The sequence below is a fragment of the Psittacula echo genome, assembly GCF_963264785.1.
Source record: "Psittacula echo genome assembly, chromosome: 1".
Classification (NCBI taxonomy): Eukaryota; Metazoa; Chordata; class Aves; order Psittaciformes; family Psittacidae; genus Psittacula; species Psittacula echo.
The window spans coordinates 6,345,182-6,633,539 of record NC_137735.1 but is presented as its reverse complement, the minus strand read 5'-3'; the positions used below and the strand labels follow the sequence as shown (position 1 = coordinate 6,633,539).

Sequence of the window (288,358 nt, the reverse complement as noted above, 5' to 3'; positions counted from 1 at the left end):
GTTGTCAAATTCAAGAGCCAGGGGACTTCTGATATTATTAGTTTAAAGCAGACCCTGGTTAATAAATCTGTCTTCAACACTCCTTGCTGGAGTGGAAAAGGGTAGAGGGGAAAGAAAGGAGCCTGTTCCCACCTAACATAACCATGGCCAGCACTGGGCAGAGCCTTGGGACCAATTGAGCGTGCCAACAAGGTCTGCTGAGCTCCATCTCGTGTTGCAGAGAGATCTCTCCATTCCCTTTCCATTTCATCTGCCTGGAAGGTATGGCATGATTGCCCTTACCTGCCCTTGGCTGGTTTGTACATATTCCCTCTTGCCCCTCCATGGCTGATCATCCCCAGTTGCAAAGACTTCCGAGCAGAGATCTGCCATTGAGGCTCCTCTTCCTAAATCCATCCTGCTTCCCAAAACCCACCAATGCTTTTTATCAGCATCGAGCACCTTGAGCTAAAGGGTAGGATCTCACTGAATGAACGCAGGAGGTGTTAACTGCAGTTCAGGTCCTATTTGTTCAGCACTTTAAAGAGCACCAGAGGCACAAGAGAGGGGACCAGGCTCCCTGTGACTCCGATGGCTTTGGCTTAGGGCGTAAGGCTGCTATTGCTGGGTAATTTGTTCCTGCCGTGGGAAAGGTTTTGCTTGCTAGGACTGCTGTTCCAGACGGGAACAGGGGGGATTTGTCTCTCTACTGTCTTTTAATATTAATGAGAGTGGTCATTTCTTCCCTCCTTTTTCTTCTTTTACATTTTCTTTCCATGTGGGATAAATTAAAGCACTGACTTTTTCTATTACAGGTTATTAATACATATTATTTATTGTTGGAAAATAATTTCAGGGGTCTCCAAACAGAAACAGAAACATTTGTGATACACAAGGCTGTTTGTTGTTCTCCTATCTAAACCTCATTTATTCAAAATCCCAAATCCCAATTAAAGCCTTCAATTAGGGCAATAGTTCGTATGTTCTCCTGCTTCACACAGCACTAAGTCTTACAGTGAGCAGAGGTGCCTCCTTATTGATAATAATTGCAATAATGAGCCCTGTTTTCAGGTTTGGTGTGTGCCAGATGTGAAGAGTTCATTATTGCTTATGCAGGAGAGGAACCGATTTGGGCTGGGACCAGTGCAGTGACGTTTATCAGGGGACTTTGTTATTGCTGGGATGTGCTGGGATGCAGCCAGCCGAAGGCTCCATCCTGTCCTCCAGCAGACCTGAGTGGCCAAAACCTCCTCCATGTATCCAGATGTGCTGACCCCAACTCCAGGAGTCCAGCGTCCAGCAGAGACCTGCATTTCTTGCATGGAGGTTGACCTAGGCCCTTTCAATGCTCTTATTGAGGGAAATCCTGATGGTCCTGGGGCAATCCTGTGCTTCCCAGGGTCTGCATTGTGCAGGAAGGGATGGCAAGGTGGATTTTGGGCCTCTGTGCCCCTTGGCTTGGCATGGATGATCAGCTGTGACGGTTGATCTCCCTAATGATAGTAATCAAATAAATAAAACCATAAAATAGGCATCAGTTAGTAATGTTTTATACCTTAATGTTACTGTATCTAATAATGGAAAAGAAGAGGCAGTACAGAAACAAAACAGATTCAGGAAAACGTTTTTCAGGCCAAGCTTTAAGGAGTTTGACCTTTTTGAGGTTGTCAGAAGGATGGCTGATCTATCCAGGGAGCTGATGACCGTGTCCAGAGGACCTTCAGAGGCTGTGCTGCACCCTGAAGGGTTCTTAAATCCACTGGCAAAAAGCGAGAAACAGTGGTTGGACTCCACAAATGGGATCTCGTTTCCAAGTTTCTAATTCTAACTTACTTAAAGGAGGATTTAGGAGCCCACATGATGAAGGCAGTTTGGACAACGGAGATGTGATCTCATGAAAGAGCAGGCCCTGAGGATTTTACCCTGTTTTGAACTACGCTAACGACTGTTTGTGGGATATTCACAGAGCTTATTTTAATGTTAAAAGGGACTTAGGTGAGGTTTTTCCCTGCCTGGAGCTTCTGTGCTTTGGAGTTGTGTGTTTTCCAATGGATGTGGCCGTAATACTCTGTAGCCAAACGTTGTTATCCCAGTACATCTGCCTCGGCCATGACTCTCAGCGGGATCGCAGGCACAAGGAACAGGTCGCAGTCCTGCAGGCTGAGAAGCCATACATGCAGGACAGTGAATGGGATAACTAAAATACAGACATAAACCCCATCTCCCGCACAAATCCCCTTTGCTTTCTGAGATCAGCTTCTGAAGCTGCAAATAGACCCCAAAAATCTGCAGGTCTTGCCATCATTTCTAATTGTGGCAGGAGCTGCAGCCCTCACCTGATTACCTTGTATTTCCATCCTAACTTCCTCACCCCTCTCTCTGCTAGTCCTTCTGCTCTCTATGGGCTTTGGCCACTGTTGTGGCACCTACGGGGGTTGCTCTGCAAGCCCAACTCTTAAAGGTATTCATACCCATGGCCAATGGTCCCCAAGGATACCCCAGTGTGAGTCAATGGCGATCATTGGTGCAAGGAGCCGCCAAGACACCATGTGTTCACTGTTCTGATGGTACATCTTTCTCTTTCCAGGAGTAATAACAAGGAGGGGAGGATTCAGAAGAGCTTCCAGCCAGAGTTACATCTGTTCTTGGCAAAGGTTGCACGATCCAGATGAAGACTGCAAGCAGCTTTTTTGCTGAAACCCCTTTTCGAGATGACAGTTGGCCAAGGAACTTTCTTAATCTCTGGAACAGAAAGGAAAAAAGGAAAAGAAGGAAACAAAAACCAAACAAGGACAGGGATGCTTCTTATTGTTGTTAAGCCAGCCACCTTTTAGTACGTGCAATTTATTTAGCACTTTTCCCTTTGCTTAACTGGGAAATGTTACCCTTTCAGCTCATGTGTACAGTAATTTGTTGTTGTTGTTGTTGCTGTTGTGCCAAAGATTTGATGGAGCTTCTACACTGTGTCTTATTTTTGCCTTAACGTTAAATCTTTGAGCCAAAGAAAAGTCAGAGGTGCCATTGAGGTGGTGGCAAGCAGGCCAGTGACACATCTGGGTTTAGGAATCCTCCTGTCAGTCACCTCTGATGTCTCCTGCCCACAGCCCTGGAGCCAGCATTTGGTGCAGGCAAGAGCTGGGACAACACCAAGTCGTGCTTTGGCGTTTCAGGTTCACTTCTTTCTTTGGGCTAGTTCTGCCTGTTGGGCAATGTCCTGATGTTCCTGCCTGTGCAACACATCCACAGGGTAGAAATAACTGACACAAAGTGAGAGCTGAAACGGGAGGTATGAATTTCACTCTTTTTTAATAAATAAATAACAATAAATAAGCAGCAGTTAAGTGCCATGTCAAGCAAAAAGAAAGGAAATCAAAAGGAAGTTCATCAGGCAGGATGGAATGCAGCAAAACAATTCAGCGGGCGTTTCAGGGTTGTGAAGTTGTTCTTCTATGGGGTTTTTCAAGTGGCCAGAAACCCGTGTAATGCAAAAGCATTTGAATCCTATACTGTACCTTTCACTTCAAATTGAAGTAAAAAGAAAAGATTGAGAAACATTTGCTTGGAGTAAGCAGACTTTATAGGTAATGCAGTTCGTATGCAAGACATCTGCTAATGATGGGGGGACAGAGCTCTGTGTTCACATAGATACAGGTTACCAAACCAAGGGGATGTGTTTTGTTTCCCACTCAAGGGGAAAGGTTATTTGTGAGGCCAGGTTCCCATCCTGGTGACATCAGCATAAATCAGGTTCCCGGGTGTCTGACTTACTCCAGTGTGGATCTGGCCGGGCATCGCCAGGAGCTGGGGAGGGCGAGGGGCTGGGGTGGGCAGGGGAAGGGAAGAGTCTCTGTTCTACTGACACGAATACAAAACTTGAACTCCTCAGTGCCTGCCCGTTTATTTCCCAAACACACACGCAAAACATGGGCTCACCAGAGCAGGGGCTGGGGTGCCAGGCTGCATGGTGATGGTCTGCTCACTGCCAAGTCCTCTGGTCCCAGCGAGGACGGGCGAGCTCCCAGTGAGGATGCTCCAGATGTCTTCTATGTGATCGCTGGGATGCACGGGGGATGCCTGTGTCCAAGCCCCCTCCCAGGAGCTCCTTATACTGCTCATCCCTCCACCCTCACCGCTGGTCATTATTAGCAGCCCAATAAAGTGCGTTTTTAGATTGTCATTTGTATTTCTTTATTAAAGCACAATTCTGAAGCCTGTCTTTTGTTACATACATTAAAGCCAACCTTTTAGCTTCTAACAGGTAGAGGTATTCCTGCTCCGGCAGGGGGATTGGACTAGATGATCTTTTGAGGTCCCTTCCAATCTCTAACATACTGTGATACTGTGTGATACTGTGAGGGACTGAGCTCGCAGACTACAGGAAACACTCCAGAACTGTTTGCATCCATGGCAAGGGGTTGCGTTTAAAGTCCATTTGCTTTCAAGAACCAACAAGCAGTTGGCCCTTGTGAATGTGGCCCAGCCACAGAATGCAGTGAGGGAAAGGCAACTGGAAGGCAGCAGAGCACAAAAACAGCATCACAAGATGAGCTGAAGGGGGAACTGCAGGTTTTGTATGGGGCTGTGCTGCAGCTCTCCCATCTGGGTTTTGAGCAAGAGCAATGGGGGCAGCTTGGGGCTGTTGCTAAGGAAGCCCTGTGGGCATTTCTTTCTTTGAGCAGAGTCAAACATTCACTGGGCATTTTTAATGTGAGAAATACCACCGTATTTTAGTCCTGCAGTGGCTCTGCTTGTGAGAGTTAATAATTACCAGGCAGGCAAGGTCTGCAGGGAGAGTCACAGAGTCAGCGATACAATACTGCTGATATTCTTTATTTACTCTTTTTTCCTTCCAATGCCAATTATAGATAAGGCATTTGCTGTAAATATGTAAGTCCCAAGCTGGGCGACATCACTGGGTTGCGGCTGCGGCTTTAGATCATGCAATATTCTTTGTCCCCCTGGTTAGGGAAACATTAACCCTTGGGATCAAGTTGCTTAATTACAAATTCCCCAAATTCACTTTGCTTAAACATTCCCTGCTATTCCCACCCCACGCTGCCCTCTAGTAAATGCAGGCAGAAAGTCCCTAAAAGTTAAATGAAATAAGTTGGTTTGCTTGGTTTAAGTGAACAAGGCCCTGGAAGAGGCTGTGTGGATGCTTTTGCATCCCTAACGAGGCAAGAGGAGCAGCAATGGCCATCCATAACATCACTGTGCTCCCCAACTTAGTTCAACTGGCCAACTCTTGACAACAAGGAGGATAAATCTGTACTGAACACATGAGATCGAACACCACCATGGAGGTGACACTGCTTTCCTGGCCCCGCGTGCACCCGGCGCCAGCCGAGGCACAGAGCTGACCTTGCTCACTCCTCCCCAGCAAACACGCCGAGCGATCACTCTCCCCTGCAGATAACAGGGAAATGATGTTTGTTATCCTGCTGGAAAAGCAAAACAGCCCTCGTGCTGTCACCTCCCCAGGGTCAGCAGACACAAAGCCTTTGCTCCCAGTTGGTGCCAGCCCCCAGCTCCACATCTTGGATGGGAGGGCACAGGAACCCCTGTAACATAGCCCCCACATAGGACCATGCACAGGACCTAGTGTGGGACAGAATGAAGATGTTCATTATGCAAAGGGGATGCTGAGAGGGCAGTGGGATTTGTGTTTCTCCCAGATGCTGAATGCCACGTTAAACTAGAATGGCACGTATAACCACAAATCACACACCAAACCGGTAACGTCACCTGGATGTAAAGCACTGCACCCCATTGCTCATACCACATCAACTGCTCTGCTCACAGCTGTGGGGGGTGAAGGGCATTAGCATTTCCCCTTATTTCTGATCTAACAATTGCTGAAGGAATTTAGGAGCCAGTGAGGTACCAAAGGTGAGGACCAAGGTGAGGATCATCTTATGAACATGACACCACAGACTTGTTCCAAGTATTGGAGAAGTCACCATCTACTTGCTTGTTAAATAAATGTCCTCGCAGCTGCCAAGTCTTTCATGCATGAGGAGTCCTGCCCTGCACAGACACCTCTAAATCCAAACATCTTCAAGACATGTTTTACATCAGCTTAAGTTGCCAGGGGTTGAAAGGCTGTCTATGTAGTCTCAAAAATACTATGTGCAGTAACCTGCCTCTTAAAGCCATCTTCTTTCTTTCAAGGGTTTTCTGTTGCTCAGCAGAGCAGCAGGAAAGAAGTAGGAGCTTTTCTACCCTTTCTACACTTGAACACTGAGCTCCAAGTAGCTTTCTCTATTGGAAGTAGCCCTCTGTAGACCAACACAACCACATTTACACAACTCCTGCCGTGCTCAGCTGTATGCCTCCATCTCTCTCTGCCCCACATAAACAGAATCACAGAATGGTCTGGTTTGGAAAGGACCTTAAAGCTCACCCAGCTCCAACCCCTGCCATAGGCAGGGACACCTTCCACTAGAGCAGCTTGCTCCAGGCCCCATCCAACCTGGCCTTGAACACTGCCAGGGATGTGGCAAGTATTCCCTCTCGGACTGACCCATCAGTATTTCCATGCCAGATAAAATCACTTTGGCAGGCTGGTGTTGGTCCCCATTGTTCCTGTTAATCATCCCTGCTCTAATTGGGATTTTTCCATAATGAAATAGGATGGCACAGGCAAAGCAGAGGCTTCTGCCGAAACCAAGTTGGCCAAGTGCAAAACTGTGTCCTGTTGATAACTCCCAGCAATGTGCCCCTGAGGATGTGCCCCAGCATATGAGGTTTCCTCCTCATATAGTCACTTTGAGGTAACCAAAATTCCCATTAACCTGGGTGAGGATGTCTTATCCTCAACCTGCTGCTGTGGAAAAAGGGACTTAATGCTGCAAATCCAGGTTAGTGCTGGTGGGCTGCTGCAGCAGGTTAACCTGTTGGCAAAGCTGAACTGATTCAGCTTTGAGCCTGAACCATGCAGCAGATACAAACAAGCAGATGTTGAAACAGAAGTCATCACTGAACTTTCTGATACAGTACTATAGGAAAAATAAGTCCTCCTTGCATCTACCCTCCTCCTACTTGCCTTTCATACCAAAGTCTGAGATAATGCATCCTAGAGTGCCAGGAGGCAGTGCCTGAATCAACCCATTAACCAACGTGCATCAACCCAGATTACTCATAAACCCATATGCATCAACCCGAATCACTCATAAAGCTGCATGCCAAGGTCAGGACTGGCCTTGCACCCCTTCTGTATCCTTATGCACATATCTTTATCTTTTTTGTGCATATCCTTATGCACACCCGGTGCTGCCTGCCTGATACCAGCCCTAACACCTTTTCCTTACAATCTGCCTACATTTGGCAGGAATCAGCAGTCACCTTTCAGGGAAGGTTTAAAGTGCCTCAGAGCACTCGTATTACAAATCTTAGGCTGAGCCCAGCTCTTCCAAACTGGAAGGTGGGACACATCACTTGCACTGCTGGTGACCTGCTGGCCCAGCTCCGCTTGCTGCTTCCATTATAGGATTTACTCCTTCCGTCTCCAGCCCTGGGGCCTGGAGAGCCATCTGCCCCCTATAACTAACTAGGATACCATCATCTAAGCAAGACAAAGTGGATCTCTCTTCCTGGATGTCTGCTTTGATAAATACAATTGTCATACATATATACATTGTACACGCAAAATCATATGGAGAGGGCTTCCACCTTGGTTTTTGGATGTGATATTTCACCAACTCAGCCATAATTTGGTGGGGGTTTCCTGCCCCTGCCTGCTACATGTCACAGTGGCACCAGTCACACTGCAGCTGCAAGATGTGTATTGTAATTATCAGTAATTGTATTCACTTACTCCATATAAAAATATCAGCACAGTAACATGAATGATTTGTGTAATGATATATTTGCTGCTATTAGGACCTAATACGTTATGCCTGTAATTACATACTATGTCCCATATAATAGGCCTGGAATTGCTGTGTAAATTTTGGGTAATTACAGAAAACTATGCTACAAACAGGTCCCCCTAGACTAAGTTGAGCATTCACTACCAGGAAATAACCATTATTAAAGGCTCTGCAATAGACAAACCAATAGATTGGAGCCAAAAGCCATCTCAACATACAGCTGTAATGATGGAGACAAAGAAAGCATGTGGGTGTATTAGGGGGAGAAATAACCAGGGGAGCAAGAGTAGTACAAGTCCAGGTAGTGTTATCCATGAGGGATATTTCTTCTAACTCTGATTGCAGCCATACTCTGGAATAAATCCGAGGAACCTCCAGTGGGTGCAATGTAAACTCCAAGTAGCACAAACCCATTCAGATGCAACTGTTTCAAAGCATTTAGAAGCCATGATCATCATTAAAAGAGAAAGTTATAATGTTTGCATCTAAATTAAAAGTCTGCCAGAGGTCATTGCAGCTTGCTGCATAGTCAGGCTTTTCTAAGTCAGCTGGAAACACTGACATTGATTAAGATTTATCCCCTCCTTCACAGATCCAAGAGCTTTTCCAGGTTTCAAAGCACTTTTCTTTGGGTGAAGCTGCTTCTTCCCCTCCTCACTTCAGTACCTGCACATATTCCATCTAAAATCAATAGCAACGCAGCATGTTGCCCCGTGGGCTTCTTGCAGTTGTGAATGTTCCTCCCAAGGATGGGATGTGATAGGAAGAAATGAGCCATTTCTATGGCTGAGTGAACAGTTATGGGCTTTGAGGGCTTTCTTATGGTCATGAACCTCGGAACAACTTCTGATTGTTTTAATTTCACTGCAGCCTTCCAGCTTCATCATCTACGCTGCCAGCTTCTATTAAGGTTCCATTAAAAGGCAATGAAACACAGGGCTTTTTACAACACCCTTGACAGAACAATTTCCCTTTCTGGATACCGTAAAAAAATTCAGCCAAAAATGCATCTTTTTGGTTAAAAAAAAAAAAAAAAAAGGGAAAAAAAGGGAGACAATTTCAAGTAGATCAAAATATTTCATAAAATGTTGTCAGATTGTCTCAGCCAGAGAAAACAATCCAGAAAGGCTGATTTTCAAAGCAAAACAGTGATTTTTCCTCCCTGCCTATCATAATCACATTTGTTTCCTCTTCCTTATGAAAAGCCCTAGATATCAGACAGTAATTCATTTTGTGTGGAGCTAAGTGTTTTGTTGGGACCAAAATGTTTTCCACGACACTTTGTCATTGCTAAACGTTCTGTAATTGAATTTTACTGTTCTTAGTTTTACCTTTTCCTTCAAGGATCCTAATGGCTCTTCACTTTAAGTGTAACTACACTTAGAAAGAGAAAGAAGAACAAACCCTGCCCTCAGATATAACCAGGTAAATTCAAGCAAATCCTCACTGAACAGAACATGTTATAAAAGGTAAGACAGTATAGAATTTAATCTTAAATTACACATAGAATAATCTTGCCCATGACACTGTATTAAAAGTTTTAACCCCAAATATACCAATAAGCTATCAAATCTGTGTCCTATCATGTCAGTATTGAAACAAGTCTGATTTGGGGGCAATCAATCACGTATGTGCTTGATCTTCCTGAAGTCCATGGGATACCTCGTCATGTTAAGCACGAGCAGCCAGTTTGGTGCCCCAGCACCATAGATGGGTTTTATGCAGTGAAAGATCACATAGCTTCAAATATTGGTAGATACTAAGTCCCTGTCCCCATGAGCGTGTTCCTTCTCATTTGCACACATTGTACTGAAAGAGGTTACTAGGGCTGGCCCCCATCCCACTTGCATAAGAGAGTATAAAACATGGGCTTAAGTATGGGATTCTTCGCAACAAAGCAGAAGATCTCTTTGCTCTATCCCTTTCCATGGCAAGCATTATAATAGTATATAGCTCATGAATTAGACCATAAATCACTCCTGGAGTTGCTGTGCAGAGGAAAGCAAGGGAGTTGTTTGCGAGGAAGTCTGAGAGGGCTGAAAGTGAGACGTTGGCAAGACTCAAAGACAGGCCTGAGCCTCTGATTGAGGAGCCAGCAGAGGAGAGCAGGGCCCTGAGCAGCCAAGGCTGATGTGGGGAAAGCTGTGAGGGACTGAGATCCCCACCTCATCAGTAACACACATATTGGTGCAACCAATGGGCTGACACAAAATATTGAGTGCTTCTGGTGAGAGTGAATGGAGAGCATCCTGCACAAAAGTACTGAGTAATGGTCATGAGACCTTCATGAGACATAGGCTTACGAGAGCTAAATGAAGATGGGAGACACAGCCTTCATTCTGGAACCTCTTAACTTCCCCATGATGGAGTTATGAATCAGTGCAGTTTATAGGCATATACTACCTAAACACTGAGATTTACAGACTGCACGTTTGCGTGTCTACAATTCAAACTCGATTGTGATGACCTCACATAATATAGTAATAATCAGCTATCAATAATACTTTGGGAATTGGGGGAAAAATGAAGGGAAAATGTTCATTCTTAGCAACTCGTGCTGACGGTCAGGAAATTGAACCTTCTGCTAGTATTAGTTACAGGAGCCAAAAACATCGCTGCTGAATGTTTCTGGGGAGCATATGCTTCATACACTTGAAAGATGCTCTTCTATCACAAGTCTTTGCAGTTGCAGAGACATGAAAAATAAAGGCAGAAGTCATAAAGATTCCCTTTTCCTTTGGTAGTCAGCTCAAGGTCTATTGCTGTTCAAGCAGAGAGCTGTCTTCATCCCAGCCTCTCTCCTCATTGCATCCCTAGGATGCAATCCTATGTGCAGTTAGCTGGCGGTTCCCTAATGAATCAAACCATTTGCCCCAGAAATACAAGAGGCAGGGCCAGTATTTTCAAAAGCTGCCTTTAAAACTCTGGCAGCAATTTAGTGTGGTCATGTTTCCGAGTGTGAAGTTCTTCACGTATGAATGCTTGCACTCAGGATTTATTTGCTTGGACTGCACTCACATCCGCGCAGGGAGCGTGACCGTGAACCCAAAGTTTTCCATGTGCTATCTACTAGACGAGGAAAAATGGGTTTAAAGGATTAGGAACCAGCTAAGGACTGGAAACCTGGTAAGGATTTGCAGATCTAGCGTGGTATTTAGAGCTATAGAGCAGGGAATGAGTTAGAGGAGAGGGAAATGAAAAAGAAAATTACATTTATGTGAAGCAAACCCAAACCCAACAGTTTTGCTACTTTCACTATTACCTTTGTTGTCCCTCCTTGCACTTCACTAAGTGCCTTTCTGTGCACATCTGGGAGCACAGCAACACAAAGCGTGATGCACAGATCCTAGAGGTGGCCTCAGACCTGGAAAAGCTCTGGCCACAACAGCATCATCCAAGATGAAGACTAATTAGTCCTTGCAGGAGCCTATCAGCTCCAGTGCTGGGGCGCTAACATGACATGAGACTTCGATGAGGACCTGAATGGCGACCTACTGTTTGGGTGTACTAACCCTCACTGACCTTGCCTGGAGCCCCCTAACACACCGCTGCCTCACACCTCATCTGTTATCCACCTTGCTTAGAAGAGAAGAACCACAGCTCAGCCTGAGCAAGATGTTTCAATACGTGTTTTTGACTGGTTAGTGATCTGCCCTGCCCACAATGCACAGGGCAGGACCACACCATGTAGTGCTCATCATAGTACACACCAGAAAGATGCCACTCGCCCAAGCACACACACACACAGATCTGCCCCAGCTCTTTATCACCCCCATTTTTAAACCTTTTCTGCTTTGAAAGAAATGGTAAATTTAATATAGAAATAATATAGAAATAAAACCAAGAGTCTTTCAGCTTCTAGGGAGGAAAGTGTGCTTGCTCAGGAAGCGTGAAATTAAAAGCTCTCAAGCATGCCTTCACCCAGCTCCACACCACATGTACCTCGGGCTGGGAGCAGCGGGCTGGGAGCTCACTAATTCGCTCCATGGCCTCATCCTGCAAACATGCACCCCTGCAAGAGAGGCTTACTCATGGAAACACTATGCCTGCATTCCCCTTAGGGAGGAACCTGCTCCCCGGGCTGCCCAGGGGACAGGGCTGGCACCCTCGGGAGGGCTCCAGCAGCGCAGCAAGGCACCAAGCCTGGCCAGGAGCAGGAGATACCACATGCGCTGAAGGACACCCTCTGGCCATGCTCAAGATGAGCCGGCTTCACTGTGTGTTAGGCTGCATCAAAAGGAGCGTGAGCAGCAGGTTGAGGGGGGGGATTCTGTTCTGTTCTGCTCTGCTCTGGGGAGACCCCCCCTGCAGTGCTGAGCCCAGCTCTGAGGCAACACAAGAGGGACATGCACCTGTGGGAGTGAGTTCAGAGAAGGGCCATGGAGATGCTGCGAGGGCTGGAGCAGCTCTGCTTTGGAGCCAGGCTGAGAGAGCTGGGCTGGGGCAGCCTGGACAAGAGAAGGCTCCTGAAGGGGAGACCTTAGAGCAGCTCCAGTGCCTAAAGGGGCTGCAGGAAAGCTGGAGAGGGGCTTGGGACAAGGGCCTGTAGGGACAGGCCAAGGGGAATGGCTTTAACCTGCCAGAGGGGAGACTGAGATGAGCTCTTAGGCAGAAGCTCTTCCCTGTGAGGGTGCTGAGGCGCTGGCCCAGGGTGCCCAGAGAAGCTGTGGCTGCCCCATCCCTGGCAGTGTTCAAGGCCAGGTTGGACACAGGGGCTTGGAGCAAGCTGCTCTAGTGGAAGGTGTCCCTGCCCATGGCATGGGGTTGGAACTGGATGAGCTTTAAGGTTCCTTCCAACACAAACCGTGCTGTGATTCTATGATATGGTTCTATACTCAAGGCCACACTTGCATGTTTTCTGATAACACGGACACAAAAATCTCTTCTGGAACAAAACGCCTTCAAGCAGTTCTCAGCAGACTCCAGAGATATTCCCATGAGCTTTACAAATAGCAGCCTGCCTAGAGTTTGCTCTGTGGCATGTTTTCCTTAGGAAAATGTGGGTGGTGGTGTTTCCCAGCTCTCTCCAACAGCCTTCAGGTCCTCAGGGCTGGGCATGAGATACACAAGATGGGCTCCTGCCAGTTCCCTCCTAAATCGTGATGGTGCCTCACATGTTTGCAAGGCTGTGTAATGGTCTGTCTCCTGCTCCTCATCTTCGCTAGTTAGATACAGCAGGGAGAGCTGGCCTCCAATACACAAACCATGCTTCCTGGGGCAAGGCCAGAAGCTATGTCACCTCCCAGGGCTCCGAGCTCAGATGGTCCCCATGGAGGTTGCAACCATGTGCAGTGACACATGTGCTTCTGTCCTTGTTGTGCACCCTTCCATCCCTCCCAGTGTATGTGAGGAAGAGAAGGAAGCCAAGGGACCTGCCCTTCCTTAAGAGATGGGTGTCGAATAGTTCCTTGCTTGCTTTCAAACCCAACAAGATTTGAAAGGCTTGGTCCCTCCTTGGGAGAACCCCATCAGGGTTTGAGGTTTGTTCCCATCATGACAGAGGTGAAGGTACTCTCCCAGGACCTCAGAATCTCTAGAGGACCAATGTCTTCACATAGCTTTGGGAAGCACCTTGTGGGACCCCTTCCTGCACAGCTAGAGCTCCATTGGTAACGGTGCACCAACATAACACATTCCAGGCTCCTTTGGTTTGAGTGATGCATATTTTGACAGCTCAGAGAAAACATTTTGCAAGATGCACAGTCAAAGGCTCTTTCAAGCTGAGATGGTGTGGAAAAGCCACATGAGCTCTCCAAGGCACTATCTCTCACGCTCTGTCTTTGCCAGCTGCTCTAATGAAAGCTCCCTGTGCAGGCCAGAAGATACAGCAGGGAATAATACATTCCTTTAAATAGCATCCTCTTTGGCTTGAGGAGGCCATGAACATTTTAACTCACTTATAATTATCCTGTGGTTCAGCCTTCTCTCCTGCAGTCTGCTCTGGGCACCAGGGCCAGGCAAAGGCATGGGAAGCATTTAAAATGGCATTAGCTAACCCCTAACCATTCAGAGAACACTTGTGTTCATGTCCTTTCCCAAGCAATACTGCTCACTGCACAATACCTACCCTGTAATGGGTTCTCAGACCTTAATTACCCAGAGGTAATTGGCATATGAAGATGCAGCACTGAGGTCAGCAGGGAAGACCTTGTTCCACCAAGGGCTGATCTCAAAGAGAAGATGACTTCAATAGTACATGACGCTGGCCAGAAAATGCTCCCTTAACATCTTCCACGTGACATTTTCCATAAGCAAAGCCAACTAAAGAGGTCCCTGAACGTCCTCCTCCTTCTGCCCCATGCAACCATCTGTAAACCACATCAGTGACAGAAAACGCATGGGGCCAAGGGGGGAAATAAATTCATTGAGACTTTACAAAGTGCACGGGCCCCATTTGCAGCACAGCCCACAAGCAATTGTTTTGGCACGGCAGCGGGACAGCAAATTGCCAAGCAACAAAAGGAAAATGGGGCTAAGGAGCATTGGGTTCCCCTTAAAGCAGCTTTGCTTGAGGAGATGTTTGAACAGAGGACTGTCTTGTAGATGACTAGAAGGAGCAGTATGAGGGCAATGTTGAGAGTTTGGAATTTCTATATAGAAAGAATTATTCAGGTAATTTCCAGTCTCCTTCCCCATAGGAAATTTCAAACAAAATCCTTCAGATTCAGTGGCAAAGAGCAGTTTCCAGCCTAAATAAAAAATTACAAGAGGAAAAAAAATGTTATGGGAAAAAGTACCAAAAGTATCATTTTCTGTGCTGAAAGCTGAAATTCTGCCACAAAAAAAAAGTCGTTTTGCCACTCCCCAGAAAACCAGAGAAAATATTAGCATTTTTCCATGGGTGATTTTTAACGGTTGCCTCATTGTCATCGACTTCAATGCTCTTTCTTCAGCCTCCCAGCCCTGCCTTCGCCTCACTGTGCCTATCAACTCATGTACAGCCTCTTCAGGACAGGACAGGTTTCTCACTCACGCAACCCCCAGCACACTCAGTATTTTAATCAGATTGTATTACTGATGGCAATACTCTGATAGAGTCAAAGCCAATACTCTGATAGAGTCAGATGCTGCTTATGCGTGCTGCCAGAGCACATCAAAGGTGCTGCGCTTTCTCTCTGGTTTAATTTCTCTGCATCACCCTCTGCTTCTTGTCTTGCTCTGCCACTGCCTCAAAATGCCCTAGCACCTCTCCTATGGACACAGGCTGAGAGAGCTGGGCTGGGTCAACCTGGACAAGAGAAAGTTCCTAAAGGGGAGACCTTAGAGCAGCTCCAGTGCCTAAAGGGGCTGCGGGAAACCTGGAGAGGGGCTTGGGACAAGGGCCTGTGGGGACAGGCCAAGGGGAATGGCTTTAACCTGCCAGAGGGGAGACTGAGATGAGCTCTCAGGCAGAAGCTCTTCCCTGTGAGGGTGCTGAGGCGCTGGCCCAGGGTGCCCAGAGAAGCTGTGGCTGCCCCATCCCTGGCAGTGTTCAAGGCCAGGTTGGACCCAGGGGCTTGGAGCAAGCTGCTCTAGTGGAAGGTGTCCCTGCCCGTGGCAGGGGTTGGAGCTGGATGAGCTTTGAGGTCCCTTCCTACCCAAACCATTCCATAAGTCTATGAATATAAAATCACTTCTTATCCCAAAGGCTCTGATGTATGTAATTGGTGGCACAGTAATGCTTTTTGACATTGTGAGGTAAATGATGTCAAACAGCCCTAAAACAAGTGTCCCATGTTTTTCAGGGGCATTTTAGGGACTATCCCTAAATTTTATCGGGTGTTTTCCTTTTTTATGCAGCTCTACAAAGGATATTTTAAATCACCCACTTGTTTGCTGGGCTAAACCATTTGTGTTGCATATGTCTACCAGCAATCCATTTAAGTTTATCACAGAACATAAGAAAACCAAGCTGCACCCTCGTGGAAGTGCCACCAGAACCAGACCTTCTCTTATGAGCCTTTACTGTGAGAAAAGAAGCTCTTCATAGCTCCTGCATAGAGCAGAGTGGCGCAGCGGAAGCGTGCTGGGCCCATAACCCAGAGGTCGATGGATCGAAACCATCCTCTGCTAATTGCTTTTGGGAAGTTCAGGCTGGATATAAAGAAGCTTTTTACTGTGAGGGTAGTGAAGCACTGGCACAGGCTGCCCAGAGAAGTGGTGAATGCTCCATCAGTGTTCAAGGCCATGTTCGACAGAGCCTTGGGTGACATGGTTTAGTGCCCATGGCAGGGGGGTTGGAACTGGCTGATCTTAAGGTCCTTTCCAACCCTAACTATTCTATATGATTCTATGTTTTACAATGAGAAATATGGCTTCTTGGGGGCTGAAATTATCTTTCCTCTCTTACTCCCAGTGTTCCGGAATGGGTTAATTTGCACCGAGCCAAACTGTAGTAAGGGTTCCTCAAAGTCAAAGAACAACTCTATTTGCTACAAATTCATCTCCATGCAGTATTTCCAGCACAAGGAGGGGGCATCAAAACAGCTTTTCATGGGAGCAAACTGCTTTCACACCTCCAGCTGCAGCTGTGTGGGAAAGGGCTGTCCATTTTAGCCGTACTGGAATATCCCGGCTCTTCTGGCAACGGTGAGTACACGTGGCCTTTCCCTGCTTCCCAAACTGCAATTGCAGCAGTTGCAGCTTTCCACTTTGTAAAGCAGCCCTTTGTTGTGTTTGCAATGAGGGTGTGCACCGTGCCCTGTCTCCAGCCTCACACAATGGGGACCAGGGCACGCTGGCAGCACACTGCCTCTGGGACAGGACCTGTATCCCGCACACCCTGCTACCAGAACGGTGCCAGCAGCAGGCATGGACCTGCTGCTGCAGATGTTCACAGTGACATCAACCGGGATGCCTGCCTTTGCCTTTCTGCTCTGGACACGGCTGAGCCTGTATCCAGATGTAGAGTAACTCCATGTTTAGGGAATATGAATGCTGGGGGTGTGAAGCAGACACTTGGGGAGATGCAAACCAGGCACCAAATCTGTTCTTTCATGATCTTTCCCACCTCCACTGTCTCACGCAAATGCTGACCATAGAGAGTCACCTATCTTACTGTTCCATGCCCCATTCCCTCAAGTTACACATAGCTCCCAACACCTTAATACCTGCTTAGCTTGCATGGAAAACCTCCATTCAACCCAAATCTTTCAGTTCTTTCCTCATCTTCCAAATACCTCTTTTCTCCCTGTCCCACCATCACCCATGGGGGAGTTCAGCCTCTTTTCTTCTGCCTCCTGCCCAAGGAAGGGAATGTCAGAACTGATGTCTCCAGGAAAAGGAGCCAAGAAAAGGGTATTCTTATGGTACTGCATTCAGACCCATATCAACTGCATCCAAGCCACAGGGAGCTTCAAAAACACACTGAAGTCACCATTTTAAATGCATGAACGAACCAAAGCCCTGCAGAAACATATGCAGCATATTTCTTGCATGTCAGTTTAACACACAAGGAGGCAGCTCATTGCTGGACATATCCTCCGTGGAGAACACATGATAGAGTGCTTAGTCTGAGGTCAGAACTGAGTTATGTTCCACGTTATCATCACCATCAACAATTCACTGCCTGAAACACCCCAAGTTATCAACCTACTTAACATGAGCACTATACGCCAGCCTTTCCACCCAACTACTGCTCTTGCTGTCAGTCCTCCCAATGTCTCAACCAGCTTGTTCAATGCAGAGACACCACTTCCCCTGGTACAGCAGGAGGGAGAGGAGGAGCACTCACCCAGGACCCTAACCCTCATGAAGATGCAGGCTGGTACCTGCCGAGGTCCCAGCCAAGGACCCCACCAGTGTTTGCTGCTCCCCAGCCAGGAAGCAGCAGCCTGCGAGCACATCCATCGCAGCTGCGGGAGCCTGCAGCCCAGAGAATTAAGTATTCAGCAACCACTAAACTCAAAAATAGACAGTAGGCGCCAAAATCCTCAGCTGTGGCTCCTTGGACTACACTGGATTTACACTGATTTAAGCCAGCTGAGGATCCGCGTCACCGGGCCAAGTCCCGCTGGCCTACCTCAAGCTGATGGCTAGTTGACGTGACTGATGACTAAGATTCCCATTTAGCCTAACTGGAAGCATGAGCAGAGCCTATGTAGTGCTACCATTGTTGACTCCAGCCTTTTGTCTCAGGCTGTAACCGATAAGCCTAATAGCCGAAATCATACTGCATGCATTCATTCACCCTCTTCACAAACAGCGTGTTATTGAGCTCAGTGGTGAAAAGGCATGCACAAACACAATGGGGCTGGGATTAAGCCCAGCTGCATTACCAAAGTAAATACTTTTGCTGCTGACAGTTTGTCTGTAGGGATTTGGAGAAAAGTTTTGTGCATCTACTTAGGCAACATATGGTTTTATTTTCCCTGTTAACAAAAACAGTAGTGGTCAAAAGTCAGCACCCTCTGATGACTGTTTGGTGGCCAATGTGGAAATGGGCTTGGTGGTCTAAGTCCAGTTCCTTACATGTCCACATAAAAATGATCCTCTTCCTGCATTCCTCTCTCACTTGGCACTGTGGTTTACAGTCTCCGCAAGGAAGCCAAAGGGTTTCTGAGGTTAATCTCATCTGTCCTCCTTCCTGATTGAAAGCAATGGGAGACGTGCTTGGGGTTAAGATACTTTTGCTAGCTTCTTTAATACCCCTTGTGATGAAAACCCCTCCACAATCTGCATCCTTGAAGCCAGAAGAGAGTCAGAATTAATCCGCATTAGCCAGTCAGACTTCTAACGCAAACACAGAGCCGACGAGGACGAGCATCATGCCAGGAACACAAATGGCCTGAATTTAGCCCTTCATCTCCAAGCAGAAAGCACACAGTTCTCCAAAGATCTCTGCAACACTCAATCATCAGCTGGTCACCTTCACATCTGAAACCAAGAAGAAAATCCACAAGGGCCTGGCTTTATATTTGGCGATGACTTCAGTGGGGTAGTAAAGGGCAAAAAGTTGGCTGAGCTTCCATGGGTACCCATCTCACAGTGAAGTAATTGGCAGGTACTGGCATTCAGCATCGTTGGTCAGGAGAAACCCTACCACCGCCATCATCACCCCCTTCATGGCTGATCCCCCAGCAAGATTTTAAAGCTTTCAAGGTGCAAACAGGTCTTGTCTACACTGGGGTAATGAGAATTACAGCAACTAGAGCACAACTGCTAACACTTAGCATCTGCAGGGTCAGAGGCAGCTCAAGAGCTGCTGAGGGGTGTTAACTAGACCCACCACATGAAGTAATTGTTTTTAAGGGAGTATATCCAAGCTGGAACACAGCAATGCAGAACATGCACATTAAGACAGGTGTAATCCCAGGCACTGTGGGTGGGAAGCAAGGCTGGAAAATCACAATTAAGAAGCCAAGATGCGTTGCATAATCCAGACTTTTCCTCTAAGATGAAGGCAGTTTTATTGATGGCCAAATCCTGTGTGATGCCCAGCTACTCCCTTAATGTGTTTGCCATCCTTAGGCACTGCTGACATCTCTGGAAGCTGAAGGTCCAAAGTATTTTGCAGAGGATGCTCAAACTTGCCCATGGACAGCCAGCAACAGGCAGGCAGCCAGGGCTGGAGGAGCTAAGCCAGGAAGAGAAAGTGCTGCAGCTCAGGTTGACACGCGAAGGGAGATCACAAATGGGCCATCACAGTCCCATGGTCACACATTCATCCATCCATGGAAGGAAAAGGTAAAGGCAGAAATCGTTTCTGTTTCCAATGGAAGGCTGTCAGTGAAAACAAAAGCTTATCTTAACCTTTGTCTGCACAAGTTGAGGGGTTTTCATTCAAAAACTGAAAAATGTTTGGTTTCTGGCAACCAAAAACTGGAAACTTTTTGGCCACAAACCAAAACAATTTGGGGTTTCTGGGTTTTGGTTTTCTTTTGGGGTTTTGCCAAACTCCTTTTGCCAAAAAACTGCACATTTTTCAAGCTTTTTCTTTTTCAATGAAAACCTTAAAATTGTTGTTGAAATTGGACATTTCCTACTGAACATTTTTTTCTGGTTTTATTTTTTTTAATGCATTTTCGGCAAAAAGAACATTTTGAATGAACAATTCCATCCAGTTCTGTAAGCAGATGCCTTAGAGGGACCATCACATCCTCACTTTTACCTCCTCTCCCCAGCTCACGGGGACTCTGGGCTGTGACCATGGTTTTGACCACCACATGGCCAAGCTTTACAGCAGTGGAGCAGCCATGCTGACCCTCCCAAGGACAGACAACACTGTGGTTGAAATGACTTGAGCTTATTCTATGGAGTACCAACTATATCTGTGAAATTAAGACATACAGCAAAGAAAATAAGTATCTGGAGTCCAGATTCAGCAGTTCTTGAACCACATTTGGGCCCATGGTTCTGGGAGATGAAAGTGGTGGTGCATGTCTTCCAAAGCCCAAGTGTCATTTACCCACTGGTTCAATAGACATGCTGGCCCTGGGTCCACTATAAGCTCCATAAAATACATGGATGATACAGTCTGCATGATACATGGATGAATTAATATTCAAGGTCTGGCACAGGAAAAGGAGACATGAAAAATGGACAGGAAAAATTAGATATTAAGGGCTTCTGACACAAAGACAGTGCTGGCAACAAAGAAGAAAATGAAAAGCTTTAATACTTTTCTCCCCCAAGCACTGAACTCAGAGACAGAGCTGAAGAGCAAACCCAACTCGTTGCACCCTGTCTCCAAGGATAACTATGACCTGACTCAACACTGAATCCAGAAACTGCAGAGAAATGAGGGAAATTTGGACGGGAGTCTGAGTGCCAGAGTTTAGGAATGAGCTTCTATGAGGCAGATCCAAACTACAATAACAAATCTCCACTTCCTGAAGTTCTGTGTATGTGAATTTGGACTGGGTTTTGAATTTCACTCTTCCAACCAATTTCCCATTAAATGGCCATCGAAAGAGCCATTCATTGCCTAGTTGAAACTAAGAGGTCTTGGAATCACTATAACAAAGTAGAGCCATCTAATGGCTGCATTTTTCCTGGAAATATCCTCTTTTCTTGCTTTCAAGGTCTGTTTGGATGCTTTCTCTGGTTTGAGCATGGAACTGCGTATTTGATGACCTTGCCAAAGCTAGGAGTTCTGTGAGGAAAGCCAGGAGAAGGAAAGCCAACACTGAGGGTCAACAATCCATGTTGGTAGCAGGTAGGAAAGTATGCCAGGAGAGAGAAGGGAGGTGGAGTCTCAAATTTAGGTGAAAACGGGATTGTCACGCAGCAAAAATGCCAACTTTTAAGACTTTGTGCAGGATGTTTGGAGGGATCAGCCAAGAAAAAAACTGATGACAGGAAGGGATGGATTCAGGGTAGGTTGGAGAAGAGAAGGAATAGGGAACAAGGTGGAGAGGAGGCAGGTCAGGAGCTGGTTATGAGGATGAGAGTATCGGTCAGGAGTTGGGGACAGATCAGGGATAAGGAGGGCTCAAGGGGCTGGTACGTTCTCACAGGGCAGGTGAATAGAAGAGGGTAATGAAGGATGGTTGTTGAGGAAGAGGAGCAGGTGAGCTTTTGCTTCTCTTTTATTTGGGTAATAAGGACCCTCACACTGTTTTTAATCTGATTTTCAGCAAAGTTTATTGAAGCCTTGACATAGTGCAACACCACCCATCAGCTGAGCCATGGTTAACAGTGCTGTCCCCTATGCGCAAGGCAAGAAAGGCAAGGGGAATAAATGAGTTTAAATCTCTACAAAAGGTTTCCCAGTTGCAAGAGGGTGAAAGCACAGGTTTACAAAACCACTGTGATTCACCTCACTGTTAAGTCGTGCATCTGAATCCTCCAAGTACAGAAGGGACACTGTTATTAAAACAAACCTAGAAACAAGCTAAAATACCAGCACAGGCCAGTTTCAGAGGCCTTTAAGTGGAGCAGTTAGGTTGGGAGGCGAGCTGGGGCTGCTTGTGATGAAAGCCTCACAAATGGAGAGGTGGGTGAAATGCCAGACAGCCCTGGGAGAGAAGGAAATATTTATATTGATTTATTCTGACATTTGCAATGTAATGTCCTTATAATAAACCGTGCCCCAGGAGCGGGTGTTATTTGGATTGTCTCGACACCAGATAGTGAGAAACTCAAGAAGGGGAAACCGAGACAGGGCCAAGGGTTTGACATCCAGCTGCGTAAGCTCCCTTCGTGGTCCTTTATCAGGGCTGTTTGCACCCGTCTTGTACTCACATAGTTCAGAGGATCTAGGAAGCCTGCGATCCCTTTGCTTTTCCAAAGCCGTTCCTCAGGAAAAGACTAATTAAGTGGCGGTGTTATTACAGCAGGTCCTCGAGTCTCGGAACACAACCAGCGGCGATTAGGCAGGCGTCAGCTACTGGGCGGGATTTCCCACTGCCCAGCTGTGTAATTATCACAGCAGCTAAGCCAAAATCGTTTGACAAAGACAACCAGCTGCAGGCTGTGGGTCTGGGAGATAGCACATGTCCAGCAGAGACAGAAACAATAACCTCCTCTCCTCTCTGTTTCTCCAAGAGGAAGATCAATGATGATGAGCGCGCCTCTGCTCCTGCAGAGGAGCGATAGCAATATCTATTTCTGGGGAGCACCTGGAATAAGAATCAGAAAAGAGATTTCTTGGAGAACTGGATATTCACTGCTGCCTCCCTCACCCAGGGACATGGAGGTGGGAGGCGAGAGATGCTAAGGAGAGAGAATATCTCGCATTGGTTTGAATTATGGACCCCATGTGGCAGCATCAGCCCCACAGAGAGGGCATGAGGGCTGTCTGTAGTATCCCCAATAAGGCACCAAAGTGGACTTTGAGTGATGGAAGAGGTTTGGATTTGTTTCCAGAAACAATTTCTGTTGTCTGTGGCCTTGAGTAATCTCCTGCCTCAGTTTCCTCATCTCTAAAGCAATGTCACCCATGTCAGCTACCTCACTGGTTGTCTTTGCCGCATCATTGAAGCATTCAAACAAACTGGGCAGAAGCCAGCCCACAGCTCAGGAGCTTTCTCCTGCCTGTCTGTGCCACCTGATGCACCTTCAAGAGGTGTCTTCCCAGGCTTTTGATTGCATGGACAATGGCCATTACCATCTCCAAAGCTGTTCTTCCCTCCCAGCAATGAGCTGCTTGCCAACAGGGATGGCTGATGCACAGGAGGGAGCAGAGAGCCAAACACAGGAGAGACAAACTGGGCTGTGTGGGAGAGGAACTGGAGCTATTTGGAAGAGCGTATGCCACTCCTTTCCATGGATCAGCAGTGTACTTAGTGATGTAGCAGGACAAAAGTAGGATGAAAGAATGAGGAGAGATTGTAGATAGGGAATATACCACTACTAGTGCAGGGTTGTATCCACTCTGCAGGTCCAGCTGAGCAGTTGTGTTGGGTTTGGCTAGGATAGAGTTAATTTTCTTCATATTAGCTAGCAGGGGGCTGTGTTTTGGAGATGTGATGAAAACAGTGCTGATAACACAGGGATGTTTTAGTTACTGCTGAGCAGTGCTTATACAGAGTCAAGGCCTTTTCTGCTCCTCACCCCACCAGTGAGCAGGCTGGGGCTGCACAAGGAGATAGGAGGGGACACAGTCAGGACAGCTGACCTCAACTGACCCAAGGGATATTCTGCACCCTATGATGCTCAGCATATAAAGCTGGAGGAAGAAGAAGGAAAGGAGGAAAGTTCAGAGTGATGGTGTTCGTCTTCCCAAATAACTGTTATATGTGATGGAGCCCTGCTTTCCTGGGGATGGCTGAACTCCTGCCTGCCCATGGGAAGTGGTGAATGAATCCCATGGTTTGCTCTGCTTGCGTGCCCAGTTTTGCTTTACCATTTAAACTGCTTTTATCTCAACCCACATGTTGTCTTCTCACTTTTCCCCTTCCAATTCTCTCCCCTATCACACTGGAGAGGTAGAGATGAGCAGCTGTATTGTGCTTAATTGCTGGCTGGGATTAAATCACGACACCTGTGTAGGTAGAGTCTTGTCCTGGTTGTTTCTGGTATGTTGGTGTCCCAGCACATCACAGCATGGTGTAGATCTGGCTGTGAGGAGCTCAGCATGAGTTGCACATCCAGCACATGGCGATGGCCAGGACTGGACACAAGATCCACTTGGACATCCCGGCATGAAGGATGGTGTGAGAGACAAGATCCATGGAAAAGAATAACAAGGGCAAATGCCAACATTTTACAGAGTAGCAGCACAAAGACATCTGTTTCCATTTATATGTAGTAATTCCCGACCCAATTCCAGTTTCATATCACCATCCAAAGGTATCTCTTTACTCCCACCTGAATCTAATTGAAGCAATTCTTTTCCTTCAGTCAAAGAGCCAGGCAAGACCTTTGCTTTAAGTCCCTCACAAACACTGTTTGCTTGGTGGAGCCTGTAAGCAGAGATAGATCTCACTTGCTCTGCTGCACGAGGAACCCATTCCTTACATGAAGATCCCAGCCTCAGCCTCTAACTACATTCTCAGTGTCTGTGCAAATCTGCCAACCATTAGCAAATGCCTTCTCAGAGAGCTCTTCAACCTGCAAATCCATTTGCACTTCAATTGCCTGCCACACAGCACTTGGCCTAGATGAGTAACGAAGTGTGTGACCTTCCAGCGACCAAGCATTGCTAATATCTCAATTATTTCCAATGTTTAATAATTTAATGCAGTGAGAACAGTTTGACTGAATGCACGCTATCTGTAGCAGCTAATTAACCACAGAGGCCCAGAGAGGTCTTGGACTTCAGCCTTTCAATACATATACAGATACATAACAGAAAGATGAATTTCAATCCAGCCTGACACAGCAATGCATCTTCATCTCCGGATAAAGGGTAGCACGCATGGTGTTAACATTTAAACAAAGCCATGGGCAGCAGGGAGAGACAAGGAGGAGTGGATGAGTGCATTGTATTGAACAGGTTGGATTTATAACACGGCCACTCACTCTGCTGGCTTTGCCTGTAACCTATGAGTTTAGACTTCATGGCAAAGGCAGGACCCTTTATGTCCACCTGTGTCTTCTCTGGAGGACCAGGTATACTGTTACTGACTCATCCTCCTGTGTGTGCAGCATGGCACACACCAGCAAGCACTGGTGATCACATCCCTGCTTTTATTAGAGCTGTTTCCCAGCACTTCCAACAAACTCCCACTCTTCTATAGAGAAAAGAAAGTGTCTCAATGACCTTCTTGCTCCCATCTTGAGTGCCCTATTGGAACTCGCTACCCTTCTGTGAGCCACAGCTGGAGCTTCTCCAGGAGATCTCCTCCTCTCCTATCTTCCCAGACATGGGTAATGTGTCGTTGCTTGCAGGGACATTAGGTACAGGGCTTGCAGGGTCAAAGTTGGACCACACTTGCTATAGCCATGATGGGGATTAAACTGGATTTTAGGATGCTAGGTGGAACTCATGACCCCTAATACAGCCTTCTAAGTAGTTCAGGGTTGTTGGAGATGTCTGTTCCTCTCCACTGGCTGTAAAACACATCAGACGTGTGATTCAGGAAAGGAATAGGCTTGGGTCCGTTCCACATGCAGAGCATCTCTGCACAAACTGTTGTTGGCATTAATCAATGCAACAAGCAAGGCGTGGGACCGCTTCCTTGCAAAGCCCTGACGTTCAGCAGTATCTGACCTGAAAACTCAACAACCATGAGACATCTTCCCAGCCACATCCCAGGTAAAAATAAGGGGGGAAGAACGCATTTGGAGTTTTAATTTGCTTTCTTGGTTTGAGCCTCTTCTAAAAGTCACGCAGGTGAGAAGCAGATGTTAAGTGAAAGGTGAGATCTGCTCTTCAACATGCAACCACCTGCCCTCAGCTGCTTGGATGAGGCATTTGAAGCCTCTCTGGAGCCTGTTCTGCTGTAAAGCCAATGTAGTTAATTTCCATGGAAGTGCTCCCAATTTACAATAGTTTAAATAAGAGCAGGGTTAGACTGATAGTAAAACCAACAAAAAACAATGAGAATAAAACAGACATCCTATGATCTTGATAGCGAGCAGCATTAGTGGATATTAGTAGCTCAGAATAAATAGGTAGAGCATAAAGGAACTATTTGTTTTTGCTGTTAGAAGCCTGTCAGATTCCTACTTCACTTGTTATCTGTCAAAGGCATTTTTCCCCCAAGAGTTTGTGAAGCATTACCATAAATCTGTCCCATGTAGAGTTTTAATTGCAGAGTTCAGAACTCATCTGACTCTGCCAAATGTGATAGCATCAGCCGGTGGTGTCGTTTGTCATTGTTACAAGCACATAAACCAGAGAGTTAATCAAAGGGCATGAAAAATGAGGTGGCTTCGCTTTCTGGAGTCCTGAATCCAAATCCGTCTCTTTTCTTCTCACCCGTCTGCACCAAAATGCCAGCAGCACCAGCTGGCCAAAAGGCACTCATTCAAAAATCCATCGTAGACAACACATAGGCATATTCTGAGCTGGTAAAATCAAGGACAAACGGGAGAAGATCATAGATAAGTAAGAGACAAAGAGATAAAAACGTTCTCTGAACAGTGCAGCTGAAGGAGACGAGCAGATATTCAATCACTGCTGCTCAGACAGCACTTCGGTCCAAGGCCCCTCCATATCAAACTGATGTGAGGTCTCTCTGGAAGGAGAGAGCACCTCTTGGCACCTTGGACTACCGCGTAAAACAAGCAGAGATAAAAACCTGACTGAGTGCAAGTGTTTGGGAATCCTGTTTGTCACCAGTCAGAAGCTCAGGTCTGAGCTTCTGCTAATTCTACACAGATCTCAACCATGAGGTGTTGTTTGACTGCACCGTCACTGCCCTTCTCTTGCAGACAGAGGCAGTTGCCTGTAAATCTTTGGCTCTTAATATGCCCACGATGGCCTTTAGCAGACCCAAATAGATGAAAAGATAATGGGTTTTCATCAAAAGGCGCCCTGCTTATCTCCTTAGATCCCTTTGGTGTAACGACAGGGATTATTTAACAGATGGAGACCTAAACGTATTTCATGTCCTTTCCAACCCTATTCTATGTGATACCTCAGACTGATAGAGGAGTCTGCCTAATGCTCAAGGGATTCAGTTAGAGGGTTCTCTTGTCCCTTCTAGCTTCCCTAAACCACGGTGAAGAAATGATGTGGCCAGCACCACACTCAAAGTCTATGGTGATATACAGGTACTCACAAATGAACACAGTGATTGGCGTAGTGTTTGACGTGACAGCTGAGTGTACATGCTCCTAGCCTGTTACAGCTGCAAAGTAAATGTGTGAGCTGAAATCCTTGTATAGTGCCTTATGGTTTACGCCAGGACAGAACAAAGATCGTCTGAGTCTATGGCCAAGACCAGCAAGAGCGTCTCTCATCATTCTGAATATTCTGAAAGTGTCTTCTCATACTTTATTTCCCCCTTAGTCCATCACCCACCACCTCTCCAAGCAAACTTTACTCTGAATTTAACACCAGTAGTGCTGAGCTTACATGTATTTGTAGGCAAGTGGAATCAAATCAGGGTCCCCTGCACAGCTCTGTTCCCTTCCTTCACCCAACTGCTCTTACCTCACAAAAGCCCCAAAGTCTTGCACATGTAATAGTTCTCATTCCTCCTGCCTGTTTCTTTCTTGATTTTCTCTCTTTAACAAGAAAATCACACTTCACTTTCACCATCCCTTGACCTGAAGTTTGTTCAAGAAGGATCAGAACAGAAAAAGGGGGAGGACCAGATCCTTCTCGACAGCCAGTTGTGACTCCTTTAAACCCCATCTTCTTGGTATCATCACACCCAGAGATGAGCAGGTCTGGCCCTGTCCATGTGCTGCCCTCCTGATTGAAGGGGTCAGATGGGAAAAGCTTCAGCTTTGCATTTTGAGATACTGAAAGAAAAAAAGCTGTTTTCTTCCTCAATGTCTTCATCAGCGACTGTAGCGATAGGACAAGGGGTGATGGGTTTAAACTTAAACAGAGAATAGATATAAGGAAGAAGTTCTTTACTGTGAGGGTGGTGAGGCATTGGAACAGGTTCTCCAAGGAAGTGGTAAATGCTCCATCCCTGGCAGTGTTCAAGGCCAGGTTGGACAGAGCCTTGGGTGACATGGTCTAGTGTGAGGTGTCCCTGCCCATGGCAGGGGGTTGGAACTGGACGATCTTCAGGTCCTTCCCAACCCAAACCATTCTGTGATTCTATTATTCTAATATACGCAGCATAGTTTCCTCAACAGACATGGAAGAAGTGGAAAGAACAGTGATGTTCTCTTTGCTCAGAGCTCCCAGATTTTAGGACGTTTAAACTTTCCCCAGAAAAATCAGTGGGGATTTACCCCAGAACCCAACAGCATCTGAGAAAAAAACCTCAAATGTTAAAGAAAAACAAAGTCATCTCTCCCAAGGCTTGAACTTATGTTCTCTGAATGTGACCTCCTGTCCACTAATGTGCATGAAAATACCTTCCACAATGAAACTTTTCTTCATAGGCAATTATCTTGATTTTTATTACACAGGAATTCCTTTTCCTGACAGATGGGCTTTGGGTGAGCTGAGCACTGCTCATGGCATCTCTAGTTCCTCCCAGCAGTGGATGATCTCACAGAATGTGCATTTCCCCTCCTCAAAATGGGACCACATCCCTACAGATTTCCTACAGCCTAGAAGGAAGGTGCATCTGATTTGTCCCTCAAACTCAAAACCAGCAGTGGCTATGCCTGCTACAAGCATTTAGGAGGCAAAGGTTAAGCGAGAAGAGAGAAATACCACTGTAATAAGAAAACAGAAAGCAAATATATGCGAGAAAGAAGAAATAAACTACAAGAAAGAAGCAGCATGAAGTAAATTTGGAATAATGACTGATACAGAAGCAAGTTTGTACAGGTAGGACATAAGACCAGATGTCTCCTGCTTGCTCAAGATGCAGCAATTGGCACACTTAGAGTGTACAATAGAGGTCAAACCACCCTACGAGGCTCATGATCTTCTTTACCACGAGTGAGGGATCCTAGTGCTGAATAGCTTGAGTGGATGTCTACTAAGGACAGTCTTTGTAATCCCACAAAGCATTGGTCTCTGACCCCTGTGCCCTGTGCCAACGGCTCACTAAGTCGGCATGTTCCCATTCTGAGAGCAGAAACCACACCGAAAACATGTGTCATCTTGCCAGGACTCCCAGCTCCACCCCAAATCTCATGACCTTTGAAATCTCACATCCTAGAAGAAAGTCTTTCACCTCTACCTGGAAAGAATTCCTTGGTGGAGAGCATCCTGTCCCATATATCCATACAAAAAACAAAACAGCGCATGTTTTCATACCAACAAGCTCCCAGCCCCTCTGAAGAGAGCCATTGTGGAGTGACTGCATTATAAAAGATGTTAAGACCTCTTCCAGACCATAAAATATGCAACAAAACAGAGTGCCAAATACCAGTCCTTTCCATGGCCCAAGACAAAGAGCCGCCCTGCAAAGCATTAATCCCTGCAGCTGCCTGGAACTATTCATGTCTCTCATGCTTTACATAAGGAGCCATTCCATTCTAGCTACCGCTCTCCCCAAAACAGAGATTTGCAGAGTCTTTAACACAATTAAAGGCCATCCTATGAACAGAGAACCAAAAGATCTGAATGGGAGACCGTGACTTCTTAGCAGAGAAGGCCAGACTATTTATTTTGAGTGGAGCGTAAATCTACCCTAAAACACAGTTATGATTGTTTCTCCCTTACACCCATCAACACCCCTTTCTTTTACCTAATAGCTTCATGGTTACTGCATTCACTTAGACTATGATGGACCCCGCTTCACTTTCCTCCTCTTCCTGGCATGATATGAACATCTCTCATCTCCCTGCCCCAAAGCACATCGTGTAGCTACACAGTTAAGCATTATCAAAGCCCAGTGGGTTGTCCTATTGCAGGAGCCATGTGTTGTCCCATGGGACAGCCAGGGACCACGCACCACCTCCTTTTGCTGGGGATGGCAACATCCAGCTTCAACTGACCCTATGGAGAAGGTGACCTGTAGAAGACACAAAACCACTTGCAGAAATGTGGGAAGCATTATGGTTTGCTTTCAGTATATAGGCAAGATACACTGTTATCTAGATACAGGCTGTAATGTGCCATATGAGAAACCCTGTTATAAACCTATGTTATGGTAGGATTTTTTCTATGTTATAGAACATATGTTATGGTGGGATTTTTCATTTTCTCTTACTGACACTTACCGTTTTCATCCTTAAATACGCTGGAGAGAAGGGATGCCATCCAGAGGGACCTCGACACGCTTGTGAGGTGGGCTGATGCCAACCTGATGAAGTTTAACCATGCCAAGTGCAAGGTCCTACACCTGGGCTGGAGCAATCCCAGGCACAGCTACAGGTTGGGCAGAGAAGAGATTCAGAGCAGCCCTGCAGAGAAGGACTTGGGGGTATTGGTCGATGAGAAAATGAACATGAGCTGGCTTCAGTGTGCGCTCGCAGCCCAGAAAGCAACCGTATCCTGGGCTGCATCAAGAGGAGCGTGACCAGCAGGTCGAAGGAGGTGATCCTGCCCCTCTACTCTGCTCTCGTGAAACCTCACTTGGAGCATTGTGTGCAGTTCTGGTGTGCTCAACATAAAAAGGACATGGAACTGTTGGAACAAGTCCAGAGGAGGCCACGAGGATGATCAGGGGACTGGAGCACCTCCCGTATGGAGACAGGCTGAGAAAGTTGGGGCTGTTCAGCCTGGAGAAGAGAAGGCTGCGTGGAGACCTCAGAGCAGCCTTCCAGTATCTGAAGGGGGCCTACAAGGATGCTGTGGAGGGACTCTTCATCAGGGACTGTAGTGACAGGACAAGGAGTAATGGGTTCAAACTTAAACAGGGGAAGTTTAGATTGGATCTAAGGAAGAAGTTCTCCACTGTTAGGGTGGTGAGGCACTGGAATGGGTTGCCTAAGGAAGTTGTGAATCCTCCACCCCTGGTGGTGTTCAAGGCCAGGTTGGACAGAGCCTTGGGTGACATGGTCTAGTGGGAGATGTCCCTGCCCATGGCAGGGGGGTTGGAACTGGATGATCTTAAGGTCCTTTCCAACCCAAACTACTCTATGATTCTATGAATATTGGGAAACCTAATCTACAGGCTAGGGAGAGAAAGCCATGTTCTCTTCTTCAGTAGCAGAAAGGATTTACAGGGTTTTATCATACAAAGCTAAATACATAGATGTGAAGAACATCATCTGCTGAACATCAGATAGCTTTGCAGTGGGACTGGTTACCTTAGAGGCTGAGTGTTGAAGCCCGACCCTCCATCCATTGGGCTTGAAATTGCATCTACGTTTCCTTCACTGTGGGTAAATGCCCAAAGCCTTGGACCTTTGCATATAAGGCAGCTACTGCTTCTACACAGCTATTTGGTTCTTTGCTCATTGTACAATGGCCTGAAAAGAAAACGCTTTGCTTAAAATCAAAAGAACATTTTGTTCAATGCAAGAATATTTTTTAATTTCTTGGGTTATTGAAAGAAAGCTGAAAATTGGAGCAAAACCTGAATTTTTCACAAATGTTTGGTTCTGTAACCAAACCACACAAACAAAAATCAGTTTCTCACAGCTCAGCTTCTCATCCCAATCGAAGGTCTTTCTTCTTTGCTGTGAGGGTGGTGAGGCACTGGAATGGGTTGCCCAGGAAGGTTGTGAATGCTCCATCCTTGGTGGTGTTCAAGGTCAGGTTGGATGAGGCCTTGGGTGCCATGGTTTAGTGTGAGGTGTTCCTGCCCATGGCAGAGCGGTTGGAATTGGATGATCTTAAGGTCCTTTCCAACCCTAACTATTCTATGATTCTATGATTCTTTGCAATGCGTATGAGATGCCACCTTTGGTGGTTTGTTTATTCAGAAGTTGGAGACCTCTGCTTTAAGGCAACCAGAAAGAATTCCCACCCCAGTGATAAGCAGCCTGGCACAAAAAGCTCTTTTGCACCTTTGGGTGGCAGTTTATGGCAAGGTCTGTAGTGGTGAAGCTCATTACACCAGCAGCCAGGCCCTATTTCACTTACTTTAGCTCAAAAGGAGCAAAAAAGGGAGGCTGTGATGGTGCACTTCAGCTACAGAAGGTCACTTGGAGAGGTCTAATAGGTAAAAGACTCTCTAGAAGGTGAGTCCTCAGCTGCCACCCATATGTTCCTTCTGAGGAGCAAGCAGCTTGCCCTAATAACTCACCTGGATGCCTCGCTCGCACCTTTGGACAAGCACTGAAGCCTCCTGGGACAAAAAATAACCCCAAACCACTAAAAGCTGGCAAGATTGAGTTAATTTATCCTTCCCTGTGAGCATCAGAGGACTTTTAAATGGACCTTAATAGCAGTGCCCTCCTCACTTGTACGGTGCATGCGGTAGATGAGAGCTTCTGGACCCAGGCAATGTCTTGGGCATCATTCTGAATAGGAAACAAAAATAAAGCAGTTTCATTAGCAAAGGGACGTTTTCCCCTCCACTCCAGTTCCCAGCTGTCTCAAAACCCCTACCAGTCCTGGTGCCTTTATTTGCAAGTGCTCTGATGAAGTACAACCAAATCCTGGCTCCCAAGTCCATTCCACACCAGTTTTATGTGTCAGAAAATGCCCAGTTTAGAGCATTTTGAGGCTCCCAGAGGGTTAATGTGCAGTGACTGAAATAACCTGCCTGTTTGGTGACCCAAAATGGCTCAGACAGCTACACATCCATTGGGATTCTCGGAGCTGTGAGGTGCATGGAAACTAGTCTATATTGAGCCATCAGCTGTGAAAGCATTTTCACTCCTAAATATGTGAATGAACTGGGCAAAAAAAATCAGGTCAGTGTTTTTTCCAATGATTGTGGCATTTGCAATGTGAATTTTTGGGTAAGTTACTGACAGCAAGCTGGATAACAGTAAAAACTCAGGCATGTTGGTGCTGGCTCATCCCACCTGTGTTTCAGCTCCAGTGGATTTAAAGGTGTTGCTCCAAACACCCAAAATGGGGGTTATTAAATGGACTGCTTTGTACTGTCATGTGTCAGTATACCCAACTGCAGCAGTGTATTAGGTAACCTGGTCTTAGAGAGAAGCCACATCCAGGATTATACATCAGCAATTTGAGGAAAGTGTCTCAAAAGAGAACATAAAAAGGCAAAACAACCCCCAAACAGACACATTGTAAAATGCACAGAAATAATGAGCTTTGAACCTAATGAAGCCTGTTTTTCTGAACACTTTTTCCCTGCAATACATCCAGGTCAGGCAAGATGTGGCCAGTGGTGCCTCACACACTGCCCAGCAATGAAGAGGCTGTGGACTTATCCTGGCATAACCCAGGTCCTTCCTCTCCTTCCCATCCGTCTGCACAAATCCATGAAAACCCAAACGATCTATGAGACCACCTTGCCTTAGTCAAATCTGGTTGATCAAGGGATTCAGGTGCAGGTAATGGCTGTTTGGCTGCTGAGGAATATTTCACCAGTATTCCACTGACTTGCAACAACCCTCTCTAGGCTGCTCTATTATCTGAATTTAGAAGGACACAGGCTGAACTGTGCTCAGCTACAAGCCCAAACCCAAACTTAGTAAAGGCACTGGAAGTCAGGACCAGGCTTTGAAATTGTGGGTAGCACAGACTTCAATTAGGCAACTTCAAGCAGAAGTGAAAACCTCTCGTGGCCAGTGGAGATGCTGCTTTCTATGCCCCATAGAATTATAGAATAGTTAGGGTTGGAAAGGACCTGAAGATCATCCAGTTCCAACCACCTGCCATGAGCAGGGACGCCACACTCTAAACCATGCCACCCAAGACTCCATCCACTCCCTTCCCTGGCTAATTCTATGGGTGCTCCAGAAATGCATCACCCAAAGGAACTTTTTAAACCCCTGTGGCAGAGGATGAATGTCCAGCCTCCACAGCCCAGCTCCTCTGGCTTTTTGGGTTTGCCAACCAGTTGAACTCAATGGGAAAAGCAGGATGTGAGCTGCCCCTTGAAATACCCTTGAAATGCTGATGCCCAGGGTGGATGCCCAGAAGCATTTTCCACCTGATCCAAACCAATTCCAAAGCACAATTCAACCAGCAAAGCTCAGAGTGGGAAATGTTTCAGCCACTTGGGTCTCTCATGCTCCCAGGCTGGTTTTGACTTTCTTTCACCTTACCTTCCTGACACCCTCCTTGTTCTTGCTACTTCTCCTTCTTCTCCCCTTCCCCGGTCTAATCTCTCTTTCCCAACTCTTACGTTTCTCTCTTAGCTGTGTCCTTTACACAGCCTTTCTTTGCCTAGGAGGAAAGCAAAAAGCTTTGTACCCAGTCTCTGGGCTCATTCTTACATGGCAAACAGCATTCCAGCAAAATGGGCTGCCTTCCTCTCCAAAATCACAACTCAACTTCCTTCACAGAGGAAGATGGATCCATCATGGCTCATGGTGTGCACACCTTGGGATTGATATGGGCATCACTGGGAAAACCCTGCCCCAGCACTGCTGTGTTATTAAACAGAGCTCAGCCAGCGAGGCCCTGGGTTCTGATTTGGGTGTGATGGTCATTGACTGTTTTGCCAGTATCTGATGATACAGCCCATCTTCTATGATACAATTCCATGATACAGTTAGGCAAAAGCAATGGAAGAAAAGATGAGAAGAAAACATGGGAATAGATGTGGCACACAGCCGGCTGCTCTCTTCCTTTGTTTATAATATGTACAAGGGAGAAAAAGCAGAGGAGAATGAGGGATTTTATGCAGTTGCAGTGCACACAGGACTTGCTGCACTATTACTGGCTAATTTGATCATCTGCAACGTTACATTCTGTTCTTCCCAAGAGCTGTGAAGAAGTCCATGGGATGGGCAGAAAAACGCGGTGCGGGGGGAGCTCTCAATCTCTCTCCAAAGACAATTAACGGTTATGATTATTCAACTAATAACGATTGTGTCTGCAAACTAGCCCGACTACAGAATATGTTAAACACGTTATCAACAGCTCTGAGCTCGCTGAAACCTGAGAGTGCTTCAAAACCCGCTGCGAGGAGCGCTGCTTGCTTCTTTATCTCCAAATCTCAGTATTATTTTAAAACTCTAATTGAATTTCAGTCCTCTGTGTGTGTGTGTGAAGAAAGGAAACACTTCTCCCAAGATTTACTGCATGTCTGTTACTGTGTGGGCTGTTTTGACTCTGCAGCGTAGCAGAGACCATGCAAACCGCGCGCTATTGGAATCGGTTCAAACTTTTACAGTCCTTCAAATTGGGGCTGGAGCCGGAGAGGAAATACTAAAATCCTGTATATACAACTTCTGTCTGTGAGGGGGAGAGAAATTCCATGAAAATTAAGAGCTCAATGATGTATAAATTTATATTCTGTTTAAAGGGGGGGTTGGGGTTTTTCTTCTTTTCTTTCTGGGGTCTTTTTTTTCTCTCTGTTGAAAAAACAATTGAACTCTTATATAAAGAAACCTGGGATCTTTAAATAACTCTGGGTCCTGTTGGTAGAAGAGGGGGCTCAATCTTTTCAAGCCGAGCCATCTAATTAGCATGTGAGCCAAGTTTTATGAAGGTGAGTCAGTTCAGACGTGTTGCTCTTGAGAAAGCCAATTTCTTTTAATGGCATGTGCTGCGAGTAATTAAACCGGATTCTGCAATCAGCATATTGTTCTTCCTGGCTGCCAGTAGGCTACAGTCAACAGGCACATCCACAGCAGCTCCTGCCCGGCAGGGACCCAAGCAAGCCCAAGCCCCATGGGCAGGATGCAAGGAGGAGAGGATTCAGGATGCTTTTAGCACCCTCTGATGGTTGCACAGCCTTGCCCCAAAGAGCATTTCAGTACAAATTCAATCCACTGCAATAACCCCATCTTGGTGTTTTCTATCTCACCAGCATGATGCCCAGGGCCTGGTACCCAACTCCACCAGTACAGTCCTAGCGCAGCACTGTTTTTGGAAGCATGGATGCTGTGACCCACCCTTAGCGGCTTTCCAAAGGGATCCAAAGCCTCCCCAGCTTCTGCATGTGGCTGTCATCCAGAAGGAAGCTGCTTTAGCTAAGACTATTCCCATATTGTTTCCATTATATTTTTATGACTGTCATGTGGACAGGGGAGGCGGGGGTGTGGGGGGGAGACACAAACAAGAGAAAAAGAGAAGCAGGACATCAAGTTCTGCCTTTGAGGAGGGAGCTGACAAAAATGTGATGGTCAACTCCCTCCAGCACATACTTGCAGATGCTGAAAATCTGAATGAGCACAGGCAGCCCTGAGCTGGGAAGGGCCAAGTGCTTCCCTTTAATGCAATTTTACAGGCCCTCTTGCAAACAGGAGTGTTATAACCTCAGTCCCCACTCCTCTTATTACCCTTTTCTTTGGGCCTGGGCAATTTGCTCTTGATCACAAAGGTCAGGATAAAGTAAGCACAACAATCAGACCAAACTGCTTTCTGCTTTGAAACACTTGTGTGGCTCCAATGGGATGTGATGCTCAGCCCTTCCCTAGCCAGTGCCATGTGGTTTTGCTCCAGCAGTGACTCCACATGAGCCCATGGGCCATAGCACCACAATGGGCTTGTCACAACAGAGCCCAGCAGTGGCTGTTTGCAGCTCACATCCACAAGGTTGTGCACACTGCTGCATGTCCCCTCAAAAGCCAAACCATCTTGACCTCCATCCCTGTGACAAGCATCTGACACTGCTGAGCCCCATCTGGAAAATGGGGCTGGTTTATTTCTGCCAGGATGCCTCAACTGGCTCCCACTGGTGCTAATGGATTAAACTGCTGCAGTTTGTCCCCACATTGATGAATGACACCATGCTGGAGAAGGAGAGCTCATCCCTACTCCCTGACATGGGTGTCCATGCCACTGGGGTTTGGCTCTGATGTGCTGGTCTTCATCAATCCCAGCCCTACCTCCACGTGTTGAATGTTTCTGAAGTTTATCCTGCTGCCAAAGGGGAGGAAAATTGGAATATTGCAGAATTTGTCAGAAAAGAAAGAAAGAAGTTTGCTAATCTGGTCAGGGCATAAAAGGCAGAACTGAAGACTTCATACTTGGTTGAGAATTGGGCAGCAATATAGGGACTGGTTGTCAAAGGAAGAGACAAGAGAGGAAGATGAAAAGGCAAAATCATCTTCCCCAAGTGCTTTTACTTAGCAAAAACCCTGCACTGGATGCAAGCTCTTTCTATAGCTGTGATATTTCTTAGAGTTGTGTGTGAGCACCTCACTTTAACTCTCCAATATCTCCTGAAATAAAGCAGGTACAGTTATTGCCTCTGTGTTTGGGTACAAGCCATGTCCATCGATACTGCTTTAACCTTCTCCCAGAAAGTGTAATTTTTACCATGGAAATCTTCTGACCACACAAAACCCATCAGACCTAAAACGTTCATCACAGATCTTTACGGGAGCTGCGGTTTTCTCCCGTGGGTCCCACTTTCTGCAGGGCCTGGAGGTGCAGCCAGACTGCACTGTGGGAACCGCTTGCTACAGAGAAGGAGGGATCAGGATGGGCAACCAAGTGGCAGAAACAAACCAAGCTGGGAAAAACAAACGCTGCCCCTTCCAGCTGCAACATTTTCAGATCCAGTCTGACACTGAAAACGTTTTGTTTTCATCAAATGTTTCTGCAAAAGAAAAACTACTCTCAGGCAAGGACTCCTTGTTTCCTTCCTCCTTTCTGCTGAGTGATGATGGATCTCGCAGCAGCTCACAGCATAGGTGGAGTAGAACCACATAAATACAGCTCAACTGTTTTCTTCCCATGGAATACCATTAACCCTTGTATATTCTGCAATGTGGGCAGCTGGGTCAGAGGTGGAGGGGAACACCAAACAACACAGCAAGCGATTGCCAGCATTGCTAGAGAAGGTCCTGGAAACCCCCAAGAGGAGGGTTCCTTGCGGTGCTGTGGGCAGTGTGCTGAGTTCAGGTGGACCCCAGAGAAGCTACAGGCCAAAGAGATGAAGAGAAAGCAAAGAGAGGTGGAATAGCTGCCACAGGTCACCTAATGCATCCATGGCAAAGCCATGCTCTCCATCCTTTCACACCTTGTCTGAAGACACCAGAATAAGTCAAAGATGGGCCACAACCTCTCGCTTCCACAGTTGGTGCCTCTTTTTCCATCTACATGCTCCGTGATAGCTGAGGAGAGTATGGACATACTTATATTAGGACATACATATATTAGTATACATAGTATATATACTATACGTAGTACTTAGTAGTACTATACGTAATACTTAGTATATATTTTTCTAAAGCTATCCAGAGGTAGAGAGTGCATCACCTCTCCACCTGAGCAACAGCAGGAAGATGCATCTCTGAATGGAAATGGCATGGTTTGGTCTCATTCTTGCACCACATCTTAAACTTCTTGGGGAAAAAATAAACAATTGACTTTGGGTTCTCTCACTAATGGATTGTGTGTGGTTCTGAAGCATCTGCACGGCTCTTTCCTTAGTTGTTAGCAATTTCTCAGCATCCTTTTGGATGTAGCGCAGAGGCAGCTTGATTCTGCCATACGTCACATGGACTTGATCTCTTGGGCATCACCATGCTCATGTGCTTCCATTTAGGACACACTGGTGGAGACATTGCCCAGGTTGCCCTGAGGATCTTCATGGGGCTGCCACAGGCGCCAGCCACTGTTAGACCAGCTGAGCTGTGTCTACCCATCTCCGCTCCCTAGGTAGTCATCTGCTAAGAAAGCTCATTTAGGCCACAGAGTGAAAGCTGAGAGGAGAAACGGTTGCTGTCTATAAATACACTGGGGCAAGCACCAGGGAGGCAGCTGAGCTATTGAAGCTAAAAGACAATGTTGGCACAGGAACAAACGGGGATGAAGAGGCCAGGAATAAATTAAATGAGAAATTAGAGAAAGAAGACAACCCTCTGAGAAGCTCTTGCCTGGAACAGCTTTCCAATAAGGACTACAAGACACAGAGCGCTTTTCAGTCAGATGGATCTGACTAAATCAATGAAGATGTGGGGTGGCTGTGTGTCACTGCTGCCTGAAACACGAAGGGTCACAGCGTGCATCCAGGACGTCCTTCCTAGTCCTACATCCTACGTTCTTATGAATGAGTACTGCTATGCTAGACACACAGGCAAATACAGAGATATATAGCTATAAATGCTAGATTTGACCTAAGATGTCCCCATGTCCCATCAAAGTGCCTATGTTTGGAAATGTAACGAGGAGGAAAAAAGCCCACTGTAACTTTTTCCTTAGTTTGCCCATTTTTGTTACCTATTTTATTACCTGTTTTGTGCTGGTGCCCACCAGGACGCTACTGCAAACCATGGTCCCTGCTCCCCAGAGTTAGTAAAGGCCTTCTCCAAAGTGCAGGTAAAATTGGAATTCACAAGGAAGGGGTAGAACAAGACTGCTCATCCTGCAGAAAGAGTCATGGAAACGGCCTGACCCTCCAGAAGACCAGATGGAGAAAACCAGTAAGACTTACCTTCCCTGTTGTGAGCAGCCACTGAGATAACACATCCTGCCATCCATGGTTGCCACCACCATATCATGGCCCCAGCTCTCTGCAGTCAAAGATGGAAGTGAAACAAAACCTTAATGTGGAATAGGGAGCTCCTTCCCTTTGTATTGACAGTGGAAGGAAAGCCACAGTGCAGCCCTGGCAGCATGTCAGCTGTCATGCAGCACCAGGCATGACATGGTGCTGGCATCCCTTTCAGCCTCGCCCCATCTCACCCTCAGCATAGATATTGCTAGCCAAAAGGGTTCAACCCCCTGAAACATCGCTGCTGCACCCAGGGTCCGATATTCCCCCTCAACAGGAAGAGCACACTGGCATCCTCAGGGCTTTAAACAGGTTTATGAGGTCCATCCTGCATAGCCAGAGTCTCCCTTGTTGCCACTCCTGCTGCAGTGCTCCCCAAGAAGCCTTTTCACCGCACACGCTGCAAAGCCAAGGGAGGGCAAGCAGAAATAGCTGCAGATCACTGCCTTGTCCATGCATCCAAACTGGGATTTACGGCAGCTGAAAGGTTTCCCAAAGGGCTCTGAACACTTCCCACCAGCCCTCAATACTGGCACAGGACTAAGTAATAACATCTACCAGAGGAAAATTGTAGGTACTCCACAACACATATTCATTATACAATGTTTTTCCCCTCTTCATGCCATGAGAAAGCTCTGGTTTAGCAGCTGGGGATGTGCCAAAAGCCAGCCCCTATTATAAGATCACACTTCTGAAAAGACAGCAGCAGTAGATTTGTGCTTCAATACGTACAATGCATAAACATGCATGATCTATGGGTACCCTGACATGCCCAAGGTATCTAAACCGTATTCAGGTGCTGTAACTCAGATTCATTCTGTAAACACTTCTTCTCTGCATTACCTTTCACATCTATTTTACTCAAGCTGCATTATCCCAGTCATCCCAAATGAGAGCCAATAAACCCTTCCTACCACACCCCAGATCATATGTTCTCTATATACTTCAGACTTAGCAGACAAAGCTCGCTAAGGGTGTTTTAATAAGACTGGGGTTTTTTAAAGTACATCTAGAAAGCCAATCTGGGCAGATGGGTAAGCAAAAGGTCTAATTACTGAACTTATAGTTCATATATAACTCTCGGTTCCTCCATACATTTAGGTTCAATCTCGGGAATGCTGTTACCAAGCATAGCACTCATTATGTATATTATTCCAATAAGAATCAGTGGCTGCTCTCACAGGCACAGAATCATCCTACATAAAACCCCACAAGCTCTTCTTCTGGCTCACTGTCTTCAAGTATATTTAGGATCTTTCTGGCCATCAGAGACTCTGAAGATGTCAGCAGCTTTAAGAGATGTTGGATGGGGAAACCATCAGGAGAGAAGCTGCTTCGTGTAATGCTCCTGATTCCCAGAGAACCACAAAAGGCTCCTCCACACCTACAAGTGCATTTAGAGGAAAACAAACCGATTTAATCCACTTTAACAGCATTGTAGCTGCGCAACAATCAAGCATGGTTGTATTAAAAGCCCATGTATTGCAAGCTTAATATTGACTCCAAAATCACTTCCACCTCACATGCACTTGGTTTGCAGACTTCAAGAACATGCTCCCACTCCTCCTGAGGAAGATGAAGGCAGGGGCACTGGAAAGTCCTCTGCATTGCCCAAAGATATTGTCCCCCTCACCATGTGCCTTGAAGGAGCATAGCAGGAGCCCAGGAGCTAACCCCACGCTTGTGAATTGAGACCATCTTCCCATTCCAGCACACAGCTCTTCCACATTTCTGTTTTGGAATGAAACGGGAATGAAACGGTGTTAAAGAGGCCTTTGGGAAATGAAACAAAAATGGCGTTTTATTTCTCTTCTCTTTTCCTTGTTTTCTATCCATCACTTCTCCTCAAGACCTCAAGTCCCAGGACATCCTGGCTGACACGATCCAGAGCTGGCCCCTTCAGGCCCTAAATGAAGTCACAGCTTCCAGGCGGAAAGTTCACTGGAAGGGCCATAGGAGGGGGTTTGTCCTTCCTAAGAAGGATGGGAAGTTCCAAGAGGGATCTGGATGCTGGTTGCAGTGGTAGAAACTCAATCTCTCAAGGATCAGGACAAACCCATGAATGTCTTCTTCTTGTGTCTATATTGATGGTGTTTTAACATGGAAAAACTTAACTGGAAAGTGTTCACAATAGTGACACAAATAAATGAGCCATGATATTTCATTCCAACTGTGAGAGATGGGAAATTCATAGATGGGAATTCATGAAACCTATGAACTCCCTGCAGCCCCCTCCTCTCTCCACATTCATCTGAAACACACGTTTTTCGTTTCCCTGTTATAACACAGGAACAGCCTCCCCTTGCTCACCAGGGAGGCACAAGAACATGAGATGCTTAAATATGCTTGGAATCACAGAATGGTTTGGGTTGGAAAGGACTTTAAAATCATCCAGTTCCAACCCCCTGCCATGGACAGGGACACCTCACACTAAACCATGTCAGCCAAGGCTCTGTCCAGCCTGGCCTTGAACACCGCCATGCATTCTTGCATGGGAACATCAACTATGTACCAAAAAGCCTCCCCTCCCTCCATACCCTTCCATAGAGGACAACAAGCCCCAGCTCAGCCAAAGTAACAGCCTCAAGGAGGAGGAAAGGAGGTGATCCCTTCATGCTCTTTGTAACCCATAAGCTGCAGTCTGCAGCTAAATTTGCTTTTATTTCTGTAGACAATTCTCCCCTTTATGTGTCACTTTGCTGTCAGTGTGAAGGGACCCCAGTAGATGCATCTGCTAAGTCTTCAAGCATAGCTCTTGGGACCTATGTGAAGACCCACAGTGCCTCAGTTTCCTTGCTTTGTTTATCTTTTAGATGCAGTGAGAAAAAGTGATTCACCTTCAAACCAAATGACAGCAAGTTAGCCTGTTTCATCCCCACTCAAAGCAAGCAGGAACACACAGTCTGGAAGTCATCATCGCCTTATAAAAGTGGCCACTTACTCCGAGGACCACATAAGTCAGAGTTGCTTCATACATGAAGCTTGGCACAGCTTTCTTCCCAACTTCCCTATATGAAACCTTAGGCTTAACACGTTTTTTTTTCCTGCAAAATTTGCTTTTGAGTGTTCAACTATTTCCCTGCCTCATGCTGAGGTATGAAAAGCACAGATTTTGGTTAAGAATGAATCACTGAGGTCAGAAAATTCCTATAGACCTCACAAACTCCATAAACTTAAGTGATTTAAGGCTACAACCCTAGGATTTCTTTTGGGCCAGCCTTGAACTGCACCAGGCACTTGGTTGACCACCGCTCAGTTCCCAGTGGAGACTGTCACCTGGGGAGATAATTCACAATTTGAGATTGATTTCAAGATGGTGGCTGTGACAGAAGCATCTGTTGTATTGCATGGGCTGTTGAGACAAAGTGTGTTGCAGCAACAGAGCTCTGCCTGCCATCCACATGACGAAGAAGTGCAAGAAGGGAGGAGGGATCCCTCCACTGGCCACTCTCTTGGCCTCTGGTTGTAGAATCACAGAATGGTTTGGGTTGGAAAGGACCTTAAGATCATCCAGTTCCAACCCCCAACCTCACACCAGACCATGTCAGCCAAGGCTCTGTCCAACCTGGCCTTGAACACTGACCAGGATGGAGCACTCACAGCTTCTCTGGGCAGCCTGTTCCAGTGCCTCACCACCCTTAAAGGGCTTCTTCCTTGTATCTAACCTGAACTTCCCCTGTTTAAGTTTGAACCCATCACCCCTTGTCCTATTGCTACAGTCCCTGATGAAGAGTCCCTCCCCAGCATCCTTGTAGGCCCCTTCAGATACTGGAAGCTGCTATGAGGTCTCCATACTGCTTCTCTTCCCCAGGCTGAACAGCCCCAGTGTTCTTAGCCTGTCTCCATATGGGAGCTCCTGATCATTCTTGTGGCCTCCTCTGGACTTGTTCCAACAGTTTCGTGTCCTTCTTATGTTGAGGACACCAGAACTGCACACAATGCTCCAAGTGAGGTCTCACGAGAGCAGAGTAGAGGGGCAGGATCACCTCCTTCGACCTGCTGGTCACGCTCCTTTCGATCCTCACTCACAGACTGGCTGCCCATGCCATGCTCACATTGCTCCATTCCAGAGCACCACAACCTCATTTTCACAAACCTTTCATCATTTCCCTCTCAAACCCCTTCCTCTGCCCGCTCTAAGGTGGTTTCCCACACTGGGGATGCAGAGGGACTCTCACCCCAGCCCAGCCACCTGGGAGCCAGCAGCCACTGAGGATGCCAGGGCTGTGGTTTCCAGCACAACAGAAATAACATCAAGGCTATCAACCTATTTCAGGATGGTTCCCTCATGCAGGGCTACCCGGCCAAACTATTCCAGGCTGCTACTGTACTGGCTGATGGACACTGCCTGCGTGTGCCCCGCATACTGTACATTCCCTTGTAAGGGCTTGCCCCATTCCCTGCTATGCTCTGAGCTGTCATCTGGCTGTTTGCCCCACACCTGCTGATGGAAAGGTCCCTTCAACACCCACTATTGAAAACCTGCTCCTAAAGCTCTCCTGGGAGCTCCCTGGCAGGCTACAATGGCTTCAAATCAAAGGAGGTGCTCCCAGGGCAGAGCTGAGACGGTTCATCACGGTGCAGAGTCATGGTTCTCTGGTCATGCAGCATCCCATGCAGCAATGTGCTTCTTTCTTATTAGGAAACTGGCTTACAATCCACTCCTACCTACTAGATCCTCTGCAGTCAGCTAGGGCATGGGAGGAAGGAGGGGTACATGGACCTTGTTGCTCTCTACAACTGCCTGACAGGAGGTTGCAATGAGGTGGGGTCTGTCTCTTGCTCCCAAGTAAAAAGTGATGGGACAAGAGGAAATCATAGAATCATAGAATAGTTAGGGTTGGAAAGGACCTTAAGATCATCCAGTTCCAACCCCCTGCCATGGGCAGGGACACCTCACACTAAACCATGCCACCCAAGGCCTCATCCAACCTGGCCTTGAACACTGCCAGGGATGGAGCGTTCACAACCTCCCTGGGCAACCCATTCCAGTGCCTCACCACCCTCACAGTAAAGAATTTCTTCCTTAGATCCAATCTAAACTTCCCCTGTTTAAGTTTGAACCCGTCACCCCTTGTCCTGTCACAACAGTCCCTGATGAAGAGTCCCTCCCCAGCATCCTTGTAGATATCCCCTTCAGATACTGGAAGGCTGCTAAATGGCCTCAAACTGCACCAGGGGACGTTTAGATTGGATATTAGGAACAGAGAGGCTCAGGCATTGGAACAGGCTGTCCAAGGCAGTGTTGGAGTCACCATTCCTGCAAGCATTCACACACTGTGTAGATGAGGCCCTCAGTGCTGTGGGTTAGTGGTGGCCTTGGCAGCACTGGGAAACAGTTGGACTTGATGATGTTCAAGGTCTTTTCCAACCTGGTTGATTCTATGAGAGCTGGGTCCAACACAGGAGCCCCAGGTCAGGTCTACATCAGAGATCCTGGAGTTGGAGCTTCACTCAGGGTTTATCATCACTGGCATCACCGATTTATAACAGAAACCCAGAGTTCTACAAGGTTCATACGTGAGCTGCAATCATCACTCAGGAAAAGGATGACAAAGGCTGTGCTAGGGTAACACCTTGTGACATGGGATTCTGGGCCACACCAAGGTCTGCAGGGTTGGGTAGTATTAATGAGGCAATCATGGAAGAGAAATAGGTAAAAGCCAGTGGATTAGGAGCTTTGCAAGAGTCAATTTGACATTTCAGATCCCAACCCACAGCCATATCACACTCACATCTGAGGAGCTGACAATGGGAGTGACACCTAAGCATGAGATGTTTGCAGCTAAGGAGCACCATTCACTGCAGAACTTCCTTCCCAGCCTCCATCTATGGGGGTAAGTCAATCAGGACAGCTAAGCTTTCAAAGCCAACAGAAGCCCTGTGGCTTTTTGGCAGCGATGCGCCCCTGCTGTCTCTGCAGCACTGCTTCCAAGCATGCACAACCTGCAGTGGAAAGCACCGCTCAGCACTGTGCACCTTCACCAGCTCACCCAGCCACCCCACTGCCCCATTGCCCCACAGTGAGCTGAACCACTGCGAAATCTGGAAGCCATTCCCTTGACCCATCAGATAAGGCTGCTGCAGGAGCCAGTTCCTCAGCAACAGCTCCTGGCCTGCAGCTGAAGCAACTCCTGCAGTAGCACAGCCTGATAAAACTGCTGCTAGAGTCCTCCCTTTTTGGCTGAAGGTTTAATTCGAGCTCTAGCATCCCACTGTGCACTCCCCCAGACTTCCAAACTGCTCTTCTCTAAACAGCCTTCCCGTCTCGCGCTGCCAGGCTCCGCACATCTGGAGTCCAGACTTCATTGTCACTGACCCAGCACTCACCATGGCAATCCTCCTCCGGCTCGAAATGAAACACATGCAGTCATCCCGATCCGAGCACAACCCTTCTGCCAGGTGGTGTCAGCATCCCAACAGCTCCAGGTCCAACAGCTCACGTTTGCTTTAAAACAAAACAGCCCCAGCTCATGGCTCCCACGCTGAACACCTACAAACCTCAAAAAGCCTACACTGTGTCCTTAGTAATCACTACAGCCTCTCCAGCTGTGCCAGTCAGAGGGTGAAATCAGAGAAAATCTATTATTGGGCTTCTTATTTCTCCCTAAAGTGGGAAAGCACCAAAATAGCCCTTGGAAATGGACACAGCTATCAGGAGTCAATGGTTAAGTCCTGACCGGTGGGAATCCTCTGCAGTAAAACAGGCTGGTGGGTGTCATTTCTGTCCCCCACTGTGTAAGCCCATGGAGTATCTGAAGTCATGGAGCAGTTAGGATCAGGCCACAAGGTCCAACAACCACCTTCTCCTCTGCTTTATTTATTGCTGAGAAAGTTACCCTGTGCCATCCCTGCCTTGTGCAGGGTGTCTTCTGCCTGTATGTCACCCTGCTAGAGCCACCACATAGACCTCTTGCGGCTGTAGAGCCCTATAATGGCACAGGACCACAGGAAGCAAAGATCCACACTGTACAGCTGCCTTGCTCCAACAGAAAAGCCTTCCCCTGCTCCATATTCTATTGTGCAGTTCTGTATTTACCTGCAGCTTCTGGTGACTTTCAGGATATCACTGCAAACATCCAGGAGAAAAAACCTCTGGCAAATAAAACCCCAAAATGAATCCCTTTGCTGATGGAGCCTGTCCCCATCCAGGCGTTCAGCTTACTCAAGCAAAACACTTCTCCAGGTGCAGTTTCTTCTGCTCCTGACTGAGGAGAGCATCCTCATCTTCTCCATCTTCTGCTCTGAATCATCACTTGTAAATCAGCACTAATGTTGCCCACAAGGAGAAGTCTGGAGGATAGACTGGACAGATGTGCTGCTTTCAGAAGAGAGCAAGTAATGCAATACGCAACAGCAACAGGCTCTGTGAGAGGAGTGAGACTGCTATCTAGCAGCCCTTAGAGGAAAGGATCAGGATCAGCTACTGTCAGCTTGATGCTATGAAGCAAGAGAGAGAAGCATAGAGAGATCTGAATCCTTCCTTCAAAACCTCCTTGCAGTATCACCTAATCTGACCCTTGCTGTATGTAAAATACAATCATTTTTGCTCAATACTTGAATGCTAAGGTCTCACCCACCACTGGACACTGTGATCGATGGCAGGACCATGTCCTGCGCATGTGTCTCTCCTCTTTAGCAAGAACCCAGAGTAACTCAGCACATCTGATGCTGACAAAATGGGCTTTAGCATTGGAGAGCTCTTGGGTGCCAGAATGACAGCGCTGAAGAATGAGATCTGCTGCTGCTGGAACGGGCGCTTGTTCAACACTGAGTCAGGAGAGGAAAATGCCACTTACTGAACCTCCAGTACTTGTTTCTCAACAACCCAAAGCTCTTGGAGGTCTCCCATCTAAATGCTAACCAGGCCTGTGGCTGTGCAGCTTTAGAGACCTCACAAGAACAGGCACAGTGTAAGGAGAACACTGCGCTATTGGGGGGAAAACCAGTCAATTTATAGAAAGACCCTCCTGGATCTTTAATGAGCTAATATTGAATGTTCTATTTGAGCTCTCCTGCTTCATGTTTCGTCTGTCAGTGGGTCAGTGCATCAAACACGTGTGAGCATTGATGTCTGAGTGTGATGCTTGGAGACAGGGGGGGTCTGTGACCAGCAGGGAAACAAAAGGGAAGGGGAAGAGGTGGCTGGTCAAGGAAATGAGATATTATTACTTTTAAGCACATTTTAGGGTGGTAGTTTACTGCTGGCATCACCTCCCAAGGTCTCTGTCTGCAACCTGCTCTGAGTGTGCTTGTTCAGGTAAAAACCTATGGTCAGAATACGGGATATCATCTGTGGTCCCCCCCCCAACTCACTCAAATTGTGCCAAAGAGAAATCCTCCTTAAGAACTGTGCAAGGATCAGCATCGTGCAGGGATCTCTTTAGCCCACCCCCATCCTACCAAAGCCCCACAGCAAGCTCAGGTTTTATGAGCTGGAGCCACAGGCACTGTCGTGAGCTAGGGAAACGGGAGACTGAGCCTTGATCCCGCCTTGATCCCAAGCAGCCTGGCCTCATCCAGCAAAGCACTTCAGCATGCGGCTTACGCTGCAGCTGAATTGGCCCGGGATCGCTGGCTAAAGGGCTCGGGAGGAGAGAGAACAGCGCTTGGTGTGCGCTGTGCATCCGCATGTCCATCTGTCTGCCAGTGCCCTCTGCCGGGCAGCGCGGCGGCCTCGGGACCCGGGACACGAGTGGAGTGAGGCAGCGATGCTGAGGATGGGGAGGGAGGAGGCAAACCTGCAGCCATTCAAGGCCAGGTTGGATGAGGCTTGGAGCAACCTGGTCTAGCGGAAGGTGTCCCTGTTCACGGCAGGGAGGTGGAACTGGGTGGGCTTTAAGGGCCCTTGCAACATAAACCATGCTGTGAAATTTCAGCTCCCTCCCGCACCATGCAGAGAAGATGCAACCCAAACCAGAGCAGCAAGCACCAACACATGACAGCCCACCTAACCCGTGCAGACACCTACAGCATCCATAATGCATAAACACGCTGACCAGTGCAAGATTAACATTAACCTGCCCTGAACCACAGTATAAGCTTGCTAAAACAGGGCATCTGCAAGAGCATGTGGGTGCTTTCTAACACCGATGGCACAGCCAGACACAACATTGCACCTGCATGTCAGAGCTGTGATCACCAAGGCAGCAGACAGAGATGATGTAGGCACATTTAGGAGGCAGCCCAGTAACAAAATGCAGCAGAGTGAGGCCAAGATAAACACAAGAGAATGCAGAAAGGCAGAGCACCCCCTCAGTACAGCAGCAGGATGGCTGGCAAGACAAAGAACACAAGGTGTATCAGGAGCAGTGGAACACACCGCCGCCAACCTTCCTCCTTTTGGGATTGGGCAGTAGCATAAAAATATCAGGAATAAATGAGGGGAAATGGAGAAAAAAAAGAAGAGAAAAGAAGCAGTTTGGTCCTGACTTGCTCTCTCAAGCCTGGGTCACCTGGAGGCACCGAGGCTGCAGCCACCAGTGCTCACTGCACAGCATTCATTGGTTGTTTGCTTTTACAGCTAACATAGAGTCACAGAATAGTTAGGGTTGGAAAGGGCCTTAAGGAAAGGATCATCTGGAGACTGAGCCTTGTACAAGCAGTGATGCTGGCTAACACTGTGGCAGAACCAGCCATCAGCAAGAAGCCTGCTGCAAATCTGGCAAAGTTTAGTTCTAGAGTTCAAAGCCGGCCTGATGTGCCAGTCTTCTAAACACTCCCATTGCAGCCACCTCCAATTCTGCCATGGGTAGACAGACTGATCCATATGCAACACAGGGCTCTGCTAGGGAAGGACCACAGGCTCTATAGCATTTCACTCCATGCCTGCTTCTTTAGGTACCAAACACCTCCCCTATCCCCAGGGCAAAGCAACCAGGACCCAGGCAGGGAACTGCAGCTGGGAACTGTGCTCTCATCCATTGGTGAGGACAATTTGGTGGCTTTACTTGTGCAGAGGAGCACAGCCAGTGACAGAGGGACAAAACGACATCATGGCCATCACATAGCTGTCACTTACCTGCCTTGCCTGGTGGGGAACCGCCTGCACAGGTGCCTTATTCTGCTGCTTGTTCACAAAGGGTTTGGACCCTCACACAGCCCCTTCTTAGCCCTGCAATACAGGTTAGGGAGAAGAGGATGAGAACTGTCTCCCAAATGACACGAGGAGATACTTCATGTAACCCCAGCATCCAGCCTGTGCTGGCTTCTTCACTCAGAGAGTTGGGACAAGCATGATATTGCTTGCCATCCTTCCGCTAGTCTACACACACTGCAAAGGGATAGCCACAGCAAAGGAAACATGGACCAGAGCCACAGCAATGGGAAGGCACAAGAAGACCTCAAGGAGGCAGATACTTCGGAATATCTCAAACATGAGATTCTCCTCCTAAGCTCTAAGCACTAGGGAACATCTAAGGCCTGAAAGCACTGTTCAGATCTGCTCCAAAACTTGTTAGCGCAATCCCTTATGGGTCTGGACTAGTGCTGTAATCCATACAGAAATCCAACCTCTTTTGAATCTTACTAAGTGCTAAGAGCTCAGCAATACTCCACAGCAACACGTTCCAGGAAAGGATTGTGCTTTCCGTGAGAAAACCGCGTTCCGATGCCCCTTGAATGAGGTGTGTGACATAAAGAAAGCACAGTGCAAGCACATAAAACAGTGGGAGATCCTTCGTTTGGAAAGCACAGCAATAGTTCGCTCATCTCAGAAAGGAAACCCTGGATGCTAAGGCCATATCCTCAGCCTGGATTTCTCCTGAGCTCTGCACTTCTCAAACCACATAGCCTAGGAAGCAGTGTCATTGATAAAGAAGCAAAACCCACCTCTTTTTAGCACCTCATCCCTTGTTTTCAGCTGCAAGGAGGCTATTTCAGTGCTGAGCTCCAGCATCCAAAGGCCACAGAATTGGGCAGCGAGCAACGGAAAGTCTATGTGAGGGTGTGAAGGAAAAGAAGCGCATTCATACAGGGAAACCCGGCATCCGTAGAAGCAACAAATGAGACAGAGAAAAAGGTATTCTCTCTTTCTTGAGGGGGGGAAAGCATAAGAGCTATCTCAGCAGCGTTTATAGCCAAGTCTTGCAGCCAAACCTGGAATCTCCTGGCTGCTGTGACAGGCTTTATGAGATTCCCCCAATACACGCACTGAAGTAGCCTGTTTCTTACACTCCACTTGTCCCTTTTGATTTATAGCCCTCAAGCTTTATCTGCTGGAAGAAGAACAGAGCTGACAGCAAGTGAGGTGCTTCAAGGAAAGCACAACTGTCAGCAGGGCTGCCTTTTGGAAGGGCTTTGGATTATACAAGCTGTGTAATCGCAGCAGTGAGAGCACAAGAGAGCATCCCATCATTTCTGCTATGGAGTAAAAGCGATGTGCAAGACAAGAGAAGGTGAGTGTGGTCCTTCCATTCCCTTCCAACCCAATCTAGTGATGAGGCTGGCTTGTGTTTCCCGATCCTGACACAATTCCCTGCTCACTGCTAGCATGGAAGCCATCAAATCCATTGGTTCCCTCCGGAAGGATGAAGCTCTTGCCTGCAAAGATCCCCTGTTGTAATTTCAAGCAACATCTTTCCAAGCAGAACGGAAAACACCAGGGATTGTGCCTATGCATCCCTAAACTCACTCCTCAAATTGAACCTGCAAGAGTGCAAGTGAGAAGCTCTGTGAGCAGCAGGATTAAGCAAGCCTGGATTCCTACCAAGTATCGCAGCCAGAGCTGGCTGACAGAAACAGGGTGGGAAATGACCTACCTTTTTCCTTCCCTACCCAGGCAAGGACTTTTACCTTGTTTATGAACTTGTAATAGCTTTAACAACTCTCCCCATATGTGAAGTTTATGTAGAATTGGCCATAAGCTACATGGGGGACCAACAGGCAGAGGTCCCGTTGTGTAATCCTTATTTCTTCAGTAAACCAGAAGGAAGAAGAAATAAATACGTGTCATTCAATGCATCAATGACTTGTTCAAGAGCACAGTGAATGGCAGTTGCAGGCTACAGCAGAGGCAACACGCTGAGTGGTACCCACGTCCTTTCTTACCTGCCCTGCCTGCTTGAAGGCACATCAGCAAAGAACCGCTCTCATTGAAATTGGGACCCAGCCTAGATGGCTCACAGAGATCACGCAAAAGCAGAATTTGACCTGCTGAAGATCCATCAGTCTAAAACTCCTCTTAGTGCTCTCCAAATGCAGCTGGAGGCATTCCACAGTTCTCCTATGGGAATCCACTGCTGGACCTGCATCCTCCTGGAGTGATGTCTACATGCATCCATTGGATGAGAGGCCTCAGCACCCAGTTGCCTCCTTGTTTCTGTGTAAAACACCTGCACATCCTCTCCCTTTCCAGGGAGCTGGGAACAGAAGGGTTTGGGTGATACTGAGGGCTCAGGTTTTCAGCTGCTGTCTGACATAGACAGCATATTACACCTCTGTGATGTTCCCATTCCTTTCTTTGATGCAGCCCTTTGATGGGATGATGAATTGAGCACTGTTTAGTTCTCACCTAACAGCTAGCCCAGATGGGAAGAAGTCAGAGTCAGAATAAAACCATTCCAGGTGTATTTGCTTCATCCTTGCATTTTACAGCAGTATTCCTAATACCGCTGCTTCAGAAATGAATGCTTTTGGCTTACACATTCCCAAGCAGCTTTACACTGGGAAACATCCCTGTCAAAGGAATGTGTTTTGCTTGGAGCTCTGTGTGCTGATGATTGCCAGCTGCTAGGTTAAACATCAGGATCTCCTCGCAGGTACATCAGGAAGTTGTTGCACTACCAGGTGTGATCATTTTATGTCTATTGTGACCTGCAGAGGGAAAGACAGCAAAGCTCTGATCTGGCAGCACTGTTTGGAAGGAGAGCAGTGGTATTCTCTCTGTCTGGCCCACATATGCTCAGCAACCAGCTTAGGGTTCAAAAGGATGAGCCCTCCAAGCAATGTCAGCTGGAGCAAGGGCCCAAAAGAAGTCATTGCATTGCCATAACCCACCGCAGCCATCACCAGCAAGCAAACCAGTCTAGAATGGGGAGGAGACTGAGCTGTCACATGTGGCAGATCAGGGTCAGGCTACATCCCTCTAATACTAGCTAAGGGCAAGCATGTAAGCCAAGAACAAATAACACAGGGTCACACTTGCAAGTCTATCACAATGCAAGAGCAGCAGTGGTATGTGTGCAATCCCTTTACAGTCAAGGATTGAGCAGAGGGTCAGAGATAAGCAGAGCTTGGGGAAAATCACTGAGTTTTCCTTGCTAGGGATTTAACCAGTTATGGTATTTTTCCTCTTTCTCTCTTCACTGATACAGCGACCAGAAACCTTGGAGCAGAGAAAAAGCAGATGTCCTTCAAGCACAAGGGAGAGATTATCCAGGGACATGGCAGAAGTGGCTGCACTTGATATCAGTGGGTGACCCTCACCCTGTTGGGCATCAATCACTGCAGCCCCCAGCAACGCAAGTTTGTGCCTGCAAAGAACCCACCTCTCACCTCACTTTCACTGCCAATGTGTGTCGTGTACAGCCCAAAACACATCTCCCACACCTCATCTGTGCTGCAGGTTTCACATAGGAGCTCCTCCAGTTGCCACCATCACCACAGGTGTGAGGAGCAGCTGAAGCAAGATGCCAGCTGAGAGTGCAATGAGCCATGGAGCAAATCCTCCTGGACAGGCTGCAGGCAGGATTTAGCAGGGAAGTGTTTTACAGCGTCAGGGTCCATTGCATCCCTCGGCTCCAACTGCCTTCTCCAGGTTTCACATGTTATTTACATAAGAGGAGAGAGAAACTAAAGGGAAGTGCAGGGAGCGAGTCCCCTTCAGGTTTTGAGCATCCCCTTTACTTCTGCTTAATATGGAACCTCTTTTGTCCCTAAACCTCCTCTCCGACATTCTCAATCACAGCAGGCTGGACTGGCAGGGGGCTGGAACTTGATGATCTTAAGGTCCTTTCCAACCCAAACCATTCTATGATTCTATGAAGAAAGGTTAATGCAAGCCCCAGTGCTCAAACATTCCTGAAAATGCCTCTGCAACTAAGTAACAACCTCTGCAAGCTGGAATACTGCTTTTTCCAGGATTATAAACTATAAATGAGTGCAAGAGATGCTCTAATTTTGGCCATAGTGGGGTTCAACATGTAGCTCCTTCCAAACCAAGGACTTGATGCCCTCAGCATCACCTTTAGCTATAGGGGAGAATCCATCCCCAGTCTTACGGCCAGGCTTTGCTTTATCCACATCATGCCCTATTAAGAAGAGCTGAAAGTGCTTCAGGAGGAAGGGCGAGTAACTGCAATTCTCAGCATCACTGTCTATTATCATGCAGACTGAAAGGGCAGAGAGGGGCTGGAAAGAACACTCCCTTCCTCCCGCGGGGGCAGCTAAATCCATCCCCTGCCCACAGTGGGATCAGCTGCAGCTGAAACAGTCCTGCCTGGAGCTCATCCAATGCAGCCTTCAGACTTTCCAGTGCTGGAAGACCTCCCGGAACAATCCATGCCAATGCTTCTCTGGTCTCATGTTATAAAAGCCTTCTTATGGAACCAAAGCCTCCCAGGATGCTATTTGTGTCCTTTACATCTTGTCCTTTCCCTGGGATGATGCAGAGAAAAAGGAACCACCCTGTCATTGATGCTTGGCATCATCTTCTCTGGACCAGCTGGTCTCTGTTTGCTCAGGTATCCTTATGCTTTAGGAGGTCTTTTGTCACCCTCCAAGTCTCTCTGGTGGCAGAGGACTGAGCCAGGCTGGACAGACCTCCAGGAATTAGTCCAGCTCCTTGGGAAATGAAGGAACCCACAGAGTTTATAGCAATGCTCCTTCTAGAGCTGGAGACTGTTCCCTTCCACAAAGCTCTATACAAGGTTTATAGAGCACATGCACGTGTTGGTCAGGCTGCACAGGTTTGGCTTTTCCTCCAACACACAGTTTTCCTTAAAATTGTGCTCCATATTAATGAATGCAAAGAGCTAGGACTGAAAGAGAGGGCCCCTGCAGAGCAGCTCTTCACAAGGGCATATAGTGACAGGGCAAGGGGGAATGGCTTTAACCTGCCAGAGGGGAGATTGAGATGAGCTCTTAGGCAGAAGCTCTTCCCTGTGAGGGTGCTGAGGCGCTGGCACAGGGTGCCCAGAGAAGCTGTGGATCACCACAGCATGGTTTGGGTTGGAAGAGACCTTAAAGCTCATCCAGTTCCAATCCCTGCCACGGGCAGGGACACCTTCCACTAGAGCAGCTTGCTCCAAGCCCCTGTGTGCAACCTGGCCTTGAGCACTGCCAGGGATGGGGCAGCCACAGCTTCTCTGGGCACCCTGGGCCAGCGCCTCAGCACCCTCACAGGGAAGAGCTTCTGCCTAAGAGCTCATCTCAGTCTCCCCTCTGGCAGGTTAAAGCCATTCCCCTGTCCTGTCCCTACAGGCCCTTGTCCAAAGCCCCTCTCCAGCTTTCCTGCAGCCCCTTTAGGCACTGGAGCTGCTCTAAGGTCTCCCCTTCAGGAGCCTTCTCTTGTCCAGGCTGCCCCAGCCCAGCTCTCTCAGCCTGGCTCCAGAGCAGAGCTGCTCCAGCCCTCACAGCATCTCCACGGCTTCCTCTGGATTCGCTCCAACAGCTCCACGTCCCTCTTGTGCTGTTGCCCGGGTTAATTGGTTAATCGGTGGTTAAGGATCCTTCCTGGTTTGCTCCTCCAAAGCGGTGCATTGCAGCTGCAGAACAACCCCGCTCCACCTGTGCGCATCCCGGCTCAGCAGCACGATTCACACCAAGGCACTAGATGGGGCTGCGCGCCCGCCTGTCACTTCCAGCCCTTCCCAAGCGTGGAATGCTGCCTTGAGGCTCAGCTGCACCTCCCGACCACAGCGAGCCCTCCTTGGCACTGCTGTCATGGACCACTTCATCCCCTTTCCTTTTATACCACACCATGAAATTCAGCATCTCTTCGATATGAGCCTCCAGGCCGGCTATCGGACACGGGAACGACTCTTTTGGTACCCAGGTATTTAAAATCCCTGGCATTTCTAATGCAGCATGAGCTGTTACGAGCAATGGCTGAGGCTTTGCAACAGGAGGTTCCAGCCCAAGACACCCCAAAGCATCTCCCCAAGCTGCAGAGCTACAAACTTGAGATTCATCCAGCAGTGGGCAGACCCAAGGACAACTCGGCCCCATTGCTGGTTGGTGACATGAGGAACTGCCTGTATGGGGGGGAAAAGCAGGTTCTCAGCCTGGTGAAGACAGGAGAAGCAGTGACAGGCTTCAGACCTTCATGACCATGCAGAGGAAAACCCCTTCAGGATTGGGGCTAAAGCATGATGTGTCCCAATTAACTGCCTCTATCAACAGGAAAGGACCTACTCAAAAATAACCCTAGAGCTCTCCACCAGCCATAAAACTGACAACGCTCTTTCTTTTTGAAGGTTTTCGTTAAAAAAGGCATGATGTGAACCACTGGTAACTTGCAAACTTCTTTCATGGACAGAGCAGCACAGAGGGGTCATAACACTGCTCCGGACCCACATCCTGATCTTTTCCTGCAGGTACAGCAATCCCTGAAAAATCACTCTCCTCACTAGGATACCCACTGTCTGCAGGAGAAAGGAGAAGTTGGCCAAAAGCTTTTGCCAAGGTATTTTTTGTGGTCACTTATGTTATGAACACATAACACAGTATGAAGCATCGTATGAGCAGTATGAAACTCCAAGGCGCACAACGCTATAGAGGGACATCTGAGCAGCTGCCGTGCTGCTGCAGAGGCATTCCTAAGGCTGCACTTAGCTGTTCAAAGGAGATGTGTGTGTAATCCTGCCTTCTCCAGCCCACCACCAAGCTCTTGGTTTCATTCCCCTCCAGGTCTGCTGGTCCCAAACCTCCTCGCCACTTGCTTCAATTCCTAGAGCTACAGAATGATTTAGCAACAGCAGCAAAGCCAAGCCTGCTGAGAAGGAAGTGCTCAGTGCTTAGCAAATACAAGCATCCAAGCCTGTATTTCTAGCTCTCCTATATCAGAAAGATGGAAAAAAAAAGGTTTGTTTTCCTATGGCTTGTCCATCATATTATTGTTGATCCTTGGCAGCCCCTTCCAATAAGTAGGTACAGCATCCAGCTGCTGCCAAAGCCAGACTGTGCAACTGGAAGCACATCTTTCCAAGGCCAGGGCTCCTCAGTGCCCATGAGAAGGGAGCAGGACTGGCTGCACTGAGCAAGAATCCTAGAACAGTTTGGGCTGGAAGGGACCTTAAAGCTCATCCAGTTCCAACCCCTGCCACGGGCAGGGACACCTTCCACTAGAGCAGCTTGCTCCAAGCCCCTGGGTCCAACCTGGCCTTGAACACTGCCAGGGATGGGGCAGCCACAGCTTCTCTGGGCACCCTGGGCCAGCGCCTCAGCACCCTCACAGGGAAGAGCTTCTGCCTAAGAGCTCATCTCAGTCTCCCCTCTGGCAGGTTAAAGCCATTCCCCTTGGCCTGTCCCTACAGGCCCTTGTCCAAAGCCCCTCTCCAGGTTTCCTGCAGCCCCTTTAGGCACTGGAGCTGCTCTAAGGTCTCCCCTTCAGGAGCCTTCTCTTGTCCAGGCTGCCCCAGCCCAGCTCTCTCAGCCTGGCTCCAAAGCAGAGCTGCTCCAGCCCTCGCAGCATCTCCATGGCCTCATCAGGACTCGCACCAACAACTCCATGTCCCTCTTGTGCTGTTGCCCCAGAGCGGGATGCAGCACTGCAGGTGCAAGTGGAGTAGAGGGGAAGGATCTCCTCCCTTGACCTGCTGGCCATGCTCCCTTAGGTGCAGTCCAGGATACAGCTGGTTTTCTGCGCTGCAAGTGCACATTGCTTGGTCACGTTGAGCTTTGTTCTCCTAAAAAGAGAGGCTTTGTTCTGACACCTCATGACACAAAGATGGCTTTAGTCTCCTCAAAGGTGTATGTAGGAGCTTGGAAGCAAGTTGGTGTTGGCTCAATGACAAGAGAGGCAAGGCTGTGAAAACAAATGACCAGGGAGATGACCCCAAAGGGAGGTAAACCACCTACATTCAGCCCTGCTGAGGCCTCCAAGCATGAGCAGCTCTAATTCCAGTTCACAGGGTGGAAACTGCAAGTGTTGGCAGGTATGAGAACTGAATCTTTCAATCAAGATTCAGCCACAGGGGTTTTATGTTACCCCACAAAGAGGTGATGCACAAGTGCTTGGGCAAGAAGGGTAAATCAACTGGAACAGACAGGTAGGTGGAGATGAACAAAATCTACAGGTCCTGCCTCTCCACACCCCCTCTGAAAACCCATTCCTGAGGATTCCTGGCTTTGCCTGTCAACATAATGCATGCAACTTGTCATAACACAGTTGATTTAATGCCTGCGTCCCACCTTGACTGTCAGAGCTTCCCCTGATCATGTCAGGACCTTGTGTCAGTGATGTTACGAAGTTTGAACTCCAGCTGGTGAGGAACAAATACCAGGTCCCCACCAAAAGACCTCATCATGCTTCAGACCCTGCTCACAGTGGTGTTTTAGGGAAAATAAAACAGGCATGGAGGCAGAGAATGCAGGGAACTCTGCTTCTAGCAAGAAATGCACTTTCTGTGTGCCTCTGAAAGGTGATTTACATAGTGTGTGAGCAAGCCCCTTGGGGACTTGACAAGCAGGTCACCTACCTTCTGACACCTGAGACGTGGGCAAGGCTGATGCTGAATCGCTCAAACCTGTTGCAACCAGGATGTATCTGTGTTTGTCCACAAACAGAAACTCCTCGAGCTTCAAGAACTTCCAGGTCAAGATCTTCACTACTGCAAGAAGGTAAATGTTTGGATTGAAGCAGCTGCAGAGCAAAGGGGTTGCATTTCACAGCTGGGCTTGGCTGTTCCTCTTCAAACCATTTCATCCTGTCAGTCATGTTTGGATCCGGTCACAAGTGACTTCAGGTAATGGTGTCTTCAACAGTGCCTAGGCTTTTCAGCAGCATCATTTTCAAATATCACAGACTGGTTTGTGTAGGAAGGGAGCTTAAAGCTCATTCAGTTCCAACCCCCTGGATTTATTTCATAATAAAAGAGCTATGTGGAATTCCATCACACATGAAGTTCGGAAAGGCAAGAGCCTTCCCAGGCAACAGAAATTTAGAGGACAAAATCCCAGAGTTGGTAAAATCCATTTGATATTTCAAGTATCCAACCTTGCTGCTGGCAGGCCGCAGGAAGGAAGTCGCAGCATCACAATCGTGCTAGTCTTAACAGAGATGCAAGAGCCCTTCCTTCATCTGCGCCTGACAGCAGGCACAGAGATCCCACTCCCAATGCGCAGATGCCTCCTCTGACTCCCCTCCTCCCATCTCCTGCTGCAGATCCAACTGCAGCATGAGAGCTTAAGCTATCAGCACACATCCATCTGCTGAAGAGACTCAAGTGCTTTTGTCAGCATCTCAGCAGACAACCCTACAAGCTCAATGTCTAGTTCCAGTGTCAACTGGTCACAGACTGCAGCCACCGTCCTCAGCACCCTCCCATTCTGTCAAGCAGCTCTGCATGTCTTCTCATGCAACAACAAACAAATCATTACCTGTGGTACTCTTCCAAGGAGGCATCAGTTCGTCTCCAGCCAAAGATAAACCAGCTGGGTGCAGGATTCCTACAAACACTGCAGAAACAGCACCATAAAGTCACACTTGGTAACTCAACGTTCCCATTTGTTTGACCAAAATAAATACCCTGTTCATCTCTTCTGCTGTTCCCTATGTGGGTCATACAAACCTGAATACACTGAAAGAAAAAGCTTCACAAGTTATCTAAATCTTCAAAACAGTTTCAGAATTGTTTAGTCCTAAAAGAGTTTCTACTTACCTCACCTGAAAGACTAAAGCATAACAGATAATGCAAGTACTTCACCACTCTAAATCCAAGGGAGGACAAAGTTGAAGCTATGTTCTCTGACTAGGCTTCAGCATCACAACAGGTCAGACACATATTTAGCCGTGATAGCTCCTACACAGACAGTTACAAAGAGAATTCCTGATGTGGAACACGACTCTATCACAGCTCCAGATTCTTTGTTGGCTTTTTAAACAAACACCATTAAAGCCTATCAACAAGGGATGATGCAGATTCTTTGCAAAGCATAAGATCTGGGACACAGCAACAGAGAGACACAAACAGCTTTTGCTCCTAGATCACAGTCAGCAATACTGAAGCACAGACCAGATGCTGCTTCCAACACTGGAGGAGACACAGCCTTAAATTTAAGTGCTATAACCCAGTTTCATCCACTTGAACTCACAATCCTGGAAGTGTTGAGATGGACTCCCTCTTCCAGGCATCAAGAGATGCAACTACACTGATAGGTATTAAATGTGTCAATAAAGGAGAAAGAGTTGCCATCAGCCACTAACTCCTCTCTTCCTGAGTGCCTGGGATTGCATAAAGACTTTCAGTTGGACCACTAAGACATGCAAAACCCTTAAAGGAGGAAGAACAAATTGCAGACAAACTACAGAAGTAGAAAGTGGTTTCATCAGTTTATTGCTTTTGCAACCTGAACTTTGCTGCTGTTTCACATACGCTCAAGCCTGCATAGACATACTCAATGCAGCACACGCCACCACAGAGAACAGTGTTTTATCACAAGCCATAAGACTAGTGGGAAAACAATTCTAATCCTACCTTCACATCATCTGAGGGTTTGACAGTAAATAGAGCATCTCCAAAAAGCTATTGGCATTTACATTGATTGATCAACTGATTACTTTTAAGTTACTGAATAAAGCAAACTGGTGAGGGACCAAGTGCTTTGAACACAATTCGGTGCATTCAGGATGTCCTCCCAATGCACATGTTCTGGAATCCTCCAAAACTTCGTAATACCAAATGAAACTAAGGTACTTTGCTTCCAGTTTAAATACCAGGAGAAAACAATAAGCACATTTTAATATATTAACTCAAAGACTATCTGTATAAAACTCTTCCCACTTGGAATATTTTTAAATTAAACAATATAATTATTATACTTACAAGAAATAAAATAAGACCAGAAATTTATTGCTGGTACAAAAATTCATGGTTTTCATGGAGAAGTTAGATTAATATTATTGCTATAAACAGACAGTGCCAGAGACAAGAATTTGATTTTCATGTTTGTTCACCAGCCACAAGTGGCTTTCAAGGACACGTAGTTACTCAGGACTTAGGAAAGATGAGGTCCACAACTCTTCAGAGTTATGCTTTATGAGCTGATGTCATTTTACTGCCTTTTAGTATAACAGTGAGACTCAGTTTGCTGCTCCTGGGTTCTAACATTATCCTTCATTAGATCTTCTCTCCATGGAAGAAAAACCCAAAAGTAAGAAAACCCAACCACCCTCATCTTGCTCTCCCACATTCAGAACTACAACTACATTCATATCTTCACCCATAGCAAAAACATAAGCGGGAATGTTCACCATGTGGAGAGTCCCTGACAAAGAACAAGGTTTCTAGGCCAAGCTCTGATCAACTTGCTAACAAGCTTTCATTCCCAAAGAAAGCTTTTTACACAGAGATTAACATTACTCAGTGCACAGTCATACCTACTACTCTACTACTAACAGAAACGAACATCAAAACCTGCTTACAGATCTGCAGAGTCCAGTTTCTTTGCAATGCACTGATCTCCAGTCACAAGAACACGAATCTATAGCTCTGGGGTTAAGGATGCTGTTTCCAGCAGGTATGTAGCTTGCTGATAGTTCATACTACTTACTCAATGTGATTTTGTTCTTAACTTACACTCACCCAATTGCTGACTTAAAAGCTGATACAGGAAAGCAAACAATTCCACTTCTCCCTTCAATTAAACAGGCAACACTAGAATCCCTAAGGGTTATCACCATTGTAAACTATTAGGGTTACAATATCTGTAATGTATTACTTAAGGATCGTACAGTAAACCAGTGGAAATTTTAACCTAGTCATAGATTCTGTTGCTGCTAACTGAAAGATTCATACGATCCAGTGTTCTACAGAACCAGCAATTCTCATGTCACTTAAAGAAAAAGGGCAGATTTTGTATTAATGCCACTTGAATTGGGGCAGCTGAACTCTGCTGCACATCAAGTAGTTAGAAGCATTTATCTGGGTCTTAAGAAATGGAAATGACAAGTGATCTGATTCAAGTGAAAGCCTCCTACTGGCTAAATCCTCTTATAGTGTACCCTGGGCCCAAACATGCCTCATGATGAAGCAGGATTCTAACCCAAAACATTAATGCATCAATGATTTTAATATCAGTCATGAATGCCAAAGTGCCAAAGTACTTACTGTTAAGTTGTTGCCGTAAGAGTTCCTTTTCCTTCACCTTCAATCCCACATTCCTCCTTCACCTCCCTCCCCCCAAAAAATATTAGTACAAACCCAAATGAATATAAATACTTAAGGAGGAAACACAATGTTCAACCTGCAAGAACTGAGAGACTTGAGAAGCATTCACCTTTCTTTTCACGGCATGCATGAAAAGGAGTCAGACACCAAGAACTGGATCAAGAGAGACAGTAGGTCAGCGGAGAAAACCCTCTTGTATGCTGTTACACAACTCAGGCTTAGCATTGTGCGTACTATATACATCTGAAAACAAAACCTCTGCTTTTCTTCAGACAACTTAAAACAGTAAATATTTTAAATGAATCTCTTTCAACTCCAAGTCGTATTTACACAGTTATTCACAAAAAATGTGCAAAGTAAAATCTGACAGCAAAAGAAATTTAAAAGTCCAACAAAATGACATTAAAAAAAGGCAGCAGAGATTCCACGTCCAGTTTATACACACTTTCAAGACCTAAAGACAGTGAAAAGCTTGTTCCAGCTGCACCTCTGGCAGTTTAACACATCCAAACCACGCTGCACTTCAATCACTAGCTGTCTGTGCCACAGAACTCACAATGTATGCCACCAGTGAGGTCTTTGACAACCTTTTCTTTGATCAGTTTCTGCAGGAATTTGGTTTCACTTGTCACATTGTGCATAGTTTGTCCGTTCATGGCAGCCATGCAGAGGTTGTTGTAGTAGTGCAAAGGTGTGCTGGGCTGATCCAGGTCGTAGCCAAATCCTGCTAAGCTCACTTCGTCACATAAATGTGTGGCCAGAACAACTGCTGTGACCCCAATTGTAGGTACATTCTGAAAAGGGGGGGGGGGGGAAAAGAAGCCTGCTGAATTCAAACATTCACCTTTGGTAGGTTTTAGAAACACTCCACAAAAATTAATGGCTTTGTCTATTCTCTCCTCCTCACTTAAAACTGAAATCAACTGAACAATCCAAAGTAAAATCACTTACAACTAAAGAACCAAATTATCAAGTAAAACTAAAAACTTCAGGGTCAAATACTAACACAACTGGAGTATTTGCCTTTAACAAGACTTTTGGCTATGAATTCTGACTTATTACTATGCAGGCAACGTGCCCTATTACTGTGTAGTTAAACCACAAGTGAACCCTTGCTCCAAACACTCAACTCCTAACATGCAGCTAAACTTGACATTTCCTGATGTACTTCAGGCTTGGGCAACAAGCTCTCTAACAGGATTCTTCAGAGTATTCCACTGAACAGCCTGTGAAGAAGGCAGGTATACTATAATTCAACTAAAAGACAGCTTTATACATTAGGTTATTTTAATAAATAAATGTGAGAAGATGCTTCACACATTTGTGCGCTAACAATACCATTAAATGCTTTCCTGTAAGAGGTACAAAGATGATGGTTATTTTCTCATAGTTCAAGAGAACTGGTGACATCCAATTTCTCAAACAAATAATGAAAATAACAAAAATGCAGTGTGTAATTAAACTGGGTGACTCATCACTCCATACTATGGCTAGAGCAAAGGACAGGGAGGATAAACCCACCAGCTGCTCTTGAGCACACTGACACACACAGCCAGTCCAGCAGTCGGAAGGTTGCTTTCTGCTGGCCTGGTTTCCATAATCTCTGCAGCTGGAAACACATCTGTCCATAGCTAATTAATGGTTTGATTTAGCAGGGCTGCTCTTAACACACTTAGTGTACGTCAAATGCTTGTTTTGAATATTTAACACCAGTCACAATAATGTGTGAGTGAACAAACAGTACTGCAATGAATTTATCATAGACTGACAGAATGGTTTCGTTTGGAAGAGACCTTAAAGCTCATCCAGGTCCAAACCCCTGCCACGGGCAGGGACACCTTCCACTAGAGCAGCTTGCTCCAAGCCCCTGTGTCCAACCTGGCCTTGAACACTGCCAGGGATGGGGCAGCCACAGCTTCTCTTCTTTCCCTGTGCCAGCGCCTCAGCACCCTCACAGGAAAGAGCTTCTGTCTAAGACTCATCTCATTTTCCCCTCTGCCAGTTTAAAGCCATTTCCCTTTGTCCTGTCCCTACAGGTACTTGTCCAAAGCCCCTCTCCAGATTTCTTGTAGACCCTTTAAGCGCTTGAAGCTGCTCTAAGGTCTCCCCTTAAGGAGCCTTCTCTTCTCCAGGCTGAACCAGCCCAGCTCTCTCAGCCTGGCTCCAGAGCAGAGCTGCTCCAGCTCTCACTCCATCTCCGCGGCCCTTCTCTGAGCTCAATCCCACAACTCCACATCCTTCTTATGTTGGGGACCCCAGAGCTGGACGCAGTATTCCATGTGGGGACTCACGAACACGACGACATTTGATGTCAGCACACACAGGCATAATGCCTCATCTAAAAAGGTGAGCTGAAATCCTACTTCAATTTCACACAAGTAAATACAACAGTCCTTCGAGAGCACATTAATTTCCTATTACTTGAAATCAGCTCTGAAACTGCACAGAGAAAACATATTGAAGGAAGAGCCCCAAACGTCTATCAGTTTCTTGTTTTACTTTCTATTTTACAGTCTCCCTCTCCTAAAAAGAAGCTTCTTACCTTATCCCAACCCCAGAATTTGGATCGAGGTTCAGGAAACTGTAGAATGTCCAAAGCTGTCTCTTTGATGATGACTGGATTCAGAATCCGAAACTGCTTTGATGCAAAAGGAATTTTCTCTGCAACTTCCTTCCAAAAGAAGAGTCGCACCCACAGAGGCTGAGAGAAAGAAAACACGGTTCAGAAAAGGGAAACTGAGACTGCAGAGTATCTGGCAGACACAGCACACAAGTGCTAGAACACATCAGTGATTCAGTTTCTAGCTGAGGAGGTTCCGAAACACCAGTGTACCTCACCTAGTAGGTGTCAAACTGTTGAGCTTCCCAAGCTGTCTTCTCTCTCAATCATAGAGCACTTTTTCCATCTGTAGTCAGAAAAACCTAGCTACTGGTTTTCAACTGGCAGAAATGATCTTCCCACAGTCTGAAGGAGGTAAAAACCACCCATTTAAATAGTCTGGAAACATGGAACTTCTCTATCAGCTCCTTTGGAATCTCTGCACTTCTTTAAATAGTCAGTGAGAAATCAACAACCTCTTAATTTTGGAACCACAGAGAAATGTGAACTAAGAACTGTGATGCTTCAATCACACATTAGCTGCATGTATGCCTATCGTAGCAGCAGACTTGGATAGACTGGAATCCAAAAATTTCCTTTCTATTTCAGGCTCTGAAGACTTGTTCAAGTCACTTAAACCTGATGTGAAATGAATCCAACTTTAGTAAGCACTAGATAGGCTTGTAGCTTGGTGCAAACCACCAATAGCTGCACAAAAAGTGTTACTGTCAGCATGCGGCTTCAACATGAATGCTGGTACTAACAGTAACTAGGAGACTGAGCTAAAACCACCACAGTTACACAAAAGATCCTCAGTACACTAAACCAGGAAGTAAGAGATCAGTCAGCTTCCTCACCATTAGAAAACAAACTAAATTCATACAAACGTAACAGTGCCAGGTTACATACCAAGGTTTCATTTTTAACCATTGCCTGAAGCCAGTTGAAATCAACACTTTTAAACAAGACAGCCACAAACAAGCTAGCAGGAGGGTACTCATGTTCAGAGAGAGGGGCTCCTTCTGGGTAAGTCATCCGGATAGTAGTTTTGTTACCAACATGATCTGTGTATCCTTGAACTGGTGCATCATTTAACCTAACAACAAAACCACCAGAATAGAGAGAAACTGTATTTAATAAGCATAGGTTACAATCTCATGAGAACATCAGACACTGAAGCAAAGAACTTTTATCTGGCCCAGATAAGAGTGGAGTAGAGTGTTTTCTCAGTATCTCAGTGTTCCTTGTCTCACTTATCCATCCCTGATCTTTGGGAGGACGCCAATCCTACGAATAGATCATCTGGCACAAGTGCAGAACTTCGAGAAGAAAAGCTTGGATAGGAAAGTAAGAGCAGTGCAGAGTTTAATATTCACTGCCTTGTGCCAACTCAGAGGGGCTTAAAAAGAGGAAGGGAAAGAAAACAACACAGGAAGTTGCCTGTGTTATCTTTTTTTACATATATGCAAACACAAGTATTACATAAAGGCATTCAAATTACCAATGCAATGTAATGCATCCTGTGGGTTTACATCATTCCAGCTAACCAGAAATGTCACATGTAGCACACTGCTGACAAGAACAGCATCATCCGGCTCCATGTGCAGTCCTGCAGAACAGCTTTTGCAGAACAAACTTTTCTGTATCAGCAGAAAAGTCACCTTCATGCTGCCAGCTCTAACTTCAGAGAGTAGCTAATGCAAGTTCCCTGCCCCTCCATATGCTGACAGGTACGTCTTCCTTTGTAGTAAGTGCTATTGACTCACTGTATGGAGTACTACCCTAAGAGCAGCAATTAACAGAATCACGGAATAGGTTGGGTTGGAAAGGACCTTAAGATCACCTAGTTCAAACCCCCCTGCCATGGGCAGGGACACCTCACACTAAACCATGTCACCCAAGACTCCATCCAGCCTGGCCTTGAACACTAACTTCCTTGGGCAACCCATTCCAGTGCCTCACCACCCTCATAGTAAAGAACTTCCTTATATCTAACCTGAACTTCCCCTGTTTCAGTTTGAACCCATCACCCCTTGTCCTGTCGCTATAGTCCCTGATGAAGAGTCCCTCTTCAGCATCCCTACAGGCCCCCTTCAGATACTGGAAGGCTGTTATGAGGTCTCCACGCAGCCTTCTCTTCTCTAGGCTGAACAGCCCCAACTTTCTCAGCCTGTCCTCATACAGGAGGTGCTCCAGCCCCTGATCATCTTCATGGCCTCCTTAGTTTACAAAGCAACCTGGGAAAATGCTGGTGTTAAGTTTATCTGTGACTTCACATGATTCAAAATAGAGAGAAGGAGAGCTCAAACAGCAGCATTCAGAAGGCACAAATACAGAGCACGTGTTCATTTCATTAAGATGTTAGAAAACATGGGTAAACACAGAAAGCACACACTGATGTTGTAAAGATAAGGAAAAATAAGGATGCTGTACAGTGTGTAAGCAAACTGGATGCTGAAGCACCAATTATTTTTTACTGTGTTTGAAATAGCAGTTATAAAATCCTTGAAATAAGCATTCCAACTAACCAGAGGGAAAAAGGCAGAGGTGAGTCCTAAAGCCTGCCTCTGAAAGCTTGAACATATGAATGGATAAAGCCAGGTTTATCTACCTTTCTATTATTTCACTGGCTTCCATCTCATTTCTGCCCATGGATTTTTTGCATCTGAAGTCTACAGGCTGCAAAAGTTGGGGCTGTTCAGCCTGGAGAAGAAAAGGCTGCATGGAGACCTCAAAGCAGTTCCCGTATCTGAAGGGGGCTACAAGGATGCTGGAGAGGGATTCTTCATCAGGGACTGCAGTGATAGGACAAGGGGTGATGGGTTCAAACTGAAACAGAGGAAGTCCAGGTTAGATATAAGGAAGAAGTTCTTTACTATGAGGGTGGTGACACGCTGGCACAGGTTGCCCAAAGAAGTTGTGAATGCTCTATCCTGGGCAGTGTTCAAAGCCAGGTTGAACAGGGTTTTGGGTGACATGGTCTAGTGTGAGGCGTCCCTGTCCATGGCAGGGGGTTGGAACTGGATGATCTTAAGGTCCTTTCCAACCCAAACTGTTCTATGATTCTATAATTATGCTGAATTCCTGTCTTGTGAACAGGACAATTCATTTTGCTCCTCAATTCCAACTTCCATCAAATCACAAGCAAATTTCTCAACAACACTTTCAGAAACAGTCTTATATGCTGCATAAATGTTGATAATACTTCCCCTTTAAAACCCAAAATCTGCTCATAAAGTGAAGCTGAAGTAGTTGGAATCTTTAAATGGAAAATACATACCTTATAACAATATCAAATTGATTCAATAAGTGACCCAGCTCTGATCCATGAAGAATTCCACCACTGCCAACAACCACACAACGCTTACACTGTTTTGACTTCAAATCTTCTGGTAAATCATGCTCAGGTAAGAGTTCAAGGAGATTTTTAAGCTTATCAAAGAACTTGTGAAATCCAAAAGGAGGTTCATATTTAAATAAAGCTTCATCTTCATTTATATTTTTCTTTACAAAGGGAGATACGTCCATGCTGTATTTCTCTGCAAATAACTTCCCCATTTCTTTCTTTACATAAGAAGGTCGACACTGCTCCTGCAACGCAGCTCTGGCATATTGTTGTGCTCTCTAGAACAAAACATACATGGTTTCAGGCAGGAAAGCCAGCTTCAGGAACATACAAAATCCTTCTAATGCAATCTACCAGCAGTTTAGCAAACAGAGCGGTTTATAAAGAAAGCTTAAAGAAGGAAATAAGACATTTTAAAGCATTCTCTCAAATGCAGATACTAACCGTTACAGGGTGAAACCCTGCAAAGAGAAGTCCCTCCATCCAATCACTTAAATCTGCAAAGGAAGTTTTCTAAAGAATAAATTAAGTTAGTAAAAGTGATAGGAGGTGGAAGGGAGCCATTTGAGAACATCTGTACTGTTACTTACAAAATCAGACGTACCCCTACCCATCTAACTCAGCAAGGCAGCAAGCAGAATTTCACTCCGTTGCTCAACTGCGTGACCCCGAGCTCTGCCTGTGGTAGGACTTTACCAGAGACACATCCACTGGGCAAAAGCTCTGCAGTGCCAGGCTGAACTTGCTTACTAACCAAAATGAAGCAACCTTTCTTCCACAAATACTGCTAAAGTAGTATTGCTATAATGACTAAAACGCAACTTTGAAAGGAATGCAAGGTGGAGGGTGTTTCAGGTTTTTCTTCACTATGACAGTAGTGAGGCACTGGCACAGGGTGCTCAGAGAAACTGTGGCTGCCCCATTCCTGGCAGTGTTCAAGGCCAGGTTGGACAGGGCTTGGAGCAAGCTGCTCTAGTGGAAGGTGTCCCTGCCTGCGGCAGGGGTTGGAACTGGATGAGCTTTAAGCTCCCTTCCAATCCAAACCATCCTGTGATTCCATGATTCTTTCAAAGAGTAGCCACCAAAACAAGACTACAGTTCCACACTGCATAAAGAGATTAAGCTGTCAAATGAAACTACACATTTTACCACACCAACATAACTACTCATGTATGGTTTTTAGAAATCTGTAGTAGCAAGCCAGTATCTGCTGTAAGAAAGAAGGCAAACAGCAAAGGTATTATTTTTATCAGTTAAAATCTTTTTGTATGCACTCTTCCCCCGATCAACGCTGATCTTTTCTCCTCTAAAATTAAAAGAAAACATGAGCAAACACAGGACTCAGACTCAAGATTCAAATCTAGTACTAACTCAGTTCTCCATCTGTGCTGTTAAGGAAAGGGAAGTGTGTATGTAGGTTTACCAGAAGGGAAGCTGTGCTTTTCTTTTTTAACCAAGATTGTTCTACAGAACTGCCTCTGCCACCCTTATAAAGGTCTCTGCAAGTCTGGCCATGAACACCACACTTCTTCACATGCAAAGCATGACTGAGAAACTGCATGCTGTACACTTAGCCGGTAACACTCAGTGCATCTTTGGAAGAGCTTCATTTTTAAGGCTGACAGTTGTGCCTCCGATCAGCAAAAAGTAACGCCAAGCACTTGACAACTGCCAAGTTGTAATCAGCTTTGTAATCAGCTACTACCTAACTAGACAAAGAGCAATGCTATTTCCTCCTCCTGCATGCAACACAAACAAAATGAATCATGAGACAGCAATAAGAATGGTCCATGCAGTCTTTAGGTTTGCTTGGCTTAAGGTGTTTGTTGTTTGGAAGCAAGAATATGTTATTGTGAAAAGAAATCTGTCAAGTGAGAAGAAAAGGGGAGGCTAAGATGCTCAGAAGGGGAAAAACATGCACTGAAGAAGGTGATGACATCATCTTAAATCAGGGCTTCTGCTCTAAGTTGTGTCTTGGCATTGAGACATTCAGTGACAGCACTGTAACAACTCTAAGCCAAGGTAAGCGCTGTCATAAAGAGCAAACAGGTTAAGCAGTAAAGGCAAGGAACTGTCATCAACAAATAAGAGAAAGTTTTATTGGTGTCTGTTACACCAGCTTAAAAGCCACATGCAAAACTGTAGCTGAAGTAGCTACCTTAAATAAGTCAATGAACTTAGAGCCGAACCCTCCGGCACATTTGCCCCACATTCCAAGGGCATTTTAGCAACTACAAGGCAAAGCAGGTTGGGGAACTGGCTGAAGTAAAATATACCTTTGGTTTCATGTGTTGGCTTTGGGACTTGAAACTTTTCATTTGCATCAGTTTTCTAATCTGCACTGACACAATAGTATGGTGACATGTTTCATTTCAAATTCTTAACAGTCACAGTTATCTCCTTTTACCCCTAAAAATCCAGTTTCTCAATGCACTTCTCCTGTCACTCCACAAGAATAAAACCCAGAAGTTCTATGGCATGAAATGAAGCAGAACCTATTTTCAAGGCCAGGTTGGACAGAGTCTTGGGCAACATGGTCTACTGTGAGGCATCCCTGTCCACGGCACAGGGTTGGAACTGGATGATCTTGACATCCTTTCCAACCTAAACCATTCTATGATTCTGTTTTCCCCTCACAGGATGATTTCAGCATTCTAATTCTTACAGAGCCTGGTAACTCCTTTATTGTCAATTTTTCAGTAAAAATAAAAGCCAAAAAATACCAACCCTTACACGCTCGAGGTCCACATACGGCATTTTTGTTCTGTCACATTCTTCAGGGCCAAAATGTAACTTGAGGATATAAAGGAAGCACCCTCCAACCACAAACAGGGCAAGAAGTCTAAAAACAAACAGGAAGGGGTAGGGGTAGGAGAGAAAAGAAACCAATAATCTTGTTTTCCAGCAATCCATCAAGTGTTAAATCATTATTTAATTATTATTTTTTTTTTACACAGATTTAAGACAGTTGAACTTGCATTTTGATTCAAACCAAGATAAACTATTGCTCTGTTCACTGCAAGTCTTTATCAACTCTTCAGAGCTATCTGCAGGAAAGTACAAAGATACAGAGATGCTTCAATAAAGAAAACACTGCATATTGCCAACTCTGAATTATGCAGTTCTATGCCTGCATCATACACTCTAAATGCATCTCTGACGGGTCAAACAGCTCCCAGAAAGCAACCAAAGGACCTTCTGGGTACCTACTTTAAAGGGCAACGCTATTTTGAAATACATACTTTCATGTAAGTTAAAACAATGATGAGACTTCAAATTTTGCAAGATTTGAGGTAAATGGCCGCCACTCACAAATAAAATGGCCAAAATGCAGAATTTAGATATTCAGGTTTATATTGAGAAGCCCAATTTTATTATTTACACCCCAAAAACCATGCAGAAGGAAGAAAAAACCAAGCACAACCAACTGGAAAATTGAGTAATATAAACCATGGTTTTGATCTACTCATTCCTCATTCCTAAAGAATCTCACTGTTGATCTCCAAATATTCACCTGGCTCATTTCACATCTAAACCAAGCTGCAAGAATTGCATCATTATTTGGTTAGAGTTGTGGTTGTTACTCAAATATGAAGTTTGAGCTTTATTATTGATTTTCTTTCCCCATGGATTCCTAAGAACTAGACATTTGTTAAATATACAACCTACTGAGTGCTCAGTGCTTCTTGAATACAGGTTTCCAAGATTATTTGTGTTTATAAAAGCTTGTAGCATATGGACTAATAGATGCAATCCTGGGACTCAGTTTGTCTGTGATGCAAACAAGGTGACCAACAAAGCAGCACTGTTCTCACATCTGATTTAACTAGGTCAAACTTAGCAATGACAGGGGGGCTAAACCTTCATCACATGTTGGGCTGCAAAAATCAGCTGAGTGGCAGAAAACAGGGGGTCACAGCAGATGAATGAGGCTGGGTTTCATCCACAGAAGTTTATCAAGCATCTCTAAATTCAGCTGGGGCTGCACCATTCAGGTGCTCAAAACACCAGTGGGTGTAACAGTTTGGCTTTGAGAGGTTTTTCAGCTTTAAGACCTAAAAATTCATGTAGCATAGAGGCATCACAGTAGTGAACTTTTCTGGTTTAGAACATGGTTCTGGATGTGTATTAGCACACACTCAATTCTAATTTGATGTCAAATTACAAACCATGGAGTAAGATTACACTGATAGGTCAAGGGGGAATGGCTTTAAACTGCCAGAGGGGAGACTAAGATCTCAGGAAAATGTTCTTCCCTGTGAGGGTGCTGAGGCACTGGCACAGGGTGCCCAGAAAAGCTGTGGCTGCCCCATCCCTGGCAGTGTTCAAGGCCTGATTGGACAGGGCTCCAGGGAAGGCTGTGTACCTAACTCTCCACTCAGTTCATATGGCAATCTCATCCCTTGATTTTTACATCCTTTTTGTAACTGCCCAGACAAAGAGGGGAGCAACTGACCTTTATGCTGCTGTGACAATGACACTTACTTGCGAGTACCTTTTAAAAACCAGCTTGGTCTTCTCATCTTCATGTGCAGCCACTTTAGACCATTGCACAGGAGGTGAGCAATCACTTTTCAGCTTCACAGAGTTATTGTCACTCAGCATTGCTGTGAAAAAGAAATCACTTTTGATGAATTGAAAAAGAAAGTTGATAGGACATCCAATGACTCTTAACTTCCTGCTTCCCAAAGAAGATTCTTAGTTATGGTGTCAGGAATATTGAATTGTTCCTGACCTCCTTGTGACCAAGAAAATACTCATTTCAGATGCACTACCAGGATGTGACTCTAAAAATAAATACATATTGCTAGGTATAGGTCTTTGCATTCTTCATAAGCCTCAAGTCTAACAGTTGCAATTCCATCAGTTACTGTCAAACACTACTGCTGGATCTTGGTCAAGCACCATTTAGTTTGAGTACGTATTAACACTCCAGACAAGGGATCTACACAGTATGCTCATGGTATTTAGGATCCCTTAGTCAAAGTGTCCAAGCATTATGGTACCCAGCAGGCCTCAAGCATGCTCCCAGCATGCAGAACCTGTACAAACCATCCCATCCTCAAAAGCAGAGCCTGTATTTCAAACTAACTCCCCAATTTCACTGAATCATAGAGTGACTTGGGTTAGAAAGGACCTTAAGATCATCTGGTTCCAACCCCCTGCCGTGGGCAGGGACACCTCACACTAGACCATGTCACCCAAGGCTCTGTCCAACTTGGCCTTGAACACTGCCAGGGATGGCGCATTCACCACTTCTTTGGGCAACCTGTGCCAGTGCCTCACAGTAAAGAACTTCTTCCTTATACCTAACCTGAACTTCCCTTGTTTCAGTTTAAACCCATCACCCCTTGTCCTATTGCTACAGTCCCTGATGAAGTCCCTCTCCAGCATCCTTGTAGGTCCCTTCAGATACTGGAAGGCTGCTATGAGGTCTAAAGGTTCCACCAAGGTTAAGCAAATCTGTCTCATCATCGGTCTGAATGTACTGCTGACATCTTTAGAAGCCCCCAAAAACGTGGTCAGCAACTTCAACAGCACACACCAAAGAGGGTGTGCAGGACGTTCTGCCTGGCAAACAGCAGAGGCTGCCAGCATAAGAGCAGACCCTGTGCAGGGCAGCAGCTCCCCTCCCACAAACACTGTGAATGTGGGAGTGCACTGGGCTCCCTCACAGATGGGCTGCTTAACTGTTCATAAGCTACAATGAGTTTTTATCAGCATGCTTCAGTGACGATTTGGGAAAGGAAAGAGCAGGCTGGCATATCAACTTCTCACAGGCTGCTGACATTAACTAAAGATGTGGGCAAAGAAGAAAACACTGTGCAAAGGCTACCCACTGCTGATTTTGCTCAGGAGAAGGGATCCAGGCAAGGGGTTTTCCTCGCCTTACTGACCCCCTGAAGCAACACCCCCTTTGATCAGCCAGCCACAAAGGGTGAAGCCCGATCCTCTGCAGTGGAGGATTTCAGCCCTAGTTCTTCCTTTTGATCTGAGTACTTAACCTTCTCCACTTTCCACTGCAAGTATGTTCACACTCCTCTGTTCTCTCGCCAAGAGCTCTGTCACAAGAGCTCTTAAAAGAAGCAGGGCTAAGGGGAGGCTTTTATCTAGCGACGATCTTCCACATTCTCTTTGCTGCTCCACCTCCCTTTTATTTTATATGGCAACATGACCCATTTGAACTAGCCTATATTAAACACTAGCCTGAAGGAGCTGATGGGACAGAAGTATCCCTTCCAAATCATATCCATACCACTGAAATTCCAGTGGTATCTAATTCAAACAACGCCTCAAAGTCAGTCTCTCTTTGCAGTCACACATCATTTCTCAGTAACAAATTTAATACAGTAAAAGGTGAAAAGCCACAAACCATTATGAGACAGAGTGGGACAAGGAGAGATAAAGATCAACACCATCATCTTAAACCCTTTGAAGAGCAGAAAACTGGTACATGATGCTTTGTAAAGTCACCTGCAAGTGATCATAACCCACAAAACAGAGCAGAGCAAAAGAAAAGATAAAAGCCCAATGGTTTTTGCCAGCAGAAAACTTTACCACTTAACTCAAATACAGGTTACTTGGTTATCATGATACTACTAAGAACTTCAAATTACACATCTAGCTGTATTTATTACTTGCAGAGGCTCCCTGAGCTGTCACACCGATTTGGAGGCCTTTGTCACGAAACAGCAAGCCCTTAAACAACATCTTTTAGCAGATCTGAAAGCACTGTACAACCAAGGTCAGCACCATCACACTGGTCTTGGAACAGGGTATTCCAAAACCCAAGATCCCCCAGAATGCTAGCAGTTAAACTGGGAAATGTAACGTAAGAAGCTTCAGCCATTTGCACTGGGGAACAATTGCAGGTAATAATTCTCTCTCTGGTGAACAACAACGAGGTAACTTGAGCAGAGTCTGTAGGAACCTAAATCAGAACAGATTCAGCACAATACAGTGGGCCAGCATCGGTACCAGAGGGTCCTGTTACCAAGAAATCATTACAGCAACGTACAAAGGGACAGGGTTAGGTGGGGCCATGCTACTGGTGACATTTATGAGGGAACACACACCAGCTTAAGCATGTATTTTCCACAAGTTTTACATCCGTAAAGTTTTACAGTTTGAATTACAGGGGTAAGGTTAAAGCATCACTGCCTTTGCTTTGTTCAAAGCAGGATTTTCTTTCTTTGCATTCACCTACTCCTGGAATCATCCTGCACCACAAAATGACATAGCCAGTCTCCTCTGGTATATAAACTGTCAACGAGTGCTCTGCAAACAGCACACTTTTAATCATTTCTCAGGGTGAGAATGTCCTACTACAGAATTATATGCAGAGAACCTACAAGAGATGCACTTCTCATGAAGCTTTTGAAACAAAGGAAAGGCTGCAAGAGGTCTGAAAGATGGGGAAGGAACTGAGGAGGTGCAGAGTGGTGAAGACAGGAGATTAACATGGAATGCGAGATGCAACAAACGAGTGCTATCACAGAGTTTTCCCTGCCTCTGAACCAAATAAATTCCAGTCATCTCCAAACGGTTGCTTCACCCATCCCAGGTATGCAAAAAGAAACAAGCAAACGCAGGGAATTTGATTCATCACCTCGGCATATCCTTCCTGTGTCTAAGCCTTGGTATTTGGTGTGCTTAGTGGTTTTAATTGTTCATGTAACTGAAATAAGGTCAGGTTGCATTTCATTTGCAACAGTTTACTTCCATTTACTACAGATGGTTCCTTTCTTGATCAAGTCAATAGATCAAGTCAAAATACATCTGTCCAGCACAGCATTTTACTGAAGTTACTCAGTATTTGATCCCACACTCTTCCCTAAATCCATAAGCACCTTTCACTGGCTGGAATGGTCTTAAAGAGTGTTCAAAAGAGCAAGGTCAGCAGTACCTAGCACTTGAACACCTTTCCCACAGTCTTCTTGAGCTTCAAACATAAATCTATGAGTTTACAGAAAGAAGCATGGTCATCAAAAAACCAAGCACCAAAGACAAGCTGCGCCACTGTCAAACACCACTGCAGCCTTTCAGGAAGGGGCAGTGCTACAGTTGAGGAGCCATGAATGATTTGCCTACAAAAGATGTCTCAGTAGGAAGGCTGTGTTACAGTCAGGTTTTGCATTGACATTGTAGCCACTCATTGTGGTGCAATTAGTGAAGACCCAAGGGTCTTAAATTTCCTTTTCATTTACTGAACTTCAGAGATCTGTGTAAAGCTGCTTTGAAAGCCAAATTGTCCATCAGTAGGAATACACTCCAAAGCTTCCTGTGGTATTATTCTTTTCTCCATAATTTACTTTTCTCTCATTGTTATTCTCAATTAGGCAAAATTTCCACACTTGGAGTAGTCCAGAAGCAATTAATTTAAGTCTTCAGGATGTCTTTTTATGTGGGAATGCTAAACACTAAAAAGCAGCATGTGTCAAATTGTACACCCACTGCCACACACTGAAAAACTGTATTTAGCTATGTACAGCACCTGGATTTAAAAATGGTAGAATGGTTTGGGTTGGAAGGGACCTTAAAGCTCATCCAGTTCCATTCTCCTGCCACAGGCAGGGACACCTTCCACTAGAGCAGCTTGCTCCAAGCCCCTGTGTCCAACCTGGCCTTGAACACTGCCAGGGACATGGCAGCTATAGCTTCTGTGGCTATTGAGGTGGCTAAATTTACCTTCATCTCCCCTGCCTGTCCTTCCTTGAAAGCCTGTATCCTTCCATTCCAATGCTCCAGTTATAGGAGACATCCCATCATGTCTCTATAATGCCAATAAGATCATACCCCTTCAGGCATGTGTATGTCTCTAACTCCTCTCGTTTATTCACCAAGCAAGGAGTGTTTGCATAAAGGGACCCCATGCCAACTTACTGGCTGGAGGGGCAGGAACTCCTTTGTGCTGCTGTTCAGGCACTCTCCTGCTGACCTGTGATCCCTCTCCAGGCTCCAGGCATCTCCCACTGGCACTGGCACCAAACTGGTACAACTCCCATGGACTGAGGCACCCCTTCCCAAACACACTTTGTCTTTTACCCAAGACTAGGACTCTGCCCCCATTGTTAGACTGCTAACAGTGTTACCAAGCATGGAGACAGGACCAGACTAGCCTGCATTCAAGTGCAGAATGAAGCATATACCTACATCACTGTCTGTCACTCTTACTAAGCCCCCAGAACTGTAACCCTGCACAGGGGATGTTTCCGCTTACAAACCAATTCCGCCCAACCAATTCAAGCACATTCCCACCTCTGCACACACAGAGTGTCCAGTTTGCAGCCTCTGCGGATCAGCTCCACATTTTATGTGTGCAAGTACTGTTCCAAAGTAACTGCCTATACAGGCAGGGACCAGAGCCATAGAGGAAGCACCGTAATGAACAGTTACGGTCAGTCAGAAGCTTATTCCCTGGATCTACATTGAGTACCTGCATGTACTCTAGAATTGATGAAGACTGGAAATTAATTTAATAGAAATTATATAATTGAAATAGAATTGATGAGCACTCTAGAATTGATGAAGACTGGGAGGCCTCCTATAATCCCAGGGTGAAATCGGTGAGCTCAGCTCGCTCCTTGAAATGCCTGTACACCAATGCGTGCAGAATGGGAAATAAGCAGGAGGAGTTAGAAACCTGTGTTAAGTCAGGAGATTATGATCTGGTGGCAATTACAGAGACGTGGTGGGACAGCTCACATGACTGGAATATACTCATGGAAGGATATGTCCTTTTCAGGAAAGACAGGCCAGCCAGGCGGGGTGGTGGGGTTGCTCTTTATGTGCGAGAGCAGCTGCAATGTACTGAGCTCTGTCCAGGAACAGGGGACGAGCGAGTTGAGAGTCTGTGGGTGAGAATTAAGGGGCAGGCTGGCAGGGGCGATACTGTTGTGGGTGTCTGTTACAGGCCACCAGATCAGGGTGAGGAAGTTGACGAGGCCTTCTACAAGCAGCTGAGAGCAGCCTCACAGTCACAGGCTATGGTTGTTGGGGGGGATTTTAACTTCCCTGATGTTTACTGGAAGGACTACTCAGCAACCCAGCCACAGTCCAGGAGATTCCTCCAGTGTATGGATGATAACTTCCTCATGCAAATGGTGGATGAGCCAACCAGGAGAGGAGCGCTGCTGGATCTCATCCTAACAAGGAGGGTCTGGTCGAAGCAGTAAAGGTTGAGGGCTGCCTTGGTTGCAGGGACCACGAGATGGTGGAATTCAGGATCTTGTGTGGTAGGACCAGTACAATAGCAAGTAGAATTGCAACCCTGGACTTTAGTAGGGCAAACTTTGGCATTTTCAAGCAATTGCTAGGGGAAATCCCATGGGCAAGGCTGCTCAAAGGTAAAGGGGCCCAAGATAGTTGGCTAGCATTCAAGGATTGCTTATTGCGAGCTCAAGATCAGAGCATCCCGACACGTAGGAAGTCAAGGACGAGGGCCAGGAGACCTGCGTGGCTAAATAAGGAACTGCTGGGTATGCTCAAGTGGAAGAGGAGAGTTTACAGGGGTGACCTTATTAGTGTATATAAATATATAAAGGGGGAGTGTCACGAGGATGGAGCCAGGCTCTTCTCAGTGGCAAACAATGACAGGACAAGGGGCAATGGGTACAAACTGGAACACAAGAGGTTCCACTTAAATTTGAGAAGAAACTTCTGCTCAGTGAGGGTGACGGAACACTGGAACAGGCTGCCCAGGGGGGTTGTGGAGTCTCCTCTGGAGACATTCAAAACCCGCCTGGACACATTCCTGTGTAACCTCATCTAGGTGTTCCTGCTCCAGCAGGGGGATTGGACTAGATGATCTTTTGAGGTCCCTTCCAATCTCTAGCATACTGTGATACTGTGATGTGGGCTGTTACTCTCCACTTGCTCCTGCCTGAGCCTGCAGGGAAGCTACCCTAGGCAAGCCACTGTTGAAAGCCTGGCAGGAAGAAGTATCTTCAGATACTCCAGAGCTGAGTAACATCTGTCACAACACGATCTTGGATGATACCTGAAGCTCCTAGGAGTTGAAAATACAATTTAACTTTCCCTCTGGCAGTACCACCAGCAGCTGTACAAACAACCAACTTTACAAGTCCATCCCAAGGCCTTGCTGCGCAATGCAGCCTTTCATGCTCCTGTAACAAGATCAAGTAGTTGTGGAAAGCCCACAGCAACTGAAACCTGAAAGTCACACCTATATAAAGGAATTACTAATAAAGAACAGGGCTTGAGCAGGCAGTGAAACATAAGGTAAAACTAAGACAAAAACTTCCCAAACCACCTGCTGGTTTTATACCCCCTCCTCTAAATCAGATACATGTAAATTACTTAAGCAGCATACTCCAAAACCAGCAAATGATAAAAGGAAAGCTGAGTTTGAGCAACATTTATGCTTCAGAAAAGAAAGGCTAAGTTAAAAGGCAGAGAAGGTGTTTTCACACAGAATAAATTTGAGCAAGATACTCTTTATTGAGATGCCGTGGACATTTTCAGCAAGGAATTCTGCATGAACTTTCCACTCCGAGTCTTTTTAAAACAACAACAAACACAAACACCCCACTGACATAGTGCAAAACTTTAGCCAGGAAGTTGAAACATTTAAGAATACTTCAACTGATTACAGATTGGTTCCTGAGACACATTTGGGGGGAACAGATGATAAAATATTAAGTGACAACTACAACACTAATGCCTCTGCCTACATGGGAGTGTTGTGCCCATGAAAAGATCACACATTTCAATCTATCCTCATTATCGATTAAATAGTGAGATACTAATTTTCATGAAGGCTTTCAAGACTGATACAATATCTGAATAGAATGTTATTAATTTATGTTAACAACATGAATAACAGTTCAGTAAAATTTATAGTTAGGATTAATTTTGTTTGCTTCTGCAGTACCAAAACCCAAACAGATGAAACTCAAGGGTCAAGATGTAAAACACAAAGAAAAGTATGGTTAAGTAGGTGGCAGTTTTTGTGGGTTTGGGTTTTTGAAACAGATTTAAAAGTATCTAAGAGCCATCTGTTAAGCAGAGCCTCTCAGTTAAAGAAACACAAGAATATGAAAACTTTAACTGCTTTACCTTCTATTCTTTAAGGTTATTAAAAATTCCCAACTCAGAAGTCACTATGAAATACCCCCTGTTCCCCCCAACATGTTCAACTCTCTTTAATGGGCAAAAATCTTGATTCAAGGAAATTTTTAAGTAATATAATTTATTGCCAATTAATACAACTTCTAATCCCTGATTCTAATATTGAGAAAGAGAAAACAAGAGATTTAAACCACAAGTAAAAACCTCTCATTCTCTTTTTGCAGGTGAAACTTAAGCCAAACACTTCTCCTCCCCTTCTTGTCTCAATTTCCCTTATTTTTGCCACAGGTTCCACAGAATCTGCCCCAGCTCCTTCATGTTTACCTTTATAAATCAACAGTGGATTAAGCCCTATCCCAATACTAATCAGGGAGAAAAAATGATAATACAAAGAATAAAGAAACTGAAGCTAAGGCCAGTGAGCTGTGCAACTCATTATACATGGAGGACTGTACAGCTGCAAGTGTTGTACAGTCAAACTGCTTCCTTACAGCTGCAATGGATTAGAGGATTTTCTACCCATCCAAAACACAGAGTATTTCCTAAACACAAAAATCATTTGGAAACATGCTGTCATGATTTAAATAATTTGTTATCAAGAAAACAATTAACCTGGAACAACATACAATCATCCTCCAGCAAGAGGCACCCCAGAAACTGCAACACAGCAAAGGATCACATCACTGAGTACAAGGAAACTCAAAGTTTTAAGCCAAAGCCTAAACACAGACTTAACAGACCAGCAATGCTAATTGAAAAGCTGCCCAGATGTTGAAATTGGATTTAAAACCTACACAAGGAAAGTAAAAAGTCTTTTATCTGAACAGGCCCATTTGCCAATAGTGACAAAATACTCAAGGGAAAACGAGTAAAGGAACAGACAAGTTTTCCCAATCAGAAACAGCTCCTTTGGGATATTTTTTTCTATAACACAAAAACCATTGAAGTATCTTCTTTAAGACTCTTATTCAAAGGTACATGACAGAAATCCCTTAGAACCACAAGAATGAGGAAAAATTCCATTGATATTGAAGATTTGAAGCAAACTTATCAGGGACACACTCAGGCACGACAGACTCTTGTGTTCTAATCTGTAGCAATGTATTAACCATTGGATATTTATCTTCCAATAACTCACTGATCATCATCGTACCACTTCCTAGCAGAAATGTTCTCAAGACAAAGAGACAGCAGCCAGGGAGCAGATGAGTTACTAACAGCTTCTTGCCAGAGGAAAAACAGGAACTGAAGTCAAAAATTAAGAGACATCTGTCAATTATTTCTTTGATTGCAACTATACAGACCCCACAGTAAAGTCGGTACTTTAATATATTTAGATAGTGGATAAAAACTTGCTTTGAATATTATCTGCTTAGCATCTATTATTATTGAATGAAAAAAAGCATTTGATAGGTATGGCTGTTGTGATGAGCAGCAGAGTCAATTGTTTTGGTTAATTTAATAAAGTCAATAGAAAGAATACATCCTTGATGGCCGAAAGAAGTTTGGCCTATAATATGGTCATAAGTACCTACAACAGGATATTGACTGCATTAGTGCATAATGCATCTTGCAAAATGAACTTTCATAGAATCATAGACTGATTTGAGTTGGAAAAGATCTTAAGATCATTCAACTCCCTGCCATGGGTGAAAGCCAACTATATCCTGGGCTGCATTAAAAGAAGCGTGACCATTAGGATGCAGGATCTACTTCTTGCCCCTCTACTCTACTCTTCTGAGACACCACTTGCAGCACTGTGCGCAGTTCTGGTGTCCTCAACATAAGAAGGACACGGAGCTGACGGATCAAGTCCAGAGGAGGCCACAAGGATAATCAGGGGCTGGAGCACCTCCTGTATGAAGACAGGCTGAGAAAGTTGGGGCTGTTCAGCCTGGAGAAGGGAAGGCTGCGTGGAGACCTCATAGCAGCCTTCCAGTATGTGAAGGGGGCTATAAGGATGCTGGGGAGGGACTCTTCATTAGTGACTATAGTGACAGGACAAATCTTTGACTATTAAGGCTTCTTAATCAGGCAATAAAAACTAAAAACCAACAACATCTGTACAATCTGCAATTCATCTGGTCGAGATCTGTCCCCTCAAAAAATGAGAACATAATAATGAGTCACCACACATGTGGACACTATTGGCAAAAAGTGAAATGAGAGGCAAATAGGCATTTCAGAGCAGTTTACAGACACTCTCAAAGGCACCAACACAGGTGAAAATTATTTTGCCTGGAGCCATGAATACCAGCCAGGTATTCACTGGTACCTTACTACTGGTAAAGTGTCAATACTACCTTAGAGGCATCATCATTTCTCTCCTTGATGCTCTCCTGGTGTTTTCTTCTTATTGTTTAATGGCTCATTCCTACATCCTCTTTGCAACATCAAGCATCAACTCAGTCATAAAATCACTAATAACCTTCCATTACGGTATATATTTGCCAAGTCTTTTCCTTTAGGAAAGACACACATAGGTAGGCTGTAACTTGCTCTTAATGTTCAGTCATCCAGATTGAAGACAAAATAATTGGTTCCAGCTCAAATCCAGTCCAATTATCGGCTTAATTAGATATGCTCAGCATGTAACACCATCACTTCTTTTCAGCAGCATTCCCAGGAAGCTTTTTGCTTATTAATAGCGTCTGCTACAACAACATTACAGGCAGGAACTCTTAGTGAGGTTTTAAATGACAGCTCAATGTTCAGAACAGGGACCACCCTCTTGATTTCACTTCTCGTATGGCACCCTCTTCTCTAGTCAAGCTTTCTAAGCTCTTCTGTGAAACCTCTTCCAGAAGCTCTAAAGTGAGGAACAGCAAAAATCCATAAAACATTAACACAAGAGATATCAACACGATGCGCTTCAACACTTAAGAGGGCAGCAGATGCTTTCTGACAGATGAGAATATTATCTCGCTTCAGAATTTTTTCTGACTCCCAAATGAGCCACAGAAAGTCAGCACTTCAGCCAAGCACGAAGAAAGAGGCGAGTTAAAACACTGCTGTTTAAGAGCAGTGGTATTAAAAAGATATGTTTATTTCTTGAAGAGGAAGCTTTTCAGCCCCCCTCGTGCCCTCTTCCCCCTTCTGGTTTTGGGATGTATTTTAGAGGAAATCCCAGTCTCTCCTTTCATTTACTTGTGCGAAAAAACAGTGGCCTGCCTGCTGCCTGCTTGGGCTGTTCAAAACCTGAGGCAGCCACTCTTCTCAGCATCTGCTGAAGTCAGCAACATACAGGAAGAATGAATCGCCAGCAGGCAGCTGCTTCTCACAAACCCCTCCTATGCACCCCACAAGCTCCTTTCCCAGCACATCCTCCTCTCCAGGCCTGCAGAACCTGCACTTGTGGAAGCAGGGATCTGTTCCAGTTCTCCGGGGAAGAGCCATGCCAGCCAGGAGGGGAGGATGAGAGCAATGTGTATCAGCACATCACCCACCACAAGCTAGGCAAGTTTATCTAGCATGGGTGGAAGATATTTTTGAGCCCCACCAGGAAGCCAAAACAAATGAGGTCTTTCACCTTACATGGGACATCGGAGGAATAAATCTTCCCTAGAAGAAATGGTCGGAAAAGAAAGGGCATAGCACTAATCTTTACTGGGCTACGGAAACACGCCAGCAGACTTACACAGCCAAGATGTTTCATATTACATCTGAATTATGCAGCAGAATAGCAGCAAATAACTGGTAATTATGGAACAATGTTAACAGTACAGCAGCATTTTTACCACGGTATCATCTAACATTCCAAGAGATCATGGTAGAAATCACACTTGAGCCTACAGAAGCAAAAAAGGAGATGCCAAAAGCCTCCCACGAAAAGAAGGCTTAAAAGGAAATTGCAATACAGGACAGAACGTTGTTGGAACCAAATTTAACGCTTAATTCCTGAATTCAAGACTTCAGGTTGCAGACAGAGCTGGTGGGATCGGTGAAGTGCCGCTCCCAAGGAGAACAGAGAACTTGACTTGTTTAGCTTCACAAAACAGGCTGCAAATTTGTCTTTAGATACACGAAACATGTAACACCAAAGCTGAAAGCAAGCAATTCAAACAACGCTAGCACAGAGGTCATAAATAGGTCACATAATAGCTCACATAATAGAGCTCACAGAGCACGTGGTCATAAATAAAGAGGGACTATATGGAGCAAAAGATTCCTGAGCAGCAAAGAAATAGCCATCCCATAGGAGTAATGGAAAATTGCAACTTACACAAGCTTTAAGGAAGTCTTCAAAATCTTACGAACGGCTATGAGAGTTGTCTTGCAACACGGGAGACCCTCCACGATCCAGAAGTCCTGAGTCTAAATAACTACTGTGCGGTTCTGAAGTGCAGATGCTTTAATCTGCTGTGTTTGAGCAAGTTTTGTTCAGACTCATTTATAACATGAAAACTGCTCCATGACAAGCTCACTAACAAAGAGGGTCTAGTTGAAGCAGTAAAGGTTGAGGGCTGCCTCGGTTGTAGCGACCATGAAATGGTGGAGTTTAGGATCTCGTGCGGCAGGAACAGAATAGCAAGCAGAATTGCAACCCTGGACTTCAGCAGGGCAAACTTTGGCATTTTCAAACAATTGCTGGAGGAAATCTCATGGGCAAGGCTGCTCAAAGGTAAAGGGGTCCAAGATAGTTGGCTAGTATACAAGGACTGCTTCTACCAAGCTCAAGATCAAAGCATCCCAACATGTAGGAAGTCAAGGAAGGGAGCCAGGAGACCTGCGTGGTTAGACAAGGAACTGCGGGGAAGCTCAAATGGAAGAGGAAAGTTTACAGATCATGGAAGGAGGGGCTGGCCACGTGGGAAGAATGTAAGGCTGTTGTCAGAGGATGTAGGGAGGCAACTAGGAAAGCTAAGGCCTCCTTAGAATTAAACCTGGCGAGAGGGGTTAAGGACAACAGAAAGAGCTTTTTCAAATATATGGCAGATAAAACCAACACCAGAGGTAATGTAGGCCCACTGATGAATGGGGTGGGTGCCCCGGTGACAGAAGATACAGAGAAGGTAGAGTTGCTGAATGCCTTCTTTGTCTCTGTCTACTCTGCTGGAGGCTGTCCTGAGGAGCCCCGTACTCCTGAGGACCCAGAGGAAGTCGGGAAATTGGAGGAGTTTGCCTTAGTTGATGAGGACTGGGTTCGGGAGCAATTGAGCAATCTGGACATCCATAAATCCATGGGTCCAGATGGGATGCACACCCGGGTACTGAAAGAGCTGGCTGAAGACATTGCCGGACCACTCTCCATCATCTTTGCCAAGTCTTGGGAAACAGGAGAGGTGCCTGAGGACTGGAGGAAAGCAAATGTCACTCCAATCTTCAAAAAGGGCAAGAAGGAGGACCCGTGTAACTATAGACCGGTCAGCCTCACCTCCATCCCTAGGAAACTGATGGAACACCTTATCCTTGGTGCCATCTCAAGGCATATCAAGGATAAGAGGGTCCTTAGGGGCAGTCAACATGGCTTCACCAAGGGGAAGTCATGCTTGACCAACCTCATAGCCTTTTATGAAGACATAACAAGATTATGGCAGAGCAGTGGATGTGGTCTACCTTGACTTCACTAAAGTGTTTGACACAGTCTCCCACAGCATCCTCACAGCTAAACTGAGGAAGTGTGGACTGGATGGTCGGGTGGTGAGGTGGATTGCGAACTGGCTGAAGGACAGAAGCCAGAGAGTTGTGGTCAATGGGGCGGAGCCTAGTTGGAGGCCGGTGTCTAGTGGAGTGCCTCAAGGGTCAGTGCTGGGGCCAATATTATTCAATATCTTCATCAATGACCTGGATGAGGGAATTGAGTGTACTATCAGGAAGTTTGCTGATGACACTAAGCTGGGAGGAGTGGCTGACACGCCAGAAGGCTGTGCTGCCATCCAGCGGGATCTGGACAGGCTGGAGAGTTGGGCAGGGAGAAACTTGATGAAATATAACAAGGGGAAGTGTAGAGTCCTGCATCTGGGCAGGAACAACCCCAGGTTCCAGTATAGGTTGGGGAATAACCTATTAGAGAGCAGTGAAGGGGAAAGGGACCTGGGGGTCCTGGTGGATAGGAGGATGACTATGAGCCAGCACTGTGCCCTTGTGGCCAGGAAGGCAAAGGGCATCCTGGGGTGTATTAGAAGGGGGGTGGTCAGTAGGTCGAGAGAGGTCCTCCTTCCCCTCTACTCTGCCCTGGTGAGACCGCATCTGGAATATTGTGTCCAGTTCTAGGCCCCTCAGTTCAAGAAGGACAGGGACCTGCTGGAGAGAGTCCAGCACAGGGCAACTAAGATGATTAAGGGAGTGGAGCATCTCTCTTATGAGGAAAGGCTGAGGGAGCTGGGTCTCTTTAGTTTGGAAAAGAGGAGACTGAGGGGTGACATCATTAACGTTTACAAATATATAAAGGGTGAGTGTCACGAGGATGGAGCCAGGCTCTTCTCGGTGACAACCAATGGTAAGACAAGGGGTAGCGGGCTCAAACTGGAACACAAGAGGTTCCACTTAAATTTGAGAAGAAACTTCTTCTCAGTGAGGGTAATGGAACACTGGAACAGGCTGCCCAGGGAGGTTGTGGAGTCTCCTTCTCTGGAGACATTCAAAACCCGCCTGGACGCCTTCCTGTGTAACCTCATCTAGGTGTTCCTGCTCCGGCAGGGGGATTGGACTAGATGATCTTTTGAGGTCCCTTCCAATTCCTAATATTCTGTGTGATTCTGTGACAAACTGGAAGCACTGGCTGGGTCTTGTTCAGTAATGCAGTCTTCATCAAAACTCAAAACCGACCACAGCTGTCCGGGCTCTCTTATCTAAATAACCCACCCTCCAAACACACCAACTCCGCAGCACTTTGGCATGTTCCACATCCATCACCTAACTGATGTGTGCAAAGGAAACAGAACTCAACACTTTTAGCCCCTTTTGCGCAGTAAAAGGAAGCTTCTGCTATCCTGTTTTGGCTTCCTACATCCTGCCCCTAACTGCCTGTTAATCATTTGGCCAATTCAATCAAACTCTATGGAAGGGAGGATGCTAAATCCCAAGAAATTCCAGGAAAACAGAGGCCAGGACAAGCTCATTTCTCATCAGCCCCAAGGAAGTGATGCGCTAACTCTGCAGCTGCATTTTGACCTTTAAATGAAATTCCCTGTGTTTGCTACCCCTTGTCAGGCTAGCAAAGGGCCTGCGAGAGCTCAAGGTTTCCTGCTGAGCGATCCATAAGGGAGATAGTAACCTCACTGCAGCAAAACAGAGGAATAACAGCGTCTGCAGGAAAACCACACAGCACTTCTAAACTGCACCCGTACAATCCCTTCATAAGCTGCATTTAGCATGCATCCACTTAAGAAGCATAAAGAGCATTTATCTCAATAAGTCTTCTTTAGACAAATAAGACATATGCATCTTGATTTACCCTTTTTTCTCAGTATGAGACAAAACCAGCCATTTACCACAGGAAAGCTGTTTACCTCTGGTAATTTTATGAACATTTCCCATTCATTTCCATAACTAAAGCAAGCTGCAAAACAAACATCTCTCCTTCATCAGCCTTGTATTTTGGTTTTATCTACAGAAACAAACAAACAAAAAACCAAAGAGCACAAAAAACTCTTGCTGAAGAACATAAGGTTTTGCCAGCCATGGCAGAAGTAATTTGTTTCATAGTCACATCGCTCTCAAGACAAAAATGCTATCGCAACCTGCAGACAAGTGTAAGCCTATACAGAAGAACAACCCCAGCTACATTCCTCTCCCTCCCAGGACAGGCCCAAGCCAGACTCAACCCCATCTCCTCAAGAACCCGCAGCCCGCACCTCACCACCCAGAGACCTCCCAGGCCTGGCGCCCCTTTGCCCTCCCCACGACAGACCTCGAAGTGCTGCTAGGGCACATTCTAAACGCCTCAGCCCCCCTTAGGAGCATGGGGGGCGTTGTGGCCGCGGTCGGGTGACCCCCGAGACCTCCGGGGACGCATAAATACCGCTGGGACGCTCGGAAAACACCCCCAAACGCTGGTGCCTTCGCGCCTCAGCGGCGCCTCAGCCGCTTCTCAGCGGCGACAGAGGCCCTGAGGAGCCTCAGAGGGCGAAGCCCCCTCCGCGCTACCACACCCCCTCAGCGCATGCCCCGCGCCGCCGCACCGGCTCTCACCACGACACCGAATAACTCCCACCCGCCGCCGGCCCCGCCGCCTCTACCTGCGCCGGGCCGGGTGCGGGCGCCTCGGCTGCGCATCGGGGAGGGCAGCGCAGCCCCGCCGCAGGTAACGGCTCCGCGGGACCCGGCGGAGGGAGAAGAGGGGGGAGAGGCGGTGGCCGCGCCGCGGCACGTGGCGAAGCGCAGCCAATGGGAGCCGAGCGCGGGGGGGCTGGGGGGGAGCGGGGCCTGCGCGGCTGAGGGGCGGCAGAGCTGGGGAGGTGTGGGGAGGGGGTGCGGTTTGTGAGGTGCTGCAGCGGTTTAGATGCGCAGTCTTTAATGGTGTCATTTCCCGAAATTAACGCTTTCCAGACCTTTATTTCCTCAGGAAATCGTGGGCTTGGGGTTATTTTTCCCCAAGGGGTCGAGCGGTCGAGCCCTCCGTCACCTCAGCCCCCGCAGCCTCTCACTGCTTCATCTGTCTCTCTGTGCAGCGCTTTATGTGGTAAAACGAGATGAGACCCCAAATGGTAGCGTTTTTACTTGCTTTTATTGTACCTTTCACTCCCGGGAGCTTGGGTGTGTGCGGGTTTTCAGGCCTCTCCGCAGCCACCTTAGGGAATTGTTTTCCTGACAGAACGCTGTCACTATAAGCATGGAAACAGATCTGATTTAGTTGTGGGATGTGTAAAATGGCTGCCTGACTTGCAGGAGAGGGGGAGCAACTATAGATACACCTGATCATGGATATGGAAGTCACCAGTTTGCCCACGAAGGAAAACATAAGAGCTGAAAAAACACTGGAGCAGAGCTAGGAAGCCAGGCACCAGGTGCGGGAGACGGATGGTTAAGCAAGACAATGGATTAAGTCATTACAGATTAAGGCATTGCATTACAGTGCTGGCTAGGAAAAAGTAATTTTGTTTTGGTTTTTAATATCTGGGTTATTGCTATGGTACCTAAAAATCGCTCCCTAGCCTAGATGATTGCTGCAAAACAAGAACAGCGTAGAATCATGGAATCGACGGTTGGAACGGACATCAACGATCATCTGATGTGCTCTTTCATGGAATCAAAGAAACATCATAGAATGGTTTGTGTTGAAAGGGACCCTAAAGCTCATCCAGTTCCAACCCCTGCCACGGGCAGGGACACCTTCCACTAGAGCAGCTTGCTCCAAGCCCCTGTGTCCAACCTGGCCTTGAACACTGCCAGGGATGGGGCAGCCACAGCTTCTCTGGGCACCCTGGGCCAGCGCCTCAGCACCCTCACAGGGAAGAGCTTCTGCCTAAGAGCTCATCTCAGTCTCCCCCATCAGTTAAAGCCATTCCCCCTTGACCTGTCCTTACAGGCCCTTGTAAAAAGTCCCTCTACAGATTTGTTGTCAGATCCTATAGGCACTGGAAGCTGCTCTAAGCAGAAGATGTAAATAAAGACCCCAGCTGTGCAGCCAGGCATGCACAAGGGTGTCACAGGGCCCATCAGGTTGGGAAACAAACAGGTTTTGCAAGCAGCCTTGAAGAAGAGTGGCTGAAACAAAGAGACATTATATTAACTTCTTTTAAAAATGTGGGAGTTATCAGATCAGAAACAAAACCTTAATAGATCTGTGAAAAAACATCATTGTAAGAGAAAATATGGCATCCATGGGGAAGAAAACATAAAGATAAATAGCAGAAAGCATTTCAGAACATGTTCACTTCCACCAGAGTTTAAAAGTGCTAGAAACAGATTAAAATCAGTTTTCAACTGCTATATTTGCTGCTGAAAGCATGTCACTATGGCAGCTTTGACAATGGTAGTGTAATGCATCGTGGCAATAAACGTATTTGGATGTGGGAGCTGACAGAGATGTGGACCGTGCTGGCTCCTGCTGCTGCTGCATGATGTGGGCTCTGAAACACTGCTCTTTTGTGAAGGGAGGCAGTGGATCAGCGATGGTCTGGGGTTTGGGTATGAGGGGTACACACAGTGGTGTGCACGTAGCTCACACTGCTGGGCAATGCTGGAGAGGTGGATGGGCAGAGAGGCAGCATCTCATCAAACATTGTACAGTAATAGCTCCCACTATCTCTGAGATCTGTGGTTATGGACTTAATGATTCTCTGAGATATTTAGATGCTTAAATATATGTGAAAGGGGGTTTTAAGTGTATCTGGGCACTTCTCTGGAAGTGGGAGTTAGGCACTAGAACAGTTCTGGAAGCCCCGCAGCATTTATCCTCAGTATCTTTATTTAAGCAAGCCTGAGAACACCATCCCCTTGGCATCAGCACCAGCTGCTAAAAGACAATCATTTATTTGTGTCTGGTTTTAGATTTGTGCATACCTGTAATTTTCTCAGTTGTTTTTTCTTTTAGAATTGCCTTCTTACCTATATTGCTATTTTAACTGTGAGCACTTCTCTAGCCGTTTCCACAGGAACCTTACTCTTCTGTAAAACCGGGCCCCCAGATGCCTTTCATTTTTTATCGGTAAATAGGATCAAGCCATTGCTGATTCAGAGATCCCAGAGATTTCAACTCTGAGCATAATTAGGGCCATGTAAGAAAGATGTTTTCCAGTTCAATCATCAATTTTGTCTTCTAGGAAAGACTCTGAATCATAAACACTGCTGCTTCCCATGTTCCTGCTTTGATGGGTGAGGTGAGGTAAATCATCACTTTAAAAGAATGCTCCATTTAAGTAAATGGCTCTCCCTTATTACCAGTCTTTGCAATTATTTCTGTGGCACAGCTCTAATGGTTTTATTAAGCTGTGTTATGCTTTAATGTTTATTCTGATTGACGAATGAATTGCAGAACAGTGACACTGCTGTTGTACTAGAGTAGAAATGCTTAAACAGTCCCAGTCTCCTTCATAGGAGAAGCATTTTCTCAACAGTGCTTTTGTAACTAGGTGTTTGTTGCTAAAAATGCTGGTTTCCACAATAATTTTAAAAAGTGACATTCCTGCTGGGGTTAGATATCAATTGTATACCTAGAACAGTATATGTGATTACATCAGTCATCTGTATAAGTGGGACTTGCCCAATTTGCATGGAGGACAAAGGCAAAACCACATGGATAATGTAGAATCATAGAATCACAGCATGGTTTGGGTTGGGAGGGACCTTAAAGCTCATCCAATTCCAACCCCCTGCCACAGGCAGGGACACCTTCCACTAGAGCAGCTTGCTCCAAGCCCTTGTGTCCAAGCTGGCCTTGAACACTGCCAGGGATGGGGCAGCCACAGCTTCTCTGGGCACCCTGTGCCAGCGCCTCAGCACCCTCACAGGGAAGAACTTCTCCCTAATATCTAAATCTAATCTTCCAGTTTAAAGCCATTCCCCCTTACCCTGTCACTACCTGCCTTTGTCAAAAGCTCATCTCCAGCTTTCTCTTTGTCCCCTTTAGGCAATGGAAGCTGCTCTAGGGTCTCTCTGGAGCCTTCTCCAGGCTGAACAAGCCCAGCTCTCTCAGCCTGGCTCCATAGGTGAGATGCTCTAGCCCTCTGAGCATCTTTGTGGCCTCCTCTGGACTCATCTATCTTTTTTCCACTGTCCTACCTAGAAGATTATTTCTTCTGTTACTAGATATGAAAGAATCCTTGTGCCAGCACTAAGAAATCGAAATACATTCTAGAAACAGTTAAGGACAAAGTAATGAAGATAGAACTCCACTGGAGAAATTCACACATCCCACTTAAGCTAACAGAGAACCAGTTACTGGAATCATTATGCAGGGGGTATGTATGCATATACCCCCTTGCCATGAACAACACATGAAACCATGACCTGCCTGTCTTCTTTCACACTGAGGCCACAACAGTATTAATCTCAGTGAGAAGATAACCTCAGGTTTTGAAAGCTAATCAGAAAAGTCAACAATCAAGTTTGTTCTGTATTATATTGCTAGATGTAAAATAAAAGGCAGAACGAGGCATGCCAGGGGATGTTTAGGCACATGAAAAACAAGGAGGTGGTTGGTGACAGCCAGCATGGCTTCACTAAGGGGAAATCCTGCCTGACCAATTTGGTGGCCTTCTATGATGGGGCTACAGAACTGATGGACAGGGGCAGAGCAGTTGACGTCATCTACCTGGACTTGTGCAAAGCGTTCGACACTGTCCCACACGACATCCTTGTCTCTAAATTGGAGAGACATCAATTTGATGGGTGGACCACTCGGTGGATAAAAACTGCCTGGATGGCCGCACGCAAAGAGTTGTGGTCAATGGCTCAATGTCCGGCTGGAGATCGGTAACGAGTGGTGTCCCTCAGGGATCGGTGTTGGGACCGGTCTTGTCGGAACATCTTTGTCGGTGACATGAACAGTGGGATTGAGTGCGCCCTCAGCAAGTTTGCCGATGACACCAAGCTGTGTGGTTCGGTTGATACGCCGGAGGGAAGGGATGCCATCCAGAGGGACCTCGACACGCTTGTGAGGTGGGCTGATGCCAACCTGATGAAGTTTAACCATGCCAAGTGCAAGGTCCTACACCTGGGGCGGAGCAATCCCAGGCACAGCTACAGGTTGGGCAGAGAAGAGATTCAGAGCAGCCCTGCAGAGAAGGACTTGGGGGTGTTGGTCGATGAAAAAATGAACATGAGCCGGCTTCAGTGTGCGCTCGCAGCCCAGAAAGCAACCGTATCCTGGGCTGTATCAAGAGGAGCATGACCAGCAGGTCGAAGGAGGTGATCCTGCCCCTCTACTCTGCTCTCGTGAGACCTCACTTGGAGCATTGTGTGCAGTTCTGGTGTCCTCAACATAAAAAGGACATGGAACTGTTGGAACAAGTCCAGAGGAGGGCCACGAGGATGATCAGGGGACTGGAGCACCTCCCGTATGAAGATAGGCTGAGAAAGTTGGGGCTGTTCAGCCTGGAGAAGAGAAGGCTGCGTGGAGACCTCAGAGCAGCCTTCCAGTATCTGAAGGGGGCCTACAAGGATGCTGGGGAGGGACTCTTCATCAGGGACTGTAGTGACAGGACAAGGGGTAACGGATTCAAACTGAAACAGGGCAAGTTTAGATTGGATATAAGGAAGAAATTCTTTACTGTGAGGGTGGTGAGGCACTGGAATGGGTTGCTCAGGGAGGTTGTGAATGCTCCATCCTTGGCGGTGTTCAAGGCCAGGTTGGATGAGGCCTTGGGTGGCATGGTTTAGTGTGGGGTGTCCCTGCCCATGGCAGGGGGGTTGGAACTGGATGATCTTAAGGTCCTTTCCAACCCTAACTATTCTACGATTCTATGATTCTATGTTGTATTTTAAAGAAAGCGTAGAGAATCTTCCAGTTACTAGTTAACTCTGTCGATAAATCAGATTGAGTCTCACTGGTTTGGAGTCCCAGAAATAAATAGGGAAAATGCAGTGCTAGGACTGCATCACCAGGCTAAAAAGGTGAGGAGATTAGAGAGCCTGCAGGGCAGAAACACAATCATAAGGACTTCAATAACTCAACTGTGGGTTGGGTAAATGCCATGGGAGGGGGTAGTGCTGTATCTAACTGTTTAGAAACTGTTCTTGACCGCTAGTTGAGAAGCCAAAAGAGGAAAAGCAATTCCTGTTTTGGTCCTAAACAGTGTCATAACATTATTGGTAAAGAACTACTCTGTAGAAATCCAGGATTCCACACCCATGTAGTGCCAAGAAAAAGAAAATCAGCAATATTCTGCTTTCTACCAAAAAGGAGGAGCAATATAAAACAAGACATTAAAAGGGGCCTAAAAGGAACATTTAAAAGAGATAAGTCTTCGCAAGTGGCATGGACAGTATTTTAAACTGATGTTCTGAGGGCAGAACCAATGCACCAGAGAAAGAGAATGCATAAAAGGAAGACTGAGTAAAAAGCATGGTAAGGGTATTACTGGATGAAGAAGGGTTCCTTCAACAAGCTATATCCCAATTAGGAAAAGAAGGGACTATAATCTTTGATGGCTAAATACAAAGTCATGATAAGCAGCCAGAAGGAGGTTCTAGGGTCAACTTGCAAAAGATACAGAAATAATAGCAAGTCTTTCCTGGAAAGATCAGGGAACCAGCCAGAGTTTGACTGCTCTGTAAGGCAAATAGATTGTTTAAGAAGCAGCAGAAACATCTGGAGAAGAGACAGCCATAAAAGAAAAGCCAAATGAACTTTGAATTTGTGAGTGGGCTGGATGAGTTTGGGTAAACTCCAGTACTGGGAAGCTTCTTTAAGGGGAGTAATTGGTAAAACATGTCTCAGTTTAAAGTGTAAGTATAAAAGATGAAGCAACATGTTAACAAAATGAGCAGCAGCCAACTGCTGAGACCAGATGGTGTTCAACTGAGAGTTTTCAAGCAGCTCAGAGATGAAGTGCCCCATCCCTGCAAGTTTATGCCCCATCCCTGGCAGTGTTCAAGGCCAGGTTGGATGGGGCTTGGAGCAACCTGCTCTAGTGGAAGGTGTCCGCAGGGGTTGGAACGGGATGGTCACTTCCAGCCCAAATCTTTCCATGATTCCATGATGATTCTATGAAGTACTTCAGGTATTAACTTCTGTCTCCAGCTTCTCACTTAAAACTACTGCAGCATCAGGGGGCTCTGCTGCTCACGTGGCACCAGATTTTGGAAAGGATTTCAGAAAAGATTTTGGAAGCTGGAGCCCCAGAAGCCTGATATTCTTACTAGAAAAATAAGTAGTGTAATTATGATGAAGACTAGAAAAGACTTAGTGGGCACTGGAAAAGATGACACATTAGGGAAGTCATTAATGACTTTTTTAAAGCAAATTAGTGTCTCAGAAATCTGTCAGCTTTCTATGAGGAAGTCAACAAGCTCATGGACCACAGAAGATTCAATTAACCTCCTATGATGATTTCCAAAAGCACTCAGTAAGACTCCTCCCAAAAGGAAGTAAAAAAATAGGTTGCTAATGGATATGAAACGTGGACAAATAACTGGTGGAAAGGGAGGTGGATAGTGATTTATAAAATGTGTTGATGGTACTAAGCTTTTTCAGGTAGGATTAACAGAAAAACTGTGAATGATTTTATGTTACTAATTGATATCGGGACAGAACGGCAAGTGAAATTAAATAAGAAAGGGTAACGGGAAAAAATCCTAACTTTACACGTATACTGAGGAAAAAGGCTTTGATGTTATAAGGTGGCTTGTGAAGGCATCAACTCAAGGCTCAGCAGTGACCAAAATGGAAATTGAGAACTGTTAGGATTATAATTAAAATTTATTAGGAGAGAAATAGAGGCCAAAAGAGAAAGAAGAAGCATGCCATTGTATCCACATCTTGAATTCCCCATGCAGTTCTACTATCCCTATCTCAGAAATAATACGGTGGAACTGGAGCATGGTTAAAGCAAATTGTGTATCTGCAGTGGAAGGAAGATAGTTATCACAGGCTATATAAAATCTTCAGTGGTCCAGATAAAGAACAGGAATCAAGATTTTTCACTAACTTATCAGACACAAAACCTGAGGTACATCAAATGAAAATAGAGCTTGGAAGGCTCACAACAAATGAAAGGAGATAATGCCTCTTACAGTCTATAGTTAAGCTAGAAGAAGTCTTTGATTCAGGATATTGTGGATACCAAAACTTTGCATGGGCTTAAAAAGCACCTAAAGAATCATCGGAGACTCTTGATCTGGCTCAGCAAGTTCCTGACTTGTAAGTTGCTGGAGCTGGAAGGGTATTTTGGAGAAATACAGAACATGTTTGCCCTGTTCTTGTTCTCTTCCTACTCACATCTTATCAACCGCTATCAGAAGCTGCTGAGCTAGATGGAGCTTTCATCCGACCAGGTACCTGGTTTTACATACTTATGATTATTTTAATGCAGTGTGCCTGATAGTGTTACCTTCCAACCCCAGCTCGTCCAACTGTTACAATCTCCCCAAACTATTTCCAATCATTAAGTAATTGTATGGGGTTTCTGCACCTTCTTCTTGGCTTCGCCTTAATTCCTTCACCATTTCAAGTACTTCAGTATTATGTTCAAGCTCACATGCATTTTTGGCACTGCTCACTACTTTGAAAACCATATCTCATTTCAAGTCTTTAATGTGTTCTTCCCAGAAGCATTCAAAACAAATTATATCTTGTAGGTGTACTGCCTTTCTCACTTCCAGGGCAAAGCAGGCTGTCAGTGCAATCCTAAATAAAACTTAAACAGAACAAGTAATGTTGTAGGTAGTGTGCTGCTCTACAGGAAAATAATACATTTTATTGTGGAGAAGCCAGTGTCAAAATGAGTGGATGCAAAGCAGTTTGTTATCCTTCAAACATCTAAGTTGGCTTGGTGAATGAAGGGAAAACAGGATAGAAACACACCTCCCACATTAAATATTTCAAACAGGCTTAGGACTATTGGAATAAAGAAGTATCAATACAAATATGCAATCTATCATGATGATGGACCAGATACAAGTTCTGTCCTTCTGAGTTTCTTTTTCCTGGAAGAAAATGTTTTCATGCAGTTCATATCATTTTAAGTCTATTAATAATTGTACAAAGTCTTAACAGCAGAGATTGTAATGTCTATATTAATAATGCATTTGCAGAGAAAAACATATTAATGCTTTCCTAAATGCTCAATTAAGCAATTACCTAATGCCACAAAGCATTAGTAATAGAGAGCAAGGATAACCTTAAATCGTTTTATGAGATTGAAGATGTCTGAGAGTTTTTCTAAGAAATCTAAGAGATGAGAGCTCATGGAGTGAAGATTCTGAAAGGCAAAGAGCATCCAGCTCGCTGTGACAAACAGCCTGGGGAGTGTCACAAGCTCTTTCTTTATGGCTCCGCTGGCCAGGAGGCACAAGGCTGCCTGTGTGCTGCCATTCCCAGGAATATTAGCTATTATCACAGCAGCCTGAGCCAGAAGGAAGACTTTTCTTGCTTTCTTCCCCTTCTTTCTCCTTTGCCCCAGCCCTTCGTGGAAGCGTCCGTGTTAAGATGGAAACTGAATGAATCTAAAACACCAAGCAAAAGGAGCAAGTCTGGATTTGTTCAGTAGGCTTTCATTTGTCTTTTTTTATTCCAGACCATTACTAATTCCTGTGCAGCTCCTGGAGCAGTTACCTTTACAATCCAACAAAAATCACGGATACAATTTGCCATCTTTTCCTGAGTTATTTAGGAGCCTAATAGATTTCTTCAGAGTGAAGTATAAGCACTTATCTCCTGCTGGTTTAAATTCTAACACTGGTTTTGATCAATCTGTTTACTCAGCGTATGAACTGTAACCTTTGGCAGGGACCTAAAAAAAGGAGTTAATGGGAACTATGTACACACCACAGAGAACACTCTTTCTGTGCCATTCTCTATCAGTTAAGCAAACTTTCAAGTCATCTTGTTTACCATGTTTTAGATAAGATACTCTAGAGATAGACTTAGATTACATACATTAGGATCATAAGGCAGTTCAGGTTAGAATGGACCTCACAAGGTCTCCAGTCTCCTCCCCAAAGCAGGGTCAGCTCTGAGGTCAGACCAGGTTGCTGAAGATGTTTTCTAGTCAGGGCTTGAAAATCTCCAAGGATGGAGTTTGCACAACCTCCTTGGGCAACCTGCTCCACTGCTTGAGTGTTGTCACTGTGAAAAAGTTTGTCTCTATGTCTAATCAGAACCTCTTGTGTTTGAACTGATGCCTGTTGTGCCCTTCCTCGCACCATGGACTCAAGTGAGGAGCCTGGCTCCATCTTCTCCATGACCTCCTCACAGATTCTGAAGGGCTGCAGTTGGATCTCCTACGAATCTCTTCTCCAGGTGGAAGAGTTTCCATTCTCACAGGCTAGTGAGGCTGTGATTGTAAGACACCTCCTGTCCCTTCCTCTCTGCAGCCCCCAAGCGCATCTCTGGTACCTGGGCTGTGCTCAAGATAAGCCAGAGCACCAGGGCAGAAAATACTTACTTAGTGTGAGCAGCAGAATGGCAACGTGCTATGAGTAAGGCTATAAACTGCGGCAGAAAGTAAACAGATAAAACAGAGAACTGCACTAAGGCTACAGCTGCCAGGCACGAGCTCTGTCAGAGAAGACATAAAGCTGTTGTAGAAGGGGAAAGTGGTGGTAAGATCCAGGAAACTGAGCAGATGTGCAAGCTAATGACTGCTTTAGTGTATGCTTTCCCCAAAGTGTCTCTTCCTAATATAAAGTCCTAAGTTAACTCTGGGTATAACATACATAACTCATAACTGGGCAACTATGACTGCTGAGCTGCAGCCACATCTGCAGGGTGGGTCCCAGAGAGCTGCCCTGGAATCAAAGTCTATGGCTTTGCTTTGGGGTGGAGGAGGACTTTTGCTTATGGGAGACACTGACTGCGGACCGTTGACCTCCAACCAACCAAACACCCCCAAACATTTCTGTTTCTGTTGCCATGTGTTGTATTTTCTGTGCTTCCTGTGAGCCCAAAGGAGTAATGAGGAGGAGGAAAGATGTGATTTAGCATTGCCTGACAGACACACAAGAGCAGTTACCAGAACCCATCAAGGCTTTTCTCAGCTGCAGAGAGCGTGAAGAGCGTATTTTGACAATGTGCCACAGGCAGACAGGGTCCTGCTTTGTGTTACGCTGTGAATAAACAGTGCCTGGCTGTGTCAGGAGTTTATGCAGGGTTTTTGGGGTCTGCTGAGGATCTGTCATTGAAGAGTTTCTTTTACTTCTCTGAACTGCATAATAACTGAACTTAAGCGTGCTCTCCGCAGCACAATTTTATGGTGCCATAACAGGAATCAGAGCAGGACAAAACAATTTAAAAGCTTGAAAAGCAACAGGCAAGATGGAGGCCATGTGAAGGATAGATCAAAACTGTCCCATTTTAATACCAGGGAGATGTGAGGCTGCTGACTGGAGCCCAAAGGGGAAGGATGCAAAGCTCGGAGACCATCAGTTTATCAATGCTGCGCTAGGCAGTGATGGCACATCTCACATATAGAGCATAGAAATCCCACAAGTGATCCCTCCTCTCCAGAAACAAAGCTGTTTACTCCAAGATTTATCCCAGAGAATGTCTCCATTCCTCTGGCCATATCAAGCCTAACAAAGGAGCATGGTCTGGGACCCACCACGCATGACATCTGTGTGCTTCTGTCTGCCAACATGTGGTCAGATGCGTAACCCACACATGACCAGAGCATCTTCTGAGCAGGTCCAGACCATCTCCTTTCTTTCTTTTTTTCTTTCTTTCTTTTCCCCATTCTCAGGATGAGGTTTTCTTTCCAGGACTACTCATCAAAGGCGGACCACTCCCAAGTCACTGTTAAATCTGAGTCGTTTGGTTCAACAGCTCAGAGCTTCCCCCCACTTTTTCCTCGGTAAATCTGGGTAAATGTTGCAACAAGAGCCAGTGGTCACATCTTGCCCTAATAATACAGAATCAGGGCTGTGTATTTAGAGCTGGGGGCTCAGCAGAGCTTTTAGGACCCCCCTTTAGAGGGTGGACTCACCTGCCAGCCTCTCCACTGCAGTAAGACCACCAATGATTCCTGTGTGCAGAAGATGCTTTGGTTTGACAGCAGAAACAATGCTGCTCTTCCTAGAAATATACAAATGTTAAATCACACCCACTGACTAATATTGCTGAAGTTCCGCCAGGGAACAAAAGAGGCGCCTGGGCCAAGATAAATCAACACTGAAAACAGAGGAGAGCATTACTTGCCAGCCAGGCTGCTGAGCCAGTTCAAACCCAAGCGCCCTGAGCCAACACATGCCATCTCTTGCCTTCCCACTGCTGCCAAATGACTTGCTTAAGATGTGGCATTTCAGGTCGAGAAGCAGAAATCGTGTGGGTTTGACATTGTAATAGATTTAGAGAGGATTCTTCCTGCAAAAGCGTGTAACCTGAAAACCCAGTTGCAAGATTGCTTGGAGGCATCTCTGGACCTTCTCCAGTGCTGTGTCTTTTGATACGCCTTTACTTTGACTTAGATTTGCATTGTCTATTCTTTCTATTTTTGTGCCCATTTTGGTTTTATTTCTGTTGAAAATGTAGAAAGAAAAAGCATCTTTGGAACGCAGCTTGGTTTCTGAACATTCTCTTTCTGCTGAAGAATTTGCTCCTGAGAGACAGGGGCTAAAGCCTGGAAGCTCCTTAAGAGAACCAGAAGTAGAAATACAGCCCTGTAGCCAGACCAAGAGGAAGTACTGCCCATCTAGTTTTCCCTTTCAAGAGCAGTGTTGAATGAGAAACCACCACAATAGTTTGTGGGAAGGATGCTGGGTTTGAAAACACAATCAAGAACATATTTTGTTATTTTTGCAATGCTTGTTATTAAAATAACTGTCATGCACCTTGCTTGGATATTATTTTTAAGCCTTGTATAGTAATGCGTGTGATTTCCATGAGCTGACAGCTATAGGACTCTAGTTCTACGGGAACACAGTGAATACTCAGGATGTACCCTGGGAGCTTGTGAATGTGGCAGCAGTTCACATTGCCTTGCTTTGCTGAGAGCTTTCTGCTAGTGGTGAGAAGAGGATGTCACTGAGTCTCCTGCAGTGTACCACGAAGGCTGCCCCTTCCTGCCCTGCATTGCAGCACTGAGCCTGAGAGAAGGACCAGGGCTTTTCCTGGCTTTCCCTTTCCCCCTAGCAGTCCTGCAGCATCATTCTCTTCACCTGTTGTTTCCCTGCCGATTTCTATCCAAACAGCCATTCCCATCCCTCTGGCTGTGCCCACAGCACTCCCTTCCCTGGTAATCTGAGCCAAGCCAAGACTTTGCCTTCTCTGGGATGCAACCCAACGTTAACCGAAGCCTCTTTTATTGTCGGCTGAGACTTCAACTGGGCAGGAATCTGCGCCCTGAGAATGTTAGCACAAAGAGAGGTCATTCCAAAACCAATGGGAAGTACTAAGGATGGAAGAAACTGGTTGCTATTCTGCCCCTTTGCAGGCTTTTCTCTCCCCTCCAATTAGAGACCAGTGAGACCTTTCTTAGCTCTAAAGTTAGTTCTAATAAAGACTTCCCCTTTTAGGTCTTGGGCAGTGTTCAGCACTTCAAGCAGAGCACTTCAAGCATGGCACCGCTGTGGTGGTGGTGCTGGTACCACAGTGTCATGGGTACCCGAGCAGCTGAATGACACTGTGGTTCTTCCTCTGCAACTGGTTCCAATTCGCTTGTCAAGAGGTTTTTGTGGCACCGCTGCAAGCAAAGCAACAGGCAGCAAGCTTTGTGAGTACAACCTCCAGATGTCAGTCTGGCCTTTGGTGTTGTAATCCCTCATAAAGATTACAGCTGCTTAGAGTAGCTAAGAGTATGAATTAGAGTATGAACTTTTCTGTTTGCTTGGGGTTTGTTTTCACAGAGGCCTCCTACCACAAAAAGCCACAACTATTGTAGTATAAACATGCTCACATCATTACAGTGTATTTTCCTCCCCAGATGGAAATGCACTTACATCACTATTAAATACTCACTGCTTAGAAGTTTACTAGTTTAAAAGCATTAGGGAGAAAGCAATGCGTTAACAAGTGTGAGGGCAAAGTGGCTTCAGAGGAAATGCAGCACTTGTGTATTGCTCTCACGTTCTGCTCCATAATGAACAACAAGCACTAAGGATATTCACTGCTGCTGTGGCCACAGGGGCCAGGCTCAGCCTTAAGCTTGGGTACTGAAAAGATGTTAACTGCGCTTGCTGTGGTTATGCTGATAGATGTTCCTACCATAGCATGTAATGAAAAGACCTAAAATTCATTGTAAATTATCCCACCCCCCCTTATTTTAAGAGATGTTTGATGGGGTCACAGATGCTTGTGGAGCTCCTGCTTACAGTATGGGGGGACTCCTCACCCTGCTGCAGATCTCCATAATGGGAAGTGAATCCTACCTGAACTGTGCCTATTTCTTTTGGCTGCTGCAGAAGGAAGGCCAGGGCCTCTGGCTCAAATATCCACATCACCGTGGGAAGCCTGGAGGCTGGGTCAGATGAACCTCAGGGGAAGCCAGCATCAAATGTCAGGCAAACAGATACACAGACCTTGCCTTAAGCAAGGCTGAATAATATTAAAAGACTAGAGTGAAAAAGAAAATAGGAACAAAGCTCATTTAATTGGGTATTACAGCCTTTGATGGATAGGAACTGGGATCTGCAGAACTGGAGAAGAAAGAATGGGATGTTTGAGACGGCTCATACATGAATGTGGCTATGAGTCACCTATCTGCAGCTTCACTTCAGCAGCAGCAGCAAGCAGAGGTATAAAAGTTAACCTTAAGGAGCAGCCTGTTTGCAAACCACACAGAAGAGCCATGGAATAAGGCTGTTTAAATCAGAGCTGTAAATTTTGCTGATAACATGATTGTATTGTCTAGTAATTATATTCATATCTGTATTGTTCTGATCACTCACCCCATCCGTGCTGGGGAGGGTAAATGTTTTGTTGCTTCTGGTAAAACATGTTAAGAGTAAAGGAAACGATCTCAGACAATGAAGTCTTTGGCTTTCTTTTAAATCAATATTGCTACTATTTATGTAGCAGAAAGAAGACAGAGCTCATTTTACTTGCCCCAGCCACCTTTACTTACTGCTAGCGAAAAAGTGGTCTTTTAACACAGCATAAGCACTTCTAAAAGGTCTGCTGAAGACATAATGTAATCCAGCATTGCCACCCTTAGTGCTTCCAAACTGTGTCTTTGGAAACAATAGTTTGATGTTCCTCAAGTGGAGAGATGAAGGTGGGATGAAGAGATTTTTGCCTAGAAGTCCCATGGGGGCTTCTCAGCACCAGCTTCATAAACCCCCTGTGTCCCCAGATACAGGCTGGGTAGAGGGCTGTTGTTGGTACATGTCTTCTGTTAGCCCCTGAGAGCAATGACTTCTTTGTCTTTTTAACCCCAAATGACTGCAGTTTGTTTTGCTGTAAATCTGCCAGAGCTTTTCATTAGACAGAGGTCATCTAAAACAAACAAACTAACAAAGACTTATCCATTTTAAGCCCCTTTATCATCATTAATGGACTAAAAGTAGTATTTGCACATGTCCTTTTAAGTGACATTTCTCCAGCCCTCCTATAGCAAATAGGCATGTGAGACCCTGCATCCCTAGGACATCTGAAATACTTTGGCTCCTTTTGTCCCCCAACAGTTACTGTGGTTTCTATGAAATTTAACACCGAAACTAATTCAAGAATCAGCCTTATCTTTATCACTAAGGAAAGAGTTCACTTTGTTCAGAACTGCCAGGTAGGGCACACACAGTCCTCTGATGTTTAATCTTTGGCTTACCTACAGCTGCTTCTTAACTCTCTGCCAACACTAGAAGAATGCCTGTGGAGATTCACCTCCCTGATGCTATTTACTTCCTCATCACAGCTTGGCAGCATCCCTCTGGTTTTGCTGCCACGTTCATGTCTCCTGCATTAATCAAGCTGCTCCCCAGCCTGAGCACTGTGACCGGCTCAGCTCTGCACAGATCACAGTGCAGGCCTGGCCCTGCTTCCAGTAGCTCTCTGGATGTGCCTTCTGTTGGCATTCAGCCTGCTTTATTTGTCCTGCAGTACAACAGAAGCAGAACGTAGGTCAGGCACAAAGTGTTCACTTTCTCTTTCCATGCTATGGCTGTAGATCAGGTGCATTGATCATCCAGTCTCACAATGACAGCCTTGCTCCTGCAGTCCCGCTTCCCAGCCTGTGTTTGTGGGGCTGTCGCACTAGCAGAGTGATTCACTGACATCTCCTCATCATTTTCTTCATGAACAAGAACAATGGTCCACCAGAACCTGTTTTATCTGTACCAGGACCAACTGTGTAGTGACCTGGCTCTGCTTCTGATAGCAGAGTAGACCGATGCTCATCCTCCTCTGCACAGCAGTGTTGTGGTCTGTAAAAGGTGCTGCTGACTGTTAACCTCCCGTAACACTGTTTCCCAGATCACCTCTTCCCACCTGATTTCTATCCCATTCATGGGATGAGGTTCTTCTGCACCTGGCCATACTCTACCTGACATGCCACTGATGCATTACCCATGGGCATGGTCTGCAGGCTTGTGCTGGCCATCTTTATCTGCCCAAGTGCTTTCCTATTGAGACCAGCAGCAGATACACATCTGTTTGGTGTCTGTTTTGAGTGCCCCATTGCCTGCTCCTCACTCATTTCCTTCTTCTGTTCCTCCTGGGGCTTTATCTCCCCATACTCAGCCTCCAAGCAAATCCTTGCTGGCTTTACCGCTTCCTCTCACTTGTGTTTGTTTCTCTTCCTGTTTTCTGGAAGAAAAAAATGATACTTGGCTGGTGAGAGGACGGGGGGAACTGGAGGTGGTGCCTTTATGGACCTGGAGGAGATTTCAGCCCATCAAAGCAACTAGGAGGCAAAGGAGTGATGTTCAGAGGGATGGAGTGACCCAGCAAGGACTTCTCCATCCCTTAACTTGGTTTTCCAAAGCTCAGATCCATCCCTCAGAAAATGTACTCCTACTTAATGAAGTCTTAGTGGTTTGGAGAGCACTCGTCCATCCAGCTCCACTCGCTGCCTGTTCAGAAAACCAGGAAAACTTCATTGACGGCTACAAGGGTCCGTAACATGGTTGCATGCCCCAGATTAGTAAGGGAAGACCCAGGCATGGAGACACCTTTCTGAAAACTCACCTTCCCCCAGAGCTGTAGCAATTTGGGAAGGAAAACCACAGAGCGGAGTAGTCAATAATGAATTTGTTTAACCCAGAACTGGGGTGGGTTTGAATTCCCAGCCAAAGAAGTGTTTGGGAAAAGTACTTCTGTGTGATTTTTGTCTCTCCTCATGCAGTGGTTGGATCGGCTTTTCCTTCACTCCCAGCCAAACTTCCCAGCTGCAACATTTACATCTCTTCATAAATCATGTTTCCCACAGCTTTCCGTCACCAGGATGTGGCTTTTCCAGCTCAAGGCTCTGGTTTTCAGTCCTTAGCAGAGCTAGAAAGCCACAACATTTGTTTCTCCAAAGAAATCCCTGCGCCGCCTGTTTACCAAGCTGGATGTAAAGACAATCAGTGCAGTGCCGTGGGGACATCGGTCTCGGGTGCTTCACCACTGCTCATTCACCACCTTGCAAAGGCACCAGCAGTGTAGCTGTCAATGCTGCACACAGTGGCAAAGCAGTTGCACTTGCAGGTGTTCAGGGAAATGTCAAGGAGATATTTGCATGAACAGCTAGTCTTGCTCTGCAATTAACGTCTTCATTACTGGGTGGCCTCATTTCTATGTATTTGGATTTATATACATAATGGGATGCATGCTCACAGCTGTAGGTTTGTTTAAAGCTGGATCGATGGGTCCAACAAAATCCTGATTTGCTCATCAGGCATATTATTTGCATTGCAATCTATCATGAAATGTTAAAGTGATGCAGCGTATAGTGTTGTCCTTATATAGCATGGAATTATAGAATCCTAGAATGGTTTGGGTTGGAAGGGACCTTAAAAATCATCCATTTCCAACGCCCCGAAAGCCATAGGGGCAGCGGGTGAATCAGCTGCACATCTGCAGGATCCCCAGCACATGCTGACTGACAGCACACGTAGAGGAGACAGGCCCCATCAGCGGTGATGCCTGGGTCATGGGTAGCATGCTGAGAGGTGGAGCGAAAGGTGGGGATGCAGCCAGCAATGTCTAAGGAAATGTCTAAATGCCAGGGCAGAGGGACACGGGGAATTCAGGACATCTCAGTCAGGGTCCTCCAGCCCTTGCTGTCCCCTCTCTGGGCTGTGCTATGCAGAACAAGGACAGAGCTGTGCTGACCATCATCCCCATGTGGTATTTACAAAGTAAATCAGGATCTGTCATTTGTTCCAGCATTTGATTATTACCTCTCTCAGCTCACACTGGGATCCAAAGGCTCGGCCAGCTCTGAGAGCTGGGTAGACCTGATGCCCACCCAGCAGTGCAGGGTGGAGAGGGTGGACATTGACTTTCTCTTCCCCTGATGCTCAAGACCAGAGCTCGAGCCTCAGGGCCACACCAGCATTTGCCATTCAGGTCCACACCAGCACATGATCCAAGCAGGAATAAAGGGCCGTATTTGGGAAAGGCACCTTCCCGGCAGCTCCCACCAAGCCAGAAGCCAGAAGGGTGATGGAGGAGGTTGGCTTGGGAAGGCAGTGGGGAGTAGAGCCTCGTGGTCTAAGCTGTCAGCAGGAGGTTGGTGGCGACAAAAGTGGCCCAGGACATGGTCTAACCCTGAGGCACCCGCAGCTACAACCCAGCTGGATGAATTGATTGGGGTTTTTTTGGAGGCCTGTGGTATCTCAGGGCATATGAAGTTTAACCATGCCAAGTCCTGGCATGGGTCCTACACCTGGGTTGGAGCAATCCCAGACACAGCTACAGGTTGGGCAGAGAAGAGATTCAGAGCAGCCTTGCAGAGAAGGACTTGGGGGTGTTGGTCGATGAGAAAATGAACATGAGCCAGCTTCAATGTGCGCTCGCAGCCCAGAAAGCAACCGTATCCTGGGCTGTATCAAGAGGAGCGTGACCAGCAGGTCAAAGGAGGTGATCCTGCCCCTCTACTCTGCTCTTGTGAGACCTCACTTGGAGCATTGTGTGCAGTTCTGGTGTCCTCAACATAAAAAGGACATGGAACTGTTGGAACAAGTCCAGAGGAGGCCACGAGGATGATCAGGGGCTGGAGCACCTCCCATATGAAGACAGGCTGAGAAAGTTGGGGCTGTTCAGCCTGGAGAAGAGAAGGCTGCGTGGAGACCTCAGAGCAGCCTTCCAGTATCTGAAGGGGGCCTACAAGGATGCTGGGGAGGGACTCTTCATTAGGGACTGTAGTGACGGGACAAGGGGTAACGGGTTCAAACTGAAACAGGGGAAGTTTAGATTGGATCTAAGGAAGAAATTCTTTACTGTGAGGGTGGTGAGGCACTGGAATGGGTTGCCCAGGGAGGTTGTGAATGCTCCATCCTTGGCGGTGTTCAAGGCCAGGTTGGATGAGGCCTTGGGTGGCATGGTTTAGTGTGAGGTGTCCCTGCCCATGGCAGGGTGGTTGGAACTGGATGATCTTAAGGTCCTTTCCAACCCTAACTGTTCTATGATTCTATGAATTGATTTCCATCTTTCCATTGAAAAGAAATACACTGATTTGCTTATCAGAAACCCAGCTCATTAATTCTTTCCTTCTATTCATTCACTTGTGTCTTTTTCCATCTTCCAAGCTCTTTACTACTAGTTAAATGAGGTATTTCCTTATTTTTAGTATTGATGATCCCTGATATTCATAATCTGAGGCTACCCAATACCATAAGATTTCTTAAAGCTTAAACCCATTTAGAGTTTCTGCCTTTAATGATCCGAGCTCACATGTTGATCCTGTGATTCTGTGTGCAAGAAATTGAGTCCTTAATAGTAACCATCACAGTAAGAAACTTCCACTTTCAAAATGAAAGCTATTTTCAAGGAATTAAACCTCTAAGAGAATCCACCCATCCTCACATGACAAGAACCCATGACAGTTATCACCACTGAGGCTTTCTAAAGGGGGGAGACTGTTGCAGCTGGAGAACCAGACACAGACCCTGCAAGGGCCCTTCTTGACCTTATTGAGCTGGCTGTGATCTCATGGGGCTGCCTCAGCTGCATGGATCCCCTCGGTGAAGGAAACAACCTGGGATAATCAAAATGATGCTGGGAATACTCCCTGGTTCACATTTAAGCATAGCACATTCCCAATAGAAAACTCCCTAAATCTTGTTTCCAGATGACCTCCATCCATCAGCCTTAACATCTGCAGCATGCAACCATCCCCAAGCCCATCAGATGGAGGATGCAAAGTGCTACTGGGGCTGCCCACAGCCACCCATTTCCTTCCACACCTCTGAACAAAGAGCAGTCAGTGGGCACCAAGCATAGCCTGGCAGGGCATGGGACCTGGCCATGGCTTAGCAGAGCCTTGGGGACCTGTGCTGTGCCACACACGAGCTCTTGAGAGTCATCCTACAACAGCACATCCAAAACGAGCACCCAGGCTGCTCCTCAGAGGGCACTAAGAGAAACCATTCACCTCCATGGCTTGTCCACATCAGCGCTGAAGGGACCTCTCAGCACGTGCCAGCACCTCTGCAAATCATCAACTGGAGATTCCTGCCCAAAGCAGCCCAGCAGAGAAGGAAGCACGGTGAACGGGGAGGGTTTAGCACATGGAACAGTCAGCCAGCAAACACGCTTTGATCCCTATTGCATTCCAAATGGGACTCAACACTTGCATGCCCATATGGGAGGAAACCCCACACCACCATGCCCAGTGTGTGTCTGGCTGGAAAGCCTTGGAACCCCTCTTACTAAACCGTGTGCAAAATGGTTTGGGCTCGTGGTGGAGGTTGCTCCTGTTCATAGGGAAATGCTCTGGCTTGGGCAGTGCTGCTTGTCCTAATAGCAAGAGACTTCTGAGCTGGTGTGAGAGCAGGAGCAAAACCTCTGCAGAAGTCACAGGGGAGAAAAGAAGTCCTAATCATCACCCAAGTGCTATGAACAACCCCAAAGTAAGTTCCTATGAACAACCCCAAAGTAAGTTCCTATGAACAACCCCAAAGTAAGTGTCCCTGCCAACAAGGTCCCTGTAACAAGGGGTTTGGTTGCTGGAGGTAGGTGCTTTCTGCTGTAGGGTTTTCCACACCATACAGAAGTCATCAGCTAAAGCTGGGAAAGATACATTGAAGTCATCTAAGGCAGCATCGTAGCAGGGTGATGCTAAGTCGAACTTTCAGTGATGCGGTGATGGATGTAGCTCTGGTGGGTCTCTAATCTAAGCTAGTGCCTGATGAAGCTTAAGACTATTCCCCTGGTCCTCTCCCTCATGGGGTTTGTTGCTTCCTGGGTATTTGCCTTTGGAAAGGTTCAGTATGAGGAGTAATTGCCTGTAAGATACTGATGAGACCAAGTGTAATAGATGCCGGGGAATTGAGTTAAAGCCCTTCAGTGCATCACTGCACCTCTCTGTCCTGGAAGGGCATTATCTGGCAGATGGAAACTGCCTCTGGATGCACTGCTTGCTTCCCAAACAAGCTGCTTTTCTCGTCGGAGCAGAGCAGACGGCTGCAGCGTGCAGGACACTGACACATGTAGTGCCAAAACCATGCCCGAGCCCTCTGCCACGCTCCCAAGGTTGGCAGAAATAGCATCATGCATCCCAGAGGCACTCCAAGCTGGCCCAAAACTGAACGGCAAATACAAGCAATAAAGAGGCAGAAGGACCCCAAGCTCTGGGTCCTACCTTGGATCCATCCTCCTGGGGTCCAGATGGGTTTTGATGGTTTTCTGGGATAGGAAAGACTGGGAACCCTTATGCTAAGAGCACAGGTTGTGCTTACTAAGAGCTTCTGTGCTAGGAAACGTTCTCTCTCGCTTGGACCAGCACACTTGTGCATGTTGCAAACAGAAATGCTCATGGTCTCCTCTGTCTTTAACAGGACACTGTAAGAAGCACACTTTGGGCAGGCTGCTTCCTAACCAGAAGTTCTTTTCTTGCCATGCTGAGCCAAAAAAGAGGATGTGGTTTGCAAGGTGCTAAACCAAGGACTGACTCAGAAGTGCCACCAGGCTCTGCACAGGGCTTTGAGAGTGAACAGAACAGCATCATGTCTTTGGGGTGAGCAGAACTGAAGCAGAACTGGGCAGCAAATGCACGCAGGGTTTTTGAGGCTTTGCTTATGTGGCTTCTACTGGCAAATCTCAGAGTGCTGCAAAGTGCCGGTATTAAAGAAGCATCAACTGCACTGCTGCTGAGGCCCCCCCATGCGTGGAGAGTGATGTGATTTGTCTGAGATCATGAGACATCTGCACTGGAGCTGGGAACAGAGCCCAGACCTTGTGAGTATTCAAAACATTTGCTTTAACCACACAGCTTTTCCCTTTCCTTAATGGAAGCTTTGAGCTGCTCCAGACTCGCTGCATTAAATCAACCTGTAACAAGACCAGGGTAGCACAGGGTGCCCAGAGAAGCTGTGGCTGCCCCATCCCTGGCAGTGTTCAAGGCCAGGTTGGACACAGGGGCTTGGAGCAAGCTGCTCTAGTGGAAGGTGTCCCTGCCCGTGGCAGGGGTTGGAACTGGATGAGCTTTAATTTCCCTTCCAACCCAATCCACTCTATGGAAGCAAGGGCTCAGATGCTCTGCCCTGACCTGATGCGCTGGCCCTGATGAGGTGATGCCACTTCTTCACCTGACCGGAAGCTAAAAAACACAGCAAGAAAAACAGAGCCAGAAATGAAGACACCACAAACCGCAGCAAAAGAACACCCACGAGGGCTTAAAGCTCCTCAGAGCACTGCCACCCCATGTGCAGTGCTGGATGCCGCAGACTTCGCTCACTGTGTTGCCTTTTCGGGTGGTGCACCAGGGTAATTCATTACTAGTTGCCTGGCAGGTCCCTGTATCCCTGCAGAGATGCATAGTTATGAACTCATTTTCTTCCCCAGTGCACACAAGAGTCAATAGCCAGTGTACTTTGCTGACATAATGGAAAAGCTTGGCTGTGACACAGTCACCTTCACCCCACTTTAAGGATATTGAACCCAGGAGGGTTGGCTTTAATAGAAATGACAGGGATTTACTGGTCCTTTCCCCTTCTCTCATGGAATAGTAAGGTCTGGAAAGGACCTTAAGATCATCCGGTTCCAACCCCCCTAGTACAGCTCAGCTCAATGGGTTTATTCCTTAGCCAGTTGTCTGTACAGCCACTGTAAAGACACTCTTTGAGGCACCCATCTGCGTCCATACCAGTGTCACTCATATCAGGTCTGACCACTCTTTGAAGCCATGTGAGGTGTTGCTAGAAACCAGAGATGGGCCATAGAGCTGCTGCTTTGTGTTTGTCAGGTACACGTAGAATGCGGTGACTCTCAGATGGTGCTTCCGGCTCTGGGATGGAAAAGATGTGCAGGGAGCACTTTCCATGTCTCCACGTTCCCCAAACCCTTGCTTAGCCAAAGATGGTCCCTGAGCAAACAAGGAGCTCAAATGAGGCACCAGCAAGAGGGGTACGTTCCACTTTCTCATCCATAAAACCTTGTTTTAAAGGATCAGTTCTTGCCCAGACAATGCAGTACTCAGGAGTCCAAGTCCTCCTGCACACCCTTGCCTCCCTGGCACAGCTCAGCATATCCAGGAGGAAAACTCCATCCCATTTTATACATTCCCTTTCAAAACATATCCACAAATCCCAGGAGGAGGAAACGTTGCCTCCCATGGCTTTGTGGGACTGTGTGGAACCAAGTCCTACGTTCACCATCAGAGAGGCTCTGGGAAAAACAGATCCCTGGGCTGTAATGTCAGGATTTAGCTGCAATGGATAAGTCCCAGCCTGGCTTTATGCTCTGTGGCCTGACCAGGTGGATGTGCCATCAATCATATGCTGGTCTCAGCGCTGGCCTCCCATCTCACCCCCAAATGAACCAGCAGAGATTCGTTCCTGTAAATAGCTTAAAGCAGAAGCAGTTTGGGATGACAGATGGTGACAGAAAAGAGGAAAAGAAAAAAGTGGTCAGAAAAAGAGACCCAATTCATTTCAGTTCCTTGAATTTGAAGCAAGGGAATTTCCATGGAAAGAAGGGAGGAAAACCTCATGTCAGCTCTTGTCTGGCTTTTGTAACCATCCCACAGCCAGGGAGCAGGGACTTTCTGTGGTCACCAGCAACTTGGTCAAACCGATTTAACCATGGGGAATGCAAGTGGCCACCCCACGGTGGGCTTTTGGTGAGGATGATGATCACCAAGCACGGGAGAGGCTCTTGGGAATGCTGGGATGGGGACTCAGTTAAGCTGGACACGGCCAGGTCTGGCTTTGCTGGAGCTTCAGCTGCAAGAGCTGCTTGTGCAAGGCAAAGCAATACCTACAAACCCTCTGTAAGTGAAGGGTAAAGCCAAGAGCCTGTGAAATCACTGCCTGGGGAGGAATTGGCTTCAAGGGACTGAAGCCAAATGACCTGAAGCCATTCAGTGGCACAGATTTAAGTCAATGAGACCCCATGAGGGTAGATCATGCCCATGCTCTCACCATGTGCTTTGTGGCACCGAGTCACTGCTGGCCTGTTCCATTGGAGCGTGTCCATGGGCATCAGCTCCATCGTGGATGAAGGAAGATTTGGCTGTACCAGAGATAACTGAGCACACCTGCAGCCTGGCGGGTGGAAGAGTGGCTGCATCAGCACCTTTGAAAGAGCTGATTCAGCAACATCCTCCTGCCCAGAGCCCTGGCCTGGCCCCAAAACATGAGGCAAAGAGCTGCTGCCTTGCTGCAAAATGATGTTCTATTGTCCCCAGCACTAAAGAGGGGACAAAACGGGCACTTACTTGGCACCAGCCTTAAACCCCTGAGGATGGAGTGCAGCAGGAGCAGGGATTCAGACTGCACTGCCCTTTGGCTCATAATTCACCTCTGGAGCTCTATCCCATATTAAAGCAGATCCATTCCATCACAGCTGATTCCCGGGGGCGGCCGAGGGCACTGCCCTGGCTTGCAGCATCATTTCCATTCACGAGGCTGTTGGGTTTTACACTCATCTCAAGTTCTGCATCTTCCAGAAACGATCCAGGCAGAGGAACTCCAGTGTAACAGAGAGCAGAAGAGCCCTGCACTGAAGCACTGAAGGGTTTTACAGAGCACTGATTGCTTCCCAAGGTACAGCCCTGGGATTTTTCTGCAGGGCTCTTGTACTGTCAGCACACCATTTGCTCTACTCACCCGCTCAGTTTTAATGTGCCATTAATAATGCAGCTCTGTATTTACTGCACTTCACGTTACTGTTCCACTGCTACTCCTTGATCGCTCCTCACCCTCTCTGTAGTGCCAGGCAAGGCTCCAAACCCCAAACACCAGCAGCAGTGTTACTACAGGCCAAGCCGCAGCCCCACCAGGTCTGAGGCAGGGATCATTTATCTTCCCGAAGCTGGCACCCAGGAAAAGAGGAACAGCTCCACTTCCTCTCTGGCTCTGTGACCAGGCCTAAACCTTTCCAGGGCAATGTGGACAGTCAGCTCCTCCGAGGGATCTCAGCCAGAAAACTGTAAAACATCATTGACTTGCTTAATCCTGGCTCTATGGCACCCGCTGGAACAGGAGCGGGAATGGGCTGTCAGGCTGGTCCAGCAGCATAGGCCTCCCTGGGGGATGCTTTGCTAATGATGCCTCCCTTGATCAACTTTGTGCTCCTAAAAATCACTGCCTGACCCTGCAGCCAGCATTGCTCCTCATACAGCACCTATGCCTCCAGCTCAGTATCCAGGCTTGGCCTCACCTTGCGGTTACAGTGCTCACCCATAGCACAGGGCTGCATAACCCTCTTTGGCCTGAGGGACTTAAAACAGTCTTTCACATCACAGGAAAAAGCTTTGAATCATGGAATGGTTTGGGTTGGAAGGGACCTTAAAGCTCATCCAGTTCCATTCTCCTGCCATGGGCAGGGACCCCTTCCACTAGAGCAGCTTGCTCCAAGCTCCTGTGTCCAACCTGGCCTTGAACACTGCCAGGGATGGGGCAGCCACAGCTTCTCTGGGCACCCTGTGCCAGCGCCTCAGCACCCTCACAGGGAAGAGCTTCTGCCTAAGAGCTCATCTCAGTCTGCCCTCTGGCAGGTTAAAGCCATTCCCCTGTCCTGTCCCTACAGGCCCTTGTCCAAGGCCCAGGTTTCCTGTAGCCCCTTTAGGCACTGGAGCTGCTCTAAGGTCTCTCTCCAGGCTGAACAATCCCAGCTGTCTCAGCCTGTCTTCACAGAAGAGGTGCAACCTGGCCAGGCTGGATGGGGCTTGGAGCAAGCTGCTCTAGTGGAAGGTGTCCCTGCCCATGGCAGGGGTTGGAACTGGCTGAGTTTTAAGGACCCTTCCAACCCCAACCATTCTATAATTCTATGGGTCCAAATTTCTGAGGACAATTCATTACCACAACACAATCAAAGCAACCTCTTAAGCTTAATTAGTGTGAACACCTGGATGAAAGGGTTATTTAGGTCAGAACCAGAGAACTAACAAATGCCACATCTCCAGATGCAAAATGTGGCAAAGATGCTCCTCACTGCAGGACTGTGGATACCTCGTGGGGCTCTTTCTCAGCAAATGGTCTGTAACAGCCCAGACTGTAGCCTGGAATTGCAAGTGGTTTTGTTACCGTGTTTGCTCTTTCCCAGCTGCCCATTAGCCAACTGCATCCAACTGATTTCCCGGTTGTTCACAGGATGACATGTGTTTGACAAATACCTACCAGGTGCTACAGCTGGAGGAAGGCACAAGGAAATCTCTTACGAACATTTGAGAAGTGAAACCAGAGACCTACCGAGCTAATGCATTTGTTAAGCTTCAGCGCCATGCCCAGTACGCTGGACACAGGTTTCAGATGCTGGGGCAGAATGGAGCCCATTGAGATCCTCCACAGATGCACCTTCACAGTCCCAACGTCTCCCACTGCCTGATGTGATCCCCTTCAGCACAGCTCCACTGGAAGCAGGAGCTCCTCAGCAGGATGAGTGCACTCTGGCACTTTACCAGCTTTGAGGTACCACTGAGAATGATCATGGGTTGAAACTTGCCTGGATGGTGCTGAGCAAACTCCAATGTTAATGACTCGTGTGCATCGCATTCTGATTAAAATCAAATGCATAAACAAGAAAGTCTGATGTCTGAAGAGTGGCTGACAGCTCGCAGCTACCCCGTTCCTAACAGCCAAAGTGATGGCTGTTGGCTGCATGACAAAGTTCCCTCAGTTACACAGCCACATAATAGGACCTTCACAATATTCCTTTATTAAATATCCTCTTTGATACAGAATATCGAAGCAAAAATAGCTTTAAACCTCTGGTTTGGTAATCCTTACAGGAGTCTTTTGTGTGGCCACTGTTACAGCAGCTCACATTGCCACTGAAGGAATAGATCTTTATCAAATGTCAGGTTTCTTCCTGTGTGGAGACCCGTTCCATACAAAGAAGTCTTAAAGCACTGCAAAATGCTGACAGAAAGCATGAAAACTCTGAATTCTGGGCTTCAGCTAATCAAGAAATCTAACAATTGTGTCACAGACACATAAAATTCTATAGAAAGGAAGCAGAACAGGAAATGCATCCTGGAAAGCTTCTAGAAGCCATGGCAGTGCATGGAAGCGCAGCAAAAGAGAGGCCTCAAGCACAAATGCTTCCATACAGTGCTGAAGCTTCAGCACAGCACTGCCCAACCCCACCTCTCAATGTGACTTCCAGTACTGGAAATCCATCATTTAACATCCATGTGGCAACTGGCACTACCTCCAAGATGGGATTCTGCCCCGCAGAAGTTGATCAGCATCAACAGGTTCTGCTTTGACTTCATTCTGCCACTGTGTTGCACTGTTTGAGACCCAGATGGTCTCCTTCATCGTATTCTATGTAAATCAATAATCTCCTTTTTAACATTAATGAACAGTAGATAAATGTTTCTTTGGCTCAAAGCTCCTACAGCTGCAGACATTCTTACTAAATAGATAAGGCCCCTCAGGTATCCAGATTAACATGGATCCCTGATTAGGTATCCAGGTCCTACTGGCACAAGAAGACGACTGGGGACACAGTATGTGCCACTGCTGCACAGCTGTGGAGCAGACTTATCTCTTGTGATGAACATTCCAATCAGAGTCCTGAAGCTAGCACCGAAACACTATTTAAGGGGTTGCTTGAGGTCAAACAAACCAGTCCCTCCTTTAACAACTTTTCCCACCACGAGGCATGCAGAAGGGGATCGCAGCTCATCATAGGCACCTGCAACAGAATTCAAACAGAACTCCGATCAGGATGTTTCCAAAGGGTTCCCAAAGCTCACAGCTGAAAAGAGCACTTTGGTTTACAGGGTTCAGCCCCTTTGGTTTGAGAAAGGCACTGCCACCTGCTGTTCAGATTCCATTTAGTATATCTGAGAGCAGGAACCGAAAACCCTTCCTGCCCCTCTTACAGTAACTATTATCTCATCCCAATCCTTTTGTCCAAGCAAAGAATTTAGGCACACATTACTAAGCTCTCCCTATTCAGCATGAAAAGGCAACACATTCTGAATCCTAAGGGAACACAGGTCTGACCTTACAGTGAACACATTTTGCTGATTAAATACATCACTTAAAAAATGCATGTGAGGCAAAACCAGAAAGATTCCCTTTTCATTGCTGCCTTTTTCCTTTGTTAGAGTGAATCCTTTTGATGTGGATTTTAAATCCTTCTGGCTAGATATGAAGAGAACATTTCACTGGAGAGACATTCCATGAATTCCTTTGATTTTGTAGTTACTCACTGTAGCGAAATAGTGTCACAGCTATTTGGAAGCTCTCCAGATGACACGTCTGGCTAGGACTGGTTTGCTTCCACTGGTTTTTATAAGCACCCAGGCTGGTTTTCATTCATCCTAATGCTGGAATTCTGTCATTGGAGCAGTCGGAAGACTGGAAATAAACCTGTTAAGCTTCTGGTAAGTTTATTCTGCAGAGCAGAATGTACTGAGCTCTCTACAGAGGATGGGGGAGAAGCTGCACCACAGCACAGTGCGTGGCATGTGCTGCTCTGATCTCAGCTGAATAACTACACAGCTGCTCCTATGTGCCAGCTGAAGAAAACCAAGCTCTTTTGTTAGATCATTAAACAAAACAGTCAGAACTGCGCTGTTTGCTCACGTGGTGTTAACAAAGAGTAATTCTTTGAGCAAACAGCCAAAGGGATCTCACTTTGGATGTACCCCAAATGCTGGTCAGCACTCTGATGGGTCACCCCACACTCTTAAATGATGCATCTCACACTGGTTGTGCACAGTGGCCACAAGCCTTCTTCTTTCCTTCTTCCTGATCACAGCAGGCATCCTTGCAGCATCTCTTTAACGGTACAGTCAAGTGATCAGTTACACTGAAGCAGATTAGATCCAGACCGCTGCAATCCACATTATGACTTTGATTTCCATCGTGGTGAAAACATTAACTCCCTCCACTGGTAATCAGTGCAGCTTTCCTGCCAATTCATGGTGCCCTTCTGTCAGTATGCACTTCCTGTCTTTATTCATAACGGTAGCCATAAAGATAATTACATTTCACTTGGCAAGAAATGTACTCCTAAGTCAGTGGGTGATAGAATGTAAATCCAGAGAGGGAGCGCAACTGTGCAAGAAACAGTTCAGCTTCACCCTGATTTACACTGTTCCTGTCTGATTTTCAGGTGAATTAAGTCAACTGTAACCAATGCTATTAGTTAAAACCCAAATTATCTTCACAGAAAAGGTCTAAAACTAACGAAATTCAGGGATAAAAGTATCTGTGACATCTGTGCAAGGCAGTTTAAGGTACTAGCTGAAGAGATCATGTTGAGAGCATCTCCCATTTGTAATAGGTAGCAAAGGCAGCACAGTGGTGCTCAAGAAGGAAAGCATCCAACTGGCAAGTGACAGAAACCAGGACTATTTGCAAAAAGGAGACACAATCAGTATCCAAGCATAAGATCACACAAACTGTGTTTAGTGACAGAGCATCAGCTTTTTTGGCAGAACTCTTGAATGCAGGTGACTGCTGATGTATTTCAGATATCCTGCACGATGCACACCACCATTGACCCCTACACCTTCCAGAGCAGCAACTGGAGGGCAGGAAGGATGCTCTTGGGCACTCCACATGGCACCACTACCATTACACAAATGTCTGATCCTTTGCCTGTGACTGAGGAAACAAGCAAAGACAGTGAAGTGCTAAAGCAGAAGAAAACCAGAATCAAAGTCACAACCAGGAGGCCTGTTCTCACAGTAAAATTCTGAATAGAGAAGAAATGAGAACATGGAAGCCTTATTAGAGACATGAAAACAAAGCGGAGGTGACAATTTTAACAACAGAGGCAGATTTAGTAGTGTGTTATAAAGCTCTGCTCTAACAAATCTCAACAATGTTATAAAAATGCCTATCTAATTCCTAAAGAAAGGAGTCGCAGACTCCACAAATGACATGTGGGAGCTGACTTCATTGGAGCTGACAGAATTCCATTAAAAACATCTGGAACATTTTCCTAGGCAAAGGCTTAATGAAAATTCTAGCCCCTGGCATATTTTGTTTTCCCGTAATGCAATTATACATCACTCAAAATAGGGGAAAGTTACAATGAAAACAAAGCCTATGTGAAATGCTGCAGCCATTGATTTCAAGCTAAACCACTTACCCATCATTGTTGCTTCCTTCAAGAATTTGTAGCTGGTTTCAAATGTCATCTGCTGCAGAGGGGAGGAGTTGGACTGAATTCCATAACGATTCAGTGGTTTATAAAATCCTTCAAAACACATGTAATCTGCCACGAGGGAAAGGTGCCGAGGGTCTACCACAATCCCTACGAAGACAAGAAAGAGCAACCATCAGAGCACTCAAGGGCTAAGGTTTGGGGTTTTTAATGTAAACTAGGCCTAAATTAAACCCCCCTGAATGTAATCAACATGGAGAATATCTCTAGTAACAGTCTTCTGGCAGTTGTACCTCTTTGTGAGTAGCTGGCTTAGCTGCTCCCCTCAAATACACAAGAGAGACAGACCTCACTCTAATATAAACCAATCTCTCTCCAGGGAAACTAAACCATCAAGAATGCTGTAAGGCAGCTGAATTGCTCTACATAAAATGACTAAAGTCTGCTTTATGCAGAAGGGGATCACACGTCATAGAATCACAGAATGGTCTGGGTTGGAAAGGACCTTAAGATCATTCAGTTTCAACCCCCTGCCATGGGCAGGGAAGCCTCACAGTAGACCATGTCGCCCAAGGCTTTGTCCAACCTGGCCCATCCACTTCTGATGGGACAAAGCTCCAGCCCCTCACCTTGTGGCCTGCATTAGCAAAGCAGAGCCAGAAAGGTTCTGCTATTTTCTGTGCACGATATCAGGCACCCACGGAAAACCCCATTTAGGCTGAAAAGAAAGAGCACATCTGTAAAAATAATATGAAGTTGGTGTCATGGGGGATCATTAACAGCTCTGTCAACATTTACCCAGCAGTGCTTGAACCACTTGAAGGTCAGACCACTCTGGGCTGCCAGCTGGCAAACCTGTTTCATGTAACTGGTTGCTAAAATTCCCACTGTATTAATCTTCCCTCTTCTCAATAGTTAAATTCATAGCAAGACTTAGCTCGCTTAAGGCAAATTCAACATGCCTAACTTCAGAAGGCTGTGAAGTCAGGCATCTTCCCCAAGCCTGGACTCTGAATAATCTATGCAGAGAGAACATTCACACAAGGAAATGCAGCTATTTTAGGAAAGATATTAAAACTCGACTCAAAAGGGAGCCTGGACTCCCATCATTAAAGAGCTAGAGTGAGGCAAGGTTAATCCTATCCTCAGGGCCTCTGTACAAGTCTAACAGCTTCCTCACACATCAGCAGTTAATTTGTCTGGACCTTCCAGCTTGTAAAGAATAAATGGACCAGAATAGAAAAGCTCTGTGAAGGGGGGGATAAATTCCACCTTGTCTAGTGAGTTTTCTCCTGATTAAATGGAAGCTAACAACGAACTAACAAAGTGTTCACAGCAGGCACTATAATGCTTAAAATAATGAGAAGGTGCAACTTCAGAATACACACATAAATGAAAAGATCATGGCCACAAATTTAAGCACTGTGGCTGGGATTTCCCATCTTTAATGATAATAAAGACTATCTTAATAAATACAAAGAAATCTTACCATATACAGCAAATACATCTTTTATTTCCTTAATAATCGCCCTCAGGGCAGACTCTATTCCATAGTTCTTAGCCATGGCATGAATATCATTGGAATAAAGTCTGTTCAAGTCCAAAATCTGAAAGCAAAGAAACCACAGACACAAGTTAGGACAGTAGTTACTCTGCAGTTCCAAAGAACTTCAGCCAAGATAGCTTCTTTCCTCTAGTTTTCATTAGCTTAAGCAGCACCAACAGTTAGTGAACAAATAGGCAGCAGCTCAAATACAGACAAAGATTAATTCTTGGGATTTGTGTTTAAACCAGTGATCACAGCATTATGTACATGAATAAGATACTGGAAGCAAAACTCACCACAAGAGCAAATTAGCTGAAATTAGAAGCAGCAAACTAACATCTCAAGCAGCAGAGGAACATGTTAAAATCTTCCAAACACCACAATGCAATGCCCAGGCTGGCTCAGCAAGCCAGAACTTCTAGCAAAGCAGTAGAGAAGATGTAGCTTGAAACAATCCTGTATTTGTGGAGTTATGGGCTAGATGGCATAGCAGAACTATTCATCTCCAAGTGCTGCAATCTGTTTAGATGGAAGAACTCCCTCAAGTAACATATAGAGAGACAGCTGGAAGCATGGTGTGAAATTATGTGTCATTAGACACTGGGCTGCTGCACAAAACCTGATCTGCTGCCCTTAACAAAAGGCTCTGCTGAGCTACATTTGGGGGTAAAAAAGGAGGATGAAGAGAGCTTAAGAGCTAAAAAGGCTACACATCACCCCTGCTCCATTTAAATGGCATCCATCATCCACTGTCTCTCCCTAGAAGACAAAACACCATTCCAGTTTGGGATTATAAATAGATTACATACATCAGAGTATCTGAACAGCTCTGCAAGGTTTATCCCTTCGGTGTGCAGAACAAGTTCCTTCTCTCCTTGCTTGTTGGTACTTTCATTCAACAGACACCGTGTGATCCCCTTCACCTCATGAATAACTGTGTTCCGTGCGAGGGAGACAAGCAAGGAGGAGAGGTCGAAGTACACCTTCATCAGTGGGAGCGCCAGGGAAACCTAGGAGTCAAAAACCAACATAGCATTGTTGTTCTGTGAGCAAGCTTGAATTTGGCTCCATAACCAGCCTAGTTCTTTTTAAGGCTAGAAGTAGACAACTGGAATTCCCCTACTTGTGTGTTTAGGATCATAAACGTCTGACTAGAATTACAGTTGAACGATGCTAATACGAACATGCCATCCCAGGAGCATTCGTCCCCATTGCTTTCTGATCTCTGATCTTACATGGATTAGTTGGTTTAGGGTGGCTTTTTTGGGGGATGAGCTACATGTTTGTTGGGGTTTTGCATGGTTTAAGATTTAAGACTTTTTCAAAAGCCCATCAGTCACTTTTATTCATCACGAGCTACACAGTGGTGCATCATTTGATGAGGCATTGAACCGGCTGCCCAGGGATCACCATCTCTAGAAGTGTTCAAAAACTGTATAGAGGAGGCCCTCAGTGACATGGTTTAGTAGTGGACTTGGCAGTCCAGGGGTAACAGTTGGACTTGATGATCTTAAATGTCTTTTCTAACCTAGTTGATTCTATGATCCTATTCTACGATCATACATTTAAAGATTAAAGCACAATAATAATGAGGATGATCAGGGGACTGGAGCACCTCCCGTATGAAGACAGGCTGAGAAAGTTGGGGCTGTTCAGCCTGGAGAAGAGAAGGCTGCGTGGAGACCTCAGAGCAGCTTCCAGTATCTGAAGGGGGCCTACAAGGATGCTGGGGATGGACTCTTCATTAGGGACTGTAGTGACAGGACAAGGGGTAACGGGTTCAAACTTAAACAGGGGAAGTTTAGATTGGATCTAAGGAAGAAATTCTTTACTGAGAGGGTGGTGAGGCACTGGAATGGGTTGCCCAGGGAGGTTGTGAGTGCTCCATCCCCAGCGGTGTTCAAGGCAAGGTTGGATGAGGCCTTGGGTGGCATGGTTTAGTGTGGGGTGTCCCTGCCCATGGCAGGGGGGTTGGAACTGGATGATCTTAAGGTCCTTTCCAACCCTAACTATTCTATGATTCTAAACCTGTCAGAAACCTGTTTTTACAAAAGAAGTTTCATCAGGTGTTCTAAAAGTTATAAATTACTAAAAATTGCATCAAGAAGTACATCTGTACTGCCACTTTTCTCTGTTAATGAAGGACTGCTGAGACAAAACAGCAGCACTGCACTGAAAAGATCTATTTATTATGGGAGCTATGTGCAACCACTGCACAACCACAGAGAGATGCTTCCAGGTGCCATCATCTTACCTCACACCAAAGTTCATGTTCGGTGTCAAATGAGTAATCCTGTATTGATGGATGGCTGCTCACGACAGCATTTACTCGCAGCTCTGCTGATTGAAGTAGTCTGTCTTTCTCTTTTTTAGTATGAGACATAAAGGACAGATGTTGAGACTCAACAACATCTGTTTCATTCTGGTTCTCTTCAGCACCAGGAGTCTCTTCTTCTTTGTCTGATTCAGCCTCTTCATCTTCCAGATTCTCATCAATGTTTTCTTCCCCATTCTCTTCTTCACTCTCATAATCAACCTGCAGAGAAATAATGTTCTATTTATCTGAGCCAGAACATGTACTGAAACTAAGTGTTCAATGAACAGCTTCAGTCATGAATATTCTCTGCAGCTGAGTTGTAAGTATCTTACCTATGACACGATGAAAGTGTAATTCTGTTGTAAAGAAAATACAACAAATTCAGCTCAGTCCCTATTTCTTTATAATCTCACCGTTATTCCTCACTACAGTTCAATTTTCTCCTCTTGAAAAAGGGTCTTCCCACAATCCAACTCTGGTGATGGGATTCCCTTCGCATTTTGAATTGCTCTGTCCTCTTGCTGAATTACAGCAACCCATCTTTTAAGCAGTAACTATGAAGTTGCGAACATGGAGAAACATGCACAGCCAGAGAGAATATTTATGAAGAACCACGAAATTAGCATGTGGCAAAGTCAGGCATGGAATTAGCAAGTGGTAAAGTGAATTACAGCACAGCCTGGCTGCCACACACATCTCCCCAGTGCCTAAAGAACAACGCTTTGGACAAACACAGATCTCTTCCATAAAATCATAGAATAGTTAGGGTTGGAAAGGACCTTAAGATCATCCAGTTCCAACCCCCCTGCCATGGGCAGGGACACCTCACACTAAACCATGGCACCCAAGGCTCTGTGCAACCTTGCCTTGAACACCGCCAGGGATGGAGCATTCACAACTTCCTTGGGCAACCCATTCCAGTGCCTCACCACCCTCACAGTAAAGAACTTCCTCCTTATATCTAATCTAAACTTCCCCTGTTTAAGTTTGAACCCGTTACCCCTTGTCCTGTCACTACAGTCCCTAATGAAGAGTCCATCCCCAGCATCCTTATCTCGAAGTTGCATGGTTCTGTATTACTTTTAAAGGACAGCAGTGACCAGGCTGAACTATGATGATCAGGTTCATGCCAAGTCTCAGCCCACATCATCTGCTATAGTATTCCCCCCATCCAAATCAAAACTGACCAGCACAAAGCAGAAACTTTCCTATGTCCTTTCAGGTGGGGTTTGGATTTTTCCAGCGTTTTGTTTTAATGGAAGCTTTCCTTCCCAACACAAACCAAGCAGAGGAAATTGGGAATTAAAGTGCAGTGCTGAGCACCTCTCATTTCATTACCTCCTCTTCCTGATTCTTCCTCCGTTTTGCTTCTGTAGCATCACCATCCCCTTCATCAGCTTCTGCATCAACAATGTTCTCTTCTTCCTCTGCCGTAGCATCCTCATTATGCTGTGTCTAGAAATCCATGACAGACCAGATAATCAGGCTGATTGCAAGGAAGCATCAATTCCAAAAGGCTTGAATCAAATATATGTTCAATGTTATACCTTTAAGATCAACTTAATTTCTACGAGCCCACTATTATAAAGAAATAATGAACTCATACTCAAGTTAACTTCAACATTAAACAAGATGGATGTCTACAAGCTAGGTAAGCTATCAGCCTCCTTATATGACAGTCCTTGATGGGAAAGAAGTGGCAGAAGGAACATGCAAAAGCCTTTCAATGAAAAAAGGATCTTCCCCAAAGTTTTGACAGCCACTCCTACAACAGGACTGATCTGGGAGCAGAGAGTAGTAAGCGTATATCTCCATGAAGCTAAAATAAACAGGCATTTTCAGAGTAAAGTCTTAAGTAAATTAGGATTTAATAGACAATAACTGTAATTTCCCTGTTAATTTTATGGGAGTGCAAAGACAGTTTAGGCATAAAGAAAATATTTAAGCAGTAACTCAGTATTCATACACTTCATGTTCGCATTGAACATGCTGAGCTCTTCCAATGCAGGTTCTCAAAAGCAACTAAAGGAAGTGAGGCATTTTTCAGGTAATGTTTTTCTGTACCTTGTCTTCATCACCATCTAAATCTCTCCGAGTTGTCTTCCTGGTGCTGACCTCAGCAAAAGATGCCATCTTTGCACTCTTCTTTTTAATTGCTTCCAGACAGATTTTAAAGAACCTGAAAGAAGCAGCAACCCAGAATGGCAAAGCTCAGCACAACCACAGTCAATTGCAAGTTGTCCAAAGATTCATTTATTTGGCTTAAGAAGCCTGTCAGCTCATGACAGGACATTTGGAGTCTTCATTAGGGACTGTAGTGATAGGACAAGAGGTGATGGGCTCAAACTTAAATAGGGGAAGTTCAGGTTAGATATAAGGAAGAAGTTCTTTCCTGTGAGGGTGGTGAGGCACTGGAACACGTTGGCCAAGGAAGCTGTGAATGCTCCATCCCTGGCAGTGTTCAAGGCCGAGCTGGACAGAGCCTTGGGTGACATGGTTTAGTGTGAGGTGTCCATGGCAGGGGGTTGGAACTGGATGATTTTAAGGTCCTTTCAATGCAAACCATTCCATGATTCTATGTTCTCTGGTGGATGCAAAAGTACTTCTAGGATAAGGCAAAGAATATTTCTTCTCCTTTCTCATTCCTTTAGGAAATCAAAAGGTTGGTATCATGTCTCTTACAATCACAGGTGCAGCAATGCATCCAAAGATTAAATTATGATCTTACATTATAATCTCATCTGGACATAAACTTTGCACATCAAATTGACTTTCCAAAGGGATGCTTTACTACCGGACTTTTCTCTTTCTCAAACCAACAAGCACATATTGTTAAACAAAGTGACCCAGCTTGAACTCATATGGCCTGAAGGAGGAGAAAATCAATGAAGCCTTTTTACAAAGCAAAAATAGCTTTCAATAGAGCCTTGTCATTAAATGGTCTACTTTTATCTACACAGATTTGGCCACATATGGGGAAGGAAGCAGGGGAAAGAAAGAGAAAGGGGGGGGGGTGGGGAAAGCCAGCCTTTTCTGATTTCTTTATCTTTTAAAACTAATCTTGCAAAGTAATGTTTAGTTCCATTCAATGAGAGCACTGAGGGATACTTAAAGTATTCAGACATTTTTTTGCTGGTAATGTTTAAGCATCCAAAGAAATTATCAAGATGATGCTTAAATGGCTCTTCTCAAACATGTTAAAGACCTGCCTTGATACAATTCTGTACTGTCACCACTCCACAGATCCACAGTTCTATTCAAGACACAAAAAGCAGCTGTGTAGATGTTTCTCTAAACACATCTGCAGGAAGCTGTTGCTCTGAAAGCCATAGTAACAGCAATAAACAACGCACAGTGACACTTAATGCACATGGAAAGGCAAAAGAAGAGCAAGTATTCAAGTATCTAAAAGCAAACTCACCTTGTTTCCATGAAGTGCAAGATATCTCTGGGCTTCACGCACTTCTCCTCTTGGTAATATTCATAGGGCAAGAAATGGAACTTGATTTTGTAGAGGCGATGTTTGTCCTGCTTGCACTTCACATGTAGGGATTCCTCTATCTCAACTTTCTGCAAGACCTACAGAAGTCCCAAGCAGGAATGTTACTCCTTCAATAAAGATACTTCATTTACTGCCTGCAATTCCAATGCTTCCCCCACAGGAGACCAGAATTACACAAGGCTAACAGGCAAACTTTCCTAGAGGCTTTGCGGCAGATCCTGGGCAAAAGGACTGTACCCTTTTGCACTCTTTTTGGCTTAAACTCCTCTCAACAAACAGAAAGGTCTCTGCTCTGCCAGTCTCAGCCAGATTAGCTTGTCTTGAAGACAAAACTCCTCCAATTCTGGAGCCTGATGAAAATAAGCTTGAGAAAAAGCCAAACAAGGCTATGGCAGCAAACATAAGCCCTCCCTGCCATTGTACTACTGCCATGTGTGAACAAGTACCCTTCCTTTACAGTCTATAGATTTTTGTAGCCTGTGACAATGCTCTACAGGTTTAAACTGAATTTACACAGTAACTGCAATTCTTTTCAATAGCCCACTTCTTAGCAGGCACCACCGGTTCAGTGTGCAGGAGGTGAAAAGAAAGGACCCTCTCATCTTGCACCCACAGATAAGCCTTCAAAACAGGAATCTGCTACAAAGCCAGACTAACTGATGAGCTTAAACAGGACATTTTGTTTTGCTGCTCTCCAAGGACACACTGAATAGGAGGCTCACCTCAGCTAAGCACACTCTTGTGAGCTTTTTCTTCAGCCGTTTCACTTTCTTGAGAGCTTTCTTGGTACTGAACACAGGAACACTCATCGTTGGTGTTTTAATATTTGCACTGGCCACCATCAGTATTTCCCGCAACCTTTAAATAAAGAATGATCTTTCAAGTGAAATGATAAAAGCCCTCTGCAATCACATAAATACCTGGCTCATTTAATTAGGCAGCTTGCAGCAACTGCCAGTTCTATCAGAGCCATATGCATCAAGGGCTGTGGTCACCATTGAGCTGCTCCTTTTCACTTTCTCGGTTCCTCTTCAGGGGCAGCACAAAAGCAGCTCTGCTGCCTCAATCACGTTATCATCCAGTTCCAGGAAGAGAGTAGAAATGATACTAAAATGTTCCCAGAACAGAAGATGTAATGAAGCCTGTTTCCAATGAAGCCTGTTTCCTACAGATGCATAGTGCATGCTTCCTCATGCTTTCTCTGATTCCCTTCTCTAAGGTAAGGCAACTATCACCCATCTAAGGCATCACACATCTAACCACAAAGCTGGGGTGAGCACCCATGCTATTCAGAACAAGCAGATGACTGGCTGCTAAACATGTGTGCTGATAGACACTGTCATCAAACAGAACCAGGGGAAACCTGGCTGCTATAAAACAGGTCTCTTCCTCCATAGGCGATAATACTAAACATACCAGATCTCATAGGTGCAGTGAAGTTTGGTGTGTGAAAGAAATAGGTTTAATAGTAGGGGGAAGAAGAGGTCCAACCCACAAAGCATAATTTCTTTAGGCTTATACTGTATTGACTATAATACAGAAATGAATAAGCCATTTGCTATACATCAGATAAGAGTCAGGGGACTTCACAGGGTATTTTCTATCTGGAAAATGAACCAAACCAACTGTAAAATGGCAAGACTTTATAATAGTTGTGACCAGGCACAACTTGCAATTCAACTGAAGGATCATCTGCCCTCAGGATTACATATACACCTCCCAGTGACATTAAGCATTATTACCTAAGTGCCAAAAATGGCAAAGGACCCACAGGGAACACAGTTTTCTCACCTTGGAATCCCCAGTGTGACATTCATTTCACCCCTGCCAGCAAAGTGGAAGGTGTTGAGAGTCATCTGTGTGGAAGGTTCCCCAATACTCTGAGCTGCAAGGAGACCCACAGCTTCTCCTGGGTCACAGAGAGATCGCTGCCACTTCAAATACAACAAATCCTTCAATCTGAAGATGGGAAATGAGAGGTTTAGCTCAATGTACAAAACAAAGAACTTGGAAGAGATTGAAACATTGCTCAGGTCAATAAATTTACCTCTTTCAGGCAATTTCTCCTGGAAGTTTATGGATAAATACCTCACGAACCTGTAAAATTGTCTATCCCAATCTGATCTGACAAACAGAGCCCATCAATACAGAACCGGGGCCTTGGCTTCTGATTCTGATTCCCAGAATATCAAGAGAGTCCATGTACTCCCACTTGCTCATGTTAACTACCCTGCTAACTCCAAAGTGTGCAAAAGCATGTTTTGGATTTTAAGTGTTACTGTAAAGTATTAGTTTTTATGTAGGGGGACAGCAATACATCGCTGCTATTCCATAAAGCCTTTGCCCAAGCCCTTAGCTGCATGGAAAATGGAGGTTTGGAAGAAAGAGATGACCAGGGTCTCTCCACAGCACACTAAGTTCACCTGGCTTTCAGGAACCATTCTGAAACCCACTACTTTGTTTCACAAGGTCACAATAAAAGGAAGCTGGGCTGCATCAAGAGGAGCGTGACCAGCAGGTCAGAAGAGGTGATCCTGCCCCTCTACTCTGCTCTCGTGAGACCTCACTTGGAGCATTGTGTGCAGTTCTGGTGTCCTCAACATAAAAAGGACATGGAACTGTTGGAACAAGTCCAGAGGAGGCCACGAGGATGATCAGGGGCTGGAGCACCTCCCGTATGGAGACAGGCTGAGAAAGTTGGGGCTGTTCAGCCTGGAGAAGAGAAGGCTGCGTGGAGACCTCAGAGCAGCCTTCCAGTATCTGAAGGGGGCCTACAAGGATGCTGGGGATGAACTCTTCATTAGGGACTGTAGTGACAGGACAAGGGGTAACGGGTTCAAACTTAAACAGGGGAAGTTTAGATTGGATATAAGGAAGAAATTCTTTACTGAGAGGGTGGTGAGGCACTGGAATGGGTTGCCCAGGAAGGTTGTGAGTGCTCCATCCTTGGCGGTGTTCAAGGCCAGGTTGGATGAGGCCTTGGGTGCCATGGTTTAGTGTGAGGTGCCCCTGCCCATGGCAGGGGGGTTGGAACTGGATGATCTTAAGGTCCTTTCCAACCCTAACTGTTCTATGATTCTATGAAGAGTTGAGAAAGACTTTTCATCTTTAGCAAATTCAGTTCAAAAATAGGAATTGTGGTTCTTGGCTCAGTGCAAAGAAGTAAAGACACTGAAGTTATTACCTATCAGAAGAAATTACTGGGTGCACAAAACTTTGTCTGTTCTCAGATTCCCATTTGTTGATATACTCTTCAACTCCATGTTCAAATGCTTCTGAAACAGATGCAAAGTAAGTATCTGGACGCCAAATACCAAGGCTTGGGTCAGGGCACTTGTTCGTCTTCTTCATATACTTTCTTCGTTTCTTGTCATCTAGTTCATACCACATCTTCAATAACTGAAAGGGAGATTTTTAAGCAGACTGGTTTGTCCACAGTAAGACCAAACTCAACTACTACTGCTTCCAGCAGCAATCAAGCAATAGCAAAGGAGAAGATTACCTGTCTGAAACTTAATGGTGTAACACAGCAAACAACTCAACTACAAATAAGGTTTTCTTCATTTTCTGATACTTGACACTTTTAATGCCAAATGATTTCAAGATTCTTTACAGTCTAACCATAACAGTGAAATACAGCTGTCTAAGAATGATTTTAACTTGGGAGCGAACGCCCTCAACATACTTAAGTCTTTACTTTTACCTGACTACCACCAGTAGCCTAAAGCTGGCATGACAAAGGAGCTTCTCTGATTTTCAGTTCATAGAATCACAGAATGGTTTGGATTGGAAGGGACCTTAAAGCTCATCCAGTTCCAACCCCTTGCCATGTGCAAGGACATCTTCCACTAAAGCAGGTTGCTCCAAGCCCCATCCAACCCCAACAGTCCAGCAGAGACTATTATCTAACCTAGCCTGCATCTTTCACACTGACCAGTTTTATTTCTGTTCTTCAGTCTTTCAAGTAATGTTTCAAACATTGCATTTAATAAAGGAAAAAGTTAATACCTACTCAAAAGGAAATCAATACAGAATATGAGCTAAACCTACCTCTTATATGCCTTGCTTCTTAATGATGGAAGAACTGGCTTGTGACATGAAAGTCTCCACTGAGCTTTAGAATATACTAAGACAGAAGGTTGCCCAAAGAAGTGGTAAACGCTCCATCCCTGGCAGTGTTCAAGGCCAGGCTGGACAGAGCATTGGGAGATATGATCTGGGGTGAGGTGTCCCTGCCCATGGCAGGGGGCTGGAACTGGATGATGTTAAGGTCCTTTCCAGCCCAAACCATTCTGTGATTCTATGGTTCTATGTATCTGTATCTACCCATCTACTGAAAGACAAAATGAACAATCAGCAAACGAATCAACAAGCTAAATTGTGCTGAATATTATCAGAAGTACCAACAGCAACACAAATTCAGCATAGTTGAATAAATGAACCAGTGATTAGGCAGAGCATTTGCAGACATGCTCACAGAGTTATGTATCTCAACACCTTCAATGTGGAGCTTCATGCTAACTGTCCATGTTCTACCAGGATAAATTCCTTGTAAAAGCAAGGCCATGAAACAGCGCCTGTTTCCATTCTGGGTTCACACATATAATCTTCATTAGAAGCCAGAGCATACGGATCAGTGCCCTAATGTCCAAGAGGCTTAAGCAAGAGTACTTTCTTGAGACCCTAGGCAGCTTGGATTTGATCTTTGTATTTAAACAGGCTCTCATCCAGCTAGCAGGTGTCTGTCCATCCAAGAGAGATTTATTCTGTGTCCATGAGGAAAAATTCAAACACCACACCACTAAACAACCAAAAACAATCACCAGAAACCACCCACAACCATGGGCTGGTTTTAAAACCAGTTTTAATTCTGTTTTGGGCCTCTGCCCTCGCACTGGTACCCACAGACTTCAATAAATGAATCTCAGCTTCATCACCCACAGAACTGACATAGGACTCCTTCAGAAGACAACTTGTATAGTTAGACCATGAAACACTCTGCAACTTGTTTAAAGAGCCTGGTGAATTCAACTGCTTCTATGTTACCTGTAAAGTAGCAGCATCTCTTCCATTTCTGATTTCATCCCCTGGAATCTGTGCTTTTACACTTGCCATTTTCTTTTGGGAAAACATCAGAAAACCTCCTTCTCTTTGCACTGAGTTTTGGTGCTTGGCTCGCCACTTTTTGATGGCTTTGAACTGCTGGCTAGCTTGGTGAGACTCCATCCTTGATAAAGCTTCATCCAGATGCTTTGTCTTCTGGATTACCTGTAAAAAAGTTATCTGTATGATTATATGAAAGACAAACAGTATTCAGAGTGAATACTACAGAAAATAGCTTTGTATCATCATTATTCTTGTCTCTATGCTCACTGTAGCAGAAAAGGCAAAGCAAACTGAAAAGGTCATCTGCTGCCACTCTGAATGTTCAGCTGCTGCAAAGCAACTTTCAAAACTGATTTTCAACCAGAGAAGAAAATTATGTAATAATTGTTACTCTTTAATAAGCAGTGATACTACTGGTAAAAGGAAGTTACTCAAACCTGACAGACTGAAGAGTAAAGTCAAAGAATCACAGAATGGTTTAGGTTGGAAAGGACCTTAAGATCATTCAGTTCCAGCCCTCTGCAGGGGGGACTCACACTAGACCATATCACCTAAGGCTCTGTCCAACCTGGCCTTGAACACTGCCACGGGTGGAGCATTCACCACTTCTTTGGGTAACCTGTTCCAGTGCCTCATCACCCTCACAATAAAGAACTTCTTCCTTATATCTAAGTCATGTGTGTTGAATCCAAGTGCAGAGTTAGAACAGGGAAAGGGCTTGGTTCTCTGCTGAAACTGGACTGCTTAAATCATGCTACAGACTTAAGATTCACTTCCATATTTTGGATACAATGGCAAATAAAAACATAGGTTAGTCTGAGAGTGACTGAGAGAAACAACTATGTCATGGGATCCCTAACAGCTATGCCAGATGTTAACTGTGCATTTCAGTCTTCCCCTTCACCCCATAAGCATACTTCAGATGTTCTACCTCACAGTTTTCTGCAATGAAAGGAAACTGCTTGGGTTGTAAGAACTGAGTTTTAGGGATATCAAGCCCGTCTTCTCCATAGAGAAACTGCACCACGCTGCCATCACTATCTCGTACAGTCAGGTCATACTGAACAACCAGTCCTTCCAAATGCTTTATGATACACCTGTCCCAGAGGAAAACAGAAAAGAACATTACAAATTAAAACCCTGTTAAGATGATACAAAGCAACAAGGATGATATAACTCTAACGTGAATAATACTGTTCTCATTAAGATATTAAGTGCACTGATGAGGAATTCTGGAAGCCAAAAATCGCATAGACAAGACACACAGGTGAGATGAGCAATGATACTGCAAAGCTTTCTGCACATTGCTTCCTGCAGTGTCCTTGGACTGAAGTGACTTAAAATGCAACAGCAAATTACTCTCTACCTCTGCTGTCACTTTTGAACAGTTGTCTGAAAGAAGGGGGCTTCACTCCTTTAGAATCCCCCACTACCCTCTGAAACAAGTAAAACTTTCCATCTTCTTCTTGTGGCCAAGACAAAGTAGAGTTGCCTGGAATTTGTATATTTTCACTTGTACCGGGAAAAAGATTTCTCCAAAAGGAATAGTTGTTGCTGCTATATTCCAAGGGTAATTTAGAGATGATTAAGTTCCCCTTGATCTAGTCCTCCAGCAAGTCAGCCTGTTCTGGGTTCAGCATTAAGCCACTATCTAAGTTCAACAAAATCCCTATCAACCAACCAACAGGACCTTTTAAAGGCTCAAATCCCAAAGCAAACCTCTTACCTTTGTAGGTACCCAGAACGGCTGGTTTTGACAGCTGTATCCACAAGCCCTTCCCTGCCAGCCATGCAGTGAAAGAAGAATTCCTAAACAGAAGCACAATCCCATCAGCATCCTGCTCAGAAGCACACCAAGACTGGCAATTTATGCTCTTTCTCAAACACTACATATGAAAGTAGGGTGAACAAACTCAATTTATCTATAATTGCAGACACTCTCTATTAAAATACCAAGATTTAAGTAACTTTCAATATAAGCAGCAGCAGTATTCAACTTACAGAAGGTTTGATGCCAGTGAGAAACCTGCCAGTCACAAATCCTCCTGAGCTAGGGGAAAAATCATAAGGCTGGAAACATGGCAGGGATTTGCCAGATGCCATCAGTGGGGGTCTTCGACCTTCCAACTCAATCTGGCCCAGCAAGCAAGAAATCTGAACGTGGAAAGATAAAAAGGAAACATCACTTTTCCATCCAGCTTTTTGCTCACTGAAGTTCAACAACTGCTCCTGAAAAACACAGCAAAAAGCATTAAAATGTTCCCTAGATGTTCTTTCACTAAACGTTGACATGTTCATTCAATGTTCTTGCTACTGCTGGGTAGAAAAGACATGTGGACCTCATCCGGTGGTTTTAAGTTATTTCAACTCCTTGACTCATCCTCAGTATTTCCATTTTCATTCTGTATGTTCATTTTAATACAAAGAGATGTGAAACTGAAAATAACAGATATTTTAGGTCCCTGCATTCCCCTCACCACATCTCAGCAGCAGTGTACTAAAAACAGAACAGAAAAACCCAAAACGAAACCTTCTCTGAAGCTTTGGTCATTCTCTCTCAGAGACAGAATCTTTAGATGGCCTTTATTTATAGAGTGTTTCTTGCTTGGGGTCTGTGTTGCTGAAAGCAAAATGAAAAAGCGTTCTTGCCATTTCTAACAAAATCAAAGCAAGATTTAGTTCCTATTCAGTAGTGGGAGAAGGAAACAGAAGGGTCAGTTTCCAGCAGAGGTCAGGACAAGTTCTTTCTCCTGTAGTAGGTGTCTTTGTACAATCCACAGCATTTCTTCTAAAAAGAAGGTCTGCCGTTGCTATAAATCCCAATGAACTGAGAACTACTTCCAAAACAGAAGGTTATAATAAACACTAATTCTTCTCCATCACCCACTGAAGTCCTTATTACACTCTTGTAATGTTTTTCCATGCCAAAACCCTGTATTCCCAAAGCTCAGAATAAAAGGTCTGCTTTGGTATGAAGATATCCACACAAGAGCTTCTCAACAGCTTATATTCTAGGACCAATCACATCAACAAATATACTGCTAAGTGCTGTCATTACCTGCATTGTATTTACAGTGGATCCTTTGGCTCCTGACTGTACCATCAACTGCAAATTGTTCTCTGGAAAGCTCCTGTGGAGACCAAGGGGCATACAAACCTAAAGAGTTGTGGTGGGGTGAAGGGAACAAAACCAAACCATTACTAATAAAATAAGTAATCAAAGCAATTCCTGTTGAAGGCTTTAAAAAAGTGAAACAATGAATAATCACAACCATTCCTATTGATAAGTTTAAAGTGTCTTGAATATTAAAGCCTCTTCTCATTCAGGGAGGATAAGGTGGAGATGGTGAGGCAGTATGTGAAGCCTTTTGCTGGGGACAGATGGAAAGCTTCAGCCTCCGTAAGAGTCAGGCACCCCTCATGGACATTACATTAGCTCAGTAAGCCTCCAAACAAGATTAGCGTTCACAGATGCCTTGATGCCAACCTTGTTAACTTCATTGTTGTAATTGTTTACTTCCTCCTTGAATTTCAGATCAACCATGTTAAAATCCCTCTGGTCTTTGCAGAGATGGGCATCCTGCCACTTCCCTTGGATCTCCTCACTTGATGCTGTTTCTGGCAAATTAAGAGCAGCTCGAACAGCCTGGAAGTAAAAAATGGGGGGGGGGGGTTAGGTGCTAAGGAGGAGTGATTAAACAGGGCAGGACTTCGAACAGTTTTAATTATAGAGGGAAAGAAAATCGTGCAAGGAACTCACTTCAATGCCACGCCGGCTTGACTTCTCAATGATTTTGTGTCTTTTGTGGTCTGCTTCAGGTTTAACCAAAATATCTTCAATCCCTGTTAAGGAAGATAGAAAGAGCACATAATGATGCAAGCTGAAAAAGAATTGAGGGAGGAATCACACTTGGTGGATTTGGAAAGCAAACAGCTGGAAAAGAAAGTCACAAGTAAAGATACAGTAATTGTTAAACTGTAGTTTGAGAAGGAAAACAAAAATTGGAGGTTTTTTGAGGCAGAAGGCATAGGCTATCAAAAACCCATGCAACATCAACCAAGTGATTGCATTAAGGGTGCAAAACAACTCCCTAACTTAAGAAGTCTTAACTTCAACAGCATCTATAAAATCTTAGTGCACAAATGTATTGCAGGTGAAACTCATCAAACTGGTGTTCCTCTTCCATCCACTTCAAGCTTCCCATTAGATGTCATTTCCTAGCTTTTTTAAAAGGGTAAACTAAAAATACAGGCCTTTGTGATGACAGGACCAGGAGCACAACAGTCTAGAACAAATGAAAGGTTGGAAGCTTAACTCCTGTAAGCTATTTGTAAGGAAGGAGTCTTGCAAAAGTCACTAAAATGCTCACTAAAATGGCTGGAGCATGTGCTGGATGAGGCTGAAAGATGTGTTTGTCCTTCAAAGATACGAGGAAATAAAACTTCCGTCAACAGGAAAAGAAATGTTGTCAATGTACGTGATCAAATGCTGGCACAGGGATGCAGGGAGGCTGTAAAGTCACTATCCCTGGAGATATTCACAATTTGAGTGGACACAGCCCTGCACAAGCTTCTCTGGCAGCATCTGCTTTGCACAGGGAGCTGTGTTAGATCACCTCCAGGGGTTCCTCCCAGGTTAAGTGTACAGCAGTTGCAGGAGGACAAGTGGGACACACTACTAGTGAGCTACACTCACCTTTGCAAGGCAAAGGAGTATATGGTCCTGTCACATGCTCCTCTATCTTCACTCTTTCTGCCCATCCGTGCTCTCCTTTTCCCACTACGACCTTGTCTCTTGTACTTATCTCCTTCTGCTGAACCTTATTCATCTCATCCCAAAGTCTTATTTTTCTCAGTCTCGAATCATCTTCACCAAATCCCACACTCCTGCTCCAGTCCCACTTCTCTCTTCCTGATGTTTTAACTACCTCGTGATCCCAGGTTCACTCCTAAGTAGTTTTTGCACCCTGGCTCTCAAGACATATTTTATGTGCCTTACAGTCAATTAATTACCTTCTTCATTTCAAATGATCTCCTTCCCTTTCCCTTGGCTAACAGCAGTCTGTTGGTTCCTCACTACTGCTGTCTGCCAGTCGACTGTGTCTGAGTAACTCTAAGTGATCATAACTCTAAATCATCGAAAGCCAGTTTCATATGTCAGGAGGTGCTGCACTACAGCACTGCTGAGTTACTCCTTGTGTTACTCACCCATTGTAAATCCCCTGTACAGCTGCAGATAAGCAGTAAAGAGGCGTCCTAGGCACGTTAGCACTTTCCCACTAGTTTCACCCCCATAGATTTCATAGCAACAGTGGACCAGGCCATAAGCAGAGCTGCCAAAGTGAGCTTTGTCCAAGACTCCACACAGTAATTCCCCTTTTCTGATAACAACCTGAAAAATAAATCACAGCTATTAAGGAAAACAGGAATTTTGATCTTATTGTGATATCTACAGGTTTTTCTGTGTAATCTACATTAACATAGGTTTAAGCTGAAGCAGCCCACATGTTGGAGAACAGTTAAATATGGTCAGATTATCTGCACTTCCAGAACTGACAGCAGAAATAAGACTTCTAACACCACCTGCATTTTTCCTCCTATAAAGTCAAACAATGAAGATGCATGGGTCTAACAAACCCAGATGGAATCTGTATCAATCAGGATCAGAACAGTTTGTCCTGACCCCCCATACCTATCCTCTAACCACCACCTTCTGGCAGGAACTGTTGCTGAACATCTGCTTTTCACCTTTCTCCCTTCCCATTCCTCCATTGAAGATACAATTTTATCACAGTACAGCCCAAGCTCCAGAGTTGCTGCCCCAGCATACCTGAGACTCACACATGGAATCAAGATTCAGACATGTGTTTGCAGGTCCCTTTACCCAGGCTCTTCCACCAATCTTGGCTTTCCCAGTCAAATTCAGTGGGACATGGTTTTCTGGGATGATGTTTATCAACAATGTAGAAACAACCTATAAAGAAGCAGGAAGAGTAGCAGGAACTATTTATTTCCTATATTCCCTTCTCCATGTAAAGAATTTGACATAGAAACGTCCTATACATATCTTCTCCATTTACAGCAAAGCTTTGAAAGCTTGGAATCTGAATTTATAGGGCAGGAATATCCTCTTCCTACTCTAATGTTTGAAAGATCAATGAGCTGTGACATAATTATTCAGAAATATAATACTTGGATTGAATGTTAAACTCTCTTTAATAGTAGAAAATGGAGCACTCACTTCCCAGATAGTACATCAACATAGAATCATACATAATGGTGATCTCAACCAAAAAGTCAAATGCCAGGATATTTACCTACAGCCTTAAAGTTCACAGATTTAAAAGCATTGATGGGCATAACCTAGTTTACTCTGACCAACAAATTCTTTCTCTGCTTCCACGCCTGTAAACAGCAGCATTATGCTTTTATCTGCAACACTGCAGGGCAACCAGTTAAAGTACTATTCAAATTCACCTTTAACTGAAAGATGACTTTCATGGCACAGTAACACATAACAAGATCTATATGGTGTTGATTAGATGATGGGATCTGGCTTTTCACCGTCAGCAGCACTGATTTTAACATTAGCATTCTGCTTCCTTTGGAACCAGCAGCATTCTTTAACTCAATACATGATGAACTACCTGCTTTCCTGTCCATAATCGCTGTGGTTTCATAATGGCAGGAGGAAGCACTTTAATTCTCCCTTTTTTGTCTGTTAATCCTCGGTAAACAAGCTCCATGTATTGCTCTCTGGTGAAGAAGCAGCCCCGGATTGTCATGCTGACTCCAGAAATCATGTGATCCTGGATCAAGCCAGGAAGTGGCTTCCCATCCTAAAGAGGTTACAAGGAAAAAGGGTTGGAAGGGATAAGTCATGTGCTAGCAGCTCCCAGAACGATTCCAGCTGGATAAACGCACTGAAGGTATTTGCAAAGAACTCTTCATCACAGCACATCTCTCTACTAAATCTCTTCTGGACACTGATATAAAAGGAATGAGGTTGTTTGGATGTGCTGGGCCTTCTTTAGACAAAGAGAACCACAAGTGGAGACAGAACAGAAACCAGGATAAATTTCAAACCCAGAAATCTCATTATCATTAGACAAAGCCAATCAAGCAAACAAACAACATCAAAGTGATTCCAGGTAGGAATAGATTTATCTGCCAGTATTCCTTACCTTTGGAACCAGATACTGCTCATCAGTAAAGGCTAAGGTGTAAGCTTCTGCTCTTCCCAGCTCACTCTGTGGGAAATGGGCATTCATTTCATCCCCATCAAAATCAGCATTGTAAGCCTTGCAGTTGGCATAGTGAAGCCTCAGCACTTTCTCTCCAGGCAGGATTCGGGCCCGGTGAGCCTGGATAGAAGGTCTGTGAAGAGTGGGCTGGCGGTTCAGTAAAAGGACATCTCCATTTTTAATATGTCGACATACCTGCAAGGGAATTTTGGTTGCTGCCTATAGGGCATTTCCATGCATGCCTCTGCAAAGGTAGCACCCGTAAGTATACACACACACTAACCATTTTATCTTAGTGTTAACATTCTGCTTTGGAAGAGAATCAAGGCTACTCGCCCCTGAACACCCTCTGCCCTCCACCAAACCACACTCTGAGGCTGCACATCCTCCACAGACCACAGTGATCAAACCAAATTAACAGCTTGCAAACCACACTCTACCAATCTCTCCTCTCCCTTGGCATTATAGGGATCACTGACTGAAAAGGAAAGAAAATGATGTCATTTGTAAATGAGAAAAGAAGCTATTTAACCAAAGCACACTGGGCTTGATAATACCTGTCACCATATACCTAGCAATGGATAGCCTAGAGTAAGGTTCATACCTATTCATACCCAATACTCAGTAGCTGAAGCAGAGGCCATGTATCTCTTGAGTTATAATTTCACATTTGAGTACAACACAATATATTCTTATCTAGAACAGAGACTCTCAAAACAGTCAACAGGAGCATGATAAGCTGTTTGTACAGTCTAAATACTGTTTGGTTTAGCTCTGTGACAGGTTCTGAGAGAACTGACATCACAGAAACAGTCTTAAATATTATATCTCTACCACATGTCTCATAGAGACAGGGGCATACATAACAAACACTGTCAAGACTATTCCAATACTTGTTCCTTCCAGTACTTAAAGGGGGCCTACAAGAGAAGTGGAGAGCGACTTTTTACAACAGCATATACTGATACGACATGGGGAAATGGCTTGAAACTGAAAAAGGGGAGATTTAGATTAGATATTAGGAAGAAATTTTTTATCGTGAGGGTGGTGAGGCCCTGGCATAGGTTGCCCAGAGAAGCTGTGGCTGCCTCATCACCACCCTCACAGTAAAGAATTTCTTTCTTATATCTAACCTGAACTTCCCCTGTTTAAGCTTGAACCCATCACCCCTTGTCCTGTCGCTACAGTCCCTGATGAAGTTTCCCTCTACAGCATCCTTCAGACACTGGAAGCTGTTATGAGGTCTTCACACAGCTTCTCTTCTCCAGGCTGAACAGCCCCAATTTCCTCAGCTATCCATGTGATATTCAGTACAGAAAAATGGCTTTTAGCGCGGCGACCAGGGCGGGCAAACAGGACGGGTCAAGGCAGTTTGCGTGGCAGTTCGTGCAGGCAGGCGAGCGGGATGGTGAGTACTCGCCGTATGACCGGGGCCCGGTCTGGAAGCTCTGCTCTGGCTGCCCCCGCAGTAGCCAGTGTAGGCACCCAGACAGAGCCGATGAGAGGGGAGGCTGCAGTGCAATGCTCAGAGTGTAGTGAGTGTCTGCACTGGTCTCCTGAGGGAACGGTGCCCAATGGGCAGGGCTGCACTCGGTGCTCCCTGGTGGAGGTCCTCCTGCAGCAGGTGGCTGAGCTGCGGGATGCTGTTAATAGGCTGCAAGATATCAGGGAAGCTGAGAGGAAACAGGACTGCCTCCTCCAGGCCCAAACTGGGCAGGGGCCTCAGGCATCCCCTGAAGCTCATGGAGGAGTAAAGGAGGCTGTCAACCTAGGAAGCTGGGAAATAGTAACAACAAAAAAAAGAGGAAGAGGACAAATAAAAACAAGGGGCTTCCTCCTAAAGCTGTTGTCCGCACCCAGAACCGCTTTGCTGTTCTGCAGGTGGCTAAGAAGGAAGGGCACTTGCACCAGAAACAACCGTCTGGTGCGCCGGTAAAGAAGATCACTACTGGTGCTGCCAGGAAAAAGAGACGGGTCATAGTGGTAGGGGACTCTACTTTGAAAGGGACAGAGGCACTCATCTGTCGGCCTGACCCAGTCTCGAGGGAGGTGTGTTGCCTACCTGCGGCACGGATCAGGGATGTTGCAGAAAGGCTGCCTGCTCTAGTGAGACCCACAGACTATTACCCACTTCTGGTGATCCATGTGGGTGCTAGTGATGTTGATAGCAGTAGCCTGGAGAACATAAAGAAGGACTACAGAGCCCTGGGAGAGGTGGTTAGGGGCTCTGGAGCTCAGATTGTCTTTTCATCAATTCTCCAGCATACAGGGGGAGACCTTAAAAAAGCTAGGAGGATTGGCCAGGTTAATAAATGGTTAAAAGGGTGGTGCCATAGTCAGGGGTTTGGGTGTTTTGAATACGGGACCCAAGTTAGTAGGCCAGGTCTACTGGGGGCTGGTGGAGCTGATCTGACAAAGAAGAGGAAGAGTGGTTTTGGTAGCAGGCTTGCCAGGCTGGTCAAGGTTGCTTTAAACTAGATGTGTTGGGGAAGGGGGGCATTGTTTCATCGCATCACACCCAGTCAGTTGCCAGCACCTACAATAAATGCTCGGAGCAATGCAGAGATATTCCTGCTGCTCCAGCCAATGAGCCGGCTTCATTTGGAGCTCGGCTCAGATGTCTCTATACAAACGCCTGTAGCATGGGAAACAAACAAGAGGAATTAGAGATGTGTGCACGACTACGGGAGTATGATATAGTAGGCATCACAGAAACATGGTGGGATGGCTCCTATGACTGGAGTGTTGGAATGGAAGGTTACAGCTCTTTAGAAAAGACAGGCCTGGCAGGCGGGGAGGGGGAGTTGCTATTTATGTTAGGGATAGGCTGGAGAGTATGGAACTCTGTCTGGGGACGGGTGAGCAGTCGACAGAGAGTTTGTGGGTCAGGATTAAAGAGAGAGCAGCGATAGGAGGCATTACTGTGGGGATCTGTTACAGACCGCCTGATCAAGAGGAATCTGTGGATGAAGTGCTCTATAAGCAGAGAGGAACAGCCTCACGCTCACAGGCCCTTGTTCTTATGGGAGACTTCAACCACCCTGACATCTGTTGGAGTGATGGTACGGCCCGGCACAAGCAATCCAGGAGGTTCCTCGATTGTGTGGAAGACAACTTCCTTCTGCAAGTAATAGAGGAGCTGACAAGGAGAGGTGCCATGCTTGAGCTCGTGCTCACCAACAGGGAAGGGCTGGTTGGAAAAGTGATGCTCCAGGGCAGCCTTGGTTGCAGTAACCACGAGATGGTCGAATTCGAGATCCTCGGGACAGTGAGAAGAGCGTGCAGCAAGCTCACTGCCCTGGACTTCAAGAGAGCAGACTTTGGCCTCTTCAGGAGCCGGCTTAGTAAGGTTCCATGGGATACAGCCCTAGAGGGCAGGGGGCCCAAGACTGTTGGTTGTTATTCAAGGATCACCTGCTCCAAGCTCAGGAGTGTTGCATCCCAACTAGAAGGAAGTGCAGCAGGAGGGCCAGGAGACCTCCTTGGATGGATAAGGAGCTGCTGAGGAAAATTCAAAGGAAAAAAGAGGCTTATAGAAGGTGGAAGCGGGGACAGGCGGCCTGGGAAGAATACAGGGATGCTGTCCGGGAAGCTAGGGACCAGGTGAGGAAGGCTAAGGACCAGTTAGAATTGAACTTGGCTAGGGATGTTAAGGATAACAGGAAGGGATTCTATAGGTACGTATCGAGTAAAAGACAGACTAGGGACAATGTAGGCCCCCTTTGGAAGATATCTGGAGAACTGGCTACCCGGGATTTGGAGAAGGCTGAGGTTCTTAATGACTTCTTTGCCTCAGTCTTCACGGGCAAAATCTCTGACCGCACCACCCAAGTCCTGGAAGGCGGATGCAGGAACTGTGAGAATGAGGACCCTAGGCCCACTGTAGGAGAGGATCTGGTTCGAGACCATCTTAAGAACCTAAACATACACAAGTCCATGGGACCTGACGAAATCCATCCGCGGGTCCTGAAGGAGCTGGCGAATGAAGTTGCTAAGCCACTGGCCATCACATTTGAAAAATTCTGGCAGTCAGGTGAAGTTCCCAATGACTGGAAAAAGGGAAATATAACCCCCATTTTCAAGAAGGGGAAAATGGATGACCCAGGGAATTACAGACCAGTCAGTCTCACCTCTGTGCCTGGCAAACTCTTGGAGCAGATTCTCCTGGAAGGCATGCTAAGGCACATGAAAAACAAGGAGGTGGTTGGTGACAGCCAGCATGGCTTCACTAAGGGGAAATCCTGCCTGACCAATTTGGTGGCCTTCTATGATGGGGCTACGAAACTGATGGACAGGGGCAGAGCAGTTGACGTCATCTACCTGGACTTGTGCAAAGCGTTCGACACTGTCCCACATGACATCCTTGTCTCTAAATTGGAGAGACATCAATTTGATGGGTGGACCACTCGGTGGATAAAGAACTGCCTGGATGGCCGCACGCAAAGAGTTGTGGTCAATGGCTCAATGTCCGCCTGGAGACCGGTAACGAGTGGTGTCCCTCAGGGATCGGTGTTGGGACCGGTCTTGCTCAACATCTTTGTCGGTGACATGGACAGTGGGATTGAGTGCGCCCTCAGCAAGTTTGCCGATGACACCAAGCTGTGTGGTTTGGTTGATACGCCGGAGGGAAGGGATGCCATCCAGAGGGACCTTGACACGCTTGTGAGGTGGGCTGATGCCAACCTGATGAAGTTTAACCATGCCAAGTGCAAGGTCCTACACCTGGGTCGGAGCAATCCCAGGCACAGCTACAGGTTGGGCAGAGAAGAGATTCAGAGCAGCCCTGCAGAGAAGGACTTGGGGGTGTTGGTCAATGAGAAAATGAACATGAGCCAGCTTCAGTGTGCGCTCGCAGCCCAGAAAGCAACCGTATCCTGGGCTGTATCAAGAGGAGCGTGACCAGCAGGTCGAAGGAGGTGATCCTGCCCCTCTACTCTGCTCTCGTGAGACCTCACTTGGAGCATTGTGTGCAGTTCTGGTGTCCTCAACATAAAAAGGACATGTAACTGTTGGAACAAGTCCAGAGGAGGCCACAAGGATGATCAGGGGACTGGAGCACCTCCCATATGAAGATAGGCTGAGAAAGTTGGGGCTGTTCAGCCTGGAGAAGAGAAGGCTGCGTGGAGACCTCAGAGCAGCCTTCCAGTATCTGAAGGGGGCCTACAAGGATGCTGGGGAGGGACTATTCATTAGGGACTGTAGTGACAGGACACGGGGTAATGGGTTAAAACTTAAACAGGGGAAGTTTAGATTGGATCTAAGGAAGAAATTCTTTACTGAGAGGGTGGTGAGGCACTGGAATGGGTTGCTCAGGGAGGTTGTGAATGCTCCATCCTTGGCGGTGTTCAAGGCCAGGTTGGATGAGGCCTTGGGTGATATGGTTTAGTGTGGGGTGTCCCTGCCCATGGCAGGGGGGTTGGAACTAGATGATCTCAAGGTCCTTTCCAACCCTAACTATTCTATGATTCTATGATTTGAAAAAGGATCAACCTTTTTTCCTACACACCCCCAACTTTTTCTTGGCCACCTACTAAAGACAAGATGACTCTGCCCTGGGGGTCTTTGTGAGCAGGCCCATGGAATCACAAGCAAGGGCAAAAGCTACCACAGATGTACGAGGGCTCTAACAAGCCCTTTGTCATACTCACAATCTTCAGCCCTGACTGGGGAGCACCTGAAGAAGGAGTGAGGAGCTGCTTAGCTATGGCTTCCCTCTGGGTCAGGCTGTTCGCACTCAACACTGTACGAGATCCATCCTCATTAATGACCATGGAGGCCCCAGGGTGAACCTTTGGGCCATTTATGACAGCCTGCCGCAGCTCTTTGACATTCCAGGGGGTGACTGGCTGGGGGTAAGTCAGTTTGGTAGCAAACACCTAGAGAGGAAGGAAAAGAGGTGAGAAGTTGTTCAGCTTTGGCTTAAAACAGTAGGAAGTCACCAACAAACTAGCATCAAATGTTAACTCATACAATGTAAACATAAATTATTCTTAGCTCCTGGATGCTTCTCCTCAATCTACTGTCATGCCAAATAAATACATTTCTGTTCTAAAATCCTCTACCATAAGAATAGAATCATGTCCTTTTTATGATTTTCTACTGCAGTAGAAAAGGAAAACTCAATTAGCAAGTAAAAAATGAAGGGATGATTTCAGATTCTACAGATGAACTGACAAATACAGGGAAAAAGGTGCATTATCACCAGGTCCACTGTTTGCAGACAGGAAAGCAGAAAAGAGAATGTCATGCAAAACTGAAATTCAGGCTTGCTGTCATCTCTGTGTGGTTAAAAATCATTAAGGATGAATGAAGCTGGTGATCTTATTACGGCTTTTTCTTAAGGCTGCCATATCTGTCACAAGATACACTGTACAAAGACCACAGGAGAAACAGGATCTGCTTATAAAGTTTGCACTAATTCATAATCCCAGGAAGCAAGTACAGCCTTTGCTTTTCTTTAATCCTCTTTCCCAAATTGGTGTGAATTCAGTAGAATGGTAAGAATTTCCTGCTCTTCAATACTCCTTCTTTATTAACACACAGCTATGACACACTGGGGAGGAAAGAGTCTAGGGGAATCAGAAAAATCACTACATTTTTCAGCCGCTTGCTATGTAGCTCAGTGTTACAGTGCAGTTCAGTCCCCAGCTGCACCAAAAAGAAACACTCCTTTGTTTATTCTTACCATAGGAATGCCAATCTCGTTGGTACCAATGTACATATCAGGGCAAATGACTGATCGAGCAGCAAAATCCACGCGCTTTCCCATCATGTGCTTGCGGAACAGTCCTTCCTTTTTCTCCAAGAGCTTTGAGAACAGAAGTTAATGGTTAAAACATGAAAGCACACAACATCTGCTGCATCACTGCAACATCTGTTACATCTCTGTAATATCTGCAGACAGATTCTCCAGATATTTGTAATGAGTATCATGGAAATACCTATGTACTAACCACAGATATTCCACTTATTTCATATTCCATCAACTTCTCATTTTAACTCTGTGACACACAGAGTCCAGAGTCTCTAAGATTCCGCTTGCTACCCACCTGACGAATACCAGGGTATTTTTCTGTCATTAGTTTGTCCATATCACTATCAAATACAATGTTGACATGGCTCTGAAGACGAATCCAAGCGTTGTACAGCTTGTCTGCGATGCTCTGGCCTGGAATCATTGTCAGGACAGAATGGTCCAGAGGTTCATTATTCTCTCCTGTCTGCTACAGAAACAGAAATTAGAAACTCAGACTTAACGAAAAATAGCTTCTTTTTACTAGGTTGAAATGATATTAATTATATATTTTACTAGGCTGAAGTTATATGTATTAAAGAGCAAATGAAACATTGGCCACTATTTTGCACCTCTTTCAAGACACTAAATAAAGAAAAGAAAGCATTAACAGTGTCAGCTTAACTTTCAAATGAATGTTACCAAGTGCCCCAGGCTGTCAAGCTTTTACAAACTGATAGATCTCCAAAGACCACAGCTACATATACCAGTGGGATTTCAAAAGATGATTGCTAATCCAGCATTTCCTGGTAAGTGACGGTCTTCTTTCTAAATCAGATGTTACTGGTTAGTCAGTGCATGCTACGAATCACTTTGCTACCAGAAAGTTCTATTCTTAGATGACAATAATGTAAATCCAAGAGCTGTTATCACTCACATCACTTTGTTTTAATAGTCTCAAAGTTGATATATCAGTCCCATCTGTAACACATTAAACTGTCATGTTTGAGAACACGCCTCCACCTACTGGCTAAATGCTGAGTAACTAACAATGTTTTCACACTGGTTTACATTCAAGATGTAAATTAAGTTCAGAGGAGACTAAGTCCAGTATAAAAGAACCTTCTACAGAACAACTGATGAACAAATAGGAAAAGAGGCATGGTTATTTACCACTACATGGCCATGTCAACTGGTTGGTAGCAAACAAGCTTTGTTACTGATTAATGTTATTTGTGAATTTCTTGGTTCTATTTAGACATAGTCAAAAATAACCACGATCACAACTGACTCTACTAGGCATAGAAGATACAGTGGTTTCCCCCTCCCAACATTTTTCAGTTGATGAGATGCTGGAAAAGTGTTATTGTGAGCTGTCTGTACTGTACATATCTTATTCTCCTGTAACAGGAGCCCATTGTGTCTCATATACAGCAATGTAATACAAAATCCATGACTGAAGGAGTCTGCATAAAATGTTCTTCCCTTCGCACCAGGTGGGTAAGCAGAAAGAGACATGGGAGGGTTGAACCTATGTAGAACATCTCTAGCATTACACACTCCAACTGTTATTGGAACAGTTTAAATAGGAGCCTACCTGAGTTCAACTCACACACCCAAAAAGCAAAGACTAATATAACCATCAACTCTTACTGTTTGGATTTGTTCTTCTGTAATTTTTATTGGTTGACATTGCTCCTTTGCCATGAAAACCAAGAGCTTCCGTATCATTCTGGCATCTTTCATGACAGCCTGCAGGTTCACAGTCTGACCATTTGTGAACAGTCGGTCTCCAACGCGATTTACGGGACGATACCTATAGCAGACCAAAATCACTTTAGAAGATTAAAGCCACTGAGAAGTAGCATGTTAAACCTCAAACACTCATAGAATCATAGCATAGTTAGGGCTGGAAAGCACCTTAAGATCATCCAATTCCAATCCCCTGCCATCGGCAGGGACACCTAACACTACACGATATCACCCAAGGCTCTGCCCAACCTGGCCTTCAAGACTGCCAGGGATGGAGCATTTACCACTTCCTTGGGCAACCCATTCCAGTGCCTCACCACCCTTACAGTAAAGGACGTCTTCCTTACATCCAACCTGTACTTCCCCTGTTTAAGCCAAGTCTTCAATGCATGAAAAGCAATCCCAATAAACTAACAGTGAGCATTTAAAAATGCACATATTCCACTGGGACAGTCATAAAAGAGGAATGATTCCTTAATAAGAAATTCCACCAGTATTATACAGTTACAGTATTCTGTAATGATTTTAAATATTAATACTAAAATACAATTTTTCATAATTAGTATTTTAGTCCTTTAACAAACTCATGTGAAGTTATAATAAAACTTATCATCATGCTGTGACTTTTATTATTAAGTATATAACACTCTACTAACACTTCAGCAGAGCAGTGTCTGTAGTACAGGTGTTTGCACCTCCAACTCCTGCAAAAAGTATGTGCTAAATCCTGTGGTTTCTACAAAGATTTTTGGGGGAAATTTTACCTTGAAGGTGGTACCACAAGTAGATCCAGAAAAAACATGTCTGGGCTGAACTCTGAACTCTCATCGGGATCCATCCCAGGGAACAGATAACGCAAAAAGAAGCCTAAAAAGATACAACAGGAAAGATAAGCTCATTTTCACTGTTATTTGTTTGGGAATCCAAACCCCCAGACTGGTACATGACACTGCTTTGGTTTTTCCTGGCAACTGCAGACAGATTCAGAGTACAGGGAACTCAGAAGAAGAGACCACTAAATACATTCTCAGTCTTTAACCAGTGGGGAATCATAGAATCATGGACTGGTTTGGGTTGGAAGGCACCTTAAAGCCCATCCAGTCCCAACCCCCTGCCACTGGCAGGGACACCTTCCACTAGAGCAGCTTGCTCCAAGCCCCTGTGTCCAGCCTGGCCTTGAACACTGCCAGGGATGGGGCAGCCACAGCTTCTCTGGGCACCCTGTGCCAGCGCCTCAGCACCCTCACAGGTAAGAATTTATTCCTAATGCCTGCTCTAAATCTCCCCTCTGTCTGGTTAAAGCCATTCCCCCTTGTCCTATCACTACATGCCCTTGTCAAATGTCCCTCTCCAGCTTTCTGGTCAGCCTTGTCTTGCTGCTCTAAGGTCTCCCGAGAGCCTTCTCTTCTCCAGGCTGAACAAGCCCAGCTCTCTCAGCCTGTCTCCATAGCAGAGGTGCTCCAGCCCTCGGAGAATCCTTATGGCACTCCATATTATATTAGATGCAGCACCATGTGAGCATCAAATTCTCTATAAACACAACTGTGATTTGTGGGGAGCCATAATCTCAGAATAGCTCAAACTATTCACTGAATCCAGCTCCCTACACTCACTAGCCACCAATCCTTCTGCCTCACCATCTATTTTGCAGCCAGGAGCACTTAAGGCAAAAGATAAAGACTTCATAAGGAGTTCACAAGGGAACATTTGCAGACTTTGTCCACTAAATGATACAGAAACCAAAGTAACATTGCTCTTAACAACCATTACCTTCATTCTTCCACAGAGCCAGGATATATTCCTTGGCAGTCATGGGTGTCAGGTATCCTCTCTTCCCCAACTGGCTTTCATCAATAACTGAAAAGTAATAAAAAGAATAATCAAAATAAATCTCTCTGGGAAGACGAAATGAACCAAAGAGCCTTTTCAGTATGGAAAAAACAAGCCACTTCTGTGACTAATGGGTATCAGTATAAGTAACTGAAACAAAGCTCAGCTTTAACATCTGAAGCATATGCTTTATTTGATTAATGGTGAGCTGGACCCCTTCATTAAGTGATCTCATCCACTGACCAACACAGAAATCAAGTGTCAGCCTGCAGCTGGGGAACACAGAAGTGGGATTCAAGTATTACCAGTGAGATCAAGGTTCCCATGAAATACCCAACTGAATGAGACAATGGCACCAGCAGCAATCCATCTATATTACAAGGTAGAGTCTGGCTTAGCTGTATTTCAGTGAGGAATGAAAACAAGTGGGTTTGCGAGCAAAAAGCAGAAAGATCATTTTTATTAAACAAGCCAGAGACATCAAGTCTCAGTTTCCACTCCTCCTGAAGGCCAGCCCCTTGTGTCCCAGGGAAGCCAGAGCACAAAACTCGACAAAGAGCAATTCTCCCATGACCTCGGATGAAGTTTTCTATTCTTGCTTTGGCTAAGGTCCATAAATCCAGACTTTTCCACCCTGAAACTTCAATTCCCCATTCCTTCACACAGAAAACCTTTCAATCCCTGAAACACGAAAGCAGCAATGGCAAAGTTAAAAGTACTCCCTCCAAGATTCAATCCAATGAGTGACCATGACACAGCCTATGCAGAATGTAACTGTATAGTCCATCCCATTTCAAAATATGTAATACTTTGTGTAATTAATCAAGTGCTGTCACAGCCAGTGAGATCGGGCACAAGAAGCCACAAGAGAGCAGAGACAGGACACCTGACCCAAACTAGTCAAAGGGGTATTCCATACTACAGCATGCCATAGCCAGTATATGAACTGGAGGCAGCCACCTGGAAGGGATGGAGCACTGCTCAGGCTGGGCTGTGTATTGGGCAGTGGGTGGTGAGCAATTGTATTGTGCACCACTGCTGTTTGCTGGGGTTTTTTTGTTTTATCTCTCTCTGTTATTTCCCTTTCCATTATTGTTAGTAGTAGTAGTGTTAGCATTACATTGTACTTTATTTTAATTATTAAGCTGCTCTTATCTCAACCCATGGGTTTCACCTTTCTTCTGATTCTCCTCCCCATCCCACTTGCGGGGGCGAGTGAGTGGCTTCGTGACACCGAGTTGCCAGCTGGGGTTAAACCACAATGCAGGTACTCCCCTTCTGCTGAGCTTCCTGGTTTATGTCCATTTTTGATAAAGGAGTCACAAGAGAAATCTTAAATACAGGAAGGTAAGTGCAAATATGCTTGACAAGAAGACAAACATTTTACCTGCTGGCTCATCTGTAATGCCTTCTTGTCCTGACTTATGGTACACTGTAGAAGGGTAGACTACTGTCAGCTTACTGTTGTGCTCTTTTCGCACTAGTGATCTCCTAGATCTTCAAGGAAAAACAAGAAAACCAGGGAAGGTGGATAAAAGTTAATACAAATGTTCATAATAGTTAACTTCACACCAGCTATTTACTTCCTCATGCAGTTAAACTTACTTGCAGCTTGGGCATTTCTTTGATCCCATGTGTGCTTTCCAGAACTGTGCTATTAGTTTATTTCTACACTCACAAACATTTTTGACCTGATAAAGAAGAAGAAAAAACCCCAACTTTAACATAATGAAATAATAAATGAAAACATTTGATATGAAAAATTCATTAAACATTACATAATTATGTTCATTATCCACACAAACGTGATGTAGTATCCATGTAAACAAGTCCCTGTATTGATTTAATTCATGCCTTGATCCCTACTCTTCTTCCATCACCTTCCCATATTTGCTGGAAACATACACCCCTCAGTGCTCACCATTCTCCTTTTTCAATTTATTTCAGAAATAGACTTTATTTTTCACGGCAGTGCTGAATTTTAAAGCTTTTCTCTAATGTGATTTAAGAAGGTAAAAGATGGAGAAAAATTCCTTCTGTATAATTCACACAGTGCTTCAGGTTAGCTCTGAAACCAGTGATTAAAGAATTAAACTTGGCTTATGAACAAATCTGCTCCAGGATGTTAGAACTTTAAATATCTTCTTCACTAATATTTTCCTTTAACTAACAATGTGCATTAAACTGCATTTAAATGGAAATAAAAAGTCAATTACAAACCTCTCTTGAAAAATCTCAGTGTAAGTAATCGTGCAGATCTGGTGAATGCAAGTGCTCCAAACAGCTGGAGCAACATACAAAGAAGTACCAACATCTGTAGGTAATGTATTGACAGCAGTTCCACATTATTCTTATATGAAATTTATACCATCAAAACATTTCCCTACACAAAGTATATTTTCCAGAAACCTAATAGTTAAACTAATAGGAAATCAAATTTTTTTAAGCTTAATTTCAGCCATTTCACTCCGAAAGTTCTCTAAGTATAACACAGTTCGGAACTCCACGACAAAATCTGGAGTCTACGCAAAGACAGACTTCCTTGCACATCACTCTTTTAGGACAACAGAACCCAAGATCTCAGGAAAGGTACTGACTGTACTCACATTTGAACATTGATCTTTTATTTGATAAGTCTGTAGTATTTCCTGGACGTGGCGATTTAACTCTTCTTCAATTTCTGAACCTGTTGCATCTGCACATTGCTCTAAAAACTAAAAGAAAGAGAACACTAAAAAACTAAAAGAAAGAAAAGAAATTGAGATAGCTCTACAGTTACAGGACTATCCCCTCAAAAAGGAATGGGGAATTACATAGTACTTGCCCTGTTCAGAATGACTTCAAGATCATGGACAGCATGAAGCAGCCCTTTCTCCAGAACCTTCAGCTGACTCAGCAGTAAGTGAACCACAGCTCGAGTACACGTCAGCATGTGACAATTTAAACAAGAACCTCGAATGAGGAGGTATAATTTCTGGAAAGAAAGGGGAAAAAGAAAAAGTTATCCTAGTATACTTCCTAGCTTGAACAGGATGCAGGTAGATTTGTTTAAATTTAAACAAGGTGCTGCTATAATTGAGAAACCAGACTCATTAAACTTAATCATAAAGAATTGGATTGGGGAAAAGAAATAATTCTTATAACTACACAAATCCATATGCAAAACATGATCTGCAGACAAACTATCTGCAGGCTGTCTAAATAGCAGATACAGGAAAAGCTATCTACATTCATATACATTCTATATATTCATATACATTCTACATTTTGTATCTACAGCAACTCTGGGACCAAAGCTGCTTTTACACAGCACTGTGATTACAGCATCTAATGGCTTGTGCTTGTTCTATAAAGGACAATGTAGTGCCCAAAACTCAACACTAGCGAAATGAAAGGTTCTGGTCACAAGTACAGTTCTGTTGTCTGCAACATAAAAAGGACATGGAACTGTTGGAACAAGACCAGAGGAGGCCATGAGGATGATCAGGGGACTGGAGCACCTCCTGTATGGAGACAGGCTGAGAAAGTTGGGGCTGTTCAGCCTGGAGAAGAGAAGGCTGCGTGGAGACCTCATAGCAGCCTTCCAGTATCTGAAGAGGGCCTACAAGGATGCTGGGGATGAACTCTTCATTAGGGACTGTAGTGACGGGACAAGGGATAACGGGTTCAAACTTAAACAGGGCAAGTTTAGATTGGATATAAGGAAGAAATTCTTTACTGTGAGGGTGGTGAGGCACTGGAAAGGGTTGCCCATGGAGATTGTGAATGCTCCATCCCTGGCAGTGTTCAAGGCCAGGTTGGACAAAGCCTTGGGTGACATGGTTTAGTGTGAGGTGTTCCAACCCCCCTGCCATGGGGGGTTGGAACTAGGTGACCTTAAGGTCCTTTCCAACCCTAACCACTCTATGATTCTATGATTCTACTATCAGTGTCCCTCAAAATTCTTCATGCAACCATATTCTCCTCCAGCTCTGGGAGGAGATCAGTGGTTTTTATTATGCAGCATAACTCTGCACACAACTGAAGGCTGGAATTACTCCTACATGATTTTATTCCTTGGTGAAATACAAGTATTTTACTGCAAAGGTGGGACAAGACTAGAAGTGGGATGGAACTCACACTAACTTCAGTGATCTGAAAGTTAGGGGTTAGTCTCAATTGGCAGCCTATGCAGGAGCCAGCTACTGTGAATAGGGAGATCAGCCCCTCAGGAGGGAAATTCATCACAGCCCAGGTTCCTGTTACAGGCCAGACGAACCTTCCTCTCCAAATAGCACCATTCCTCAGACTCCAGAAAGAGCTAAAAACTACAATCAGATTAGATCACAGAATCATGAAATGGTTTGTGTTGGAACCTAAAGCTCATCCAGTTCCAAAAGGGACATCTTCCACTAGAGCAGCTTGCTCCAAGCCCCTGGGTCCAACCTGGCCTTGAACACTGCCAGGGATGGGGCAGCCACAGCTTCTCTGGGCACCCTGGGCCAGCGCCTCAGCACCCTCACAGGGAAGAGCTTCTGCCTAAGAGCTCATCTCAATCTCCCCTCTGGCAGGTTAAAGCCATTCCCCTGTCCTGTCCCCACAGACCCTTTTCCAAAGCCCCTCTCCAGGTTTCCTGCAGCCCCTTTAGGCACTGGAGCTGCTCTAAGGTCTCCCCTTAAGGAGCCTTCTCTTCTCCAGGCTGAACCAGCCCAGCTCTTTCAACCTGTCTTTATAGGAGAGCTCCTCCAGCCCTCTGAGCATCTTCATGGCCCTTCAAAATAAGGCAAATCCTACCCTTACAGCCAGAAATCCTTTTCTATTTAAAAGATGATCCCTTGAAAAAAACACCCACACGAAGCACTCCAGTTGAAATGTGCAGTCTGACCATCACCAGCATACATACATCAAAAAACAGGGGGTTGTAGACAGTCAGGGGCAGCTCTATATGGCCAAAGTGACCAGGGCAGTTGCTGAAGTTCTGCATGCAAGTTGCACACACTTCTCTGGAGTCTGGAGGTCCCAAAGCCAAGTCGTAGAGCCCATTAACAGCTGGATTCCCCACATTGTCCAAGTACTGAGGATTTGTTATGGGTTTTACACTCAGCTTCCTGAAGTTGGAAGAAAAGAACAAAAATCAGTGGCAGCAAGGTGATATGCACTTGAATGACACAACTAGCTTTGACATTCTGTATCTATGCATTTTCTATTGATGAAAACATCTTTTTGAGAGCGTTTTACATAGGCAGTGGGAATTCCTGTATATTGATTTGTCTGAGCACAATCATTCATAGAATCATAGAATAGTTAGGGTTGGAAAGGACCTTAAGATCATCCAATTCCAACCCCCCTGCCATGGGCAGGGACACCCCACACTAAACCATATCACCCAAGGCCTCATCCAACCTGGCCTTGAACACCACCAGGGGTAGAGGATTCACAACCTCCCTGGGCAACCCATTCCAGTGCCTCACCACCCTCTCAGTAAAGAACTTCTTCCTTAGATCCAATCTAAACTTCCCCGTTTCAGTTTTAACCCATTACCCCTTGTCCTGTCACTACAGTCCCTAATGAATAGTCCCTCCCCAGCATCCTTGTAGGCCCCCTTCAGATACTGGAAGGCTGCTATGAGGTCTCCACGCAGCCTTCTCTTCTCCAGGCTGAACAGCCTCAACTTTCTCAGCCTATCTTCATACAGGAGGTGCTCCAGTCCCCTGATCATCCTCGTGGCCTCCTCTGGACTTGTTCCAACAGTTCCATGTCCTTTTTATGTTGAGGACACCAGAACTGCACACAATGCTCCAAGTGAGGTCTCACGAGAGCAGAGTAGAGGGGCAGGATCACCTCCTTCGACCTGCTGGTCACGCTCCTCTTGATGCAGCCCAGGATATGGTTGCTTTCTGGGCTGCGAGTGCACACTGAAGCTGCCTCATGTTCATTTTCTCATCAACCAACACTCCCAAATCCTTCTCTGCAGGGCTGCTCTGAATCTCTTCTCTGCCCAACCTGTAGCTGCATCATAGCAAATACTTTTACACCTTTAGCTATGCTTTAGAAGTGATTTTGTCTGTATGTCCTCTCAAGCAGTGACAGAGGCATAACAAAACACCTAGATGACGAGAGCTGCATGTCCTTGACTATACAAGTACAGACACCACACCACCACTAAAGAAATGGTGACAGCTCTCTAGAACTCCAAGAGACAACCTGCTGGGAAAAGCCCAAAAACCCCATCTGAAGCAGAAATCCCAGCTCCACCGTACATACACTGGCACTAAAATACCTGAACCTTTTCCCATGGCTGAAACCAAGTGAGGTCTCTTCTGTGACAGACACTCAGGATCAGATCCCAGGCCAGGTTTCCCAGAGTGTGCCCACCAAGGAACAAGCCCAGCTTTACCAGTACAGAGCTCCTCCAGGTGCTGGGGCTGGTGCTGAGGTGCCAACATGGGAGGATGTCTACACACCCCCTCAGGGGAGGCCCCCTAGGAGCAGCACAGCCTTTGCCCTTATGAAGTGAGTTTATGCTGCACCTCACAGCCTCTGCCCCAGGAGCACATGGAAGCGCTTCTGTTTCTCCTTCCACATTTGGAAAGTGATCATCCCCCTGTACTGGGCACTGGGGAGGCCGCACCTTGAATCCTGTGCTCATCTCTGGGCCCCTCACTACAAGAGAGACATTGAGGTGCTGGAGCGGGGCCAGAGAAGGGCAATGGAGCTGGTGCAGGGCCTGGAGCACAGGGTGATGGGGAACGGCTGAGGGACCTGGGGGGTTCAGTCTGGAGAAGAGAAGGCTCAGGGGGGACCTGATCGCTCCCTACAAGTGCCTGACAGGAGGATGGAGCCAGGAGGGGCTGGGCTCTGCTCCCAAGGAGCAAGGGATGGGACAAGAGGGAACAGCCCTAGGATGTGCCAGGGGAGGTTTCCATTGGATATTAGGAACAGAGAGGGTGCTCAGGCATTGGATCAGGCTGCTCAGCGCAGTGATGGAGTCACCGTCCCTGCAAGTGTTCAAAAACTGTGCGGACAAGACCCTGAGTGACACGGATTAGAGATGGCCTTGGCGGTACTGAGCTGATGGTTGGACTTAATGAACGTAAAGGTCTTTTCCAACCTAGCTGATTCTACGATTGTCTGATTTTAAGTGGCCACACTCCCCTCGACTTCACTGCCAGCGAGGAGCTCTGCTGAGAGGGAGACAGGCCACCTTGTCTCCTCACAGACCTCCTTCCTCAGCCCCGCATCAAAACCATACACCTCCCCTTGCCGCCATCCCAGACGGACAGGGCACAGCCGGACTACACATCCCAGCTGGCCCTGCGCCTTCAGCCCGCTGAGCCTCCCTGCGCTCCGCCGCACGGCACGCCGGGAGTTGTAGTCCTCAGCGGCACACGGGCGGCGAGGACCGCGGACAACGCAACGCCTGCCGTATTCCCTCACCTGATCTCCTCGGCCGTGTACATTCCGAAGGAGACCCCGACCAGCCGCCGCCACGGCACCACTTTCGGCTGCCTCATGGTGAACAAACAAGTCCTCCCGGCGGACACTTTGCCCCTCTCTACAGGCAGACGCCACAGAAGGCACCACGCGGTTCAGGCAGGCGGGGACAAGCGAGGCCGGGCGCTACCACTGTGGCGGAGGGGCGGCCTCTCCCCGACACTGCGGCAGTGGTACCGCCCAGCTTCCCAGAGGGCAGTGTGGGAGAGCGGGCATGGCGGCCCGGCGTATGGGTGGTAGTTCTTGGCAGCGAGTGTTAGCGTTGAGTCGGCGGTGTTGCGTGCTGGGTGGGAGGAGAGAGTGCTACCGGTAAGGGTCCCGCAGCGGAGGGAAGAGCAGGGCTGGGCGGCGGGAACACCAAGCGGGCATCAACGGAGGAGGGGTGGTAGATAGGGGAGGTGAGGCGCGAAAGGTTGCGCATGCGCGTTGGTGGCTGAGGCCGGTGGCGGCGTGGGCTTGGTGTCATGGCGTGGCTTTAGGGGGAGTCCCTGTTCAGGGCCTTTCCCTTTTTTTGGTGGACTCAGCGGCTTGGAGCCTCTCCGGGAGTGATTTTGAGCGGTTAAATGCTGCCTAGAGCTAAATCGCACTGATTGGCGGAGCTGAACGTGAGTAGCTTGTACCCAGGCAGCCAAGAAGCAAACAGCATCCTGGCCTGTATCAGCACCAATGTGGCAGCAGGACCAGGGCAGTGATCATCCCCCTGTACTGGGCACTGGTGAGGCCGCAGCTCGAATCCTCTGTTCAGTTCTGGGCTCCTCACTACAGGAGAGACATTGAGGTGCTGGAGCGGGGCCAGAGAAGGGCAGTGGAGCTGGTGCAGGGCCTGGAGCACAAGTGTGTTCAAAAACTGTGTAGATGAGGCCCTCAGTGACATGGGTTAGTGGTGGCCTTGGCAGTACTGCAGTAACGGTTGGACTTGATCATCTTAAAGCCCTTTTGCATCCTAGTTGAGTCTATGATTGTATGAAAAAGCGGGTGAAGAGGGGAGGTTGCTTTCAGGGTATGCTTCAAGCAAAAAGGTCGAGCTCCACTGCGTACTCTACAGGCAAAATGTAACATGTAAAATCATGCCTCATAAGTTTATGTGACATACAGGAATAGCTAGAGTCTCTGCTTCATTTCTAGGTGTTCTAGCAGTACAGCTCTTGGGAAGACTGCAGACAATGCAGAAGGTATGATGTCTTAATTACAAGTTTCTTGCATATGTTTTTTTAACACAGTGTGTCTGGAGATAAGATGTGAATGGAATTCACTCTTTCCCCTTCATGGATTTTTCTTTCCTGTGTCTTCACTGTGCAGAGATTTACTGGCTTAACCTGATCACCAAAGAGGTCTCTGCTCCGGGAGCATGAACTGAGTTGTCCACTTCCACGAGTTATCCAGTTGCCCTTTGAAATGGAATAAACTATAAAATAAAAAAGAGTTTTCCACCTTGATCCTGACAATTTTCTTCATGATCTTGCTGCTTCTTTGTATTCCTTCCCGTATTTCTGCTCTTGAGTTTTGTGAGCAGAGTGAGCTGGGATGCTCAAAGCCACGCTGCATGTGTGAGAAGTTTCTGCCAGTCACCAACAGCTTGTGGAAGTATCAACAGAGGCAGTGGGAAAAGTGCCTCTGCAGGCCCTGGCTCTGGGGCTTGTAATCAGGAGGTTCCACATGTTCCGCTGAATGAAGTTGCTGAGATGCTTTACTGACAACCTCTGGCTTGCTCATTGTGGTTTTGTTGTCTTTCCTTATTTCTCTTTGGGGAAACCTGGGAAGATTGCTCTTGGGGTGAAAGGAACTGAACAGCTGGAGCAGAAACTCAGAAGGGCACTTTACTGCGCTATTCACATACCTTTTCTACTACCATTGCAATAAATTTTGGCTTACATTAAACTGTGGCTTTAAATTACTTGCTTAGTACTTTGAGCTGGTTCAGCTTAAACTGATTTTTATGTTATTTTCGGGAATCTGTTTGTCTAATAATAATTTTAATATTGTTTTTCATAGTTGCACAAGAAGAAATTGTGCTCCCCCGAAGGAAAACCTGGTGAGTGTTTACTGCTGGAATTCTCTTGACCTAGAAGAAAGTCATTGGTAGACAGCTAAATGTAGTCTGTCCACCAAAGTTGAACATGAAGATTCAGCTACTGTGTTCCTGGATTTAATGTGTCTCTCCCTGCTGACTGGGAGCTCTGGGAATATTCCATCTGGGAATATTCTTGTGCACTCCATTTCTGACCTTTGTTTTAAAAACAGTTATAAGGACTGTATTTTTAAGCATAGTTCTGTAGCCTTGTAAAAAATCACATTTGATGGAAATCTGTAAAATCAAGTTAGGTTGAGTGTCAGCATATGGGTGTGTTTCAGTAAAATAAACTTGACTGTTGATAGCTGCCTGAATAAATCCAGGTTAGAAATGATGCAGCTGAACAAAAGCTATTTTCTTGGAAGCACTTAAGGTAAACTTGCATGACTGCAACAAAAACTAAGTTTATAACCAAATGGTGTCTGCATGTCAACCTAAAATAAGACCACCTTCACCTAAATGCTCTCACTGGCCTTGCCTTTGCTTCAAACACAAGCAAAGTCTTAAGGAGTCCTGCAAAATCTAGTTTTGGTTGGTTGGGTTTTATTTTCCTCCCAAGACTTGTCTTGGAGAGGAACTTGTATCCATCTCTTAGAGATGAGGAGCTCTGAGAGGAGCATTCCAGGGAATTCTTTCTGGATTCCTTCCCAATGTTCCTTTTTTTTAATCATGTATAAGGGCAGGAGTGGTAACAGGAAACGTCATGCTTTTCTGGTTTTCCTCAAAGTCTTTTTTGTGATTGTTCCAGAACTGAGACCATTTTAGTAGTTGAGTTTTTCCTCCCTTTGTAAAAAGTGGTATTTTCTAAGTGCAGCAAAAATCTATTTCCCAGAATTGAAAATAGGATAATCCTGTGCTTGCTCTACATAAAGCATAATGCATAACATGTAAAGTCTGCAACTGAGTATTAATTGAAGCTCCTTTATGTATAGGGATAAACTGGCAGTTCTTCAAACATTGGCTTCTACTGTGAAAAGGGTAAGTAGTTCCCTTGATCATGGAAATAGGTCAATTTGTCCATCTCAGGTGACAGCCTTGCACTCTGGGGGCTCTTACTTCTGCTTTGTCCCTAAATGAAAGATGGGACTTCAACATCCATTTTTTACAGGGTTTCACTTGCTCAACACATTTTGCTGTCCTTAAAGCCTCATTTTAGTGCTAAGAGAGCTGCAGCTCCCAGTGGAAGCTGTAATACTTTGATAAGGCTTTTGCTAACATCAGGTACAAGTTCCTTTACCAGTTCAGCTTGCCAACCCGGATTGCCTCTTCCCAGTCTCAGTCCAGAAAGCAAGCCTTGCAAAGAGCAATGAGTGTCTAGTCAACATCTATAAATGCTGTGATGCCATCCTGTTTGGCTTGAATCCTGGAAGTTGAATCTAATCCTGCAAATTCCCTCGGCTCCCCCAGGACTGTTACAATTGGGTTTCTCCTTGCTTTGCAGGGCATTTGCTGCTTGCTATGTTATAGTAAGGACCTTTCTGCTGTCACTGTGTTAGCCTGTGTGTGTGTGTATAATTATAATGGCGATGGTTTTTAAGCTCTTTCCAAACAGGCTAAACCCTTTTGAACTAGAGAACTTTCGTGAAGTGGGCATCAGGTGGAGATTATGTCCTAAATTCTATGAGGCAGTATGATATACCTACAGTGTCGATGTGTACATAACTAAACGTTTCAATCCTTGGGTTTTACTTTCTACAGGATCCTACTGCTGCTCATTATATGTTCCCAGATGACCCTTACCTTATGCCAAAAAATGCAGCCAATTTTGTAAGTATTTCCTTTCAAATCTTTGATAGCATCCCCCTTGATCCCCTTCATCTGGGCTTCAGCAGTTACAAAAGAAAAGCCATCAGATTTCTTTTCTCCTCTGTGTATTTCCGAATGCATAATGACGGGAGCATTTCTCTGCATGCTACAGAAATCCACCCTGTACACACAAAGTGCTCTCTTCCTGCCCATGCAGGGACCTTCACAGCTCTGTAAACATTCCTGCAAGTTAGTGGCTTACCTGCTGAGTTCTGTCTCTCCATGTTCTGAGAGCAGTAATTCTGTACGTGAGGCATTAAAACTGTGTTTAGAGACTATGAATTTGTGGTGTTCCAAGTGCTGAGATTTTGTGCTTACAGGTAAATGTATGACTTAAAACAGATAAGATCACTTGTGTGTGTGTGTATGTTACTACATAGGCTACATGTTACTAGTTTACTGTCCTGGCCAAGCCCCAGGAATTTTAGTTGTATCACAGAGCACAGCTATTTGTTAACTTAGACTTATACAAATAGAAGGGTTAAGATGATAATAGAGAAGAAGGGAAAGTCTTCCTCTGATGTTACCGTTACCTAAGATTAAAGAGCATGAAGCTGAGGTGGGAGAAAGCAGAACTGGAAGTGAGGGCAAGAAGGAATTGCTGTATGTGATGTTAATTTAAGTGTAATGAGAGAAGACTGGGAGCTGAGATACATCATTGCAAATCAATGATGGGACTACCAGAGGGCTTCAGTTCTGCGTATCAGAGGCGAAGCCATTGAGAAGACAGACGGCAGCAATCAAAAAGTGAAGACTTTGAAAAGAAACAGGCTTTAGAACTTGAGGAAAAGAGGTAAATGGGAATCAGATGATGCTCTTGGAAATGAGAGCCAGAGAAAGAAATGTCCAAGTGCTGTACCTCTAAAAAGAGAGCTTTTCAGCTTGAGGCAGTAGTGCAGCATTTCACATGCCTGGTACAGAACTCTGTATCTTGTAAATGACAGTCTCCTTAAAGAACAGGCATTCTTATATGGGCATAAATACCAGAATGTTTTTCTTTTTTGTCTTGTGCCTCTATTTTTACTAAGAGTTGAAAATGAAACAGGAATTCAGTTTTGATTCTGTCAGAATGCTCAGTGTTACGGAAGATGTTTTAATGACGTATTTCTTCCTCTTGTTCTCTCTCATTCCTGTGTAGCGGCTGTTTGCATTGTCGAAGGAGTCTGGGAAAAATGCTGCAAAATTCATTATTAAGCAGTTTCCTCAGTATTTTGACAAGATTTCTGTACAGCCCGATGTAACAGTAAGCATTTTGATTTTAATTTCCATTGTGTCTGTGCTTTGTCAGGCAGTGAAATCAACTGTCTGGTCCAGAACTAACATAAAAGGATTATTTTTCAGCTGTTTTGCAGAGAGATGTGAAGGCATTACTGTATTTCCATTGTGTTTCTGAAGTGAACGTTTTTCCTTAGGAATTCAATCTCATATCAGGTTATTTAGATAAAAGTAAGAAAAGAAATGTTTAGATGTTTAGAGAAGAGAAGGCTGCGTGGAGACCTCAGAGCAGCCTTCCAGTATCTGAAGGGGCCCTTTGAGGCTGCCAGAGAGGGGCTCTTCATCAGGGAGTGTAGCAATAGGACAAGGAGTGATGGCTTCAAACTTACACAGGGGAAGTCCAGGTTAGGTATAAGGAAGAAGGTCTTTACTCTGAGGGTGGTGAGGCGCTGGAACAGGTTGCCCAGAGAAGTGGTAAATGCTTCATTCCTGGCAGTGTTCAAGGCCGGGTTGGACAGAGCCTTGGGCAACACGGTCTAGTGTGAGGTGTCCCTGCCCATGGCAAGGGACTGGAACTGGATGATCTTAAGGACCTTTCCAGCCCAAACCATTCTGTGATTTTATGTTGACTTACTAGCATGAAGGTGAGAGATCAGGGTGTGTGCTCCTTCATCACCAAAAGGACTGCTGTTGTTGGGCTGGGAGGGTTGAGAGATTATCAAAGCAGTGTCTTGAGTGAAGAGTAAGGATAGTGAGTGGGAGTAAGGCCTTTGAGCAACCAGAGCAGTGAAAGGTGTCCCTGTCCATGGCAGGGGGTTGGAACCATGTGATCTTTAATGTCTTTCCATCCTAAACCACTCTGTGGTTCTGTTTGATTAATTATTTTAGCAGTGATTTAGAGAAGGTTTGAGCTCGTGTCTAACTTGCACTCTTTGCTTTCAGTGCTTTATGCCTGAGATTCTGACACCTCAGATTGAAGGAGTGAGTGAGGAAGCTCTAAAAGAGCGTATCCACCTCAGAAGGGTGAGGGAATCTGTGGACCTGTTTGATCAGCTTGTACAAGCAGGTATGTGTTCAACTGCCAGATTCTGTGGTGGAGTTCTACTTCACTCATACCAAAAATACCTTAGTAGCTGGCACAGGCTATGGAGACAGTCCCATGACTAAATTGCTGCCCTTCACAACCAAATCATCTGGTGAAGTGGTTCTCCAAAATCACTGGGCCTTCTGCTGTATGTCTGACATGTCATTTTGGTGATAAGGAGAACAATTGATTTCTGATCAAGAAGCAGATGATATGGTGTGGAGTTTCATCCTTCTCTTCCAAAGTAAAAGAACTGCGATGTAGCAGAGCAGGGCCTGTTATGGGCAGATATTCTGTGATTGAGGGGTATCATTCAGCCTTCAAGTGCCCTTGTGCAGTAGCCTCTTGGTTGGTGTAAGCTGCATCTGTGCTGAGCACTTTGCTGCTGTGCTGGACTGGTGCAGCATATCAGCTGAGTGTTCCTTCTGTGGACCTGCCCTCAGTAAATGAGTCTTAGTTCTTACTTAATTTGGACCCTATTTCTGTTATGGTGAACGAGGAGAAGGCAATAGAAAACTAACTGCTACAAGCCTGTGAATGAGGAAGGCTTACTGGGAAGGAGACCTCATATCCACTAAAAGGTGGAAAGGAGATGCTTCAATCAAATAGCTCTTTGTTTTGGTTGTTTTTAAATCTGTTTCATAGGAGAGTGGAACACACAAAGTGGTCTTCACAGCAGGGTGTATCCTAGGAGTAATTATGAAAAACACTGGAAATGTCAGATGCTGTTGGGCATATGCTGCTTCACAGTTTCAGCTGCCACTTCCCTCTCCCCCTTGGTCAGGAAAACTGCTCTTTTTAGTAGCTTCAATAAGAAAAACAGATACTGTAGTTCAGTGTTATCTTCTGCTGTGAATGTGTTTGTGGAAGTACTGGTGTCACACTTGCTAGGCTGTGCCTTCATGTTGAAAGACAGCAAAGTGGTGTAACTGTGTTCAGAAATTGTCTGATACGGCTGTAGCATGGTTTGTTCTTTACTTTCTCTGTGACTGCTCCTCATTTTCTACAGGTACTACTGTATCTTTGGAGACCACAAACAGCCTTTTAGATTTGTTATGCTTTTATGGAGATGGAGAATCTACACAGGAAAAAGAGGAAGAAGCAAAAAAGGAAGAAGCAAAAGAGGATTTGGAAGAACCAGGGGTATAAAAAACCTGTTGATCTCTATTTGTTTCATACATACATACATACATACATAGTTTCATACATATTTCATAGGGAGTGTATCAAGGTGATGTCAGGATTTTTGTACTGTGATTACCTGCCTGGGATCAGATCAGTCAACATTCTCAAGAGATACAGCAGTTATGGAAATCCATTGTTTGACCTAGCAGCAAAAGTAGTTTCTGTAAAGCTGAACTTAGTAACTGGAACCCTGTCTTCCTTAGTTCTGCTGAACTTGTTTTTTATAGTTGCCTGCAAAGAACACCTCTAGTGCAGATCACAAGTTAATTTCCTTCCAGTCTCAACCATATCACCCAATTTCAGTGAAGTTTAGGGCTCCTGGTGTAGTCCTAAGAGCATCAGGTCACAGAGTACAGTACTAGATATGTTACACAATATGTCCCTGGGAAGACTGTTGAGGGAGAAAGAGTTTTACGGAGTATTTGCTGTAGTTTAGTGATTCCTACCAACTCCACAAATACTTTTAATTTACCTTTTAGTATGTCTAATAACATAAATATTAATCTAGTTATTGTTTCCTGAGAATTATAATAGAAATTATTTCAATGTAACCCAGTAAAACCAACCTTCAGCAGCATAGAAATCACTGCTTAACATCTGTGTTGTTCCCAGATCGCGGCATTTGATGCTGAATTGTAACTTTGACCTCTGAGAAACTTATTTCTGCCAAAATCTCTCCAGGTGAATGCTTCAGAACAGAAGGCTCCAAAGAGACAATTCCAAAGAGGTTTACAGTCATCTGGCCCTAGATGGAGGTATAGAAAATGTTGCCAGTATTCCCATATTCAGTGGTTTGTGCACATGCATTGTTATAAAACAAACTTCCAAGACATTTTGGCAGCCCATACTGGCAGATATTCCTTGCTGTATACATCTCTAACCTTTTAAAGTATTGATGGAGATGGAATAAGTGATTGTGGAATAGTGAAAGTATCACAAGTAATATATTTGAATGTGAGCCCATGGGTGTACAGCCCATTCCTTTGTGTTCTGCATGCTGAATCCTTTTCCTAAAGGTATCTTCTATTGAATTCTTTAACATTCAGCTTGTTCATTGACTCTAGGGAGAACAACAATGCTGAAAGGATATTCAAGATAATGCCAGAGAGGAATGCACACTCCTATTGCACAATGATCCGTGGGATGGTGAAGGTAAAGTTATCTTTCAGTGGTGGGAGGGCTTTTTTCAGCTTGTGGAATCTCACACAGTCACAGAGACTCTATTTTTGTTGGTTTTTTTGCAGCATGGGGCCTTTGTTAAAGCTTATGACATGTACATAGACTTGCTAAATGAAAGACACAAGGGTAAGTGTCTCTTGGTTTTACCTTGTCGTCTTCTAAGTAACAGGAACCCATTGGTGGGTACGTGAGTGTTTGCTTCATGGCAGTGATGATTGGCGCAGGGGTACGGACCTCAGCTGGATCATGGGAGCTGAATGCAAGCTGTTTGTTCCAGTGCAGCTGGCATGTGGCTGGCTCTCTGGAAGCAGGTTTGCATGAGACTTCGCCAAAAACTGAGCCATGTCAGCACCAACTGTTCTCTGTAGAATATAATTGTCAGTTAAAATGAATCATCTTGCACTTCCCAGCTGATGTGCACACCTTCAACGCACTGATTTCAGCAGTCCCTGTTCTGAAGGACAGGTTCGTGGAAAGATGGGAGTTAGCCAAGGTAAGGCAGTAGAGCAAAAGGGGTGGGAAAGGGGTAAGAGTGTAGGGGCTGGGTCTGCTCCATCAGTAGAATTTTGCAGTTGTTAGAATACTAAAACCAAGAGCTTTGTGCAAAGATACTGATACCTGCTGCAAATGACGTCCACTGGTTTAAACATAGGAACTAGCTATTGAGGAGTGGAAAATGCACAAAATCCAGCCTTACCCTTGCAGAGTGATTTGCCTTGTGAGAACATACCTGATCCGAGAACTGCCTGGACAGAAAGCAGTGGGGAAATCATGCTGGGAGATAAAACCAAGCAAACCATTTTAGATAAAACCTCTTGGAATTGTAATTCATGGTGGTTGGGATGGAGATGGGATCTCGAGGGGTAATATGGGAGGCTCCAGTTTTAATGACATCAGTAAGGAAAAGTAGTTTGTAAGTTTAAGAATTCCTTTGATGAGACACAGTTCTCCAAGGCCTGATCTGATGTAATTTTATAGCCTTGATTTTTGGTTAATTAAAAATTAGATGGTATTTCTTTAATAAATGATCAAGTGGAGTCGCTCGCTTGAAGCGGGTGAGAAGGATTAGCTTGAGGAAATGCATGTATACCTACGTGATAGCTGAACTGTGATCTATAGCATGCAAAGCACTAAGGATTTAAGGATTCTTCTTTAAGGACTTCCTGAATCACATGGCTCAACAGGAAGTGCAACCAAATCTGCTAACTTTTAATGCTGTACTGAAGACCCTGAGAAGATGTGGTGGTGTAGGCAGAAGTATGTCTTTATTGGTAATAAAGGAAATGGAAGCACTTGATATAGGTAAGAGAACCAGGATGGTTATTATATTCCAATGCCACCTCCAGAATAGTTGATATAACAGTTACAGTGATTCTTAGTTGCAGGGAGGAAGTGTGGAAAAAGCATTTCTCCCTGTGTTCTCAACTTCACTATTTGTTTCCTTGTGCAAGAGGACTGAGAAATAAAGATAAGTGCTAAGCTGTGGCCACTCAGCAAGCCAGTGCCTGTGGATTTCAAACTGAATCATCATGTTCAGTCGTTATTGATTAGTAATTGCAATACAGTGGGTGCCCTTAGCCCCTTAGGTCAAATAGTGAAGCATTTTGGTGCTGTAGTTAGGAGCATGTTTATCATGACACTTTTACTTCTAGTTACCTTCAGCTACTTAGGGTGTGTGTATGCAGTAGGGGTGTGTGTTCTGGCCCGTAGGCTCTTCATCACCTGAGTCCTTATTGTAGTACTGTAGAAATTATAGTACATTTATGCATGCTGCCCAGGCATGAAGCTTAACCAAGAATGTTGAAGTAACTTCAGTGTTTTTGCTTTCCAGAGCCTAGCCTTGCGACGTATGAGCATCTTCTCTTCATGTTTTATAGAGGCGGTACGTGCGTTGTCAACTAGTTCATGAACATGTCCTGTTAAACATCTGCTTTAAATGCTTTCCAAATATGATGGGTGAAGACAGTTGATTTATAGGTGAAAAGACAACTTCCTGTCTGTGCAATCCCAGTGTTACCCATGCAGTCTGATTCTACTTGGGTGAAGAAGAAGCTATAGAGGGTCGTAGTGCTGCTCGTCGGAGGGGGTTTGAACTAGATGAACTTTGAAGGTCCCTTCCAACCTAAACTATTCTATGATTCGATGATTTTATAACCTTACAGGGAGGGAAGAGTCCTTCTGTTTAGCCTTAGACAGTGCTGGAAAGAGCCTGTTTCCTTTTGTGGCCACAAGTTGCTAAAGCTACAGATGCTACCTGGTCTCTGAGGAGGCTGGATCTGACTACAACACATACGCTTTGATACCCTATTATGCTGTGGAAATCTAGCAACAGTAGGGCAAATTTTGGAGCAAATAAAATTGCAGTTAATGTGGAGCACCATGAGAATCATGACACTTGTTTGACGTGATGTTGCTTGTTTATGTTTCCATATTGTGTTTGCAGGCTGATGCTCTTCATTAATGAAGTATTTGGCATAACTGAGATGTGATGTTGCTTGTCTCTTTTGTCCCACAGTTGAACCCCAGCCGTCAGGTATCATCTCTGAGGTGCTAGATGCTGTTGAAAAGAGGAGCTTCACTCCTGAGGACCCTGATGATGGTACAGACTTCGATGTATCTCACTATCTGCATTGATTAAGCTTGGATTAAGTTAATTTATTACATCTTGCAAGGGAAAGGGAGATGTATTGTACCTAATGGCTTTAAGTAAATTGCTCCCATTTTGATACCCACAGACCGCCATTGTTTCAGTCTCTGATAGCATCCAGTGCCCTTTTTTCCTATCCAAGATTCTCACCACACAAATGGAACTAGATGCTGAGCAGGATATTTTCTGTTCTTCCTCCCACTGTAGCTTTCTTTGCCTCCCTCAAGCAGCATCAGTCTCTGTGCTGCTTTGAAATGTCACTGACAGAAACCAAAGTGTCATGAAATGGGAAAGAGACATTTTCAGGGGGCAGTTGTATATTCTGGGGCAGCTCTGGGATGTTCTAGAGAGGTAGGTAACCTGCCATGAACAGCACATGCTCTTACACTGGAGGAAATGGAGAAAGGTCAGTGATCTGGCTGCCTCTTTTGTAGCCTGTATGTTAGGCATATGATGCTGTCTTGCAGCAAACAAGAGAATGTAGCTTTTGTAAACCTAAAGTCAAACAGATCATCTGCTTAAATCTGTCTCCAAAGGCATGGCAGTACAGTTGCCTCACAACACTGGCTAGCAAAACTCAGGCCACACCAGAGTCTCTACATATAAAGTCTTCACCAAGCAGAGCTACAAATTCAGCTTTCTAAGTGAACATGTTTTGCCTGTCCTGTGGGAGGCTGGGTTAATGAGCTGCTGTTTGTCTCATTCAAAGTTTGAAGCTCACAGATTCTGTTTCCTTCCTTTCAGCCAACTTTTTTAACACTGCAATGCAAGTGGTAAGTGCCTTGTCCCTGCAGTCAGAATTCCTTTGAGCCCTCCAGCTAAGACTTGCCTGTGGGTTTTCCAGTCTGTCATACAAGATTTGGCTCTCAGTATCTCCCTTTTCCACCTGTGCTCATCACCACCTGTAACTTACCTCCATGATTCTGGAGTTCTTTGCTTGATACCTGCTACACTGGTAACCTGCATGCCTGTGAGATGCATCTCTTGTTGGAGATGGCTACATAAGTCTTTGTCCACTGTGCCCTTCCTCCTGTTTCTAGTGACACTGCAGCAGTTGGACAGTCTCAGCACCAGAATGTGTCAGTTTAGGTCAGAAAGCCCTCACCCACTGAGAGAGCCACACATTTGGCTCAATTAATCGGAATTCCTGGGCAGTCATTGAATTCATCCTGTTAACAAATGTTTGCCATCAGCTCATTACTCTTCATACATTGTGAGTCTCAGAGGGATGTAGTAAGTATTGGATTTGTAACCAAAATCAAACTCATCTCGTTACAGTGCTGTGATCTTAAGGACATCAAGCTTGCCTACCGGTTAAATAAGGCCATGGAGAATGGAGACAACTGGAAATTCTTGAGCATGGATCAGTTAAATATCTACTGGTGAGTGAAGTGCAGCTGATACTGAGAGTCTCGTGTAGTGGTGTCAGTTTGAATACAAACCAGGATTCAAATATTGCAAAGGATGCTTTGAAGAACACTGGTTATTGTATGTGCAGCTTGGGAATTAGGTCCCTCTTAAGAACAGTGATAGCTTAGGGTTTATCTTCAGTTTGTGGCCTTGCCCAAACTGAATTGTCTTGAAGCATCAGTTTAGCTTAATACCCAACAACTATACTGACCAGTTGTGTTTTCTTCAGTCCTGGTGTCCACTTAAGATAGCGGCTTAGGAGGTAACACCAGAACAGGGTACAGATCAGACCTAGCTCTCTGCATGGTGGTATCGAGAGAAGTTGCAGCACAGCAGGTGTATTTAGGCATGAAATTCCCATGTAGTCCCACAATTTGATACTGTAATCATGGCATCTAAAGTATCTCCACCAATGTCATTAAGTGCTGCAGTCACTGAATGTAAGTACCTGGAGCATACTGATTTGAAGAGAAACCTGTTAAGGCATTGGAACCAGAGATGCTCCTGTAAATTGATAGAATCATCGTAAGAATCATAGAATGGTTTGTGTTGGAAGGGGCCTTAAAGCTCATCCAGTTCCAACCCCCTGGCACGGGCAGGGACACCTTCCACTAGGGCAGGTTGCTCCAAGTGCCATCCAGCCTGGCCTTGAAATTGATGAAAAGTATCATCAAAGCAAGATGCAGTTTCAGAGGTGCATGGTTGAGATGATTGCATTATTTAGTCTGGAAATAAACCAAGGGAAATGTAATTTCTTGGTGTAGGGACATTTTTCCTAGTCAGTGCATTGGATCAGAGTCCCAGATGTGTATTGTGAACCTGTACAAGTAACAAGGTTAATTTAGTTCACTTTTTCAAGTGGCTTTTAACTAGAGGCTGTATTTGAGATAGATTCAAGTACCTCAAACCTGGCATCACGGAGGGAGATTGCATTCTTTTGATGTTTTAAATGCAGTGCTCTAACTTCTGGTTAATTCTGCCAACTGCCTAGTGTCAGTGTTAAGTTCCCTCATAAAATTGCTACTGCTTATTTACTGTACGGAGCATTGCAGTGATACAGTGATGTCTCCCTGATCCACGTACAAATCTGAGCAGAACACCATCATTTGCTGGTGCTTATGTATGGTTTGGTTGAGCTAATCCAAACTGGATTAGAACATTTCTCCCCTCCTCTAGGTCAAAATTCTTCTCCTTGTTGTGCATGATGGAACAAATTGATGTCGTGTTGAAATGGTACAAAGAAATGTCCTGTTCGGTAAGTGTGTGTTAGGGTAAGCTTCAGAGCTTTGGTGTGGAGAGGTGGAACAGTTACAGCTTACTGAGACAACTCTCTTGCTTCATCAGCTCTTCTATCCAAGTCCTAAAAATATATTGGAACTCCTTCAAGCACTGGATGCAGCCAACTACTTGGAAAGGATCCCTTCAGTCTGGGAAGGTTAGTGATAGCCACATGGCCATGGAGGCAGCTTGCCTGATACAAGTCAGGAGCTTTCATCCCCAAGTGAGAGGTAGCTGGGGGACGTCCCAGACTTTCTGGGCTCAGAGTAGCCACAGGCAGGTGCTTTGGCATGAGGGATGTTATTCCTTAGTGCAGTGGTGGGGCTATTGTGGTAGAGAAAGGCAGAACCCATGTTTGGGCCTGCATAGACTACCAGTGTGGCTGTGTCATAGTTAAATGTCAGTGTCTTGGAAAACAGTGCTTACCAGAGAGCAGCACCTTAACCAGCAGCCCAGGGTTAACTCATTTAAACTACTTACCTGTTCTTTACCCCTTAAGAAGAGGAGACAAGAATGCAGATACAGGCTTTAGCACACAGAAGGTACCTTATTGTCACCCGGGGGGGAGAGACAGGTTCCTTTAGGGATCCTGGGCAGAATGATGACAGCACTGATTTGTAGTTACAATTAAAGCTTTATTTTCTTAACAGGATTTTATGATTAGCGTAGAATTTATAAGCAGAATAGCACAGGATTTCTATAGGCAGAATCAGTGTAATACAATTTTATAAGTAGCAGAATCTTATAGCACTGCTTAGCTTATGGTTTCTAATCATCTGGACCCTCTGCAGATGGGGTCGAATCTCAGTACTTGGTTTGCTCTATAGAAGAATACAAGTCACCACTTGGTCCTCAGAGGAACCAGACAATGGTGGAGGTGTCTCTGGCCACTGAGAGTCATGGGTCTCCCTATCCAGCAGCAGTTCAGGTCCGTGTTCCCACTTAGGACCTGTAACTGCTTGATATTATTGACAGTGCTCTGTGTGCTGTTACCTTATCTGTTCTGTGCCATGGTCATCACCAGCATTGGGCTAGCTGGGTGCTGGGCACCTTGAAGGCTCTTAGCAAGAGGAGCAGTCAGCCTGGCACCCAGGAATCTGCAGGCTGGCAGAAGAAATCCTTTTGGTTGATGTACTTGGTGCACAGGACCTTCAGGGCATGATAGTGAGGGGAAAGGGAACTAATATAGGACTTGCTCAGTTAGAGAATGCTTTATGAAATGGCATTCATTACACTGAGCTTAATACCTGGAGTTGGGAGCAGAGATACCAGCCACACATACCAACTATTGCCTTTCTCTAACAGATATAAAACAGATGGGGTTTAATAGGAGACCAGAACTGTTGGAAGAGCTCTTGTCTTTGATGAGCAGGGAGCAGCACCCTGATGAGGTAAGGAAGCTGTCATGGTTTAACCCCATATACAGCAAAGCACCACACAGCCACTTGTTCCCTCCTCCCCAGTGGGATGGTGGGGAGAATCAGAAGGGTAAAGTGCAAAAACTCCTGGGTTGAGATAAAGACAGTTTGATGGGTAAAGCAAAAACTGTCTGAGCAAGCAAAGCAGAATAAGGGACTCATTCACCACTCCGCATGGGCAGGCAGGCAGTTCAGCCATCCCCAGGACAGCAGGGCTCCATCACATGTAACGGTTGCTCAAGAAGACAAACGCCATGGATGTGAACATCCCTCCCTTCCTTCTTCCTCCTCCAGCTTTATATGCTGAGTGTGATGCCATATGGTGTGGAATATCCCTTGGGTCACTTGGGGTCAGCTGTCCTGGCTGTGTCCCCTCCCCGTTCCTTGTGCACCCCCAGCCTTTACTCTGTGGAAGCACTGCTCAGCAGTAACTAAAACATCCCTGTATATCAACACTGTTTTCAGCACATGTCCGAAACAGCCCCCTACTAACTACTGTGAAGAAAATTAACACTATTCCATCCAAAACCAGTAAAGAGACTTTGTGAAAAGCGTAGAGCACTCTCCCCATTTCTTTGTGCAGCATATAGACTGTATTTAAGTGCTGATTTATTCTCCTGGTCAGTCTTAGAGGTCCAATTCTAGTGCATATGCCATTCCAAATTTCCAGATCTATGTGAACTCATCCAGGCCTGCTAAGCCCTTTGAAATGTCTTCAACCTCCAGAAAACCCTCTAATTAACACAGAAGAGGATCGCATCCTTACCTGGGTTTGGAAGAGCAATCCAGCCCAGCCAGCCACATCCTTGTGGAAGCATGTGGCAAAATCAGGGATTTTTGCCAGAGATGTTGTTGCAGTAACTGGCTCCTCAAGCTGAGGGGAGTTAAAGGCTTGTATGTACTGCAGAGCTCTCAAGTACTTACAAAGCCGTCTTGGAGCTGGCAGAAGTGAGCGATCTTTCTGTGAGGAATAACCTTTGTTAATGGACACATTTAAACTACAAACCTGTAGGAAGAATTGCAATGAAGGGGCGATGTTAATTCTAGAGGTCTTGGGATTAATGGCACAATCTTTCCACAGATCCAGCAGGCGTTTGCCAAGTGTGCTGAAGACATCAAAGCTGTGCACAAGCAGAGTGGGAGGGAGCAGGTCCAGTTACAGTGGACAGGCAGCACACTGGGCTGCACTGCTCTCCTGTTTGCCAGGGCTGGCAGGACCCAGGATGCTTGGTACGTGTGAGCATTTGGTCGGTAACCCTGTAACTCAAGGCTTAATCAAAAAAATCCATTGCCTTGGAATGCTGGTGCAGGCAAAAGGAGGGGATAAATCCTGCTGGGAATGTGTGTGGGGGGGTGGGTCCTTTATTGTTCATTCTCGGCACTAGGTTACAGTTATCTGTCTTAGAAATGGGTTAGAAGTTAATGCAGCAGCTGGCTTAGAGCATCTCACAGCTGCTTCTGGCAAGGTGGGATTTATCACTTCACTAGGCACTGCTGACTGCCTGCAGCTTCCCCTTTGATAACTTCCAGAGCCCTTTGAAATTCAAACTGCTCAAGAGATTAATTAGAGTTTAATTAAACCTTTAATTAGAATGAACCCTAATTAGACCTATAAAGAGAATACGTTTAGAACTAGAATCTGCTGTCCTGTCTGCTCTCAACTTGGAATGTCTGCTCTCAACTTTGAAATAGCTAGCTTCCAATTGAAGGTTCTGAGCTGTTTTCTGTTAAACACAGATGCTCTCTTTGCACTGATTCATTTGAAACAAAGGTTTGGCAAGTACCCTTCTAAAATACATGCTACTTTAAGCTTCCCATCAGCTACACTTGCTATTTTCTCTGCCCTAGTTAAGATATTTTGTGTTAAAGCCATCAATGCTGGTAGCTGGCACACGCTGCATCTGCGAGGACACAGCATGGGGTGTGTTTCAGATCTGTGGGGAAGGTTGTTTCTTGACATTGAGCTTGCCTGTGTCTCAGCAGGGGCTTGTCTTATCCAGGAGATCAAGGAACTGTCTCTTCCTGTGGTTTGTGGTGTGCGAGGGTTTTTTAGTGACTGGTTTGGTTTCTTTTGAACAGGAACATGATGGACCATTTCCAGCAGATCAATAGGATTCCCACGTAAGTCCTTTTAGTTTCTGACTTCAGGTAGAGGCTGAGATCTTGCATTTCTGTTATAGAATATCATAGTTGGGGTTAAAAGTTTTCTGCTGGGATAGGAGTTCCCAAGTGCACCACGTTGGTACAGGGTGAAGACTGAGGTGAAATCCCTGCAGGAGCAGAATTGGGCTGGTTGAGTGATGTGAGGAACTGTCACCTCCTTTCCCTCTAAAGGAGGTGCTGTAAATTAATGGCCACCTCACCTGGGACCCTGTGAACACTCACTCTTTGCCTTTGCTTTTGCAGTGATCAGGTGCTGGATGGGTTCTGGAACTGTGCTAAACAAACCAATAACCCAGATGAGGCGATCAAGCTGGTAAAGCTGGCAGCATCCCTTGGCCTTCTTGCATCTCAAAGGCTTAAAAGCAGAACGGAGAAGGAGTTTGAACTCTCTGAAAAGCAGAAGTAAGTTTAAATACTTCATGTTACTGCTGAAGGGGTATAGCAGGGTGTTGGAGGGGTAATTCTTGTGGAAAGGTGGCACAGAAGTGGCTTGTGTGTGGACTGTGGTTGATTCACACTCCCAAAATGGTCCCTGCTTTTGATTCCACACTATCCATCCCTCCTAGAAGGAATGGGGTTAGCATTATCCACCACTCACATTTGCTTTCACCTTTCTTGCCCAGAATCTTTTCCTAGCTGGGTCTGGCCACCTAAAAGATACTGACTGCAGGCTAGTAAAAGCAGGGAATGGGCACAGGATGGGCCTGCACATGGCTCACAGGTTCTGAGGGCCATGGTTAATCTTTAGTCCATCTCACCAGGCATCACTGTTCATTGCAAGCTGCTGCAGCCCAGCTCAGTTGCTGGGTTTAGCCTTGAGGGACCACAGTTTGGAGCCAGTGGTCTGGTCCAAGGGAATGAATAAACAGAAGTTCAGCATCCTTGAGAAGCTAGCCCATCACTTCTAGGTAACTGAAGTGGCTTTACCAAAGAGAGTGTGTGTGCTTCCACCAAATGCTGGGTAGACCTGTCCTTTGAGGACAATAGGTGTCAGACAGCCCATAATGTTCTTTTTGGAGGGCGTTTACCCTGTGTTTTACATCTGTCCTTTCAAGCAGAAGTCACAGCATGTCACTGATCACTGAACTGTTTTACACATGCAGGAAGACATTGGAGAGCATCCAGTCAGACAGCGACAGTGACAGCGATAGTGACAGTGACCGTGAGTAGCTGTCCTTGCCTTCCTCACTGGAAAACTGGGAGCAGCCACTGCCTGGATGCCAGGAGGCTTCTGTTAGAACTGAAATGACTGAGGGGACAGTGTTTGGGAGGTGCTGCAGCACTGCTGGGCACTCCAGAGCTTTCCCATACAGGACCTGCTTGGCAAGAGGACGTTGTCCTCGTTGGATCAAGCTGGAGTGTGTCCCATTTGGTGACTTCAAACACAGCGTGGGTTACACCAGCACAGTCTCTTCCACACCACTACCTGCATGAGCTGCCTCTCAGCAGTCATGACCTGCTTCAGCAGGGCTGAAGTAGGGGAGGGCTGCAGCAATGAGTGCACTTCCTGGGGCTGTTCAGCACATACAAGACATTGACAGCTTGAGCCACTTCTCTTGGATCTCCTGTGACTGAAACCGGTGCCAGATTTAATTCCTTTCCAGCCAACTTCACTGAGCTACTTAAAAGTGAGGTTTACTCTGTATGTAAACACTGCAGATGCAATACTCATCACCTGTGTGTTGTTCCCCATCTTCTTGGGTGTTCTGGGACAGGCTTTGGACTGTTGAAGATGCTAAAACTACAGTTTGTACAGCTGGAGACTGCATGTAATAAATGGCTGACAGAAAGCTGGCTGCATCCTGGTAATCCCTGAGCAAATACTGTTGATTACAAAGTGTTGCTGCTCTGTGAGAGGGTGAGTGAAGTTCATGCAGAACACAGTAGTAAAGCTACTGAGGGGGCTGGGCAGACAGAGGACTGGGGTTTGTTCTCTGCCTTGGAGGTAACTGGTGCTCACGGCGTGGTGCTGCTGTTCTCAGCTTGCAGACAAAGCTTGAGGTGGGTTTTAAGGTGGCGTCTTCAACAGGCAAAGAAGGTGTTGTTCTGAGAGAGTTAAACCATGTTCTAGTGAAAAGTAGGGAACAGTTGCTGCTGCTTGTGGAAAACGATGCATGATGCTGCAGGACAAGAGCACTTCAGCAGTGGGAAGCAGCATCAGGTTAAGTTAGGAATGAGCTGAGGAAACAACAGCTGGTAGATGCAGAACAAGGCATAGCTGAAAGGGTGAAAGTTCCTCACGGTACAGGAACAGAGGGATGTCAGTGCTGGTTGAAGGCAGGGCTTGCTCCAGAAGGCAGACATGCCTGTGCACTGTGTGACAAGTGCTGGGTGTAGCAAAGAAAAAGGGATTTCGGGGTGATGTGCCACCAGTTTAAAACTGGATCAGCAAATGGACAAAGCCGCAGTTACTGATTTCAGTCTTCCTTCACTGATGATAAGAAGGGAAAAAGGGGGAAGAAAGAGGGACAACAGGGAAAAGGGAAGGAAAGAACTTGGTCTTTATGTGAACTCTCACTGTTGAATCAAAGTCTGGCTTCTAGACAGAAACACCTGCTTGTCTGCAACTACAGAAGAGCAGGTCTGACAGGATCAGAAGTCCACCAGGGCAACCAGGTTAAGTTACACTTACCTAAACCTATATTCATTCATGGATTTTTTTGCAGCTGTATAAATGGGCAGATGGATCATATCTATAATCTTGTTTCTTTAAAGATTCAAGAAAGAGGTAAGTTTTAACTTCTCCAAGCCATGGAGGAAGGCTGCTCTTCATAGAATCCCAGACTCGTTTGGGTTGGAAGGGACCTTAAAGCTCATCCAGTTTCAACCTCCTGCCACGGGCAGGGGCACCTTTCACTGGAGCAGCTTGCTCCAAGCCCCTGTGTCCAACCTGGCCTTGAACACTGCCAGGGATGGGGCAGCCACAGCTTCTCTGGGCACCCTGTGCCAGCGCCTCAGCACCCTCACAGGGAAGAGCTTCTGCCTAAGAGCTCATCTCAGTCTCCCCTCTAGCAGGTCAAAGCCATTCCCCTTGTCCTGTCCCTACAGGCCCTTGTCCAAAGCCCCTCTCCAGGTTTCTTCTAGGCCCCTGTAGGCACTGGAAGGCTGTCCTGCTCAGCTATATTCGACATTGACACAGGAGACTGAAGAGCAGGAGAAAGTCATTGAAGTCTGGTTTTATTGAGCTGACAAAGTGGCAAATTGTTAATGGCAGGTTACAAACATGATTTTGGTTGACCACAAGCCTGCTTGGTAAGACAGGGAAGAAACAAAACTCTTACACCAATTGTAGAGAAGCTTCCTGAAGGTGGGTGTCGAGAAACAACTCCAAACTGAGAAAAATACAACAGGTTGTGAAGTTAAATACAGTGCAAGGAAACAAAGCCTGCACCCGTGCTTTGATTTCACACCTCCAGCCCCTGCCAGCGGCTTGCTTTGCAACCCTCAGGACACGATGCCATTTCTTCCCAGCACATTCCATCACTGAACCACCTGCAAACGCCACAATCCCGCCTCACTGCACTTGAGTTGTTCCCAGCCCCACGGCGCTGGCGTACGCTGTCAAGATCTCCACAATCTGTTTTGTTTCCAGGGTCATGCGAGCCTCGGTGAGCCAGTCGTGTGCCACCCTCCTGGACTCCCCTCTCAACTGGTTGACAAACTTGGCCGCCAGCTCCAGGTCTCCGTGTTCGATGCAGTAGGAAGCGTAAGACAGTAACTTGAAGGTGTCGAGGTCGTCGGGGCTGAGCTCTGCAGGCGGCTTCAGCTGCTGAGGGTGAAAGACAAGCAGGGACTGCAGGTAGGACAGGAAGTACTGGTACAAGCTGTTTCTGGTCTCATCGATCATGGCCACCCGTTTGGCCAGTTTTTGGACCGTGTAGAAGCGCGCTCTGAGGGCCTCTTCGCTGTAGACTCCCCGTGTCAGGGACTCCTGCGGGAGAGCCGCTGTTAAGGCTTCGGTGAACGCGTTGTCAGCACAACTGGCTTTGATGGCCTTCACTGCACCCTCCAGGGGTTCCGTGGGACTGTCCCCAGAGGCTGTTTTCATGCAGTATTTGAGTGCTTCCACAGAGAGCCACAGCTGATGGGCCTTCCTGGCCTCCTCCTCTGCCACTGCGTGACCTGCAATGTAAGCCAAGAATGGGACGCTCAGTTGGGTGCATACGCACAGGAAGTTCTGAACATGAGCAGCAAAAGCCACCTCTAAACACTCTGCTTTGACAAGCAGCCACCCCCTCAGCACTTGATCCTAAATCTGATCCATAATTCAGGATCAGAACAAGACAAGAGCAGTTTGGACTCGCTCAGCAATGTGGCAAACCCAACACCACAAGTTACGTGCTCTGGGTTTAAGCACCCAGGTTGGGTAACACAACTTTAGTCCTTCAAGAGAGGTGATTTCAGTGCTCACTCTCGACTGCTTGCTCAATTCCCTTCAGCCTGGCGAAGGCAGTGTTGATGTCCATGGTGAAGTTGTCGAGCTGCTCCTGATTAAGGCGTCTGAACTGTATTTCTTGTTCACTGAGTTTCTCTGCTAAGTTCTGAAACAGAGCGAGACACATCGATCAGATCAGAAACAGCCACTTCATTATAGGCACCTGAATTTTAAGACGTGTTTCTATAAAGCTCTTGTCCCTGCTAGGGACAATGCACATAGTAAATATAATAGACCAGTGAAAAGCCTTACTAGGGTAAATTTAATAGTTACTGTACTTGGAACTACCCAAAGTTTATCATAGATGGTAAAATCTTTAAAGACCTTGTCAAAAGTCCCTCTCCAGTATTCTCGTTGGCCCCCTTTAGGTACGTGAGGGCTATCCCCTTAATTCCCTTACGGACTCTTCTCCCTTACCTGCTCAAATTCCACCTTCAGGTCCTGTTCCTGGATCCTAAGAACGTCCCTGATGTGGTCTGTGTGGGCAGCTGCCTGCCGCCGGAGCTGCGTCCGCATTTCACCCTCCATCACCTCTCGCACTTCTTCGATCTGCACACACAAGAGGCTGTTATGACACCACCGCTTTTCCAACTGCGTGTCACAGGTGGTGATTTATCCAACATCAGTGATTACCCAGGGGGTATTTTATACAAGTGGCATTGACAAGGCCCATGTTTCATCTTAAAATGCTGCTGAGGTCTAGTTCTATAGCTGAGCCTTTTCTTGTTCAAAAACAGGTTCACAATCCACTAATGCCAAAAACTGGTGATTACTCACCAGGCACTTACTGCGGTTTAGCCAAATAAAGGTTTACTTCATGCTGTCTGTATTTATCACAGACTGGTTTGGGTTGGAAGGGAGCTTAAAGCTCATCCAGCTCCAAGCCCCTGCCACAGGCAGGGACACCTTCCACTAGAGCAGCTTGCTCCAAGCCCCTGGGTCCAACCTGGCCTTGAACACTGCCAGGGATGGGGCAGCCACAGCTTCTCTGGGCACCCTGTGCCAGCGCCTCAGCACCCTCACAGGGAAGAGCTTCTGCCTAAGAGCTCATCTCAGTCTCCCCTCTGGCAGGTTAAAGCCATTCCCCTTGTCCTGTCCCCACAGGCCCTTGTCCAAAGCCCCTCTCAGCACTTCAAGAGGCTGGTTTACCTTCTTCTCCTGTTCCAATTCAATCTCACTTTTGTGATGCTCCAGCGCTTTGGCCACAGCTGCCTCAAATGCTTTTTTATCTTCAAGTTTCTGCTTCTCCAGGGCCAGCTCAATGTGCTGCTGCTCCCGCACCCGCTGCTCTGCCAGCTGCTTGTTCAACTGGTCGATGCGCCGATGGGCATGTGCAATGAGAGAGTTCAAGTCGTCTGTTGATAACTGGTCAGCTAAAGAACACACAGGGTGTTAGGGAAGGTCTGCAGGGAAGAGGCTGCTGTGGTGCATTGCCCAGCTCCCCCTCGAGTACTCTGAGGCTCTGTGTGGTTGGCCAGTGAGCATGTTTTATGGGGAATATAATTTACCTTTGACCCATGCTAATGGCCACCCAGCACTGCTCTGAACCCACCGACAGGGAAGCACTTTCAATCTAGGAGAGAAATCCCAGACTGGTTTGTGTTGGAAGGGACCTTAAAGCTCATCCAGTTCCAACCCTGCCACGGGCAGGGACACCTTCCACTAGAGCAGCTTGCTCCAAGCCCCTGGGTCCAACCTGGCCTTGAACACTGCCAGGGATGGGGCAGCCACAGCTTCTCTGGGCACCCTGTGCCAGCGCCTCAGCACCCTCACAGGGAAGAGCTTCTGCCTAAGAGCTCATCTCAGTCTCCCCTCTGGCAGGTTAAAGCCATTCCCCTTGTCCTGTCCCTACAGGCCCTTGTCCAAAGCCCCTCTCCAGGTTTCCTATAGCCCTTTTAGGCACTGGAGCTGCTCTAAGGTCTCCCCCTAAGGATCCTTCTCTTCTCCAGACTGAACAACCCCAGCTCTCAGCCCATCCCCATAGGCCACTGAGCACTGATTCCTGCAGCTTGGTCCAGTCTTACAGAAATTAGATCCTGAAAACACTGAATTCATTGTGAGAGGCAGCCACAATTATCTTTTTCCTTCACCAGTCCTGCAGACCAGCAGTTCCCAATCACATTTCTTACCCCAATCTGTACTTTCCAGGTTTGGCTACTCAAAGAGCTGTGGGGGTCACAACCACATTGCATTTGCTAACAAGTTTGCTATTTTGCTGCCTGGAGAGGAGGAGGACACAGGCTACACCTGCAGCATCTCATGACCTGAGATTTGGGGACCTGAGAGCTGCCCAGACTCTGTAAAATGCTGCAGATCACTTTGCACTGGCTGCCAGCCCTGGTATTCCATGCAGGACTACTCAGGAATGCCTGCCTGCAGGGTCTGAAGCACATGAAATTCCACAGTGCTTCAGCCACCCTGCTGCTGAGTGCTGGGCAGAGGACTGGCCCAGGAGGGCTCGGTACCAGTGGTGCTCAGCAGGGAAGCTGAGCAGCAGCACTAAGCTCAGTGCTGAGCTTACACTGTTACAATGGGGGTTTACTGCACTCCAGATTTAAATTACATTTCTTTGATTAAAAGAATATAAATAATAATCAAGCTCAGAATCAAAGGGTTAATCAGAACTGAAACCAGCTGTGAAGATGAAACCTGGAGAATCAAATCAGCTTCAAATGAAACTGATCTGAGTTTGGTGGCCCAGCTCAGAGCAGCCCTACTACTGAGATGTTGTGGCAGGGCTGGCAGGAGCTGTAGTATCCAGCATCTCTGCCACCAGGACTGCTGAGGTGGGCCTCCTTCAGGACAAACACCATCACAATATCAGCTAGGACTGGTCTTCAAAGGGTCTGCTTCTCACTGGAATCTCAGCAGCACAAAGACTGGCTTAAATGTAAATGTGCCCCACAGACATGAAAAGGGACAAAGAGAAGAGATGACAGGCACAAGACAGAACAAGTTCACTCACCTAAGTCAGTTATCTCTGCAACAGAAAGAGGAGAGGTTGGAAAAGTTAACGCACATTCACTACAAGAAGTCAGTCATGTAGAAGTAAAAGAGGAAACTAAGAGCTTATAACCTACAGTGACTTAAACAAAGAGTTCAAATCTTGAGGTATTCAGGAATAATATAAAAGTCTCTCTATTACAAGATACAGCCCAAACCATCCCAATCACTGAAATCCCCTTTGGAAACCCAAAGATTGATGTTTAACCAAATGAAACATGCGCACAGTAATGGTGCCATCAGAGACTTACTTAGCCCCTTCCAGCCAGGCTTGACATCGGGGGTGATGCTGTCAAGCTCTCGCTGGAACTCTTCTCTAGCTGTAGTCACAAGCTCATGATATTGAGCTACAATCTTGGCCTCAGATTGTGCTGCTTGAACCTGTAACAAACCCAAATGAGAGGGGTTTAATATTGAAAAGGGAAGCATACAGAATTTAAAGCCAGGCCCTGAGTTAGTGGGTAACGCCATTTATCAACCAAGTCATTAGCACACATTGCTCCTGCTCCTCCTTAACCTCACACTAAATTCCTCTTGGAATCAAACAGGAAGAACAAGTTGCCCACAGAAAGGACTGACTCCAATCAAGCTGCCTGGAGACTCTTTCAGGAGAGAGTTCAAGCTCTCACAAAGATCTTGTTATGGCCGATTACAGGGAGTACAATCAGCTCTGAGACACAGTTATAGCTGAAACAGGACGGAACTTATTAACCTACCACAGAGGATGTGGGGAGGGGAGACCTGCACAAGCTGCCAGGCACTTACAGTCTGTGGAAGCATTACCTTTTTCACCACATTGTCCAAGTCAACTATCATATGACGAAGGTTTTCTTCTGCAGAGGTAATGTGAGATTTGGCTCCTGCAATCTGAGACTTCTTGGCATCCTCGATTACACCTTTCATCCTCTCTAACTCCTCTCTGAAAAGAGAAGCAGCTGCTAATGATAAATAACATGTACAGGTCTTACGGCACAACCCCAGAGAAAGGTTTACTTCATGCTGTCTGCATTTATCATAGACTGGTTTGGGTTGGAAGGGAGCTTAAAGCTCATCCAGTTCCAACCCCTGCCACGGGCAGGGACACCTTCCACTAGAGCAGGTTGCTCCAAGCCCCTGGGTCCAACCTGGCCTTGAACACTGCCAGGGATGGGGCAGCCACAGCTTCTCTGGGCACCCTGTGCCAGCGCCTCAGCACCCTCACAGGGAAGAGCTTCTGCCTTATATCTAACCTAAATCTATTCAGGTTAAAGCCATTCCCCCTTGCCTTACCACTACATGCCCTTTCAATAAGTTTAATATTGACAAAATTATCCAAGAATAACACTGAAAGGATTGTGGATTATTTTTAATCCTATTTGAATTTACCACCACTAGATACAAGCACTAAGGGGATAAACAAGTTCTCAAAACAGAACAGGACTGTTTCAGACTCCTGGGTACAGTGACGACTGTGCATAGGCACCCAAGACAACGGTACAACCATCAATCAGAGAAAGGAGGGGTGACAAAGGAATACAATCAGGTGTACACACTGCAAACTGGAACGTTCATTAGTGTATGGAACCTGGTTTTGATTTGGCTCAAACACATCAGTTTAATCCAAACACCAGCAATTGCATCCTTTCTAGAAACTCACTGGGTGTCTTCTAGCCCTTGCATGGACAATACTATCTTACCATTCAATGAGCCTTAAAACCCAGCAACTCACTTGGCTTTTAGAAGGGCATCAGCAGCTTCATCCACAGCTCTTCTCCGATCCTTCAGTGCTTCCTCCAGCGTGCGCCACTGAGAGGACTTTTTCTCCCCAGCATCCTAAGAAGCAGATTCCTAATCAGGGTCATTGCAATCACTCAGTAAGACAGTTATCAAAACAAAGTCTGCAGAGATTTATAGAATCACAGAATGGTTTGGGCTGGAAAGGACCTTAAGATCATCCAGTTCCAACCCCCCTCCATGGGCAGGGACACCTCACACTAGACCATGTTGCCCAAGGCTCTGTCCAACCTGGTCTTGATTCACACATTGCTACAAATTCCACCTCTTGCTACAGATTTCACTCGACCTGAGCAATATCCTTGTGTTTTACCAACAGCACAGCTGGAAGCTTTAGGAATTATTCTCCCCTTCCAACGTTTTAGTTTGTGTTTGTTGGATTCTTCACCTGATCAACAGCCATTTGTACAGGCAGAAAAGTCTGTGTGGATCACTATGGTGCCACAGCAGTTTGGAGGGAATACCTGCATGTATTAACGTACTGTAATACCTAAACACTGCTTTCAAGCTTAATACTTACAGCATCGTAATACTTTTAAGTTGCTTAATGTTAAAGTAAGCTTAACACTTAAGCTTCTTTTACTAACTACTAGATTAAATCTTGAGTGTGTGTTTAGTTGCCCATATGCTCATTGATTAACAACTAAATGATACCCTGTGATCCAGAACTCAATAGGCAGCAGCAGTTCCCCACAAGTATTAGGTTTATTCCAGCACTGGCACACCAGAACCACAAATGCCATCACTCATACACCACCTACTCATTTCCAGGCAAGAAACAAAGAACCCAGCAAGATTTGGTAAGGGGAAGAGCTTGACAGAATTAGCAGCGTGGACAGCATGATACCCGCACTGTACCTGGGTAAAAAAGGAGCTTGGGAATTAAAATACAATGTGAATACTTGCAAGCAGAAAAGTGCAAGTTAATACACTGATAAAGGGAAATAAAGGAGTTGGGGAAAAATAGATCATTCAAAAGCAAACCTACCTCATTCACAAGTGGAAAGATGAGTTAAAACAGTGATAACAGTGAAGACATTGCAAGAAAAGCTTCCAACTTCAGTTTTAGTTGTGAGATTAAAGGTTGTCTGGGGGGGGGTTCTTTCAGTGTGTTCAGAAAAAGAACAATATTGTCCCAGTTTACCTCAGAATTGTCCATGGCCTCCTTCAGTATCTGTGAATGGGCATTCACTGCTTGCACAGCAGACTCCTGGGCAGTAATGGCCTGAAGGGTTACACGAGCTGTTGCGCTTAAAGCTCCTTCAAGAGTTGCTGCAAGGGCTGGAAAAACATGAGTTAAGTCAATTCAAGTGTAAAAGAGCTTTATAATCAGTGAAATGACATCTCACATCCTTTGTATCTCCTTATCTTATTTACTATGACCCAAAAGAGTTCAGTTTGGGAACTACAATGCAGCCTGCAGAAGAAGAGTCACCAAACACACTTCTTATTTAGAAAGGGAGCTCTAAGGTGCAAGTCTGCACTTACAGCAATAAAATTCCTCTGTGGAAAACCTTCACCATGTTCTTGCATAGAGGGGGGCTGAGCCAAAAGAAGAGAAGCTGAAGGGGTATCTTAAGTGATGCCTTCCATGTCTAAAGGGGTGTTACAGAAAAAACTGAACCAGGCTTCTCAGAGGTGCCAAGAGAAATGGAGAAAGGCAACAGATCCATGTGCCACCGAGAGAAATTAACTGGATGCATTAAGTTCTCCATCTCGAGAAGCGCTGGCAAAGCTGCTCAGGGAGGTGGAACAATCTCTATCCTTGGAGAGCTCCAAGGAGAAGGCCTCGAGCAACCTTCCTGTGCAAGGATCATTACTTATACTTTTAAAGGGTGCTCCTAAGACAGGTGGATGATGCCCCAAGCCTGTCAGTGTTTAAGAGGCCTTTGGACAATGCCCTTAAGAACATGCTTGAACTTGGTCAAGCCCTGAAGTGGTCAGGGAGTTGGACTTGATGATTGTTGTAGGTCCCTTCCAACCAACAGAGTCTAATCTATTCTAACCTGTCCCAATTCTCCATGCAGGAGATGGACCTTGGAGATCCATTCCAACCCAAAGTTTTCCATCATTCTTTGACTATCAGTTACTTCTTAGTGAGTGGAAGAAGCTTCAACACCACTCACTCTGCCAACCCAACACAGAGACGACAAAAAGCTGTATAAGCAGCTTAGAACTCTAAAGCCAACAGAGTCCAACAATTCTTCTGTCATGCACAACACAGAGAGGAAAACCAACAGCACAGACTCACCTGATATCTTCTCTTGCTCCTCTTTGTCTTGCTGGGCAAGTCGGGCTGCAACTTCTTCTGGTGACCTTTCTTTTATAGCATGGAAACCTTCATGTACTTTACCTACTTGGAAGTAAAAGAGAGCTGAGCTGTTTGAGTGGAGAGCCCAAGTTAGTACATGGATTACTTGTAGGGAAGTCACTTTCTTTCCCACACTGATTTTTATCATCAGGATCACTTTATAAATCTGCCTTCTGCACAAAGCCATGCTGAAACTACCTCAGGCACTTTTATATCCGTAATTAAAGGCCAGGCTCACATCTTCTTACAATTAAAGACAGTAGCATGGACACCTCACCTGCACGTGTAGATTTGATGTTGACCAGATACAAAAATACACAAGAATCAAATGCAAAAGGCAAAGCAAGAAGTAAGAAACATCTATGGAGCCAAGTTTAATTTTTAAGATAGTATTTCAGGGGGTTTTAGCTCTCCTTTGGCGTGCTTAGTGTCCAGTTAAAATAACAAGAGATTAGTGAGCAGGTTATGGTGAATCACAATTCTATTCTATTCCTTAGCCTAAGACTATTTAAGAGTGAGCATTCACTCAAGTAATTCAAGACCAACAGCAAGTCTGTATCTGGACTGAGGAGACAGCCCAGACCTCTCAGACTCAGGCTGCAACAAAAACCTTCAGGTTACCTTCTAATAATGCTGATGCTAACCCTGAAGAATGTATTTACTTATTGCTGCCACACTTGTTATGAGATGTGTTCATACATAAAGGAATGAATATAATCTCATCTCAAAGAGACCATGACAGAGAAGCTGGTGTTTCTTGTTGAGTTAAGCAATGTTCTTCAGTTGCTTCACTTGGCCCTGGGCAGACGTGCTTTCTGAACAGTAATCAGAAAGCCACAAAGAGCACAGGCAAACTGGACTATGCAAGTTCCAGTTCAGCATAAAGGCTTCTCTCTTGTGTTCAACCTACACCTGTCCCAGGTAACACTCTCAGCTTCTTAGTATGCTAAAACTCTATTAACAGATGATGGAAGTTTCCTTCTGCAAGAGGCACAAAGAATCCTTTAAAAACAAAGAATCCTTTAAAAAGGCCTTTAAAAACTAAAATACCAAGACAGGACTAAGAGTTTATGCACTTGAAGCTATAGGATTTGGGGTTTATCCATCACGTTCATATGATCTTTTTCACCTTCTTCAGTCTGTATCCCCGGAGCTGGCACCGACACAGCTACCCCTGTTGCAGAGATGATCTGTGCTGCAGCCTTGCCTGCTGTTAAACACAGTTACAGAACAAAACCACCCAGTAAATGCATGTTAGAATGTTAAGAACAGGGATATAAGACTTCATTTTCTTTTGCCTTTAAAAACATTCTTTTCGATGCTGATATTAGTATTTCCAGAGAGCTTCCTGGAGACACAGCAACCAAGTATTACACATACACACACACATGCAGCCATGAAATGTCCAATGATGTTAAATCTGCTCCTCTCTAAAACAATCCCATTTGATCTGGCTTTACAGTAGCTCAGTTATTATCCAAAACAAAGCTTCTTGTGCTTGCAAGCAGAGGTGAATAGCCTCAGCACCCAAAGTGATCGTCCTGCTGAGTCTCATATCTAAAGTATGCAGGATAATCAATGTTTATCTCACATTCCAAATAGTCTATAACGTAAATTAAGAAACAAAATAGTAGGAAAAAAGAAATCTAAAGGCATTTTAGGCAAATTTCCTTATGACTGAAAAGAAAATAACACTAATTCTCAGAAATGAGAGCATACTCATCATCAACCATTCCAAAGGGCTATTGTAATCTACCCTAGCACGTACGACATAGACCATTAGGATCTTTTGCTTCTCTCTACATGATACTGTTTAACTTTACCTTCTTTTTCCTCTGAAGGAGCAGCAACCTCTGGTTTGCTGGTGTGGGATTTAGCGGGCTGTTTGGACTCTTTCATTACTTCTGCTACAGATGAGATCTTCAGTGGGCCTTGCTGTATCTTGAAAAATCAAAACCAAGAGATCCCATCAGTTTTCCAAGCAGCTTGTGTGGCACTGATTCCATTAGAATGGGAAAGCACATTTCCATGTCTAGACGACTGTAGCATAAATCTAAGCTTCAACGTACACGTGAGAACAGTAGCAAGGCCGTCATTTCTTGCCTTGATTTTTAATGTAGACGGAATCTTTACAACTTTCACCTCTTCAAAGCTGAAGGGACAGCAGTGGCACAGGTTTCTCTATAAATATTTATTAAGGTATGAATAAAAAGCAAGCAATTTCATGCCTCAAATGTTCCAAACACTTCTGAGCCTGTTGAGCACTACAAATAACACAGAAACTATAAAAATCACACACACGAAGGTCTGAAACTACTCCAGAAAGCAGATTGAAATGATTTAGTCTATATAAGCGTATCTTAAACCAATTCAGTTGACACTTCTCCATTTCAAACCTCTGCAGCACTTATCGTCACAACAAGTGAGGCCATCAGTCTCCCCTACCCAGCTTCAGTTCTTCAGGTGAGTGCTCCAACAGCTTGCCCCTCAACTGTCAAGCTTTGTCCCCCAGCACTTCTGGCAGTCACCCCTCCCATCCTGACCAGTTTCTAGGCAATTCCTTCTGAAGCTCAGTGGAAAAGATAGGAACTGTTTTAATGGTGTGTGACTGCATAGCTCAAGATATGTTTTAATTAAAGAACAAACATGGTTCAAGGCCAGGTTGGATGAGGCCTTGGGTGACATGGTTTAGTGTGAGGTGTCCCTGCCCATGGCAGGGGGGTTGGAACTAGATGATCTCAAGGTCCTTTCCAGCCGTAACTATTCTATGATTCTATGATTTGGTGTGGGTATCACTGAATGATGCCACAGGCACGGTCTGGGATTGACAGGCGTGAAAGCAATCAGATTTGCAGGATTTCACTGACTGCCCTTTGAAAGGATTCAGATGCTCATGTTCAGGGCAAACACTCCAGAAAAGAGTATTGCAAGGTTTTATGATATTAATCCTTTAATCTCCATTACTCAAAGCCACAAAGAATAAAGAAAAGCATTTGAGTTGGAGCCATGACTGTGCAGGTGATGACTTTGTCAGCCAGCAAAATCTGCTAGTGCCTGGGAGGCATGAAGAGCTTGGGTGAGCACAAGGGTGTCTAAAGCCAGAAGAGAGGCAGTTTTGGTGAACTGATCTTCTCCTCCTCATTAGAAACAGCTTTCTTAAATTCCAGTTTAATAACTTTTGGGTTTCTTGCAGGTCAAATGGCTTCTGGAAGCTCAGGACAACCACAGCAGAGCAGCTCTTCAGCATTCTTGGGTAACTGAGAAGAGTCTGCTCTCAGATGCTGGAACAGAGGAACTTCCAGATTCAATTTCCAGAAGGCAGCATCAGGTTTCCCCTTCCCCATGTTCATGCCACTAAGATTTCAAAGGACGATGCTTATGCATGGCTCTGTACCACTCAAATCTTTACTCATTCCAACATGTTTTCAGTCCTCTTTGAAGTAAGTTCAGCTCAGAATAAGAGTTTTCTAATCCTGCTACATCACTGACTACACTGAGCCTCTAGGAAAACAGCTAAATTCTAGCACATCACCTACCCCTCTCTCTGCCCACTTCGTGTCTAAGCAGAGCAGCTATTCCGTTAGGAATGGGAAACACTTACTGGTTTCTTTGGCAACGGTGTGCTGTAAGGTGCAGGACCAAGTGCCATCTCAAAGAGTTTATCTGAGTAGGGAATGGCCTTCTCGATGCTCTCCCGGAATTGGGAATCATAGCTGGCGTACAGGACGGTCCCCCCCACTCCTCCACCCACAAACAGGATACCAGCACCAATGATTTTACCTACAGAAACACTGAGGGGGAAAGAAGAGTCAAAGTTATCAATTGTATTAGTGAGAGTGATGTAAAATGCAGTGTATGACAAACATCAACCAGTTCGTGAGACTTCAGCTTCCAGCTGAGGACAACCACTCTGTTCTTGCCAATAAACCCAGCACCCACTTTAAGCCGCTTTCAGCACCAGCAAATCCATGCTGGTTCACGACAAACCCAAAGGCAGGATGGCAACTCACAACCTTCCTTGTAACTATTGATCATCTTGATAAGCTTCATTTAAATTTGACTGAATCAAACAAGGGAGACACAAAACTATGAGAATAGAAGTTACTCAACAACAAGTGCCACTGCTACCAATTTGCTCCCATGTGAAACTAAGGAGCAGATTCCCTCTTAATCAACGCAACAGAAGAACCAATTTATGGAATCACAGAATTCGTTGGGCTGGAAGGGACCTTCAAAGCTCATCCAGCCCAACCCCCCTGCAATGAACAGGGACATCCTCAACTAGATCAGGTTGCCCAGAACCACATCCAGCCTGGCCTTGAATGTCTCCAGGGATGGTGCATCCACCTCCTCTCTGGGCAACCTGTGCAGTGTTTTATCACCCTCATTGTAAAGAGTTTTTAACTCGCATGCAGCCTGAATCTCCCCTCTCTTCGTTTAAAACCATCACTCCTCATCCTATCACAACAGGCCCTGCTGAAAAATCTGTCCCCATCTTTCTTATAGGCCACCATAAGGTCTCCCTGGAGCCTTCTCCTCTCCAGACTGAACAACCCCAACTCTCTCAGACGTTCCTCATAGGAGAGGAGTTCCATCCCTCTGATCATTTTTGTGGCCCTGGTCTAGATCCTCTCCATCAGACCCACGTCTTCCCTGTACCGAGGACTCCAGAGCTGGATGCAATAATCCAGGTGGGGTCTCACCAGAGCAGGGTAGAGGGGCAGAATCACCTCCTTTGACCTTCACATTCCACTCTCCAAATCCCCCTACATACCCAGACTCTCCCGAGGAGGTGGCATATCCACGGTACAGCTGTAATGGACGGAGTGATGCTCTCCGGCACCGGCTATTCTGCAAGGGGTAGAGGAGACAAGAGTTAAGCAGTGAGCACATTCAGGCTCAACAGCAGTATCGCACCAGTTTGCTCCATGGCCACATCTTACACACTCTCCAAAAGAAAGCAGCAGCTGGAATCAGAGCAGTGATGTTGGACTCTTGTTTCCCCTAAACAAAGCAGAGAGCTTTTTCATAGAGCCACAGACTAGTTTGGGTTGGAAAGGACCTTAAGATCATCCAGTTCCAACCCCCTGCCATGGGCAGGGAAACCTCACACCAGACCACGTCACCCAAGGCTCTGTCCAGCCTGGCTTTGAACACTGCTCAGGATGGAGCATTTACCACTTCTCTGGGCAACCCATTCAAGCGCCTCAGCACCCTCACAGTAAAGAACTTCTTCCTTATATCTAACCTGGACTTCCCTTGTTTCAGTTTAAATCCATCACTCCTTGTCCTGTCACTACAGTCCCTGATGAAGAGCCCCTCTCCAGCATCCTTGTAGGCCCCCTTTCAGATGTTAGAAGGCTGCTCTGAAGTCTCCAATGGTTTCACAGGAAGCTTGTAGCTTAAGGGCTTTTTAAGTAGTAATGAGGCATTTAGGAAAACAAGGAGGAAAACCAAACCCTATCCCAGCTTATTTCTGCCCTGATTTTGCCCATTTACATTCCCTACCCAGTACTTCAAACTATTAAAAACTCTATTTAATACGTCCAACTACTTTTCTTTCTGAAGACGTACAAGCAGATCTCCTTGAGCTTCCAAAGAGACCTCCCCTTTACAAGAACTAATCACAGGTTTCCATAGAGACATCAGAGGAGAACATAAATTACTATATGAAGAGTGATATTTTGTTGTATTCTACTCAACAAAAACCACATTACCCAAGATTTTTATCTATCTCCTTTACATCTGAATACTCAGATGTACCAGAAAGACTGGTTAAGCTGCTATAGCCTACAGAAGGAAAAACATCATCCCCTGTCAGGTGTTATTTCCCCCACACATGAATTGCTAAGAGGGAAATCAGGACTCATGGAAAACCACTCTAAAGGCACAAAAAGAACTTTTCCCATGGTTAAAGTATTTTGGCCAAGCAGGGAATTTTCCTTTAAATAAAAGGAAAACTGGAAGATGCTTCACTACAACGTAAGCCCTAAAAGGAAGTTTCTCTACTGCCTTTGGCATACGGCAATAAGTAGCAAGGACAAATCTTGTGCTTTAGGTCCCATCCCTGCCCAACAGCACAGAGAGGAAAGGCAGGAACACTGAATTCTTAAGTTTTTCCAGAAAGGCAGCCAAAACATGTTTAATGAGTAACAGGAGCATGGGTCCAGCAACAGGAAACGTGCTCCTCTTCCCCCTGAGACCTTCCCGAGCCCTGTCTGGGCTATGGGGCTGATTTTCTGGGTTACAATGGATAGAACAGGCAACAAAACCACGCATATATTCTGTAATGGTTTTGATTATTAGACTTGATTGCCCCAGCAGCGCACACTGAGGCTTCACTTGTCCTTCCAAGGGGAACTTCACTACTAAAAGCCTCGGAAATCATCTTGTAATCGACTGCTGGCCATGCTCCGGCCTCTCAATAGCTCCACACCGTGACACACAGGATGAGCAAAACACTTCAGCATTGTGTGTACAGCTCAACCCAATGAAAGGAGAAGGGACAAAATCCATTTTTTCTATTCATCAGACTGAATTTTCAGTCCCTTCCAACACCCTGGGTTTAAGTTATTTTGCTTGATGCTCACCTGGAAACAAACCATTGCTCCCAAGCCCCTCACCAGGCTCTCCAGAAGTTATCCTACAGCAACTCATTCCCACATCCTTGCTCAGGCTGGACTTGCCTTCTAGGTGATCCTGGAGGCTGCCACAACCATAACCTTAGTGCCTGGGGCAGTTCTCCCACTCGCATGTTGGCTAAAGCCCCTTCTTACCCCGGTGATGGCAGGTAACACCCTACCCAATCAGTTCTCCCACCTTCAGCAAACACATCTGCTCCTGCATTGGGAACAGGCTGTGCTTAGGTAGCTAAGGGGGTAGAGGGGAAAATGTGCTTCTGGTAGTTCAGCATTTATGCTTTGTATACCAGGAGGGTTATTTTGGTGGGATTATTGGTTTTAGTGCAGATGCTTTATGGACCAGATGATCTTTGAGGTCCATCCCAAGAAGGGATGTTCTATGATCAGCCAAATCCCCATTTATTGTTTATCAAGTTGAGAGGAAGCAAAACTCAGGAGCCCTGGGTACAATGTTGGACTCTCACACTAGCGTACATGTAGCAACGGGAGTGAGAACTAAACCTAAACCCCAACACCTCTTTCTGTCTAGATGCTGCAACAAGCAGAGGCTCCTGCAGCTGGCCAGGAAGCACCAACCAAAAGGCTTAGGTATATCAATGTTTTATGAACCCAAGCTCAAGTCTGATTTCTCTCCACCACATCCAAATACACTATATCAAAAAATCACCGACTCATTAAAAATCCTTCTTTTTTAAAGCAGCATTTTCTCTTTTGGCCATCATAATAATATTGCTTATATTTGCTGTATCACTGTAATTTGGAAACTTACAGGTAGTCTGAATCATTTCCAGGACTTTGTCAGGTTTCAGACCCCTGTTATTTATTTGCAATAATAAATTACAAAGGACTTGGAAGAAATAGATGGCACAGGCTTTGCTATGCCCTGTGAAAGGCAGAAATAGCCCTTTGCTGTCCTGCAGAAGACAGAGAAAACCACGTGTATAAGGCATCACACAGACAGCTCCCTGTAGCAAGGGCACTGCAGGGCAGCAGTTGCCATTTTTTCCTCCTCTTCCAGCAGTTCTATGTACTATTTGTTTCACTTAATTCCTTAACTGCTTATTATTTTACATTCATTACCCACTATTATATCACCACAAGAATCACTTTGCAGGGCACATCGTACCTTCAATCTGGCTCATATTCAGAGCCCAAGTAAACCCAGCATTTGAGGCTGTTGCTTACACTTCACATGTAATTTCAAATTACAGAATCACAGACTGGTTTGCGTTGGAAGGGACCTCAAAGCTCATCCAGTTCCAACCACCTGCCACAGGCAGGGACACCTTCCACTAGAGCAGCTTGCTCCAAGCCCCTGTGTCCAACCTGGCCTTGAACACTGCCAGGGATGGGGCAGCCACAGCCTCTCTGGGCACCCTGTGCCAGTGCCTCAGCACCCTCACAGGGAAGAGCTTCTGCCTAAGAGCTCATCTCAGTCTCTCCTCTGGCAGGTTAAAGCCATTCCCCTTGTCCTGTCCCTACAGGCCCTTGTCCAAAGCCCCTCTCCAGCTTTCCTGCAGCCCCTTTAGGCACTGGAGCTGCTTTAAGGTCTCCCCTTCAGGAGCCTTCTCTTGTCCAGGCTGCCCCAGCCCAGCTCTCTCAGCCTGGCTCCAGAGCAGAGCTGCTCCAGCCCCCTGAGCATCTTCTAATAACCAGACACAGGACACGCCACCCTCTGCATTCATTCAGTCCCAGCTAAACATCTTCCAGTCACCACGCTCCAGCACCTTGTCCCAGAGCCTGCACAGAATGAAGCCTGTGCTGCTTTCTGCTGCATGGGATTTGTGTACTTAAACAGAAAGAGGAAACCAGAAACCTCAAAGGAAGTTCATTATGACAGAGATTAGGTGGAACAAGGGCATTCATTCAAGACCTCAGTGCGGTATCACACCTTTTACAAAAAGCCTTCTGTTCCTCTTCAAATTAAACCACAGAAATACTCCAAATAAAGGAAGAAAGGTCTCTGACCCATCCTTGCATACGTCTCCAAACAAGGCCAGGCTGGACAGGGCCTGGGGCAAGCTGCTCTAGTGGAAGGTGCCCCTGCCTGTGGCAGGGGATTGGAACTGGATGAGCTTTAAGGTCCCTTCCAACCCCAACCATTCTATGAGGCTATGAATACGAATAAAAAGAAGCAAAATGTGTCAAACCCCTCTTTCTTGCATGACTACTCTTGCTGTCCAAACTAAATCTCTGCTGTATTTGGTCTCATTAGGAAATATGAGTGGGGATAAAGGGAAAATTTAACACGTGGGTTTTTTAAGTAAGGAAACAACCAGCAAGGACACAGACAACAAACTCCACAACGTGCTGTGGCTTCTCTGTCTGCACAGTTCTTCCACACAACATTTACAGACCAAAGACATGCTCCCAACCTGCAAAGCACAACACTGGTGTTCCCAGTGCTCTACAGTTATTCCAGACACATCCTTCTAAAGCCTGAATGCATGCACATAGCACCAAGTGATAAACATCTGCAAAAGCCTGTTTTCTGCCTTCCCAACTCCCAGCTAAAACTTTCCACAGGCCTGCAAACCCAGAGCCTTCCTTTGGTGCCCTGAACCACAGAACATTCCAGCCTTTATAAAGCAGCAGAGGAAGCACCAACAGCTGCACTGGAAGAAGCTGGGAGCTTTAAAGCAGTTACCTTTCAGCTACAGAGTCAGTGGGGGCTGAACACACACCTGAGCTGCATGAATAAAGAGTAACAAACACTGAACACAGAAGAGAAGACAAAAGTGATCTGATCAGATTATTTTTTAATCACTGTTAACAGACACCTGAAATACAAGTTGGGACATTTGCAAAGGAGCCACCCTCGCCTCTAAACTCCTGCAGCTACTTAAAGCTGGCCAATGGACCCTGAGCATAGAGCTATGGCTCTGCATATATGTGGATGCTGAAACAGAAAAGATGTCAGGTGCTTCTCTTATGGAGCCAGGCTGAGAGAGCTGGGCTGGGGCAGCCTGGACAAGAGAAGGCTCCTGAAGGGGAGACCTTAGAGCAGCTCCAGTGCCTAAAGGGGCTGCAGGAAAGCTGGAGAGGGGCTTTGGACAAGGGCCTGTAGGGACAGGACAGGGGAATGGCTTTAACCTGCCAGAGGGGAGACTGAGATGAGCTCTTAGGCAGAAGCTCTTCCCTGTGAGGGTGCTGAGGCGCTGGCCCAGGGTGCCCAGAGAAGCTGTGGCTGCCCCATCCCTGGCAGTGTTCAAGGCCTGGTTGGCCACAGGGGCTTGGAGCAAGCTGCTCCAGTGGAAGGTGTCCCTGCCCGTGGCAGGGATTGGAACTGGATGAGCTTTAAGGTCTCTTCCAATCCAAACCACACTGATTCTGTGCCTGCTTCACAAGGGCTCTGTAATGTATTATCATCCTAATCTCTGCAGATGCATGAGGGCAAAAGTCCAGGCGCTTCGTCCCACGGGCACATTTCCTCCTGGCATCGCATATTCCCTCCTCTTCGCGTCGTTCTGTGAGGGCCGAACGTTCCCTGTTACAGCTGCTCGGTACCACAGCCTCCCCACACCTGCAGGCACCTGTCACTCTCAACACCCACGGTCGGACCCACCTGGGTCAACTCGGGGCAGGGTTGGGAGAGGCCGGGAGCCGCAGGTGCAAGGGAGGCCGCGGCGGGGAAGGCAAGGTCACGTCCTTCCCGCCCGCCGCCGAGCGGGCCCGGGCTCTGCGACACCCCGGAACCGGACGGCTGAATGCCGCTGCCGAGCCCCGCGGCTCCTCCGGGCTCCGGTCGCTGCTCACCGGCGCTGCCGAGCCCCGGGGCCGGCGTGAGCGGCGGCACCAGGCCCGGCACCAGCCACCCGCCCCCCCGGCGTGCAGCGCGGCGGGCGCCACTCGGCCCAGCCCGCCTCCTACCCCGCAGGGCCGCACCCGGTAGGCGGCCCACGGCGGACTACCAGCACCGGCATGCCTTGCGGGCGGGAAACCCCTCCGCCCCACGCACTTGCGCCCCAAGGCACGCCGGGACTCGTAGTACACACGGCTTACCGGCGCCAAAACCCCACCCCTCCAGGCAGCCTATTGGCTCTCGCGGCCGCCCCTCAAAGCCGAGCAGCCAATCACAGCTCACGTGTGCGGAGTCATTCAGAGCAGACCGAGCCGCAATTAGAGGACGCGCCTCATGTACCCCCCCCCGCCCCGCGCTGCCCCCGCTGGCAGGCCCGGCCGGTCCCGTGAGGCGGGCGGCCAGGCCTCATCGCCCGGAGGGCTTCCCCAACGCTGAGCGCCTCCCGCCTCACCTGCGCTGCCACGGCGACGCCCGCTCGGTGACACGCCCGCAGCATGGCCTCGGAGCCGGCGGCGGCCGGGGCGGGCAGCAGGAAGGCGCTAAGCGCGGTGACTGGCAGTGCCGCCCGCCTCCAGGCCCCCCCCCCGCACCGAGAGGTTCGGGCTTCCGGTGCGGCGGGGGCGTGACCGCGCGTAGCGGAGAGCGACGTGAGGCGTGTCCAATCAGAGCGGAGGGAGCGGGCCGTGTGCAACTGTCACTGCCGTAGAGGAGGAGCATGGCGGCGGCGGTGCGCGGGGCAGTGGCGGGTCGGTGCTGAGGGGAGGTGGGCGGCCATGTTGGGTCGGGAGAGGGGCTGTGGAATGGCGGTATCGCGGGGTGTCCGCTGAGGGTGTGTGGTTCTCCGCAGGGATCCTGGGGCGCTGGGTACCCCTGGCTGCCCGTAGCACCGGCCTCGCCGCCCGCAGCTGCGTCAGGCAGGTGCGGGCGGCGGCCCCGCTGTGGAGACCGCAGCCACTGCTGTGGGGAAGCGTGCCTGGGGGAGGCACCGCATCGGTGCTCAGCAGGTAAGGGCTGTGCGGGATCGGGAAGAAGGGCTTCGGAGGGGGCTTGTGGTAACTGCTGTGTCTGACAGACTGCTTGGGGTGGTGTCTGCCATAACGGGACTCTGTTAGACCGAGGTCTCCCGCTTCTGCTACGAACAGTGATTGATGCAGGATGTGAACGGAATAGACTTTGCAGATGTAGGCTTTGCAGATAGCCCTGTTGTAATCGCACTGATTGTTTCGCTGATGATTCATAGAATGATTAAGGAAAGGGCCTTAAGATCATACGGTCCCAACCCCCTGTCATGGACAGGGACACCTCACACTAAACCATGTCACCCAAGGCTCTGTCTAACCTGGCCTTGAACACTGCCAGGGATGGAGCATTTACCACTTCTCTGGGCAACCCATTCCAGTGCCTCACCACCCTCACACTAAAGAATTTCTTCCTTATAACTTTTTCCTTAACTTATAACGTGAACTTCCTTTATTTAATTCCCCCAGAATGCCAGTAGCAGCAGAATGTTTGCTCTTGAGCATTTCACCACTTTCAGTAGATGAAAAATGTTTTTCAGCATGAAATAATAACTTAAGAAATGAATTTTGATACGAGTTAAGCATCACAGCACGTAAAAGCGCTTCTTCAGTTCTGTACTTCATGTTAAGTGAGCTCTTGTGAACCTTCAGACAAGTCACAGCCACTTCTGAATCCTCATTGCACAAAAGAGACAGCGATTGCTTTTGCAAAAAGATGTTTCATTCTCGTCCTGTTTTCTTCTCTGTTTTGGGGGTGTTTTTAGCGTCACATCTCTACTTCCAAGTATCCTGCATCAGCCAGTGAGGACTGTCACCTACAACAGCATAAAGCGTGGAAAGAGGAAGACAGTGAAAGCCGTCATTGCTCGGTTTCTCCGGCTGCACAATGGCCTTTGGGTTAGGAGACAGGTAAGGCTTTGGTAATATAAGTGTGTTCTTTGTACAAGGGCATGGAGTGTTGGGACAAAGGGAATGGCTTTAAGTGACAGAGGGGAGATTTGGATTAGATGTTAGAAAGGAATTCTTCCCTGTGAGGGTGCTGAGGCGCTGGCACAGGGTGCCCAGAGAAGCTGTGGCTGCCCCATCCCTGGCAGTGTTCAAGGCCAGGTTGGACACAGGGGCTTGGAGCAACCTGCTCTAGTGGAAGGTGTCCCTGCCCGTGGCAGGGGTTGGAACTGGATGAGCTTTATGCTCCCTTCCAACCCAAACCCTTCTGGGATTCTAGGATTATTTATAGTCAGTGGGCTGATTGTTTTCCTTCCCATTAGACGGCAGTAGCTGGTATGTAAACAGGGGAAGTTTAAACTGGATCTAAGGAAGAAATTCTTTACTGTAAGGGTGGTGAGGTGCTGGAATGGGTTGCCCAGGGAAGTTGTGAATGCTTCATCCCTGGCGGTGTTCAAGGCCGGGTTGGACAGAGCTTTGGGTGACATGGTTTAGTGTGAGGTGTCCCTGCAGGGGGTTGGAACTGAAAAAAAAAGCTGTCTGATACATCACAGTATCACACAGTATGTTAGAGATTGGAAGGGACCTCAAAAGATCACCTAGTCCAATCCCCCTGCCAGAGCAGGAACACCTAGATGAGGTTACACAGGAATGTGTCCAGGCAGGTTTTGAATGTCTCCAGAGAAGGAGACTCCACAACCTCCCTGGGCAGCCTGTTCCAGTGTTCCGTCACCCTCACTGAGAAGAAGTTTCTTCTCAAGTTTAAGTGGAACCTCTTGTGTTCCAGTTTGTACCCATTACCCCTTGTCCTATCATTGTTTGCCACTGAGAAGAGCCTGGCTCCATCCTTGTGACACTCCCCCTTGATATATTTATATACACTAATAAGGTCACCCCTCAGTCTCCTCTTCTCCAAACTATAGAGACCCAGCTCCCTCAGCCTTTCCTCATAAGGGAGATGCTCCACTCCCTTAATCATCTTAGTTGCCCTGCGCTGGACTCTCTCCAGCAGGTCCCTGTCTTTCTTGAACTGAGGGGCCCAGAACTGGACACAATATTCCAGATGCGGTCTCACCAGGGCAGAGTAGAGGGGAAGGAGGACCTCTCTCGACCTACTGACCACCCCCCTTCTAATACACCCCAGGATGCCATTGGCCCTCTTGGCCACAAGGGCACAGTGTTGGCTCATGGTCATCCTGCCATCCACTAGGACCCCCAGGTCCCTCTCCCCTACACTGCTCTCTAACAGGTCGTTTCCCAACCTATACTGGAACCTGGGGTTGTTCCTGCCCAGATGCAGGACTCTACACTTTCCCTTGTTATATTTCATCAAGTTTCTCCCTGCCCAACTCTCCAGCCTGTCCAGGTCACGCTGGGTGGCAGCACAGCCTTCTGGCGTGTCAGCCACTCCTCCCAGCTTAGTGTCATCAGCAAACTTGCTGATAGTACACTCAATTCCCTCATCTAAATCATTGATGAATATATTAAATAATACTGGTCCCAATACTGACCCTTGAGGCACTCCACTAGATACAGGCCTCCAACTGGACTCCGCCCCATAGACTACAACTCTCTGGCTTCTGTCCTTCAGCCAGTTCGCGGTCCACCTCACCACCTGATCATCCAGACCACACTTCCTCAATTTAGCTGTGAGGATGCTGTGGGAGACTGTGTCAAATGCTTTACCGAAGTCAAGGTAGACCACATCCACTGCTCTGCCATCATCCATCCACAATGTTATTTCCTCATAAAAGGCTATGAGGTTGGTCAAGCATGACTTCCCCTTGGTGAAGCCATGTTGACTGCCCCTCATAACCCTCTTATCCTTGACATGCCTTAAGATGGCATCAAGGATAAGGTGCTCCATCACTTTCCCAGGGATGGAGGTGAGGCTGACCGGTCTATAGTTACACGGGTCCTCCTTCTTGCCCTTTTTGAAGACTGGAGTGACATTTGCTTTCCTCCAGTCCTCAGGCACCTCTCCCGTTTCCCAAGACTTGGTAAAGATGATGGAGAGTGGTCTAGCAATGACTTCTGCCAGTTCCCTCAGCACCCGCGGGTGCATCCCATCTGGACCCATGGATTTATGGATGTCCAGATTGCTCAGCTGGTCTCTAACCCATTCCTCATCGACTAAGGCAAACTGCTCCGTTGACCTGACTTCATCTGAGGTCTCAGGAGTACAGGGCTCTTCAGGACTGCCTCCGGCAGAGTAGACAGAGACAAAGAAGGCATTCAATAACTCTGCCATCTCTGTATCTTCTGTCACCAGGGCACCCACCCTGTTCACCAGTGGGCCTACCTTGCCTCTGGTGTTAGTTTTATCAGCTATGTATTTGATACTGGGTGATCTTAAGGTCCTTTCCAGCCCTAACTATTCTATGATTCTGTGTAAGTTTCAGAAAGCTCTGTAGAGACACTCCCATATTTCCAAAAGAGGGGAATTTCCCTGTTTTGGTTATCAGTACATCTGTGTGTGTATTTGTAGCAACTGAAAATTCTTGTGTGTTTTCTTCTGCCAGGCTGGTTATAAGAAGAAACTGTGGAAGAAGTCAGCTTCCCAAAGGAAGCGTTTGAGAGAGTTCGTGTTGTGCACTAAAACACAGTGTAAACTCCTCGATAAAATGACCACTTCCTTCTGGAAAAGAAGGAATTGGTATGTGGATGATCCCTACCAGAAGTATCATGACCGCACGAATCTTCGTGTGTAGGAATCTTGGATTCACTTTTGCATGTCTAGGAAAGGAGGTGGTGCCTGTGGTATGGTCTTAATTTTTGACATATGCGTGTCACCTCATCAAAATTGTGGATATGAACACCCCGAATAAAGGAATATTCAGGATTTATCTTCCAATGCACTTTGTGTTTTACTTAGAAGGGATCAAGCTGGTCTCCTGCATGTTCTGATGGCTGTTGTTTTCCTGTGGTTGTGTGTAACATGGATGAATACAGTCTAAAACAGCACTAAAAGTGAATAAAGCAACATATTTAATCTTAATTTTTTTAAGAGAAACATGTTTAAATAACCCCATGGCATATTTTGCTGTGTCCATACGTGTTAGTAACTTGCTGAATGGAGTCTCCTTGGGAAGGGGCGAAAAGAGAGCAGGGTCCCACTCAGTACTGTTGCCTATCATGGTACCAGGTAAACTGTGGCCAGGTCTCTTAAACAGCACAGCAGAACCCCCGTGTGGTGGCTGTGTGCAGTTTTAATGACTGATTAAAAAAATGCATTAGCCGCTAAATTTCATTACAGGACTGATGCTTTGCATCTTGTGTTGGGTTTTGAGTAGGATAATACACGCTTTGGATCCTGCACTCTATTGTCATGCAGTCAGTGCTGAGTTTCTTCTTTTTTATCCTTTCTTTTCGGCTGATTATACATCACTGTGTATCCCTATGGGACAACAACAAGGGTTTACTACAGGGTCCTTTGGCAGTGTGCAGCCAGTCTCTGGTTTCACTAAGGGCTACATCAGAGGGTTTCTCTACAAAGCTGGTTCTCCAGCAGGTGTGTGAACAGCAGCTGCTTCTAAAGGTTCTAATAACGAATAATTAACCCACTATTAAGCAGATAGTCCCTGGTGACAGCTCCAGAGCCACCTGCACAGTGAGAGTTTGCTGAAGGAGGCTGTAGCATTTCAATGAACTCACTGCTTACTCAGAGTGTTCAGTAGCTGTATTTTGTTTTTTCCAGTTCATAATACAGAAAGAGGTTCTGAAGGACATGCAGCACTTAGTGAATACATCTATATACAGTCAGCCAGAACTGAGATAAAAATCATACAGCGACCAAAGTGATTCTTCTGGCCTGCCAGATACATTGAACAGACTAAAGATGGGGTTTGGGGGTTTTTCCTTTCTTTTTTAAAGAAAAGATTAAGACTTTATTCAAGATGTGTATCAAGCAGTACAACAAACCCAGCCAAACATCAAACCTTTGGAATACTGTTGTCATGGCCATCCTTGTGACGCATTGAGCGTACCATTCCATCCCAGCTCTTTTCTACCCAGCAAAGGAAGGAAACCACACGAAGTGCACGATGAGAATCCTTAGGACAGTTTGTCTAAAGGCAAATCCCAACGCAGAGCTCTCTGCTAGTACAAATATGATGCACAATGAGTACCCGAAACAAACAGCAAAGGATACTGTGAGCAACAAGCATCCGGTCACAAGAATGAGGGCTTTACCACCATGTGAGAACACCTGAGGAGCAGTCAGAGGCAGCTGGTTGTTACATGAGGTTCGGGAGCATCAGGTCTGTCCATGCAGCTTTACCAGGAATAAAGAACCTGATCCTGTTTTCCTTTTGTGCTGGGGTTGCACTTGCACAATTCAGATGAGGGGACAGGATACATGTGACATCTGTCTTGTCGCTATTTGATGTCATCCTGACTCGGCAACCACTGTAACTGCACTGGCACTGCCCCTCTGACAAGAAAGGAGGCGTTGGAGGACAGCATTGAGCTGTTCTAGGCTTGTTCTCATAACTGAGGTGAACTTGTGGTGAGATAATCCACAGGCCCATCTTCAGCTGCAGTTTTCTTCCTCTCAGCATCGATTTTACTTGCTCCAGACAACACAGGTTTCACTGGAGCTTCATGCCAAACAAAGGCTCTGTTTTGTAGCACTGGCCTGATTTCTTCAGGCCACCACTGAGAAGCCTGCCTGCCCTACAGGACTGCTCAGAGAGGCCCCAAACTGTGTTTTTCTTCTTTAAGCCAGATCTGTTGCTAGTTTAAACCATCAACTAAGGGATTTCTTGCTTTTAGGAGTGATCAGCAAGCAGTTAGCTGAGCCGGAGCTGGGGGGGGAGCTGAGATTGCTCCCCCAAACACACCTCAGAAGCCACCATCCACATGTCCTCTCTTTGCTCCCAACATCTGGTTCGCGAGGAAGGGACATGACTTGCTGAATCAGGCTTGTTCCTTGGCATAGGCAAAGAGCAAAACCAGAACCAAAGCCTTCATGCCTGGTGTTTGTTCCAATGACCACCAGTAACCAGAAGAGAGAAATGCCAGACTTGGGGCACCACCTGTAAACAACCTGTGTGAGGAAGATAAGGGATTGGAAGCGAACGGCCGCTCTCTGCACACACAACACTACAGCACGACGTGTATGTGGGTGAGCATCCACATTTCTTACCTATCTATACACAAACATACAACTCAGTTGATAAATTAATACATTTTTGACAGAGATATGAAAAGGTTTATTTTTCTCATTTATACAGTGAATGTTTTGAGAGATATAAGGCAACTCCCTTGTCAACAACTTCACCTCAGCACTTAAGATGCTAAACAGTCAAAGGTTACAGTAAAACAGCAGATTAGACGCACATCTAATAATTGTAGTGAGAATCAATGCTCCTACAGCATGTCTGAGAGTAGAATTCATCAGATGTTACGTAGCTCTATGTTACTGGGGGGGGGTTTGGCATCATTGAGTGCAGACTTGTCAGCTGCTGCTTTATCTTACGGCAGCCCATTGCGTAGCAGGGAAACAGAGCTCGCTTGCAACAGGATTCTATCTTCTGCTAACACTGCAGGCAGGGTTTCTTGTTTCTCATTAATGTTTGCTAAAAGGAATCAAACTCTAAAGCTGCTTAAAACCAAAATGCACAAGCTTAGCTCCTCCAAGTTTTTGCTGAGCGTCTTGCAAGGACTGGCTCTTCTGTAACTGCTATTTAGACAGGTTGGTTTTAATTTACTTTCTCAAGACTTCTTCCTTCCTACCCATTGCAAAATACAATTGAATCAGCACATGTAAAGGAAATAAAATGCTCAGGTAATGAGGCCAAATACTGTGGCAGGCACAGGAAATACCCACTCACTGTTTCCGCTTCCCAGCTAGGCCAGATACAATTTCTCTCTTCCCCACATACATAGCAGGAAGCTCGGGGAGAAGCCTCAGGGATCCAGCAGCCAGGGAGGGCTGCGATATCAGTGCAAAACCAGCAGAGAACAGGTTTCCAAGGGCACTCACTGCGGGTTTCTCTGATCCACTCCACTGTTGGCATCCTGCTGCACCTGACCTGGGTTATCCATGCTGCTCCCCATCAAGCCCCTGCACTGATCCCTTGGTGATGGCACGTTCTATGTGATGCTAAATGTTCTTCTAGTCTACGTGACAGGTCCAAGAGCAAACACAAAGGGCCACGGAATTAACTTATGAGTGACTGTCACATGCTCAACACTTACAAGAGACACCAACTTGAAGCACAAATACACAAACCCTACCACGTCTTCCTCTTTTATATTTCTCATTTATATATGGATACAAACACACCACTGCATCTGGTTCTTGTGGTTCTAACCAACTTCATGCTGCAAGCAACACTCCAGGCTTCAAACAGCAACTCAGCCCCAGCACCTTGCCTTCTGGCTGAGGTGCCACTGGTTTCCTTGCAGGGTGCTGGGGCTGATCCTGCTGCAGGCAGGGGAGGAAGGTGTGTTTTCCCCTCTGAGTGTGTCACTAAAGTGATCCTAACTCTGTCGCTGCACTTAGTACAAGCCTGGCTTGCTCACTCTTTACAACTGGCAGTAGAGCCTTTGCCACAAGCAGTATGTTCTTCCAGCCGCCATCATGTTCCACACAATACTCTCCTGGCTCAGGCTGATGAAAATTGAAGACTCCTCCTCCATGACCTCGTTGGAACCACTTCTTTTCTCTCACACATCTCTTCCTCGTCCTCTGTAAGTGGTTTGTTCTCCATATGGTGTTCCCAGGTTAACTTGCAGAAAGAGAAGCTCAGCTTTCACTAATGAATTTCGGACATTTCATACAAAGTACTTGGATACCTGTTACCTCATCCACAGTCTTAAAAGAAATCCACGGGTTCTGCAAATCCACCTCATTAATGGTAAAGCCATAAATAAACACACTGTCAATGTGTCACCATGAGTAACTGGATTGTTTCTGTCTCCGCTGTGCATTCAACAGAGCTAGAGCTATGCAGACACAGACGAGAACTGTAAATGTACAGTTGGCGTGACTGGGGGTACACCCTGCAAACAGAACAAGGACTCTGAACCTGCAGGTGTCTGTCACACTGTCCAACACCACGGACTAACGCGAGAAGCTGTAACAGAGGATACAGAGAGAGGAGAGGGAAAGGCCGTGTCTACACCGCTGCACAAAGCACATCCATCCCGCTGCTGTTTCCTACGTTAACGAGTAGCTCTTTAAGGCAGAAGAGAGACATTCTGTGGATCTTGGTGCTATTGGCTCATTGCACTCACATTGTTTCAGTGGCAGAGGACGAGGTACTTTTCTTCCTGAAGCGAGGTCTAAGGGTCCTAGGCGGTGCCTGCAGGGAAGCAAGAGGAAACATCAGTGGCATGATAGGAAATGGTTTTCCTTTCCTTGAAATTCACCTACCTTTGCAGCACCTCTGCGGCACTGATCCCATTCCAGTAATAGAGAAGCAGATCTTGGCACTGAGGATCATTAATGAATGACCAGCTGAAGACTAACGGCTTTAAGAAACCTGCAGCAGTCCTTTACCGAGGTTACAGCAGCAGCTTCCCCTCTGGTGCTTGGTTAGAGGCTAAAGACTGCTAATAACAGGTTGAAGGAGTCAGGACAAATCGGTGCCATTGACAACAGCTCGCAGATCAGGAGAGCAAACTGGTGGCAGAAAGACAGCTCTGGTGTGTCCCAGTCTGTCTTGCACTGCCCAGCCCAGCCACAGCCCCTCTGAGGGTACATGGGGGTTACAGAGCCGAGGTGAAACACTCTGAGGCTGTAATTCTCGTAAGGCAGATCTCTTCAAAGATCAGCCTCTTGCTTTGGGCAGAGGCCAGACACAATAGACTGAGACCAGTTTAGAAGCCAACTATTGCAGTTCTGCCCTGCAGTGATGCAGAGAGCTTCAAAGAGCAGCCCTGAACGCTCAGGAGGAGCCAGACAACTCCATGGAATTCATTTACTGTCATCAATCCCATTCTCCAGACTGGGACAGGATTTAGTTAAACTAGCAAACAAACAAACATACATAAAACCTCCTGATCTGCAACACATACACCTCTCAGAGGAGCTCTGGAATTAGCATTGTGTCTTGTGAGCTTCACAAGAAGAAATGGGTACCAGATGTTGTGGAGGAGCGGGAGTTCTCAGTCTGGAGGCTTGTCATAGCACCGTGTAGCGCTGCAAGGCCTCGTAAGCTCTTCTACTCCATTTACATCTATATCCAAAGCATCAAACTATTTACCTTAAAGAGTCTGACAGGATCTTACCATTCCGAAGTGAGGACTTTGTCATTTCTGTTTTATAGGACTTTCAGCCCCAAAATCATGCTGTGTTTCCCCATTCCTGTGACGCAGCAAGCTATAAATACTCATACAGATAAGGAACTGCAGCATGGTGAGGTTTTGGTTAGACTCCATCTAAATCTCCATCTCTTCCAGCCTGCCCATGAACCAAAGCGGCTCCTCGCAGAGATGGGACTAACCCAACACCTCACCCTATCTTCCAAGCCTGGAATCCTACCTAAGTCTCCACTGTGAATCCCCAAAAGCACAACAGACCAGGATGGGACGGCTGCACCCAGAAAGGCACAGCTGGAGGAGGAGAGCTGGGGAAGAAAGACAGACAGGTCTTAGAGCAAAGCAGTCATGAACTGCACAGTAAAGACTCTTAAATAGCTCTGCCTCCTTTGGGAGGCCACCAGACAGCTCTGAGAGCAGCCAGAGAGGCTGCATCTTTCCACTGTAAGAACAGAGCAGCCCAGCCTTTGGTGGAGATGCGTCAGCTCGGATCTGTGAGCTCCATCTGCTCTGGCTCCATCCTCCCTGCCCGGATCTGGAAGGATTCCTTGTCTACAGCATCTCCCACGGAGGTTTCATTTCCTCCACAACAAAACGTTGCTAAAATTGCTTTTGGAAAACCCCATTGTGAGATCTGCATCTCCTTTAGGGCTTTTGTTTCCACGGGACAACTTAAAAGTGTACTTGTTAATACAGTGACTGATCCAAACCCCTATGGAGTCATGAACTGCTGCTGGTCTCAGTGGGGTTTGGCTGGGTGTGAACCCAAGTGAAAGGGACCAGGCTCTGTGGGTGCTGTTCTCACTGTAACCATCCTGCCTTGGGGGTGAGAATGTGTTTTCCTCTTCAGGCATGAAAAATCAACTGGGTTTGATATCCAAACCCTCTCACCCAAACACCTCCACATGGTTTAGAGCTAGAGCCAAGTTTCGCAACTCACAACCATCTCTGAAGCCCATATATCTATGATCTCCACTGGCACCAACTCAGGCTCTGTCAGGAGATCCACACATGCATGAAAGTGAGTGAACCCACAGCAAAACCCACCCTTGAAAGACCAGAAATGTTTTGTTTGGTGGCTTTAGACCAAAGAGAGATCTTCATTCAGCTAAAGATTCAAGGAATGTTATACAAGGAGGAGCCCTGAAGTACCTCAAGGGGTTGATCCTTCTTTTTGGGCTTTTTGTTCATGGATGCACGATCCAATGAATCGTTCTCCTCATCATCTGAGAACACAGAGCCTTTGGTTTCGCAGTTTACTTCAGGTGGCTTTTCAAACGCATTGTCCATACCTATTTAACAGGGCCATTTACAGTCTAAACGCGAAGACAAGGGATGAAGAAATCAGTGATGGTTCGATTCACACTCTGCCAAATGCCACCTCACTGCAAAGCCATGCATCTTCCAGGCATTAATAGACTGCAGGTTCACACATCACACTCCAGTAATAGCAGCAGTAGGGTTAGAAATCAAAAGGCTTTTCTTTATGAAGCCATTATAAGCTCTATTTGGATTATTTTACATATAATTGAGACTAAATTCACAGGCTCTGGAGGTTGACTCTAGAAAGAGTTCTTTCTTTGTCCAGCCCATAAATAAAATAGCTGATTTATTGAATCACTGATTCCATCCATAGCTCCTCTATTTACTGTTTCCAGAAGTGTCCTCTAGAAGGCACCAAACGAGTGCTGAAGGCCTCTGGTCAGCAGAGAGAGCTGCCCGGGATGCGGAAACGTGAAGCACAGCAGCGCTGATAGACCTGGAGCTGAGAGAGCTCAAGCTGAGATCCACTGATGTTAACATAAAGCTCCACCAGGTATTAAGTGGACTCTCAGCAGTGGGAGTGATGCTGCAAGACCAGAGCAGGGAAAAGGCTCTCTTCTGTCACTGTGGAGTGAATTTCATGGAGCACTAACCCCACTGATGGATCTGAAGGCAGATTATGCCCCCATGACTACAGACCACTAACACCTGCTGTGGTTCTTGTAACGTAGGGCATGATCATGGTGGGATCGGCCATGTTGCACAACACAATCCATTTGCTGCCTTCAATGCAGACAGTGAAGCAAGACAGTCCAAAGCAGGAGGTACAGAAGAGGACACCCGGCATGACCAAGCTTCCTGCATCTCCACAGGTGGCTTCTTATCCATGGGGCTGGAGCTTTCTCTGTTTAACTGATAGTTATTTTCCTTCTGCAACATGTCAGGAGTGGAAGTGTTTGCTGTTTAGACAACATTAACCACAAGTATGTGCTGTATATTAGACTGTTGTATGAACACACATAGAAACAATGCTCTGTGCTTCTGTCTCAGCCTGACTGTAAGGCTCTGCTGGACCAAAAACTTAAACCCAGAGACTAAACCAAAGCGGATACCTCAACATCCAATACTTCGTAATCCATTTGGATCCTTAGAGCACAAAAAACCTGAATTCTCCAACAGCTCGTTCAGGTGGGTAACAGAGAGACAAAGGGAAGTGATTTGGCTACAGCAACACCACCAGTCATGAGCAAGTCTCCAGTGCCAGACTGAAGTCAGTGAGTTAAAGTCATTCTCAGCCCCTGCGTTCAGCCCACAGGATGCAGCTGCTGCTCGAGAGAGCATCCTCTGGCCACTGCCCCCGTGGTTCTACCCCTTTATCACCATTTGCATGGGCAGGCTGACAGACACCATTGCAGGTTACCAGGAAGAGCTGGCAGTTGTCTTTTTTTCCCCAGATATACTGACAGTGCCGATTGTCACACTGCAGAGAGGTCCAGGATAATGCTGAATTGGTTCTGTTGTCTGCGTATGACTGCTGCGTTAGGACTACACTGTGAGAAGACTTAAATCTCTAGACCACAAGGCAAAACAGTGCAGAAATATTCCATTTGAAGTACTATTGGATCCTTCTACTTGGGAAATGAGCAACCCAGGAAGAGCCCGGCTTAGGCCATCTTGGATTTGGAATATGGTCCTTGTTGCCTCTCCAAGCCAACGAAAGCTGGAGTCAAGTTTGGTTTAAATGCTGTTTGCTCAGCCAAGCTTGAAGCATGCCTAAATCTTCAGCTTGGAGGCCAAGTGCTGCCCACAGATGCCCTCTTCCCCTCGGGTCCCTCATAGGTGGACTTCAGGTTTGTTTCCACATAGATAGTAAAAGTGGGTCAGGACTCATCCAGGTGCCTCACTGAGGTTTGCACAGTGGCCCAACAACACACCTCCAAGTGCTGCTGTGAGGAAAAACAGCTTTTCCCCATGGAAAAGAGGACTCTGAATGGGACAAGATGCAGGGGTGTTGGAGAAGCAGAATTAGAGCATTTAGCACATGGAGACACCAGCTGCTGAAGCTGAAGGAACACAGGATCAGGCCAATGTGCTTGCTCCCTTTCTCCTACAGCCAGACCCTTTGCTGGAGAAGGAGACAGAATGAACCATCAGCCCTGACAGCGCTCCCATGAATCCCATGGTTTTCCAATGTACATTGCTTTTTCCATTATTATTCTCTCTCTTCAACTGGGTGCTGGGTTAAAAAGATCCCCAGGCAGCTCTGCCATCCGTGTTGTGTGTCTCCATAGCAGGCACAGCCTCCTATGGGCTCTTCTGTTCCCAAGGGTCACATCCAGGTATCAAGAGGAGAGCTCAGGCTCCAAGCTAGCACATACGGCTTTGACCTTGCAGCAGAGAGGTCTGCAATGTCCACTGATAGTTGGGGCTGATGCCCTCTTCTCCCCTGCTCCATCCCATTGTGGATGAGGCACTGAAAGCCAGCCAAATGGGAGCCAGGTTTGCTTCAGCCTCACTGAGCTGGAAAAGGAAAGAAGCGGATCTATCCCAAGCCTTTCTGCTACATTGCTGACCATTGACCAGAGCAGATCTTGAATACAAGATCCAGCAGCCAGAAGGCAGGATTCCCTGCCCATCGTGCCTCAGGGATTGCATGGGGGCAATCCCAACCTTGTATTGACCTGGGGTGCCAGATTTTGTCCCACGTCTGTGGGAGCATTACATTGTTGTGGGGCTGGAGGCAGCTCATCTCAAAGGGAAGCTGCTGTGTGAGTGCCAGCTCAGAAGTGGGGGTTTCTTGTGATGACAGGATAAAAACCTGATTTTCCTACACCAAAAGAGCTCGCCTCTGCAGGAGAAAATGTAAATCAGGGGATTAACCAGGATAAATAGCACACGTGAGGAATTAGTGAGGAATTCTTAAAGAGAATGGATGGGTTCTGGGACACCAAGGTTTGTTTATGGAGGTGAAGTCTGAGAAGCAAAACACGTCAGTGCTGGCACATGCTCCTTGAGAACAGCGCTTGGTCTTGGGTGACTGGCTCCTAAAAGACACCCTTAGGATATGAGGCTGGGTATTGGGCCTCAGGCCACCAAGGGTGTCCCCAAAGTGGGAGTGCCAGCAGCCAGGGACAGCCCCAGGGCCTGTGTCACAGCATGGACCACACCGCCAGATGATGCTCCTGCCTCTCTCATCCTTGGGAGACCCTCACTGCCCGTCTCAGAGCTGTGTGTCCGGTGTCTCCACCTCCCACATTTACGGCTCCACCGCTTTGCATGGAGGGGCAGGACTGCTGTAGAGATGGGAAATCCACTGTGAGCCAGGGCGAAAGCTGCTGCTGCCTCTTGCAGCTTTCAACATCCAGATGACACTTCTCCCTGCGCTGAGGCAAGACAGAACCTGACTGTAAACAGTGTAAGGAAACAGACCCTGTAATTCCAGTTCCCATCATCCTAATTCCTTCAAAGGGAACCCATATAACCAACACAGTGTGTGGGAAGCCCTGAAGCCAGGCATATTTCAAGGTAAAGTTGACATTTGAGTGCTCTGCAGAGGTGGGATCTAAGGTATTACAAATGTATACCAGGGAACCATGCAGCAGGAAAAGGGAATGTGGGGCCAGACCATCATCATCTTTAAGCTCTGTGATTTTAGAAGGGCTAAGAAATCTTCTTCTATAGCAACAAGTGGGATTCAGTAGCGTGCTGGTTCTCCAGCCATCACTTCATTTCAGGCTCTGTATAAACCTGGAGTAACTCCTATGGATTTCCATGAGTACAACAAAGGTCAGGATCTGGCCCACTCTAACTACAGATGGGACACAAATACAGTTACAGTGGGAATCAGGCATCCCTTTGAGAGAAGCTGGACCTCCCTCTTGCTTTGCTGGGGACAACACGTGTTCCTCCCACTGCAATTCCTTAGGAGCAATGGGGAAAACCACAGTTACAGACTACACAAGCCAGAATCAGGTATCGTTATGGAACATATGGAATGTCATTGTTATGGAATATAATTATTGCAATGGAAGATAAAGCCACTCCAAAGCTAAGCCTTTCCAGGGGATAATTAATATTAAAGAGGTTTGCACACCACTTAGTAAGAGCAGGTATTTATTATATGATGGCGATCAGCTTCTTTTCCCTGCAACAAAGACAAATTTGCCATCATTTCCAAAGGACATTGACCCAAGCCATGTGCTTGCCCAACACTTCTCATTGCCAAACCAAGGAGTTAGGAGCAGCCAACTCCATCAGCACACACTGCCCAAACAGAGGCAGACATCGTCTCCAAAGTCAAGTGCAACCAAAGCAAACAAGTTGAATCACAGCAACAAAGCCACCCATTAATGAAAACGCATTCCACAAAGGATTAAGTGGTTAAGTGCTAGTCTTGTCCAAACACCTCAGAAGAACACCCATGCAATCTGTAACACTTACATCAGAGTCCCATCGTATTTATATAGAGAAAAGGAAAGAATAAACTGTTAGGGGAAAACATTTGGGTGTAGAGAACGAAGGAACATTGTTTCAGAGCACAGAAATCATCTTTGCATATACAGGGCTCAAGTGGAGTTTATTGAACAACAACTAATGTTTTAGCTTCCTGATGGTAAGATGCAAATGTACTTAAAGAACCAACTGATTGACCCTGAAATAAGCGTAGTAAGTATTGAAAGTACTTCAAAATACCCAGACAAACACCCAAATGGCCATTCAGAGGTACCAGTGCAAAGCGATGCAAATCATCCCTGTAGCAAGTTGATTAACATTCAGTAAAGGGAAGTTTTAAGGAGCAAAATGCCTGCAGCAACAGAAAGTTGATTGTTCTTTAAGTTCAATGAGAGAAAGGTTAAAAATAATCCCTGCCCGAAGAGCTGGAAGCAAAACTGGCTAAGAAGAGAACTGAAACACCTACCCCATTTCATTGCATCAGTTCAGAGGTAGAAGAACAGCCCCTTGATGCAAAGTCAGTTAGGTTTTTAAGACTACTTCCCACTGTAATCATCTCATGTGCAAGTTGTAGCATAATACAGAGGAGTTGGATACATCTAATATATACCAATAGGGTGCTTTGTTTAAAGCACAATTTAGTGAGTGTCCCATTCAGGCCCTCACTGAGCTGCACTGCTGATTGTGTGTGACCCGTCACCTTGCCTTTGGGGTGACAATCACGTGGGAAGGGATCCAACATCATTTTATGGGGTCTGGTTTAATGCTGCAGCACCCTGTTGATGGCTGGCTGAACATGTTGGCCAGGCTGACTGTCAGCCACTGGTGAGCTGTAGTTTTAAGGTGTTTTTAAGTTTTTAAATGCCTCTCAAATACCTGCAGCCTCAACAGTTCTGCTACAGAGCTGATTCTTCAGGATCTAATACATATATTTATTAGATATAAGGAGGAAGTTCTTTACTGTGAGGGTGGTGAGGCACTGGAATGGGGTGCCCAGTGAAGTGGTGAATGCTCCATCCCTGGCAGTGTTCAAGGTTGGACAGAGCCTTGGGTGGCATGGTTTAGTGTGAGGTGTCCTTGCCCATGGCAGGGGGTTGGAACTGGATGATCTTAAGGTCCTTTCCAACCCGGATCATTCTGTGATTCTCTGCAAGGATTAAAATCGTTCTTCCCACCCCACCATGGCACAGGTCTTTGCAACAGCACCCAAGAGGTGTTAACTGAGAAAATAGCACCAAATATAGTATTTGTTATTTCTTAAATGCCAGCTCCAAGCAAGACTGTTTAACATTGCCCAGCGGTTAAGCATTTACCAGACCCTGCCAAGAGACAAGCATATTCCAGATTTTCACTGCATCCTTCTGAAGGGGAAAAAGGGCTCTGACATAATTGCATCGTTGCTCCTTAATGCTGCAGCCTGACTTTCCACAGGCTGCAAACAGAGAGGATTAGATAAAAGGAAGCTCTTCCCTGTGAGGGTGCTGAGGCGCTGGCACAGGGTGCCCAGAGAAGCTGTGGCTGCCCCATCCCTGGCAGTGTTCAAGGCCAGGTTGGACACAGGGGCTTGGAGCAAGCTGGTCTAGTGGAAGGTGTCCCTGCCCGTGGCAGGGGTTGGAGCTGGATGAGCTTTAAGGTCCCTTCCAACCCAAACCATTCCATGATAATCCTATGATAAGTGATAAATCAGAAACTTGTGTAAAGACCTGGAAGGAGTTTTGCCAGCAAAGGCCTTCCCCTGGGCAAGAAGAGCTGGCACAGAAACAGTCAACAAGACAACGCTGGCATATGCATAGTGGAACACACTCATATTTAGTGAGGCTGCCCAGAGCAAAGCAGGATGAATGTCCTGAATTGTGTCAACGCTTTGTCATGTGCACAGCATGAGGCTGGCTGGAGGGAGCCAAATGGGCAGGGAAGAGCTTCAGCAGTGGAGGAACCCATCACCTCCATCTGCTGCTCCGGGGCAGGGAAAGCTTCCACTACACTCAGCCTGGCTTTTGGTCTCTGCACTCCATAGCGCTTGCAGGCCATGAAACCTTCTCATGGCATATAATCTATGGAGCAGGATGGGTGGATCTGTGCTCCCCCAGCTTAAGAGCCGAGGGGGTTTCTATGAGTCAGAGAGAAATGTTTCACCTCCAAGAGCATTAAAGCATCTGCCAAAAAGGCTGCATCACGGCTCTAAACCAGCCTCTCACACTGCTGCTTGAGCTCAGGCTTGACTACGGGCCCATTTAGATTACCAGCTCTTTGGAGACAACACAAAAGCCTGCACCAAGGAAAGATGAGTGCCAATGGTTCAGGACCACTTAGTCCCAGCGAAACAAACTTTGCTTCTGTCTTCCCCCTGCTTTTTGTGGCACGGAAAAACGCGCTCACACGATGCAGTGAGCTCTCTGAGCTGCCCAAGCTGCACTTACAAAGGAGCATTTTCAACGGCAGGCCCTTGTCTGACAGTGCATTAATGCATCTATTGCCTTGGAGACAGAGAAAAGGCAGCCTGTGGAGAGAGAATGAACCTTCTATGAGATAGAGCCTCAGTGTATCCCTATTGACATGGTCTAAGGGACTACTGGATTAAGTCTGGGGTAGGGAATAGTAAAACAGGCCAATCTGAAAGCAATTTAAACCAGATCAACATGACTTTGAGCCCAATTTGTAAACCTATTGGACTGATTAAATGACTTTCCTAAGGTTAACTCATGACTATAAAGCACCTAAGGATTCAGTGATGCTTTTCATAAATAACACTTTGAAGTCAAATCCATCACATTGGTTTAGGCTAAAATTAGAAGGGTGCTAATAAAACGTGCTGTGAATACAAGTGTCTCATTGATGGCTTAAACAGACACCACCTTAAACTGGCTTCATTGTGCACGGCGGCACCGAATGTGCTATTGCAAAGAACTAGAAGAGGACAACAGGGAGAGTGAAAAAACAACCACAAGGGTTGGTTTGCCACCTACACAGGGTGCAAGGAGACGGTGTCAGGCTGGGATCACCACCTCCAAGCACTGATGCAGCGGGAAGGCACAGATGGCTGAACCACAGTGGCAGCACTGTGATCTTCAGACCCTCTGCTGTAGTTCCTGGGTTGATTACAGCGTGCAAAGTAAACACAAAGCACATGAGATGAGGAGTAAAGGAGTTACAAAGGTCTTCTGCTTCCACCAACATGAGACGCTGCAGTTCTGGATGCTGCCCCATCCTCTGGCATGCTCAAATCCGAGGCCTCCCCATCCATTCATCTGCCACTGGGACACAATGCAGCAGTGATACGGCTCAGCTCTTAGCAGCCGACTGGTGCAGCATTGAAACCACCACCAGCAGCTAAACTATTCACCCACTCTAAGTTTATAAACACAATGAACACTGGGAACAGGCTTCAAAACCAGCTCTAGCACAGACCAAAGCAGGGAGAGTCCATTTAACCCTGCTTTGTCACACCACTTTGCCTGCTACTGGGCTTTGCTGTGGCTCCTCCTCATCCCAAACACAAATGTCCTCTCCACCAACACATGCCAGTCCTTAGGGAACAGAACAGAACAACCAAGGCCAGGTTGGACGGGGCTCGGAGGAACCTGCTCTAGTGGAAGGTGTCCCTGCCCGTGACAGGGGGTTGGAACTGGATGAGCTTTAAGCTCCCTTCCAACACAAACCATGCTGTGATTCTATGAAAGCACGGGGGGACACAGGGCAGAGCACTTACCCTGGTGCAGTGGGGACAGCAGCACATCCTCTAGAACAGAAAGGAATGGAGTTCTCCAGAGAAACACTCCCCAGCCTTGGGTACCACGGGTCAGTAGGGTGAGCAGCACTGCAATGCTGGCCATCAGCACACACCCAGCTCACACTCACAGCCTGGCCTTCCCCTGGTTTGTTCCCCTGGCGCTAGGAGACCCAGCGAGCATGAGTGTGAGGAGCAAGCCAGGCTGGGGAGCACGGCCATGCCCGAAAGGGATGCTTGGCTATGGAGCACAAGAAACGCAGCACTCACCTCTGAGGAGCCGGCACACCGAGCAACACGTGCACACTGGAAGAGGAGCTGAGCGTTAGGAACTCATCAGGCTAAGCCACCGACTCCCACAAAACACTTGGCATCATTTGGAGATGGAATTCAAGGCCCTTGTGTGCGTAGAGAGGTGATTGTCTCTATCCACCGGCATGGAGCGCACACAGGAACGTGCCTCACCCCGGGCTATGTGCCTAATGGGTGTTCAGGCTGGGATTCCGTACAGCTCCCTGGCTCTGGTCTCAGATCACTGAACAGAAATAACTCCTGATCAGAGGGATCTGGGAGCGTGGATGAGCAATGGGTAACACGGTGCAAAAGGCTGATGAATACAAGCACAGGGTGCAACACTGGGACTTGTATTGCTACATGCCTGCATTTCTTTTTCCAGTAGATTCAGACATCTACAAGCAGCCATTCACACAGCTTCCAAAGGAAAACTATCCCTGATCTATCCAGATCAGGAGCACGCTGAGGAGTCCTGCAGGAATTATGCTTTGGTGGAATTGCTGTAAGGATGAAAGCAACCAAGGGAATGGCATCGCACCCTTCAGTGAGAATGCAGGTCAATCACAGCTGCTCATGAAAGCACGAACTGCACAGCTTCATCCTGAGGACAGCCTGGCTTCCAGGAAGCAGCCCAGAAACAATTCCCAGTTCGAGCTTTCCAATGAAAGCCTCCCAGTGGCATCAATGACTCCAAATTAAAAGAGCTTTTGAATTACAAGGTTTGAGCTCTGGGTGATTCCTTTGGTCAGGATTATCCTGCACTTCCATAGCTTCACAGTCATTTTAAACCAGCACAAACCAACGCTGCTGCTGACAGCAGATGTCCCATTGCCCCTCACACTCTGGCCTCCACCTTCCTTGTCCCATGGCTGATGCCCATGCTGCTGCTCCCTACTGGCTCCCTGAGAGGGGTCAGCACCCATAAGGTTTAAACATGTCCAAGGAAAAAGGATGGCATGGGGCGGAAGCAAGCAGTTGGGTCGTGTCCTTTCAACAGGAGTGCTGGCTCACGCGTGCTGGATGCTGCTGTGAAACTATGGCCTTTGTAATAGAGGTGAGTCTCAACCAACCTCAAGAGATGTGCTGTGAGTTGAGCCTCTGGTTTTACCCAGAAGCTGCTGATGGTTGATTTCAGCTCTCAGAGAGCTCATACAACATCTACACAAGGGTTGTTCTCACACATCTCTGGAGTTCTTCTGGTTGATGGGGACTGAACTACAGCGGCATGTCCTGAATGCTGATGTTCCACCACCTTTGCTCTCTTCTGCAAAGCCTTCAGTGCTTAAGTGTAAAACCAAGCAGCAGCTTTGAGTCTCTCAGGCACAGAGGAGGGGACGGTACCAGAATGCACATTTCTGCTTTGGAATCATTCCAGCTGAGAATGGTGTCTGCCTGGGGCAGGCTGAAGCAGAAAGGGCACTTGGTCTGGGCAATACAGAGGATGGCTCCACAATACACGATCCTCAGGCTCAGACAGCACCAGTGCTGGACACTGACCATCCCCTGATGCAACACACATCTGCTGCTGCTGAAGTGCATCCCACTGACTCACCCCAAAGCCAGGCTGGTCTCCAGTGCCCAACCAACTCACATCAGCAACCATGAGGTATGTTTGCATCAGCTCCAGGATTGAGCTATGTGACACCATGGCCAATATCCCGCTCCTGTCGCATGTGTCACTCACCAAGCCACCACAAGGGGACAAGTTGCATCTGTACTGTCCAGGATGCTTTAAAGCAATACTGTAACGTTAAGAAGTGCAAAAGCCTCCCCAGTGCTAATAAAGACATGCCTGTGTGTGGATTGTTACTGGACATCAGGATTGCCTTGGAAAATGGTTGGAAATCTTGTTCTGGAGCTTCCAGGTTTCCATTCCGATGAGCAGCCACACGACACAGTTCCCAAAGGAAAGGGGCAGCTGCGTGGAAGCAGCACAGGTTGGAAGGCATTGGAGCTGAAATACCACCAGCTCTCATCAGGATGCCAGGACAGTAAACTGAGAACGGCTGCACTAAGCGCAAAGCGAAAGATCAGATAGACAGGACAGAGGAGAGGAGGAGAAGGGCTTTCTGTGTGATGGGAGTGAAAAGCTGGAGCACCTGGAGCCCACTGCACAATGGAAGGGCACCTACACAAGTGGGGCAGCTCCATGTGTAGTGAGCTCCATTGATGGGCAGCAAAGAGAAGGAGGAGTAAGCCCCCTTGCCTCAAAAGCAGCTCCTGCATATTCTATTTCCTGGCCTCACAAGACACTCTTCAGCAGCCAAAATAACCCTTTGCTGTGTCCGCATGTGGTTGTTACTGACTAAATGTCAAGCTCTTCACACGGTGCTTTGTGTCAAGAGGGGATTCAGAGCGTCACAAACCCATCTAACCAGCACCAGGCACTATAAAAACAGCAGCAATGGCAATGAGCCAGGCTGAGCAGTTATTTAGCATGGCCTGAGTACAGTGTGGTTCTGCAGCCAGCTTTTGGCCACAGCCAAAGCCCACCGGGGTCAGGAGAGTCTTTTCATGGATTTCAGCAGGCTTGGAAACGTGCCCAAGAGATGGGAAATCAGAACCTGAAGCACTCCTGATGGTCACAGGGCGAGTTCATACGGACAAACCTGAGGTTCAGCAGCCTCAGCTGTGCAGGGAACACAACAGACCTCTCTCCATGCCCCTGTCTTCCAAATCACTTTCCTTCAGATATATCTGCTCTTACACACAGTCACTCAATAGGACTGGAATTCGCAACGCCAAGTTCTACACCAGACCTGGCTGTGGTTTCTTTGCTCAGGGAATGGGACCCATCTAAACCCCTGTAGCAACCTAAAGAGCCATCACTTGCCTTTGCCTGGTTATTGTAAGTGAAGAGGTGCTTCCATGCTCCATTCCTTCAGTAGCACAGCTGGCTGGAGGAGCTTCCTACTCCTGGCCTCTTCATCTCATACCTCCCCAAAGGTCTTCCAGAACAGTTATGCTGGAGGCTCCCAGCGAGGCAGATCAGCAAATCAGACTGAGCTCCCTCACAAACAGTACAAGAAAGCATTTTTATCTGGACCAAACCTGGGATTTCTTCCCAAGTCCAAGCTCTTCACTGCTGGGCAGCTTGAGTGACCACAGTGGCCTTAACTCCACCACCTGAGGGTAGCACTTGACATCCAGTTATCATTAGGCTGCTGTTCTCTCTTTGACATGGCTGTCTCCCCTGTTGGGAAAATTAAGAGCCCGTACTGGATGCAAAACCAATTCCTCAGCCTTTGCACATCCCTGACAGCCGTATGAGAGAAATAAATGGAGCTGCAAAAGCGCTCCCTTAGGCAATCTGTGCATGCACTGTTCCGTCACAATAACACTTCAGGTGCCTGTCCCTGCCACAGTTATTGATCAGCTGTAAATTCAGGCAGTGACTTTGAGCCCTGCAACTACAAGTTGCAGAGGACTGTTAAAGGTTGGTATAGATGGAGGATGTAGGGAGTGGGGGCACCTGAATGGACAAATGCTGAGGAGCTATAAGGGTGACATCCAGATCAAGTCATTGAGATCCCAGCACACCCATGTGCACTTCTGACGTGTCTGCACTGGGGAAAGAAAAAGGACAGAATAAAAGAAGGGAAAACATAAAAAGGGACATTCCAATTGTCCAGAAGCTTCTCAGTAGTAGCAGATAGAGCACTGTTACTACAGACACAGAAATCCTCCTGCCAAACTAGGATCAGGACTCTTCTATGGGTATTTTACATGTTATAATCACTGAAGTAAGAAGGTCACATAAGAAAGCTTCTAAGGTGTCGACCATAAAATACACAAGCATCTTCCTCCACATGCGGCTTTCAGGACCTGGGTCTGGGAAGTACAATTTGTTCTGTTTTAGGGACACACTGAGGAGCAAAGGTGTGCTCCCGGTCATACCAGTGCTGTGCAGTAAAGTGGGGTGTGAATTCACGTGTCCTCACTCACAGTCTTAACTCCTAACAACCGCACTGCTTCTTCTGCATACACAGGTCCTGTTCCTTCAAACCTTCCCTAAAAGCTTCCATAAAGCAGATTCCTACTCTGATCAAGAGTACAGTGTTTGCAGGCCCAACCAGGCTCTCTATTATTCTTAGTCTATAACTCCATAATACTCTCTATTCTTCTTAAAGTTGTTCCATGTATGCCAGCTACCACTGTCAGGCTTTCTAACAGCTGATTACAAAGACCTTTTACAAGGAAGGTGAGGTCTTTGGCTGAGTCACCCTCATGTCAAACAGAGTCTGGGGTATTTTTGCTGACTCCATCTGATGTCAGCCCGACTATGTCCCATTATCTCTAAAGCAGGAATATAAAGAGAAGTCCAACATTCCTGTGAGGCAGTGGGGACAGCTGACATGGACATTTGTGCTATCCGAGGGCTTTGGCGCAGGAAAGAGCTGTGTGTCAGCTGTTTGTAGTGACTGCTCATGCACATACTCATATGTATACATGACATGTATTTATAGCATACTAAGAGGCAGTAGCAAATTCTGCCTGCCCCTTGCTTATGTGCAGCACTCCAACTAAACCAATACAGAAGGTGGAGTGATGGAGCCGTATCTGGGCTTGGTGCGCCTACAGCAGTGTCAGCTCACCCTGAATATGGCCTTCAAGGTGTGATACACTTGAGCTGCTAGACCACATTCTTATATACACACACATGTGACAAGTTATGACTGATCCATTTGCCCCTCTGGACATTCTGTCTTCAGACACAATTGTGCCCACACACAAGGACTGGGGACTGGGGAGACCAGGACTGTATCTTTCACTTAATCTGATTGAAAGTGAGGGCAAACCTGTGGCTATAGGAGGAAGATGATTGATAGATAGATAGATGACAGATAGATGATAGGCAGATGATAGATGATAGACAGATACATGATAGATACATGATAGACAGATAGATGATAGATGATAGATGATAGATAGATAGAAGATAGAAGATAGATAGATAGATAGATGATAGATGATAGATAGATGATAGATAGGTGATCGATAGATAGGTGATCGATAGATAGGTGATCGATAGATAGGTGATCGATAGATAGGTGATCGATAGATAGATAGATAGACAGATAGGTAGATTCCTCTTGTGATGCCACCAACCCGTGAGGGAAACCACCCTCTGAAGCTGCCTCTCTGTACTGTCTGTAGGTGGAGAAGGGACCTGCAAGCAGGCTCCCAGATTAGGGACCTCAGTGAAATTCCCAAGTGAGATAGGACAGATAAAGGTCTTGGAAGATTTCTGTTCTTTTCATTAAAAGAAGAATTAAAACCAAAATATCAAGTTACTTGGATCCAAAAATCCATGCTAAACATTAGTTTGAAAAGTTTAATGAACAATTCCATTTTCCAGAGATGAATTTTGAGAGATCCTTGCACAGCATTGGTATGAAAGCAGATCAAAATCCAAAGCTTTTGTGTGTTAAGACAGGGGTTTGAAACCAGGTAAGTTAAGTTCACTGCCTTAAGAATGAACCTACAAAGGCTGCTCTATGGAATTCAGATAACCCGATAACGCTTTACTTGCGCTATTTGGTATTTTGGCTTGAATATGTGGGGTGGTTTCTTTCATTGTTTCTTTTTTAGGAAGAGTTTAATATTCTATGTGTGAACACTTTCAGATTGATTACTACAAGAGAAGTGTATACAAAACCTTACACAAACCTGAGAATAAAACCCCTGGGCACCAACATCAGCTGCTTCAATTTGCCTGTAGAGAAAAGCCTGTGAGCTATAGCCCTTAGAACTTGTAAAGGACTCAAAGGACACTCTTTAGGAAGGCTGAAACAAGACATTTCTAATACATTCCAATGCTAAAGCAAACTCGAAGGGGTGCCCATCTACACGGGCCTGAAACACAGCGAAGGTCTGCACGGCCCTCACCACACACGAGCTGAAACTGCTCAGTTTCCAACTTGCCAGCATGTGTTTCACAAGGTACCAAGTGCAACACGCCTGCAACTCTCTGTGCCTAACATCAGTGGAGCTGCATGATCCTTGGGGATGTCTAGGAATCCCAGAAGCCATCTGGAACCACCTGCTTGGGCTAACCCTCCATGTCTCAGTTCTGGAGACACGCAAAGCTATCTGTAAGTTAACGTTTTGGCTCTGGGCTCACAAAGATTCCTTTAACCAAGTTTGAATGGATCCGATTCCCACCATACGGTTTCTTCCCTTTGAAAACAAACCACTGCCCTTCAGAGAACCTAGTTTTCCATAACAGTGCTTATGCAGACATCCGTTATATCAGAAACAGCTGCGAGATCTTGGTCTCTGCTTCAAGGAGTGCTTTATATGGGGTTTATTTCTCAGCAGGCTCCACTGGTGATAAAGTTCTGGAACTACAACTATCAAGTGTTGTTACGGCTCCTGTACGGTTCAGAAGCAGCCCAAGTGGGCGTAATTCAAACCAGATATCCATTAGAACTCGTATTCATGTTGAGATGACATAAGAAAGAGAGGCTGTATCACCATATGGGGGCTCCGATGATAATAATGACCATTGCTCACTACTGTGCATTCTTATCCCCTCCTTTTGCCCTTCCATTGCCCCCCTCACTGAAAACCCACCGGCCCAGAGCCTAGCTTTTCAGCTCAAGTTGCAAGGCTTGATGCTGGCTCCTTCACATGCTCAAGCCCCATCCTTGGCAGCAGCCAGGAACAATTCCCATCAAAAGATGATACTGTTTTCTCTCTTAAGTGCCAAGCGACTCAGCAGCATGTGTGTGTCCTGTGAATCCCGGTATGTGCCGCCTGCAGTGTCTGTTCCTATCTATTCCTGCCAACCGCCGTGACTTCATTCAGCTGTGGGACACTGCAGACACCACGACACTGGAAATAACACTGGTGCTTACCTGAGCTGCCAGTGCCTTCCGATGCACTTCGAGATGGTTTTGGGTGGCTCTGTTTGCTACTTGTTCGTACAGTGACTGAAGGAGGAACGGTGCTGCTGCTGTCTCCACGGATCGTTGAGAGATCCTGCATGCTAAAGCTCCTTAGTCTCTCAGACAGGGCCCCCTGTCCCTGGTGAAACAAGGAAGCAAATAAAAGTTAGAGACAGCAGTGTGTTTTGAGCCTTTCTTCTCTTTGCTCATTGAAATGCTGGTCCAGTAGCTGAGGGAGGACAAAAAACAACTTAAGAGCATCATTTCCCTCCCTTCGCTCTTCCTTTTGGGGTTGTTCTATGCACAAAGTAATTCAAACTTTGGTCAGCGAGCATCTCTGATTCTTCAATGCAGCCATTTGAGCTCAGAGCAGCCTTGGCTGCATCTAAAGGAGCAAGATGTTGTGGTGTCTGTCTAGCAGGTACTTTTCTTCCCTAGGATCTGAGTCAAATCCGTGCTTGGCTTCAGAAATGCAACTAAATCGTCTGCATCAGAGTAACTCCCTTTAAAGTTACCATCTCTGATACTCACCCATCCTTTCTCAGTCATACACAGAAATTCCTGAGGAATTTGAAGGTAATAAATAGTTAATGTTAAATGCAAAGAAACATTCCAGTGCTTTTTCATGCAGCTTAAGGAAGAAATAAGCACGGTATGTTTCTTTCTTTCTAGAGTTTTAGACAAGCTCTCCATCAGGCAAAACCTCACATTGCTTGGTGAAAGGAATGTAGCTGTTGTTGTAATGGGTGGGCTGGTTAAAAGACACCTTGCATTAAAACTACATCCCATAAAGGACTCGTCTGTAAGTATATGTATATATTCTATAACCTTCACACTACACCACTGCCATTAAGAGTGCCAGCAAATACAATCAATACAACGTGTCCTCTGTTGGCTACATGAAGTGACATTCAGAATATAAATAGTATAACTGATAAAACCCAAATACATAGAGCCCAATTCTAAACTTATTTCCATTAATGTAAATTAAGAAGAATTTAATGGATGTGTCAACTGAGGTGAAATCAGAAAGACGGCAAACAACAGCACATACTGCCCTGTTTAACAAAAGAGATAAGGCACATTGCAGCAATTCAAACACCGCTGTCATTTAGTCAAAGCAGTACGTCATAGAATCACAGCACGGTTTGTGTTGGGAGGGACCTTAAAGCTCATCCAGTTCCAACCCCTGCCACAGGCAGGGACACCTTCCACTAGACCAGGTTGCTCCAAGCCCCTGTGTCCAACCTGGCCTTGAACACTGCCAGGGATGGGGCAGCCACAGCTTCTCTGGGCACCCTGTGCCAGCGCCTCAGCACCCTCACAGGGAAGAGCTTCTGCCTAAGAGCTCATCTCAGTCTCCCCTCTGGCAGGTTAAAGCCATTCCCCTTGGCCTGTCCCTACAGGCCTTTGTCCAAGGCCCCTCTCCAGGTTTCCTATAGCCCCTTTAGGCACTGGAGCTGCTCTAAGGTCTCCCGCAGTCTTCCCCATCTCCAGGCTGAACAAGCTTTGTTAACATCTCACCTCTGCCATCTCATTCTCCAACCTACCACAAGAGCTGATGCCTGAATATTGGCTACTCCTGCCAGTGGCTAAGCCACTCTTGGGACATGTTGTGACCCCAAGAGGCACCTCAAGTTATTACTCTTAGGCCAGCCTGTGGCACATTTACTCTGCAGTCTATGGCTGTAACTGGTACTGGGTGGTTCACTGGAGCTGCCCCGCAGGGCTGGTTAGCCGGGTGATCCCAGCCACCCAGAGCTCAGTGCAGTCCTGGATGGGCTCTGCAGCTTGCACTGGAGTCTTGCACAGCCATCCTGTGTGCATCCTGTCACAAGACATCCTTAGACCTCATAGTCTGAGTACAACACACAGATCCCTACAGAGAGCAAGCTGAAGGCAATCAGACCACTGAATCATACTTTGCTGTTGCAGAACGACTGGACCAGCAAAGCCAGAGAGTTAACAGTCAGTGAGCTGTGTAACCCCAGTACTGCATTTGTCCTGTACCACCAGCTCAAGCTTTTAACCTCCTGCCAGCCACTCTGCTCAGCCACCTAACCCAAATACCATTCTATTCCAATGAGCCATTCGTGCATGTGGACACGAGCCCGAGCAGAGATTCATATGTCAGACCAACCTACAGGGAAGATGACACTAACACACCCTATTGCATTGAAAATGAAGAAGACATTAAATCCTGCATTGCAACCTGTGATACAGCAGCATAAAATGATCAAAGGCCCCAGAGAATGCTCTGAAACAACAAGGGCCTGATATGTGCCCATCATCTGTGGGTCTGCTACATATATATGCACTGTATATACATATGCGTATATATATATAGGCACTGGAATGGGCTGCCCAGGGAAGTTATGAATGCTCCAATCCCAGCAGTGTTCAAGGCCAGGTTGGACAGAGCCTTGGGTGCCATGGTTTAGTGTGAGGTGTGTCTGCCCATGGCAGGGGGGGTTGGAACTGGATGATCTTAAGGTGCTTTCCAACCCTAACTATTCTATATCTATCTCTATATATGTATAGATAGAGATATATATAGAATCATAGAATCACAGAATGGTTTTGGTTGAAGGGACCTTAAAGATCACCCAGTTCCAACCCCTGACCATGGGCAGGGACACCGTCAACTGGACCAGGTTGCTCCAAGCTCCATCCAACCCAGCCAGCTCAAGCACAGAGCTGTGGCGGCTGTGCTGAACAACACTGAGCTTCTCTAGGAGAAAAGAATCCAAAATTGCCTTTTCTCAATTTCGGGTTTAATTTAGGCTGAGTTCAGGACAGCAAAGCTGCAGGGTGCTCATTGCACAGATACAGCAAAGCATTGCTGTTCCTACCGTTCCATGAAACAGTTTGTTCAAGTCTCAGCAACAGCAGGAACAGCCACGGCTTAGGCTGAGCAAGGACACTGCCCCCAAATAGAAACATGACAGAAATGATGACTACAACAGAACCAGGATGGTTTCAGAGTAAAGTGGAAAACACTGTCCCCAACCTTCATTTCCCTGTCAGAGAAGCAGCTGCTGTAGATGGAATCGCACACATCTGAAAGGCAGCACTGCGAGGGTTTGCACTGCTGTAGTTATGTTTTAGCACTAAGGACTTTATCCAGCTGGAGCGTTTATTATTCCACAATAGGACTTATAATTCATTAGCAAAATGAAAGCCATTTTAAGAGCTGTATTTCACAGCAGAACAGATTCAGCACTGTGCGCATCTCGGGCTTGGTTAAAACCATCACGTGGAAGATGAAGAGCAGCTGTTTGGGGGATTGTTGTTTACCGTTTGGCTGTGATCAAGCACATGCTCTTCCAACTGCTACAGACATAGGAGATATCCCAGGAATTTCAGCACACTGTGAGTCTGCACAGAGGGAAGATCCAGGTCCTGAAGCTATGGCTATGCCGTAGGCCAGAGGCATGGGTGCAGCATAGACCTGAGCTAGGTTTATCCTAGAGAGCATGACAGCAGTAATATGACAGTAGCTGTGGTACCATTTCAACAGCAAACCAGCATAATGTTACTATACAACCTTTAGAAAGCAGGGACTGGGATGACACCACCTCTCTCCCCTCACTGAACATCAGCTGCCAGCTCAGGATGATGTGCTGGCAGATAGGGGATGATCCATTGGCAATGAGCTGGAGCTCATGGACATGGAGCTGAACATGGCTGATGGGGGATCCAAGAGGTTCCAGTTGGATGCAAGAGGCTCCATGGGGCTGGAATCACAGTGGGAATGGACCCAAGGGGATGTTTTGCTGCTTTTTGCCCTGTATTTTGGGGACTTAATCTCCTGGTAGAGGACAGAAGCATGAGGTGGTGCTGGAAGCCTGAGCCTTACTCTTTCTGGGCACAAAGAGTACCTGCCTAGAGTCAGCTTCCAGCTCATCCAGCTTCTCCTAGGACACAGACTGTCCCTGTAAGCATGGCACTTCTGCTCCAGTACAGTGAGGGCAACAAGTGGGAGGAGGTATGACTGTTCCCTGCGCAATATAGTGTATGTGCTTCCAAATTCATCTCATCTTCCTGCCCATAGGAAAGCCCATCCCCATAAGTGCCGCACAAACTGAAAGCAGACCTCTTCAGGCTTCCTTTGCCTCTTCTTCTCCCAGGATCTACCAATCTCACTGGGTCCACACATAGAATCATAAAATCATAGAATAGTTAGGGTTGGAAAGGACCTTAAGATCATCCAGTTCCAACCCCCCTGCCATGGGCAGGGACACCTCACACTAAACCACGGCACCCAAGGCTCTGTCCAACCTGGCCTTGAACACCACCAGGGGTAGAGGATTCACAACCTCCCTGGGCAACCCATTCCAGTGCCTCACCACCCTCTCAGTAAAGAATTTCTTCCTTAGATCCAATCTAAACTTCCCCTGTTTCAGTTTGAACCCGTTACCCCTTGTCCTGTCACTACAGTCCTTGATGAAGAGTCCCTCCCCAGCATCCTTGTAGGCCCCCTTCAGATACTGGAAGGCTGCTCTGAGGTCTCCTCGCAGCCGTCTCTTCTCCAGGCTGAACAGCCCCAACTTTCTCAGCCTGTCTTCATACGGGAGGTGCTCCAGTCCCCTGATCATCCTCACGGCCTCCTCTGGACTTGTTCCAGCAGTTCCATGTCCTTTTTATGTTGAGGACACCAGAACTGCACACAATGCTCCAAGTGAGGTCTCACGAGAGCAGAGTAGAGGGGCAGGATCACCTCCTTTGACCTGCTGGTCACACTCCTCTTGATGCAGCCCAGGATACGGTTGCTTTCTGGGCTGCGAGCGCACACTGAAGCTGGCTCATGTTCATTTTCTCATTGACCAACATCCCCAAGTCCTTCTCCTCAGGGCAAGGACCCATCTATCTTTATAGGGGCAGTTCTATCTTTATAGGAAAGAAGCCCAGGTTGGGGCAGGCCTTGGTGTTACTGAAGAGAACAGAAACACTAAAAAGAACACTGTAATATCATCCCGCAGGAGCTGCTATCACTTGTATCCACCTTATTTAGATTCATAACACTACCAACGGTATTAGGGCATCGTTCATCACACTACGGACATTTAAGCTGAAGCTCATCTCTGATTCTAAGGGAAGCTAAAGCTCCCATTCATGTAGCACAGTAATTAATCTAAAACTAATTTAGGCACATTTACCTACTTCAGTCAAAACTGCAGCTGCAGCACAGGCTCACCTTCCTTACCCACATCTGGCACACTCTTGCCTTAGTTTTGCTTTCAAGAATGAGTCAAAACCCTATCAAAGTGTGTACTGAGCACTCAAAGCCAAATAACCTGCATCCTACCTTCCTCTGGATGCTACAGACATCATCACCTCCAGGAGTGACCATTAACCTCTGTGGGCCCAGAGCACAAACACCGATGCAACCAGCATTGGCTTGGGAGGATGAGGAATCTTGATCCTTTCCAAAGCCTGAAGTCAGCACCGGGACGGGCACTGGGATGGGCACTCTATAAAGGCTCTGCATCAGAAATAGCTGGAATTGTTCTAATTGCTTTCCTCTCTATAATTAATCTCTGCATTCGCATTTGAAGTAGAACTTTTCAGATGGAGACGGACTCAGGAGTCTGGGAAAACTGGGGTTGCATCCAATGGAATTATTCATTAGAAATACTCCACAGACACAGGCAGCTTTACACAGGTAAATGAAATTAGGCACAGAATTAAAGACTGTGCAATTTATATCACAGTCCCATTAAATATGATCTAAATACAAACCAGTGAGTGTCTAGGTTCTCATACCTTCAGCCTGACAATCTGAAAGACTCTGTAGGTATTACTGAGGCTTCAAAACACCTCTAATACCTACAAGCTCCATTCTGCAGCTATAACAGCACAGTGAAGTAACAAATCAAAGAACCAAAACATGTCAAGTCATGGAAGACAAGCTTTTAATACAATCAGTGTTAATACAGGGTGGCACCTTCTGGCCTGTTGTGCCTTAGGGTCAGCAGGCAAGGGGCAACACAACACTAAACCTCTCTTCTTGCTGTAACTTTGGTTACACATCTGCATGCACGTTACAGCTCCATCCTGCACACACTCACTACAAGGTGCAGTGCACGTTCCTAGGATGCTGGTTATCACCACAGTGTCAGCAGCGCTTCCCCAACAACACCTATCAGAAAATGCTTGCAGAGATGCATCCCACTGCAGCCCCAACCACCCTAATGGGCTCACAGCAGCGGGAGAGGCTCCCTTTATCCATTAGCAAGAAGAAAACAACAGCAAACACAGCAGCTTGGCCAATGCAGTAGCAACAACTCCGAGTTAGATGGGTTTTCCATGTACAAAGCTCCCTGCCTGGCTGCTGGAGCCTCTCTGATTGCCAGCAGAGGACTTGGAAGGCATTTTGCTGATGAGATCAAAGACAGGCTTTTAAAGCTCAGCACGCAGGATCTACCTACTGGAAGCAGAGCAGACAGCATCTGGCCTCAGCCCAATCTCAGCTGAAAACAGTTCAAACTAATCTAATGGGGAGGCAGATGTTAGTCAGGGGTTAGTAGAAGCACTCAGCAGATTACCTGCCCTTGTTTCTGGTCCCAGTACAAGTGTAAATGAAGTAGCTGAGAGACCTAGCAAGGGAAAAAAGAGAGCCATTGTGGCAACACACGTAAAAGCTTTGAGAACAAGGTCTATTTGAAGCATAAGTAATCGAGGCGAGACATGAGCATGACATTGGGCACCATGTGCAGGGGACTCACACACACATAAGAAGCAGGGACACCCACCTTTAGACTACACCTTCGAATGAAGGTTCTCCCTTCCTCAACTTTCCCAGAGAGATGGAGAAACCACTCCATAACCCCAGCTGACAGAGGCTTACCTAGCATGTGCGTTTAGAGAGTACAGCAAATTACAAACACCATGGGCTGCCACTCTGCTCCCTGCACCTGATGGATGCTTCCCACTGGAGTCTGGCACCTCTGTAATCCAGACTTAAGATCATTAAGAACAGAGTGCACTTATGGCTAATTTAGGCACAGGATTAGGTGAGGGACACATGGGAGTCACAGAATCACAGAATGGTTTGGGCTGGGAAGGACCTTAAGATCATCCAGTTCCAATCCCCCTGCCATGGGCAGGGACACCTCACACTAAACCATGGCACCCAAGGCTTTGTCCAGCCTGGCCTTGCACACTGCCAGGGATGGAGCATTCACAACTTCCTTGGGCAACCCATTCCAGTGCCTCACCACCCTGACAGTAAAGAATTTCTTCCTTATATCCAATCTAAACTTCCCCTGTTTCAGTTTGAACCCGTTACCCCTTGTCCTGTCACTACAGTCCCTAATGAAGAGTCCCTCCCCAGCATCCTTGTAGCCCCTTTCAGACGCTGGAAGCTGCTCTGACGCCTCCACACAGCCTTCTCTTCTCCAGGCTGAACAGCCCCAATCTCTCAGCCTGTCTTCATAAAACAACTGTCCTCAGTCCTTTCGGTCCTGGTGACTGCCAGCTCCTATGAGAAGCAGGGTAACGCTGGGGAATCACACCCAGCAATGAGTCAGAGTTCGCACACAGAAACGTTACCATTTGCTAAGAGCAAACCCATCGGCTTTATGCTCTTGAGCACAGTGAAGGAGGAAACCGCTTCTGCCCCGGTATGAGCACAAATATCCTACAAGCAATATCCTGATGGCCAGCCCCTGCGTGCCGTGCCTCCTCGCTCCCCGCTTCGGAGATGTCAGACAGCATTAAAGACTCAAAGGGAAACCACAGCTGACGTTAATGTTGATGGTGGAAGCTTCACTTCATCCACCCTTTTTGTTTGTGCCGTTCACTTCCTCTCCTGGGAACTGTTTGTGATTGTCTCTCCCAGGCTGCTCTCTCTGTGCAAGCTTATTGTTTGGTTCTGCTGCCCTGGGCATTCACTGCCTATTGTTGGCTTCTTGGAGACACCAGCAAAAGAGCCAACGAGAGAGATAAACCTGGACTGCAGCTCCAACAGCACTGCGTTATCACTGATTTGAGAGAAACAGATGCTCAAAGGCTTACGAATGAAAGATGCGTCCCATCGTGACAGGAACAGGTCACACTACCATGATCAGTGCCACGCTACCAAGAAAGCCGTTTGCTGTTCCTCTTTAGTGGTGTAACATAGCTCAGCCATCAGATCTTTGATTCTGGATCCCAAATGGAGACCCTTTAAAGGAAGCTACTTTCAAAAGCAGCACGATCAGCCCTTTTGAGGTAACACTCATGTCCCCTTCTGAGATAACACTTTGGTCCCCAAAGGCTTCTCAGACTGCGTACTCTAAATCACTCCTGATGGCTGCTCCTGGCCATGTTGTGTGCCCTCCTTTGTAACATGGCCATTACAGACATGGTGCTAAGCAGACGGATCAGAACTGTCCTCAGATGCGTTTAGTAAGTGAAGAAACAGCCTCCCTCCAAGCAGTGGGATCTAATCATTACAAAGAGGCTTTATCCAGCATCTTAAAGGAAAGGATACTCCTTACCCCTTGCTTCCCTCTTTCCCCATTCAAGGAAAAGTGCAGCTCTCCACTGTCACGTCACAAAAGGCAGCATCTCTGCTCCACACACATTTTTCCTCCACAGTAAATAAATCTCAGTCCTCATGGAAAATTAGGGATCTAAATATTTACTTTCAGGCAGCTGCACTACCTATAATAGACAGATGCTAGAAATGAGTGAAAAGATGCTGTTTGACTAGAGAAGATCGAATCCAAATCATTACCAGCATTTCCCTTCCAATACCCTAGCTTAAAACCCAGCAAACACACTGGGAACCTTCCCAATCTATCTCTTTGGCTAAAGGACCCTAAAGCAGTGCAATCCCTAGGGGATGATGAGCCCAAAGGTGGAAATGGAAGTGACAAACCAGATAGGGCTGGGAGCTGAGGCAGTCTGGGAACTGCTGATGCTGCACTCCTGAGCGTTAGTGAAAGAGGTGGATGCACATAGTGAAACCCTCATCTGCATGCCTGCTCCTTTTGACCCATACCCAGTGACTGCTGGCTCTGGCAGCACCACAAGCCACATTTCCCCACGCATGAAAGACTCCTGGACTGTTTCTCAGACTTGTTAGGCACAAACAGGCTTTTCATCGTCACCAGTCATGCGTGCCTGCTCCCTCCTCATCCATCATCCCCGGCCAAGGCGCTGCGCCCGCTGCTAGCAGCACGCCATGCCCCAGTCCCCTTCTTAAAGATAGGCTGTAAAGGGGCACAGCACCAGGCACTGTGCAAACTGTCCCTGCCCCACACACAGGAGGGCAGAAGAAGGTACATTATAAGAAAGCTTTGGGTTATCATGATCTGACGGTTGTGGGATGCTTTCTGCTGCTCTCCTTTGAAGAACTGAGTTGAAGCTGCAGCCTGGGGATGGTTAAGTGTTCGGCAGCAGGATTTGTCTCGGAGACAGGGAAAGACACTGGCCTGTTTGGCAGAATTAGTTTGTTCAGGGTGAGGAATAAGGCTACATGCAAAGAGGATCTGGGAAACCCTGGAGATTGAAGGAGAGGGTCAGAGAGCTGATAGTGTAAAACTGGTGATGGGTGCATTGCAGACAGAGGAGGCAATGGCAGGGCAGGGAAGGCAAGCAGGGAACAGAAGAGCAGGGGACGGGGGACGGGACAAGGCAGCAGATGGCTCAGGGTGACAGGCAGAGCATGATAAAGTGCTGGGAGCATGGTGACAGCAACGGAGTACATATGGATGTGCTGGATGCGCCTCCAAGCCATTGGTACTCACTGCAGCCACTATGGATCCCAATTGCTCATGTTAGAAACCGGACTGGTGCCAGTGAAAAACCCACTTACGCCCATGCTTCCATCTGATGTCTCCAGTGGCACCAGCACCACTACTGGGGCTGTAACAACCTGCTGCTGCTGCTCCCCTTCTGCTGTGACCCAAAAGCAGGCTTCTCTGCCTCTCTTCCCTTGAAGTGAGCTGGAAAGAAGGTGCAGTCAGTGCCCAGGGCCCTTTGGGAGCAGGAACGGCTGAATTAGTTGGAACTAATTGAAAGCACACAAAGAGCAGCAGGATTTACTGCCTGGTCACCTAATCCTGCCACTTAGGACTGAGCCACTTGAAGTCACAGCGTGTGACAGAATGACCAAGCAATGAGGACAGAATTACAGAGCCCCAAAGCAGATTATGCTCCTTGATGGGGACACAAGCTGCTAGGGACAGGGAAAAGATCTGTGCTGAGCACCTTGCAGGGTGTAATAAGAGCAGATATCCAGTGCTGTCTGCTTAGAGAGCATCAGAAATAGACTCTCTGGAGAGAGAAAACATCCAAGTGAGCCAAGCTGGGCAGGGCCAGGGTACCTGGAACACTGACAGCTCCTCAGCCTGTGAAATGAACTGGCACAGGTTTGTGCCAGCATTAGCACAAATGTGGCTTCAAAACAAAGTGGAGCAGGAGGGAGGGGAAGGGAGAGGAGCCTACAGTTGGCCAGCTAAAACTGAGGGCTATTTAACAGAGAAAGGCGAAAGGGCCAAGGGATCAGAGGTTAGGAAGCTGTGGCTGTGCTTGCAGCATCTTAGCCTGTAGTAAACGTGTAAGCAGCAGGCTGTCACACACAGATGCAATCAAAGAGCCAGCTGCATCGTGCTGCATGGATAAATAGGTGATGGATAAAATGAATGGCTAAAATAAAAGACGGATTGAAGACATGGGCCTTGCCCCAAGATCTTATCATGATGGATCAGGATGATGAGATACCACAGCTCAGGGAAAGAAGAGGACAGGGCTCTGCACAGTGAGAAACGTGTCTCCAAGTACAGGAGCCTTTAGGGTTTAGCCAGTTCACTGAGAACAGGTTTGGACAGAGCACACTTCCAGCCCAGCAGCTCGCTGTGTATTGGCCACTAGAAGATGCTGATTTGCAAAGTCTGAGGGTCCATTTCTTAGTACAAAAGGATCTTTTCCTTGCCCATTAATCCAAGTGAAGCAGCAAGTGAAGACAGATCCTCGCATTCACTTACTGGCAAAGGCCATGTTTTCCACGGGAGCTGCAGGAGCTCAGTGCTTCTGAAGAGGTGGTCATCTCTATATTATAGGTTCTACCTATAGGTTCTATATATAGGTTCCAGTTCTAACACGATCCATTAAAGGCTGAAACCAAACGAACCCAAAGCCCTGAAGGGCTCACTTTCCCATCTACACTCAACACTTACCACAGGTTAGCCGGATGGGACAATCAGGATAAGCCATAGGAATAATATTCTCTTCCCTTCCTCCTTGGAAACTCCCCCCTAGGGACAGCACTGCAGTCTTGCCTAGCATCTGTCTGCTCAAAGTGCTTTCCAGACAGTCATTTAAACGTCTCCCATGCAGCATAATCCATCTCTGTGGTACCTCCTTCTCCAGTGAGCAAGTGAAGGCATTGACATACATTTAACAGCAGCTGAAAACCAGGGCAACAAACCCTGCTACCACCCCTACCTGCCCATATCTCTTGGGAAGGGCTCCCTTCATAGCAGGGACAGCTAAATGGAGACACATCCATGCCTGACTCGTCACATTTCACATGCTGAATAAGCTGAGGAGCCTCAGCTCGGCTTCTGTACTGCACCACATCGCCCGTAAATCACAGCCCTTCAGCTCTGCCTGCTCCAAACACAACAGACTCAATCTGAGAAGGGCAAGGGACAGAAGCTGCATTAACCACTCCTGACTATTACACCATGAAGAGTGTAAATGTGTTAAGGGTGCGGTTCCCTGAGCAGCAGAGCTGATCTGTCTGCTTCACAGCACCAGCATCTTGCTTTCCTTTCCTCGGGCCATACTCTTCACAACACAGTTCCATCCCTTCCCTTGTGCTGGCTCAGGTATTTGAGACACATTTTTGGGCTCAAAAAGCAGAATTCCCTTTCCTTCTCTTTCTGGATTAGATTTGTGGTTGATTAGAGAGAACCTGAGGAGGTCCAAAGAGCTGATGCATAGTAATACACTGGGAGCAGGAGCATCACCCCACCTTGGAGGAGGAAAGCTGTCAGATCAGCTCACCCTGTCTCTTGGATCTGCACCCTGAGGCACACAGAAGCAAACAACCCTGCTGGAGGCCACACATCAAAGCAGTGAAGGAAGCCAGGAGTCCTATTTCCCCTCACATATTCAGGGTAATCTAAATGTGAAGGCTGAAGCAAAGACATGAACAGCCCTCGCTTTGTTGTAAAAATCAATCCATCCACCCAACAACAACCTCTCAATCTTCTTAACAGCTCATTTTCCCCTCCCCAGAGCAGTGGGCAGGGAAGACTCCTCTGGTCCCTTCACAAGGTGCAGTATCTCTCAGTTTAGGCTGGCAGATGTGCCACACAACAATACCACACAAGTCACAGCGTTGCCTTCTTCCACCACTGAATGGAGAGCTTCATTCATACGAAACAACAGCTTCCTTGTACCCTGGAGGCTCTTCTCCCTTCTACCCAGCCTCCCATTGCCACTGGAGCCCCATTCCAAGGCAGTGGTGTTAAGGAGAACACCAGCAAAGCAGAACAGTGGGAAGAAGAACCATGGTGCCGACTGTTCATTCAGGTTGAAGACAGTGTGAGACGAGTAGGTCAGCACTGGGGGTCTGAGCATCTCAGGAGGTACCCAAACAGGAGCCAGAGTTCCTTCAGGATTCACACAGTTTCTCACTCTGGCCTAAAAGCAGCTCTAGCACAAAGGATCTGCAGCACCTCGTAGGAAGGGGCTCAGAGCAAAGGCAGTGCTGCAAAACTGCCATTCCCAGGGCCCATTAAAGGCCATGGGGTGACTTCTTCAGGCTTACACAGCAGCCTCAGAAGTGTTAAGTGTCATGGTAGCATCACCCACATGTTGCTTTGTTGGGCATCCAATACATAGCTCTGCCCTAGCTCCACATTTATGCCTGGGTTCAGTCCAGGTTTCGATTAGCTACTAGTGCCTGGGTTAGCAGAGGAACCATCAGGTCAGGAGAAGAACTGAGTCAGGGCTAATAGCCACAGGCTGCACCATGCTTGGCAGGGAAAAGGAAGGCAATTTGGGGTTTTTCTTTGGAAAAAGGTATAGCTTCTGCATATCCTTGTGATCCTACATGTGCATGGTACATCCCAGGGGCTCCCCGCTTCTACAGTACCTTGCATTCAACATGCTCTATAGACTTAGTGGTATTTGGGCTTCTAAGGATGTATTGTGTTTTTTACAGTAGGTAACGCCAAGACGTACTAAAATGATGTGCCTGGGGTCATATAAAAAGCATTTGAAGAGGAAAATTACTTCCTTCGACTCCCTTTCACACATTTTTCCTAATACCAGTGCCCATAAGTTTCTATTATCCTTTTGCAAGAGGCGCTGTATCTGACTGCACAAAAGCCGCACCTTTTTATACAAGTCTTGCCCCCAAAACATAAAGGGTACAGCTGCTGAGCACATTTACCCTAAACCATGATAACCCATGGCCAGGCAGCAGGACCACAAAATGCAGTTATCAAGTCCTCGCAGCTTTTATGCAGGCAAGGAAACAGAGACAACAGCTATTTCCTGGTACTGGCCTTAAGCCAGGAACTGAGTACAGGATGCACCTCCTCAGATGAGGCCACTCATCCAGTATCCTTCTCCAAAACTAATGCCCCTTCCCATTCGCTCTTACATAAACATGTCTCCAGAGAATTATATACTGGGTATGTTATGTGCAAGCCTTGCAGATGAACTTTGAGCCTTCATAGATCACGTCTGCTCTCTGCCAGCACCCACATTAGCCAGGCTTCGCAACAACTCAGCATAACAACTGAAGAACTGGGGTGCAGAAGGGCTTTCCCTTCACCATAGAAGGTACTCACCAAAAGAAATAGATTTCCCTGGCAGGGTGCTAACTGTGTTCACCTAATGGTGAACATACTTCAGTCTTCCATGGAAGCACACTCCTGTTTTGCCAGTGAAAAGGAAGAGCCCAGGCTGTGATGAACAGAATTCCCAATGCTGTCACCTGGGTATTGACACTAAAGTAAATGCAGTCTTAATCCTGCATTTCCATCTCCTGTGGCTGAGCATCACCACGCTTACTGTCTTCATCCCAAGAGGCTCCTATGTGGCTGGTGAATGGGAGACTGGGAGGCATGATCAAAACCAGTGAGAGAATCCCTTCCCATCTCTCCCCCTCCACAGTGTGGCTGCTGGCGGTGATGGATGCAGCTAAGACGCTGCCGTGTCACCATCCTGACCTGCACCTTTACCTTCGAAGCTGCCATGACGGCTGCCGTGGCTGCGACGTTCAGCCCCCGCTTCCCAAAGTGGACAAGGGCATCGTAGCTCCGGTCTTTGGCCTGGACAAGGCAGTCATCGATCTCCTGTCACAGCAAACAACAAACAAACAAACAGTAAAGCAAAGGAAGGACAAGTTCAGAGTGTTCCAAGTCTTGAACTCTTGGCAGGGCCATGGCATCTTTTATGGAGGTAGGTACCATCCATTTCCTTCACCTTGGCTGGAGACAAGCTCACAGCCAATGTCTGCAAAGACAAAAGGTTTGCAGGGGAGCAGTAACTCCAACTGCAGGCTTTAGGAACTCGTTATTCTGCAAACGGAAGATTGGGAGCCAAAGTTGGGATACACTTGCACAATGTGCAATGACCGGCAACGGGTCCTGGAAACAAGACAGATACATCGACCTGGGCAGAATGGACCAGGAGCCATTTGCAATCTATGGACTCTAAAGACAAATTACATTGCCCCATAGTTAAAAAGAACTGTATTATGACCCTGGGCAGCTGAAGCTGTACTGCCCTGCAGCCAGGACTGGTGGTCTCAGAAGTATCTGAGCTATCTCTCCCCTCAGGCCAGCTTCAACATGCCCATGAACATGGTAGGTCCAGAGCTTCTGGATCTGATGCTGCTCAAGATACAGTGAAACGGTTACGAAAGTTCCTGCCCTCACCTTCCCTCCCTCAAGACATAAGGGTCTGGATGATGATGGATGACAATGACTTCTAGTACTGAGGTGATGGATGTGCTGGGTTAGTGGGGACTGGAGGCCATGAGAAGCTGCTGGCTGTGTAGCGATTCCCTCCCTGTTCCTAATAGATAAGAAGTGGCAACCCAAAATGCACGAGCACTGCTTGTGAAAAGCAGAAGTTCTCAGGATGCAGAGAGACAGGGGACTGATCCCCGCTGTCCTCCTTGAACAGGATGGAGATACAACTGCTCATGCCGTGGCTAAACAGATCTTTCATTGCCATACTTGCCAATGCAGGAAACAGTTATTCACTTCTTAGTAGTCTGCATGTTGGTACGTGACTGATGGCTATTCTTGGCCCCTGCATTCCCATGAGCCAAATGGATCTGCCTGACAACGTCCCATTCACAGCCACAGGAATCTCTTAGGCAGGCGAATGATCCAAGCTGTGTTGCCTCCCCCCAAATTTAATCTGAGCAAGACGTTTCCTCAGCGTGCTGCATGCCTTACTTCAGCAGGCTATATAGTGCTTGCTAAGCCTGTTTTAGACAGGCTGGGCTATTTGTTTTAGTGCTGCACAACGTTTTAGGCAGAGCTGGGAACAAAGTCAAGGAGCCCTGGCTGCCAGCCCCTGTTTCTCTGTTACACCCAGCCACAACACAGCACCCAGCTATATCCAGCCAGTACGTGCAAAGCAGCTCAGGAGGTATTTTTATCCCCCTCACTCCCAACGTCTCAAGTGCACAAAGATGAGTTAATACGTGTGAGCGTGCTGAACAGATGCCAGTATTGAAATACTCAACAAAGAACAGAACCACCAACCAAAGGAGATGATCACACGATAGAGGAAGAGAATCGGCAACTCCCAGTCCTTCAATGAAAATGAGTGACAGGAAGACTGCAGTAAACACATTGCAGATCTGCTTCATCCAGGCACCTGTGATTACCTTTTCTTTTGAAGACAGTGTTGGATGAACAAATTTCCTGTACAGGAGGCTGGAGCCTTTTGTGTATGGAGACAGCAGCCAAGCTACAAAAGCTATTTTGAGTTCATAGTAGAATGGAAACCTAGGAGAAAAAGAGCTATTAGCGTCCACTCCCAATTTAACCACTGCCCTTGGAGATGCTCAGCACAGGAAGGGACTGGCCAGCCTGGTTAGGGAAGCCTTTGCTGACTGAAAAGTCCAAAGACCAGAATACATCCACTCAGCTTTACAGACATCTCAACTAGCATGTGGGTAAAGCTTTACTTGGGTATTGGGGCCATTATTTACTGGTCTGAAAGAAACTCTGCTGTGTGATGAGAGGAGCTTTCTATATGCAAAGAGCACAGATGCTGCCTCCATAGCATCCCCAGTCATTACGAGGGAACAAAGAGTAAACCAGCAAATCAATGTTTCATTGATATATTTCTGTACCTTTCATCTCTCTGCCTTTCTGCTTGTAAGATAACACTTATCTGCCTGAAACTGGAATACAAGAACCTTTGTTCTTGTATTGTCCAAGCAACATGCAATATAAAGATGCAGATCCACAGTGTGGCCTTCAGGTAGCACGTAAATTATGCAGGAGACTAACTGGCAACAGGACAAGCTTTAGCTGTAACATCAAGCCAAGGACTTCTTGGGATTGGATGATTCAGACTCTCTTTTGGAGGACAAAGCCTAGAGCTCAAGGCTGGCCAGCTAGCAGCATTCTCATGTGATGAACCAACGCTACCCTTTGCAGGCAAGCAAGAGCAACACAGAGACCCTGTGATGGGTGTGCAGCTGGACCCAGCTGGGACATACAGCACCCAGGTCTGACCCAATGGGCCTCTGTGATGCTCTGCTCCAAGCATGGATGTACCAGGTTGGTCTAACACCTCCCTGAGGATCTCTGCAGCATACTCGATTTCACAGGCTGGACGAGCCCTCTGCCATTCCTCCTGAGACCCACTTAATACATGCTCCAAAAACAAAGCTCCAGATGAACACAGTGGAGGTAGATTTGCATGTAAATTAGACAGAGACACAATAATGTCTTTTATACCCTTTTAAACAGATCTGACATGTTGCCAAGTACCCCCCAGCTCCCTTTCTCTGAAGGACTTGCTAGACGCATGCACTGCTATGCAAGAACAGGCTTTAGGTGAGGGCCATGCACTACAGTTGGATTCTCACCCTGAAGTCTGCTCATCTCACTGGTTAACACTAGAAAGGCCTTACTAAAACCAGCAACGAAGCAACAAACATTCCTAACTTGAGCATCCAAATTTAAGGGATTAAACTCTTCCCTGTGAGGGTGCTGAGGCGCTGGCACAGGGTGCCCAGAGAAGCTGTGGCTGCCCCATCCCTGGCAGTGTTCAAGGCCCGGTTGGACACAGGGGCTTGGAGCAACCTGGTCTAGTGGAAGGTGTCCCTGCCCGTGGCAGGGATTGGAACTGGATGAGCTTTAAGGTCCCTTCCAACACAAACCATGCTGTGATTCTATGATGTGAGTCTATGAAGGTGATAATTGGGTATTTATGTGCTCCTATCCTGACAGAGGTCACCAGGAATCCTCCACTGGTACCAGAGCCCACATCAGTATGGACTGTTACCGACCTCCATCAAACCATAAACCTAACCAGGCCAATTCCTGGTTAGGCTGGAATGGCAAAACATCCCAGGAACAACCACTCATGCAGCAACCTACAGAGTCCTGTGCTGCACGGCTGTATCTGCCTGATCCCTACAGCCTGTGTGTGTACAGTAGGACACAGGTAGGTAAGTCCAGAACTACGCCTGTAGCTAAAGCTACTGTTGTTTATGTGATGATCTGTGCAAGCATCCAACTCAGCAATCAGCCTCTCTGACATGCAGGGGACAACCTCCTGCAATGATTTCTCACTAATGAGATCTCACTGAGCAGTTCCATCTTCTGTCATGCTTTCCCTGTGGCAGCACTGAGGAAGGAAGCACAGCTCCTCCAGACAAAACACCTCTATGCACCTGAAGCTGCAAACCCCATGTTCAGGAAGCAGTGAACCTTTTGTGCTCCTTTTTTACCTCACTTTTAAACATCTCCATTCTCTTCCCACCTCATTGCAAAGACCCTCTCCCGTGTGGTGCTCACCAGCATAGAAAGATGTCCGTGAACGTCTCTGCTGTCGTGAAGAGTGCGAATATGATCCAGTACATCATCCATTTGACCTGATGAGCAAAACCAGTGTCAGTTCATTCTCCCCCAAGGGCCTTGAACTCTCTCTTACAGGCACAAGTGCACAGAGTAACTCCCACAGAAAAAGAATGTTCTGGTTCTTCCCACGTCCCCCTTGTGTGTTTAACAATTACTATGGCCTTGAAGATGCTCAAAATGCCCCCACCTCAGCACGTAACACATCAGATTTCCACACAAACCCTTGGGAAGGAAGAGATTGTGGCCTTTAGGACTGCTCTTATGAAAAGAAGAGCAGCCTGGCTCTGTCCTTAGAGAGGATCACAGCCCTAACACAGGGCATTAACAACGTCACTTGGCTCATCTTGACAAAGGTGAACACTAGGGTGTTGGTCAAACTGCAATGAAGACAAACTCTATTTGCTTGCATAACATCTACAAGCAGGGGAAACCAGCCAGGGGGAGATAAAGAGGTAACTGCCCATCCCATAATCCAGGGCTCAGGAGCACAATCAACTCACTCCAACTTATTGAATCAGTGTGCATCACTTGGTGGTGCCTCCTCACATCCACACTCTGAGCACGCTGCAGTGACAAGGGCGAGTGGATCAGCTTAAATCCCTTACCTGGGGCTTGGGTAAGACATTTCACCTCATATTGGTAGTAAAAGCACACGTTGTGCTGTCAGTGTTCAACTATGGTAACTCCAGAGTGGTGTGCACTGCTTGATGGGTGATTTACGGATGGACTCCTTTGTGGTGATAGCAACAGACACAGACAGAGTGCCTGGGGGCTGTGACTCGGTCAGGGAAACTGTAGGATCTTGAGTAATTCAGGGATCTGGGGATTTTTGTCACTAAATGGCTTTTAAAGCCCAGCTAAACCATTCTGACAAAAATCAATCAGAGAATTGGCCCCAAGCCTTACCTAAGGCTGGGATAACTGCAATAGAATAAGGGAAAGAAGGCAGTACAAGGGGGATGCTTGCACCGAGTGCTGCTCTGGAGAAGGAAGGATGGAGGTGGCAATAGATCTGTATCTCGTCAGCTCTGAAATGGCTTCCTCCATCTTCTCCCCAGTGCAGTGGGGACAGTACCTGTAATCTCTCTCCACTCCCTGCAGGTTCTGCAATAATTCCCCGAGGAACTGTCACCATATAGAGCTATAGGACTGCTCTCTTGGGACTTATTTACATGTCTATTTGGTGTGACAGCAGTAGAATGGCCCTGCCAAATGCCGGAGAACATTGCCTTCCCAGGGCAGCTTCTGTCAGTGTTATCTACGTAACTCAAAGCCTCAGTTGGACATTCCTGCCAGCCAGACTTCAACACAAACCAAGACCTGGTGTGGAAGGGCTCGGATCAGCCCCAAACACCATTTGTCAAAATGGCTATTACTAATCAAAATAAACTGCAGTGATATTATCTGGAGTAAGAGATGAAGGTTTGTACTGGGTCAGTGGAAACTACTACTGCTTCGGGTTATCTAATCAGACACTGATAGAGGTACTGCCACAACTGAGAAACAACTCTAAGTGCAGAGCAGGTCTCACACTTGGGTCATGACCCCATGTGTCTGATGCGAGTTCTTCGCTTGCAATTGAATTCCCAACAGGAATTGGATCCTTCAACAAAATACCTTCCAGAAAGGGGCTATGGAAACATTAAGTATCAGTGGCAGACACCGCTTGGGGATGCCAGCACACGTCTCCACCCTTTCCAAGCAAAGGATGTGCAAACCTTGAGCAGCAAAGCTGTGCAAGGGCTGCAGGGACATTTTGCTGTAAGTATCCGATGTGTTCTGCCACACTTAAAGACACTCAGAACATCCCAACCATTAACTGAAGGAGGGCATTGAAAGAAAGGGAAAAATCTCAGCAGGCACAGTGAGTCCCTGTTAGAGCTGGCGCAAGGACTTAAAGGGATACCTATCTGTGCTGTTAGCCAGAGGAGAAAATGGGCTTGTTATCCCTGGGACCTTGAGAGGATGGAAGAGTCAAGATCTGGAGGCTGAGTCAGGTTCAGTGTGACAGAACTCAGGTTGTGAAGGGCACTACAAATCCTCCAGGCCACCAACAGCATCCAAGTGTTTTTGATTCTCCCACATCACACTCTCCCTTGGTGGCCCCATATGCCTTTAGAAACTGGGCCCAGGGAAGATCTTTCAGCCAGAGGATGAGGCAGCACAACCAGATCTGCCTGTAAATAGGTCACTCCACACAGAAGGATGTTTCCATCTGAGGATTCAGTTCTATGTGCTTCAAGTTTCCTCCTCTGATCCTTGCTTTGAATGAGCAGCTCAAGCTTCAAGGCTTTTTGAAAAGGCTTTGATTTATGCTGCTCTTTAGAAACAAAAGGAAAACAGGCAAAGCTCTGCGTGACAAACACCTTTTAAGTTGACCATATTTAGCTCACAACACCATAGAAACAGCATACATTTGTCAAACAGCACATCAACTCAGCAGAGGAGCCAGAAGCACAAACCCAAGTCTCCTTATTTGAGACTTGTGCCAGCCCATCTTCAGGCCAGTCTTCCCTTTGCACCAGTTTAGGAGCTTTCCCAGTATACAGGCAACACCTTCACAATGTGATGAGGAAGAAAACAAACCCTGCAGCACAGCCCCAAACCTCATTACTCACATATTCTTTGATGTCCTTTGATTTCACGGCTTTGTAGGAATAATATGCGGGGTAAAGAGTGCCAAATATAAGCCTGGAAAAAACCAAACAACAAATGGATTAGATTGATTTCCTGTCTCAGGGAAACCTTTAATTTCTTTTTCCTGCCTGTTAAATGTGTTTGTTGCACTGTAAGAAGTGTAAGGATTTGATTCAAGCTTGAGTGCTCTACGTACAGTACAGGGATGATTTTGCATCACTAAATTCAGAGAAACTATTGCCAGAGACATGAATGAAGAGCAGGGATTCAGGCTGACTCCCCTTTTGCAATGGTTTCCATAGCTGTACCTTAGTATTACATACAAAACAAAACAACCAACCCCAAACCAAACCAAGAAAGGCCACCGACCTCCTGTGATTTCCAAACAACCTCCTGTGACACCAGGAATAGAGGAGCTCCTAATGAGAGCCATCTCTCTACATTCCCTTCCACCTCTGCTCAATACCCTGAAGAACTGGCAAGCACAATAAAGCAGGATCCAAGTTCTACTGGCACAAGGGGTGTGAAAGCTGGGGGCTTATCTCTTAGCAGGGGGATTGGACTAGATGATCTCCAAAGGTCCCTTCCAACCCTAATGATTCTGTGATTAAATCTGCTGCAGGGAAAAGCCCTGCCCTGTTTGGTCAAGTCAATTTAGGCCCAAAGGAAGAGAATTTGCCCAGGAAGATGTGCTAATGGGCCTAAAAATGCCAGCTTTCCTGTTCTTCCAGTTTCCTTTCATTTCCAAGTCTGAAGGGGATGCTGCCAGCTTCAAGATTTCATGTAAGAAAGGAATAGGGATCTGTAAGTTAAAAATAGCACTACTGAGAAGGGAACACTGAGAGGTTTTCTACACTAACTCCTCTCTGCATCACTGCCTAAATGCTTATTCACTTGGATCATCCTGGCCATGAGCATAGGCTTGTCAAAACCACTCTGCCCTGCCCAGGGTTCAGTCACTTTTATTCAATGCAGCAGGATGATGCTGCAAAGTCTAAATGTAATAGATTGCAGGGGAATGAATGGTTATTGGCTCCCAACCTTTCCATGGAAGCTTTTGCTTTAAATTCATACATCTGGATATGCAGCTCTTGGGAATGGAAATGATCAATGTTTCAGTCCCTAATGGTGGAGCCTCATGAATCCGCAGTCATCTTTTGCATCCCACCAGTAGCAATTGTGTGCTGTGGGACTCATAATTACAGCTGAGTCCATTACGTGCATAAGACATTAAATATTAACACTCTGGGCTATGGTGTACTTTGTGCTTCCCGGAGCTGAAGACGGGATTTGTGGAAGGCTGGGGTGAGCCAGCACACATCCTGATTTCCATAGCAGTGACCTGCGCTCCATCATGCTTACTGTAGCATCGCTTAGAGAACGTGAAGCACAATGCAGAGTGCAGAAAAGCACCCACTGAGTGAGGAGAGTCAGTGTTTTACAGAGGCTTCACACTGGCTCCAGAAAGCTTTGCTGGAAGCAGACAGCTCTGAACTCATTTCACTGTGCTGTATGCAAGGATTAGATCCAAATGCTCAGATTCTGGGAAGCCAAGAGCATTTTTGTCCCTTGCAGTATCTTAACAGCAACACTGGTGAAGGCAAAGGAAGAGCACACAGACAATAGCTTGATCCTGTTCTCACTGAAGCTCCTAACAAATATCCCCTCTGCGATCAGTGGGAGCAGGACCTAATCCAAAGGAGGCAGAGCTCACAAAAGGAAGAAAGCTCTATAATATTCAGCAACTACAATAATAACATTTTTGGCTCTCCTTATAAGCACCGCATTTCTGCCCTTCCTCCTTGGTTTGGCTGCTATCTCACGCCTTTATTTCCTGCAAAGAGTCACCGAGTGATTGATATTCATTTCCTCAGTTTGTTCTGGTAACAGAAAGCAACTGGATCCTGATGGAGCAAAGAGTTTATAGGATCCCTGGAAAAGAATTAGTTGCAGACAATAAATGCTTGGAACGGAACCCGGTGAGGGAATGAAACCGTGCAGTGATTTTGCGCCTACGGAGCAAGGGGCAGTAACTAAGGTGATGTGCTCTCCCTAAATTGGAGATTGAGGGTTTCACTCATCTGCCCTGCAGTGTGTTGTGTGCATATATGGGCATTTATTACTGCTGTGCTTTACCACACTGAAAACAGTTTAAGGAATGCTGGATTCCAGTCTTGTCACTGCTGGGGCTTATTATGTGGCCTGAAGTCCCTTAACCTCTGGGTACTCCCTACAAATGAAAGACAGAAGACGTTCAGGCACTTCTGTAAAGCATTTTCAGGGGTTGGAGGCAAATACCTGCAGATAGGCCTATTCCAAAAAGCCTCCTGAAGTTACTGTCTTGCATACAATTGATTTAATTCAAACATCCATCTCAATCCTATCTCTTCCTACAGTTCCTCTCCCCTGTGAAGACAATGTTTCTCTCTTCCCCCTCACCCAAGTTTCCTATGTAATCAGTGACCACTGATTCCTGCCTTCCTTCATCCCCATGCTCAGACTGTTGCCAAATGATTCCTTCTGCACGCAATACACAAACCCAAGGCTGATTCTCTGCCCAAGCCAATAACCTTGTCTAAGTCTCCTTCCCAGCCTCCTTTGTGTAGGCTCTGCCCCACCACAGAACCACAGAATGGTTTGGGTTGGAAAGGACCCTAAAATCATCCAGTTCCAGCCCCATGGAGGTTTGCATCCATTATAATGGCCTCGCAAAAGGACAAAACAGCAGCTGTAAAGAAATCACTGAGGAGTCAACTAATTGTGCAACAGGAGGCAAACACCTAAGTAAAAGGTTAGTCTGCCTAAAGAACACGATAAGGATTAGTGCTGACAATCTTCTAATCCTATTAGGCACAGCAGTAATCCCCAATCTGGACCACAGTGTGTGCTTCCGGTCACTGCTGTCAAAAGGGACACAGCAGAGGCAGAAGGGGACAGGAAAAGGGCACCAGGGAAGATCTATAAGAGTGCAAGTGCTGCAGCTGTTTCTTTGCAGCAAAGAAATAACTGAGGCAATTTGCTCCTGATGCAGTGTAGATTCAACCAAATCGAGAGAACCAAGTCATAAAGCAGGGGAGAAATCCATTCTACCACCAGGAGTTAATCTGTGGGACTGACCAACTGCATTTATTTATGTAAGTTCATTACACAGGATTTGGGGGTTGGGTTTGGTTTTCACTATTCAAGCTCATCACCGAACGAGACAGGAAAGGACAAAGCTTCCCGTATTGTGGGGTTTCCTGCTTATCAGGGGAATATTAAAGCAACCAAACTGTTGGCTCCTCTTCAGTGATCCCTGTCGTATTCCAAGGGAGCAGCTGCACCATCACCAAACCCCCTCCTGTCTCCTCTTACCAGTACAGCTGCAGCCAGCCCTGGCTATTCTATTCCTTCTCCAGATCTGCTGGTGCACAATCTGACCATCACAGAGCACACACTAACCCAGATCAGAGTGGTTTGGGCTGGAAGGGACCTTAAAGCTCATCCAGTTCCAACCCCTGCCACAGGCAGGGACCCCTTCCACTAGAGCAGCTTGCTCCAAGCCCCTGGGTCCAACCTGGCCTTGAACACTGCCAGGGATGGGGCAACCACAGCTTCTCTGGGCACCCTGTGCCAGCGCCTCAGCACCCTCACAGGGAAGAGCTTCTGCCTAAGAGCTCATCTCAGTCTCCCCTCTGGCAGGTTAAAGCCATTCCCCTTGGCCTGGCCCTACAGGCCCTTGTCCCAAGCCCCTCTCCAGCTTTCCTGTAGCCCCTTTAGGCACTGGAGCTGCTCTAAGGTCTCCCCAGAGCCTTCTCTCCTCGAGGCTGAACAAACCCAATATGACATTATTCCTACCAACATCTAGGTTCTAGCCTGGGGATCAGCATCAGAGCTGCCACCAGGACCTGGGAGGGCCTCATTTGACATCTTGAGTTCTGATGATTTGATGATGCTCTTTTCCTCATGAGAGCCCTGGTCCTACAGCCATTCCCTGTAAAATTCACTCTCACATTCCATACAGCAGCCACTGACATAAATGAAGGACTCTCAGCGGTTCTCAGGTTACCTCCAGAAGTGCATACCCGTTCTCTTGAGTATTTTTAACCACACAGGTGCTTTCTGGCTGGTAATCAATCCACTGTTCCAAACATGCCGACCACATCCCAAACCATCCCAGTTCTGCTCATGCAGCTGCAATGCCACCAACAGTGTTTGGGCTGCTCAAATATCACAGTACCACAACACGAATAGAACAGCCCTTGTTTTGCCCACCAATAAACTAATATTTCCATATCACAGGCACACAGCAGCCAAGATGGCAAATTCCTGCTCACAGGGATGGACACGTTTAGGAATCACTGAAATACTGCCTATTTCCTCAACATGTTCACTGGTTATTGCGTGCTTCTTGCACACGGCGCAGCAGCTCAGCTGTCTCCATGCCAGCATTCCTCACTGAAACCACCAAGGAGGGTGCCAATAGGTTTGCATTCCTTACCAGCAATCCTAATTAATGCTCACACAGTGCCACAGGTTAAATATAAACAGCACTTATCCGCACCAAAGGTTCCCAGTTTAAATCCAGCAGCTGGGATGGGAAAAGAAGCAGTGCACAAGGTCAGGGATGGGGTTAATGTTAGCCCTCTGACAGGGCAAATGCCTGACATCCAAGAAGGGAATGGGGTGGAGGAGGCACCAGCTGCAGAGGGGGCTCCGGGCTGGTATTCCCTGGGGATGGCTCCTGAGGATTCTTTGTGGTCATTTTGCAGCAGAATAGGTCCTGCTAGTTAGGATTTGCCTGTTCACCCTCAGGATGGCGGCTGACACCATCCCCACGCTGGGGCCCAGGAGATGTGGGTACCCACCATGCCAGCCTGATAGCACTGAGGATACCAACAGTGCCTCAGTGACAAAAACACCCCCCAAGGAAGGTGCTGGGCCCTGACACCCCCGAGACAGACCAGGCTACAGAAGCAAACTGAACACTTGGTCTTGGTTAATGTGATCTAATGGCTGGCAAACGCTGATCACTGCTCTTGGGGTAACTGTGGAGTAAAGGGATGCCTGACTCTCCTTCCAGCAGAAATACCAAGAGCAAGGGCTGTCCTTAATGCTGCTAATTGAAGCAGTCTGGATCTTCCCACAGCAGCACACGCTCCTCTCCCATTGGGACCAGGGCACTCCTCACAGGGGCTGGGAGATGGCCAGGCAGAGGAGGTGAAGAGACGTGGAGAGGGGGTCGGGTGGAGGAAGTGGCCTTGGCCAGCCTGGAGCTATCACACAACCATTGCTCACATTGAGATCTTACATCCAGACCTGTGTACTGAAGGTAAATGTGAGTTCCTTTTCCCCACTTCTTGTTGGAGGCACGAGACAAGAAATGCTAAAATAGCACCACCACTGATGGAGAGTCCTTGTAAAACGTTAAGATAACGCACGTGATGACTACTGAAACCTCGCATTCCTACTAAAGCTACCAGCAGTGAAGGGTCTCACAGTGTTGATATTTACACTGACACCCTTGAGTACCTTTTTTAAAGCCCAAGCAAGGTGAAGCAGGTACTTCCCCCTTCCCATGGTTATTGTTCCCGGCTGTCTTCAAAGTCAGGCAGAATTGCACCAGTTTACACTCAAGCTAATGCCTCAAAGTCTTCTTTACGGTCCTTCATAGAAGGCCAGTGTAGCTGTTATAAAAATACCCCACAGCCCTGCAGCTATTTTAGGAAGCAGATTTATTGCAGGTAGATGGCTTTACTAAGCCAGTCTGTTCTACTGCATGCTGCCTGGCCCAGTGGAGGTGGGCTGATGATGAGTTTGGTTGCCCTTGAGGCTAAGTGTTTACATGGACAGCATGTGTTGCTGGTGTGGGGCCCCAACCCATGGGTGAGGAGCTCTATGTTGATAGGAACACCATGAGGCTCTGAGCAGCTGCCTGCAAGAGATAACTTTTGTGGGCCCCATCAGAGGCATTTGCCCTGTTGCTGCTCCTCCCCTCTCCATGCTTTGGCTCAGCAGGACCCGCAGGAGAAAGCGGTCCTGGGCATCGAGCCTTCTCCCACTGCTTCATTAGACCCTTTCAGGGGAGCAGAAATAGCTCCTCACAGTGTGATGCTGAGGGCAATCGAATCTGTGCCTTTTAGAGGAGAAAACATTCCCAGCTATGTGACCGGCTCAGACCTTCACCCAGCTTCACAGCTCCGAAAGGCCTTAGCATCTGTGCGTGTCCCTGATGTTTTCCCTCTCCAGTTCCTGCTTTGAGAGCCCTGGCCTTTTCCAAGCCAAATAAATGGCAATTTGAAAACAAAATGGTATGTTTTAGATGGGAAGGGCTGCTTTTCCTGATTCTGGAGAGGGGGATGTTTATGTGGAAAAAGGCTTTTTTAGCAGCGCTGACATTATATTCCAGAGATGACAGATGGGCAACGATCTGTATTGTGAGTTAGCCTACAGATTCATGGCAGGCTTGTGGTACGAAAAGGAACAGAAAGAGACATATAACCCAACCAAACTCATTTCTAGGTTAAAAAAAGGTATCAAGTATGGATTGCATAGCAACAAAGCAGCTCTGCTCTATTTTCACACAAAACCACAAAGATCATGCTGCAAATACGATTTTGGAGTTATTTTAACTGGTGCTCTCTGAATGAACATTTAGGAAGCTTAAACACCTACAGAAATGCCAATTTCAAGCATAATCCTACATTCTGCATATCCAAGAGCTCAGTTCAGGCTTTCACCACCAAACCAGAAGTGCCACCATTGTCTGAGGAGGTGGTGAGAAAGACAAAAGCTCCTATTTGTCTATCCCTCATTGCACAAGAGATTTAGACTTCTAGTGTTGTGCTCATGGGACAGAGAACAGAAATAACAAATCAAATCAAATTATAACTCATCCACATTAACTGCAACATGAGCTCCTTGGAGTAATGTTACTTCCCAGGGACTTTATATTACTGGAAGCGCTTAACTAAGTACAAAGGGTATTTTAGCTCACTGATGTAATTTAAAAATCCATTTGGTCCTTTTTGGACCAAATATTCAGCTAAAACCATGTAAAATGTTGCCTTCCCATTGGGCTACCAATGGTTCAATCCACAGAAACGGATCAAGCAGTCCCAAAGCTGCTCTGAGTAGCACCAGGTCTCAGAGATCACCAAAACTCTTGGTAGAGGATGAAAACCCTGGTTAGATCCCTACAGTAGCCAAGGAGAGCAGTTTGGCATAGGAAGAGCTATCAGGCATGGTCATGGCCATCGTGGTGCAAAAAAGCCTGAGCAGAAACCTTACTATTGTCAGTAAATGAACAATAACCAGCATAACTCCTTCCATCAGTAAGTGACCTCAACTCCTTACACCGCTGGGGCTTGGAGCAACCTGCTCCAGTAGTGGAAGGTGTCCCTGCCCATGGTAAGGGTTGGAATTGGATGAGCTTTAAGGTCCCTTCCAACCCAAACCATTCTTGTATTCTGTGTGACTGTGCAACATTAACAGGGAAAACTAGAAGACCAAACACCTGGAAAGAGCAGCCACATTGAAACCACATGGGACCCAGCTCAATCATAAGCTTTGTGTTTCAGAGCTGGTACCTAACTCTTAGTTAAGTGAAGAAACAACCAACAAACCCCACACCCACCCTGGAAACATCTCAACAACACATTTCGAAGGAGGATTTCAAAGGGCAATATAAATGTTAATGACTTGAGTATCAAAGCTGATTGCACTTGCATTGATTTCTATTTCATTAGTGTCTTAAGTCTAATTTCAATGATAGGGCCTCTCAGACCCAGTTGAAATGCTACAGGAAGCTCACGTCAGACATGAATAGCACTCAGCTTGAAAGCAAGAGCACAGGAAACCTAAGGCAAGATGATTCTACAGGTGATTTCAGAGTATCCAGACCCTCTCACTGCTTTGGTTAATCGGGGTATCAGAATGTCACATGCTATATATATCAGCTGTGACATTGCAGGCAGTTCATGGGCTGTGCAAACCACCTTCTCTTTATGGCCCACAGACACAGGCTGCTATTTCTTCCTCTCAGGGAGGGTCTGGGCACCTGCTCTTTTAGTGGGATCTGCATAATTTCTGTTTAAGAAGTAAAGATACGCTCATACAGCTTGAAAAAGACTTCTATTTTTTTTCTCCTATGCATTAAATAAGGATTTCTAATGTGATTTTAATCAAGTTCTTTCCCCCGGGGTTATTTCTCATTTCATGCATCCTTTTTAATCCTTCCATTTTATACGTAAGGGTATCTTAATGAAACGCATGGTACAGCTGAGATAAACAGGAGGGGGAGATCTCCAGCTGGAGCTGAACTGATACAGAGCAGCCTCCAGCCTAACCTAGACATAATGGAGAGGAAACCAGAAGGAGACAAGGCTGTGCTGAAGCCACAGATCACTAATGAATAATCAACCAGAGCTTCTGGCTACCCCTCTGAATGCAGCTTCAATCACCAGCAAGATTATATGTCTCTAATTAAAATCAATAAGAAGAAACCGGAACATTTAGTGGTTAATCCTAAATCACAGGGTTGGGATAAGTGATAAAAACCAGCAGGTAGGGCAGCCTAAAGAATAGTCTGGTCTGGCACCTCTTGGGGCTGTCCCATGACATGTTCCTCCTTCACATATCGGTGCACAGGATGTAAAATGCCTACTGAATCCCCGAATATAGGGGACAGCCTATATTGGTTTGTATATTGTTAGGACAGGCTAACACTTTGGCTTCCGTGCTATCAAGGAGCTTCATCAATAGTGCTTAGTGGAGAGTAAGAGAACTTCTTCAGACGTAAACTGTCAGCCCATTTTCTCCCTTATCAACAAACAGCAGTTCAGATATTAAGAAAGCCCAAACTATTGCCAGCACCTTTCTTCCCCACACTGCCCCATCTGAGAAGAGAAAGAGAAAAACCCATGTGACAGCATTTAGAATGCTCCTGTTCAAGTGAAAGAATGGCAAAGGTGAGAAATAGAAATGTGTCCTTTAGACTAGAATCATAGGGTAATTTAGTTAAGAAGAGATCTCTACAACCTTTAACCTGAAACAGGACCAACTTGGAGTTTATACCAGTCCTGTACACTCAGGTTTGCAGTATATCCATCTCTGGAGCCTTGTTCCATGTTTGCTTACCCTGGCTTTGAAGAATTCTTTCTTTATAGCTCAAAAAAATTCCCGTTTCTACAACCTGTTTCCATTGCTCTCACCTTTCCATGGGCACCTCCACAAAGAGCCAGGCTCTACCTCTCTGTAACAACCCATCTGTTTCCGAAAGCAGTAAGATCTGCCCTTCGCCATCTCTTGTTCAGGCTGAACAAACTCATCCCACTCACCTCTCCTGACGCACTATGTGCTCCAGCCCCCTTCCACTGGACTCACTGTGCTTTTCTCGTGCCCTCTTTCTACCAGAGAGACCCAAATGGGACACATAACCCCAGCTAGAAACTCCCTTACGCTTGCCAAACAGAGGGGAACAATCACTTTCCTCAACCTTCTGGCCAACCCTCTTTCTAAATCAATCCTGTATTGAGGGTCCAGAGCACCCAGGGTCCCACTCCAATGAGGAGACTTTTCATTGCTGCTCAGAGAACCTTCTCGCTCAGCCACATCACACCCCTTCCTTTGCACGTGGTGCTCTCCCCAAGGAGCTAAACCAGGGTCCTGGTGTGACAATAACAGATGTCACTCTATAGCAGCCCTTTGAAGATGCTCTTTTAGCCTCCCTAAATGAGCCGTTGCAGTAGAACAAACCTTTGTGAAACAGAACTTGACCGCCAAGGGAAGTACGTGAAGAACAGCACCACATTGTTTTAACTCTGGGATTTAACATGGACCAGCCTGCCACTAGCAGAGAGCCTTAAAAGAAGGGGTTAAGGAGAGGAGACACTTGCAAACACCTATTGCTTTTATTCTCTTAGTCACTTTTGGTGAGCTGGTAGAACAGCTCCATTTCCCTTATCTCTACAGCCACATACCCACAGTGTAAGGCTTTGTGTCATTAACTGAGCAGCGTTGCTGTGAAACACAATGGCTTTATGGTAATGCGTGATCTATCATTACACAAAGCCATCAGTGGGGAGGTTGTTATCAGCTTATTTACTCCTGTGCCAAACACCACAGCCCAGGGGCTGGAGCTGAGATGACACTGCCTTGCTGCTGCTGGAGCTGGGAACCTCCCAGGGAAAGGAAATGACCCTACACATGCCCAATAGTCATGCTGTGATCATTCCTATAAGGATCAGAGGCTGCGAAGCCTTAATCGAGCTGCAGCTTCTTGAAAGGGCTTCCTTAAATGACAATCTCCACCACAGCACCTAAATTCATCCTTTAGAAGGTGGAGAATTGAATTTTTCAGGTTAAATAAAGAGTAAATGAAACTGATTCTACGAAGAGTTATATTCAGCGCTTTCCAAGGGTTCACCTGTGTAACGGCACAAATACCCGCTCCAGGATTCAGGAAGCTTTCATTTCTCTGACCTACTAATTCTAAGAGGCTTTCCAGGCCTATAACTGAGGGCATAGCTGGACCAGAGGCACAAATACCAGCGCCTGTCTCTTACCATCCTCCATTAATTCTCCCCAAGAAGCCTTTGGGTAATAGCTGAGTTCCCCTATCCCCATTGTAGAGATTGGTTTCCTGAGAGCCCAGCTGAGCATTGCCCTGGTTGGACATCCATCACGCAGCACCGATGTGCAAAAGCTGCATCTGCTGTGCCTTTAACTTGTGGGGTTGGGCAGGACAGTGTCCCTCTTTCTGGCCTGGGGCATACCAGCAGCAGTGCGCATGCAGTAAGATACTCCCAGGAGGAGATGGCAGCCGCAGAGCCTCTAAAATCCATGCCATTCCCTTAGGAACTTGCACGCTGCCCAGAACCACAGCCCAAATTAAAAGCTTCTGACTTGCAATTCACTTTGCAGGTGCATGTGACAGATATAACCCATGCAGTTTGCACACAGGATTCTAAACTCTCTTTGGCTTTACTCCATTAAGAGTACGGATGTACAAACATACATCAAGATAGAAACAGTGGAGTTCAGTCGCTTCCTCAGCACTCGGGGATGTTCCTTAAAAAGCAAGGCTTCTCTCCTGAACTCTGGAATCTCTTTACATCTATTTGACCTTCCTACATCACGAGTCATCCCACAGCTGAATATCCTTCTGCTACCAAAAGACAATTACTTCCCTTCTCCTCCCAAATCATTTTATCCCATTAAGCATCTCCAGGTTTTATAGCTGTTAACCAACATTGATTTCTTTTTTAATAGCTTCTTCCTGAACCTTAACAGGTGAAATGCCTTCCTGTTACACCAAGGACTGCAGATTTCAGTCCCATAGTGTTCTAGTAAGCAAACCTTGGGTCTTTAACTGTAGATAAGGCAGAGGAAGGGGTCTCTTTCACCTTCCACCAATTCTCATAGCACTACTACTACCCATCAGCATTACAGTTTTTAACAACCAACTATTACCTCTAGTGAAGGAGAGACTTACTAGCAAGGGCAGATACTTAGTGAAGCATCTCACTGTACAGCACTTCCTACTGAGAGCTTCACAACATGAACTGGAAATCATACACTCTGGATAGAGATATTCCTAAGGTAAAATCCTTTAGAGGAGCCTGAGGCAGAAGGCAGCTTTCAGAGATGATGAACATCTACAGGTTCCATTGACCATGCTAGAAATCAACTGGTTTTCACCACTGGAAAGCAGCAGTTTGGTCCCAGCTCAATGTGAGCTCTGGAAACAGAAGTCACAGTCCTAGGCTCTGCTCAGTGCCAGCCTTTATCACCTCCATCCTTGCACTTAGATGATCTCACCCTGTGAGATCACAAGACCGCCAGTTCTCACATTTGTTCCTTTCATCTCCTCGGGTGAGGGCCTGAAAGCGATCAGAGGAACATCTCCGTTCAAAATAAATCCTCGGGATAAATGGGTTCTAAGGGAGGCACAGACAAACAATCCGGGGGTTCAGAGTACAAAATCCAATGCACATGTATATATATATATATGCACATGCTATAAAGGTTGGGATTTAAACCCCAGCCTCTCAATTTGGTGAAGGGGCTTGATTCAGGGGTGTTTTTAATGCCTACGCAGATACTCAATCTCTATTCTGACAGAAAATGTCATGTTCCCATCTGCATTCCATTTTGATCTCTCCCAGACTTCTCTTATCTGTCTGGATGGCAGGCTTTGCCTGAGAGCATTACAGAGTAAAAGGGATAAGGCACGCCATTCCCTTCTGCTTTTCCCCAAGCACCAACACTCAAGTGTTCGGATCAAAGCCTGTGACACAGGCAGAGCTCCGTTCTCACACCATGAGGAAGACCTCTTTGTTTCGGGCATGGATAAAAAGCCCGAGCGTTGCACAATGCAGAACACTAAAGGCTTTGCCTCTTTCTTTTGGCTTGGGGACTTCACCTCGTTTCCCTCCTCACCTTGTCTTACACACATACACCTTGTAGCTGGTAGCTACTCAGTATATAGAATGAAAGAGAAACTGAGGCTTAGGAGCCAGGTGGAGGCTTCACAGATATAACGGGAGAGGAAAGCAAAGGGAAAGAGAGTCCCTGCTTCCAAGTGACAGCGATTTCTAAGCAAGCAGCTGCTTGAGAAGGCAGCTTGTGCTTTTAGTGGGAACACCCACACTGCCTGCTATCTTATGTATGCATTGCCATCACTTCTTATTCATTGTGATACCGCTGGTTGAACTGCCACAGGCCAGCGTTTGTGCTCCTTGCCAGGCAAGAGGATTCACACAGAAGGAGGAGAGTGTTACAAATGCAACTCTCCAGAAACAAAGCCTTGCTGTTTTGAAACGCAATGGTTAATAGTCTCCAGTACAACATGGAGCTGGGTATAAAAGGTGCCTTGAGAACTGGGTCTTCACAGACTGCCCTCACTGATGGACTCACTGCCCAGGGTGAGGTTTCTTGGTTTCGAGAACATACCTAAACCACAACAGTGTTTGAACAGGGCTCTGATTTGTTACAACCAAGTATCTGCAGAGCTCAGCAGAATGGTAATTGGAAAAGAATGCTGAGCCATGCCAGTGGCCTGAGCGCACATCGGAGCGCAAACACCTCAGAACCCACTATAGCAAAGAGAGGAAAAATACCTCATCTGTAAGTAAATCCTGGGTGTGGAGAGAGATTCTACACAGTGGATTTCCATGACATTAACTATGAGTCAGGACACTGAGCAGACAGTTTAGGTTTAAGCACCGTGCAAAATCTGGCATAGCATCTAGGCACTTAGAATGCATGGATGGCAGGCAGGGTCTTTCACTCTGGCTGTATGCAGCCTCTTACCCAGCCCTGCTCACCCTGCACTGATCTAGGAATAGTCTGTACAAATATCCATAGGGTCTGCATCATCAATCACGTACCTCACAGCCCCCTGGGCGCTGGAATTGGATGTCAGTGAGCCCTTGGGATTCCCAGGTCTGGAAAGCCAGGAAAGCAGCACTGGTTTCAGACCGTCAGGATCAGGGATGCTGGCTAACAGCTAATGGCAGCAGGCCGCGGTTAGCTAACCTGCTGCTCTGTAACACACCTCCACATGAGGTTACAGGGATGAAGCACAAGAGATGACAGAGTTTGTTCCTGTCTGACATGATTAAAGTAGCTTTAAAATGTATGTGCTCGAGTGGTCTGCAATAAGGCGTTGGGATTCTTTGGGCTGAATCTAAAGAGAAGGCGGTCGTGCCCTTCATCCTCATCCTTCAGTGGGTATTAACCCTTATTAGAGAAAAGCTCAATAGTGAAGCTCAACAGAGAGCTCCAGATCTGGGGTCAGAAACAGGCAGAGAGTTGGGCTTGTTCAGCTGGAGGAGAGAAGGCTCTGGGGAGACCTTAGAGTCCTCTCCAGGGGCTACAGGAAACCTGGAGAGGGGCCTTGGACAAGGGCCTGTAGGGACAGGACAAGGGGAATGGCTTTAACCTGCCAGAGGGGAGACTGAGATGAGCTCTTAGGCAGAAGCTCTTCCCTGTGAGGGTGTTGAGGCGCTGGCACAGGGTGCCCAGAGAAGCTGTGGCTGCCCCATCCCTGGCAGTGTTCAAGGCCAGGTTGGACACAGGGGCTTGGAGCAAGCTGCTCCAGTGGAAGGTGTCCCTGCCTGTGGCAGGGGTTGGAACTGGATGAGCTTTGAGGTCCTTTCCAACACAAACCAGTCTGTGATATCTTCATTACAGGCTTTGGGACAGCCCATGTGATTGGCTCTGGTTGCTGAAATGCAGGTAAAGCCTGATTCCAACCTAGTGATTGAATTCCCAACACTAAAATGAAAGAAAGGATAAACAACTGTCCTGGCAGAATCATGTCCTCCATCTGTCCCCACTCAAAGACACTTACATTTGAGGCTCCTAAGGAACAGAAGTTCTCTGTTATCCTGAACTGGCCAATTTCTGGCCTATAATTCAATTTTCTAGGATCCAGCTGGCACCTTCTAGAAGGTCCTCGATGTTCTGAGCTGCAAACACAACCTGGGTAGATTTACACCACTCTGACTTCGGCAGCGCTGCAGCAGTTAACACAACTTGAAGCCCTGGTATTGCCTTAGGGATAAGAAAATGATTGAGGTTTGCATTGAACCACCATTTTCCAGCTATTCATTCCCTCTGTCTGCAGAACATCCACCCTTGATCCTTCAGGTTCACCACAAGCCAGGACTGACAATTCTTTGCGGTGGCTCTTGTTAAAATTGGGCAATGCATCACTCAGCCCATTTCCATGGGCACAACAGAGAAGCTGCAGTTACACCAGATCTGAACTATTTTCCCCCTCTCATCTATTGTGGGGTTGTTGTTAGAAGGTTACATACAGAATATTTCTATTGAATTCCATCCTTTCCGTTTGGATTATTTCATTGCACAAGGATTCTGTACCTGTGCTCATGTGCCTGTAAGGCTTTTTTGAGCCTAAGAAATGATGCACTCATCACTGAGCCACTGGAATGGGCTGCTCAAAGAAGTGGTGAATGCTCCATCCCTGGCAGTGCTCAAGGTCAGGTTGGACAGAGCCTTGGGTGCCATGGTTTAGTGTGAGGTGTTCCTGCCCATGGCAGGGGGTTGGAACTGGATGATCTTAAGGTCCTTTCCAACCCAAACCAGTCTGTGATTCTATGATTTGATTACTAGGTTAAAGGAGAAAAGCTGGTGCAATTCCTGCTGGATCTAAGAACCTGCAAATCTTCTAAATGAATGTGTGATTACTCAGTTATCTCTAAGTGTTCAGGTGCTGAACCATCATTACCGGTCCCCATCTAACAGCCTGCTGTGACACAACACCCCATATATACATATATACCATTTATACACCATAGGCAAGGATCTATCTCAAAACGTATCCAAATACTGGTGAAACCAGCTTTGTCTAATGAGACAAAGTGAGATGGGAGACTGCAAGCACAGACATAGGTATAGGCAATAAAGCACAGAGATTCTGGTAGGCCTGCTAAAAACTACCATAGCGATGAGATTCATGACAGTTATAGCTCCATACATCTATGGATACGCCCATGAGAGAGAATCCCTGAGAAGGGATTATTAGATCACAGTTTCTCCCTAAATCATTCGAGTCAGCAGGGGGTTGGTTTGAGTGACAGCATCCTGACAGCTATGAAAAGAGGTCAGCACAACAGAACAAGCTGGAGAAAATCCTACATCATCTATGCAGGATGCTATTTCCTCTTACTTCACTGTGGGTTTAAGGTATCTGTTTTAAGTAACAGCTTCCTCTCTCTATTTGATCCCACAAGAATGACCCTTTCTGTATATAGGACAGCAGAGTGTGTTGCCATGGAAATTTTTATGATCTACTTAAATTCAACAAATGCAACCTTATGGGGTGCATTCCCCCGAGGATCCCCATTTAATTCTTAATGTTCTTTCTAAATAGCAGCATCTTTCTGGTTTGGCCAAAATCCTCATCAACAGAGTGAAAACAACAAACCTGGGAAGTGGGATCCTTTGTGCAGCTGCGAAACAGGGAAGATGTAAACAGCCTCCAAGCTGCCCTGTCAGCGTGCTTCAACTCACACCTACATGGATCATCCGGAAGGCAGAAAGTCCCATTCAGTGCTGCCCATTATCATCCCAGTCTTTTCCCTTGAAATGTATCACTAAACCTAAAGCCTTTCAGCCTCTGGGCAGCTCCAGCCTCCATCTTTCTCCTTCAAGTGTCACCATGAATTCTGCAGGTAGATTTTAGGAGCCAGATGGTGTTATTCAGGCTGATCTAACACTGGGGACAGTTTGTTGTGGGTCACATAATATGGGGGGCTCAAAGGGCTAAGTTTAGACCTGCACAGGCAAACAGCTTCCCAAGACCCCAGCAGAAGAAGCAGCAGGACAAGCAAAACCCTTCCAATGAGCAGGATAAGGCTTAAGAGCCTCAAATTGCTTGTCCATGAAGGGGTCCAAGGCAGAGCATGGCTCAGAGCAGCCCAGTGGGAACTGCCTGAGGCAGAACAGCGACCTTACCACTATGGCTGTTTGACTTGCAGCCTGGGTGAGATGTTCTGCATCTTCCAGCAGCCTTCCTGTATCTGAAGGGGGGCTATAGGGATGCTGGGGAGGGACTCTTCATTAGGGACTGTAGTGACAGGACAAGGGGTAACGGGTTCAAACTTAAACAGGGGAAGTTTAAATTGGATATAAGGAAGAAATTCTTTACTGTGAGGGTGGTGAGGCACTGGAATGGGTTGCCCAGGAAGCTGTGAATGTTCCATCCCTGGCGGTGTTCAAGGCCAGGCTGGACAGAGCCTTGGGTGCCATGGTTTAGTGTGAGGTGTCCCTGCCCATGGCAGCGGTTGGAACTGGATGATCTCAAGGTCCTTTCCAACCCAACCCATTCTATGATTCTATGATTCTGCCCACACGCTCATGCCGAGTGTGAGAGCATTTGGGCTGAAGACCTCAAGACAAGGGTAGCCATGAAGTGTTGGATGACAGGAGAAGGTTGTCTTCCTGTGATTGTTCTGCTCTTAGTCTTGACCAAGTGCTTCCCTATCTCTCCTCCCTAGAGGGGTTTTCCTCATGAAATGCCATCTAAGATCCCTGGTTTCACTCCTCCAGTCAGGATTGCTCTGCCATACGAAAGGCCATCCCTATGCAAAACATCCCACAGCATCCCTAAACTATCAACCACTGGCTTGGAAATCTCAGCTCTCAGTTCATATTTACAGGGCCAAATTCTACTGCAGAGAGCGTGCCTCATGCCCACAGCAAGGTCTATCCCATGTGAAGCAGAACTGACAGCTTATATGGACAGAAGTTGTCACTCAAGCCTATTTTACAGGTACCACATTAAGAAACAATAGCTAACTCGCCCTCTGCCCGCAGGGACTCTGCAGCACTGCTGAATCCAGGCTCTTGGTATTCTCATATAGAATCTGCAGCACAAGTCTCTTCCTCCTCCCTCATACAAGCTATTTGTCATAAGCCTCCCTCTAGAACATGAGGCAAGACATGTCTGTCAGGTTTTGGCTTTCCTCTAAAAACACTTATATAGAGGCTGGAAACAAGAGATAGAATAAATGAGCTCAACGGAGCTGAATGAAAGGAAGGAACAGTATGAACTCAACAGCTCCTTGAGCAGGAGCTGCAACTGTTGATGCTGATAGCACTGACTTGCTTGGTAGACTCAAAGGCAGGCGACACACATTGCCTACATCCAAAAAGGCACAAAATTCCAGACAAACATGAGGGACATTCTTTCTAGCTCCCCACAAACAGGTTCATCAATACTGGGTTTGTTGCCCTGTAAAACTGCCCGTTTTGGAAGCAAAAGATGACTGTTGGCTCCATCAGAGAGAACGGGGGAAGGCAAACTGCAGCTTTATCGACCACTTGATCAATTCCCCCTTTGGAATTGGTGCTTATTTATCAGCAATCAGTGTGTGAGCAGGAAGGGGCACAGCAAACAAGGAGGCAGCATCTGAAGAAACAACCGTTATGCAATGTGTCAGCAGGGCAGCATTCCCAGCTGTCCCCCTGTTGCTCCCAAGTCTGTCTCCAACCTGACACCTAATCCTCTGCCTCCATATAAATGTGTGTCCCTTCTGAAACACAATCCCGGCTTTTCAGTTCTACTTACTGTACAACCAGCTTCTCTCCCTCTTCAGTATCATGGAATCACAGAATGGTTTGGGTTGCAAAGGACCTTAAGATCATCCAGTTCCAACCCCCCTGCCATGGGCAGGGACACCTCACACTAAACCATGTCACCCAAGGCTCTGTCCAACCTGGCCTTGAACACCACCAAGGATGGAGCATTCACAACCTCCCTGGGCAACCCATTCCAGTGCCTCACCACCCTCTCAGTAAAGAACTTCTTCCTTATATCCAATCTAAACTTCCCCTGTTTCAGTTTTAACCCGTTACCCCTTGTCCTATCACTACAGTTCCTAATGAAGAGTCCCTCCCCAGCATCCTTGCCCTTCTGGCTATGTGGCAGTCTACAGAGCACTGCTTTATCATCCATATCAAACTAAAATCCCTTGTCCTGACCTTCTAGATCCCACAAAATGCACCTACAAGGAACAAAAAGCAGAGCACCCTACCAGGGGAACGTGCCTGCTCTGAGGTGCATCTCAAAAGATGAAGCTTGGGAAGTACCACCCATGTTTCTAGTCCTGACACGCTGCTCCAGGTCCTGCCTGCAGGATGAGGCAAACCCTCTCCTGTTATCCCAGCCCTCCTCCTCAGAAACGTACTATTCATAGCAAAATAAAACACAGCTTTCGTTTTGTGGCTTCTTCTTGTTCATTCTCACCACCGTGCCCCCCATCTGGTTTGCCTGTATTTCACCAGTTTCAATTCAGAGCTCCTCAGAGCAGGCATCTTGTCCTATTACATGCATGTGAAATGCCAAAACAGAAGGTGAACACTGTACTAGGCATAGCATCACAAAGAAATTACCAAGGAGCACAGGATCAGTCTCATAAATGATGCACGTAGGAGGCAGAGCTGCATTTATTCATACATTATTTATTTCTATATTGCTACAGAATTCAGAAGAACCAGCTACAGACTAAATGCCATTGCCAAGGGTGCCTAGGGAGGAAATGAACTCTATCCCAGGGAAACCAGGACATGCTGCAAAATCAAGAATACTAAATGAGACTTCCTGCCCAAAAGGGTTTACAATCTAAAGAGCATACGAGTAATAATGAAAGTATGGGACATGGAACAGAAGTATGAGACATGGGGAAGTATTGTAAGGGTCGTGAGGCGTTGGCACAGGCTGCCCAGAGAAGTGGTGAATGCTCCATCCCTGGCAGTGTTCAAGGCTGGGTTGGACAGAGCCTTGGGTGACATGGTTTAGTGTGAGGTGTCCTGGCTCATGGCAGGGGGGTTGGAACTCAATGATCTTAAGGTCCTTTCCAACCCTAACTATTCTACGATTCTAGGACACCTTCCTCTACAAAAAGCAGCACGTGATGAATTTCAACAACACAGGTGATTTAAGTCAGATTTAGCCATCTAAGTGTTTTGCTTGCCAAAAGCCCCATTACAAGGACGCATCCCTCCATTAAGCTGTTTCAACTCACCAGACCTACCTGCAATGTGCGGACTGACCCTGACCCAGTCAAGTGTCGAAGTCAACAAAAGGAAATAGACTCAGATCCTAGCTGCCTAACGAGGACATGGAAGAAATGTTGACAATTAAAAGCTCTATGGTAATCCAAACTAGCCAATACTCTGCTCTCGTGAGACCTCACTTGGAGCATTGTGTGCAGTTCTGGTGTCCTCAACATAAAAAGGACATGGAACTGTTGGAACAAGTCCAGAGGAGGCCACGAGGATGATCAGGGGCTGGAGCACCTCCTGTATGAAGAGAGGCTGAGAAAGTTGGGGCTGTTCAGCCTGGAGAAGAGAAGGCTGCGTGGAGACCTCAGAGCAGCCTTCCAGTATCTGAGGGGGGGCTATAGGGATGCTGGAGAGGGACTCTTCATTAGGGACTGTAGTGACAGGACAAGGGGTAAAGGGTTCAAACTTAAACAGGGGAAGTTTAGATTGGATCTAAGGAAGAAATTCTTTACTGAGAGGGTGGTGAGGCACTGGAATGGGTTGCCCAGGGAGGTTGTGAATGCTCCATCCCTGGCGGTGTTCAAGGCCAGGTTGGACGGAGCCTTGGGTGCCATGGTTTAGTGTGGGGTGTCCCTGCCCATGACAGGGGGGTTGGAACTGGATGATCTTAAGGTCCTTTCCAACCCTAACTATTCTATGATTCTATGAATACTCCTGCAGCATTCAAGTCTTCACCTACCTCTACGATTAGTCTGAAAGTTCCCAAGACACCATCTCTGTCTGCTGAAAGCATGGCAGCAGAAAGGCAAATGCAGTCCTTAATACTTAGAAGCAACTGTTCAAGAAGTAGGAGACACGATCATAGACGTATAGAATGGTTTGGGTTGGAAAGGACCTTAAAGCCAGGTTGCTTCAAGGCCCATCCAGCCTGGCCTTGAACACTGCCAGGGCTTCCCCACTCTCACAGTGGTAAAAAACTTCTTCCTAATATCTAAGGATTTACCAGTTTTAAGTAGTGTAATTCCTTGACTTAGGAGCCTGACTCAGGCAGTCTGTCTGTTGTATCCTGCTCTCTGTGACATTGATAACAGCAGTGAGGATCTGAAAGGGAATGGGTCGCTATTCAGAGTATTTAACTCTTTGGTTGTTTATTTCAGGTAGCAGCTATGCAAGTCCATAGTTTTGATCTAACCAATCCCAAATCCATAAAATGAACCACAAACACATGGCCCAGTTCCCTTGCTCAGATCCCCTTCCATTAATTTATTGATCAAGGAGCCTGGAGGAAATATACCCGTTATCTATAGGTTATACAGTTATATAGGTTTTCTGTGGAATACTGGACACATCACTTGATCTCCCAGTGCCTCAGCACCCTTATCAGTACAATGGCAGCAAAAATCATTCTAACACAGCACTAAATGAATGCTTCAAAGTGCTTTAATAGAGTGAAACGGGAAGAGTCCCACAAGGGCAAAACACTCTATTAGGGCAGCTGTAAAGACCAAGTCCCTCAGCTATATCCCACAACTTGTAGTTTGGTACAACATCCTTCCTCACCAAACCAGGACTAGTAACATCTGTGCTGTGCACACAACTAACGCTTCCCCATTGGGCCTAGAAGCATTCCCAGCACATCTGTGCCTGAGCAGGAGTATCTGGGTCAGGCTGGCAGAGCAGCAGCAGCGTTATCCTGCAGTGCCAGCACCAGGGTCACGTTTCACATGAAGGGCAAAGCAAATGTCACACCTGCGCCTCTGTCACTTACTGTCACCAACAGGTCCTGCCCCTCAGCAAAGCTGCACAGGCAGGGATGCACGTGGTGGGCACTGAGCTGGGAGCCACAGAGACTGCTTGCTGTTCATAGAATGGTTTGGGCTGGAAGGGACATTAAAGCTTCTCCAGTTCCAACCCCCTGCCACTGGCAGGGACCCCTTCCACTAGACCAGGTTGCTCCAAGCCCCTGTGTCCAACCTGGCCTTGAACACTGCCAGGGATGGGGCAGCCACAGCTTCTCTGGGCACCCTGGGCCAGCACCTCAGCACCCTCACAGGGAAGAGCTTCTGCCTAAGAGCTCATCTCAATCTCCTTTCTTTCAGTTTAAAGCCATTCCATACAAAGCAGTAAAAACCAGAATCCTTCACATCACCTACCAGCACCAAGCAAATAACACAGACTGTGAAAAGGGACCTTCACACATGTGGTGTGTAACAACTGAAACACTGACATACCAACAGCCAAAGCATTGGGGTATGCTATGCCTTCGCTTGCCTGAGCAGCTCCTGTCCCTGCCTGCCTCTGGGAAAGAGGATTCAAGTTATTTTCTGCCATCATATAGCATCTATTATATGGATTTTGGGGTGGGTTTTTTCATTCATATATCCCTCCAGGCTTCCCATACACAAACAGGAGCAGGAAGGATGTGCTAAGTTTCTCTGAAATGGAAAAGCGGAAAGAGAAAGCTGACAAATTGAGACAGGGAAGGAAATTTCATTCATCAGCTTAAAGAATTCCTTGGTTCCTCTTTGGCTTTGCTCAGACCTACCCACTCCCAGTGGCACCCACAAGAAAGAATGCCTCTGGGAAATCCCTGTTACTTCCACACAGGGCTGGGAATTGTCTGATATATTCATAAATGAGGCTGCCACACCACTTGACATCAAACCCTGAGAGATCAGACAGGCCATTACTGATGTTGTGATTTACAAGAAAACAAATACAGGCAAAAAAGCATCATTAAGGCTGTGGGTTTTCTCCACGTTTAACCATTCTGTAGTAATCTGTAATGCACTCCTAAGCTCCTCACAGCAGGAATTCAAATGCCCAAGACACGCAGAATCATCTCAGCTATTGATGACCCATCTGATCCAGCCTCATTTCTACTGCCATCTCCTTCCTTTGCCACACTTTGCAGATGAAAAGGCTTTCACAGTGCCGAACTTTCAGAATTGGAGCCAAAATCTGTATTTCTGCTCTGCATTGCTCCGAGCACAAAGAGCAAGTTCCATGTTTGTGGGAAAAGAACAGGAATTCCATGCAAATGCAATAGGCTGCATTTACAAGGATACCAGAGAGGGCCTCTTCATCAGGGACTGCAGTGATAGGACAAGGAGTGATGGGTTCAGACTTAAACAGGGGAAGTTTAGGTTACATATAAGGAAGTTCTTCACTGTGAGGGTGGTGAGGCACTGGAATGGGTTGCCCAAGGAAGTTGTGAATGCTCCATCCCTGGCAGTGTTCAAGGCCAGGTTGGACAGAGCCTTGGGTGACATGGTTTAGTGTGAGGTGTCCCTGCCCATGGCAGGGGGGTTGGAACTGGATGATCTTAAGGTCCTTTCCAACCCAAACCATTCTATAATTCTCTATATTACCACTTTAAACTTCAAAATGCTTTTAGACAACAGCCAAGACACATAGCAGATCAGTAACCACCTAGGACTGCCAGTGCTGCACACCGTAGATGAATCGGATTCCAATAATGAAGACAAATCCCAAGTCCTTCTGCTAGAGTGGTCACTACCACTTGAAGCAAGAAAGAATCTCCTTTGGAATGAACAGCAATGAACTGCAGATGGCAGGACATGCCACTGATCCCTTCTGGTTTGTCTCAGGGAAGATGAATGCAGCACAGTTCATTGCACTCCCTAGAGGAGCAAACTGAGATACAGGTGTGCCTGGATGTCCTCTGAGATGTACTCACAGATGATGGATAAAAAAGAGGCTGTAATTAACCCACGAGTAAGGATGTCATCCCATTGCAGTAACTGGGAGAGACCAAGCAACAAATAACTCCAAAACCAAATAAAGCCAAAGAATTCTTTAACCTGATGCAACAATTACAGTGGGCAGAGACATCCCTTGGTGGAAAAGTCACCTGTAACCTACTACCATGAGAAAAAGAACAGCCTGATGTCACTGTCATTGAAGCGAGTGAGAAAACCTCCCTGAACCACAGGAGGATGAGAACTGAGCTCTTAAAGGAGAACTATCCAGGGACAGGATTATCTTTTTGTTTCACGTTTGTACGGTACCGAGTGCAGGCCCTGGCATAATAAAGTCTTTGACTTTAACACACGGCTGTGGCAGGACAAGGTGCTGCTCTGAAGTTTCTCTTCTGGGGGTCCTCAGAAGCCACTCCAGCACGAACACAAAGCCCAAACACTACAGCTGAAATGATGGAAGAGGTCTGCAGTGATTTCCTGCTGAAGTGGGTGAGAAGTGCTCATAGACTCCTCTCCTTCAGCAACATTCTGGTAATAGGAAGTGCCAGGACAGAGACAGTAAGAATCAAACCCAAGACAGCAGAAGCAACAAAGCACCCAAGAGCCAAAGCAAAGGTTTGCCTTTTGCTTTAAAGCCCTTCCTATTAGCTGAGTCATATCAGCCGTAACCCCATAGAGATCAGCAGAAGAGCACAAAGCAATATCCACAGTGTGATGAAACCAAACCACATTCCCCATAATCCTTATCAGCTAACAAGATTTGATGAAAAAGCAGCTAAACAGGTGTGAGCAGGGGGGAAAAAAGCCCAACCAGCTGGCCACTGTACTTAGAGCACAGCTATCTGCGCTGATGGATCAACTAGTGACTCAAAATAGGACTAGAGAACCTAAATCTTTGTCATGATCCTAATGTGAAGACCACAATACTCAAGGAGTTCAGTGATGCACCTAAGAGTTAACCTGAATGGCAGCAGGTCTGTGCTGTGCTGTCTTTTCCTGGTCTTCTTGTGCTGCACATACCCCCTGGTGCAGGACCAACTCAGCTGGTTAATAGTAAGGAAGGAGCCTGGATGAAGCTCACTGGTCACCAGCAAGAAACCACCTGCCTGCCTTTGTTTGTCCTGTCAGGGTTTCCAGCATCTGATGGATGTAAGACTGTATACAAGCTCCTCTTTTTCGGTGTCATGTTAGCTCTAGGAAATGGGGTTTTAAGCAACACACTACAGAGTTCAGGTTTCTTACTGGGATCATAAGAGACCAGCACTTCCTGGTGCAAAACATTCTTAAAGGATAGGAAAGCTGAAGCCCAACTGAGTTCTGTCAGAGCTTTAAACTGACAGAGGGGAGACTGCAATTAGACATTAGAAAGCTCCTTCCTGTGAAAGCTGGCACAGGGTTCCCAGAGAAGCTGTGGCTGCCCCATCCCTGGCAGTGTCCAAGGCCAGGTTGGATGGGGCTTGGAGCAACCTGCTCTAGTGGAAGGTGTCCCTGCCCGTGGCAGGCTTTAAGGTCCTTCCAACCCAAACTGTTCTATGATTCTATGACACTAAGGAGCAGAGCAAAGACAGTGGGGATGAAGTTTGGCTTGCCCTAAGTTTCCTGCAAAAACTCTTCTACAATTATCACTATGATTACTAAATGAGTCACATTTATACCATATATCCAAAATGTTATTTGCTGTTAAAATTCTAGCATAACAAATAACTGGTACCACCCTCAAAACAGGTGATTTCACACTGTGACATGCTATTTAGATACATAAAGCTGAAGGGAACAGGAAGGTTTCTATGTTCAGCTGATTCCGGACTGCAGATATCAACTGCTCTATGTCTTGCCCCTACCAGGTTTTTACCCAGTCTGTGTGTCTTAGATGAAATCACCCATGTATGTGTCTGTGTGTCAAAGCAAGGAAGTTAAGCTACTATCACTGTATAGACTTCTTCGTTGGTGAGGATGAGTTGGGTTATGTGATGACAGGTTGTTTCAAAGTGGAAATAAGTCCAGTAGAGAAGAAAGAAAAGCAGCCTTGGACAATACAGCTCCCATTGCACAGTTACACTGGCCAAATTAAATCACTGAAATATTTAACATGCCTTCCCATAATGAAGTGCAAAGCCAGTGACACTGCAGCTGAATCCAGATGATACACCTCCAGGAGCTAAATACAACTCTGGACCACCACCCCCCCAGATCTTCATATCCGACAGCCACCTGATGTCTTAGTGATACAGAGACATAGCTTAGACCAAGGTGAACGTTCTTTGTGATGTTTCATCTCATATGGCAGAAGAGGAGACCTTGACAATGCCTTTCTGGAACCACACTGCTGGTGCAACATCATGGCATGCTTCTTTCAGACAAAGAAAGCTACAGGCCCTCGCAGCCCCTCTGCAATAACTTAAGAGCACAACACATGTTCTCCTCGGTCTGCAGCTGAATGTAGCAGGGCAGAGGGAACTGGCAAAGGATTCACGTGATTCAATGCACTAACCTTGACCAGCCCTGCTTCCAGCGCTGAGACAGAGCAGCCATCCTGCTGCCCCACCTTAAGCCTCAACTCCCTCCCTCCTCCCCCAGGAATTTTCCCTAATGCCACTAGAAATGCTCTTCTCCCACTGAATCTCTTCTCAGGTGAGGCAGACGAACATAAACCTTGAGCTCGCCCCATATTCCCCTGGTGCCTGGGAAGAATTTCCAGGGATTTCTCCATGTATTCCCACCTACAGCCATGGGAAAAGCCGCAGGGCAAGTGCAGAGACCCACACGCTTCTCCTCAAAGGTTAAAGAGAAACCGAGCCCGGGTTTTGAGAGGGCAGCAAGGTGCGAAGAGGGAAGAACGGTTTTGGGGGTTTCTTTACCCAAAATAAGAAAGGAGGCGGCAGCGGGGGGAGACCCCGCAGCGCCTCTCCCGCGCCCCCTCGCGAGCCCCCGCCGAGCCCCGCTAACAAAGCGCCGCTGCCCAAACCCATCTCAATTTCCCCCCGCAGATGCTCGATCCCCTGCATCCTGACCCCGAGCCCCTCCATCACCGTGCGGTACCAACCACCCTCCTCCTCCTCCTCCCTTGCCACCTTCTCTTTTCCCCTGGGAATGCCCCCACGCTGGCAAACACCGCCTGACCCACCTATTTTCTCCCACCAAAAGCAGCCGAGCGCCCCATCCCTAACAACAACCGGCTAAATTTAGCCGAGCCGCCGCTAGCACCGCGTATTCATAGCGCGGGTGAGAGGGACCAGGCAGCGCATGGTCATACAGACATGGACATACAGACATGCATACACACATACAGACATGCACTCACACATACAGGCAGGCAGACAGACGCACGCAGGTGCCGGCCGGCAGCTTACTCACACCACGAGCCTGGAGATGATCCATGAGACCATGGCGCTGCGTGCCGCAAGGCTTGGCTCTCCCGCTGGGGAGGGCTCGCCCCGGCTCCTCGCCCGCCGCCGGCCGCCGCCCGAGTGAGCGGGGCGGGCGGCTCGGCCATCCGGCCCCGCAGCCTCAGCGCAGCCTCACTGGCGGCGCCGCCGCCGGCAGCCAACGCGCAACCGGGCCCGGCCGCGGAGATTGGGCAGGGCCCGCGGCCGCCTCTCCCTCTGCCCGCCCCGGTGCTCGGCGCTGCGGGAGGAGGAGGAGGGATGAGGAGATATGAGGAGATGCTCCCCCGACGCTCCCTGCTTCCCCAACGTCAGATATCCCCCTCCTTACGGGAGGGCGGTGGCTGGACCACCATAGCCCAGCAGGACATGAAGCCAACCCTGTCTAGACTGCTCCTATCATAGAGTGGGTTGGGTTGGAAAGGATCTTAAGCTCATCCAGTTCCAAGCCCCCTGCCATGGGCAGCGACACCTCACACTAAACCATGTCACCCAAGGCTCTGTCCAATCTGGCCTTGAACACTGCCAGGAATGGAGCATTTACCACTGCCTTGGCCAATCTGTTCCAGTGCCTCACCACCCTTACAGTAAAGAACTTCTTCCTTATACCCAACCTGAACTTCCCCTGTTTAAGTTTAAAGCCATTACCCCTTGTTCTAGCAATGCAAGGGCAAGGCTAAGGTGTAGTGTTCATGGGCTTCTTGGATATAAAGGAAGAGATGGATTCCTCTCCACACCCCAAAGCCTCCCAACACAAGAGATGAGGGTGTGAGCCACACAATCCAGGTGGATCCCCATCAGTGGCAGTGACAAGAGCTAGCCATCTCTCCTCCATGCTGGTTTTCATTAGAGGTCTCACAACTGGCAAATCTCATTTCCACAAGCAGCATTTGCCCACATGCAAAACAACAAATCCCAGAATCATAGAATCCCAGGTTGGAAGGGACCTTAAGGGTCATCTGGTCCAACTTTCCTTGGCAAAGCATGACCTAGTGCAGATGTCCCAGCACCCTGACCAGTCAAATCTTAAGTGTCCACCACTTCCCTGAGGACAGGGGGTCATCCACAATGTCGGCTTGATCTGCAGGGGTTCTTCCCTAAGCTTCCTTTGGATTTGCTTCTTTTCCTTTACTACGCTGGCACATGCCCAATGTGACAATCGACAGAAATCATCATCTATGGGAATTCATGATGCATTTTAGTCTTGTGGTAACCCTTCAATCTCAATCTCGCCACTGTGAAACCAGCCCTGAGGTTCACTCAGAAGCTGCTCCATGGAGCAATCAGTGGTTTCAGGTGTTAGGGCCAGGGCTCCAGCCACACTGGAGGGGTGGATCCCTGCCTCCATGCCCAACAATTGTTCTTTTCTAGGACTGTGCATGGGCAGCAAATCTGCCCCCATCAGTCTGAGACAGCAGAGCTGCGAGAGCTGGAATTCCCTCATGTATCATGAGTTACCTGTGAGGAGCTCTTATGGGGAGAGATTGATCATTTCCAACCAGAGATAGCAGAGGCAGGAGCTGACCTCAGACCTGTCCAACCCCAGCTGGCCACAGGCATCCTCAAACTCCTGCCCATCCCCATGATCATCCTGCAATGTCCAGTTCTTACCTATCTCCTTTCTCCTGCTCAGTTCCAAGTCCTCCATTAAGGGGTCATCTGTTGTTATGATATGTAGTAGCATCCTACTCTCCAGCTAAAGCTGCAGCTACAGACAGACATAGAATCATAGAACAGTTAGGGTTGCAAAGGACCTTAAGATCATCCAGTTCCAAACCCCCTGCCATGGGCAGGAACACCTTACACTAAACCATGTCACTCAAGGCTCTGTCCAACCTGGCCTTGAACACTGCCGGGGATGGAGCATTTACCACTTCCTTGGGCAACCCATTCCAGTGCCTCACCACCCTCTCAGTAAAGAATTTCTTCCTTATATCCAATCTAAACTTCCCCTGTTTAAGTTTGAACCCATTACCCCTTGTCCTATCACTACAGTCCCTGATGAAGAGTCCCTCTCCAGCATCCTTGTAGGCCCTCTTTAGATACTGGAAGGCTGCTATGAGGTCTCCACGCAGCCTTCTCTTCTCCAGGCTGAACAGCCCCAACTTTCTCAGCCTGTCTCCATACGGGAGGTGCTCCAGTTCCTGATCCTCGTGGCCTCCTCTGGACTTGTTCCAACAGTTCCATGTCCTTTTTATGTTGAGGACACCAGAACTGCACACAGTGCTCCAAGTGAGGTCTCACGAGAGCAGAGTAGAGGGGCAGGATCACCTCCTTGGACCTGCTGGTCACGCTCCTCTTGATGCAGCCCAGGATACGGTTGGCTTTCTGGGCTGTGAGCGCACACTGAAGCTGCCTCAAGTTATGTTTCTCATTGACCAACACCCCCAAGTCCTTCAGCACCTCTACAACATTATCTTCTAGAGGGAGCATCCATATGGCCACGCTGCTCTATGATTCTATCATTCTATGATTCTATCCTCTTCCCTCTGTACCAGGCCTGTTCCTCCACCAGAGGGAACTTCCACCCCACGCTCTGACCTGCAACAAGCTGTTACCTCCCCACCTTGGGTTGCAGTCTGCTCCATGCACCGGTGTTCTGTGGTGACAGACAGGCTGTGAACCACAGCTGGAGCTGCAGGGACACCACCAAACATTCCTGCCTCTGGGATTGCAAGTGTCAGCATCACTTTGAGCACTACTCAAGCATCACATAGACAGGCCTGGGTGGTCGGCTGCAATGAGCAAGTGGAAATTAGGCAGCTTCTCCAGACAAGAGTGCTAGATTGCTCTCTGGAAGAGCTGCCTTCTCTCCCAGAGAAACCATTAGGCCATCTAGCCCAAACAGTGAATCATCCCATGGCTGTTTGCTTGTGTATCATAGCTACATAAGTGCTTGGAAATCTGTTATCCAAGATTTTTCATGTATCAGGATTATTTAGTGTGGGATTCTAGACTGCATGTTGGCAGACACTCCACATTATTACAGTTACTGATGTGATACTATGAAGTCTAAGGCACTCATTTCTCTGCATGAAAATTTGTGGAGTCGCCATAGCACAAAGAACTCAACACTTAGTACTTGCTGCAAATTCCAGGCATAGAAAAATGGACCAACAGGAGAAAATCCCAGATCATAGAGTACACAGAGCATAACACCCAACGATGCAGTAAAACATCTTTGTGCCAAAGCATAACTCGACCTCATGCCCTCTTTGCTCTTTTCAACCTCTTCCAGCTCACGCTGTTCCCTGCAAATCCTGCTCATTGCCGTCACTGCTGACCCACAACCCTCCTTTCTGTCAGGAAGGCTTGAAGGTGTTTCCTTCTGCTTGGCAAGCATAGCATGGACCAGTTTTGTGTTGCTGCTTTGTAAGCAACTGACACACTCATCACCTGATGTTTGTTGAGGGATCTTAAGCCTCAGATACAGACAGTTAGCAAGGTAGGCTGGTGATGGAAAACCCAACCAGCCTGTCAATGTGAATTCGAGAGCTTTACTTAAATAACTCTCTGGCACAGAGAGGGTGAAGGAGAGGAATTCTGCTCTACTGAGTCATCAGTGGAAGGGTGACAATGCCCCCTACCTACTCTTCATGGGCTGCGTCTTAGGATAATGGTCATACAGCCCTGTAAGCTCAGCACACGACATCCTGAGCATCCTGGAAAGAGGCTTTGCTTGGAGAAAGCCTTTCCTTTGGTATTAAACCGCCTGATCCTGATATAAAGAAATAATGGAGAGACACAAGAAGCGTTAAAGCTGGAGGGACAAATATAAATTCATTTACACAGCCAGCTTAGCAGAGATGATAGTGGAACATTTGGGAACAGCTTTAGCAGTGGAAGAAGGTCAGGCAGTGAAAAATCCTATGCAGACTGTACCAGTAAATAGTTTGATCTCTGTTCCCCAAATGACACAATAAAGAACTGTTGTTAATGAAGGCAGAGCCACCACTTTGCCCTCAATACTGTGCAACCTTCTCCTAGCAACTACTTGTCCTGAGCAGTTCACAGCCATGGAGAAGTCAGACCCCCCAACACCTCTATGTAACCAGATTCATTCCTCTTTGGCCGCAGGGACAGGGGATGTCAGCTCACAGCTGCCAAACCAAGGCTTCTCAGAAGAAGAATTGACTGATACACATGCACAGGGCACTGAAAATAAAAGGTTAGGAAGGAGCAAGTGCAGACAGCTCTTAGCAAGGCATGTCCTCCAATGGATCATACGTACATGAGAGGCATTTCAGAATGGCTTGAGAAGAACAGACAAACTCAGCAGGAAGTGGCCCCAGGCAGAGAGAAACATATCAGATAGGAAACCTGTGGTGATGTTTGGGTGCTGAAGCTGATGTGGAGAAAAACCAAACAACTAAATTAATATAGAAACAAATAAAACACACATGCAACAGCAACAGGGCACACTATACATACAATGTATAGCGTTGCTACAGTACCTACAAAGTTTCAGGATAAGACAGTCAGTTTGGTCAGGAAATAGAAATTCTGCATCCCATCAAGGAATATACACACACACACATATATATACACATATATAGATACACATACACAGATATTCTGTATCCCATCAAGGAATATACCCACACATGTATACACATATACAGATACACATACAGAGAGATGCTCAGCCTCTTGGAAGAGAAATGTTTGGCCTTCCACCCACTGGAAGAGAATGGTTCATCTCTTGCATTCATCTCCTGACTCCTACTTGGGAAGCAAAAGAAAAACCAACCAAACAAACCCCTAAACCTGTAGACATTTGGAGCAAAACCCCAAGAGGAATGCAGCTCTTGAATACAGTCATGGAAAATGGCCATTGCTGAAACTACAGCTTTACTAACACATACCGACTAGATAGGAAAAGGTTAATCCTACTCTGTAGGAAGTATTGTTAAAGCATGTGGAGCCAGTCAGCATTTTCTGGCTGCCACTTCCATCTTTCTTATTGAATTACCTGCTTCAGAGCTATGGCCATTAGCAAAGAGAGATGAAGAAATGTCTCTTTTGCCTCAAAAGTGGTGTGGTCTGGCATTAGAGCTGGGAACCGTGACTGTCGAAAAGCACTCTTCATCCTCAGTGACTCATTGCAAGAGCTTGGGGGAAACATGGAGACCAGTGTGCTTGAATGTAGCACTTTGCTTTAAGTAACCAAAATAGGACATCTTAACCCCAAATATTCTAATACAAACCTCTGTAACACAGAGATCAATCACTGGTACTTAGGATCTCCAAATATTAAGCTCGGAATGCTCAAGTTGTGCATCAAAAGTGTCTTGTGAGAAGTCTGTTCTTTGCTTTCCTATACCCCCTTCTGTAATTTACAGGGTACAAGATGCCTTTCCCTTGGAATAAATCCATGTGTCTTAGATTAATACATTAGTGGCTCTGAGGCATCTGCAGACCCTTCAGCTACATGGGAAACTATCCCAGTTCAGCATGTTTTCCATTCTACTAGTTCAGAATGAAGGAAGTGCTTGGATTACAGCACTTCATAAACTGATAAAAAAGGGCTGTATCTTGGACTGGAACTTACTTTTTCAGCCTTAAAAGCCCATAAAGACATTAATAAATTCCCACTGTTATCACAGTACTTCTGACACTCAGATTAGTCTCCTTGTCCCTTGTTACCTTCCATCATCTTCCCACCTTAGCCTAGTCAAGCATAAGCAGGAGGCCTATTCCACGTCTCCAAATGATCTCCCTGTTTATGTTCTGAGCACTCTGCTATTGACAGCGTACAACAGAAATGTAAAGGGAAAGAAAATAGCTCCATAAAAATACATGTATGAGCAAAAAACCAGTGATCAGAAACCAGCTTGTTGGATGAGAGATCATCTGGGTGAAACTGTACAGCAGGTAAGAAGAGACACTGCCTCCTCTCAAGGATGTGATATACCACTCCCTTTTATGAAGCACTTATCTCTCTGTCCCTGCCAGACAAGAACCTACCTGGCTCCTGGAATGATTAAGGATCTGGAGCATCTCTCATATGAGGAAAGGTTGATGGAGCCAGACCTGTTCATCCTAGAGAGGAGAAGGCTCTGTGGGGATCTGATCAATGCATGTATCTAAATGGAGGGTGTCAAGAGGATGGGGCCAGACTCTTCTCGGTGGTGTCAGGCAATAAGACAAGAGGCAACAGGCACAAACTAAACCACAGGAAGTTCCACCTGGACATGAGGAAGAACTTCTTTACTGTGGGGTGACAGAGCACTGAAATAGGTTGCCCAGACAGGTTGTGGAGTCTCCTTGCCTGGACACACTCAAGAGCTGTCTGGACACAATCCTGAGCAATGTGCTCTAGGTGACCTTGCTGGGGCAGGAAGGTTGGGCTATATGACCTCCAGTGGTCCCTTTCTACATCCATACTGCGATTCTGATATGTATTTGATAAAGACTGCAAACAAAGAGGAGGGAACGCAGCTCACCTATCCTGGCTGGATGCTGGGAGAGTGTCCACTTAGGATTTCCCCATAGCAGTTCCTGATCCTCACCATCTTCCTCTTGAGGATATTCTTCTTCGCAAAAACTCACTCTCTGAATGTCTGCTGGAGTGAGAAGGCAAAACAACAGAGATGTTCCCTCCGCTGAGGAAAAGAAACTCCTAATATCTGAAGGGGACCTACAAGGATGCTGGAGAGGGACTCTTCATCAGGGACTGTAGCGATAGGACAAGGGGTGATGGGTTTAAACAGAAAAAAGGGAAATTCAGGTTAGATATAAGGAAGTTCTTTACTCTGAGGGTGATGAGGTGCTGGCACAGGGTGCCCAAAGAAGTGGTGAATGCTCCATCCCTGGCAGTGTTAAAGACCAGGCTGGACAGAGCCTTGGGTGACATGGTTTAGTGTGAGGCGTCCCTGCCCACGGCAGGGGGTTGGAACTGGATGATCTTAAGGTCCTTTCCAACCCAAACCATTCTATGATTCTATGAAGAACTGCAAGAGTGACTTCCAGTAAGAAGGCATACTCTCAAGACTGGAAACCAGCAGCAAGACCAAGGCTGTTCTAGCTTTAAAACAAGCCATTCAATCATCTGAAAAAGGAAAAGAGCCACTTTCAGGGCCAGCTGCTGTGGATGGTGCTTACTGAGTCAAGACCAGGGAAGGGTTACACTTTAAATTTGGTGGTGTGTGCCTCTCTGGGCTCTAATTATCAGCTACCACCAGGGAGAAGATCCTAAGCTTTGGTCTGACCCAGTGTCTCAGTTCTTTTAGTCTTGTATTGGAAGGATGGGCTTTGTTGAATTTCATTACTGCATAGTGTTTAATGGTGACAACAGTACAAGAGTAAATGTACTGAAGGATGACTTCACCATGCTCTTGCCCTTAAAACAGGCACAGAGTGAAAGGAGGAAAGCAATTAAGTGCTAGTGTGAACATTTGCTAAAGAGTTGGAGAGAAATACGGTCAGTGTATGGCCTTGAGGTTTCACTGAGGCGCCATGCAGATGGGAGCGCTACAGATAACAAGAGGTTGTAAATAATGAGTGAAAGGGGCCTCTCATGAGCAAAGAGAGGGTTCCTTCAAGGAAACAGAGAAGGAATGTGAGGGAGGCCATTGGTAACCCCAATTAGGTTAGGGGAAAGCTAAAGGATGGCTGCAGACTGGTCTTAAAAGATTCTAGAGACAGGCTGTGTTCACAGGTTGATGTAATAAAGCATTGAAGGCAATAAGAGAGGAAAGCGAAGGGAGCTGCTTCACCATCCCTTGCTGAATTGCCTTCAACCAATTCAGTATTGCAGGCAGGGCTCTGTTTAGCAGCATCCTTTACACAGGTGAAACTACTAAGCTGAATGAATAGACTACCATGGCTTTGCAAAACCCTGCTTTAATAACTGTGTAAGTGCTGCTCCATTTTAAGTTTTAATAAAATGCTGCTATTGATCTTCAAGATCAATCTAAATCCCAGCACAAAGCAGGATGTGGCAACCTCAGGTTTCAATTTCATGCAGAGCCTCAAGGGAGGCAGAAGTGAAGGCGTTGCACTGGCACATGTGGCAAAGATGCCTTCCCACAGGAGCTGCTCTGAAGTACCTGCAGGTGAGCAGCAACCTCACAGTGAGTGTACTCCCTTCTCCAGGGGTTTTCCCATACTTACACCAGGGCTTTCCTCCTCCTCCCATACACCACAACCCACCTGCCTCTCCCATGTGGGTCCTGTTCTGTTCCTCTCAAGGTGTGTAAACCACCCACTGCTTTCTCATTTATAAATGCAGAGAGTGTCAAAGCACAGAGCATATTACAGACTCTCATACTACACATAGAATCACAGAATGGTTTGAGTTGGAAAGGACCTTAAGATCATCCAGTTCCAACCCCCTGCCATGGGCAGGGACACCTCACACGGGCAGGGACACCTCACGTTAAACCATGTCACTCAAGGCTCTGTCCAACCTGGCCTTGAACACTGCCAGGGATGGAACATTCACAGCTTCCTTGGGCAACCCATTCCAGTGCCTCACCACCCTCATAGTAAAGAACTTTTTCCTTATATCTAACCTGAACTTCCCCTGTTTAAGTCTGAACCCATCACCCCTTGTGCTATCTCTACAGTTCCTAATGAATAGTCCATCTCCAGCATCCTTGTAGGCCCCCCTCAGATACTGGAAGGCTGCTCTGAGGTCTCCACGCAGCCTTCTCTTCTCCAGGCTGAACAGCCCCAACTTTCTCAGCCTGTCTCCATACGGGAGGTGCTCCACTCCCCTGATCATCCTCGTGGCCTCCTCTGGACTTGTTCCAACAGTTCCATGTCCTTTTTATGTTGAGCACACCAGAACTGCACACAATGCTCCAAGTGAGGTCTCACGAGAGCAGAGTAGAGGGGCAGGATCACCTCCTTCGGCCTGCAATCATGAACATTCAGTTCCACCACACTAAGCTAGTTCCAGTTCTATTTAATTCAGGGGAAAGAATGTCAGTGAAAATACGCCTCTTTACACAGACAAGATACACAAGTAATTTTTTCCCTGCAGCCAGGGTGTATGAAAAACCTGCAGCATCATCCTGCTGCTCTCATTACATGGCAGTAGGAACAAGAATCAACTGTCTTCCCAGGGACAAAAATGGCCAAGCTCCAAAACTGAAATGGAAAAAAAAGCAGAATCCAAATAAACAACTGAGAGGCTTCAGAATGAAGATGACGGAAATATACACCCACTGTGATAAGGGTTTTCAAATCACCTTCTTCAGGCTATTTATAGAGGACCCCATCCCTATGAACATTGCTCCCTTTTGAAGACTTGCAATATCTCACTTTAATGGCACTATTAATGAGGCCAGATATTGGTTTTTTGGCTAGTATCTGCTTACAAAGGGCAGAGTGATGCAGCAGTAGCAAGCAGAGCACTGCCAGCATCTGGTACTGGGAAGTGCTAATATTCTGCACCATTTCTAAATGATGCATGTCTGACTGAGCAGAGCAGCAGTAGTTTTTCCCCATAAATAGTGACCCAGTCTACAGCTGAAAATGGAAATTCGGACTCCTGCAAGTCTGGACTTCAATCCCACAAACTGCTCTATAAAGGTAATGAAGGGGAAAAAAGACAACAGCCAACTGCTAAAAGGAAAGGAGGAAAGCCTTTGTGCTCCATCTCCATTTTCCATATCAGTCTCCAGCCAGAAAATTGCATGGCCCAACCTCTTGAGCTGCTAAGAGAAGCATTTGCAAGCACATGTTTTCCCTCCCTCTCCCTTCACACTCCACTAAGAGACTCTTAATTGCACCGGATACAGGTGATGGATTGTTTTCTGTCCTCTCTCCTCCCTCACATTCCATTTCAGCCAACCTCTGTTGAAAATGCTTCCAATGTCTATTGCAGCTCAGAGATTCTCCAAGTGCCACTGAAACGAAATGGACCAAATAAAGCCAGAGAACAGCAGTGCCAACAGCAGGATTGGGAACTTATATTATAACCCATGCGAAGTGTGGCAGGAAATCATACAGTCTTCCCAGAACTACCCTGAAACCAGTTAGGGCACTGATAAAGGTGTTGCTGTAGCAACAGGGAGCATTCTCTGAGACAGCTACACAAGTATGTCCTCAATAGCCAGGAGGTGATTTCCAATTCAGGCTGAGCTCCACACTGCTGAGGCTACACCTGACTTTGTAGCATAACTGAGTAATTCAGGCTTCAAGTAGCCTGTGGAAGTCATCGGGTCCAAGCTTCAGCTCAAAGCAGGGTCAGCTTTGAAGCTGCATTACACTTGTCTCCAGCTCATATATTATAAAGTAGTCTAGACATGACTTTGTGAGCTGCAGATGTTGCAGTGCAGTGGGACATGAAGTTGTTTTAACCTTACAACAGGTCTGCAGAACCGGTGTGGTAGGCAGAGACCTGAAAGTGTCTTAGTACTGAAGCTGTCTTCCTCGGTGGCAGCAGCATAGAGTTACCAGAGCTCTGTGTTACAAACCTCTTACTGGTGACGGCTGGGTCAAGCCATCGTTCTTTTGAATGGAACACTGGCTCTGCAGAAGTCAAGTGCATTCCTTCTATTCACTATAGGCAAGAGGATTTCAAACCCTGGTTTTGGTCTCTCGTAAACACACATAGTGGGCAGCTGCAGCCATTACTTAAGACTTAATCCTTGTAATATCCTTTGTTAATTTAACTACAGTGATCAAGTGGCAGGCACATATTCAGCATACTCATTGGGTGCAGGTTAGATGACCAGGATTACCTGCTGACAATGGTAACACTACCCTGTATTTATTCAGCAGTTCTCTGAAGAACAGAAGGTACTTTCTAAAGGTGGGTAAATATTCATTAATCCCAGAGTAGAAAATGTAAGTGCAAAGAGGTTAAGCAGTAACCCCAGTTCCACACAGTGAACCAGTAGCAATAACCCTATGCTCTACCACAGCCATGGGTTGATATGACCTGCTCAGAAAGTCCTGACAATCACAGCACATCCCGTTTTCTTATGCTAAGTCATAGAATCAAATCATAGAATGGTTTGGGTCGGAAAGGACCTTAAGATCATCCAGTTTCAACCCTCCTACTTATAAAGCAATATTTCTACTGCCAGTTAAGCCTCCATTTTCACTACACCCTTTCCTTTAACTTTGGAAGAGTCTACACAGATTATATTTGGGGAGCAAGCATAGAGTTTATATGGTAAAACTAGAGAAGGGTCATTCTTCCCCTTGCACTGCAGTGTGTCTAACACACTGTGCTACGGAATAGTCAGATGCCAGCATTCTGAACCATTTATCACTTATCTGCTGTCTTTTACAGCCTGTCTTCATAAAGGATTAGTCTGCACTGTATACAAACATTGTAAGTGTTTAAAACACTCTTATTAAATAATGAACTTTAAGAATAAAGCTTTCCTTCTTCCCCCTCTTTAAAAGATCTTTTTATAGCCAAAACCCACTCCTGTGATTCCTGTCTTTAGATATTATTCTTCTAATGTTCATAAGGTCATTTGTACCACTGGAAACCTGTGCACTCTGAACACACACCACACTGTTTGTTAGTGCTTCATAGGAGCATTCCCTTGCAGTAAGTCTCAATAAAGACAGAAAAAAATCAATACCTACCTAATCTGGGCTACAGTGTGTAACTAAAGAGTAGCACAGACATCACCCCACCTTCTGTTTGTATCTAGTTCAGCATTTATTCTACAAGACAGTGGGGAACAGAAGTCAATAATCAGGGACCTCTACAGCAAATGAGGAAGATCAGACATCTCTCAGGGACAATTTGTCCCACTTATTCTAGACACTTATTTTAGCATGAGCCTCCTTCTGGAGATGCTTCTCTTCATTCCCTGCAGAGTCAGCCAGAGTAAGACAATGAGATGCTCGCTGGTGGATGAAGTTTATTAAATGGGTATTTTTTGTACTGGCAGTCTGTGACCTACATGTTGTACAAAGTGAGGCACATCCTACCTCTGCTGCAACCAGAGGCATAACGCACATCACCTCAGTGGTGTGAGTAAAGGAAACCAACACCTCACATACAACCATGCCTCTAAAATTCACACTCATCCAATCACCTGCTGGTTTGGTTTTTCCAACACTGCCTTTATAAAATCCCTTTCAGCTTTTATTTCAATCATATAAAATAGTTTTCTACTTGCTTTTGAAACAAATCCAACTCCAGCCACGCCAAGGTATGGGACATACAGGTTGTAAGCTACTCCTCATTGTTTATGTGTCCAAGTTTGTTGGACAACAGAGACAGTCTGGAGTAACTTGGCTTTTATGTTCTCATTAGAAAACTGCAGCTCTACATTTTACTCTGTGATAATTTGTGAATGGGAAATAAGAATCAGAAGCAGCACAAGATCCTCTGCAAAGGAAACTGGGAAATGGCATTCCCATTTGTTGGACAACTGCAGTTAGGTAATTATGCTATTTAGGGCATTAGATATTGGAAAGCAAGAAAAGTTCAGATTTGCCGTCTTATGCTTTTAGAAGAGTTGAGGGACAAGACAAATTGCAATCTGCCTCTTTTGAGAAGACAAGGCTGACATATGATCTCTGGGAAGAATCAGTGGATGAAGTCCTTGGTTTCACTGGAGTCAGGAATTTGCTTCAGAACTACTGTTTAACTTTAGGCACAAACCTCTACTGCCAAAGCCTATGGTTTGAAGAACAGCCATTAGCCTCTGACAACTGTGAAGAGAAGTGGTTAGGGAAAAGACACTTAAGTTTCATTGACATGTAATTGGCTTGGGGAGCTTTACAGAGAGGAGTAGGGAATTACTAAGTACTTTACAATGATAAATACAGGGAAACATGCCATAATTACCAGTATCAATGCCCAGCTGTACCACAGGCTATAGCTTGGATATTCAGTTGCTGTCTCAGTGGCCGGGCTGGCTGGTGTTGAGGAGGAAGAGCTGAGACTGGAGGAACATCAGGAACCACCTCTAACTCACCCCTGTACCTAGTTTTTACCTGCATTTGTTCTCTCTGATGAAGCTGCAGAGAAATCACAATGCCCATTCCCAATTTCTGGCCTGAGAGTACAGGGAAGGTGGAGGCAGTGTGAAGGCAGAAGTGTATTAGCTGGTTTGATTTTCCTTTTAATGTATTTTACTCAAAATCTCTCCTCTTGCATAGTGTTTCTTTCATTGTCCCTTCATCTGAAGCAGATGACTCAATCCCAGCTTAATATGAAATATCTTCTGGGAAAAATTCTTAGCATCTGCTTCACAATGCTGCTTTTTTCCTCCCTGGCATTAGGGAGTAAAAACACTTATGAAGTTAAAATGATGTTTAATTACTAACTATAATATTCATCATCTTTCAGGTGCACAACACAAAGCAATTCAGGAAAATGATTACTGTTATCCCATCTTACAGAGAAATGAGGTGAATTCAGTTATCTGCCTATTGACACACTTAGCGTTAGATTCCAGATGTGGCTGCTTCCAGTTCTGTGCTGAACCAACTGGGTCACATTTAGCAATATACAATTAAATATCCCCACTTCTATATTCACCAATATCCGGATCTGCACAATGTGCAGAATTAAAGAACTAAAACAAAAAACTTACTTCTCAGTTGACCCTTGCCATGAAAAGACGCTGTGTTTTCCTACTGGAATCATTTACTACGCAAGCAGGTAAAACATACTACGTTCTCTGCTAAATAAGCATCTCTTCAGTTCAAGGAGAGTTGAAGGTAAGTGGCAGGACAAAAGAACTCGAGTCAAGAGAGCCAGTGTTCTCTGCAGGGACTGGAAGGATTTGTAGTGCATCGTGTAAGACTCAAGTACATGCAACCTACCCATCAACATCACTCTTGAGCGTGTTCTTTCTGTCAGAGTAAAAAGGCTTTGGACAAGGGCCTGTAGGGCCAGGACAAGGGGGAATGGCTTTAAACTAACAGAGGGCAGATTGAGATGAGCTCTTAGGCAGAAGCTCTTCCCTGTGAGGGTGCTGAGGCACTGGCACAGGGTGCCCAGAGAAGCTGTGGCTGCCCCATCCCTGGCAGTGTTCAAGGCCAGGTTGCACACAGGGGCTTGGAGCAAGCTGCTCTAGTGGAAGGTGTCCCTGCCCGTGGCAGGGGTTGGAATTGGATGAGCTTTAAGGTCCCTTCCAACCCAAACCAGCCCAGGATTCCATGATCCTATGAATACACAATCAAGAACAACCAAAATTCCTGTCCAGATTGTACATACTCATAACTCAGAACAGCCACTATTTCTCCCCATATTCACCATTTTGCCATAAACTACATTAAATTACCAAAGCTGAAAGTGTCTCAAATACAGTCAAGAGAATACACACGTGGTTTTGAAAAATCCAGAGCAGCACTGTGAATTTTGTCCATAGGATCCTAGAAAAGCATGTATCAAGGCAGTTTAATACAAGAAAACTCCATTATAAAGAAGACTATAAATGTAAGAAATCACCCAGTGTAGGATTCGCTGACCTGACACCTACACATGCCCAGGAGCCTGTGCTGCACAAATTCTCCATCAGATCCTCAAGAGAAAGGTGTAACTGTTCTCCCAAGGAAGAAGCTTCATCACAAGACACATTTATTTAAAAGAAAGAGCAGGAAGCACTTGTAATAAACTTCCAGATCCTCTTTGGCACTGGCAATGGACAATGTAAAGGCTGACTGGTCTTTGCGAAATCCAGGTTATCTTCATCTTTCAAGGATGAAAGAGCCTGGACAGTATTAAGCAGCAGAAGATGAATTGCATGACATGATTTCAGTTTGTTGTGAGGCTTTCGGAGGTAAAATGAACGAACAGAGAACATTTTTCCTCAGTTCATTAAACAATGTTGCTCAAAGTTCATTCTGTAACTTTACCTGACTTCCAGTGGCTCTTGTTGCTTTGGGTAGCAACATCCCCGAGACATTCCTGCTGTGCTGGTGGGTTCTAAGACGTGATTCAATTCTATCCATCAATATATAACTAATTTACATTCTTTCATTAAAGAATCATACCCTCAGCCCTTTGAATTATTAACTGATAATGCATTAACACCTGAGGGGAAAGGGCTTTTTTCTTCCCAAACAGACCTTCTCCATCTGGAGCAGCCAAGGAAAACCAAAATCAGCATGTACTTACTAACCACACTTTCTGCCTATATATACACTTCTACGTTTGTGGTTATTCTTTAAAGGTTGTTGCATCACTCAATCTATAAATACCTGTTTCGCTTTAGAATGAATCTGAAAAATGTCAAATCCAACCCCCAGGCAATACTTCACATCCAATTATATAGTGAAATCATTGTTAGATTAAGAGTCAATTAAAATTTAATAGATGATCCTGATTTATCATCCTAAATGTCATCTTCTCACAGTTTCCTGTTCCTACAGTTGTGATAGCAAATCTACATCCTACTAACTCATAGCTAGCAAAAGAAAAGCAAAGCAGTCCCCACTGCTGGATATGATAGTAGCAGAAAAGAGCAAGTTCAGTGTTTCCCATGGAATTTTTCCTTCAGTGAGTCAACTTAATTGTATAGCATGATAATGTGCTTTGTGTCAAAACACATGCTCCTTTAGCTTCAGACAGGGAGACAATAGTAACTTATGTAAGACATAAGGTATTTTGACTTATGGTAAAGAGATAAGCATGGAAAAAGGAGCTGGAACTAGTCCTGCTAGTCTGGCAGAGCTGATCCATGGGAGGTGTGCTGAGGTAACGTGACGGTACGTAAGGAAAGAGCTTACACAGCTTTCTTCTTTTCATGCTCCAACTGGAGCTAGATTGAACAGAAATAGTAACTGATCTCCTTTAGCTACTTAAGGAGTAATTAAGCTACACCAATTTGTATTGAATAAGAAAGCTTCTGGTAGTGTGTTCTCACTCATTCTTTAGCACCATATCTTAAGATGTACTGGAGAAATGAAACTGTTGGGTATTTCCCAAAGCCCCATGACTGGTTATCAGGGCTGGTATGTGACCATAAGCACTTTCAACTTTAACTGCACATCTTTACACCTTCATCATTAATCATTAGAAGATAAAGGACTTTATATTCTTTTTCTGTGCTTGTCCAGCATCCTACCCAAAGGGGCTTGGACCGAGGATGAATACCTTTAAATGTCACTACGGTAGAGATTTACAGCATCCATAATACCTTGCACTGATCATTGTGTGTTGTAACTGCACACAAACTTGTAGCCTTACCTTGGAAATGCAGCAGGAGAGCCCTGAAAAACCATCTGTCCTCACTTAGCACAGAAATCTTCCTCTGAGAACATGGTGCTATCACAGTTAACGTTAGCTTCAGGCCCTGCTCTGAATAAAATGTCCCTTTCTTGCTTGGTGATAACAAACACTTATAGCTAGTGGGAGACCAATTTCCAAGCACAAATACTTGAACAGCACATCCAAATTTTAGATGCACAGAAGGAGGCTTAAATGCCTGAATGTGGAGATTTTTAGGTCCTGGTAGCTATGAAATTGGCTATTGAGTTTTACTGCCTGTGCTGTTAAATTCCAATTTCTCTTCATCCAAAGCATCTTACACTTCTTTCCTAATGATACCACACACAAAAGTATTGTTCCTTAATGGTAGCTGAAAGGAAGAAATTATTCAAGTGTGTTCTGCATTTACTGCTTAAAGGGCACCCGTTTGCAGACATTACTCCTTTCTCAGATGGGAGCTAAAGGTTTATCTATTAGTAGCTCAACCCAGTAGGTAGACCCTGTTGTAAAAAATGAAGTTCAAGACTTCTTGCAGGCAGAAGAACAGGTCAAAATCTGCTGCTTTGTAGTCTTATCAGTTCTGCATCTTGACAGCACTAGTTTGATTGGCATCTTGAGAGATGTCTATAACCCAGCGTGAGATAGCTGCATGTGTGCTGTTATCACAGTGTTAGTTTGAAGGTTATTACTAAACATTTGATATCTCTCTTGACATACACACACAACTTTTCTAGCAGACATTGGTTTTAGTGCAGACTGTTGTGAGTGGAGATAAAATAATCAGGTAAAAACCCCAATAGTTTTCTATAATAACCCATTAAATAACCCAATTTCTTTTTCTGCATTGTACAATTCAAATCCTGGGAAATGCATTCTGGAACTATGCAACAATTTCAGAGATGTTTATAGTTCCTATTTGAAATGTTTTATCTTTGACTTTTTGATCCAGGACTTCACAGGTTACCCAATAGCGTAACTGTTAAAGAAGCTAGATGATTTTAATAAGATATTTGGTCCTGATCTAACTTCTTCAAGGAATAAAGAATTCTAATGAAGTAAGTACATAATTATCTTCCAATAATAATAATAATAATAACAACAACAATAACACATTTACTATAAAATATATTTATTATATTAATATTTAAAATTTAATTAATATAGTAATATTATACATAAGATTAAAAATATAAAATGTATTTATTATTATTATCATTATTATTATCTGGCTTCAACTTCTACACCCTTGGTGTTGAATACCTCTGCTTTTTCAGGACTGAAAACTTGTTTGTACCTTGAATACTAGATTATTTTTTCAGGCTCTTGTCAACTCTACTTTGCTTCACCATCTTCTCTTCTGATCTCTGCTGATTTATTTTACTTTACGTACATTAAGAATGTTGCATTTTGATCACATGCCTCTGAGAGGGACTTTTGATAAGAGCATGTAGAGACAGGAGGAGGGGGAATGGCTTTAAACTGACAGAGGGGAGAGTGAGATGAGCTCTTAGGCAGAAGTTCTTCCCTGTGAGGGTGTTGAGGCGCTGGCACAGGGTGCCCAGAGAAGCTGTGGCTGCCCCATCCCTGGCAGTGTTCAAGGCCAGGTTGGACACAGGGGCTTGGAGCAAGCTGCTCTAGTGGAAGTTGTCCCTGCCCGTGGCAGGGGTTGGAACTGGATGAGCTTTAAGGTCCCTTCCAACACAAATCGTTCCATCGTTCTTTTTAGTTCATTTTCAAGGTCATTAATGGACTATGTCACTGTAGCTATCACCCTGTGCTTGCTCTTACTCTTGGACCCCTAGGCCAATACCTACGCAAACCATCACACTTTAAAACATCTTTGATCAATCTTCATCCTCCTCTTTGCATGCGGGAGCTGCTCATTCAGGAAACTCACACTGTTGTCTTTCAAGTCTCTCCTTACGGCTTTCCTTGATCCCAGTGCTAATGGAAAAGATAAATCACCATTAGGCAAGTGGAACTATTGACTAATTTTTTGTATTGACTAACATTGCTTCTTTATTGCCTAACATGACTCTTCCTGTATGTATTAACCAGCTACTCTTTGAGGCAATGTGTTTTATATACATAAAAACTAAGGGATTTAAACAAGGATAGGTATACAACACCTATATCGCATGATGGATACATTGTAAAGCTGCTGTTACAAGAGCCTAGTACCTACAACCAAATAAGTAAGGTGGTAGTTTCAAATGTAGCTTGCTTTATACAATATCTTATCATAAATTCCATGTTGCAGGTCTGGTCTATATATTAACTATCTAAACCCGAGAAGTAAACGAAACTGATTCTCCATTCAGTGTCAAATAATGAGTCTCTCTTCAGGCTACATGCAGTAGCTGATATAAGTGACTCATTTTCTATTATTCACTTTTACTTGTTTTCCCTGGCAAAAATGCTACAAATTACTAGTTTCATCTTACCACTACAAGTCACTGACCTTAGAAGTTATCAGGGGAATTGGGCTGCCAGATTTCCATGATGTGAATGACACCACAGTGAATCACAGACTGGTTTGGGTTGGAAAGGATCTTAAGATCATCCAGTTCCAACCCCCTGCCATGGGCAGGGACACCTCACACTAAACCATGCCACCCAAGGCTCTGTCCAACCTGACCTTGAACACTGCCAGGGATGGAGCATTCACAACTCCTCTGGGCAACCCATTCCAGTGCCTCACCACCCTCACAGTAAAGAACTTCTTCCTTGTATCTAACCTAAACTTCTCGTTTCAGTCTAAGCTCGTTACCCCCTGTCCTACTGCTACAGTCCCTGATGAAGAGTCCCTCTCCAGCATCCTTCCTGGCATACAGAGAACTCTGGATTTCACACATGGATGTGTCTGAATGTAGCAGTAGACAAGCGGCCAGTGGGGAGTCATGAAGGAAACTGGTGGGAAAAGCTTTACAAATGCATTTAACACAAGTGTTAACACAACTGTGTTAACAATTTAACACAACTGGCTTCTTTGAGGACATGGAGGATGAGACCATAACGTGGCAGGAATGTCCTACCTGCAGCAGATCCCCTGCTGCTGTTTGATGGTGACTTTTGGAGCCCAGACTCTTTTGTGATGGAAGCCCAGAGCTGAACACCACTGGTTTCTAGTCAACTGGATGACTCAACAGCTTCTTGCCCTTGGGTACTTTCTTCATTTCTCCTCTCACATCTTCTGGTAATAATGCTCTTCCTGTGGTAAAAGATGAGCATGCATGTTGGCATGGTCTGATGCCAACCTGGTGAAGTTTAACCATGCCAAGTGCAAGGTCCTACATCCGGGTCGGAGCAATCCCAGGCACAGCTACAGGTTGG

General features: G+C 46.2%; 6 protein-coding genes across 15 annotated transcripts; 2 read left to right on the top strand and 4 right to left on the bottom strand.

The window, feature by feature from the left end:
- Window positions 1-62,081: 62,081 nt before the first annotated feature.
- On the bottom strand, window positions 62,082-87,848 carry ST3GAL5 (ST3 beta-galactoside alpha-2,3-sialyltransferase 5; the record flags this gene model as incomplete). Of its 2 annotated transcripts, XM_080629319.1 has the most annotated exons (7): window positions 87,767-87,848; window positions 71,992-72,103; window positions 70,224-70,338; window positions 67,431-67,774; window positions 65,060-65,246; window positions 64,094-64,252; window positions 62,082-62,345 (listed from the first exon to the last, which is right to left on the bottom strand). In XM_080629319.1, exons 1-7 carry the CDS (start codon window positions 87,801-87,803, stop codon window positions 62,082-62,084), a joined length of 1,218 nt encoding a protein of 405 aa, XP_080485445.1. In that variant the 5' UTR covers window positions 87,804-87,848. The 2 variants fall into 2 exon arrangements, with proteins under 2 accessions (XP_080485445.1, XP_080485446.1); XM_080629320.1 differs by lacking the exon at window positions 87,767-87,848 and having other exon boundaries at window positions 71,982-72,060.
- Window positions 87,849-114,928: 27,080 nt separating this feature from the next.
- On the bottom strand, window positions 114,929-155,340 carry POLR1A (RNA polymerase I subunit A). The gene is made up of 34 exons (XM_080638564.1): window positions 155,221-155,340; window positions 152,687-152,891; window positions 150,629-150,778; window positions 150,411-150,518; window positions 149,410-149,495; window positions 149,192-149,301; window positions 147,745-147,831; window positions 146,739-146,841; window positions 145,876-146,038; window positions 144,539-144,712; window positions 144,175-144,297; window positions 143,138-143,365; window positions 137,430-137,684; window positions 136,893-137,084; window positions 136,076-136,219; window positions 135,454-135,637; window positions 134,006-134,088; window positions 133,733-133,891; window positions 133,304-133,402; window positions 132,247-132,399; window positions 131,972-132,054; window positions 131,177-131,342; window positions 130,186-130,407; window positions 128,324-128,538; window positions 126,931-127,098; window positions 125,862-125,997; window positions 125,059-125,216; window positions 123,702-123,816; window positions 122,976-123,092; window positions 121,575-121,856; window positions 120,130-120,330; window positions 119,264-119,381; window positions 117,760-117,924; window positions 114,929-115,344 (listed from the first exon to the last, which is right to left on the bottom strand). Exons 1-34 carry the CDS (start codon window positions 155,295-155,297, stop codon window positions 115,244-115,246), a joined length of 5,130 nt encoding a protein of 1,709 aa, XP_080494690.1. The 5' UTR covers window positions 155,298-155,340; the 3' UTR covers window positions 114,929-115,243.
- On the top strand, window positions 155,172-186,717 carry PTCD3 (pentatricopeptide repeat domain 3). Of its 6 annotated transcripts, XM_080638618.1 has the most exons (28): window positions 155,481-155,586; window positions 156,403-156,449; window positions 157,270-157,309; window positions 158,281-158,326; window positions 159,047-159,115; window positions 160,293-160,397; window positions 161,312-161,435; window positions 162,463-162,596; window positions 163,320-163,393; window positions 163,703-163,790; window positions 163,883-163,943; window positions 164,228-164,310; window positions 164,975-165,119; window positions 165,649-165,699; window positions 166,333-166,416; window positions 167,209-167,237; window positions 167,743-167,846; window positions 169,051-169,129; window positions 169,219-169,309; window positions 170,458-170,543; window positions 171,652-171,800; window positions 172,650-172,691; window positions 172,977-173,135; window positions 173,837-173,895; window positions 174,047-174,591; window positions 176,326-176,532; window positions 177,607-177,772; window positions 186,660-186,717. In XM_080638618.1, the coding sequence occupies exons 1-25, from the start codon at window positions 155,492-155,494 to the stop codon at window positions 174,205-174,207; spliced, it is 2,205 nt and encodes a 734-aa protein (XP_080494744.1). In that variant the 5' UTR covers window positions 155,481-155,491; the 3' UTR covers window positions 174,208-174,591; window positions 176,326-176,532; window positions 177,607-177,772; window positions 186,660-186,717. The 6 variants fall into 6 exon arrangements, with proteins under 6 accessions (XP_080494748.1, XP_080494744.1, XP_080494743.1 ...); XM_080638622.1 differs by lacking the exons at window positions 155,481-155,586; window positions 186,660-186,717 and adding an exon at window positions 155,172-155,298 and having other exon boundaries at window positions 177,607-177,962; XM_080638617.1 differs by lacking the exon at window positions 186,660-186,717 and having other exon boundaries at window positions 177,607-177,962.
- Window positions 175,895-195,286, bottom strand: IMMT (inner membrane mitochondrial protein). Of its 4 annotated transcripts, none has more exons than XM_080638576.1 (15): window positions 195,150-195,286; window positions 189,030-189,106; window positions 187,857-188,046; window positions 186,079-186,196; window positions 185,385-185,465; window positions 184,196-184,297; window positions 183,089-183,225; window positions 181,880-181,983; window positions 180,955-181,090; window positions 180,423-180,552; window positions 180,134-180,148; window positions 178,318-178,541; window positions 177,586-177,717; window positions 177,145-177,274; window positions 175,895-176,855 (listed from the first exon to the last, which is right to left on the bottom strand). In XM_080638576.1, the coding sequence occupies exons 1-15, from the start codon at window positions 195,192-195,194 to the stop codon at window positions 176,248-176,250; spliced, it is 2,229 nt and encodes a 742-aa protein (XP_080494702.1). In that variant the 5' UTR covers window positions 195,195-195,286; the 3' UTR covers window positions 175,895-176,247. The 4 variants fall into 4 exon arrangements, with proteins under 4 accessions (XP_080494702.1, XP_080494703.1, XP_080494705.1 ...); XM_080638577.1 differs by having other exon boundaries at window positions 185,385-185,462; XM_080638579.1 differs by lacking the exon at window positions 195,150-195,286 and adding an exon at window positions 194,462-194,682.
- A 54-nt stretch (window positions 195,287-195,340) lies between these two features.
- MRPL35 (mitochondrial ribosomal protein L35) lies at window positions 195,341-199,504 on the top strand. Its single transcript, XM_080628423.1, has 4 exons — window positions 195,341-195,444; window positions 195,546-195,702; window positions 196,482-196,626; window positions 199,185-199,504. Exons 1-4 carry the CDS (start codon window positions 195,414-195,416, stop codon window positions 199,371-199,373), a joined length of 522 nt encoding a protein of 173 aa, XP_080484549.1. The 5' UTR covers window positions 195,341-195,413; the 3' UTR covers window positions 199,374-199,504.
- A 2,071-nt stretch (window positions 199,505-201,575) lies between these two features.
- On the bottom strand, window positions 201,576-269,049 carry REEP1 (receptor accessory protein 1). The gene is made up of 10 exons (XM_080621010.1): window positions 268,853-269,049; window positions 242,243-242,315; window positions 239,562-239,638; window positions 237,413-237,533; window positions 235,749-235,862; window positions 228,105-228,155; window positions 221,527-221,695; window positions 214,625-214,678; window positions 206,083-206,222; window positions 201,576-203,972 (listed from the first exon to the last, which is right to left on the bottom strand). Exons 1-10 carry the CDS (start codon window positions 268,882-268,884, stop codon window positions 203,901-203,903), a joined length of 903 nt encoding a protein of 300 aa, XP_080477136.1. The 5' UTR covers window positions 268,885-269,049; the 3' UTR covers window positions 201,576-203,900.
- Window positions 269,050-288,358: the final 19,309 nt, after the last annotated feature.

Bases quoted from the DNA above. Each gene is read 5' to 3' on its own strand.
- IMMT (XM_080638576.1), bottom strand. From the start codon at position 195,194: ATGCTGCGGGCGTGTCACCGAGCGGGCGTCGCCGTGGCAGCGCAG. The intron at 185,466-186,078 runs GTAAAGTTAAAC...TGTGTTTAACAG, and splicing joins TCCTTCAGAGGAAAAAGAAG to CAGGCAAGGCTGCAGCACAG. The intron at 176,856-177,144 runs GTGAGCACTGAA...CTTACATTGCAG, and splicing joins AATTGAGCAAGCAGTCGAGA to GTCACGCAGTGGCAGAGGAG.
- REEP1 (XM_080621010.1), bottom strand. From the start codon at position 268,884: ATGGTCTCATGGATCATCTCCAGGCTCGTGGT. The intron at 237,534-239,561 runs GTGAGCACCACA...TTTTTCTCCTAG, and splicing joins ACGGACATCTTTCTATGCTG to GTTTCCATTCTACTATGAAC. The intron at 228,156-235,748 runs GTAAAGGTGCAG...TTCCCTTGCTAG, and splicing joins CCGTCATGGCAGCTTCGAAG to GTCTCTCAGCTACTTCATTT.
- MRPL35 (XM_080628423.1), top strand. From the start codon at position 195,414: ATGGCGGCGGCGGTGCGCGGGGCAGTGGCGG. The intron at 195,703-196,481 runs GTAAGGGCTGTG...GGGTGTTTTTAG, and splicing joins ACCGCATCGGTGCTCAGCAG to CGTCACATCTCTACTTCCAA. The intron at 196,627-199,184 runs GTAAGGCTTTGG...TTCTTCTGCCAG, and splicing joins GCCTTTGGGTTAGGAGACAG to GCTGGTTATAAGAAGAAACT.
- PTCD3 (XM_080638618.1), top strand. From the start codon at position 155,492: ATGGCGGCCCGGCGTATGGGTGGTAGTTCTTGGCAGCGAGTGTTAGCG. The intron at 169,310-170,457 runs GTTAGTGATAGC...TTTCTCTAACAG, and splicing joins GATCCCTTCAGTCTGGGAAG to ATATAAAACAGATGGGGTTT. The intron at 173,136-173,836 runs GTAAGTTTAAAT...TTACACATGCAG, and splicing joins GAACTCTCTGAAAAGCAGAA to GAAGACATTGGAGAGCATCC.
- POLR1A (XM_080638564.1), bottom strand. From the start codon at position 155,297: ATGAGGCAGCCGAAAGTGGTGCCGTGGCGGCGGCTGGTCGGGGTCTCC. The intron at 150,519-150,628 runs GCAAGTACTATG...TCTTTCTTTTAG, and splicing joins TTGAAGTCATTCTGAACAGG to TTTTTAGAGCAATGTGCAGA. The intron at 128,539-130,185 runs GTAACATAGAAG...TCTCCCTTTCAG, and splicing joins GAGATGCTGCTACTTTACAG to TTATTGAAGATGTGGTATGA.